Genomic DNA, 276,555 nt, shown 5'->3' with positions numbered 1-276,555 from the left:
CTTCACTAAGTATAATCTTCGGTGTGAGGTGATACCTCATTGCAGTTTTGATTTGCATTTCTCTAATAATTAGCAGTGTTGAGCATCTTTTCATGAGCCTGTTGGCGATCTGTATGTCTTCTTTAGAAAAGTATCTATTTAGGTCTTCTCCCCATTTTTTTTTTTTTTTTTTTTTTTTTTTTTTTTCCGTACGCGGGCCTCTCACTGCTGTGGCCTCTCCCGTTGCGGAGCACAGGCTCCGGATGCGCAGGCTCAGCGGCCATGGCCCACGGGCCCAGCCGCTCCGCGGCATATGGGATCCTCCCAGACCGGGGCACGAACCCGTATCCCCTGCATCGGCAGGCGGACTCTCAACCACTGCGCCACCAGGGAGGCCCTTCTCCCCATTTTTTGATTGGGTTGTTTGTTTTCTCAATATTGAGTTGTATGAGCTGTTTGTATATATTAGATATTAACCCCTTGTTGGTTACATCATTTACAGATATTCTCCCATTCCCTAGATTGTCTTTTTGTTTTGTTTATGGTTTCCTTTGCTATGCAAGAGCTTTTAAATTTGATAATGTCCCATTTGTTTATTTTTGCTTTTATTTCTTTTCCTTGGGAGACTGATCTAAGAAAATATTGCTACAATATATATCAGAGAATGTTTTGCCTATGTTTCTCCTAGGAGTTTTATGGTGTCATGTTTTACATTTAGGTCTTTAAACCATTTTGAGTTTATTTTTGTATATGGTGTGAGGCAGTGTTCTAACTTCATTGATTTACATGAGGCTGTCCAACTTTTCCAACACCGATTGTTGAAGAGACTGTCTTTTCTCCATTTTATATTCTTGCTTCGTTTGTTATAGAGGTGTGTGGGTTTATTTCTGGGTTCTCTATTCTGTTCCATGCTGTTCTGATTACTGTAGCTTTGAGTATAGTCTGAAGTCTGGAAGGGTTATACCTCCAGCTTTGTTCTTTTTCTTCAGACTTGCTTTGGCAATTCTGGGTCTTTTGTAGTTCCATATAAATTTTGGGATTATTTGTTCTAGTTCTATGAAAAATGTCATGGGTATTTTGATAAGGATTGCATTAAATCTGTAGATTGCTTTGGGTAGTATGGCCATTTTAACAATATTAATTCTTCCAATCCAGGAGCATAGGATATCTTTCCATTTCTTTGAATCATCTTCACTTTTCTTTATCAATGTTTTATAGTTCTCAGCATCTAGGTCCTTCACCTCCTTGGTCAAGTTTCCTTAGGTAGTTTTAGTTTTTCCTGTTTTTTTCCTTCTATTCCTAAATATTTTTTTGGCACAATTTTAAATGGGATTGTTTTTTTAATTTTCTCTTTCTGATATATCATTATTAGTATAAAGAAATGCAACAGATATCTGTATATTAATCTTGTATCCTGCTACCTTGCTGAATTCATTTATTAGTTCTGATTGTTTTTTATGTGGAGACTTTAGCGTTCTCTGTACAGAGTATCATGTCATCTGCAAATAGAGACAGTTTAACCTCTTCCTTTCCAATTTTGATACCTTTTATTTATTTTATTTCCTTTTTGAATTTCTTTTTCTTATCTGATTGCTGTGGCTAGAACTTCTAATACTATGTTGAATAGAAGTGGTGGGAGTGGGCCTCCTTGCTTTATTCCTGAATTTAGTGGGAAGGCTTTCAGCTTTTTACTGTTAAGTATTATGTTGGCTGTGGATTTGTCATACATGGCTTTTATTATGTTGAGATATGTTCCCTCTGTACCCACTTTGGTGAGAGTTTTTATCATGAATGGGTGTTGAATTCTGTCAAATGCTTTTTCTGATCTGTTGAGATGATCATGTGTCTTTTGTCTTTCCTTTTGTTAATGTGGTGTATCACATTGATTAATTTGTGTATGTTGAACCATTGTTGCAGCCCTGGAATGAATCCAACTTGATCATGATATATGATCCTTTTTGTGTATTGTTGGATTTGGTATGCTAATATTTTGTTGAGAATTCTTACATCTATATTCATTAAAGATACTGGCCTATGATTTTCTTTTTTGGTAGTGTCTTTCTCTGGTTTTGGTATCAGGGTGATGGTGGCCCCATAGAATGAATTTGAGAGTGTTCCCTCCTCTTCAGTTTTTTGGGCTAGTTTGAGAAGGATAGGTATAAGTTCTTCTTTGTATGCTTGGTAGAATTCCCCAGTGAAGCTAACCGGTCCTGGACTTTTGTTTGCAGGGAGTTTTTTAAATTCCAGATTCTATTTCACATCTAGTGATCAGTCTGTTCAGATTATCTGTTTCTTCTTGACTCAGTTTTGGCAGGCTGTATGTTTCTAGAAACTTGTCCAAATTAGACCAGGTTGTCTAATTTGTTGGCATATAGCTCTTCATACTATTCTCTTACAATTTTTTGTGTTTCTATGGTATCAGCTGTTATTTCTCCTTATTTTGTTTATTTGAGTCCTCTCTCTTCTTGGTAAGCCTGGCTAGAGGTTTGTTGATTTTGTTCATCTTTTCAAAAAAATAGCTCTTGGTTTTATTGATTTTTTTCTATTTTTTTAATCTCTATTTTATTTATTTCCTCTCTGATCTTTATTCTTTACTTCTTTCTGCTGACTTTAGGTTTTGTTTGTTCTTCCTTTTCTAATTCTTTTGGGTGGTAGGTTAGGTTGTTTATTTGAGTTTTTTCTTATTTCTTGAGGAAGGCCTGTAGCTCTATGAACTTCCCTCTTAGAACTGCTTTTGTTTCATCCTGTAAATTTTGTAAGGTTGTGTTTTCATTTGTCTCAAGGTATTTTTTGATTCCTTTGATTTCATCATTGACTCATAGGTTTTTTTAGTAGCATGTTGTTTAGTCTCCATGTGTTCATTCTTTTCCTGTTTTTCTTTCTGTGGTTGATTTCTAGTTTTATGCCGTTGTGGTCAGAAAAGATGCTTAAAATAATTTCTGTCCCCTTACATTTGAGGCTTGTTTTGTGACCTAGTATGTGCTCTATCCTAGAGAATGTTCCATATGTGCTTGAAAAGAATGTGTATTCTGTTTTTGCTTTTGGTTTTTTTTTTTTTGGATGTAGTGTCCTGTACGTATGAATTAAGTCCAGCTAGTCTGTTGTGTCATTTAGGACCTCTGTTGCCTTACTGATTTTCTGTCTGCATGATCTGTCCATGGATGTCAGTGAGGTGTTAAAGTCTCCTACTATTATTGTATTATTGTCTATTTCTCCCTTTATGTCTGTTAGTATTTTATATATTCAGGTGCTCCTATATTGGGAGCACATATGTTAACAAGTATAATATCCTCTTCTTGTATGGATCCCGTTATCATTATATAATGCCCTTTTTGTCTTTCTTTATGGTCTTTGTTTTAAAGTCTTTTTTGTCTTGTATGAGTATTACTACCCTCACTTTCTTGTTGTTTACATTTGCATGAAATAGCTTTTTCCATCCTCTCACTTTCCAGTCTATGTGTGTGTCTTTTGCCCTGAAGTGAGTCTTTTGTAGGCAGTATATTCTAGGTTCTTGTTTTTGTTTATCTAATCTGCCACTCTATGTCTTTTGATCAGAGCATTTAGTTCATTGACATTTGAAGTAATTATTGATAGGTATGTACTTATTGCCATTTTAATCCTTGTTTTCTGGTTGTTTTTGTAGTTTTTCTTTATTTCTTTCTTCTTTTTGTTTTTCCTTTTGTGGTTTGATGACTTTCTTTTGTAGTATGCTTAAGTTCCTTTCTTTTTTGTTTTTTGTGAATCTATTTTATGTTTTTGATTTGTGGTTACCATGGAGTTCCAGTACGTTGACCCGTAACTATATCTACTTTCTTTAAATTAAGTCATGTAAGTTCAAACAAGTCCTAACAGATCTACATTTTTATTCTCCCCTCCCCCACATTTTGTGACCTTGAAGTACTATTTTACATCTTCATGCTTATCCTTTTACTATTGCAGTTATAATCGTTTTTAACAATTTTTTGATTGTTTTTTTGTATGCACTGGTTTGTTTAAGTGATCTTCATTCCTTTTATGTATTTCCTTCATTCCTACTGTGATTTTCCCTCTTCTATAGATTTTTGCTTCTCTTCTATTTAGAGAAAACCCTTCAATATTTCTTTTAGGATAGGTTTAGTATTGCTGAATTCTTTTAGTTTTTGCTTAAAAACTGAGAAATTCTTTATCCTTCTATTCTAAATGATAATCTTGCTGAGTAAAGTATTCTAGATTGCAGGTTTTCCCCTTTCAGGACTTTGAATATATCATGCCACTCCTTTCTGGCCTGCAACGTTTCTGCAGAGAAATCAGCTGATAGCTTTATGGGAATTCCCTTGTAACAGACTCTGTGTTTTGCTCTTGCTGCCGTTAGAATCCTCTCTTTACCTTTAACTTTTGTTATTTTAATTATGATATGTCTGTTTGGGTTCATCTATTTTGGGATCCTCTGCTTCCTGTACCTGGATATCTGTTTTCTTCTTTAGATTTGGGAAGTTTTCAGCCTTACTTTCTTCAAATACATTTTCAATCCTCTTCTCTCTCTTCTCCTTCTGGAACCCCTATTATGTGTAGATTGACACATTTTGTATTATCCTTGTAGATCTCATATGTTGTTTTCATTTCTTTTCATTTGTCTTTCTGTTTGCTGTTCTGGATCACTTATTCATTCTTCTGTGTCATTTAGTCTGCTATTCAGTGTCTCTAGATTGGTTTTCATCTCTGCAATTAAATTGTCTATTTTTAATTGGTTCATGTTTATATTTTCTAGTTCCTTGTTACAGTGGTCTGTGTTTCTGTCAATAATCTTTTTAAATTCAGTTAGCATTTTTATTACCTCCTTTTTGATCTTGTTGTCTAGTACACTGGTAAGCTCTGTTTCATTTGTTCTCTCAGGGGATTTCTTTGGTTTTCTTAGTTGGAGTAGTTCCTCTCCATTTTCATTTTACTTAAGCTTCTCTGTGTCTATGAATTTAGGAAAAACAGTTATCTACTGTGGCCTTGAAGGGGTGTTTTTATGTGGGAGAGTCCCTGTGTACACTGTGTGTGTCTAATGTTTTTGGTGTGAGGGCTGGTTTTGGTATGGATGCCAGCCACGCCTTTCCTCAGGGTGTGCTGGCTGTTACCTCTTGATAGGGGGAGTGGTTGGTGTCGTAGTGTCTAGAGCCTGTGTTGGATGTGAAGCGGGGCTTCCTCTCTGATCTGTAGCTGTTGTCACCCTGTCAGGGCCAGTGTCTGCTCCCCAGATGTTGAAGTAGAAGCCTTGAAGTTTGGCATTGATCAGGTTCTGTTGCCCTTGAGTGTGTGCCCTGCCTCAAAGGAGGTGATTGCTGAAGCAGTGAGGCCTGTGTGATCACTGAGAACCTATGCGTCATGTGTGTAGGCGTCTGCAGTTCTGCTCAGAAGCAGCCCAAGGTCACATCCCTTTCTCTTTTGTGTTTGTCCCAGATCTAGTTAGTGCAAAGTGTTGTGTGGAGTAGGGTAGGGCTGGGGGTTGGGGTGTTGTGGCTGCAGAAATTGAGGTAGCTGCGCTGCTGTCTGAGATCTGGGCTGCCTCTGTGGCAGTTTTCTCCCAGGACCTGTGTACCCCAGATCTAGTGCCAAGCTGTGGTGTGGAGTAGGTTGTGCCAGAGAGCTCTCCATGGGAGAGGAGCTGCTCTGTACTCCTGAGCGTGCTGACAGTGGCTTCTGCCACCCCACTCAGACAATACCTCAGGCCCTCTGGGCTGTCTCTGTGTAGCTAGACGAGTTCTCTCCCAGGGCTCTCTGCCTGAGATTCAGCAGTTAGCTGCTAAGTGCTCTGTGGTGCTGTCCCTACATGTGTTAACAATGGCTACCGTGGCCCTACCTGCTGCCAGATGTGTGCACTGACAGTGGCCTTCATGTCTCCACCTGACTCATTCCCCAGGCGCCCTGGTCTGTCTCCATGTGACTAGACCGAGTCTTTGCCCAGATCTCGTGCCAGGCTGTAGTGTGGAGCGAGCAGGGCTGGGATGTTTGCCCCTTTGGACTGGGAAGTGCGGTGAGGCAGCAGCTGCCAGTGCAAGGCTCTCTCCACCCTGACTGTTAGCAAGCCAGCACATGTGCACTTCTTGTGAGTAGAATCTAGGCTTCTCCAGCCCTGTCTGTCTCAGTGGATTTCCCAGCAGGCAAGGGGGCTTGTCTCCTCCATGTAGGACCCTAGGACTGGGATTCCCAGATTGTGGCTCCACCTGCTCTCTCCCCAAGGTGAGGGTCCACCCATGTGGACCTTCTGTTCCTTACAGATCCCCCCAGGGGGCACAGGTCCCAGCTTGATGCCTTTTTTCCCCAATCCTACCTGATTACATGGAGATCTTTTTTGCAGCTTTGGTTGTACAGGAGTTCTTCTGCCAGTTTCCAGTTAATTTTCCATGAAAATTGTTTCACATGTAGAAGTACTTTTGATGTGTTTTAGAGGGGAGGTGAACTCCCCATCCTCCTACTCTGCCATCTTGATCCCTGCTCTACCTCACTGCTTTCTGTTCTGACACTAAGGTCATGCATGGGTTTACCTTGTGTAATATTTTGACTCCCTGCCTACTTTGCAGCCTAAGTGAAGAGCATGCATTTGCAAGCTTTCCAAAAGAAAGTTAGTTGCAGATAATTGGCTCCAAAGCTATCTAGTTGGTAAAATACTACAAGGGACTTTGGCTCCTTGATGAAATGAAGTGAATTTTCATCTCAGAGTGAAAGAATGATGTTGCCAAAGTGCTACTTTTTAGGCTTGGCAGAAGTAATATTGCAGAAATAAAGAACATGTTAACCAGTTTTAGGAAAAGCATCAATGGGCTTTGCTATACCTTTTATATAGCTTTACCTCCTTGCCACAGAGAATCACACTTAGTGGGGAGACTATCATGACTATATATACTCACTGTAGACAATTTTGAAGATATAGCTAAGCACAAAGAAAAGTAAAAATTGCTCAAGGTATCATCTCCCAAGGTAATCAGTGCTAGCATTTACATGTATGTGTTTATATATATATATATATATATATATATATATATATATATATATATATACACACACACCATTCATTAACAGTAAGTCCCCTACATACGAACCTTCAAGTTGTGAACTTTCAAAGATATGAACACGCGTTCACGTGTCCAGTCATGTAAGTTGGTGCTATTTGAGGAGGCACTGTTAGTTTTTGAGGCACAGGACCTGAACATAGAACGGTACACAAAGGTTGCAGCAGCCTTTCAGAATGCATTCCAGTGCTACGTGTCATCTATGATGAGATAAAAAGAGCTACTACCCAGACATCACTGGATCGTTTTCTCAAGAGGGTAGATAGAATTGAATCCAGCAAGGAACCAGAACCTGTGCCATCAACGTCAGGCATGAGTGAAAGTGCAGCCTGCCCTCCATCTCCTACTGCTGATGATCCTTCAGCTCTACCATCTCCCACCTCCTCTCCCTCCTCCAGTCAATAACTCTTCTTTCCTGTTCACTCAGTGCCAGCCCCTGTATGCCAGCTGTTGTACTCTACTACTGTACTTTTTAAGGTACTGTACTGAAAGATTAAAAATGTTTTCTTTATTTTTCGTGTTTTTTTTTTAGGTATTATTTGTGTGAAAAGTATTATAAACCTATTACAGTACAGTACTGTATAGCCAATTGTGTTAGTTGGGTACCTAGGCTAACTTTATTGGACTTACAGACACTCTCTCAGAACAGAACTCGTTCATATGTAGGGGACTTACTGTGTATAAAATATACATTTTAGGGCTTCCCTGGTGGTGCAGTGGTTGAGAGTCCGCCTGCTGATGCAGGGGATATGGGTTCGTGCCCTGGTCTGGGAAGATCCCACATGCCATGGAGCGGCTGGGCCCGTGAGCCATGGCCGCTGAGCCTGCGCGTCCGGAGCCTGTGCTCTGCAACGGGAGCGGCCACAACAGTGAGAGGCCCGCGTACCGCAAAAAAAAAAAAAAAATATATATATATATATATATATACATTTTACACAGATAGATGGGTTCATACTATATATACTATTTCGTAAACACTTCAAAAATGAACAACTATTTAAAATTTTCTCATTTCATTAAATGTTCTCTATATCATTAAGAAATTTTTAAAAATTATATTAATGAACAGTCAATGCAGTAACTTAGAAAATGTAAAAAAGCATGAAGAAAAATTTAATCAAGGAGTCATAATCCTGCCAGCTGAACATCATTACTGTAAGGCTTATGTGTGAGTCTTCTGGTTTTAAGTATATGTGTATGTACACACACATACATATATGTATATTTTCATGTATTCCATGTACATATATGTGTGTATATGTATGTATATGCAGCTTGTATATATACGAATACATAAGTATGTATATGTGTATACTCACATATGTTTGTGTGTTTGTAGATACCTACACACATATTTTCATTTGATCAGATTTATATTTTAGAAAGCTTCATTTGGCACAAAATATAGAAAAGATCTGAGGCACACATCTGGAAGAGAAGGCTAATTAAATATTACTGTGATCTTGGTGAGAAATGAGGACTGAAAATAAGATGGTGAAAATGAGATTGGAGAAAAGATAACCACAGATATGTGGGAACACCATGGTGGTATCAGAGACTAGAATAGCAAACAAGACAGTAGATGACAGCTGTACCAGATGGGTATGGTATTTCCCAAGGTCATCAGGGCACAGTATTCTCTTTTCAGCTAGCTCATCTATATGGGAGAACAACCTTTGAAATACAGATAAAGTCCCTAAATAACATCAGTCAATCAGACATTGAAATTTGCCCCCAATGAATGTTTCTACCCTTTTCAACAGGAATTTTCTTCTTAAATCAACTCACTGTTAAGGAAACAGATTAATTTAAATAGAATCATTCTCTTCAGTAACTTAAATTTCCTTTTACTATCTATTTTTTTATTCATTTCATTCTCCCCCCATCCATCCTTCTGTAATGGTTAAGTAGAATAAGCATAATTTATGGAGTTTAACTAAAATGCAAATTCATTTTTGTCTTTAACTTTCACTGGGAGAAGTTTTTTTCTTGTGCCTGTATAAAAACCTATGCAGTCCCATGATTTTTCTGACCATTCAAGTAATAAAATGTTCTATCAGGGCCTCCAAGTTGCACAATTCTCGGAGGCACCATTTGCATTGTAATCTTTGTAAATGAGTCTCCTGGAGCCCAGCTCTGATAAATTTTAATGGGAATGGTGCTGCTGAAGTTTTGCAACATGGCCTTGAGTCCTAGGGTCACTTGAATATCAAAATCATGTTTTAATTTAGTACTTAGGTACGTTTTGTGTAATATATTAAAGAATACTTTGCTCTTCCTTCAGTTAAGACTTTTCCTCCCCACCCCACCTTCATCCCAGGGCCTGGCTACAGGCATGCCAGCAGTCTTCAGGGAAGAGTATACTATAAACCTTCTTGTTCAACTCAAGGGTTGTACAGTTGGGAGGAGGGTGGAAAGGTGGCCCCTCTGATTGCCCTGGTCCTCAGCCTAACTCTCCACATGTAGCAGTGCCTCACCTTCAGTTGGTCACCCCAGTGCCCCTTGGCTTCTGCCTTGCAGCAGTTTTCCCAAAGTCCCTTTCTCCTAGGTCGGTGTCAACTCTCTCAGACCATCCTGTTGGAGAGGATACCTTTTTAAATGACCCCAGGCAGATATTTATACCACTATTTTTCATCTAGTCCCTGGAATTCCCATACTTTGACCCATTACTAGAGGAGAGTACAGTACCTTCCTTGTCACCCACCTATGTCCTGCTGTCATAGGTGGCTTTTGCAGATACAGGTGAGGGTCAGACGTTATTACCTTGTGCCCATCAATCAGGACTGGGACTACTGTGAAGCTGGTGAGGCACTCACCTTGAGTGCAGAATTAAAGAGGGTGTCAAAAAACTCAGCAGTCAAGATAAACAATATTTTAATGAAATATTTTTAAAGTAAATATTAATGCAAAAAAGCATGATGAACAAGATATCAAAACTTTAAAGACAGGATTAGTACAGGAGATGCTTACTGAGTTCTGTGACTGTCTTAAGGTGCATTGCAAACAAGCCTCATCATTGTTCCCCCATAGCACTTCTCTCTTTCCAATGAAGTATTCCTCAAAAAATTTTCTCAATTGCCATCATTTTTTATATCTGTGTTGAAATTTAGACTCTGTGTTCTAACAGTTCACTTTGAAATGTGTTTTTGTATATTGTTGCATCAGTCAAAATTTCCAGTTTAAATTATAGTTATCCATCTATCCATTCATTTAATGGGCTTTTGTATGAAGGAGAATAAAAACAATCTTCAAATGCTAATGATTAATTCATTTTAAGAGATGATTAAACTAATGACTGTTAAATTGAAATGTTTACAGTTACAAAGGGAATACCAAATTGATCTGCCTCACCAAGTAGGCCGTGAGATAGATTTGTAAAATTAAAGGGATCTGCAATGCATTCTACTTTCCTGTTAGAAATGTCTCATAAAACATTTTCATGTTACCAACTCCTCTATTCTGCTTATCTGTGTAGAGTCAGCCCTTGTGAGCTGTTCTGAAACAGCTCATTCCATGGTTTCTGATTGGTTTGTCAATGTAAATAGAGATCTTCAGAAGTAGAGTGATGAGCCTGATCTTGTTCAGAGAAAAATTAAGGACCCTTCAAGCTAGTGGATTGTCAGTTCCTTTGTAAAGAGTGTTTTTATTACCCTTCAGCTGCCTTAGAGGTAGTTGTTAACAAAGGATTAACTCAAACTTTGTATCAAGGAGTACAGATATGTATGTCATTGTAGGCATTGAGATTTTTTTTTTTGAAATTTATTTTCAAAGTTTTTTTTTTTAAAGCTGATGGATTAAAGGGGTAATTTAATCAGTAAACATTTGTTATCTGTTTATTTAGCTTACTTCATACAGAGCAATTGGCTTCAGTGATTTTGAGTGGTCAAAGACAATTCTCTAAAATCAATTCAGGCACCTTCAGCCTGTTTGTGTAACCAGGCACAAATTAGTGAGTTTCCTTCTTGAGTCCAACTGCAGTGTATTGTTCTGTAAAGTGTCCAGTTGTCTGCTCTAGTTGCCTTGGTCAATTGAATGACCCTGCTCCATAAGCACAGCCTATAGTGCATTTGGCTTAATAAATTAAATAAACTAAACTGTAACATGCTGGCCACAGAAAGGAGGACTTTATAGAACCATTCCTGCTTGGAAGAGCATAATTGGGGTTTGAATTAATTATAATCCAAAAGGTTGTCTTAGCCTAAGGCGTATGACCTCTGAGACCCCAAATGCCAAAATCTTACTATGTAAAAACGATCCATATAATAAAAAAACAAACACATAAGTTGAATTGAATTTCACACCATGATGTTTTCCTAAAATATACTGCCTAAAGAGTTCTTTCAAATCAGTTCCTGCTGCTATATAAATGACCATATTTAAATCTAATCACAATATCCCTCCTGCAGTGAAAGGTTCATTTGTTCAAAAAATGATTTAGGGCCCAATGACACCAGGGAGTCTGCGGTCCTGTTGCTGCATGTGAGCAGAAGGTCAGTGAAAATGAAGAATGAACACATACTATAAAGTCCACATTTCTAACAGAACATTTTGCAAAGAATAAAATGGGAATTCAAGAAACATGTACAAGTTTACTTAATATTTTTATTAACATTAGCACTGATATGAAAATATATTTCACATATATAGTACAAACAGTAACCAAATAAATCCCATTTTAGCCCCTTCTAGTTTAAAAAGTAGAGTGGTGCTGCAGCAGGCCTATCCCATTAGTGCTCACTATTCCTGAAAAGCACTAATGGCATCTGCTGTAAGCACCTGAGGTGCTTTGCCTTCAGGCTTTCCTCTGGTCACAGAAGTATGCTTAGCCCCTGCAAATATGGTATGCTGGCAGTGCCAGAGGATCAAGGGCACCAGGAACAGCCCTCAACTAATAATGGACGGAGGTGGTAGATAAATATCTAAGCTTCCTTGCCCTTCAGGTAGGATGACCTTGAGATATATTCTATACAGTCTCCAAGAGGTCCCAGTGAAACTGAGCCTTGGTTGTTCATGGTAATAATCTGCTTATTAACTCACCCTTTATAACTTCCTACTTTTCCTTTCCCATCTCACTTCCCTACTCCTTTACCAGTGTTTCCTGGGATAGTCTCCCAAATAAGCTACAGTTGACCCTTGAACAACACAGGGTTAGGGGTGCAGACTCTGCACGGTCAAAAATTCACACATATAGCTTATATTGGCACTCCGTATTTGCAGTTCCTTCATATTCGCGGTTCCTCCATATCCCTGGTTCCACATCCACAGATTCAACCAACCTTGGATCATATAGCACTATAATATGTACTGTGGAGAAAGATCCATGTGTAAGTGGACCCACACAGTTCAAACTCTTGTTGTTCAAGGGTCAACTGTAATTACACCCAAATTCTTGCATCACAGTTTGCTCCTGGGGTATTCTAGCAATCACCAGTACTGTTGAAGCTCCTCATCTTCATCCCCAATTTCAACTCTGTCTCTCCCCAACCAAGGCTAACTACTACTTCAATTTTCTTTAATGTTTTTTGAACTGGCTAAATTTATTTCATACTATTCGCATTCTTTTGCAGTTTTTTAAAACTAACCATTATGTTTCTAAGATTCATCCATGGGTTACTTCTGGATTTTTGCCATTATGTCAATGCTACTGTAAATATTTTTGCCCATCTCTCTTGGTACACATGTCAATAGTTTACCTAGGAGCAAAACTGTTTACTCATAGACTCTGCATTTTCATTTTTTTTAGAAGTCACATTTCCTAGTAAAGACAGTAGATTTAATAAGTCCAATTTTATTTTCTTTCAAAACCCAACTAAAGCTTTTAAAAAGATAAAAATCCATAGAGATGGGGAAAAGAGAAGATGAGACAATATCAATGCACGTTTTAAATCTGGAAAGTAGATGGTAAGTGGCAAATTACTTGGTAGAACTGAGAAAGCCAAATCTAAGATGGGGTGAGGGGCAGTGCATGGGAATCAGGGAACCAACTTAATTTATACTGTAGAATCTTCAAAAGGCTCCATGATTGGTACCTCTGGAAGATGGGATAAAAGGGGTTAGCTGAAATATAGTGAGTTGATTGAATAGATTAGAATATACATATAGATAGAATATACATATTACATATGTTATATCATATGTCCTATATATTTGTTGTTTTATTACATATATACTATATATTATTATAATTAAATTGTTGTCTTAAAACTTTTCTCATGAAGAAGATATCAGCTTCAGACAGATTGACAATGAATTCTAACAAACTTCTAGAGGAAAAATAGTTATTGGTGAGGATGTGGCCTAAGGGAACTTTTACGTACACTGTTTTAGGGAAGATAGATTGATATTTCACTTTGAAAAAATATTCAGTATTATATTTCCCCGTTTTAAAATATACTTTGAAGTTTTTTTTAATCCAACTTTTGTATGCATATTTTATCCTCCAGCAGCATATTTTTTCTTTGTCTCTTTCATATATTTTCTTATTTATTTATTTGTTTGTTTGTTTGTTTTTATTTTTGTCTGCATTGGGTCTCCGTTGCTGCACGCAGCTTTCTCTAGTGGCGAGTGGGGGCTACTCTTTGTTGTGGTGTGCACGCTTCTCATTGCAATGGCTTCTCTTGTTGCGGAACATGGGCTCTAGGTGTGCAGGCTTCAGTAGTTGTGGCACATGGGCTCAGTGGTTGTGGCTCGTGGGCTCTAGAGCGCAGGCTCAGTAATTGTGGCACATGGGCTTAGTTGCTCCGCGGCATGTGGGATCTTCCCGGACCAGGGCTCGAACCCGTGTCCCCTGCATTGGCAGGCAGATTCTTAACCACTGCGCCACCAGGGAAGCCCCTCATATATTTTCTGAGATGTTTCTTTATCACTTAACTCTTGTACTAAGTCTTTCATTTCTTCCATCACATTTTTAATTTCCAAGAGCTGTTTTTTTGGTTCTCTGGTTAATTTTTCATGGCATCCTGTTTTTTTTCCAGAGATACATATATTCTCTTATATCTGAGGATATTAGTTATAGATATATTCCTGTTTTGATTTTTGAGGTTTTATACTTCCCACATATATCTAAAATCATTTCATCTATTTGTTTTGCCTTCTATCTTTCATATTAGAGTTTTTTTCTCAAATGTCTCCTTGATTAAATGTTCATTTTTAGAGGTCTGGTGAGCTTGCCAACCGTGAACTCCCTGTAGGGTGAAGTAGGTGGGCCATTTGTTGGGAAAAGTGCCATGTAATTTTCTTTAGGTCTTTCCACATGGGCTGGTCAGCTTCCACAGAGAAGACTCTTCCAAAATCTTGTGTAGAAAGTCAGGGCTTGGGACTTCCCTGGTGGCACAGTGGTTAAGAATCCGCCTGCCAATGCAGGGGACACGGGTTTGAGCCCTGGTCCAGGAAGATCCCACATGCCACGGAGCAACTAAGCCCGTGCACCACAACTACTGAGCCTGCATTCTAGAGCCCATGAGCCACAACTACTGAGCCTGCGTGCCGCAACTACTGAAGCCCGCGCGCCTAGAGCCCGTGCTCCGCAACAAGAGAAGCCACTGCAATGGGAAGCCTGCACACCACAACGAAGAGTAGCCCCTGCTCGCCGCAGCTAGAGAAAGCCCGCGCACAGCAACAAAGACCCAACACAGCCAAAAATAAATAAATAAATTAATTAATTAAAGAAAAAAAGAAAAGAAAGTCAGGGCTTGGCTCCTAGTGTTCTAAAACGTGAATTGGTGGGTCTCTCAATATTTAATAGGCACACATTCAATCAATCTTCCTGTTTCTTCATGTTTTTTGTATCTCAATTGTGTCTAGTATCCCTCAGTCAAGAGTTCTTCTGTTTACCCTCTCCGTAGAATAATTCTGCTGGCTGTGAGAGGCAATTACTCATGGGTGTAGTATAGAGAAAGCGATTTGGGAATTTATCTGCTTCTTTAAAAGCCTTCAGTCATGCCCTTCTCTCACTGTGGCTGCTGCACTTATCCATTTTCTTTTAAAATTTGGCAAAGAAATACTAAAAGATTCTCCAGTGGGTCATGGGGATACCAAACATATTCCTTCCTGCTCCTATTGTGTAAGAGCAACCCTTCCTTCTGATACCCTGGGTCGGTTACTCCTGCTAGGATGGTGACTTCTTGCCTTGTCTTGGTCTCTTGGGAAACAGGATTCCTAACTTGCTGAAGCCAGAGTTGAAGGAGTGGGAAGTGATGGTAAAATGGCAACTTCTACTTTTACTCTTTATTTCCCAGCACCGGATATTCTACCTATCGATGATAGAGTCTCATATAATTTTTATTAATAAGTATACTATACCCTGGAGACTGATCCCCACCCTTGCAGTGTATGCATACCTTTATTACCTTAGGAGAAATTCATAAAGTATATTTATTTGGCCAAATGGTCGTAGTAAAATCAGCTCTCATACAGATGAGGGTAAGTGTTCCTACTTCTAGGCCATGACAGAACACACTGGGCTGCCTACAAATGCCCACCACCCCCTTTCCGTTCCAAATTGTTTGTTCTGCCTGGCAAGCGGTACCCTGGGTTAGTACTCTGCAGGAACCCTGCTGTAGGGGACTGGATTCTATCATGGAATTGTCCTGGCATATAGATTATTAAGGGAAGGATATTATTGTAGGTGACAAATACAAACTGAAGTATTAGGTAATACTTCACTCTTCTGTAATAGTTAAACAAATCTCCAATGGGGAATGATATATACCCCAGGAAAAGAGTCTGTTTCTACAAGAAATTAGTTTGGCCAGCTTGAAAATGGGAAAACAAACTTCATGGAAAATGGTTCTTATGACTCAGGCAATCACAAATGAATGATTAACTGGCCAGAATCTCATTGATGATTATGACTGTATTGTATATCAAGCTTGTTCAGGGGAAGTAAGAGAGCACTTAGAGGATTGCGCTGAAATAAGCAGATTGCAGCAAATGCCCTTTGGTTACCGTTGCAATAAAAAGCTCATTCACCTCAGCCTTTTTTTTTCCCCTCGTGTAAGAGATTAAAATAAAATAGATGATGTATTTCTATATAACTGGGATGTATGGGAATGATTTGGAGGAAGGAGGTTTGGATGGAGAAAGCACACATTCAGATCATCCATGAGAAGGACTCCCAGCTCAGCTGCCTTTGATCCCCAGTGCCCTCTGAGATAGTAGAAGTGCATAGTGACTCTTCTCTCTGGACAGGGTAATTAGGATGTGTGTTTGCAGGCCAAGAAAGATGGCACAGGTGAGATATACACTGTAATCGCCATTGATCTGTGGGCCACAGCTCACACAGGAAGGCCTGAGGTGGCCTCTCAGAGACAGGTGATTAGCCCATTGGGTCACTTCTCCGGTCACAGCACAGAGGTGACAAGAGCAGGGACTTTGAAGCCAGACCTGAGTTCATATTCTAGCTATGTCACTTGCAAGCTGTGTGCCTTTGAGTAGGTAACCTTTCTCTGCCTTGTTTTCATGTCTGAAAACTGGGGACAAAATTATCTACTTAATGAGACTGTTGTAAGGATAAAATGAGTTAATGTATGGAAAGGGCCTGGCACAACGTTGCTGCTCAATAAACGTTCACCTCCTTCCCTCCACTATGCTAGAAGGCCTTTCTGTAACACCAAGAATTGTCCTCTGGTAATTCTATAGGAAAGGCCTCTTTAGTGTGAAATCATCTGCCAGTTGTGCCCAGGACACAGACTTCACAGCTAGCTCTTCAGAGCCTTCTAAGGGGCAGGGCTCAGGCCAGAAAGATACTTCACTTTACCTGCAGCAGGATGGTCCTGAGGCCCTCCGCCCTTGCCAAGGTAGAGCTCTCTTTCTCTGCGGAGTTGGGATGGCCCCATCTTCATCTGGAGTTTACCCTGGGTTTTGAAGAGCCTGTAAACTAGAGCAGCTAGGAAGGCCTAGGGCTGAGGGGGAGACCAGCGCCCCCCTCAGATTTTGGCTTCTGATGAAAGCACCACTGGCTTCACCTCCTCTCCTAAATCTCCTTTGAAATGCTTGTGTCTCTGATAGACTTGGAACAGACTGCATGCTTTTTTCCCAAGTCTTCTGCCAGGGCCTTCTTCAAAGCTGGACTGATCTCTTGGTTCTGATAATGCACAGTGACTGTCAAGGCTTCTGGGGCGGAAGCTGGCAGGAATCTTTGCCCTCCCAGATTGCTCCCGGATGTTGATCCAAGCCATCTGGACATATTTAGATGATAAATCAGAAAGAGCACCTTTGCCCTCTTCTCCCAGATCTAGAAACAATGGGGAGAATTACCAGTAAGCAGTATCCGTAAAATATGAAATGTCAGCTCTCCCTTTGCCCATCTCAGCCTATGACATGCCACATCCAATTTGTCTTTGTTCCAACTGTGAGAGGACTTAATTTCATTATCCTGGCCTTTTGCAGTTAAGTGTTCTCCAAAGATATGATCTATGAGGAGGAGGAGGACTGATAATGGAGCTAATCTTTCAAAGTTCTGCTTAAGCAATTGTAGGGAATACAGGAGGAGAGGAAACCTTGGAAACCATCATGATTATTCTACTTCTGCCCTGCTGAAACTCAATCCAAACCCCCCATGTTTTGACTTCTCTCTTCCCTACATAGATGGAATATGTTGTGCTTTTGTTAAGATGAAAAATCCAAATAATTAGAGAGTGAACAAAGTTTCAGTGAGTTTGCTGTTTCAGATTTCTCTTGAATAAAACTGTTACTTTAATAATTAAATCATTGCTTAAATGGCTTTGTGTGGTGATATCTTATTTCTCTTTAACCTTGGGATTCTTAGCAGTTAGAAGAAAAGAGCAGTGTCTTAGATCGGTGGTTCTGAGACTTCAGCGTACATCAGAATAAAATGGAAGGCTAATAAAAAACTCCGATTGCTCAACCTGACCCTCTGTAGGTCAGGCATAGGGGTCAAGAATTTGCATCAACAGGTGATGCTGATGCTGCTGGTCCAGGAACCACACTTCGAAAATTACTGTTTTATATAATAAAAACCTGACCATTTGGAACCTTAGAGAGTGGAATTATTTTGTAATCAAAGTGTACAAGATTTGATATGGGTTCAAGTGGCAACTTTGCAAATTATAAAAGGTGAAACAACTGAGTCTCTCAGACTCAGTTTCATCATCTGAAAATCAGGAATGAAAATAATGCCTGCATCGCAGAATTGCTATAAAGGTGAGATAAGTTCATGTATGTGAAAGAGCTTGGTAAATGGCAAAACACAATCTAAGTTTAATTCATCGTAGATATACTTTTAATAGTCAACTTTTATCTTAAGAATGAAAGCTTTTATTTTAACTTCTGGGATAGAAGTCTTTCATTGTTACCATCATAATAACAGTAACAATAATATTTATAGAAGTCTACTAGTCTACTCATTGTACTTTCTGTACTGGGCACTTAACACATTTTCTTTATGTCTTTCAAAAACCTCATAAAATCTACTTTATCATGTAAATTCTTTGCCTATCTAAAAGGAGTACATTGGACAGAATTTAAATTTTTCTTGAGGCCTCAGGGCAGGGCAGCCTCCTTGGGTGTGTGAGGCCCCTGTCTATATAAACAATATGACTAAAAATGTATTACATGTGGTACACCCATACCATGGAACATTATTCAGAACTAAAAAGAAATGGGCTAACAAGCCAAGAATAGACATGGAAGAAAGTTAGCTGTATATTACTAAGTGGAAGAAACCAATTTGAAAAGGTTACATAATATATGATTCCAACCATGTGACATTCTGGAAAAGGCAAAACTGTGAAGACAGTAAAAAAAAAAAAAATCAGTGGTTGCCAGGGGCTGAGGGAGGGGAGAGGGATGAATAGGTAGGGCACACAGTGGAACTACTTTGTATGATACTAGTGATGGATACAAGCAGGGAGTATATGTGAAATCTCTGTACATTCCTCTCAATTTTGCTGTGAAACTAAAATGCTCTAAAAAAATAGTCTTTAAATTGAAAAAAAGAGATAAGTGGTTGTCAGGTGTTGGGGGAGATGATTAGGCAGAGGACAGTGGATTTTTAGGGCAGTGAAATTACTGTTTGATACTGCAATGATAGATACTTGTCATTATACATTTGTCCAAACCCATAGAATGTACAACACCAAGAGTGAACCCTAATGTAAACTTTGGACTTTAGGTGGCAATGATGTGTCAGTGTTGGTTCATCACCTGTAACAAATGAACCACTCTGGTAAGGGATGTTGATGGTGGGGGAGACTGTGCGTGGGTGGGTATGGGGTATCTGGGAACTCTGTACTTTCTGTTCAATTTTGCTGTGAACCCAAAACTGCTCTATTTCCTTTGCGTGTGTGTGCGTGTTTTATTGACATGTAGCTGCTGTCTGGTTTGATATAAGTTACAGGTGTACAATATAGTGATTCACAATATTCAAAGGTTATACTCCATTTATAGTTATTATAAAATACTGGCTATATTACCCGTGTTGTATAATATATGCTTGTAGCCTATTTTATACCTAATATTTTGCACCTCTTACTCCCCCACCCCTATAGTGCCTCTCCCCTACTCCCCACTGGTATCCACTAGTTGCTTCTCTTTGAGTCTGCTTCTTTTTTTGTTATATTCACTAGTTTGTTGTATTTTTTAGATTCCACATATAAGTGATAGCATACAGTATTTGTCTTTGTCTGACATTTCAGTCAGCATAATGCCTTCCAAGTCCATCCATGTTGCTGCAGATGGCAAAATTTCATTCTTTTTTATAGCTGAGTAATATTCCATTGTATATGTGTGTGTATATATACACACACCACATCTTCTTTATCCATTCATCCATTGATGGATGCTTAGGTTGCTTCCATATCTTAGCAATTATAAATAATGCTGCTGTGAACACTGGGGTGTGTGTATCTTTTTTTGGATTACTGTTTTGTGTTTTTTTGGATATATACCCAGGAGTGGAATTGCTGGGTCATATGGTGGTTCTATTTTTAGTTTTTTGAGAAACCTTCATGCTGTTTTCACAGTGGCTGCACTAGCTTACGTTCCCACCAACAGCATACAAGGGTTCTCTTTTCTCCACATCCTTGCCAACATTTGTTATTTGTTTTCTTTTTGATGATAGCCATTCTGACAGGTGTGAAATGATATCTCATTGTGGTTTTGATTTGCATTTCCCTGATGATTAGCAGTGTTGAGCATCTTTTCATGTGTCTGTTGGCCATCTGCATTTCCTCTTTCAAAAAATGTCTATTTAGGTCTTCTGCCCATTTCTTAATCAGGTTGTTTGTTTTTTTGATGTTGAGTTGTATGAGCCATTTATATATGCTGGATATTAATCCCTTGTTGATCATATCATTTGCAAATACTTTCTCCCATTTAGTAGGTTGTTTTTTCATTTTGTTGATAGTTTCCTTTGCTGTGCCAAAGCTTTTAAGTTTAATTAGGTCCCATTTGTTTATTTTTGCTTTGATTTCCATTATTCTAGGAGATAGACCCCAAAAAATATTGCTGTGATTTATGTCAAAGAGTGTTCTGCTTATGTTTTCCTCTAGGTGTTTTATAGTATCCAGTCTTACATTTAGGTCTTTAATCCATTTTGAGTTTATTTTTGTGTATGGTGTTAAAGAATATTCTAATTTCACTTTTTTTAACATGTAGCTGTCCAGTTTTCCCAACACCATTTATTGAAGAGACTGTCTTTCTCCCATTGGATAGTCTTGCCTCCTTTGTTGTAGATTAATTGACCATAGGTGCATGGGTTTATTTCTGGGCTTTCTATCCTGTTCCATTAACCTGTATGTTTGTTTTTGTGCCAATACCATACTGTTTTGATGACTTCAGCTTTGTAGTATAGTCTGAAGTCAGGGAGCCTGATTTCCTCCAGCTCTGTTTTTCTTTCTCAAGATTGCTTTGGCTATTTGGTGTCTTTTGTATCGCCATACAAATTTTAAGATTTTTTGTTCTAGTTCTGTGAGAAATGCCAATGGTAATTTGATAGGGATTGCATTGAATCTATAGATTGCCTTGGGTAGAATAGTCATTTTGACAATATTGATTCTTCCAATCCAAGAACATGGTATATCTTTCCATCTGTTTGTGTCAGCTTTGATTTCTTTCATCAGCATCTTACAGTTTTCTGTGTACAGGTCTTTTGCCTCCTTAGGTAGGTTTATTCCTAGGTATTTTATTCCTTTGGATGCAGTGATAAATGGGATTGTTTCCTTAATTTCTATTTCTTTTAGTTTGTTGTTAGTATATAGAAATGCAAAAGATTTCTATGTATTAATTTTTTATCCTGCAGCTTTACTGAATTCATTGGTGAGCTCTAGTAGATTTCTGGTGGCATCTTTAGGATTTTCTATGTGTCGTATCATGTCGTCTGCAAACAGTGACAGTTTTACTTCTTCCTTTCCAATTTGGATTTCTTTTATTTCTTTTATTGTATTGCTATAAACTTCCCTCTTAGACTGCTTTTGCTGTGTCCCATAGGTTTTGAATTGTTGTGTTTTCATTTTCATTTGTCTCTTGGTATTTTTTTAAAATTTATTTTATATATTTTATTTCTGACTGTGTTGGGTCTTCGTTGCTGTGCGCAGGCTTTCTCTAGTTGTGGTGAGTGGGGGCTACTCTTTGTTGCAGTGCATGGGCTTCTCATCGTGGTGGCTTCTCTTATTGTGGCTCATGGGCTCTAGAGCACAGCCTCAGTAGTTGTGGCGCAGGGGTTTAGTTGCTCCACGGCATGTGGGATCTTCCCAGGCCAGGGCTCAAACCCGTGTCCCCTGCATAGGCAGGCGGATTCTTAACCAGTGCGCCACCATGGAAGCCCCCTCTCTTGGTATTTTTTAATTTCCTTTTTGATTTCTTTGATCCATTGCTTGTTTAGTGGCATATTGTTTAGCCTCCATGTGTCTGTGGTTTTTTTGCAGTTTTTTTTCTTGTAGTTGATTTCTAGTCTCATAGTGTTGTGATTGGAAAAGATGCTTGACAAGATTTCAATTTTATTCAATTTTACCAAGGCTTGTTTTGTTGCCCAGCATGTGATCTATCCTGGAGAATGTTCCATGTGCACTTGGAAAGAGTGTGTATTCTGTTGCTTTTGGATGGAATGCTCTCTATATATCAGTTAAGTTCATTTGGTCTAATGTGTCATTTAAGGACTGTGCTTCCTTACTGATTTTCTGTCTGCATGATCTTTCCATTGATGTAAGTGGAGTATTAATGTCCCCTACTAATCTTGTGTTACTGTCAGTTTCTCCTTTATGTCCATTATTATTTGCCTTTTATATTTGGGTGCTCCTCTCTTGGGTGCATATGTATTTACAAGTGTTGTATCTTCTTCTTGGATTGATCCCTTGATCATGATGTAGTGTCCTTCTTTGTCTCTTTTACCCTGGTATCCATTCAGCCACTCTATGTCTTTTGGTTGGAGTATTTAGTTCATGTACATTTAAGGTAATTATCGATATGTAGTCATTATTGCCTTTTTGTTAATTGTTTTAGATTTGTTTTTGTAGGTCTTTTTTCCCCTTTTTTTCCTCTTCTTTTGGGATTTGATGACTATCTTCAGTGTTATTTTGGATTCCTTTTTCTTTTTCTTTTTTTTTTTTGCGGTACACGGGCCTCTCACTGTTGTGGCCTCTCCTGTTGCGGAGCACAGGCTATGGATGCGCAGGCTCCACGGCCATGGCTCACGGGCCCAGCCGCTCCACGGCATGTGGGATCTTCCCGGACCGGGGCACGAACCCGTGTCCCCTGCATCGGCAAGCGGACTCTCTACCACTGCGCCACCAGGGAAGCCCTCCTTTTTCTTTTTTATGTGCATATATATTATAGATGTTTGGTTTGTGTTTACTGTGAGGTTTTTGTATAGTAATCTCTATATATATACATGATTGTTTTAAGTTGCTGATCTCTTAATTTCAAATGCGTTTTTTTTCATTTTTACATCTTTATTGGAGTATAATTGCTTTACAGTGTCGTGTTAGTTTCTGCTGTATAACAAAGTGAATCAGCTATATGTATACATATATCCCCAGGTTTCAGTTTTTTTTTTAACATCAAATGCATTTTAAAACCCTGCATTTGTATTCTCCTCCCTTCATGATTACTGTTTTTGATATCATATTTTACATCTCATTGTTCTGTGTATCTCTTAATTGCTTATTGTGGATATAGGTGATTTTACTACTTTTGTCTTAACCTCCCTACTAGCTTTGTGTGTAGATGATTTCCTAGCTTTACTGTGTGTTTGCCTTTACCAGTGAGCTTTCTCATTTTGTAATTTTCTTGTTTCTAGTTGTGGCCTTTTCTTTTTCACCTATAAAATTTCCTTTAATTGGTTGTAGAGCTCATTTGGTAGTTCTGAACTCTTTTAGCTTTTGCTTATCTGTAAAGCTTTTGATTTCTTCCTCAAATTTGAAGGAGAACCTTGCTGGGTAGAGTATTCTTGGTTGTAGGTTTTCCCGTCATCACTTTAAATATATCATGCCACTCCTTCTGGTCTGTGGAGTTTCTGCTGAAAAATCAGCTGATAGCCTTATGGGAGTTCCCTTTATGTTATTTGTTGTCTTTTTTTGTCCCTTGCTGCTTTTAATAGTCTCTCCTTATCTTTAATTTTTGTCATTTTAATTATGGTGTGTCTTGCTCTATTCCTCTTCATGTTAATCCTGTATGGGACTCTCTGCACTTTCTGGTTTTGGGCAACTGTTTCCATTCCCAGATTAGGGAAGTTTTCAGCTATTATGTCTTCACGTATGTTCTCAGCACCTTTCTCTTTCTCTTTCTCTTCTCCTTGGAGTCCTATAATACAAACATCAGTGGGCTTGATGTTGTCCCAAAGGTCTCTTAAACTGTCCTCATTTCTCTTCATTCTTTTTTCTTTTTTCTGTTCAGTGGCAGTGATTTCCTCTACTCTGTCTTCCAACTTGCTGATGTGTTCCTCTGTATTATTTAGTCTACTGTTGATTCCTTCTAGTGTATTTTTCATTTCTGTCATTGTATTTGTCACCTCTGTTTGGTTGTTCTTTATATTTTCTAACTCTTTGTTAAAAACTTCTAACTTCTTGCTCTGTGCATCCATTCTTCTCCCGAGTTCTTTGATCATCTTTACATCTGAACTCTTTCTTGGGTAGGTTGTCTGTCTCCACTTCACTTAGTTCTTCTGGGGTTTTATCTTGTTTATTCATCTGGAACATAGTCCTCTGCTGCCTCATTTTGTTTAAGTTGCTATTTATATTTTTATGTATGTGGTAGGTTAGTTATGTTTCTCGACCTTGGAGAAGTGGCCTTCTGTAGGAAATGCCCTATACCTCACAACAGCACACTCCCCTCTTGTCACTCAAGCTATATGCTCTAGGGGTTCCCCCTAAGAGGGCTGCATGGGTCCTTCTGTTTTGATGGGCTGACTATGTGGGTGGTCTTACAGGTTTGGTTGACCCCCAGCCTGGTTGGTTGCCAGGCCCTGCCTCATGTGGATGCTGCTGGCTGCTAGTTAGTGTGGCCTGGTCATGAGGCGGCTGGCTGTAGAACCCTAGGAGGCCCTGGGGCTAGTCCTGGCTCACTGGTGGGTGGAGTCTGGGTCCAGAAGACTCCAGGGCTGGTGCCAACTCATTGGTGGATAAAGCCAGGTCCTGGGGTTAGTGCCAGATTACTGGCAGGCAGAGCCAGGTCCTGAAGTCTGGCTGCAGGGCCCAGAAATCCTGGAGCTGGTGTCAGGTCACTGGGGCAGGGGCAGGGGAGGGGGCACTGGTTCCTGACACAGTTGGGTATGGGGTCTGGGGAAGCTTGTGCTGGCCTGCTAGTGGGCACAGCCAGGGCCTAGCTTGTCCCAGGGTGGGGTCTGTCCTGCAGTGGGCAGGCTGTGTCCACAGGCTGTGTGAGTGTGGTTTTCTTGTGTCACATGTCTGCCCCCTGATGGTTGAGGCTGGTCTAGAGGCTAATACAGGCTTCCTGGAGGGTACGGTCAGTGCCTGCCCACTGATGGATGGAGCTGGGTCTTGGCCCTCTGATGGGCAGGGCCATGTGTAGGGGAGTGTCAAGAGATGGCTGTGGGCTCAGGAAGTCTTTAGGAAGCCTGTCTGCTGATGGGTGAGGCTGTGTTCCTGCCCTGTTAGTTGTTTGACCTGAGGTGTCCAAAGCACTGGTGCCCTAAAGGCTGTTGGGTAAGGCCAGGTTTGGGCACTAATGAGCTAGAGGGAGGTTCCCAAAATGGCGGCCACCAGCAGGCATGTCCGTGTGGTAGAAGGAGCTCCCCAGTGCGGCTGCCGCCAGTCTGTGTCCCCAGGGTGAGCCTCAGCCACCCCTGCCTATCCAGGAGACTCTCCAAGACCAGCAGGTAGGTCTGGCCCTGGATCCTATCAAATTACTGCTTTTACCCTGGGTCGTGGTGTGAGATTTTATGTGTACCTTTTAAGAATGAAGTCTCTATTTCCCCCAGTCCTGTGGGGCTCCTGAAATTAAGCCCCACTGACCTTCAACACCAAATCCTCTGGGGGCTCATTTTTCCAGTGCAGGATCCCTGGGCTGGTGAGCCCCACATGGGGCTCAGATCTCTCACTCCTGTGGGACAACCTCTGCTGTATAATTATTCTCCAGTTTGTGGGTTGCCCACCTGGGGCTATGGGACTTGGTTATATCATGAGTCCACCCCTCCTACCTGTCTCACTGTGGTTCCTGCTTTATGTCTTTAGCTGTAGAAGATCTTTTTTGGTAGGTGCAGTCTTTTTCATCAATGATTGTTCTGCAATTAGTTGTGGTTTTGGTGTGCTCATGAGAGGTGATCTCAGGGTCTTTCTACTCTGCTATCTCGGCCAATCCTCTTCCAACCAAAAACTGCTCTAAAAATGGTCTATTAAAAGAACACACCAAAAAGTATTACATAATTCGTGAGTCCATGTGAGAGTGACTGTGTTAGACAGAATAATGGCCCCCAAAGATGTTCACATCCTAACCCCTGGAACCTGTGAATATGCCACTTTCCATGGCTAAAGGAGCTTTGCAGATGTGATTGTTAAGCATTTTCAAATAGGAAGCTCATCCTGGATTATATGGGTGGGCCAGATGTAATCATAAGGATCCTTATAAGAGGGAGACAGGAGTGTTAGAGAAGAAAATGTGAGGATGGAAGCGGGGGTCAGGGGGAGTGTGTGTATGTGTGACTGTGAGAGAGGTAGAGTGCTTTGAAGATGTTATGCTGTTGGCTTTGAAGATAGAGGAAGAGGTCATCAACTAAGCAGTGCAGGTAGCCTCTGAAAGCTCAGAAAGGCAAGGAAATGGCCTCTAGATGGAATGTAGCCTTGCTGACACATTTTAGACTTTTGATCGCCTGAACTGTAAGATAATAAATTTGTGTTAAGTTAGTACATTTGTGGTAATTTGCTACACCAGCAGTAGGAAACTAATACAATGTTTTTTTCAATGAAAATTTAGGAAATTGAATACAGAAGAGATATTTACATATTTCATTACCACATAAAAATCAATTCATGTTGATAGTGTTCAATTTCAGGAACCACCTGCTTGTGTTCTTTACTGTCAAATGTGTTCTTTGTCTCTAACTTCATAACTCCCACTGACAGAAGAAAATAGTGACTGTTATACTCACAATGCTGTGGTCTTTAAAACCAGTTTGTACAAAAATAATGTAGATCTTCTTGCCTCTGCAGTTCCCTGATACCATTTATTTATATTGGTTATATGATTACTTATGACGCTGCCTCATTCATTGTGCTGCCTGTGAATACTCGCTTCCAATGACTCAAAGTTTCTTCGTGTGCTTCAGTGCTGATTATCACAGATGCAAGTCTTAAACAGGATAGGCAGGAAAAAAATGTGAATGATAATTTCTGGTCGTGTGAAATTTACTTTTCAGAATTTTCTAATATAAAATAGAACAACATATCTTCCAACTATGCTTCTCTTGAATTCTTTAGTGAATTCACTGCATTCCTAAAATGGGATCTCTTTCAGTGTTGACTTCACTCCTGCCTTCTATACAGCCACCAGCAGGAAGGAGAGAGGAGGAAGATGTTCTTATTTGCACATTCTCTGTGCTCTCAAAGAGCACAGCTTACAAGCAGACCCAGGAAGGCACTGATTTACCACATTCATCAGACGCAGGAGAGGACATTGATTGAAAAGACCCATTGGTATGAGCAACAGTCTCTAAACCCTAACAGGAGGTAGGCATAGCACTCCAAGAAAACCATGGTGACACTGGCTTGTGTGGAGCTTTGTGGAGGTGGTCCTGTAAATAAGTTCTTTTGGAGAGCATGCTGTGGTCAGATGGGTTTACTGACACTCCCTGCCTTGACCCCACCCCTCTGTAGGCTAGACCTTGGGACAGCTCACATACCGAACACACTTACCTAGGATTTTCAACTTGCACTGGATCAGGGTAGAAAGAAACGAATCCCCAGTGTTTACTGTTTTTATTAGATTAACCACACCCATTTTAGGACTGTGGACTGATGGCTCTTACCCTCCAGTCACATATCTGACTGGGTTAAAGGTGGAACAGGAGACCAAGAGTGTCATTTTAGGAGTCTTCCTTCATTTGGAAACACCAGAGTGAGGAGTCAATGATTCCTCCCCACCACCTCTATCAAAGAGTTCTGTTGCCTGAATTTCTTGGGTATCTGATCGTAGTCTTGTGGCTTCTGACTTTGTACACTGTGAATTGTTTCCTCATGTATTTTGCAATTATGAATTATGAATTAGTCTTTAGTGGCATTATTTCTGTGGGAATTTCATGGGCCTATTTGAGGCTGTGTTCTTCCAAAGACATTTTGCCTTTGCTTTTGCCAGTTGTTCAGGGATATTACCTGCCTGAGACTTTCTTTTTCTGCTATTTATCAATAACTTGGGTAGTCCTGCATCACATTCAAACCCCAAATCTGTGTTAATGTGAGGATGGGCTCAGTGTTACAGTTTTGTTTTTTTTTTAAACCAGAGTTCAGATTAAGACAGGCATGCTTCCTTCAGTTGTCCTGTGTCTCTGAGTGAATTTTCCCCCCTCCCCTTTCTACATGTTGAGAGCACAGCTCTTCAGAGTTTTCAGTCTTTCTTGGAGGGCCATTCCTCAAGTGCTTCACTGGATCTCAAGACCATGTTTCCTGGTCTGATTTAAAACCCCTTCATTATATAGATCTGCAAATATTCCCAGGCCTGACATAGTATCAACTCACATGCTTGCTGATTGGGTTTTTAATTTGCTTTATTTTGGCCTGTGGGGATTTCTCTTATTTTCTTAAAGCTCAAATATACATTTAAAGGACATTAGCTGGAGTATAATATATAAAAATACTGAATCATCATGTTGTACACCTGAAACTAACATAATATTGTAAATCAACTACACTTCAATTTTAAAAAAAAGGACATTTGCTTTATTTTATATAACATTCATAAGTATTCATAATATTTGTAAATATATTTTTAACCCTTATCATTTAAAAATATAAAATTTATAATTATTTAAATAAATTGTGAGAAGGCTTTCCAGTTCTCAAGTTTGCTACTTCTAGGTCTTTACATGTTTTCTTCTGCCTAGGAATACTCTTCTTCCTTTTCACTTAGCTATAAACCAGTTGTCACACACTTAAAGAACCATCTGTAAACCCTCCACTCCCATCTTCAGTGCATAGACATGGCTGTCTCTTTGCCCTGGTGTGTAGCCTCCTCTGGACTAGATGCTTTGTGAGACCATGCCTATTAGTTTACCCCAGCCTGACACTCAGGAGAGAGTCAAGTATTTATGAATGAATGAACATCTTCTGTTGACTTTTGTTTGCTTATTTTTATTTTTATTTTTTTATTATTATTATTATTTTTTTATGATCCTTTTAATGTGCTGTTGGATTCTGTTTGCTAGTATTTTGTTGAGGATTTTTGCATCTATGTTCATCAGTGATATTGGCCTGTAGTTTTCTTTCTTTGTGACATCCTTGTCTGGTTTTGGTATCAAGGTGATGGTGGCCTCGTAGAATGAGTTTGGGAGTGTTCCTCCCTCTGCTATATTTTGGAAGAGTTTGAGAAGGATAGGTGTTAGCTCTTCTCTAAATGCTTGATAGAATTCGCCTGTGAAGCCATCTGGTCCTGGGCTTTTGTTTGTTGGAAGATTTTTTTTATCACAGTTTCAATTTCAGTGCTTGTGATTGGTCTGTTCATATTTTCTGTTTCTTCCTGATTCAGTCTTGGCAGGTTGTGCATTTCTAAGAATTTGTCCATTTCTTCCAGGTTGTCCATTTTATTGGCATAGAGTTGCTTATAGTAATCTCTCATGATCTTTTGTATTTCTGCAGTGTCAGTTGTTACTTCTCCTTTTTCATTTCTAATTCTATTGATTTGAGTCTTCTCCCTTTTTTTCTTGATGAGTCTGGCTAATGGTTTATCACTTTTGTTTATCTTCTCAAAGAACCAGCTTTTAGTTTTATTGATCTTGGCTATCGTTTCCTTCATTTCTTTTTCATTTATTTCTGATCTGATTTTTATGATTTCTTTCCTTCTGCTAACTTTGGGATGTTTTTGTTCTTCTTTCTCTAATTGCTTTAGGTGCAAGGTTAGGTTGTTTATTCGAGATGTTTCCTGTTTCTTAAGGTGGGATTGTATTGCTATAAACTTCCCTCTTAGAACTGCTTTTGCTGCATCCCATAGGTTTTGGGTCATCGTGTCTCCATTGTCATTTGTTTCTAGGTATTTTTTAATTTCCTCTTTGATTTCTTCAGCGATCACTTCGTTATTAAGTAGTGTATTGTTTAGCCTCCATGTGTTTGTATTTTTTACAGCTCTTTTCCTGTAATTGATATCTAGTCTCATAGCATTGTGGTTGGAAAAGATACTTGATACAATTTCAATTTTCTTAAATTTACCAAGGCTTGATTTGTGACCCAAGATATGATCTATCCTGGAGAATGTCCCATGAGCACTTGAGAAAAATGTGTATTCTGTTGTTTTTGGATGGAATGTCCTATAAATATCAGTTAAGTCCATCTTGTTTAATGTATCATTTAAAGCTTGTGTTTCCTTATTTATTTTCATTTTGGATGATCTGTCCATTGGTGAAAGTGGGGTGTTAAAGTCCCCTACTATGATTGTGTTACTGTCGATTTCTCCTTTTATTGCTGTTAGTATTTGCCTTATGTATTGAGGTGCTCCTATGTTTGGTGCATAAATATTTACAATTGTTATATCTTCTTCTTGGATCGATCCCTTGATCATTATGTAGTGTCCTTCTTTGTCTCATCTAGTAGTCCTTATTTTAAAGTCTATTTTGTCTGTTATGAGAATTGCTACTCCAGCTTTCTTTTGGTTTCCATTTGCATGGAATATCTTTTTCCATCCCCTTACTTTCAGTCTGTATGTGTCTCTAGGTCTGAAGTGGGTCTCTTGTAGGCAGCATATATATGGGTCTTGTTTTTGTATCCATTCAGCCAATCTGTGTCTTTTGGTGGGAGCATTTAGTCCATTTACATTTAAGGTAATTTTTTTTTTTAAAGTTTTCTACATACAGCAGCTTTCTTTTTTAAATTAATTTATTTATTTTTGCTGTGTTGGGTCTTCGCTTCTGTGCGAGGGCTTTCTCTAGTTGTGGCAAGTGGGGACCACTCTTCATCACGGTGCGCGGGCCTCTTACTGTCGCAGCCTCCCCCGTTGCGGAGCACAAGCTCCAGACGCGCAGGCTCAGCAGCTGTGGCTCACGGGCCCAGTTACTCTGCGGCATGTGGGATCCTCCCAGACCAGGGCCCGAACCCACGTCCCCTGCACCGGCAGGCAGACTCCCAACCACTGCGCCACCAGGGAAGCCCTAAGGTAATTATTGATATGTATGTTCCTATTCCCATTTTCTTAATTGTTTTGGGTTCGTTATTGTAGGTCTTTTCCTTCTGTTGTGTTTCTTGCCTAGAGAAGTTCCTTTAGCATTTGTTGTAAAGCTGGTTTGGTGGTGCTGAACTCTCTCAGCTTTTGCTTGTCTGTAAACGTTTTAATTTCTCCATCAAATCTGAATGAGATCCTTGCTGGGTAGAGTAATCTTGGTTGCAGGTTTTTCTCCTTCATCACTTTAATTATGTCCTGCCACTCCCTTCTGGCTTGTAGAGTTTCTGCTGAGAGATCAGCTGTTATCCTGATGGGGATTCCCTTGTGTGTTATTTGTTGTTTTTGCCTTGCTGCTTTTAATATGATTTCTTTGTGTTTAATTTTTGACAGTTTGATTAATATGTGTCTTGGCGTATTTCTCCTTGGATTTATTCTGTATGGGACTCTCTGTGCCTCCTGGACTTGATTAACTATTTCGTTTCCCATATTAGGGAAGTTTTCAACTATAATCTCTTCAAATATTTTCTCAGTCCCTTTCTTTTTCTCTTCTTCTTCTGGAACCCCTATAATTCGAATGTTGGTGCGTTTAATGTTGTCCCAGAGGTCTCTGAGACTGTCCTCTGTTCTTTTCATTCTTTTTTCTTTATTTTGCTCTGCAGCAGTTATTTCCACTATTTTATCTTCCACCTCACTTATCCGTTCTTCTGCCTCAGTTATTCTGCTATTGATCCCATCTAGAGTATTTTTTATTTCATTTATTGTGTTTTCAATCGATGCTTGATTCATCTTTAGTTCTTCTAGGTCCTTGTTAACTGTTTCTTGCATTTTGTCTATTCTATTTCCAAGATTTTGGATCTGGGAAATAGAATCTTGGATCATCTTTACCATCATTATTCTGAATTCTTTTTCAGGTAGACTGCCTATTACCTCTTCATTTGTTAGGTCTGGTGGGTTTTTATCTTGCTCCTTCTCCTGCTGTGTGTTTTTCTGTCTTCTCATTTTGCTTATGTTACTGTGTTTGGGGTCTCCTTTTTGCAGGCTGCAGGTTCGTAGTTCCTGTTGTTTTTGGTGTCTGTCCCCAGTGGCTAAGGTTGGTTTAGTGGGTTGTGTAGGCTTCCTGGTGGAGGGGACTAGTGCCTGTGTTCTGGTGGATGAAGCTGGATCTTGTCTTTCTGGTGGGCAGGTCCACGTCTGGTGGTGTGTTTTGGGGTGTCTGCAGACTTTTTATGATTTTAGGCCACCTCTCTGCTAATGGGTGGCGTTGTGTTCCTGTCTTGCTAGTTGTTTGGCATAGGGTGTCCAGCACTGTAGCTTGCTGGTCGTTGAGTGAAGCTGGGTGCTGGTGTTGAGATGGAGATCTCTGGAAGATTTTCGCCGTTTGATATTATGTGGAGCTGGGAGGTCTCTTGTGGACCAGTGTCCTGAAGTTGGCTCTCCCACCTCAGAGGCACAGCACTAACTCCTGGCTCCTCAATTTGGGATGATTTGTTGTCTATTCATGTATTCCACAGATGCAGGGTACATCAGGTTGATTGTGGAGCTTTAATCCGCTGCTTCTGAGGCTGCTGGGAGAGGTTTCCCTTTCTCTTCTTTGTTCTCACAGCTCCTGGGTCTCAGCTTTGGGTTTGGCCCCGCCTCTGTGTGTAGGTCGCTGGAGGGCGTCTGTTCTTCGCTCAGACAGGACAGGGTTAAAGGAGCAGCCGCTTCGGGGACTCTGGCTCACTCAGGCCGGGCGGGAGGGAGGGGCAGGGAGTGCGGGGCGAGCCTGCAGCGGCAGAGGTCGGCGTGACGTTGCACCAACCCGAGGCGCGCCGTGCGTTCTCCCAGGGAAGCCGTCCCTGGATCCCGGGACCCCGGCAGTGGCGGGCTGCACAGGCTCCCGGAAGGGCGGTGTGGACAGTGACCTGCACTCGCACACAGGCTTCTTGGCGGCAGCAGCAGCAGCCCCAGCGTCCCACGCTCGTCACTGGGCTCCGCGCTTTCAGTCGTGACTCGCGCCCGTCTGTGGAGCCCCTTTAAGCAGCGCTCTTAATCCCCTCTCCTCGCGCACCAGGAAACCAAGAGGGAAGAAAAAGTCTCTTGCCTCTTCGGCAGCTCCAGAGTTTTCCCGGACTCCCTCCCGGCTAGCTGTGGCACATTAGCCCCCTTCAGGCTGAGTTCTCGCCGCCAGCCCCAGTCCTCTCCCTGCTCTCTGACCGAAGCCCGAGCCTCAGCTTCCAGCGCCGCCAGCCCCGGCGGGCGAGCAGACAAGCCTCTCGGGCTGGTGAGTGCCGCTTGGCACCGATCCTCTGTGTGGGGATCTCTCCGCTTTGCCCTACCCAGGTATGTGGGGAGTTTCTTGCCTTTTGGGAGGTCTGGGGTCTTCTGCCAGTGTTCAGTAGGTGTTCTGTAGGAGTTGTTCCACGTGTAGCTGTATTTCTGGTGTATCTGTGGGGAGGAAGGTGATCTCCGCGTCTTACTCTTCCACCCTTATTTTTATTTTTAAATGTAAATCTTGTCTTTTCCGCAAGATCATTGGCCTCTAGCCTTTGTGAATTTTCCTTGGCTCCTAGCAATATGGTAAAACTCCCTGGGAGTAACTCCACCAATGGTTATCATTAAAGCCTGGTAACTAATTTTTCACAATAGAAAACAAATATTCTTACCCCAAATTGTTTTATTCAGTTTTTTTTTTCATCTTAAAATTCAGCTCTTTTCCAACTGAGAATTTCTAAAAATGCTGTATTGAGTTTTCTGTTGTCCTTCATTGGAATTACCTTCTCCTTTCTTTATAAAAAACTCAATTTTATGTCAAATGGGAAAGGATAGAAATCTAGTCTTTCGCTCAGTGTTTGTTGAGTACCTTCAAAGTACAAGACAGAGTACAGAGGTGCTGGTGGGAGGGCTGTGTGATTCAGGTAGGTGTTCTTAGGGCAGGGGAGAATCAAGTATGTTTGAAGCCCTTATAAATGGAGCCAGAACAGAAAAAGAGAAGCAGAGGTTTAAGAAACAGAGGAAATAATGATAGGACATGGTCCTACCTTTATACACTCCTCCAAGTGCATTACTCATTCTAACAGACTTGGTAGAGCACCCTTAGTAACTACTTCTGTTGGCTTTTCTGGGGAGAGAGCAGCTGTTGAGCATGTTTTCCTCCTTGGTCAAGGTGCATCAGCGAGATCAGGGAATTTTTGACTTTCAGAGAGCTGGTTGGTAAAGGGGGAAGCTAGTGTTTTAGAGGAATATATGCTGGATTGGTGTCATATAAAGCCTAAAAAACACTCCTGTTGGGTAGGGGAAACAGTGATATGAAGTGAAATATGGCTCTAAAAGTAATATAGGGGATATTAACGTTTAAAGCTATTGTGATAGTTCATGTTCATTCCTTTTTTCTCCCCCTTAGCCATGCAATCTTGTCCCTTAAATTCACTTAGAAAGATGAATCCTAAAATGTGGCATTGGGATTCTGTCAGATGACTGAGTCAACTTAGTTCCTGAATATTTACACACCACACACATACACGCACATGCACGCTCATACGTACACTTAAAATGAGGCAACCATACCATGTAATTAGATTTCTTTTGATTCAAATAATTATTTTGATTCCATTCATAATTCTTGTGGATGTTTATTTTGAAAAAATGGGTTGTAAACTAGAAACATAGAGTTTTTCTCCTGCCAAGGCTGAATATAGCTTAAAATCAAGGAATATTCTCTGCAGGTTCAAAGTGTTTCTGTTAATTTGTTATATGCCTTAAAAAAACAGAAAATTATATACTGACATTTGCATATATCAAATATATATGTCAAATATATCCCTGTTTGCTGAGAAGGCAGCACAGCTGATAGCAAGAATGTGGGTTCAAGAGAGTTGTCAAATGCCTCCCTTTTCTACAAGAAGGGATGATGTCTCTGTGGCTGGAATATTGAGTATCAATCAGAGAGACTTCAGGTGATCAGTTATTGTTTGGGGAAAATCTTAAAGAAATGATCCTGGACAAAGGAAAGTAAGCAAATCTTAATTCCCCATTGATTTTTTCCATTTGTTTTTCTTTAGCCGGTAAAAATCTTTAAAAAAGCAGTTTTATTCATTGTTTGTACCCGGTAAGATTACTTCTTTAAATACAACTGAAACTGTGGCGCACTCTAGTGATCAGAAGATCTAAAATATTGTTTTACATGAGCTTTCATTTTACTTTTGCCTTTAGCTTTGTGAATTAGGCATAGCCTGGATATTCTGCTCCACGTGAAGAGGGCTTGTCTAGTGGCAAAAATAAATAATGAGTCAGAAATCTTGCATTTAATTATACCTCCATGCCTCTAGACTAGCAGCACTGAAGCACGGTGGTACCTGGGATTCTGTGACGGCATGGCATTAGCTATTACTAGATGAACTAAAGGAACATTAATCCTAAAATCCCAAACAAAAAAAGATCTGCTGGGTGTGGGAAATCTTGTATCTAATGCTTCTAGGTAGCCCACTTGATCCTCTAAGAGTGGATTTGGGACCTTTTACTATTAAAATTCAGAAAGAGAATTAAGTGGAATAAATACCTGCTTTCAAACTAGACAGATCTGGGATTGAATCCAGCTCATGCCATTTGGCAAGTATTTAATTCCTAAGCCTTAGCTCCACATGCAACCTGAGGATGGTAACAACCATCACCCTCTATAGAATTGTTAGGGACTTGAGAAGTGGTGAGGTGTATGGAAAATGTTGCCCTCAAACTGGTAGCAAAGAATATTAACAAAAAGACTATTACTGAGGTGTCTAGGCTGAGGAAAGAAAGGAGTTTATTAAACCACATCTTTTTCAGCTAATAGGACCACAGGTTAGCTTGATTAAAGTCTCTCAAACTATTGGGCCCATTCTCCCTGCCTAAAATTCAGAGTCCCTAATAATCACACAACACTCATACCTGCTTGTTCACTCTTCTTTTTATTCTCACAAAGCATGGCAAAATGAGGAGGCAACTGACAAGCGAAGAGTTTGCGCAGTGGAAAACCACCCTGACCATCTTTTGACTTTATAGGGATCGTAGGTGGGTAAGTGTCCCTTTAAAGTGATTTTGTCATAGGAGAGTCACATGAAATGGTTCTCATGGTGGGGGGAGAGGAAAGACAAGAGATCAACATTCACAATTATTTAAAATGACTTAAAAGCTAAACATAATATACATAGTAACTCCTTTATCCTAGTACAAAAATAGTGCCAGAAACTATATATTTGTTCAAAGGTATTGAAAAGGTGTAAGAATACAAATAGATATTAACAGTGGCTAGTGATGATTCATAAGCTTTTTCTTAAACTGAAATAGAAATTTATATTTTCAACTATTTACATGGTGTTCAACATCTATTAAGATATGTTTACACAGACTTTTGAGAAGCATATGGAAGGGCAAAGTGAGCTTTAATACTTTCTTCCTCACTCTCCTACGCTGGAGCAGAAGGGGTCCAAAACTGTGTGCAATTTAACAGTCTAAGAGAACTCCTGAGTAATCTCTACCTGGCTAGCATATGGAGAAATAATCTACATAGTGGAATATATGACTCCTTACTTACATAAGGTGTTCTCTAAGCTATCAGCAGGCTAAGTGATTCATGCTTGCAAGAAGACAAGATGTTCACTGACTGATAGATTCTTAATAAGTTCCAGGTAAAGAAGGTCCTTGGAAAACTATGTAATACATATGTTATAGATGGAAATGAAAGTGATAACTGTACCCTATATTTTCACGTTAAATCGGCAGGATCAGAAGCTGGTAAGTCTCTTATCCAGCACTCCCTGCAGAGACTGTGAGCTCCTTGAGGTCACTGCTCTCTCTCCCCAGTGGAGCACAGTGCATGACATGCAGCAGGAACTCAATAAAAGGTGGATCGAGGCATGTCTAACGCTGAGCAGTTACGTTATACCACCTTGTTTTAACTGGAGGTGTTCCCAGGAGAGGACAGCAGTTACATCCCTCCCCCCCACCCCCGGCCTTCTTAAATCAATCTTGTAAAACAAAACAAACAGCATTTCTTTTTCTTTTGATGGCCTGTAAAGCTTTAGGAGTACAATCAGGTGGAAAACACAGGAAAATTGAACATCAGATTGGAGTAGGTCTAACATTTGTGCTCTGTGCTGAAAATAAAGGCACTTCACTGCTAGGCAAGAATATATCTGTAACTGGTCTCCTCCCACAATCCATTATTTCCAGTACACTTTCATACACTTTCTTTTCTCCAACACTCCTTTGGAAGGAAACCATTCTTCATAGTAAAGAGATCAGTGGTGAAACATCATCGTCCAGGGTTTGTACCGTGAGATGAGGTGCTCAAACAGCTCTAAATCTCACACATATAGTGATCTGCATGAGAAGCCAAAGAAATGTACTATCTTTTTCTCAGTCTTGGAAACTCAACACAGGAAATGACTTAAGGGATTAGATACCTTGCTCTGTGGCCTGCTGTCCCATTTCTGACAGTGGTCTCCAGGGCCCATTAGGGCTTACACAGTAGCTGCCTTCTGTGACATCCTCCTCTGAGACAAGGCTTAGCCCAAATATAACTCCTTCAACAGCACAACTTGTTCACACTCACAGAGGTTAAAGAGACTTACACAAGTTCACACAGGATTGTGGCTGGCAAAGGCCAATCCTGTGAAAAGTACAAGACCAGGCAATTTTATAGACATCTTCTCTCACAACTTAGTAAAATAGTGGGAACTTTTGGGGCTGAAAATTGAAATGAAGTGGTATCATGGTACTCAGCTATAATGAAAACAAACAAACTAATCTAGAGCAAGAACAACTTCTTGCTAGGTTACAGGTAATATAAACATAGGGTAGGGTGAGAGAAGACTACATATATATATATTTTTTTTCCAACTTGAGAAGATACTGAAAAGGAAATATTCACATAAGAAGAAAATGTGTGCCCATGTACCAGGTAATAATCCATGTATGGAATGATTTTCCTAAAAAATTAAGAATTATTTGAACCAAGTAACCAGTCTTAAAGAAGCACTCTTCTTCTGTATGAACTAAAATACCCAAAAATGAAATAGGTATGGCACTGCCCCACTTCTTTCAGTTTCTAAACTAGTAAGGTAAAATAAGCCATTATCTAAAAGTAAACCAAAAATTTATAATCTAAATACACCTTCTTGCTTGTTAAAGTGACACACATACAAATCCTCCATACATAGTCTACTGTGTCTTTAAAAATCTCAGTGACATATATTAGAGGGCACTAAACAAACTACTAAAGTATTTGACTACAGACTTTAGCATAACTGCTAAATCACAATGTGTACGGCAAAAAGATAGACAGGTTATTAAAGACTGCTATTCTTCAGACAATTTTTCTATACTAAGGAATTTTGTCTGCATGCATAGGTATATACCAGTATGTAGATACGTTATTTTAGTGACAGTCTTTGTAAGTTATACACCAGTGCCACCAAGAGGCAACCTCACAGATCTCATATGTATTACATATGTATTACATAAAATAGAATAACATCTTGAAAATACAGGTGTCACAACAGTAATACATAACCCTTACCGCTACAAAGTAATGGCAATACAATTTGTTTTGCTTTCTTTTTAAAACCTGAAGGGTAAGAATAAAGCCACTTTATGTCAAGATACGTATACACACTCAGAATTTTAAAAACTTAACGAATATGTTGAATTTTAGGTAGTTTAGGGAACAAATGGTTATGAATGGAAAACATATTTTAACGAAAAGTCTTTGAGAATGCTGCATTACCATATCCCCAAGAGCTTTTCTATACAAACTAGTTATAGAAACTCAGAAACTTTATTCAGGGGTGGGGAAGCGGGGGTGAACAGATCAAACAAATACCTCTCTTCCTACTCTTGCCCACAAACATTATTGCATATTTAGAGCAGATTTTCTTTTCCTGAACTAGGTTCTCAGTTCATTATCTACTTCTCCAATATGTAATAAAAGTGTCTTTAGGGGCACACATGTACAGTGGGAATACAATTAAATGGGCTCAAATTCTAAGAAAATGTTAACATTTTCTAAATGTACTAAAAGCTGTGAGAAGTAGATACCACTAACTATAAGCTCAGGGCCAGTGTTTAGGGTGCATACCCAAACTTCTGTGATTCTGGGTTGACGAGTCCTGTAAACCCAAATATGGCAGTTTCTCAGTCACAAACTCAATACTGCTAAGTTTTCTCAAGCTTAAGGTTTCTTACCATATTGTTCCCTCAATTTAATTTTTGACCCTAATATCAAGGATAGCCCTTTGCTGTTTGTACTTTTCTCTGTACTCCATTTAACAAACAGAAAAAAATATGATTCATTTTGTACCCTCTTATCCTATACAGTCATCTCTCACTTCAGGCCAGTGCTCCCATGATCACTTTTTCTCACTCTCCTGTTGAGTTTTAAAGTGTTGACTTATGAGCTATGGCTTATAAGGTGAACGATAAGGAAGTTATTTTAAAAAGGAAGTTCAGTATTCAAAACACTTACTGACTGTCAGAAGTGCCTTCCAGCAGAACGTTCTCTTCACTGGCAGCCATGCTCGGCTGTTCCATTTCTGCATCACACTCATCCCTCAATAAAGTCTGTGACTGGATCGTCTCCCAAGGTTTCCCCTGCTTTCCATCAGGTAGGTTAGATCAAAGCGAGTTTATGGGTAGCCTTTGGATAGATTTATTGCATTGAAATGAGAAATTTCTCTCCTGCCTGTTCTCTAACAACAAAAAAAGCAAAATAATTAAATAATGCCTTTCCTTTACAGTACTACCTTATAGTACTTTCCATTTGTTTAGAGTTTTAACTTTTTTTGTTAAGGTAATACAGTGTTGACAAATATACCCCATTCCTCTTAAAATCCACTCAGCCAATATTTTTCTCTATTCTATGAAGGTTTTAAATGTCACAGAATATATTCACTTTGCTCCTAGCCTGTTTTTAAGAAAAACGATTCCAAACATTCTTGAAAGATTGGTAATTCAGAAAACACAAAACCAATTATTTAAAATCCCCAGCAAGAAAAAACAAAAAAAACCAGCCTCAGTGCAAGAATGCAACTTGTACCTCGCAGTACACAAAATATCACAAACTGAGCTCTTATCCATGTGCTAAGAGTAGGTGTCATTGATAATCTCAGTTCAGTGGCATAAAACAAATATACAGAAAATATGCAATAGTCCTCTAAAAACATTTCATGCTGTGTTGTCAAAAGTTGTGCAAAAATAAAAGTACAGCAGTGGCAAAGTATACACCAAATCTGTACAGTGTACAGCAAAACTAGGCATACTGCAGAATACGCCATCTGTAAACTTCAACTCTGCATGAATAGGCCACTCAGTTCCGCTTGGCCTGGCTGCTTTCCCCATTAATCAATGTCTTCTCCTGCTGTTCTGCAAGAGCCTGCCATTTTTGCCTGTTCTTTCTGCAGCCATCCAGCAAAGGGAAACAGTCCTCCGATACGTGGGTCAGGGCCTAAAGAAAGAAAAGAAAGCCAACAACTAGATGGCAGCTAGGAAATAAGCCCTCTCCCCAGGCCTGACGCAAAGGGCCACGTTGTACGCTCACTTCATAAGCAGGCCCACTGTTGGGATTCTCACAGACTGTGTGAGCACAGATCGTTTATGAATGATTCCTCTTAAGCTATACAGACAGGGAGTACATGCTGAGAGAGAGAGAGAGAGCAAACACACACATTCCAAAATAACATTATTGAGCTATGGAGGCAGATCTGTGTGGAATCGGCTTTGCAGAGAAATAATCCATTTGCTTTTATGTAGTGCAAATGGTTCTCCCTAAGTGTTGACTGCCTTGAGAGCTGCTTAGTTTTTCTGTTTTTCTATAAAATGACTTTATTCAATGTACTTAAGTAGATTTTTATCCAAGATTATAATAAAGGTTAATTTATAACTATATGTATATGTTTAATGTAACTAAACATTATTATTTACCAACTACAGTGCCATAAATATTTAGCTACAAGAATGTTCACTGCAGATTTCTTTGTAATAGACAAACATTGAAAATGACTTAAATACCCAACAACGGGGTTAGGAATATCGTGTTACTATTTGGCAGCCATTAAAAATGTCATAGAAACACATTTGAAACAGAAAGATGTATCTTATATTATGGATTGCAAAGAGCAATTTTTGTTAAATGAAAAATATATGAAAATGTCATAAAGCATATGCACTGAAAGGAGATAACTGGTTATCTCAGAGTAGTAGAATTATAAGTGATTTTATCTTTTTGCTTCTTTGTATTCTGATTTTTCTATAACAACATATTACTTCTGTCATAATGGTAAAATGCATGTCTATATCAAATAGAATTCAACAGGAGAGTCAAATAAAATGAATCCTTGCACAAATAGGAAATGTAGAAGGATGAAATCTATAATGGGTGATTTGACTGTTAGTTTGATTATATTTACAGGCATGGGAAAAAAAATCAAGAGAGACATTAGTGTCTATAACTGAGGAACTATTAATCCAATCCACAAGAAAAGCATCTGTTATGGAAAGAATGAGATATTCAGGGATGTTGGAGACACTGCTCTGAACACACTTCTGCACAGATTGCCGAGAAAGGTGGGGAGACAGTGGTGCAGAGGCCTGACACCAGTGTTCTTCTGTCCTGTTTTCTTTTGCTGTCTCTTCTGTCCTTCCCTCCTCAGCCACAGCTTCTTTCTTAAATTCATCCACTGGCTAGAACCCTGGACTCAGGCTGAGAACTGGATTCTAGGTACAGTTCTCCCACTAACTACCTGTTTGGGACAAATATTTCATCTCCCTGGAAGTTGGACTTTTTACAGATTCAATGATGGAATCTGTGAAATGTCTGGATTAGAAGATTTCTAGGGTTTCTTCTGGTCTTGACAGTCTATGATTACACCATGATAAATGTTCTTTTCCCAAATACTTAAAACTTAAGACAGTTTCCTGTTTAAACTTATAAAGACAAGGACAGCGTCTACTTTCTAAATTTGGGGCATGAACATCTAAACTAGTAAATTGGATGTTTTAGGGAGAATATCTTTACCCAAAAAAAAAAATAATCAAAAAAAAAAAACCCAAAACAAAACCCCAAGCCAACAGGTATATGGAAATGGGAACCTGCAATATTCTTCTAGCCACCTTCTTTTAATCGTCATAAACATTTTCTTAAGCCACACTATGACAATGAGAAAAAGTTAGATAACTATTTTTCCTTATTTAGGCCAAAAGTCAGACTTAAAAAGAATATGCTCTTAAAAAGAACATAGAGTATGCACAGTATACCTCCTTGAGGGTAGCACTGGCACATGATTTTTCTTAGCATTCCCAACACCAATTTGCTGGAGCCCAGCACATGGTAGGCACTCACTAGGTAGTTATACATTAATGAATTAACATTTCTGAGAAACAGTAAATATAAAATGTGTTCCTTATTCAGTACAAACAGCATGTTCATTAGCAAAAGAAATTATCCTGATAATTTTATTTCTAGTTTGTTGATTAAGACGCAAAAAATATATGCCTGGTGTTAGTCGCTTCAATTTACTTTAGGTTTTAATTCATAACATGGTCAAAGTTTAGCAAGTCTAGTAGTTTTCATAAAAAATACCTCATACAGTTGCAAGCAGATGGCATCTATGAATCCAACTTGCATGCTTGGGATTTTGTTTTTCTTCTCCCTGTTCATTAGGTCCTGAAAACAGAAACAGACACACACAGATCTACATTTACTTAAAGAACACAATGTAAGTTGGCTCTAAAAAGATGAATCACTGGGTTAGCTGAGGAAGGCTAAATACCTGCCTACCTGCCTACTTACCACATTCAGGAAGGCCCTGGTCCTCTCTCCCATGTTCGCCCCGGCTGTGACTTTTCCCACATGACCCCCAGAATTGATCACTGACCTAGAATCAACTGCTGACTAACAGTCAAGCACTGACCTAGAGTCCACTGCTGACATGTATTTGGAGAACACACATGCTTTCAAACTGTCTACTGATGTGGAATCAAACACTCTCAGCTTTGTGGGAAAAGCCACTGAGGCCACAGTTGATTACAATTCAATTCACACAGAGAGCTTTTTGAGTGAAGATTATGCAGATGTCACTGCTGCTTATTCCCAGGAGCTCATGACTGGTGCAGCAAACGAGCCCAGCACCTCCATGGGGAGCAAAGAGTCTGTGTCAGTGCTTGTTTAAAATAAAGCAAATTCTCCATTAGCTGCGACCATCACTCTGCTACCCACCATTTTCTGAGAAGATTCTGAACTTCTGAACAAGCCCACTACTACATAATAGGAGACTGAATAACTGCAAAAGACTAATGAGACATAGGATGTACCCAGTGGAGGATAAAAAGCAGAGTGGAAGGAATGGTACATAGACGGAGGAGGGGCACCTCGTAACCATGTCCCATTTAATGTGGGCTCAATAAATGTTCATTTGAATTGAAAAAAAAGACTCTATGCTTCATTTCCAGGAAAAACTTCTCCAATGGTTTAAGAAGAATCTTCTTGTATTCGAGATTCCCTACACTATACAAAAAGGCAGTATGTATCAAAAAATCTTTAAAATCTGTGTGCCCTACAACACAGCAATTCTGGAATTTATCCTAACAAGGTAATGAAAAATGGCCCACAGATGTTTAGCAACAAAGATGTTTATCAAAGTGCTGTTTGTAATAGTGAACTCTGCAAACATTGTACCAAAAAGTAAATTATGGTTACATCTATTTCATGTAAGCATTATATATGATATATAAGAGAGCATCTGTTAGAATGAAAAATGGCTTATGATATTTAAATGGAAAAAGTAAATTACAAAATATAGGTACAATATGATGACTTGTTATTTGCTTGTTTTCTGTAGCAAACATGTATAATCATCTAGTAAGAAAAGTTTTTAAAAATGAGAAATTCTGTTCCTAAGATCTCATAGAAGCATAAAAAGAGTCTACAATAAAAAATGTATATGAATAATTCCTACCAGCAAGGTCTCATACTTACAGCAGGCTCTATGTTGAGTTCTTTTCTCTCTCTGTCTCCTTGGTCAAAAAACTCAGTGGCAACAAGTTCTGCTATCTGAAATCAATAACAGACTAAGTTTGGGTAAATAAAAGCATATTACTCTGTAAAACAGAGACTTTAAATGAAGATAATAAAATCTATCAGAGCTGTAGCTTTCAACCACATCAGTAAAATTAGAATAAAGCAGTAACAACTAATAGAAATTTTATTTGTTTTAATGTGTACCTAATCACAAAGGCTAGAGTTTGTAATATTCTGTAATTACATAGAAAAAAGCAATATTCAACTTCAGCAATCAGTGGGAAAAAAGTACCATGTGCCCATCTGTATGCATAATCAATGATATACAGTATCAAATAGGTCCATATACTGGGACTGATTGATATGCCTTTTAGGTTTCTTCTAATCCACCAGTTCCTCCTCTTCTCTTTTTAAAAATATTCCTCATAATTTTGGTTGTTGTTGAATAAACTGGGTTGTTTATCCTGCAGTATTCCACTGTCTGGATTTTGTTGATTGTGTTTGCATGATGAAATTTAATGTTTCCCTGTACCCTGTATCTCCATACACCACTAATGAGATCTAGATACTTGATTAGATTGAGACTTGAATTTTTTTTTTTTTTTTTTTTGCCACGACTGTTTCACAGGCAGTGCCCTGTACTTCTCTCAAGGGTTGTATAATGCTTGGTTGCCTCCCTTTGTGAGATTAACAACCCTTCATGATCTTTGTCTAGATTCACTAATTAAGAGGCTGCAAAAAGGTAATATGCAAAGCAATCATTCCTTTTTCCTTTATAGCTGAAATAAAATAAAGTTCCCCATATCAATTATTTAGTTACCCTAAAGCAGCAGTCCCCAACCTTTTTGGCACCAGGGACCAGTTTCGTGGAAGACAATTTTTCCACGGACCAGGGTCGGGGGGGATGGTTTTGGGATGATTCAAGTTCATTACATTTATTGTGCACTTTATTTCTGTTATTACATTGTAATATATAATGAAGTAATTATACAACTCACCATAATGCAGAATCAGTGGGAGCCCTGAGCTTGTTTTCACTTGTCACTCACTGATAGGGTTCTGATATGAGTCTGCAAGCAACTGATTTATTATGGTCTCTGTGCAGTCAAACCTCTGTGCTAATGATAAACTGTATTTGCAGCCACTCCCCAGCACTAGCATCATCTCAGCTCCAACTCAGATAATCAGGCATTAGATTCTCATAAGGAGCATGCAACTTAGATCCCTAGCATGTGCAGAGCATAGTAGGGTTCGCACTCCTATGAGAATCTAATGCCACCGCTGATCTGACAGGAGGCAGAGCTCAGGCGGTAATGGGAGCGATGGGGAGCGGCTGTAAATACAGATGAAGCTTCACTCGCTCACCCGCCGCTCACCTCCTGCTGTGAGGCCCGGTTCCTAACAGGCCATGGACCAGTACCAGTCCTTGGCCCGAGGGTTGGGGACCCCTGCCCTAAAGTACAGTTTGTATAAGTAAAGCACAATAAAAACTTGATTTTCTCTACTTTAGTTACTATTAAAAAAAATAATAACTTGGTTCTCAAGCATCCACCAAAGATGGCTATGGAAGGTTTTGTTTTATTGTTTTTATTATTATTTTGAACTCTTGGATTTAAACATATAAAATATTTCAGTCCTCACTGACACTCAGACATTGTTCCATTTTGGCCAGTTGAGAGCATATTAAGTTGGCTTCTTTGTTCTTTTTTTTTTTTTTTTTTTTTTTTTGCGGTATGCGGGCCTCTCACTGTTGTGGCCTCTCCCGTTGCGGAGCACAGGCTCCGGATGCGCAGGCCCAGCGGCCATGGCTCACGGGCCCAGCCGCTCCGTGGCATATGGGATCCTCCCAGACCGGGGCACGAACCCGTATCCCCTGCATCGGCAGGCAGACTCTCAACCACTGCGCCACCAGGGAGGCCCGGCTTCTTTGTTCTTTTAACATGGCTTCATCAGTCTTTGATAGCTTCCTTGCTTTCTGCTATAACAAGATGTTCTAGGCTCATCTTGTACATTGCCTGCTTTGGAACCGCAATCAGCCATTTCATTGTGGAGGCCTAATTCCTTTAAACTGAGGTATTTTGAAACCTCAATCTGGGCACTAGGTTCATTCATTATTACCAGGGTGATCATTATTTTTAAGCCCTTTTAATGGATGGAGCTAAGATACAACATAAATTCATACAGTATTTCCTATTCAAATTCAGGACTACAGGATTTCTGCAAAACCTTATCCACCTTAGATCTTTATCTTTCCACTCATGCTGAAAATCCTACTTCTCAACAATACCAATATAATTTTTCATTTGCTTTTATCCCACATCACCCACAATGGTGACTGAATATCTATACAAAATTACCACTAATATGATTACAAACAGTTTTAAAGGTTTCTTTTTTTTGGAGTTCTTTTTGTTCTCAGTGTACATCTCATGAGAGTTATATGGTCAAATTACTGTTTTAATGTCACTTGGAATAAAACAGTCCCTCTCAGTGTGGTTCTACAACCAAAATCATTTTGTTTCATTTTACTTTCAAGGTTAAGTGATTTTTTAAAAATTCAATTTATTTTATAACTATAAGAGCAATTTACATGGTTCTAAATTAAATCTACAAAACAAGTACATGCAAGCAACTCTAGCTTATATCTCTGTTCCCTCTATCTTATTCCCTCCTTCCCCTGAGGGAAATAATTAACTTTTTTGTGATTAATCCTTCTGTTTTTTTTAAATATAAGCAAACATGTACATATATTATTTCATCTCCTTCTCAGATAAATGGTAGGATACCATACACATTTTTCTCTGCCTTGCTTTTTTTTTTTTTTACTTATATCTTTGTAATCATTCCCTAATAGTATATAGAGAATTCTCATTTCTTTTTGCTATTGCAAAGGATTCATCATGTAAATGTACTACAATTTATTCAATCAGTAACCTATTAATGAGCATTTGGGTTATTTCCAGTGTTTGCTATTACAAATAGCACTAAAATAAACAGGCTTGTGTAAACGTCTTTTTATATTCTTGCCAGTACATTTTTGGGATAACATTCTTAGGAGTAATGGTAAATGAAAAACAGGTAAAAATATTTGCAACTTTTATCTGATAGATAAATTGTGTATTCATATACTTTCAAAGGGTTATCGTATTTTGCATTCCTTTTTTTCCCACAGCTTCCCCAACAGAGTATGTTGTGAAACCTTTGGGTGTTTGCCAATCGGACAATTGAGAAATGGTGTCTCAGTGCTTTTTTTAAATGAAGTATAATTTGCATACTGTGAATTGCATAGACCATGGGTATATAGTTCAGTATATTAATAAATGCAAGTAACTAGGTAACACACACCCCATCCAAGAAACAGAATATTTCTGTCACCCAGAAGGTACCCTCAGGCCCTTTCACAGTGAATCCCTGCACCTTCTCCCCTCCCTCCCCACCCAGCTGCTATCCTATCAATTAGTTTTGCCTCTTCCAGAACACCACATAAATGACATAACAGTATTCTTTTGTATCTGGCTTCTTTTGTTCAGTTTAGTGTTGATGAGACTAATCCATGTAGTTGCCTGTATCAGTTTCAGTTTCTTTTCACTGTTGAGCAGTACTCCACTGTGTGAAGGAGTAGTGTATTACAAGACATTTATCCACGCTCCTGTTGAGAGACTTTTTGGATTGTTTCTAGTTTCTGACTATTAGGAGTAATGCTGTTATTGTAATGAGATTCTGTACAAGTTCTTTTGTGTCAGTGTAGTTTTTGTTTGTTTTGTGTTTTGTTTGTTTTTTTGTTTTTCATTTTTTTAAGGCCATGCCACATGGCATGCAGGGTTTTAGTTCCCTGACCAGGGATCAAACCCCTGCCCCCTGCAGTGGAAGCACGGAATCTTAACCACTGGACTGCCAGGGAAGTTCCATGTGTCAGTGTAGTTTTAACTTGCATCTTTCCTTATGATTGAGGTTCTGAGAACCTTTTCAAATGAGTAAGAGCCATTCACATTTCTTTTTCTATCAACTTTTTGTTCAAATCTTTGGCCCATTTTCCGGTAGGGTTGTTGGCCTTTTTCTTCTCTATTTTTAAGAAGTTCTTTAATATTAGGGATATTAACTATCTATCAGATAAAAGTTGCAAATATTTTTACCTGTTTTTCATTGTCTTTCTTTGCTTATAGTGTCTTTGCCATGCAAAAAATTTTCTTAATTTTTTAATTTTCTTGTAATCAAATTTGTCAGTCTTTTCCTTTATTGATTCTGCATGTTGAGCCATGGTTAGGAAACGTTTCTCACTCCTTGTTTATAAAAGAATCTACAAACGTTTTTATTTAGTACTTGTATGGTTTAATTCTCTGCACTGAACTCTATGCCCCATTTGGAAGTATGCAGAATAGATCCAATTTTGTCTTTTGCCATCTGGCTATGGAAGATGGGAAAATCATCCTAACATTATTTAGTAAAGTCTATTTTCCCCCCAGTTATTTGAAATGCTATCTTTATTGTATACTAAACCTTCTATGCAATTCTCCATGTTCTATTATGTTCCACTGGTCTGACACCAATACCAAACTGTTTTATTTATAGAGGCTTTATAGTGTTGCTTTTTATGTCTGGACCCCAACTTCACTGCTGTACTTTTTCAGGGTTTCATTCAGAAAAAAGAAAGAGTAAATGAAAAGACAAATTCTTCCCTCTTCCATTCTCTTTCCTATTTGGAAATGGGCATATAGTCATATTTATTATGGAGCAGGAAGGTCTATAAAGACATTTCTTGAGTGCTTGTGGCATGTCAGCTTTGGCACATTGGAGAGTGCATTCCTGATACTGTTTTCTCAGCATTTGTTTCATGAGATGAGCCTGTCATTACTGGGCTCCAGGACTACGCAGCCCAGAGCTGTGACCAACAGCAGTGGTCAGTAATCTCAGGTAGTACATTTAGGATTCAAGTTGTAATCTCAAAAAACAAAACCACAACATACACATCATTGCATATATACCCACCCATTCCTTTAGCTTAGGGCCTTTATCGCCACTGCAAAATGTTACAGCAGTTACTTATTTAGAGAGAGGATGTATTTCTAGCCTCCTAGCCACAGGCCCTGATCAGATCCTTCCTGACATCTTATATCAACACGTCCTATACTTCTAAGCACCAGAAGTGTTTAAGTTCTACTTGTTAATGCCTATTTAGAGTTGAGGTATAGCCTAATACGCTAACCATAAGAAAATTAAGTTTGCTTCTTCTAAACTTTAATATTATTAAAGGGATGTGTTAAAAAAAAATCCCCAACTAAGCCAGCAGTAGTATTGGAATTAAGCTTTATCAACAGCTAGGTTTTGCTGTGTTAATATAGACGCTTTCTTTCTTAATATATCTTACAAATATTATTAAGTGCTAACGAGTCTTCTAAAAAAGAAAACCTGTTTATGTCCAATTATCTGCTTTTAATACTACTTAAAATTTAGATTAAAAGTTCCCCAAATACTTCAAAAACTACATTTAAGAGCAAAGATTTTTCTTATTTTGACTTTTTAATTATTACTTTTTTTTTTTTTTTTCTTTTTGCTGTACGCGGGCCTCTCACTGTCGCGGCCTCTCCCGTTGCGGAGCACAGGCTCCGGACGCACAGGCCCAGCGGCCATGGCTCACGGGCCCAGCCGCTCCGCGGCATATGGGATCCTCCCAGACCAGGGCACGAACCCGTATCCCCCGCATCGGCAGGCGGACTCTCAACCACTGCGCCACCAGGGAGGCCCTAATTATTACTTTTATCATCACTAAGCAACATACCCGTTGTTGGACAGGCCAGGGTTTTGTAATTGCAGAAAGATCACAAGCTGTCATCAGCATCGCTCTGTTAAGGGAAAAAGAAGCCCAATACTCCTGTTTACTTTTATGTGAATATAAACCCTAGTAAATAGTTACTAATAAAAAAGTTAAAACCCTCTGAACTACGAGGATGGCAGTTTATAGACTAAAGAAACAGAAATAGACTTTACCTAGAAGCAGGGCTGATACAGTGATATCACAGTGTCACTGTTTTGGTTACCCAGTGAACTACTGGAATTTGCATTCACACTGCCTCATTTATCTCCAGATTAGCAGCAGGAGGGAAATTATTAACCTTTGAGCAAAAACTTGCCTGCTATTATTATTTTTTTTACTTTGGTCTTCCAATCTCAGTGACAGTATGATGAAAACACATTGATTACTAATAATTAACCATTAAAGGATAACTTCAGCTGTCCTACTGATAAAAGTTCCGTGACAGCAAGAACTATGGTGGGTCATCCTAATTCACTCAACACATGTAGTGACTCCTATGTGAAAAGCCTGTGAATTATTGAACAGTATCTGCTGGAGAAAAGAGGGAAATGAAAGGATGATGCTGGTTATTCCTTTGCTCGTTAGAGAAGTTGAAAACCATACTGGAGTCTGGAGTCTGTGACAAGGCGCTCTAGAACTCAATACTATATAAAACTACTGTATGAAAATAGTTCTCTCTTTAGTGCAGTGTTTTCCCATGTCAGGTCCAAATACCTGCCATCGAATCCTTTTAATTTGTTTGAAGACATAGGCAAAAAGTCCGTCACTGTCATATAGAAGCACTCAAGGTAAAGGACTGTATCACTTGTCCCTCTAGGGAAACCCAACCTAAAAGTACATTCTCCCTAACCGTATTAGGCCACAAAGAAAATGGTTTTCTGCCTCTAATTCTATCTCTTATACCAACTGTCTCGCAAGTAATGAGTGCACCAGAGAAATCTTTAATCATGAAGGATTTCAATAATACTTGCCAATACAAACTGCCTCCCCCAAAGAAGACTATGCACCTGTGTGAGCTTAACTACAATCTGGACTGTGAAGAGTGGAAGAGGCAACGCAAGCACTAGATGTCCTGAGTGCTTGTCTGCCGAGAGGTCAGAAGTTAGGAGAGTGGAGCAGTGAAAACTGTGGCACAGACTTGGAATTGTGGTCAGATTCCACTTTAGTCATTGAAAAAAACTGTTCACGAATCACAGTAGCGTGTCTGTACTTTTCTAAGGCACTGTTCTAAAAACATGTTGAGACTCTTAGATGAAGCATGACTATAGAGAATAGACAGCTAGGCATTTGTATGTTTCCTTATAATTTGCATCTTTGTTTGCATGTGAAGTAATACCAATCTATTTAAAGAAATGTTGGTTATAAAATTGTAATAGAGCACTATCCTTAGTATTACTACCTCTATCTTTTCTTTATTATTGACACTTAGCTCTTTTTTATTGATCCAGTTCTTGTCATGACAAAGGCAGTGATAGCAATAGCAAGGATGGGAGGGAGGGACAGAGGAACAGGTGAGGAAAAACAGAAACCCTTAAGTTCTGACAGCACTACTCTGCTATCACGTAAGAGAAGTAAACACTTCACAGCCATGTTCTCGCTCCTACGTTCTTTAGGATGCTATTTTCCGGTCTTCAATTCCAAAGAATTGTGAGTATGAACAAGGGGGAACTCTATAGCCTGGTACTGATACACTACCACATTTTAAAGGTCCTTCTAGGACAAAAGTGATTCATTCACTTGAATTTGCAAATGCATTTCTTTTCAAGTAAATCTTCATTTTTGTACAACACTCAAGAATTCTGACAGCCTCTAAGATCATCACATTGTAACAAATAATTGCAATAAAATTAATAAGGTAGCAAAACTTCAGCTTTAAGGATAGTAATCCTACTTACAAAAACAGTTCCTTTTGATGAGGATCTTCCAAGTTGAATTGATTTTTTCTTATAAGTTCAAAAAATTCTCCTCTCCTCCTTTAAAATAAAGAAAAATATTTCGTAGTTATGATGAGTCCCCCAAGCTCTTATCCCTTTGGTTTAGAAAGACTCATGGAGTAAAATTTTTGGGGAAAAAATCTCTAATGGTTTTTTCTCATTAGAATCCAATATAAAAATCATCATTTAAAAATCTTAAACACCTTACCTTCTTCTCTTCTACCATATTCTTTGGTTGAAACATTAAATCCCACCTCGTTTTGAACTACGAATCACAAATAATGGAAATTTCAATTCTTGAACATGATTTTAAGAAAATGAACCAATATGAGTTAAAAGTCTGATGCCAAGAATGATTTAAGAAATTTTGCGTATGGCATAATAAGATCTATATGCTTTCAGTTTAATTTCATATACCTCATTCACATATATTATGGTATAGGGTAAAAAATGTTCATAATAATTACTCTGTCACTATAAAGTTGTGAAGTCCTTCTGAAGCAAAGAATGACCAAGTAAAGTATAAACTAATATTCATTCACTGTATAGTGAATACCTCTATGTGCTCAACATTGTTAGTCGTCTTGGGAAATTATTAGACATGAGTTCCTTTCACAGTGTTTAAAATCTAGTCAAAGACACAAACATAAGAGAAATTTACATAACAAAACTGCCTGTCTGTGACTAAGTACCAAAAATGAAAAGAGGTTTCAAAAGGGTTGAGAAGGGAGACCCATGTGGCCTGGAAAGGTCGGGAAGTCTTTGTGGTTACAGGTATTTTTCAAATTCTTGGTAATTTGATAATCTTTATTCTGCAATCATTTTGAATACACTGAAATTTATTGTATTTTCTTTTACCCTAATTAACTTTAAAGTGCTCCAAAATCCAAGGAAACAGATTCTTAGATGTAGTTACTTTCAGATGCACAGCAGTGGATATCTGGTATGTGGTTTTGTGTGTTTCTTCTGTTTGTTTTTACTTCTCAAAAGAGTGGCCAAAACCATAATGCACATCCTTGTACAGAGGGAGAGAGGCCCGTGTTCCTGGGAAGTCCCTTGAGTGTGACTGCCGGACTCCCCTCACTCCCAAACGTGCAGCAAAGACCTCAGTCTCTGTGTGGGAAATGAATGCTTGCCTAAAGGCAGCAACGTCTTTCCTTGTTTTTAGAAAGGCAGTTTAATGATGCAAACATACCTACATCCCTAATACACTCTAATGCATACTTTAATTTTTGAATCATTAACTTCATTAAAGTTCTGCATTAATATCCTTCTTTTGCCAAAATCCAATAAAAAGAAACAAAATTTACTTGTGTGGCACTCAGCTCCTTTTCCAGCCCATGTAAGCTTGGATGACAGTTTAAAGGAATTGTGAAATGGTCAGAAGTTGGGGGAGAGAAGGAAAGGAGGAAAAGCAAATGGCCTATATAATCTTTAGGTTGGCCAACCCAGCTTGGAATGACCTTGAGAGGGTTATTTGCGCATTATTTCAGAGACAAACATCAGAAATAACTCTGTATTCTGTAATTTCTACAGCATTAAGTAAGCAGAAGGAGTAGACTTTTCTGGCTTCCTTTGAGAAACTGCTCCGTAGTTTGATAGACAGCTTTGCCAGGACATTTGTCCTTATAATCTAAAAATACCCCAGTGTGGATTTTTAAAGTTTGAAACAATGCAAACACATCCAAGACCTATTTATCAACATATTTCTTAAAACTTACTTAATGTACAGTGCTAGGTCTGTGGCTAAAATAGCTTGCTTGATTATTTTCAGCGTGGTCTTATATTCTTCAATGGAGAGGCCACTGAGAATCTGATTGCCCTTTATAAAAAAAAGAAAACCATCATTAGCATTCCACCTGGAGAAGCTGCTGATAAGAACAAAATCTGAAAAAATAGTCACATCTCTTAAACACATGCCTAGTATTCTGAACTCAGGAAGATAGAGGACACCTGCTTACATAAAGTAAATACTGTGAAATAATGTTTCCCCTATATGCACCCACCCTCATCACCTTGTCATACAAGAAAAAACAGCTTCATGATGGTTCATGGGCCAAAGTATGCATGTTTCTCCAACTCTTCTACTCGTTAGGCTTTAGTCCAGGCCCCAAATCTAATAACTATATACCTTCTTCCTTTGGGCAGGCTAACTGCTATGATCTGAGAACAAGTAAAACTTTGAAAAATCAAAAACTGTATTAATAGAACAGGGTGAGGAAATTGTAAACAATTGATTATTTTAAAAATAATTTCTCTATGGCTTCTGTAATAAATCCAAAAACATTTCTGGTGCAGATTTATATAATTTTAACTTCATATTGAGAACACTGTGTATTCCTCAGGAACATGCCAATACAGTTGGGTAGAGGGTGTGAGCAATGATGTGCTTACTGGTGGTATAAAGAAAGCAAGAGTTGAAACATATATAAGGAATATTTCAAAGGTGGCTAATCCATGTGCAAGTTATCTAAAGTTTTTGCTATGTAACCATTTTTTATTTCTTGCCTGTAATTTAAAGCACAGTGACTCTCTAATCTTGAACTAAGTAAAACATACCTCGGGTAACCAGAATATACTCAAAACAACATCTGTAAATTGAGTCAGATGTGCTTCCTAAACCTCAGGGCTGAGAAAAAAAAACAGAAGCTTAGAAATAGGGTCTGGAGGTAAAGGATTTGTTCTGAAGAAAGGAAACTGCTGAGCCAGGTTCAAACATTGGTTAGAGGATAACTGATGCTGAAATTGTGGTATACGTCTAATTAATGAATCTGTGATTACACAAGAAACATTATTTTTAAATATTAAGCCACTTTAGATTCTGGGCAAAACAAAACTATATTCTGATACTTTTATTTACTTTAAGACAAAACTATTTCAAGTGGAAAAGTAGAAATGTCTTTTGGTATTGTATTTTTATTTTCCCTTCCAAAAACAAAGGCTGTACATTCTTGTGTATTGGTGCTTACAAAGACAGAATATAGATGGGCCTTATAATGTGAGGCCAGCCATATATACAACCAGATTCCTTTTATGTTAAGTAATAATATATCACATAAGTTTTATGTTATCTAATAACAGAGAGAGCTGTGATAGGCATACTGTAAAATATGTTTTTTGTAAAAAGGTTAGCATATTTTCTTTAAAACTAAATAGGATATTAAAATGAAGTTTGAGCTGAAGGGCAAAGACAGCAAATTCCAGTGAAGGTACAGATATTGCTGCTATAACTCGACACACATGCCTGAGAAGTCTCAGTGCAGAAAAACCACACACTAAAAATAACATGGTTTGGGGGAGAAACAGTGTTGGGGCAGACCACTCAAAGCCTATGTAACTTTATAACCAGAGCACAAACCAAATCAAGAACTGGTACCTCTGGAGGTAACGTGGACAGGCCAGGCTAGCAAGTCTGGAGGCTTTCTCTGAGGACATTAAAGAAGCACAACAGCTGAGTGGAAATGGTGGTTTGTGGAGGCCCAGAGGCAGCACAGGGGGAACTGGATCGCGGAGACAGTGGGGTTGTATTAAGGGAGGTGCTGAAGGAAGAGCAACCTCCTTCCCGTGGGCCCAGAGCAGCCCAAGGTGAGGGAGGGCGCCTCAGGGCTAAGTGCCCATTTTCAATATTCCTAAAACAGAACCGAAAGGGTTGCTCGTGCAGGAGCCAAGCAGAGGGCTTCTTCCTTCCTTGCTGAAGGTCAAAATTCAACTCCCATAATTCTGGCACCTTACCCAAGAGAACTTGTTCATGAAACAGTACAACTTATACATTTTACTGACATCATTCCCCTACCTCCCAATCATACATCAACTAATTCACGTTAAACAGTCCCATCTGTAGCAGTCTGTACTAGAGCATGTGCAGAATTTATAAGGAGGTGCCCAAACTGGCCACATAACTCTTATCCCTTCACCCGCACCAACAGGTGCGATTGCGTTCCCCTTCACTCAAGTAAGAGAGAGCGGCTTGAAGTCGCTGCGTATGCCTGCTGGAGTTTGCTGGGTGGGGTGGGCTCCAGTACCCTTGTGTCTGATTCCTGTCTGGAAAATCTACAAGGCAAGACACAGGCTGGCTAGATGCTCTGATGGAGCAGTGAAGGAGAGGTTGCTACCTTACAGGACGGCCTGCCTTCTCTGAGTTTTGCAGGCATGGGGTTGGTTTAAGTCCTGTCCTGTTCAAGAGGACCACAAAGAAGGCAAAAGAACCTTAGCAGAAAGCAGCTGAAAGCCAACAATCAGAGTTCCAGGAGCTGAGGAAGGAGCCATAAGGTGATAAACAGGACAGAGACGATCACTCATATTAAGGCGATGTCAGTGGAAAAGCCACACAGTTAAGGCACTCGGCCAGGATCATGGAATTACTCGTAAGAAAAGAACTTGGTTTAAACACCTACCAGGCACAAACGGGGATGCTCATCACACTACCAGCCTGTTGAAAATGTTCTTACCCCTCTTGTTTCCTATTCTCCAAGTCTGGGGGAGTAGTGAGAGACATGGGGGTTTGGGGGTGAGGAGGGAGTCAGAAGAAACAGAAGGGAGGGATGAAAGGAGCCAACCAGGGTGGGAAGAGAGAACCTGAAACTTTAAATCAAGCCCCCAATCTGGACTACTACATAGGGCTGCACATTTTGGTTTCTAAATTGAGAACTGTATGCTATATTTTAGGACCTGAAGTAGTAACTAGAGGGTAAAACTTATCAAAGAGTGATCACAAAAGTCATGGGCCGCCTGCATTTTCTGGGGCTCAGGGAAGAACTAGTGCCACTGGGCAAATGTAAAGACATGGAGGTAAAATTGCTTTAAAATTATATACCATGTGCTTGTGCTTGTTCAACGTAATCGTCTACAACTTTCACTGTTTTCTTATTATAAAGGTAATACACGCATACAATGGGTAATGTGAATAATGAACAACAAATCAAAATCAGAAAATAAAAAAAATATTAACAGTTTAACTAGACAAAGACAGCCGTTGCGAACATTTTGGCATATATCATTTTAACCTTATTTTCCTTAACATACATATGACTAGAGTAACATATTATATGCTTTCTTACATTGATAAATATTCATTTAGCCAAATTGTTGAATAGCTTTATTCCTTAACGAAAATGTTTATTAGTGGTCAAAAGTTTCCATAAAAAGAGGAAAAGGTATTGCCTTATGAAAGAAAACCTTTGAGAGTAGTATAAACCACTTCATTTGACAAAAACAAAAACAAAAACAGAACTGAGAGCCATAAAATACCAGTTTTGTTTGTTTCTAATCTGGAATAACCAAATGGAGGTGAGTAACCAGTTTTCCCTTTTCAGGCAACATTTAGACAGTTTTGGTTTCTAGAGAAGTGAGGCTGCGAAGATCTCAAATGTTTTGGCTTTGCCTTTCTTACCCAAAAAGGAATAAAGCATGCTCAAGAGTTTATGTTGCTGGGAATAAATCCAAAACTTAAAAATAAAACTGAATTTATAAAGCTCTCTGTTAAAATTCTACAACCATAAATTAGGTACTTACAGGACTATTAAGGATCATCAGGCACTGGTCAAAATGATGATGCTCCATGATTGAATGGCAGTAGAGCTGAGCAAGTGGGTGTTCACTTCTGGGTTTGTTGAAGAAAGGAAAAAAGTTTAAAAAAATTATCAATTTCCCCAGTATATCAGTTATCAATTTCTTCTTCTTATTGGTTAACTGAAAAAGAGGCTACTTCACCAAAATTAATCCAGCTAACAATTTTCTCTCCTTTTGCTAAGAAGAGTGAGGGAATCTCTGGGAAATACATATAAAGAGTCAAATTGTTTTCAAATACCAATGTTAACTGATGCCGGTTCAAAGTATGAACAATTTCATTGGTTTTAATATTTATTAAAATAGTAGAAGGAATAAGGACAAAGGATTACTTTCTCTACACGTGAAAAAAATCTCTTCCATAAATTTCCATGCAAGCCTTTCTTCTGAAATAAGGCTGAAGGTCAGTGTTCCTATGTGTGCCTGTATATAAGAGTCAACTGAGATGGAATTAGCTGAGGTGTGAGTGATGAGAGGCAAGGAAATGGGGGACAGTGGGTGCACATCCCCTTCTAGAGGAAGGAAGGAGACAGCTGAGTCAGAAAAAGTTCCCCACGTGGGATCCAGGTTATTTCAATGCAGGACATCCTGGCAGTGCTCTAAAATGAACTTGGGGAAAACAGTTAAGACCATTTGGCTGAGTGAAGTGAGGGGAGGAATATTATAGTCAATTCATTATATGTAACAGTCACAAATCAAGTTCTAAAGCATGACAAGCAGAGTCCTCCACCTCCTATTTCTCATGACCCTTCACATGTGAACACAAAGCACCATTTCCACTCTTTTTTCTTTAAAAGAAAGACAAAAAGTTATAGTTCCTGAAAGTCTCTGTTTCTTGAATTAATAGGACAGGGGTTTATGAATTGTAAAGCGCGATACAAGTGTTAGATGATACAATTGATTTGTTATTCCTCTGTACTAGTACATGAATCATTACTTTACTTTGCATTTAATTTGTTGAAGATAGAGAACCTACCCAAGACAAGAAATGTAACACAGGAAAAAATGAGTTGGAGTGAGAGAAGCTTAAGGGAAAACAAAAACAGTAAAATGAAAATAAAGGGAAGAGAATGGGTGATCTCATCTACTCCTAGTGTTTAACCCACCACGGATATTGCTGACTTCCAAACTGCCATGTTTTGTTGTTGTTGTAACCTTTCCCAAGTGAACTCCTGCCTTGTCTTTTTTGTTCCTTCCATATTTATTGAGTTGTACCATGGGTCAGATACTGTGCTTATCACTGGACAGTGGGAAGACAATGGATGGACTAAAATGAGCAGATTTGTAAGAAAAGATAAATTTGCTGGAACCAAGACTGGAGATGCATGGAGACTACTGGGATTTAGTTAGGAGACTAGTGGGAAACCGTTCTAGTAACCCAGGTAAGAGACAGCCTGGGTTAGAGTGGTAGAATCCCAAATAAAAAGAGCTGCTTAGGAAGTAGATTAGTTAGGAGTTGGCAATGAACCCTGATGTTGGGAGCTAGTGGGGATGTGGGAGATGAAGGGGGAAAGTATGGAGGCTAAGCCTCTGCTTTGTCATTTCTGACATAGGAAAAAAGGGAGAAGATGATTAGAGATGGGGGATGAAGGAGGGGAAGATGGACTAGTTGAGTGTTGGATCTATTAATTTTAAGGTGCCTGAGGTACAACCAAATGGGTATAACGGTCTGAACTCGGGTCTGGGCTGGAGAGAGAGATGTGGATCCCATCAACATGCTTGGAAATCCAAGCCACAGGAGTAGATGAGGTGCTCCAGGGAGACGGCCCGGGATAAAAGAGGGCCTAGCATAAACAGAACCGATGATCTCCCTCCAAATCCTGCCTGTATTCTATAGTCTCTATTTTGGCAATAGCATTTTCTCATCACTCAGACTGGATAAGCTCAAGTCAACTTCAGTACAGCTACCGCCTTCCTCATTCCCTTCACTTAGAAAAGGAAAAGCTTCTAGAGTATCTGTTATTTTCATTTATATGAGGAATCCAAGCACATCCAGTATTAGCTTAGTATCAGTTTTATTCTGCTAGGTGTTTATAAGTCTGTTACCTGTTAGACTGTATTCCTTTTGAGTTTGTTATCATTAGGGAAAACAAATCTACCAATTACTATTTACTGAGAGCCTATACCATGTCCAGCACTGTGCTAAGTAGTTTACATTTAATTTTTACAACAGTCCTCTGTAGGACGCTTCAGCTCCCCACATCAGAATCTTTGGTCCCACCTCTTCCTGCAGCCACTGATGTAGTGTCCAGCTTCACGCCTGCTCTAACAAACTGCACGAGGAGCCCGTCAGAAGGCGCCTGCCCTGGCCTGCCGAGAATACCTCTCACTTCTGCCCACAGGAGGGCTCTCTGCACTCACACTCGCTCAGCCTGGAGCGTGTGGAGTTAAGGCCTCTGGAGGTCCCCTGTGACCAGTGGGGTATGGCAGTCTGTGGAGCTGCCCCTCCCCCTGCAGTCTCTGTCCTTTTGCGAACGGTTCTGGGTCTCATGTCGTAAGACTTCGCAAAAGTGCCTGGTGGGACTGAGCACCAGCTGCCTGCATGGGTGGACAGCTGGATACCTCGTCCTTCTCCTGGCTTTCCCTTTCTTCTCTGTTTCCCACTCTCAGGCCTGCATTCCTGCTCCCTGGGATTGCAGGCGCTAATAAGCTACATGCACGCCAGCTTTTGTCTCAGGCTGTGCCTCCTGAGTGACCCAGGCTGAGACCTCTAAAACTGGCATTTTAGCATTTGTTTTTTAGATGACCAAAAGTTCAGAGAGATTATCTAACTTGTTCAAGGTCAACAGAAAAGGCAGAGCCGGGATTCACATGCATCCTTTTCACTGCATCCACTGGCTTGTGACCCACAGCACTGCACACAGTATCCACTCACCAACCCAGTTAGAAGCTGGACTAGAAATGCGATTAGGTGGATATAACACAGACATGTTTAAAACTTCGAACACACATTACATTTTTAGACAGTGCAGAAAGGACGGTTTCACATTAGAGAAAATTCTTGGCTTGTGAGATAGATGAATGCAAATTATGTGTTTGCCTTTACTTACATTCTAAAACTATGGATTTATGAATCAATGAAAGGGTGACAAATTCCCCAAATTTCCCATTTACAAAGATATTCATGGAAACCAATGCATTCTATATCCTGCTACTTTTTACTCTTTCGAACACAAGGCTTCGTTGCCTCTTTATTTGAGGGTGTGTCACAAGGACCCATTAAACCACTCCTGCTGCTGGGTTATTCCCACACGTCAGTGAGCAGTCATGGGCTAGCACGCCCTCCCTGCATCTCCTCTTGTCCTGCAGTTGTTGGTCCATCTCTGAGAGTGGCATAGGATGCCAATGCAGAAATCAAACCAATGTCTCAGAAGTACAGAGCCTTAGAAATCAATAGCAAATGAAAGTTCTGTGAGAAAAACACAGCCACCCCAGCACAGTACTCCTTTTCACTGATTCTAACAACTGTCCTTAATCTGGCTTCTCATCCGTGTATATTGCTCTGGGCTCAAATCTCTTAGCTACTCTTTGTGACCCATGTCAACCCATTTAATTTTTTTTTTTTTTGGTAATGTATTTATTTATTTTCAAATTTGGCATTAAAATTTTTTTTTATTAATTTTTGGCTGCATTGGGTCTTTGTTGCTGCACACGGGCTTTTCTCTAGCTGCAGTGAGCGGGGGGCTACCCTTTGTTGCTTCTCATTGCAGTGGCTTCTCGTTGCAGAGCACGGGCTCTAGGTGCACGGACTTCAGTAGTTGCAGCATGTGGGCTCAGTAGTTGCGGCTTAGTTGCTCCGCGGCACGTGGGATCTTCCTGGACCAGGGATCGAACCCATGTCCCCTGCATTGGCAGGCTGATTCCCGACCACTGCGCCACCAGGGAAGTCCCAACCCATTTAATTCTTAACTTCACAATTTCTATCCACATCATCACTATTGCCTTCTATGAGTCAGGGGTTATTTTATGTTCCTATTCTCTGTGATCACAGATATTCAAGTTGATGATTCATTTGACCTTGTGATCCCAGTTCTTGGACCTCCTTGACTCTGCTGATTGTCCTTTTTTCACATCAACAATAGACAATCCCTTCTTTGTTCCACAACTCCTAGCTGCTACTCCCTGTCCCTCCCTGGGGAAAAAAAAGCAAGATCTTCAACTCCTATCTGTCCTTAACAGTATCCCCCTGTGAAAATAGCTAAAACGTGTTGAGCATGTAGTCTGTGCCAGGTACTGTTCCAAGCACTTTACATCTACTTATACTCCTTAATCCTTATAAGGAACCCTGTGAGACAGGCACTGTCATTATTCTACTATACAGAGAAGGAAACATAGAGAGGGAGTTTAAATGACTTGCCCAAGGTCACCAGGTGAGAGGAGTCAGGGTTCGAATTTGCACCATAACCATCACAGCTCCTGCGTGGTCGTCTCAGGACCAAATGAGCTCATGTACATAAGTGCTAGAAGGAGTTCCAAATGCCATGGGATAAGAGCTGTATTAAGTGTTAGCTTCTATTATTATTATTACTATTATTATTAGCGACTAGCTGAACTTGCACTTTATTCATATTCAGATCTCTAGTCTCTCAAGCCCTCCGACCTCACCAAGGATGATCTCACAGCTAAAACAGACTCTCCTCAGTGTGAACTTCACAGACTGTGATTCCTGTGCTGTCTTTACTGCTCTTTTAATTAAGCCTCTAGGAGCCTGCTGACCCTGTTACCACCGTGCCTATTCATGACCTTAGCTCACTCCCATTCCTCTGTCACAGAGCAGAGAGGACCATGGTACAGGGCAAGTTCTTCCAGGACAACTATACATGATCTGATTGTCGTTACCAGGAAATTTTTTATTGATTTTGCTGAATCTCTAATCTTGAAAAAAACATTCATTTGGTCATTGTACCTCTTCTAACCACCATACTATGTGTTACTTTCTCCTCATTTGCCAAAACTCCTTTCCCCTCCATCCTCCTGCCCAAAGGACACACACACGCATACACACTTCTCAGTTCTTCATGGTTATCAGTGGCACCATAATTGTTAACTTCTTGGACCCAGAGTCATGATTTTCCCCCTTCCTTCCTGCATATAACTAGCTGTTCAATATTTAAACAATTTTCTCCTTCAGTCTCTTCCTTTCTCTAGCTAATATGTGATGTTCACATACACCTGGCTTCCCCTACCTAACAGCTTTCTGGCTTAACTCTGTGGTTCTAATTATTACCCATTGACCTTGTACCTTAACTTACAGACTTTTCTTCCTAAACAATGTCTTCATTACCCATTGCAGCAATGGCTCCTTGTCTTTCCACTACACCGAATATAAAATTGCACGGCTTGGTTTTCCAGCTCTCCCTCGGAAGGGTCTTCTAACTTCCACTTGTTCATCCTCTTACTTTCCATCCCTAGTCAGTGAGCCTTCTGACCAGTCAGACTAGCCATCACGTCTGTTCCATGAATAGGCCCACTTCATGGTGTCCCTGGAGTACCTTCATGCTCTCCCCTCTCCAAATCCTACACACGTCAAAGACCCGGTTGCAGTCTCACTTCCTCCATTAACAATAAGGATGGGCTACGTTGATCATCATCAGTCTCCTTCTCTACTGACCACGTACAGCCCACGTTATCAAACACAGGACTTACTAGATACTTTCTGGCATTAATCACCATTTTCATGAAACTACGAAAATTCCTTGATAACAGAAGCCGAATCTTATACTTTTATAGCTCTCTTTCTGCCTAGCAAAGTACCAGGCCCCAGGAACTGCACATTATCTCTTTGCCTAAAATGTAGGATAATTTCACTACATTTATAAAACACCAATCCTGAATCTAACCAAATAAATGCATCTACAAGAGTCCTCTTATATTGACTGCAGGCCTAACGTTGGGAAATTTCTCTACATAAGCAGATGTCTGCGCTTCAGCCATTTTGTTCCTATGACTGCCTATTTTTAAAAGAATAATTCAATAACTATCTGGAATCACTCTTCCTTTCATCCACCCATGTGGGAGAAGAAAGCACAAGCAATGAACTCTTCTCCCAAATATTTCACTGGCGGACTTGAAGCGCTCTTCGTAATGGCAATCTTCCTAAGCCAAGAAGGAATCAAAGAATTAGATAATGAATCAAAACACAGTTTCCTAAACAAAGAATATCTTACTTCAATTTAATTTTCTGAAAAGATGTTCAACAAGAACAAATGACACAGTCCAGTTTCTAACTTTGCTACCATATGAGGGCTTTTTGTCTTTTTGATATATTACTTTTATTTTTGTGTCTTACAGTTTTGGTTTTCTTTACAGAGTGTTTGAATATCTGATGAGGTCTGGACACAGTACACCTTTTTAGAAGTTAGTTCTTTATATGGAAATGTTTCTAATACTCTTAGTCTCCAAAGAGTTCCCTGGTTAAGAAAATCCTACTGGAGGTATCACTCGTTTACCACTAAGGAAAGCAAAAAAAGAAACATCCCTGGGAAATTCTTGGTTTCCTTTACTCAAACCACAAGGATGTAGGAAGAAATAAATATCTCTGAAACTCCTTTAATTTTTTTAAAAGTTATTATTACTTAGTGTAAGTCTGCTCTGCGGTGTATGTGGAAGCAAGATTGTGCAGTCTGACTTTTTCCCAGGACTTTTTTTTTTTCAAAGAGAGGATGACGTTTCTCCAGATGTTTTTCCGGGTAATTATTTTTAAATAAACAAAGGAAAAAATAGCTTAGTGGTTTTTTTCACTCCAAAGCAGGGCAGTATGGCAATCCATACACTAATAATCCATATCCTAATGATATGATGTTCAGTGCTGAGGTAGGAAGAGAAGGCAGCACCGCTGGCTCTTATCCTTAGGCTGTGCTTGACTCTGCACTGTAAATCTTTTCACGTCTGTTGTTTCCTTCCATTAATTACTCCTGTGTTGATGTGAGGCTCAGGACCACAATCACATGACAAAGCACAGGGTACAAAGGACATGTCACCCAGTCAGTTCTCCAAAACATTAGACTTTAAAGAGGAGACAGCAAGCCTCTGATAGTCAGGCAAGAGCTTGCTATCTTTCCCCATCAAAGGTCAGCAGAGGACACGGTTGCTACATCACTACAATTCTTTTTACATGAAGTTTTCCGTTTACTGTATTTAGATAAAGGTAATGTGATTAGAGAGCTTTCTGAAATTCCCTCAAGATATCAGACATGTGGAATTTCCTAGAGAGATCTATGCATTAGTTGAATCACTTGCATACCTTAAAAATGCTCTGTAGTAAGAGATTTCACCATTAAAATGTATGCCTTTCAATTAACTTGCTTCAAGAAAATAAAAATGTCACAGTGGCTCAAAAATCAGATGAAAAGTGATATCACCTTTATTATCTCATTTGTCATTGCAAATGTTACTTAAGCGTGGTCCAGAAGGGAGCCTGAAAAGCTTGTCTGAAGAGTTAGTATCTTACTCACCAAATCAGCCAAAATGCAGGCTTCTGATGATGACAGGACTATCACTAGCATCTGCTCCTAAGATTTATTTAACACTTAGATATGTACCAGGCATTCTACCTGGTAGTGATGTGTGCTATGTCTTAAAACTTATATGAACCCTATGAGGTAGGAATGCTGTTATCTCGATTTCACAAGCCAGGAAATGGAGGTGTAGAGAGATGAGTGTCCTGCCCACGGTCACACAGGAACTCTGTGGCAGAGGTAGAATTTGAATCCAAGTCTGACCCCAGAGCCCAAAGTCTCCAACACTGTGTTCCACTGCCTTCACTAAGACCAAAAGCCTCTTTTTAGGCAGCACTTACTAAGTACTTAGGATAGAGCTAAGCACTTTTCAAATATTATCTTTTATCCCAGGGTGAAATTCTACCTTTTCTGATCTACTCTTAACAGTTTTCCAATGAAGCTCCTAAGCTGGGTGTATATAAACAAAAGCAAAACGCTTGGTAATTATCTAATGAAATAAGATTCTCAACATAAACAGTTTTTGAACTTCAGGCCAGAGATATTACTAACACAATATTGGACTTGCATTATGTTTTCCATTTCCCTTAAATAAAACCAGAGTATGCTGTGGGATCTTGACCAACTGAAATTTTGTACCATCAAATTATGCTGTGGCTTTTACTTTTAAAACTACAATTTAAAAGAAACAATCTCTTCTGTTGCTGGGGTGAATGCCTTACCGCTGTATGTAAGAGTTATTCACACCGCGGTGATCCAAATCGTGGCTTAAGGCAGCAATCAGCAGTGCGAGTATCTCCAAGTCAGTCAGCCTGTTCTGCACGACCGAAGAGTAGAAGAAAGAAAGAGAAAGAACAATTTGGTAAAGTGCATTTTACCACCTCTTCCCACCAATCACGTGGTTTTCTCCTTAGTGCTTTACATATGTGCTTTCTAGTCACATAGGACTCATGCTAGAATCCTACTCTGCAGGCAATCAGTTGTACTTTGTTTTCAGAATGGGATTATCATTATCAACAGAAAAAGTTCAAATGCCTCAAATAATCAATAACCTGTCCACCTATAGTCAATATTTTTTTTTTTTAAAGAAGATGTTGGGGGTAGGAGTTTATTAATTAATTAATTTATTTTTGCTGTGTTCGGTCTTCGTTTTCTGTGCGAGGGCTTTCTCTAGTTGTGGCAAGCGGGGTCCACTCTTCATCACGGTGCGTGGGCCTCTCACTATCACGGCCTCTCCTGTTGCGGAGCACAGGCTCCAGACGCGCAGGCTCAGCAGTTCTGGCTCACGGGCCTAGTTGCTCCGCGGCATGTGGGATCCTCCCAGACCAGGGCTCGAACCCGTGTCCCCTGCATTAGCAGGCAGATTCTCAACCACTGCGCCACCAAGGAAGCCCTCAATATTTTTAATACTTAAAAATCTATATATATATATATGTGGAATAATCCAAATAAACTTTTTTTTTAACATCTTTACTGGAGTATAATTGCTTTACAATGGTGTGTTAGTTTCTGCTTTATAACAAAGTGAATCAGCTATATGTATACATATATCCCCATATCTCCTCCCTCTTTGCGTCTCCCTCCCACCCTCCCTATCCACCCCTCTAGGTGGTCACAAAGCACGGAGCTGATCTCCCTGTGCTATGTGGCTGCTTCCCACTAGCTATCTATTTTACACCAAATAAACTTTAAATAATTGTTTTCTCTGTGATTTTCAGTTCCCTGCAGATTCTGCTGCCTTTGCTCTATGTTGTCAGTTGTTATATCCTTCACTCTCTCCTATTAGAAACATAGACAATGTGAATATTAGCAAACAATAGGGAAAAAAAAGAGGATTAGGAATGAAAATTTGGCTTTGAAAAGTTGTGCAATATATTCCAAAGCCAAATAGAGGTTATTTTTTAATACCTGCCATTTGTATTATCTGCATGACTGTTCTCCTTCATTAGAAAGAAAACACAAGGTAAAACTATTATCAGCTGTATTCTGCTGCAACTCTCAACATTCTGTATAGTATGTCTACAACATAACATTTTGTTATTCTTCATAAAAATCAAGGACAGACTTCAGTGGTATAGTCCTTATGACCATCCCATACCACAAAATAGGTTCACCCTATTTCTTTCTTTTTTTATATATAAATAAATTAATTTATTTATTTATTTTTGGCTGTGTTGGGTCTTCGTTTCTGTGCAAGGGCTTTCTCTAGTTGAGGCAAGTGGGGGCCACGCTTCATTGCGGTGTGTGGGCCTCTCACTGCTGTGGCCTCTCTTGTTGCGGAGCACAGGCTCCAGACGTGCAGGCTCAGTAGTTGTGGCTCACGGGCCTAGATGCTCCGCGGCATGTGGGATCTTCCCAGACCTGGGCTCGAACCCATGTCCCCTGCATTGGCAGGCGGATTCTCAACCACTGCACCACCAGGGAAGCCCCACCCTATTTCTTATAAATGCTTGCTACGGCAGGAAAGTACTACTATGGTATCTGATATGGCTTCTTGGACAACAATCACTTTTTTTAGCTCTAGCCAGCTAAAATGTGCACTCTATGAAAGTAGAGACAGTGAATAACATTTTTAGAATTTATTAAATAAAAAAGAGCATGGAAGCTCTGAATTAAAAACAGTTTTATGATGTATGCCTGGAATCACTGACATAGAATAACTTGTCGATTCCCACTGAAGTTAGAATCTAAGGACAGAGATACGAAAAATTTGGCCTGGAAAAGAACGAATTACTTGAATGTTTTCTGCATTGATCTTCCTGTAAACAGTCTCTGGTCAATGTATATGAAACCAAAACCTTTTCCATGAAATAGTACTTATAAGATTATCAGAGTGCTCCAGAGAAAATGTGACAGAGAACCCTGGACTCATCTATGGAGCCAAGTTCAGGATCTGAGTGGTTTTTGAGGAATTCTACTATGGAGCAGGTTGAATGTGAAAATGAGAAATTTGATACTTTTCTTATATTGTAGAGTTTTCTTCTGAAGGAAGCATTTATTTGCCCAAAGGCTATTAAAAGTTTAACATGAAGCTATTTTAAAGATTTTTAAAAATAGGCCATATATATTATATATGAAAGAAAATTAGAAATTATTTTGCCATACCAGTGTTCCTTAATTAACAAAATGTAATTTATTTTGTAAGTGGCATTAAATATTATTCTCAATCGTCATTAGTGCACATTAAAAAACACTTGAAAGAATATGCTGTATTCTTGCAGCAAAGCAACAGAATGTCTTAAATATATAAATGCTCTAAGAAGTACCTGAATTTTGCCTGCTTTTAGTGCGGCAAACATGCACTGAGCTGTATTAAAGGCATGTCTCCAATTATGATAGGCGACATTCTTCCGATAGTTCTTCTTAACACTTAAAATCCACCTGCAAAGAACCTTTAGGAAATAAAGCGTAAGTAGTAAAAATAACTGCTGACGTTTATCACACATTTATTAATCTTCACGCACTGTACAAAGCATTTACATCTAACTCCCGGGACTCTGAGGGAGGCACTACCATTTTGATTATTGTACAGATGAGGAAAGTGACATTCAGAGACTTGCCCAAGGTCACAGTGCTTGTAAAGGGTGGGCCCAAAAGTCAAACCTCAGCAGTTTGACTTCAGAGCCTACCATGCAAACCACCATGCTAACTAAATTAGATGTGAAATGCAAGGCAGCTCGAAGAAAGGTACTTTTGTCATGGGTAGGGCACAGACTAGCTTTCTAAAAGATATTATGTCCATGTGTCATCAATTAGGAGAGTCCAAGTAGGCAGTCACATGTGCATGAATTCACTCTCAGGGAGCCATGCAAGCAGCCAGTCTCCAGGTCTTCTCATGCTCCCATTCTGTATGTCTGCAAAGGTAATTGTGCGAGGCTCTGGTGATGGCTTGGGGGCAAGACACACAGCACATGTCCAAGGACAAACTGGAGCTCCAAGTCCCAATCTTTGTCCCTTTTAAACTATGCTTAAATATTCAGGCAGAGTTACTGCTTGGTTACCAAGAAGTAATTAACAAAAAATAATATATGCAACATAAAGCCCTGGCGTATGTGTGTGTGTGTGTGTGTTATACACATATTTTAAAAGATGGGGAAAAAAAGGATAGATTTCAGAAAAATCTCACAAGCTGGGTTTAATTCAACTCCTAAGTGGTGTATTCAGTAAAATCCCCAGGGACTCATGGGCTGTAAGCTTGATAATTTTGTGTTTGTGTTAGCATCAGAGTCTGCCTCTCTTCAATACTGAATGATTTACTATACTTTTGGGGATCTCTAAAAATAAATATGTGCTTCTCCCTACGTGTATCACTGGAGATATTTCAAACACAAAGGGCATTGCCCTGGGGAATAGAAAAAGTACCAGGGAAACGAATGTTGCTTTAACAATATTCAACACAGTTTGATTGGCTGTAAAAGTAGGCCAAAAACAAGGTTTCTTCTTTGTTGGTAGAAATTGTTTATAGAGGATTTGGCAGAAAAATCAATGCTTTCATATCCTCCCTTTTCTTTTCAGGTCTCTTTGTTCCTGTTCTATGACGCAGTTCACAGGGAATTCTGATAAAAAGAACCCAAATGTCCCCTAGCTCTTTCACCCCTGAGTAACCATATTTCCCAGAGGATTTCCGTATGCCTAAGGTTGATGTGCTAACCTGAAGTACACTGCAGCATGACCATTTCTCAACAAAGTCGACCCCGAAGATGATAGATTCATCTTATTAGGAGCATTTTAAGTAAGAGCAATTAACTTTCTTTGATATGCTTAGAAAGTGAAGTGTCATAGAAAATTACTGGTGATTAATTAAAGAGTCAAGGAAAGTAAGCAGGAAAACCCAAAAATTTAACCTATGGACATATCTCTTTACTAATCATAAATCTGTAGATAGAATTAAGTAGGCACTTATGCATATAATGTAAAATAATGACCAAAATGACTCTATGAAACCTAATTCCTGATGGACTACTCTATTCTGCTTCTTTTTTTTATCTGGCCACGCTGTGTGGCTTGTGGGATCTTAGTTCCCCGAACAGGGATAAAACCCGGGCCATGGCAGTGAAAGCGCTGAGTCCTAACCACTGGACCGCCAGGGAACTCCCTATACTGCTTCTATGGAAATGGGCCTATTGAACTAGGTAACCCAATGGATACCCCACTGTATCTACTTAGTAACTAGATTCAAGTACAGTTTTGGATTCTGTTATCAAATGTTCTTAACAGCATTTAGGAAAATTATGGTCAGATCTGCTTAATGCTTGGTGGATATGCCTGGCGTGTTCAAATCTGTAGTACAATCTTTTGTACAGGACTACTGAATAATTATGTGCAGTTTGGAAGACCCTAGGGAGCATGCTCAATACACTGAATCAGTCTCCAACATTACAAAGGCTCCCTAAGTCCTGCACGGCATCCTTAAGATGCTATGGGAGAAAGTGAAGAAAGAAAAAACACAGCTCAGCTCCTGCCTTCAAGAATTTCAATCAGTAGTGAGTGAAAGTAACAAAAGTGCACATATAAAGGAAATAAGTTCACATAAAAATGGGAGCACAAGTTTATAAACTGTCAATAGCATTCCAAGTGGCATGAAGTCAATCCTAGGGTTCTCCCAGAAATAGAGATTTTGAAGTCAGGCTCTGAGGAAAAGTATGTTATGGCACAACATACTTGGAGCAGACTTGGAAGTGGAGCCATCCTGTCCATTCAGGGGAGGAATGACATGTAAAAGACAGAAGGTCAAGGTAAACAAGTACAGCACACGCAGATTTGTTGGAGTAGAGTTGAAGAATCTGCTTCAGAGATCAGCAAGAATTACAGGAGAGTAACTCAAGATTTGGAAGCCAAGCGGAGACAGGAAGATCTGACATAACTTTCAGTAGGAAATATTCTTTGTCGGGGCACTTCATGATGCTTAACATCCTCTCTAGCAGTAACATTTTAATTTTATCATCCTAAAATTATATCTGAAATGTACAGTGACAATAATATCTGAAATAAACAAAACAGAAGAGTCACTAAGGCAGGAAGGCCAACCAGAATAATAGCAATGTTCATGTTGATGTTGGCCAGAATTAGAATAGTAGTTATTCAAACAGAAAAGGAGAGTAGATGAATGAGACATTGAGGAGAAATATCTGCCTAATGGATAAACATTCAAGGAAAGGTAAAAATAAAGACTGTAAAAGAAATTCTCAGTGACTATCTTCATACCCAACACTCAAATGCTATCTAAAAGCTTATGTTTTTAAGAAATAAGAAATAAATCAACTTATATAAGAATTTCATAAATAGGTACAAGGATCGTATTCCTGTTCTGTCCAGGCCCTTTCAACAGAATCAGCACTAGTGTAAAGTATGGGCGATCTCAGGAATGGAAAGGGATTTGAGTCGCTATCTAGGTTTATAAGTCCCATGACTAGCAAGAAGCAGAACTGAGATCTGCATTTAGAACTTCTGGCTCTAAATGAGATCTTCATTCCATTAATAGAAAAGCCTTTTTTAAAATGAGCCCTATAACCTATATCAGAGAAATCTGACAGGGAAATATAACCATGGTCAAATTTGGTCTAAGGAAGGGATAACTGACATGTACTCTACACCTGTGTATTAATCGAAATATACAAGTGTGCACACATACACATGCATGCAAATAGACAATCTCACAGATGCATGTGTAATTCTCACAGGACTCCCATAGGGGAGGTCATACCACTATTCCCAATTAACAGATTACAAAACTGAGAATGTAAGAGATTAACTGCCCCCCAAAATTAGAGGTAATCACTAGTCAAGCTATGACTCAAAATCCATGAACTTTCTACTCCACCATGTTATGTCAATTTCTTCATTTGTAAAACAGGGACAATAATAACCAAAGAACCTTTCTTGAGAGCTTCTTAAAATAATTAAATGATATGATATCTCTTAATCAACACGCTCTTATAGGAGTGAAGTATTACTAGAGAAGAGTCTACAGATAGTTGGTCTTTGTTTTCACCCAAGAGTAATATAAACTTCGGTTAAATTACAGAAAGAACTAGATTCGGGCCCCCAGTAACACCAGAAATGACACTGTATTAACCTTAGCTATATTAGCCCTCAGTTTTCATGCCTCAGTGAGGCTTTGAGAGCAGGGACGACTCATCACTGAAATGTGTACCTAGCACAGTACAGGATACACTGTTTACTGTTAATAAATTTTCATATTATGAATGAATGGATTGTTGGACAGTGGAGGCCTTCAAGGTATTTACATTTCCAGATAGGAAATCTGTACAAGAAGAACAGACATTCAACTGACCAGAAAAAAGTAGTTTTAAAGGCAAATTACTGAATTTTTTTTCATATCGGCCTTTCTATTCTTCCTTATTCTTTGATGAGATACACGTAGCCATTATGAAACAGAATAGAATTCCCTGATATCTCCCAACTGGTATTAGAAGGTATTGATTTCAGTCTTGCTATTTTCTGAGAGGCAAATAAGGTAATCGACGGGGGTTAAAATCAGTTTTCATCTTCACTCCATATGGGTGACCCTGTTTGAACCAAGAGCTTGGCTTCACATCAACCTCTTCACTCCCTCATTTCCAAAGGAGTTCACTCTGTTTTGGTCCTTCTTTCTACTGTGTTATCGTAACCTCTGCAATCAGATCATGTTACTTCCCTGCTTAAAATTCCTCAGTGACTCACCATTGTTTTCAGGATAAAATCCAAATTCCTCTGAATAGTGTACAAGGTTCTACAGAATCTGCTTCTTGGTTGCTTTTCTCACCACTCTCACCCCCTCAACCAGTGCTCCATGCCTCCAACCTCCTCTTTCTGTCATCCTGCCTTTGCACATCCTGCTCTCACTGTTGGGAATATTCTCCCCTATTCTTCAACCTGGTGCTTGATACATGTGGGAACCCAATACATGTCTTTTTAATGGTTGATAACTTTTCTTTAAACACCCTGGGTATGCATTAGGTGACAGTATATGAATCTCTGAAACTTAAAAATCCTTATTGCATACTAGCATCCAAAACTAATTCTCTCTCTTACACACACACACACACACACACACACACCCTTTCCAGAGGACATCACTGCATTCCTACCTCATGTTTCATCTGGAAGTTCTGCACAAGGTTGAGGTCAGTGAACATCCGGATTGTGCACAGTGCCGTTTCCAGGTCAGATAGCTCAAAGTCACTGAAGCTGAAGTCGGTGATTTTAAGGGTCTGGGCAGATGGTACCATGGCAGCCTTAGGTAAAGGGAGAAGAAGAAAGTGAAATAAAGCTGTTAAAGCAGCAGTGATTCACAGAGTTTTCTTGCTTTGCTATGGGGAAATAGCACACTGTGTTTATTTTTTTCCTTTTAATGTCATATACTAGAAATCTTTTAATGTAAAGTTACTCCTTTTTCTTTTCTTTTTTCTTTTTTTTTTAAACTGAGCACACATGTGGGTAACTAATATGGTTCCAGGTAGGCCAGGTGGAGGAGAGAGGGTAACTGTACCTAGAACAGTAGGCAGAACTAAGGACTCCAGTGATCCTGCCCTTTTATACCTGCTCAGTGTTCAACAGATACTTATTGAGTAATTATTGGCCCTGTCCCAGAGGATAAGTGGTGAGCAGGATAATGATAATGTTCTAAGCATTTTATATTTAATTCTCAAGACAACCTTATGAAATCGATACTCTAGCTCCATTTTTCAAGTACAGAAACGTGAGCATGGATGAACACTTCCTTACCCACGGTAGCACAGCCAGGAAAGGACTGGAGCCTGGCTTCCAATGCAGACAGACTATGCTGCTCTCAGATTTGACACAATCTCTAATCTAGAGACCAACAGAACCTACTTTACCCAAGCCTGACCACAAGAATCACCTAGGGTGCCTATTAAAAGTAGAATTAGTGGGCTTCCCTGGTGGCGCAGTGGTTGAGAGTCCGCCTGCCGATGCAGGGGACACGGGTTCGTGCCCCGGTCCACGAAGATCCCACATGCCGCAGAGCGGCTGGGCCCGTGGGCCATGGCCGCTGAGCCTGCGTGTCCGGAGCCTGTGCTCCGCAACAGGAGAGGCCACAACAGTGAGAGGCCCACATACCGCAAAAAAAAAAAAAAAAATAGAATTAGTGATTCTGACTCAGTAGGTCTGGGATGGGTTAAGAAACTGGTTTTTTGGAGGGGGATCTGTTTTTTAATTAACATCCTCAGTTTTGATTTATTAGTCATTTAATTGTAGTAAAACACTTGCAATTTTTTCAAATACACCTTGTTTTTTTTTTTTTTAAATCAACGTTCCTTTTACCTCCTGCTTCTCCTACTTTCTTTAACTAAAGGACTTAAGACACAGTTCCCATCCAAAGAAGAGTTAAATGCCCTTCAGAGCTAAGCCCACCTTGGGAATACCTGTTTAATTACACGAAGTTCACTATAATGTAATTTCTTGTTTATCTGTCTCCTAAGTACACTGCGATTGACAGGTGGGGCTGTACCTTACACATCTTTGTATCCATTGTGTCTACTGATGGATAGTTTTGATATATGTTAATACGAATATTTATTAAATGAATGGAAGGGGAAAAAATCTTATTCCCTTCACTTAATTTGAGTTATAAGTTCTGGTTTTAAGGTCCCAAAACTTCTTAGGAGGGTACAGCCCATTAACTTGAGTTAGAAAACTAGCAGACCTGGCAAATGCATTCCAATTTGTTTGGTTTGGTACTGAATATTTTTTAAAAACCACGGAATTTGTTATACTATTTAAAAATTGGGAGAGTTTTAACAATAAAACAGGATTTCTGGCGTCTCCTGGAAAATCCGGCCACGTTGAGCCCCAATTCCCATGAAGCAATGCTGGCCACAGCCGAGGCCCCCCGGCTCCCTCATACTGAGCAAAGCTGTCAGGCTTCTCTCCTAGATTTCCTGCCGCGCCCCTGCCGGCATGAGAACTTGTAAGAACCCCACTCCTCCATCCCCTTGACTATTCACTCTGCCAGAACTGTAACTGCCTGAGCCAGATGTGTCTGAGATTTACGTGATGAAAAGAGGCTTTAACTTGGTGTGGGGCAGAGGGAAGAAAACCAGGTTCTTTCCAATGTTTTTTCCTTGATTCCCTCCAAACCCCTTAAGTTTCTTCTGAGAATCTGGTATATCACTTCTCTGCCTTCCCTCCATCTTTTGTGAAGTAAAAAGGTCAATACTACTAAAACCTTACGAAGCAATCTAGAACTTTCCCTACCAGCCTGAGGGCGCGCGCACATTCTCTGCTCATCGGGACCCTCGCGTTTTACTTCCACATACCAGACCTGATTAAACTTTAAAAGAATGTCACCCTCTTCATACTCCAAACCAAGACTCTTTGCCCAAGCCCAAAATTCACGAGGAAATACGCCTTCTGTTCAGTCAATTCGACAGGCTAATGTGTGGGCTGAACTAGGGGAAGGAGGGCTGAAAATGCTCCGAGAAAGGGTAGCGCTGTTTACACCAGCCTCCAACACCGAGATGGAGCCGATAGCTTGAGGGGAACGGGGAAGTGTGGAGGTGGGAGTAGGCCCACCTTTTAACTCAGAGCAGATGACAGCTGCTTCCCTTAAACATTGCACAAGAGAACAGATGTTTGTTCCTTAGGGCATCATTATTCTTAGAGCAGGAAGTTTTCTCTCTTTCCTTCCACAAAGGATATTCTAAACACTACGGGATGAAGACGGCCAACATGGCTTGTGCCTCGCTCCATTATACACTCTAACTCCCGACCGCTCTCTCCTGAGAGCAAAGACACTTTTCTTCTGCTTGTTCAGCCATGTCACACCACGACTCAACTTTCTAAGCTGACCTAGGGGGGATGTGCAGACATTTTCCTTCAGAACCTTGTGGTCAGTGATACAGAGGTTCGGAATTCTTGGGATCGATTGCTAATAAGCCATGAGAAAGTCACACATCATTTAAAGCTCTCGTAAACTGCTTCTCTGACCATCACAAGAGAATTCAACTTTCTGTCTGCCCTGACAGGGCTTGGGATAAAGGGGATTTTAAGTAAAAAATATTGCCTGTCATTCTAACTTACCATTTTATAAAACGAAATAGTCTACATCTTACGAATAGCACGGAAAAAAATATGTGGTATTTCTGGGAGAGGTTATGTATATACAATTCTGGATTTTTATAGCTTCTTTCACTGACCGTTTGATCTGTTAGAATTTGCAAAGTGAGACTTCTGACTTTGTTTTTCTTTGGGGGATAATATAACTTATTGCATCATGATGTTGAAGACAAACAAATAACATATTTTATAGATTCTGTAAATCTATAAATGTGTATATGTATTATGGTTGACTAATCCAATTCGAACTTCTGGAACTACGATACCACCTAATACTGCACAATACTGCTTATTTCCCCACATGAAAGCACAGTGCCTGTGAATTCTCAGGCAATAGCAATTAGATATTTTAGTGCTTCATCTGAATATAGTTAAGCCTTTCTAGGGTTGGGAGTTCTAATTTGTGTCAAATTAACCAAATATGGAATATAAAGAATATACAAAGCTCCCTGGGTTAAAGATTCAACCTGTCAGTTTGGTAGTATAAAGTCATTTTTCTTCTGAGTTCTTTAATTATATCTGCCACTCAAACTAATAAAGAAACTAGTTACCTCTCGTGACTCTTTAGAGGAAATTCTTCATTTAAGTCCCTTTTTTATGACTCTTTTTTCTAATGTCTTGATCCCTTTTCACCATTCTTGCAAAAATTAAAAAAAAACAAAACTCTGGAAGTGAAATTCACTAAGGGTGGAACTGGACATATCCTTGGGAATAGGACTGGATTGGGTTAAAGGAAGCAGTATTCAGAGCTATAAAAATACTAACTGCTCAGTGATCTGTAATGAAAACCAGCTGTTCTGAGTACCATCTGACTGATGAGGAGCTATATAATAAACTGATCACCGGCCAGCATTATCCTAGATCAGCTACCACATTTGCATTTGGCATTAGATAATGATCATAAAAAGAGAAACCTGAAAGCAAGGTGAAGCACATGGTAAAGGAGTGTTTGCTATTAGGGGTTCTAGTCCCGATGCCCCACTGACTTTGTCACCCTGAACAAGATGTTCAACCTCTGCCCATCTTCTCACCTGTAAAATGAGGGGGTTGTCTCTAAGGTTTAATTTATCTCTGTGTCCACAGGACTCCAGGATCTATAACTGCCTTCTCACTTTGGAATCCAAGGCCACCCTGTGAGTGGCATCTAAATCTTGTCAGTGACCTTCCTGTACAGGCCCAAGCTCTATCTCTGACTCTCTCACCATTTAAAAAAGTAAATGGATGGTGCTCCTTAGCTGTTACGGTTATACTATGCTTTTCATGCTTGATTCCTCACACGTGAGAGAAGGGATATTCCACTCCTCCTGGTTTAAACAGAGGACCCTAGCCTCTCATGAGTGCAGAGGAGGGTTAGACTGGGTACGTGGTAGCCTCTATACTTACTGCAATAATGCTCTAAATGAAAAATTGAGTTTTTGGAAATTGCCATCATTTGATTTTTTTATGCAAGGTGGGGAGAGGTGTCTATGTTTTTGCCATTTGTTTTCAAGGTTAGTTAATGCTCTCTCTTTCACTTCTGGGCCTCTTTAACTGTTTCTCCTCCTCTGACTAGAATACACCCCCCCACACACACACAAGTTTTCATATAGCTAGTTCTTTCCCATTTTTTTATGTCTCAGCTGCATCAGAGAAACATTCACTGGACTCTGTGGTAGATACTGTAGCAAGACTCCATTAACATAACATCTATTTCAACCTTTTCCTAGTGAGCCTTCATTTTCTGAAGAGTCAAGAAAGCTCAAAAATATATTTCCCTGACTCCCTTTCAGCTAGGGTTCCAGATGAAATTTGGTTTCTTCAGTGAGGTATACTTGAGTGAGACCTGAATTTCAAACTAACACAGTGCCTACCACATGAGGAACCCGTTTTTCTAAAATGTGGTTCCAGCGGGTGTTATGCAGCTGTGGAGACTTCAGTTCTGGCAGCAGCTTTCTCACTCCCAAACTATGCTGCGATGATTGATTCTGGAAGGAGATGGCCTAGTAGCTTTCTGATTCTGGCTTACATGAAAGTTTCCAAAGTGAGCCAGATCTCGAAACCCACACACAATCTTATCCTGTAGGCTGCTGAATGACGGTGTAGGATGAAATCACAGACTTGCCGTATCTCTTATGTGAACATTAGAGCATTGATCAGGGGCAAGTGGGGCACCAAGAATGGAACTGAGACATTTAAGCAGATGTGGATAACTACACATATCACAGACCATTCACTCTAGAATATGTCTCTATAGTATATAATTTCATGATGCCTATACTTTACAGTCATAGCTCTTTTTTTCTGATAATTATATAGTATTATATAATTAAGTTATACATATAGTCCTTCACTATTCTTTAAGTTCCAAGAGGACAGAGATTGATTACTTATTATTATATTTGGAACACCTAATATAATGCCCACATAAAACAGGAGATAAATGTGAATGTATAAATGAAAAAATTTTTGTGATCATCAAGCACCTAATCAGTTCTTCATAATATTTAGTTTAATTTGGCAGAGCTATAACACAAACATTAGTAATGAACCATGCTGAGTGAGACACAATGGATAAATTACAGACTATGCCTTCTTCTCTTCAATTATTCACTTTACTTTTGAAAAAGTTTTTATAGCTGAATTCCCTCTTTCATCTGCACAATGAATACTTCGCTACTGTAATTTTAAAAACTCAGCTTCAGCTTGTTTTAAGTGTCATTAAATTTTGATTCATTCACTCGCAAGAACACTGGAAACTCAGGATGGGAAAGCAATGATCAAAAGTTTTCCACTTTTTGGCAGCTCTGGGTAGGACATTACTTAAAATGGTCAACTCTAGATAACTCCCCTCAAGTAGAGAATTGGTTACACTTCACAAACAAAAGGCTTCCATTTATTTTAGAACACATGGTGCTTTTTCCTTCCTACCTGTTTTCCACCTACCTGTTGTTCTTTTTTGGCTAATTCGAAAATGAGTGCATACTTTTGTACAGTTGTTAGCATAACTGACACCATCTTGGGCCCAAACAGTTCCTCCTGTCCTTCCACTGACCCTCCCCAGGACTGTACTATATGGTAAATCATTTCTCCGTCACCAAGGGCTTTGTAGTTAATAGATATTTTTAACAATCATTAGGTCCAGGTGGCCTCTATGCTCTGTTAGCTCCAAACAATGATGAAGACCTTCACTGACGAATTCCCAGCGCCCCTGAGACTAGCTACCCATTCATAAATCTTGACTTAGGAATGCACTCCCTGTTTTCAAGCACATACCCATATACCCTAGATTAACCATAAAATTGTCCCAGCAGCCCCTCGGTGGTATGGAGTGCAGCTGTGAATGCTTCCAAATTGTTGTCCATCCGATCCTACCCCGTAAGTTACCCTACAATGAACTGATCCATTGATTGTATGGAGCTGCCTGCCTTGTTTTTCAGTCTCAAGATACCTTCTCAGTTTGGTGGGCACTTTTCATTCCCTCCATCCCCCAACAACTTTCTTGATAGTGCATAATTAGAATGGCTTGGGCAAAAAGGCTTGGAACATGACGGAGAAGATGAAGGCCTCAATGTTGCTCCTACTACATTAGGAGAACTGCTTTTCCTCCCACTATCACCACTACTAATAATAACTGACACATAATAGGCGGGGGAGGCATATGTACCAGGAACTCTGGTCACTACAACTCTCTGAGGTAAGTTCTTTCATTATTCTCCTTTTACAAATGAAGAAACTGAGGCTCAGGGAAGTCACAGATATGCCTGAGATCACAGAGCTGGAATCTGAACCTAGACATCTCTCTCTAGACTCACATTCTTAACCATCATGCTATATTCATGAAAATGAAAGCTCTGTGACCAGTTAGCTGCTGTTTTATTCATTTCTTCAACTATTAAGTTATTTCTAGCTTCATAATCACTTTAAGAAAAAAGAAAGCATAATCTTGTTGAATGCACTGAAGGATCGTGAATTGTGCTATTTCATGCTAGATTATAGGCTTCCTAAAAGTCTGAATTTTCCAGAATCATTCATTCAGTTATTCAACAAAACATGTAAACCAGGTTCCTGTTAAGCAATCACTAAATAGTAGCTATTATTATTATGACTCAAGAACTAACAGTCTGATGGAGAAGATAGACACACAAAAAATTGAAATATATCGTTTAAGTGCAACAACACAAGGATGCTTATAAGTTTGCGTAAGTGATCCCTAACAACACAATGACAGAGAATGTAAGTACACATTTAACTACCTTTTTTAGTCACTTGTAATAGTTAATTTTATGTCTCAACTTGACTGGCCACAGGGTGCCCAAATGAAACATGATTTCTGGGTGTGTCTGTGAGGGTATTCCTGGATAAGACGAGCACTGGAATCTGTGGACTCAGTAAAGGAGACTGTACTCCCCAATGTGCGAGGGCATCATCCAATCCACTGAGGGCCCGACAGAGCAAAAGGTGGAAGGAGGAGGAACGGACCCCTTGTTGCTTCCTCCAAGCCCGCTGGAATGGGGGTATCTCCTATCTTCTCAGGCGCTGGGCCTGGGATTTCAACAATCAACTCCCCTGCTCTCAGGCCTTTAGACTCAACTCAATGACATCGCTGGTCTTCCTGGGCCTCCAGTCTGCAGACAGCAGACTGTGGAGCTCTCAGCCTGCACAAGCATGTGAGCCAACTCCTCAGAATCTCTCTCTCTCATTTACGCATATATAAAATCTCCTTCTGGTTCTTTTTCTCTGGAGAATCCTGACTAGTAAAGTCACCTATTTTTCTAAAGTCAAAGAGGATCATTCCTGAGCTTTATCAGTACCTTACTTAAGACAAATGACAGCCCTTCTTTTATTCAACTATTTCTTATTATGAAATAAGTCCATTTACACAACAAAAGGGACACACTGGGGTCCCTTTTACACAAGCGTGGAAATGAAACTTGATAGGAAATAATACGTTTATAAAATGTATAGTCTCCTTGAAGCCCACAAATCACATGTTCATGGAAAATAATACACTTGGGTATGGTAAATATAAGGGTCATTTAAAAATTATTGAGTTTCATATTTTTGGTGGATGTCTCATGAAAAAGGTTTATATATTTAGCCTGTGGCAAAGTCTCTGGTAACCTTGGAAGAAAATAGACATGTGGCTACACAATTTGCTCAACTGTATAATCTTTACACAAAAAAGGTCACACTGCAATCAAAGGCATTCTGCCTGCCTGAGGTCTGAAGTATCAGATTTCAAGAGCTAAAATAGAAATTACAGAAACAACTCCTAATTGTCAACTCTTAAGAAAGGCCCTTATTCAGAAAGTTAGTTATTAAATTAAGTCTGAAAGAAGGGCAGTCACTGAACTTGGTCTTCCATAAAATGTCAAATTCTTCCAATTAGCTTCACTGTTTTATGAAGGCATTTTGTTACATTACTCCTTGATGTTTATTCAATACAGATGTTAAGAGGGAAGGAGATTTTCCTCAAGGATCCATTCTTTAAGGAAATTATTTTCAGGAATAAAGTTAATGTAGGTATTTGATGAGTTTATTGGTAGCCATAAGGAGAGATGCTCAGTCAGGTATTTTAAGTTCTCCTTATCAGTCCCCATCACTAGCCTGCCTATTGGGGCACTCTTTTATGCAGAGCAGTTTGGGTCTGGGTCTTTGAACAAAGCCACGCTGACAGCCATAAAATTACACTTTACAGAAGGCTAATGTCTTTCTTCCCCATATTTAACATGCACAGAAAATGTGTTTTCAAAGAAAAAACCCCACACAATTAGTTTACAAGGCTGTTAGAATATATCTTTCTCTAAGAAGGAATTGGATCCAAATATGAATGAGAAAGAAACCTACTAATACAAAGAGAGGTGAATATTCCAATTCAGCATGTGGAACCAAATCTTAAAGAGAACAAAGAAGTGAATAAGGCATAGCAGGACTAGATTAGTATATTTTCTTCAATAACTATATTAACATATTTTATTATTTTTCCTTCTTTCTAACATTATATAAATGGATTCCTTTAAATCTCAATAGGGAAGAGGCACAGACTATAAAAAAAACTTGAATAATGAGCATAAGGTTTTTCAAAACCATGTAAAGAAGGCACATAATAATGTCAAGATTACAATAAAATACATATATGCTTATAAGTAAAACTTCAGAGAAAATGTATGACTACAATTGGGACTAATACACTCAGATGTGGTTAGCATCTAATTAGTATATAAGAAGCTCAAGAACAGTGCCACCATACTTTGGAGCTAAGACTACCATTGGAAGTAATCCACTAGTAAAATCAAAGCAAAATTGTAAGATTTGCTTGTCAAATGAAAGTAGGAAGAATCAAACAGAATCTATTAAATCTTGCAACGTGGAAAAGATATAGCCCAATTCATGTTATAGACGTCTATAAAAATGAATGCATCAACTGACAGTGTATGGGAAGTCCAAAGGACCCAAATTGTTCCAGAGTATTTCTAGCACTTTTTAAGGAAGAAGATGCCTTACTGGATGCCTTGTTGCTACAGTTCGGTGACACTAGTTATCTAGATCATAGGGTCAACTCTTCTTTATTATTATCTGTTCAAAATTTTCCATTTATAATTTGACTATCCATAGAGATTTTTCCCCAAAGTGAAGGAATGTGATGATCATCTTGACATAAGGAAGTGGCTCTGTACTCTAACACTGCCTTAGGCAATAGAGATTTGGGTCAGGTATCTGGCTCTGCCCCTTACTGCTGTTACCTGCAGCATTCACACACATGCCTGATCAGGAGGGTTCACGTGAGGTTTCTGGCTCTGAAAGGTTAAGGTCAAGATGAGGTATAAATTCTGTCCTAGGAAACCCTGCCTAAGTGGCCAGCTTTTCCCTCTCTCTCTGTTTGGATACAGAAGACCTTTCAGGATCACAACAGGGTCTCAGTTTGCTTTGAGATACATTACGTGTGATTAAAGAAACTGCTATAAAGCAGAAGCTGTAGGGATTGGAACTGAATCAGCACCGACTCCATGACAAAACTGAGAAGTTTATTTTAAAAAACTAAACTCTAAAACGTATTTATTTACTGTTCGTCTAGCAAGAGAAGGCAGAAAAGGCAATTAATCAATCAAATATTCAGTTACTTGTAATACATAAACATTTATTTCAATCTGATATCTTAACTAACAACTTTCTAATAATCATAACCAGGTCAGCTGGGGTCCTTTTATTTTTATCTCAGTAACTTGTAAGGATCATTAAAAGGTATATGGCAAAATGCTTGTTTGAGGCCCTATTTCTGCTACACCCAATTTTAAGCCAAGAGAAAATAAGATTAAAAATGGGATAAAAACTCAAGTTAAGCAAGGGAAAAAAAGGATTCTGAATTTCCTATCAACTTTGTTATACTTTTATGACTAGAAAACTTTTCTGAACATAGGCATAAATATTTAGTATCCTTAAGCACATTATTTAATTCTTTCAAGAACTGATTTCTAAAAATAAAAATTGAGAAGCATTTGACAGCTTTTCAATTTATTTTAGGTTTTAAATTGAGATAAACCATCAGACACATGACTAAGACAGCAATTTTGGTAATTTCTGGATGATGCAGACACCTGTGTATTTGGGGCTGCAAAGGAATTTTTATTAGGATGATAGAAAACAGAATTGAAATCAGTTGCTGAATTCCAACCAATTCAAATGAATTATTTGACCTACAAGCTATGTTATCCTAAATTTCTCAATGCAGCTGCCAGAAATCTATTTTCCAAACAGAACAACAGATGGTTTTGAACAATACTGCAATATAGCAATTCTCAGTTTTTCCAAAGTGTTTTTCTCTGGCTAAAATTATTAACATAATTGAGAAAATAATTTTCAAAATTTTCTGAAAGACTATGCTATTTTCAAAGTAAAAAGCAAAGTTTAATATCCTAATGGATTTTTTAAAGCATTATCTTTAGAAATGACTCTATTTGCTAGTTTTTCTTTATCTAAAACAACAAAGTGTACCCTTGCCCTCATTTTAGAGCTAACTTAATAATCCCACAAAGCCTGCGAGCACTTCAAAATGTATCTCTCCATGTGATCATTTCCAGCTCACAGTATGCAGTTAGTTCAAAACTTTATCACTCTACGAGGATTAGACAAATGGGCAATTAAGCCTGATGTGAGAGATACTTTAAACCTCTAAACCTTTGTAAAAAATTGAAAAACGTCTCATTCCTTCAAACATCACCGTGAACAAAAGAAATACAGCCAATTCGAATGAGGCTAACCCCTAGAGAAGCTTAATCTTTCAGATGAAATCATCTCAAGTTCCTTCAACTGTTCTTGGCAGATGACTCAGCTTCCTACTTGGTGATTTAATCAAGAACATCTATTAAGTTCTGATTCTCTTTCCTTCTTTCCTAGCTCATTCTCTCCAGTGGTGTGCAATGACGTGTGGGCTTTGGGTCTGGACTGCCTGGATTTAGCCCAGGCACCATCACTCACTATCTGGGAGATCCTGAGTAGGACAATCTAAACTCTCTCAACCTCAAATTCCATTTTCAAAATGCTAATACTGACCTATAGGATGGCTGTGGATTTAATACACTTAAGTTAACACACACAAAGAACTTCAAACATGCCAGGTATATGGTAAGTGCTCAATTAAGTGTAGCTATTATTATTTACTATTACTATTATTATTATTATCCCTTTTCTCTCGTCTTGGCCAAAGAAATGTCTCTTTAATACCTAGGCCACTTCAAGGTCCAGACCTCTTTCAATTTCTTGAAAGAAATTGGCTAAATTTCTTAGTCTCACACTCACCCTGGACCTTACGCCTTTGTCCAAGAACATGCTGGCTTTCCTGCTTGTTAGCAAACCCTGCTCACAAACACAAAACAAAACAAGTAAAAAACTTCACATGATGCAGCAACACCTGTCTTAGCTATTTCACTCTCTCTTTCATACAAACCATATTTTTAAAAGTAGTCTGTATTCATTTCCTCCATTTTCTCACCATTTACTCATACCCTTTGCAGTTTCACTCCTGAAGTTGCCTTCTAAACAATCACCTAATCACTGAATCCAGCAGCCTTCTCAGGCCTATTTCTCAACCTTCCTATAACAACGGATGGGATCTCCTTTCTTGTAAAAACTGTTCTACCAGCCTTCTGTGCCACTGCCTAGCCTAAACCTTCCTCCCAGTTTAACTCCCACTTCTCTGCTTTAGCTGGTTTCTTTTCCTACACCTTCCATCTAAACCTATACCCAGAAGAGTTCTGCCCACAGCCATGCACATCTTTCTGCACTGTCCCCAACTTGCTCCATTCCCAGTCTTTCACTACCATGGGACTCCCCCAGATCCCATGATTTAACTTCCAAATCACCGCCTGTAGTTCTGCCCACCAGCCCCTCCCCACTCTAGACCTGCCCTTCCTGGTTGTTGAACATGTCTATTTGGTTGTTCACTTACCTCAAACTTACCATGTTCTAAATCAAATCTATCTATTTTCCTTCTTAATATTTCCACTTTTGTTAATGAATGGGATGATTATTCTCTGAATTACCAAGGTCAGAACATCTGAATCATCTTTAGCCTTGTCTCTCCCTAACAGCCCATCACAGACAAGACAGTGATTATATGCATGCATTCTGGAGAAAGACAGTGTGAGTTTGTATCCTGACTCTCCACTTCCTGCCACTGTGACCATGAGCAAGTCCCTTGCTTCATAGCACAGCTGTCCCGTTTACGTGAGAAAATGTATGTAAGGGCACGGAGGGTGAACATTTGGCAAGCCATGATCATGACGACAAAGAAAAAGAATCTCAATGATCTCAATCACCCTTCTCATTCCTTACGTGACTCTCATCACATCTCATATAGACTTTATGTTGTCTCAAGTAAATTTAAACTCAGAGGGTCAGTCTTGGTTGTCAATGTGTAAGTGGCTCGAATTTTCATGAATCTCATCCAAGGCAATCTCAATCAAGACCTAGAACACGTGACATTCCACTTACATATCAATGTGGTTTTCTCTCATAGTATCCTAAATTAAGAATGTAGTGAGAATTCAGGAACTGACCTCATTTGAACCCAATTTCAAATAACATTCTGTAAGCCATATGGTCAGAAATTAAAATCACTCTCAATTCTTAATAACACAGAGTACATTATCAGTTACAAGCTATAAAATCTTTGTTGTTATTACTCTAACCAACCAACCACCTTGCAGTCGCCTGTCCACACTTCCCCATGAACTGAAAACTAAATTTAATTTTGGCTTAAGAAAGATGTAAAGATTATAACAATTATTGGAAAAATATCAGAATCATATAATGTATTACAAAATCAATATGATGCTATCCTTTGCTCTGTGTTATCAGTGAGTTTCTAGCCCTGCAAGAAAGTAGATTTGATTAGATATTTTTATAAATGTCCATATAAGTATTTACCACATTTAATTAAATGTCTAGGGGACCATTACCAGTAGAAGCAGTTGTCCTGAGAGAAGCATATTTATGTATTAATTAGATGCCTCTAGTTAGTCATTTCTACAAAGAAAGAGGAGGATTACCGCTAAGGATTGGAGCTCTCTTGTTTCTTCCTCTGCAGCTGAAGCATGATATGACAGAACCTACAGGGCAAGGAAAGAAGGAATGCAGGTTATACAAGAGAGGACTACCAAACATAGACCACAGTTTCAAGCCTGAGATTCTGCTAAAACTTCCTGCAGAGACAGCTAGACTCCTCAGAACATCGTATCTTGTTTGCTGCTTTCTTCAACAGAGAGAAAATCCCAGACTTTGATTCAAATGCTTATTACGGAAACAGAAAGCTATACTCCCTATGTTCAAAGAAAACTGTCACTTTTTTTCTGACATTGTTGATATAACAAACACATTATTTATAAGCCACACTATTAGGTCAAACTTGGCAGAAAATTTTGGGTCACTTTCTTTTAAAAATAACTGACTTTAGTTATTTTTACTTGTGTACAGAATCAAGATAAAAGACCTTTGCATAAACTGACATTTTAACGTTGATATTTGGAAAGAAAGTAGTCTAGAAGTGGCTCTCAGATGGAACGTGTAACCACTGCAGAATTCATAAGGAAAAACTGCACAGCGGAGATATAATGTCACACAGATTCAAGGATCCTTTTACACTCATAGGATTCAAGAACTGAGAAGAGTAGGGCTGGTCTATAAATCTATCCATTAACAGCTGAGGACACCTAGGCTCAGGGATCCTCATGACTTGGCTGTGAGCTCACACTCAGTGAGAAGACAAGAGGGTCTAGAACCCAGCTTTCAACTCCCAATCTAGTACACTTCCCATCGCCCTAGTGAGTTAAGTTGTAAGAAGATGGTAAGGCAGGTTTACTATCTTCTTATAACTTAACATGAGAATCATTCATTCCCATTTTCAAAAGTGATAACTTCTAAGTAATGGAATAATATTTTAGACATTCTTTTAAACCAAGGTAGTGATTGCATTTTAAATTGTCTATCATATTTTATTTTATTTTTTATTTTATTTTATTTTTTGTGGTACGCGGGCCTCTCACTGTTGTGGCCTCTCCCGTTGCGGAGCGCAGGCTCAGCGGCCATGGCTCACGGGCCCAGCCGCTCTGCGGCATGTGGGATCTTCCCGGACTGGGGCACGAACCCGTGTCTCCTGCATCGGCAGGCGGACTCTCAACCACTGCGCCACCAGGGAAGCCCAAATTGTCTATCATATTTTAAAAACACATTTTTAAAACTTCATTTTTGACAGAGTCAACACAGATTTACTAAAGTCCCTCAAAGTTTTAGAATCAGTGATAAAAAGGTATCCCATGTTCAGACTTTAAATGGTGAGCCAAGTAATCCAGCAGCCCAAACTAGTTTTCCTTGAACTAGTTTTTAAAATTTTAAGCAATTCAAAATCTAGAGCCAAATGGTATATACATCTACTGTCTTGTGATTCAGAATGTTATAATACTATGATACACCTGATTTGTCTTAGTGTTTGAACCATTAATCACTAGGAAACCTCAGGAACCTTGGAGTTGCTGTCTCCTGCTCCTGTGAAATTGACAGGTCACAGCTAAGCTGCTGCTGACACCACAGAGGTGGTTTGCTGAGAAAGGCTAAGACTATGACCATGAATTAGTCTAATATAAATCAGTGCAATGCAACATGGATAAGTGAATAAAGGAATAACATGACATTCTAAGTTAAAAAAAATTAATTTCATCACACACTGAAGATAAAAATAGCACCTTACTCATAGGGTTGTATGGATTAATTTTGTTAACACAAGTGAGAACACAGAGCAAGCATTTGATAAAGGTTAGCTATTATTGTTGTTATTTTACTTTCATTATAATGATGTTTTCCAGGTCAAAATAATTCCCTGTCATAAGAAAACATGGGGGGTTTATGTCCCTAGCTTTCATCCGATACCTCAGAAGAAAAAAAATTTTTCAAGGTTAAACCTGTGATTGTACATATACCTTCCTATAATGAATTGAAATTGAAAAATGTATATATTAAGTGAAAGCCTAATTACTCATATTTAACTGAAGTAAAACTATAGTGTAAAAATAGAAATATATCTCAATCAGGAAAATATTCAGAGATTTTGAACAAAATGATATGATATGTGGAATTTGCTTCAAAATAATCAATGGATTAATATGGAAGAAGAGTGCAGAGAAGTGAGCAAAGGTATGGATGGAATAATAGTAGCCATAGGTCAATAATTACTGAAGACAGCTAATGAACACATGGGGGTTCATTAAGCTATTCTCTCTACTTTAGCATTATGTTTGAAATTTTCCAAATAGGAAGTTTTTTTAAAAAGAGATAACTTCTAATTGATAGCTGGCTTAGATTCAATTCTTCAGTGCAAAGCCATGGAAACAGTAAAAAAAAATTCGCTTAAAAATTGTATATACACATGCAAACACACGTACATATATGTACATGTGTGCATATATGTAATTTGAAATATATGTATATTTATTTGTATATATACACACACATACATATGTGTGTGTGTATTTGAAACAGATTTCTACTGGTTTCTAAGCCAAGGTCTCTTATGTAACACTATAGCAAAACTATTAGTGTCATATATTCACATTAGAAAGTAAGGCATACCATCTTGGTTATTGGTAAATCGTGACATATATCTTTCTAGCTCTTTAGGTTAGGTATCTGTTTATTAGGGGTTGGAGGAAAAGTTAATGATCCATATCCCAAACATTGATTTCCACTGATCTCTACTAGCTAAGAGTAGGCAAACATTGAAGTATATTTCACACCAGTGTATGAAGGACTAAGTAATGCCCTTTATGAAGTCTATTTCCCTAAACTGGTCTATGATGTAAGAACTTTCCATGTTACACGAAGTGAACATCTTCAGGCAGTTAGTGAAATACATCTGGAAAGGGTTGGCCCACTTGGGTAGGCTTGTCCTGCTTGGGAGGGAGTCTGCCTGAGGTCAGTGCCCCAAGCCAGTGGTTCACATTCACAATCACCTGGGGGTGCTCTGTAATAATGCAGATTCCCAGCCTCTACCCAAGACTTATTGAATCAGAATTTTCAGAATTGGGATCCACAAATCTGTAATTTGAAAGACTTTCACTTTTCCTCATTTCTGATTCTGAGTGCTTAGGATTTCTGTTTCTGTTTTTTTAAAACGTGTGAATACAACTGCTCACAAGGAGAGATGGGGAGGCTCAGGCAATGGGGAAGGGACAGACGGGGTGCAGTGGCAGTAGACATCTGTGTGAATGGATTATTAAGGTCAAGGACTGCTTTTGGCTGAAAAAGCAGAGGACTGAAGGGACCAACGGCTGGAGCTTTGGTTTGGTCATAAGACCCTTGACAAGTTTCTAAAATATTCTGGGTCTCAGTTTCCTTAGCTGTTTAAATGAGGAGAGAAGGATCTGATCATCTAAAGCACATGATTGTCGTAAGGCTACAGTGATATAACAGACACCAAGAGCTGTTACAGGGAGAGGTGTAAGTTGAGAGTTTGGCCATAGAGACTGAGAAGTCCTGTTAAGTGTCAGCCCACCTCTAATGTGACCATCTGCTTGGCCATAGCTCTCTCCACTGCTTCGTACATCTGTGTGTTCTGGATCCCCAAGCCACAGAAGATGACAAAAGCTTCCAGAAACTGTTCATCATTTCGGTTGAAAGGCTTAATTTTGCCAGTGGTCTCCTCCATCTTATTAACAAGTTGGCAAACCCCTGTAACAATCCAAGAAATCAAGCAAATGTTACTATTCATCATCACAGTTCTCACTGACTTTAAGACCCCCCCCGCCAAGACTATCTTACACTTTTCTCTTGGGAATGCTTGGTATCTCCAAATAAGCAAACGAATCCTCACAAATATAACCTAGAAAAGTCATCTGAATCAATTTACATGAGAACTTGTTTCACAGAGTCCTAAATGTATGTTGTCTGTGTTCAAAAAATCCTAGAGTACTATTTTCTTCCAGACTCGGTTGCGAATTTCAGATCAGCTGAGTCCCCAAAGACAATTTGTCCTTTGGAGACTAATTGGATTTTTGTACATTTGCCAAGAGAGCAATTTTGATGCACATCAGAATTTTGGGTCACACAGACTGCCTTTCCTTACTGAGAAACCAGAAGTTAAAAAAACACAATTACATACAAAATAGAATGTATGAAACAGACAATTTACATAGACAGTCTCAAGTTTCAAATATGCACCTCTGCATCCAGGAGAATCATATTTCCAATCATTTTTTGATACTACAAATAAATGCACATAGAAATAAATGACTATTTAGTTAGAAATAAAAGCAGAACTAATTTTTGGAGACAATCGTAACCTAACCTCCCAAATCCTGGCCTTTCTTAGAAAGTCAAACACGTAGTCGATATGAATGGAAGATTACATCAAATCTTGATTGAACTAGTTGTTCTATGGGACTCTGGGCCTAGTGGTCTCTGTGAGGAGTTTGATGACCTCCTACCTCTGGGTAACACACTGTTGTTAAAGTCCTCATCTCTTCTGTCTCTGCATATGTAATACAGACTTCCATCATGTGCACGTAGTGCACATGTGCTTTAATACACACAGGAACTCTAGTCTGCAGTTTTCACTGTGAGGAAGGTGTGCCCAGGCCCATTTTTACAGATGAAGAAACTGAGTCTCAGGAAGGTTAAGTCATATGCTCCAGGTCGCTTAGCTAGTATGCTTATGTCTAAAATTGAAACCCCAGCTCAGCCTAGCCCCAAAGGCTAGTTTATTATCACACTGCTGCTCTGTGTCTTTTTACCCCCGTCAGATCATTGCTAGCAGTTCCCTGACTGCATTTTGCTTGTCCACACCTTTGCCTATGCTTTTCTGCTGGCCTATAATGCTCCCCACTGCTCTCTTTCCTGTTGTCCAATTGATCCCTTCATGCCCTTCACAGCGAGCTCCCACAAGCCTCCCACTTCCCGGGTGAGGCAGGCACTTCTCCTTTCTATCTCCTTAACTTTATCATTTGGAGTACCATGGGGGATTTTATTTCTGTCTTTCTTTCTAGACGTACATATCTTGGGCTTAGAGATTTTATTTTTTCAGTTCCACTTCCCCAGCCAGCAATGCCTGGCATATAGCAGGACTCAAAAAGTGTTTACTGAGTTAATGAAAGAATGAAGGATTGCGGCTCTGACCAAACCACTTTCCCATGAAGACTATATTCTGTTATCTCTTATTTTTCCTGGAGCACAAAAGGATTTTATAGCGTCCGTGAAGATGCATGGTTGCACATGAAATCCCTTTATTACCACTGGTGTGCACTTTATTTTTAACCCTACAAATTATCTGTATTCTCATGTTGCTCTTTTTTGTTTGTGGGAGTTTTTCTACTTTAGACAGTAAAGGCATCCTTATCTATCTGTATTAGTATGGCAGAGATTACTTCTCTAACACATTCCATTATCAAGAAAAATTTTAAACAAGACATAATAAATCTGGACACTGCAAGTAAAAACCGTGAGTAAATATGGCAATCAGTATTCATTATCTTAAAAGACCATGTCCCATGTACGGTAAAAACGCCTGGGTTATGTCCTCCAACCTTTGTGAATCCCCAAATTATAAATATGGAACTGTTTATATAGGCTTCTGGCTATCTCCCAAATCACATTTTCTTGAGGGTCATGCATTCTGTGCCTTATCCTCACATCACAATGTAACTGCCTTTCAATTTTTACTAAAGTTTTCTCCTAGTTGATGGCCATTTTTCATAACCAAGATTTTTCATTTTATCACTGCATAAGATTGATTGCATGTATGGCAAGGAAGACAACCCTGAGGGGTTGAGACGTGGCCATCAGGCAGTCTGATGGGCCTGGGACCGAGGTAAGGAACTCTTTCCTGGACAGCGCTTCAAATCTGGGCCTCAGCCAACAGTCATTGAATGAATATATTAAGCGGTATTAACTAATACCGCAGGAATTGAAAGGTACTAAAATGGCATGTTAAGTGTACAAGTAGGAAGAGTTGGCTGTAACAACCACAGCTCAGGGCAGAACAGCTAAAGTGTGTCTGTGTCACAATCCACCTCTATAGATACAGACACGCAGACACAGAGTTAGGCTCAGGGCAAGAAAAGGGGTGAAGACAAACTATCCCTTTAGGAATATAATTTAATTCTTCTTTGAAAGCAGTCACATTTATACAGCATTCAAGACAATCCTGTTGATCTCTTTACACCCTTCATAAAATTTAATTCTATCAAACAAAAATACCCAAGTCGGAAAAAAAAAAAAAAGCTATGAAGAAGAAAAAGGTTCATAACAAACAAATAGGGTTCTTTGAGAAAATGTAAAGCTTGGGCCTGTTTACAGATAGTTTTCACAACTTATTCATTAAAGATCTGGAAGAGTGGATAGAGTACAATAATGAAATTTAAAACTGGTCATTTGAAATGCCACATCTACTAGTAAGTCATATAAAATCAGAATCACTTATATATAAAAACAAAGTAGTTATTGCAGAACCAAAAATAAAACAAAATCACTCAACAAAAACCAATAACTATATACAAAAATAAAACAAAACATTCAAAAATATATTAGGAGAAAACCAAGAAGTAGTACAGTTAGATAGCAAAATATCAGTGTTAATATTATTAGAGTTCACAAAGTACTTGTACAGACATTATTTCACACGGTCATCACAGCAGCTCTGAGAGCTAGTTGGCACTGAAGGCATCTCTGGAAATTATGCTGAAGGGACTAGACAGTTTCTAAACACACACTTATGTTTCCTTTTCTATAATTCCAGGGATCAGATGTTGTTACCAACCACAGTTTTCCTTCTGGCCTCTTGGCAGAGCAGGGGGTCAATTCTTATATCCTGCTTGTGGTCTCCTGTCCTCTCTCCTGCACAATATGGGCTCCAAAATTAGCATCCTGTCTTGTTAATGTGTAAGACTTAGCCTTATACCCTTGTCACCTACCTTGCAAATAAGTTTTTCGCACTTGTTATTTGCCAATTATCTTAACTTAGGGAGAGTTTCGGTCGTAGAAAAGATTTCATTTCTCAAGTAACTCAAACAGTTATCCTTTAAGTTTTCAACTATAGTGTCTTGCTTTTAAAAGAAGCTTTCCCATTTTAAAATTACATATAAACCTATATTTTCCTCTGGCACTTTTACAGATTCATTCTATCACATTTAATCTTTTAATTCTACTTAATTTTTTCCCTAAATTGCTACTGGATTCTTGCAAAACTTAAATAGTTATCCATTCTTTAATAATTTGAATTGTCACCTTAAATAATAAATTCATACTTATTTCAACTATGTACTTTTTTCACATTTAAAGGTTATGAAATCAGTATGCATCCTAATCAATTGCTTGTCATTATGTAATTAAAATCATTTTTTTCTTTCTTAAAGACATACAAAATGGTGTCTTTCAACCAATGGCATCTTAGAAACAATGAAATATACTGTATTATGCACAATAACACAACTGTTTTTTCAGACTTGGGTCTGCATTTAGACTTTCTACTGTGTTCCATCAATCCTGCCATCTCTTCTAGCACACATATAATACTTTTAATAATGTTACTTATACAGCATTATTTTAATTTCTGACAAGGCAATTCTCTATCCATCAACTCTGATTATTTGATTATTTTTATGCTATTCTTCCAGATGAATTTTATGTATGTTGGTCAAGAACTCCTCTACCCCCTGAAAAAAAAAAATCTTATGAGGACATGTATTAAAATTGATATAAATCTGATCTGCAAAAAGTTAACATCTTAAGTAATAGATTCTTATCATCAGGAAATGTTATATCAGTTCACTTACTTAAAGATAACTTAAAGACTTTCAAGTTATCTAGTAGACTTTTATAGTTTTCCTCATATAGATGTTCCTATTTCTGACCAAGTTTATTCCTTGTTACTACTGTAAATGGGATGCTTTTGCCAGTATTATTTTCTAACAGATTTGTCTTGGCTTGTAAGAAAGTTATTTTCTTTTAATAATATGATAGCCAGGAACTTCTGCAACTCTCTTTTTAGATAGGTACCTTCAGCTGATTCTTTTAGGTTTTTTCATTCAACAATCGTATCATTTTGTAAGTTATTTTGCCTTTTCCTTTTCCATGCCTCACCTTATTTCATCCTTTCCTGTCCTCTGATTGCTTTGGTAAGAATTTACTTTGGGCAATAGTTGTTTTGTTTTGTTTTTTTTTTTAGTGACTTTAAAAATATAACTTTCTCAACTACTTCTATAAAAAAAATTTAACATCTTTATTGGAGTATAATTGCCTTACAATGGTGTGTTAGTTTCTGCTGTATAACAAAGTGAATCAGCTATATGTATACATATATCCCCATATCCCCTCCCTCTTGCATCTCCCTCCCACCCTCCCTATCCCACCCCTCTAGGTGGTCACAAAGCACAGAGCTGATCTCCCTGTGCTATGCGGCTGCTTCCCACTAGCTATCTGTTTTACATTTGGTAGTGTATATATGTCAATGCTACTCTCTCACTTCGTCCCAGCTTACACTTCCCCCCTCCCCGTGTCCTCAAGTCCATTCTCTATGTCTGCATCTTTATTCCTGTCCTGCCCCTAAGTTCGTCAGAACCGTTTTTTTTTTTTTTAGATTCCATATATATGTGTTAGCATACGGTATTTGTTTTTCTCTTTCTGACTTACTTCACTCTGTATGACAGATTCTAGGTCCATCCACCTCACTTCGTTTCTTTTTATGGCTGAGTAATATGCCATTGTATATATGTGCCACATCTTCTTTATCCATTCATCTGTCTATGGACACTTAGGTTGCTTCCATGACCTGGCTATTGTAACTATTGATGCAATGAACATTGGGGTGCATGTGTCTTTTTGATTTACGGTTTTCTCTGGGTATATGCCCAGGAGTGGGATTGCTGGATCATACGGTAGTTCTATTTTCGGTTTTTAAGGAGCCTCCATACCGTTCTCCATAGTGGCTGTATTGATTTACATTCCCACCAACAGTGCAAGAGAGTTCCCTTTTCTCCACACCCTCTTCTATGAAAGATTTTAAACTCTCCTTGAGTTAGTATTGGTTATTACCAATTTTTATAGAATTTCTCCATTTCATCAAAACATATTATTTTTTTGGTACATTGTATTATCTAACATCTTTTAAAGTTTCTTCTGTATCTGTAATTACATTTCCTTTCTCATTCCTATTTGTGTTTCTTTTATTTCCCTCATTATCTGTGTTTATTATTATTGTGTTTGCCCATTATCTCTTGTTTTACTATCCCCTCTCATTTCATAAATTTATATTTCCAATTTCTTTGCTCACTTTCTTCCTATTTATTTGTTCACTTTGGGGGCAGCATAGAGGGTGAGAAAGAGAAAGGTGCTGTCTTTCTAATTTCTTCAGTTGAACACTTAGTTCAAATAACTTCATTATGTCCTAATTAATAATGGCAAACTAGTTAAAGCTATATAACTCCTATATATATAGCTTTGACCTTGTACCTTGAGTTTTTATGTTAAATTGATACAACCACTAATTTTCTAAAATGCTCTACTTTCATTTTGACTTTTGATTTCTTCTTTGTCATTTGGGAGAATGTTTTTCAGTTTCTAAGTGAGCTTTTTCCTTCCAATTTATCCTTTTATTACACATTTCTAGTTTTAATGCACTGTGATCCATGACAGTGGTTGTCAATCCTACTTTTCAGAAATGACTAAGTTTGTGTTGTATGTGTGTGTATCACTAATATTTGTAAATTTCTGATGAATATTTGATAGGAATTTGTTTTTAAATTATGAAATATAAAAGTAAATATTTATATGCCAATTAAATCCATTTCATTTTCTGTATTAATCAATTCTAATGTTTCCTTATATTTTCCTGTACTTTAACATTCTATGAAAGACTCTCACTATGATCACCATTTTGTCCATTTCTCCTTGTATTTTTAATAGCTTTGGTTTTTGTATGTCAATGATGTTATTTATTTACTTTATAGAAGCATTTATGACAATTACACTTTCCTCTGTGAATTTAACTTAATCAATGCAAAGTGATTCTGTATATTATATGTTTTTACCTTAAAATTTACGTTGTCTGATATTGATATTATTATCTCTACTCAAATTTTTCCCATTCTGTGTAAAATGTATTCTTACAAAGAGTATATTCTTCCTGTCTTCTAGAAATTCCTCAATGTTTCTGGTCCAATAAAGGTAAGCGTCTCTGTTTTCCAGGGCTACTATGAGGTTTCTCTTATTTTTCTATTTCTTCAATCAATTCTTGAAACTATAATCCTTATATTTATTTTTATTTTATAGATTTTCACTTTTATAATTTCAAGCTATAATCTCCTAGTTTTATTTTTTTCTCATTTTCTTCCCATTATTACTGCCCCTACAGCCTTATTTCCTGGCACGTCTTACCACTAATCATAATTAACAATTCTTTAATTGGGAAAACTGTATACTTTAAGCAATATAAGCAGTACGTACCATGGACGACACTGCACAGTGTAATTATATTTGCATTAGGAAAATCCTAGCAAATATTTTTAAAAACAAATGAATAGTTAGTGATATTGCCAAATGATATAATTTAATATGAAAAATAAAATTAAGAAGTCAAATTTAAACTTACATAATTTTACAATATTTACTTATGCCTTGGGATCATATTGCAACACATACATGAGCAGAGCATTAGGACGGTAATCATTTTAGAAAATACATTCAGTAAGAAATACATATTCCTCTCTCATACTTCACTGTCAGACAACGTGTGGTATAACACTATGATTTTTATTACTTTTTCACTAAAAAAAAAAAGAGATGAAAATGTAAGCTATTTAAAGTGGAGATGTTCTCAACAGTATTTTTTGGATGGGAATGGAACTAATTTTGTCAAAATATGCCCTGAAATTGACATGGAAAATAGGCATAAGAATTTCTAGTAAATATGATATGAGAAAAATGCAAACTTAGTCTAATAAATAGGGGATATAATTGGTTAAAATAAGTGAATTTGAATGAGGAAGTATTTTCTTAATAGTGTTGAAAACAAAGTGGTGGAAACACTCTGTGTTAGCCAGAGCACTGAGAAAACATCTGATATGAAAAAGTACCTCAGGGAATACATTTGGTGATACAACAGGCCCCATACTGGTCTAATGTCTATAATTTCATCTAATTGTCAGTAATGGGAAAAATAAGGAAGGGAAAGAAGATTACCAAAAACACATGGGCCCGTCTGTCTTTCTGCATGGAACTCTGTGGGGATTCTGTATTAGAATTACATACTAGCATAATCTGGTCTGTGACATGTAAGAAAAATTATCTATGGGCATGATGTTTTTTCCATGCTGCATCTGTGAGTACAAAGTATAGTCGAGAATTCAAGTTCTCTGTTTTGTCACACTTATAAAGACAGCAGGGAACACTGGAAATTTTCCCTCTTGAAATTAACCTGAACCCCCCCCCCCCTAGAAACCCCACCAGGGAAATCATTTTTTCTTTCTTTCTTTCTTTTTATTGGCAGGGAATTTTTCCTTTCCAAAGACAACATTTACTTACTTTTGACTCTGTTATCAAGCAGGGTGACACAAAACGTATGCCAAGAGAAGTCTGATTATTTCAACTGGTATTTCTTTCTTTGTTCACTTGTCTGAAACAGTGACAGGAACACAGAATGTGGATTCTGAAGGGATCTGAAAGGTTAGTGAGTTGAATAATGTGCCCATAACCTTTTTTTTTTTAAATAAATTTATTTATTTATTTATGGCTGCATTGGCTCTTGCTGCGCGCAGGCTTTCTCTAGCTGCGGCAAGCGGGGGCTACTCTCCCTTGAGGTGTGCGGGCTTCTCACTGTGGTGGCTTCTCGTGTTGTGGAGCATGGGCCCTAGGCGTGTGGGCTTCAGTAGTTGTGGCACAGGGGCTCAGTAGTTGTGGCTTGCGGGGTCTAGAGTGCAGGCTCAGTAGTTGTGGCACACAGGCTCAGTAGCTCCGCAGCTACTGAGGATTTTCCCGGACCAGGGCTCAAAGCCCATAACCTTTTAAATGCTTAAAGGGAGAGTGGAGCCAGCCGGATGTTGTGAGCCCTATTCCCATCCAGGGACCTTTGCACTTCCCCCAAATCCTCTTATTTATCACATGTGTAAAGTGATGAAAAAGCCTGATGTATAACTTCCTCCAGCCACTCCCCATTCCCAGTTATTCCAAAGAGATGCTGCTGAGAAAAAGCGAAGATGTGCCTTGATGTGGCAAGTTGCCACTCTGTCCTCCTTCTTATCAGAACTTATTAGTAAATGATGCATCGCTTCTGGAATCCATTTCACATTTTCAAAGGTCAAAGGCAGCTGTGGTAAGCTCTATATCAAAAAGCATTTTAAAGAAGTATAACATGGGAGATTGGGATTGACATATATACATTAATATGTATAAAATAGATAACTAATAAGAACCTGCTAAAAAAATAAAAGTCAAAAAAAATTTAAAAAAAAAGAAGCATAACATTTATAATGTAGTTTTCACCTAACTCCTAAAATATAAAATTTTGTATCCTAAACATTTATGTAGTTTCATATTGTAGGGCACCCTTGTCAGTTTTCTTCTGTTGTTTATGTTAGAGATCTGATCGGTGATAATCTTGAAAAGAGAGCTGACATATGGGTTCACTAGGCCCTACTTTTTTCTCTGAGAGCTGAGAAGCGTGCAGGTGATGAACAGCCTTCAGAGAATCGCCAGGCTGGCTTCCAAGAGGCTTTATGAGGCAATGCACTGGAGTCAGCAAGCCCAGCCTTGTAGGCTTCCAAACTAGTTTACCATGCTGAGGACAGATCCCACTCTCTGGGGTAGAGAACAGTACCTAAGTTCACAAGACTGATTTATAAAACCAGAATAGTATCAATGTCCAACAAGAAATAGAACTGTCCCAGGAGCCCGAGTATGCACACCTGCAACTCAGCCCATTGTCTCAAGCCCAGTTCACCGATTTACAATAAGAAACAACTGGCAAAGTGGGCAATGTATTCGAGAGGGTATGAAGAATGCATTCTCTTCCTATGAGTTAACATATATTGGAAAGAAAATAATCAGAACAAGGGAAGTCAGACTGGTGGCTTGTTTAATGGCATAAGCCCGTGTATCCATCTCACAGTGAGGACGCATGCCAGCAAACGGACTGGAATCACTGAGCAGTACCAGCTACAACCTGCTGCATCCATCGCCACGCAAGTGCTGGCCTTGCTAAGTGGTCAGCATACCCTGTACACTGCTACAACCTTCTTCATCCATCTCCATGTGAGAGGCAAAGGTTCCCTGACTACTGCACACAACTGGAGAGGCACTTTCAATATTGGTCCTTTTCCCCCCCATTTTCATGAACGATTACCCCCCCACCCCGTACCTTTCTGACCAACACTCTTCTTTAATAAAATTACAGTCAAATCTTACAACCTGGAAACTCATCAGAATTTTTAAGGTAAATTTATATAGCTAAGCCTTGCTTCGTTGGGGTTTTTATTTAAAAGTTTAGCCTCTGTTCTAAGTTCTTGGGAGAATATTTAACAGTTCAGACTGTTTTCAGTGTCAATCATGCATGACTGGCATATAAAACCTCACGTTTTCTGTTCTATGTTTAATATAACCTGCAATGCCAAGAAATAAATATGTCGATAATAGGAAACATCATCTCATTTTTCTGAGAATGCCTTCTTCCATCATTCCCGCAGTAGACATATTTTACTAACCTTCATGTAAGAATGTAAACTCCCTGAGGCAGGGGTTTTTGCTTGTTCACTGACTTATCCCAAGTGCCTAAAGCAGTGGAATGTTCAATGAATACAACCTACAATCTAAACCATGTATTCAAAAAAGAAAAACCAGAAACCAAGAAGTGAGGCCCTAAAACAATATACATTATCGACTTCATCTCTCTCAGTTTGCTAACTTTCAACATGTCATTCTTAAACCAAACTTCTGTTGAAACAGGACTAAAATTACCAAAATACATCATAGTTAATAAGATATTTAACAAATGTTTGTTGACATTTATCAATATAAAATTATTTCAAAATTATTTTATCATTCCAATTTTTATCTTTTTTTCAAACATTTTAGTCTTTAAATTTACACTTGAAAGGAAGAAGTTTCTGAGAATACATGTTTTTCTTTAATAAGTGCAGAGTAGAGGTCAACAAAAAGGCTTTACCTATCACTTTATTCTTCTTTCCATTTTTTATAGGTGTACAAAGCAAACTTCTAATGCACTGCTGTTTTACATTTCCTGTGTTTTCATTCTAAACAAAAACAAAAATAAGACAGCTAAATATTATGAGAAGACTGTCCATTAGATGCTATAGAAACTGTATTGGACCTCAGAAGCCACTAATATATTCATCTTTTATTAGCTGGAGATAACATTAGAGTGCAGAAAATGTGCAAATTATAATGAAGTTCACATAAATGTACTATAAAGCAATTAGTCTTTCTATTATTAAAATACTAAATATCCTATTTTCTTTAAAAAATTTTTTTCATATTTTCCATTTTATTTACTTGTATTTCTTTTATTTTCCATTTTAAACTCTCCAAGCAGCTTACAGTAATAGTAAGCAAAGTATTTATTCAGTTTCTACTATCCCTGTGTAGTAGATGTCTGAAATAACTTAACAAGAGGGGCAGAAGTCAAAAGTATTACACCACCTAGGACTCTACATGCTACAAATTTGTCCTTGTTTAATTTTACCACTGTTATCTATTGCCCATATTGCTAAAGTTCTAAAAAGGTCTCCTAGATAGGCAAATAACAAAGTCAAGGCAGCTGCCTCAAACTGCAATGCTTTTCTGAAGTTAGATGAGAAAAAATACTAGAATTCAAAGTTTTCGATGTCTGAGAAACTGACCGTTGTAGCTTTGCTCTCAAGGAAAACAGATATTCAGTTTTCCACAGAGCTGTTCACTGTGGTAGATTACCAATTACAGGCACTTAAGCCATATGAAACTTAATTTTTGAGGGTAAACTCAAGAACTCCAGCCATACTATCTAAAGAATGTCATTAAGTAGGTAATAGTTAAATTACCTCAAAATTAGTTTATGATAGTTCATTAATACATGTTTAAAAAACTAATAAAAGTACAGAGAAAAATACTCAAGTACAGCTGATAACCTCTCAACAGATGTTATAAGCTGTTTTATTCTCTTTCCTCAGATCACAGAAAGCACAGATCACTCCCAAAGAGCCAATTCTAGGGCCAGTCCTTCAGTTAAGAGTAACTAGTTTGGGACTTCCCTGGTGGCGCAGTGGTTAAGAGTCCACTTGCCAATGCAGGGGACACGGGTTCGAGCCCTAGCCCGGGAGGATCCCACATGCCTCGGAGCAACTAAGCCCATGCGCCACAACTACTGAGCCTGTGCTCTAGAGCCTGCGAGCCACAACTACTGAGCCCATGTGCCGCAACTACTGAAGCCCGCGTGCCTAGAGCCCATGCTCCGCAACAAGAAAAGCCACAACAATGAGAAGCCCGCGCACCGCAACGAGGAATAGCCCCCGCTCACCGCAACTAGAGAAAGCCCACGCAAAGCAATGAAGACCCAACGCAGCCAAAAATCAATTAAAAAAAAAAAAAAAGAGTAACTAGTTTAAGTGCAGATCTGATAGGAAAACAGCCTTCAAGCTCCAAATCTAAAATTGGGTTACTTACTGTCCAGGGAAACCTTTTATCTTTACTGACATCTGGGATATTAAGTGGTTCCATAGTATTTTTGACATACTGAGCATACATGTAATTGATTCTGTTCGCATCACGTTCCCTGTGGAGATAACAGAGATGAGTTATTTCTGTGCAGTGAAAAAAACGCAGGCAAAACAGAGTCAAATAGATGATTATAAGAGAAACATACCAGTCTTAAATTATAGAGCAAAGTGTATATCTTAATTGGAAAATGCAGCTTTAAACATATTTGATGATTTACAACTTTGGTAGTTACTATAACTGAAATGCTTTGAAAAAACAAAGACCCACAATTTTTCAGCTATCTAAAACAAGCTTAAAATGTCATTAAGTAATCTTATTACCACTGTTAATGGGCATGTTGATTTTTGTGCTATTTAACGTAAAATCCATATGAATTGTCCCTATGTCTTATTTTCTCATCAGATTATAGAATGACTAAAGTCTAGTGTCTGTTTTTGCTTCCTCAGTTATTTATTTAGTCTATCCATTCCAATAAAACAATCTTTTACACATTTCAGACCAAGGGAAAAATCGAGCAGGCCTAGAAGAATTTTATTAAGCTCTTCTCTCTTCTGCTTTAAATTGAAAAAAAATTTTTTTGAACTTACAACATTTTCCCAGTTTCTTGCTTAACAGGTTGAACATAAAAGGTTAACCTGATGTCACAGGGTTCATAAGTGCAGTGCCAGTAACGGAGTTGGGAAAAGAGAACAGAACGCATCTTTTCATCAGGAAACTTCCTATGTTCCTTGGTGATGGGGATGAATTCCGCAAAGAGGGTCAAGTTATAGAAATTTACTCCAGCCATAAGTATGTGTCTGTATTAATTGTAAGATCACTAACTGAAGAAAATAGGAAAGCCTAATAGTGGGAGACATTTCAAAATAAAATATGTGCCTCGGGAAAAATGTCCACTTGGTCTGAGTTCTCCAAGTGCTAATCTTTTCCTGTCTTCCATCATTCTCACTCAGCCTGCCAAACTGCTTCTAGGACAGTGGTTTCAAATGATGTTCTCAATCACTGTGATTCCACAAAGATTCCTGATTCCTGGCCAAGATAATTGAGTCTTTCCTTTCTTTGCTGTACATTTTAGGTTAAGCGTAATTTGGTCCAATCAGGTACTGACCATATGTCCAGTATTATATACAAGTGATAAAGAATGAAAGGGAAATGACAATAGTAACACAGGAATACATGAACTTCAGACTGAACATTTTCTGAGCCTAGATTGATAATGTGGGAAGGCATGCAAAATGTCAGACACATCAGACCTAGGACATTTCTGGGTTTCTATTTCATACATATTATTTGGGTAGAATCCCAAGAAAAGGTTATAAGTGTAGGATTTAGGTTAACAAAGCTATTTTAAAACCACAAATATTTCATGGACAGCAAAAGTTTCACGAAAAGAAAACAAGAAACTACAGTAAAGATAAGAAAAATGAAAAGGTAGTTACAGAGAGAAAGAAATACACTGGAGAGGATATCTTTGTCCAAATCTCTTTTAAAATGATGATGATGATGATGATGACTTTTATTGTTCTTATCATCATCATTACGTCAACAGTGGGAGCCAGATGAAACCCAAATAGTTAAGCAACTTGCCAGAGACCATAAATTCAGATGTATAGGCATTGATACAGAGAAGCAGATGTATTAAAATTACTTTTAAATCAATAGAAACCTAACTCTTTTTTCAATTCCCTGAAAATTTTAAGTTTTCCTGATGGTTACTTTAGTGAAAAATTAGTATTCGATTTATTAAGGTTATGTGATAGCACCTTATTTCTTACTCTGTAAAAAATGCTAATAAATTCTTACTTCCTCCCCTCAATAACAACAGACTGAGCACTTCTTCCACCCTTAGGCACCCTTAGCATCATGGGGAGACAAACTTCTAGAGGTCAGTAGCTGTCATAAGGCGCTTGTAATCTAGTAGAGGACTGTGACAGAGAATGAATAATAATACAATGTCTAGTTGCATGTCCTCTTTGAGCAGAGTCTAGTGCAGAAGCCCCCAGCTGTCCCTCAATAACTCTTCTCCCTTTCTCTTTATCTAGACATATGGCCGCTGAGGATAAAGACTGCATTTATCAGCCACCCTAGTGGCTTGGGATCATCATGTGACTAAGTTCTAGGCAACAGGAAATGTGACTGCTTCTAGAAAGCTTACCTAAAAGGCAGCTGATGTATGCTCTCTGCCCCTTCTTTCCCTGTCCCCCATCCTACCATTTGAAACGTGGATATGAAGGCTGGAGCTGCATCCTGGACCCTGAAGGGAAGGGCCACTCCCTAGAGGTGCAGAGTAGAAAGCTTGCAGGTACCTGGGTCCCTGAGGCCTTTGTAGAACAGAAGCAGCAACACAGAGCCTGAGCTGCCTGCCTCTGGGTCTTTACAGGAGAGAGTAATAATATTGCATTCTTATTTAAGCTATTTTTACTTTGGGTTTTTATGATTCACACTCAAACCTAATCCTAAGTAATACAATTGGTGACAATGAAAGCACCACATGTGGAGAAGATGGACAGATAACCCCTTGGTGGAGTGGGTTGGAGAAGAGGGGGTATTAGGGAAATGCGCAAAAGGCTGGTAAGATTTAAGGATGCATAGAAAGACATCAAGAATGAAAAGGAGGGGGAAAACAGTATAAAAACATTGCTGAAATGGAAGAGTTCTAGGTATATTTGGGAAACGAAATTAAACAGCTACAGATTGTTAGGAATAAAGTGATGGTTTCAGACTGAAGATGTTAGGACAGGTAGTGGATGATTTTGAAGGTGCAATGCCAAGGGATAGGATCTTTCTTTAAATAACAGGAATATTTTGGTAGCCTTGCAAATGTGCCTCTCAGACCTGCAACTGCAGGAGACCTAAATGACCAGTGTCTCTAGTCACTGTGCTCTGAAACCCAGGATGGTGCTTGTACTGCAGACACACTTCCCAGGGCTGCTCCTGGAAAAAGATGGAGCACACACAGCAGGGACACTAAGGTAGCCCAGGCTTGGGAGACCCAGGATGCTTCTGACAGGAGGCTTTGGCTACAGAACTCCCCAACAGCCTGGCCAAACTTTCCTTAGAACTGCTCGGCTGACTAAGACACTTCCACACAATGCTCTTTCCTTCTTTACCCTCTTTTTCGCTCTGGGTCAGACTTGTGTGGAGAGCTCACGGCTCTCTCATCCCCTCCCAGCTCCCTCCCCCTTTACTCTCACATGGGGTTCCCCTAATAAATGTCTTACCCATTTAATCTAGTCTTGGCATCTGCTTCTTGGAAGGCCTGGGCTAACTCAGACCTCTAAGGTTTTTTGCACAGTGGGTATCAAGGGAGGTGTCCATGAGTACATCCTTGGGAAGACAGTCAGGGACACGAAGCTTGGAAACACTGAGAAATTTCTGTGCTTTTAGATGTAAGTGGGAATCACTTCAGGTTATGTGAACCAAAGACAGAAAAATACATCAAAGAGACACAGAAATACTAGCACTTACTGACTACTTACTATGTGCTGGAAATTTTCTGAAGCATTTTATGTGCATTAATTCATTTGGTCCTTTCTAAAATCCTGCCATCAGTATCTCCATTTTACAGATGAAGAAACTGAGGCTTTGAGAGGTTAAATAATTCACACAAAGCGCTATAGCTAGTAAGTGGTGGAACTTAAGTTTAAATACAATCAGTCTGATTTCAGAGTCTACACTCTTACACTCTGTAACTACCATTTTTTAAAGTAGTAAAAACCTTTCTACTATTTTAAAAATAGTAGGTGTTACTATATTTAACTATAATTGTTTTCCAATATAGTTATAACTAATAAGCATTAACTAGTATATGTATTCCAAGAAAGTCAGCTTAAAGGAGTAATTCTATGTATTTGTCATTTTATGACAAAATGTGCATTTAAAATTAATATGAAGTTAACTGATATGGAATTATAGCACTAAAATACCTATTTCTTAAAATTAAGAGCTAACATAAACTGTACCCCATCACACTCACTTTTTCCTTCTAATTAGGTGGCTCTTTGAATCGAAGCATAGAAACTCTAAAACCTCCCACCATCTGGAAATGAGCTTCCCTTCTGAATTCTTGGGTGACCCAAACTCCAATAGTTTACTGTGCTTTATCCCGGTGATGATATGATTCTAACAGTTATGTATAATGTTCACCCTGAATATTTTTTATTTTTACACTTAACATTTCAAAACTGTCTTCAATAAATTATTTTAATTTATAAAAGGTAATTAGTGGGTTGGTTGGAAAAGTACCAAACTGATACATAACTGCCTAAAAAGGACGATTTGCTTACTGCTAACATCATCAAATTGCCTAGCACTTCATCTCATGGAAGAGTGTTTGGATTGACAAAGTGTTTAATAATGAGAATTGGAGAGGCCTAAATTCTATCAATAAGCAATTTTAGAAACATAATACAGAATCTGCTGGTCAAGTGTCAATACCAGGTAGTCCTTCAAAAAGCTGAAGTTACTAAACACCATTTTAATTCGGAGTTTTCACAAAATTAAGCCTGAAATCTATTAAAATAAAACCATATTTATATCACTAAGAGGACTTTTATTGCATCATTATAATAAAGGCTAACTATTAGCTAATGTAAGGCACTGGTGTTGAATGATTTTCATTATTGTAAAATCAGTTAATGAATCAGTTTAAATGATCCGTGTAAATTAGTCTCTTTTAAGGTAACCACACTGACCTATTTATCTTTTATAAAACAATCTTTATACTAAGACTGTCTTGGTATAATTTTTTAAAGTGGAAAGATATCTTCCATTTTTCCTACAGAGAAGGAACGTGATATTCATCAGAAACAAAGTAAAAGTGCTAACAAAAGATCAGGATGAATAAATAAATAAATAAATAAATACCAAGACATATATATAGTAGGACCTCAGTTTCTTTTAATTCATATTGACCAGTAGAGGTCACTATCATACCAAATCACAGGCTTGTTCAGCTATCAGAGAAATAAGAGGACTTGTCTGACTTCACAACAAAAATCAAATGTGAATACATAAAATAAAACTACAAAGGCATATGCTGCTATACAAATATTCCAAGGTAAATGTAGATAATTCATCATTTTATATAAATATTTTTCTTTTTGGCCATGCTGCACGGCTTGCAGGATCTTAGCTCCCTGACCAGGGATCAAACACAGGCCCCAACAGTGAAAGTGCCGAGTCCTAACCACTGGACCGCCAGGGAATTCCCATCATTTTATACATTTAATATGCATTATCATACTGATTTTCCTACTGTCCTCTGGGTATATGTAAATTCATAAATATACATGTATAGTTTTTTTGTCTATATAGCAATTTATTATTTATGCAAGCCAAAAAGTAAAATAATCAAATATTTACATGTTTAGAAGCTTTCTAAAATGTTCTTTATAAAATTCAACAAAAATGTATGGTATCATAAAATCAAAATAGTATCTATTAATGCTCCTCCTGAGAATAAGACTTCATAACTGACCTAGGCAGTATAGCCCAATACCAGTATTTAAGAAAGATACATACATACTCACCAGGACATGTGCATATTATCACATATTCAAAAGGATTCAATTTCAACTAAAACAATGTCATATATGCCAGAAAATACACACACAGAAGCTTAGAAAAGAATAGATGTGGAGACGGGATATAAACTTCAGTTCACGACCAGCAATGCCAAGAGGGAAATAAAGATCAGCTATTCTGTTATAACTTTGTGAACCAAAAACTCCAGCGTAGCAGAAAAATCTCTGGGTACAGATACCATGGTTTATGTACCCTGACTACCCATCCCATGCCCAAGTCACCCGTCAAGGCCTAAGTCAGGTGTACCTTCTGAGTCAAACGCATTCCCCATCTGTCCCCAAGTTACATTTGCTCCTTTGCTAATTCCTGAAATTCTTTTAATAGAAGAAAAGGTCTTTCATATTGTTAAAATAATCATATTGTTAAAATAATAGTCTTGAAATAATGAGTTTTGATTTAAATATAATCACTTAAACTAACAACTCTAAATCACTGTAGTCAACGGTTTCTCCATCTTGATGGGGAACACGGAAGAGGACAGGAAATGTGAGAAAACATAAGAGGAGAAGAAAGGAAAGGGTACAGAGGGCAGAAGACAGCTTCTGCAGACCTCACACTGATCCATGGGGTCAGTCTTAATTAGGAGGGTCAGAACAAAACCAGGCTGTGCACTTAAGTATTTTGTTTTTGCAGTTGCAAACTCAGGCAGTTCTGCTTTATATGATCTACAGAGATGATTTTCATTTTACTTTGTTTCCAAGTTTTTATCACAAACATTTTCTTCCAATTTTTTATGATGAACTTTTGAAATACATAAGAAAGTTGAAAGTAAAATGAATATCCTATTCCTAGATTCAACAATTTTTAATGTTTTGCCATATTTGCTATATCTATATATGTATGTGCAAACATTTATTTGTTTAAATACATAAATTTAGATATATTTACTTATTTATTTTTGGCTGAACCATATGTTATTTTATTTTTTGTTGGGAATTTTTAATTGAAGTATAGTTGATTTAAATGTCATGTTGGTTTCAGCACAGTGTACAGCACAGTGATTCAGTTATACATATACATATATATGTATAACTGATTCTTTTCCCTTTTTCAGATTCTTTTCCCTTATAGTTTATGACAAAATATTGAGTATAGGCCCCTGTGTTATGCAGTAGATCCTTGCTGGTTATCTACTTTATATTTAGTAGCGTGTATATGTTAGTCTCGACCTTCTAATTTATCACCCCCACCCCCGCCCTGGCAGACCATTTTAAACTAAGGTGCAGACATCATAACGCTTCATCCTTAAATACACCAGCCTGAATTTCCTAAAAATAAGAACATTCTCCTACTAACCACAATATCTTCCTAATTCCAAAGAAAAGGTACCAATAATTCCCTACCAACATCTAGTATCCAGTCCATATTCAGATTTCCAACTGTCCTAACAAATGTCTTTGATAGCTATTTGTTTTTAACCAGGATCTAATCAAGGTTCACATACTGCATTTGGCTGTTAGGTCTGAGAACAGTCCTTGCCTCCATTTTAGTCAATGACATTGACTTTTTGAAGAGACCAGGCCAGTTATCTTATAGAATGTTCTATAGTTTAGGTTTGCACAGAGGTTATTTTTAAAGTATCACCACCAAGGAGCTTGGTTACTGAGGACATTACTAACTGTGGCATCATTCACCTACATGAAATAATTCTCTGATAAGTCAACTGAAGAGTAAAAAATCTGGAACTTTAATGTCAAATAGTAAAGCTAAAATAATGTTCTATTTCCATGATCATATGAGGCTTTTAAGTTATAATATCAATAATCAGGAGTAATATAAATTGACACAAATTATTTTAGGGAGTGAAATAATTTGAAACAAATGAATAAGGAATAATGTGATAAAACCAGCATTATGCCCAAGAGTTCCTGACGCTTTACCCTAGCAGACTTATATTCCTTAGACTATCTTATTGCTTAAGCAAAAACCACCACTGTTTTGCTAAGGGCGCAAAAGGAAGTATGACAAGAACACTTGGTAATTTACTCTAAATCCTTTTTAAAATTCTTCAGAAAGCAAATATACAATTGGGCCAGTAACAAGTATAACCTTGATATGTTAATACTTTCTATTGTTTCTGCGTACCAGTTAAAAACAACCAAAAAATGAATACTAATTTTAAAATTAAAAAAAAAAAACATGAAAAAGAAATGAACTACAACAGAGATCTGGTCTGATTCTAGCCATAGGGTACATGTATTGGTGTGACTGAGATCACAGGCTTCCTTCTGGTGTTAGTTAAATCCTATGGCTGATTCCAAAGCAGAATAGACTCATAGAAAAAAATGTGTTCAGAAGCCTGTCAAATTTCCAGTGAGGTTCTAATATGCAATGAAAAAATATAATTGAAATATACTACTTGTGGGTCTTAAATGAGTCAGTTCACAAAACACACTGTACCCAGGCCTATAGTAATTGTGACACAATTCACTCTATGAAAGAATTCTCCAACATGTCAAATGTAGTGGAAAAAACCCTGGACATATAACATCAAAAAAGTATTTTCACAAATGAAATTATTTGTGGGAGGAAAAAAGCAGCTGTAGCTTCTATGTCTTAAATTAAATAGGTTGTGAAATAACTATGTAGCTAGAATTACATACTTGTGATAAAGACAGACAGATAATTAAGTTTTCTTACCTTGTTAAAGTATCTGATGATTTTTCTAATTCCTCACACTCCATGTGAAACACACTAGAAAAAGAATCCTGAAAACAGAGCAACGACACAGACTGAGAAATAAGTTTGAGAATGTAATGAAAACTATCTAAATACAGACATATGAGCCTGTGGAACTGACTGAAGACACCAATCCTCGCAATTTCTTTTCACTTTTTCAGAAAAAACTAACCTAAGTGCTCACGACATCCTCAAGTCTACCTCCTATTACTTAGAACATGCTGCTGTTGTTTCTGATACTGACTTGCAAAAATGCTTATCTGAGTTTTTGTTCTTCTGCCAGCTGTTAATAAATAATTAGCTTCAAACTTTCTCTATATTCTTTCAAAATCCTCAAGTTTTAGCTTTTATGCATACATTGATTGCTATTGTTGGGTCTTTTTGAAAAGACACCTAATTCAGTAATATTTTATGAGATCATTAAATTATGAAGATTTTAACAACATAGAGAAGTATTTTTGAAGTGAAATTAAAAAGCAAAATACACAGCTGAACCCATACTATATTTACAACTGAATAAAAAATTAGAAGGAAACACAAATAAAACAATGATATCAGTTTAATTTGGGGACAGAAGAACTGAGTACATTTCTTTTCCTGTTCACATTTGGATTTTTGCTCATGTGTTGAAATATTTTTAATCAAAAAATAATTACAGTCTAAATGAACATCAAGTCACTTAATTGCTACACCCACCAAATTAAGTCATTAAAAAGCGAGCAAAAATATTAATGGGCATACTGCTGAGCTATATTTTAAAGCAACACTGATACCAGTCAGTTGCTGCCATGATAGGGGTTAACTGGATGAGTTGAATGTTAATTAAAGTGACATTTAAATTGTCTAAAAAAAACGGAGTGCCCTTATGTATACCTTTCAAAAATTAAATGCCAAAGAGCAGGTCACAGAGCAAAATTGATAAATTGACATACTGCCTTAAAGAGTTCTGACCTGAACTTTAAAAGGATAGTTACAATCTTGTAATTATCTCTATATTAAGGAGTTTATAACTGATTGAAAATATTAAGTAATGTCCATGAGAATACTATCTCATAGCATAGTGAATTCTTATTTGATTTCCTATTAATGAGAATTACACACACACACACACACGATGATTCAGATAATGTTGCATCACACAGTACGGTCTTACTATCTAATAAAATAATTAAAAATTTAAAATATAAGTTTTAAATATCTTTTATTATTCTACTTCCCAAAAAACCATCAATTCAGATATCATATGTGGACTGTAATTGACGTTATACACTTGAGAATTCCCATTCTTTTTCCTAACCCACCAATGAAGAGCCTGTTCTCAGGGTCTAAATGAAAAAGGAAACAAACAACTACATCAAAAAGAAATATACCAAAAACAGTGGTTCATTGGTTGAGAAGGAAAAGAAACTGCATAAAAGAAAACAACCTTGGGCTAAAGACCCTGATGCTAACAGCAGACTCAGTTGGCCTGTCTATAAGTAACCAGCACTGTATGAGAACACTCCATCTTTCCACACACATCCTGTCTCTTTTTTTTCAATTATACTGTATTCTCACATAAATTATTTCATTTGATCCTCACAACAGCCCTGTGAGGTAGGTAGGGTTATGTGTTACTGTTATGCACATTTCACAGATGAAGAAACAGAGATGGCTCAGTGAGGTAAGTAACTTGCCTAAAGTCACACAGCAAATTAGTGGCTTCACAGGACCTGTGCTTTCTCTAAAGTCAAGCTGTTTGAATTAAGAAGCACTGAAAAGATGGAGAAAGAATTTTTATGGAAAAGAAAAAGAGACGGTGGTGATTTATAAGATTTCTTCCTTGAACTGTTCTGCTATGGTCACAGCTTCTGCTGGCTGGTCTAAATTGGGTTCTCCTGAGTGGATTTCCTGAATACCATTGGCCTGGTGGCATGGGACAGTTATCAGAGACTCCTGGGTCCCACTGTAGGGGGAAAAAGACCTTTATTACCTAAGGGATGTGGCCTTGCCCACAGCCCAGCGTACAAGCTCCCTATTCACAGGGTGTAACTATGGGAAGCCCCTTCCTCGGACAATCCCCTAGTGGCACCAGACTTTTCTGGCTTTATCTGAGGGCCCCTGCCCAGTGGGGAAGATTCTGGGACTCCCAAGGCCACCCTTACGCCAGGGATGAATCATAATGTGCAGCTTTGAGACATGCACTGCTCATCACCCCCTGGGAAGTGGTGGCTCAGGGTCTCACCCCAAGGAGGTCCATGGGCTGGTTATGCCCAGAAACTACTGCAGCAGGGGAAGCCCATATCCTTCAGAGCAGTGTTTTAAGGGCTGGACGCTTACTCCAAGGGCAATGTTATGGTTCAGGTCACTCCCAGGCTCCTTGTTACACATTGCCAAGACCCTGGTCTCCTTCCTCTGGGGCAGCAATCTTCAAACCCAACAGAAGATGATCAAAAGCTATGCACAGTCATGTCTGGTGAGGAGGGAGGGTCACAAATGAAGCGAAGACACGACACAATGGGGATGACTTACAGGGAATGAAAGGGGTTAACCTTGGTTCTGAAGACAAATCCCAAGGGGAATCCTAATAGCGAGTAATAATATTTTCAAAATAGGTATCTGGCCTCTCAAAGTGACTATTTTGAAAGAGAAAATACACATTTGGGTGAGAAGGAAGGTCTACCAGGACCAGAAAATGGTTGTGGAAGGGCAGGTTTCAGCTCAATATAAGGAAGGACTTTCTAACAGCCAACTATGGCAGGGGCTGGCCTTGGGGATGACGAGCTTCCTGTCACTGAGGGTATGCAAGCAGGGATAGTTGATCTCCTGAAGGTACCGGGGAGAAGCCCTCAGCCGCAAATGTCCTGGGGTGTGCTGGGGGTGCGGGAGGACTGAGCGACTGTTGAATCATTTTCCAACCCTGAGAGTCCATAATATATTTGTTTTAAATGATCTGTTTCAATGACACTTCAACTTCTTGGGTAAAGGATTACAAAAGTCAGGTATCAGGCCACATTATGAAGCGCCTTTCATTGCACTGGCTCCAGATACTTTCAAATCTTCGCAGGGACAGCAGCTTATTTCTGAAGCCGGAAATCCCCAAAGGCCTAGATTTGGCCCAGTCAAGAGGGATATCCCCATCTTCTGAACCCTGCCTGGAGGCTAATTCCTTCAGGCCATGCCAGGCTCAAATCCCACCCTCACTATCCACTTCATTTCCAGCCAGCCAAGCAAGTCCAAGGTTCTGGCCACATCCCAGGGATGGAGGGGCAGGCAGGATGGGAATCTCTGGGTACTTCATGTTCTGGGAAACTAGAGGGAGCTTCTTGTTCTCACCCCATCCCCTCCACCAGAGGCTCTGTTTACAGATGGCTAAGTGAGGCACTGCCTAATGGTACAGAGAGAGCTGGACCCAAGAAAAAACTGCTGTTCCTTTGTCTAGCCAAAAAGTCCTCCTGTGGCCTCCTTTAGGACATGTTGGCAGACTCTTCACTTAGAGCAAACTGCCCATCCCCAGCTCAAAGTAGCAAGGAAAAAGGTGGCTCTGTCAAGAGGACACATGGATTCCTACAGGTGGACTGCATCACGGGGGAAATCAAGTCCTGCTACACGATTAATACAGGTTAGTACAGTGGCCTGTCTCACACCACTGGCAAGACACTCTCCAAGATCTTGGCTTTGGGAAGCCCCCCTCCAATGTTGCTGGGGTCCTTTTACCTGTACCGTATTAATCGAATAATCTTATTGTTCATAAAATCCACAGCGTGTGGGTGAGAAGAATCAATGCAGAAGCCGTCACTCAGCGCGATTTTCAGCACCTCCTCCATGAAGACCTGGAAGCTGTTGATCTGCTTGTTGGCTGGCACCACCCAGAGCCTCTTGAGGTTCTGCTTGGTGTACTCCTCCTCAGGCAGGCCCTCCACATTGGCCACCCAGTCCAGAGTCAGGTGGTTGGGGTCTTGCAAATGGCTGGTGATGGAGGATAGGTTGCCGTTGGAGCAGTAGAAGAGCTTGGAGCCCAGGAGCTTGAGGAAGAGGCAAGAGGTGCTGAAGATGTTGGCATTGAAGACCTCCATGCTGGAAGAGGACAGGCTGTAGATCTGGGGTGCCTCACGCACAGTGAAGTGGACCATCTGCACATGCTGGTTCAGTGTGATGTTGAGCATGGCATTCTTCTCGGCCTTGGACAGCTCCACCTCCTTCTCCTGCAGGGCCTCAATCAGGGGCTGCACCTGGTAGAAGTCAGCCTCCCTGTGGAGCAGGCCCATCTCCTGGAAGTCCTCGGGCAAGTCCAGGTGGGAGGTTCGCAGGAAGTTGAGGATGTAGCGGAACACTTTGCCGTCACGGTCAATGAAGCAGTGGCCCTGGCTGTCCCTCTTGGTGGGCATCTTCCCGCTGAACATGGCGCCCAGCATGGAGTCAGGGAAGCTGGTCAAGGTTGCCAGTGAGGTTGTATAGAGCTTCCCCCTGACATTCAGTGTGATGGGGTCAGACATGGCAGGAGGCTGGGATGCTGGGAAGTACTCCTCCTGCCCTCGCTCGGCAACCTCCCCTCCGCGGGCGGCCAGCGCCATCCTGTCTCTTTACATTACAAATCAATGGCTTGAGATCTACCAACCAGAACAGTTTAGTGGCTTTCCACGGTGGGTAAAGAATTTGGGACTAATAGGTACCTTTAGTAGCATTGCCTCCATTGGACCATGCCTTTTGGTTTCTACATAATCGCTGGTAAAAAGAAATTTTTATAGCCAACCCATTCAGAAGGTGGTCTACCTGTTCATAGCAAGAGAGCACAACTATTCTCAACCAAAAAAGGTCTGCACACTGTAGTGACAATGTATTTCTCCATCAAGGTAGTGTAGCCATTGACAAAAGCAACACACTGACATTACCAATGGTAACTGTAATATTTAGTGGAGGGTCAACAGGTGAAAGGGTGCACTGAAGGCATCCTCCAACCTCACCTCTACCCCTTTTCAACCAGAACAGCTCACACTTGGATTGGCTTTACATAAACAACCATATTCAGTTGGATTTGAGAGAGAGTTCTGAGGCCAACCTGAGGTTTAAAGCAGAGTTTTAAGGAATATAAATTTTTGTCTTTCTAAAAATAAAAAAGTCATACTCTGTACTCACGGAGCAATCTTCATCCACTATGAAAATGGTGCATTTCTGCACCTGCATGAAAGAGATAATAGTGGCAGCTATTTTCTTTAGAATTACTTCTAATGATTGTTGTTCTTCAAAAATTAGGCTAGCAAGGTCAAGCAGCACCTAGACAAAAAAATTATGAGCTTACTATTAGTAATTGTTTGTAATTATTAAAGCAATACAATGATTTATATGGGTTGTAAGTTGTTTACATATAATCTAACAAGTTACAACCAAGTTGCCATTCAAGTGTTAAATACATAAGTCTCTGCTTACTAACAAAATTTCCCTGTTGATTGTTAGTACAATTAATACACTGGTTACGATCACAGACTCTGAAGCCAAAGCCAACCGTTTTTAATCCCAGCTTCCCCTCCTGCTAGCTTTGTGATCTAGGGCAAGTTTCTTGAAAATGGGGATAATAATAGTACCAAAATCATGGAGCTGTTGTGAGGACTAAATAAGTTAACATTTATAAAGCACTTTGAACAGTGTCTGATACATAAAATACACTGTTGTTTTTGGTGATCCAAACTTCTGAGATCAACATTTATCAACATTGCCAACATTTTCACAGAGCACAGCAAATATTGTCCAAAATAAACAAAGATTTAAGAGTTCCTTTTGTGTTCTTCCTGATAATTTCTCTTTTCTTTACTTACACAGGATTTCATCTAGTCTCACAAAGTATTTGTGCAAGGAGCGGGGGAGAAAGGGTATTATAGAAAATTTATCGGAGGTGATATTATCCTTGCTGAGGCCTGAAAGATGAGCAGGAATTGTTCAGGTGAAGTGGGGAAGGAAAATGTCTCAATCAAAAAGAACTGAATTGAGAGAAAGTAGCATATTGCAAGTTTTGATCAAGTTTTATGAGAATATAGAGTGTAAAGAGGAGAACTAGGGAGACGAAATTGCAGAGGTAAGTGAAGAAAGAACCTCAAAAGCCCTATCTTCTTTTCAAGCAGTTTGGACTGTGATGGATTGCAGGAGAGAAGTGACAAGAATCACAAGTATGTTTGTAAAAATGAGGACTGGATTAATGGGTGGCAAAAATGGAGCAGGGAGACGTCAGGAAGATGCTGAAGTTGAAGTCCACGGAAGGTCCACAGTCTTATTAACATAAGTTCTAAGCAGAGAAATTAAAGGGTGGGGGAGGTGAATTATCAAAGAGATAATGAAAAAGAATTACATAAAACCCAAGGGCTTAAGTCTCCAGACTGAAAGGAATGACCAGGTACCAGCATGATGAATGAAAAAAAGCATCATATGGTGAAATTCAGTTACAAAAGCAACAATAAATAAGTAATCCAAAAAGCTTATAGAAAAAAAAAAGCACCAAGCATCAGAACAATATGAATGCTAGTAGAAGACAGTACTACCTTTAAATTCTGAGAAACTAATTTTTCAGTGCAGAATTTTATACCCAGCCAAATTGGTAGGATGGTACAATAGATATTTTCATACATGCAAGGACTCAGAGAGCTTACCTCACCAATACCGGTTCTCAAGTAGTTAACTGAGAATGTGCTACACTAGAACAAGGGAGTAAACTGAGAAAAAAAGAGTTCTGGGATCCAGTGGATAACCAGTGGAGTCTTTCTAAGAAAGCATTGAAGGAAAGTTCTATGATGACCCCTCTGCAGCAGGCATGGGGAAAAATAGTTTTGCTTGAAAGAAGAAAGAGAGAGAACCTCAATTTGAGGATTCTCCATGAAAAAGAACTCAAGAGAATGCCTAAATAATGGAGAGTTTGCAGGGGGAGGGGGACCAACAACATGAGGCTACACTAGAGCAAACAGTTCAAGGAAAAAAGAAGAGATTTCAGAAATAACAAGAAAAACTAAGTTATATAACAAAGGTAATATGAACAACAACATTTACATAATTAGTAAGAACAACATTTACATCACGGTACTTATAAACCCTTTATTTTAAACTGCAACTTTAGAATTAACCTAGACAAAGCTTTAGAAAAGTCAAGCATGGTTGTAGCACAATACCAGATCTTCCTCGATTTACGACAGGGTTACATCTTGATAAATCCATTGTTCAGTTGAAAATATTTAAATTTGAAAATCTGTTTAATACACCCAACCTACTGAACATCACAGCTTAGCCCAGCCTACCTTAAACATACTCAGAACACTTATATTAGCCTACAGTTGGGCAAAATCATCTAACACAAAGCCTATTTTATAATAAAGTGTTGAATATCTCATGTAATTTATTGAATACTGTACTGAAAGTTAAAACCAGAATGGTTGTGTGGGGACAGAATGGTTTTAAGTGTATTGGTTGTTTACCCTCGTGATGGTGTGGCTGCTGGGAGCTCTGGCTATTGCCACTGCCCAGCATCATGAGAGAGTGCCATGACATATATCACTATCCCAGGAAAAAATCAATACTAAAAATTCGAAGTATGGTTTCTACTGAATGTGTATAGCTTTCACACCATCGTAAAGTCGGAAAATTGTAAGTTTAACCAGTGTAAGTTGAGGACCATCTGTATATATGTTATCAATGTGGGCAATATAAATGAAAAAGTCCAGATAAGAAAAGCAGAGGTAAGGAGTAGTAATTGGGAAGGAGAGATGAGGGATGCTAAGATCATCATTTTATAAAGCATGAACTAAGAGATGATGTCTCTATCAGTGTTCTACAGTGTTTCCTGAGCTTATTCCCATGCTTCTAGAAGTTCTCTACAATAATTTTCACATTTTGTATCTTTTGTTTTAATATGAATAATAAAATACAGAAGCATATTCTGAAAAAAAAAGAGATGATGTCTCTAATTGATAGAATAAGAACTAAAACTCTTAATATTACATGCACAGCTCATCCAATAACTTTAAACAGTGACATAAAAATACTGGTACCATAATGGCAAAGTAAAGGGTGGTATAAGTTAAATAAATCTTCATCTGTTAACAGTGATAAAGCAACAGCTCATGGAAAATACAAAATGGAAAAAATAACTATTAGAAGAAACAGTTAAAATATTTAGAAATTGAATCTGCACAGTTTGGATTTCTAATGATATATATATATATATAAAACTTGGATAACAATTTAACCATTTTTTAAGAAAGAATTTCTACACTCTCTCTTTAGTAATCAGACTTGCCTGATTTCTCTTGTTCTCCAGCAGTGAAGTCTCATAGAGTTGAGCATTATGAAGAACAATTCCACAAAATGCCAAGTAAGCAGCAAAGTCCTAGAAAACATGCAAGACAACAGCCAAATAAGAACTGTCAATAACCTGTCTTGTTATATTGCTTGAAACACAAACAACATTCAAAGATATTTACAGTTCAAATAAATATTTGGAAACCAACAGTGTAGATGTTTATTCTGCATAAAATTAGGAACTGATACAAAACAAGTGTTAGCTAAATGGTACAACCAGTAGATGACAACTGTTAGCACAGTCTCCTAAAGTCATACAGTAGTTGGAAATTAGCAAAGAGAAAGAGAGGAGACACAGATCTCTTTACACCATGTGAAACTGAAATTCACTCTATGCAAAATTTGGTGTAGTCTCTACATGATATTAAGACTTGGGTTTAAGTTAAGAGTATAAAAATAGCCTGTAACTTATTACTGGGGCAAACTGAAAGCTCATAACCTTGTTAGGAGAATATTGGCAATAACAGTCCCATACTAAATTGCAAATTTAGTATTAGTTTAAATATATCATTTTAAAGATGATATATCACCCTCATTATACTATACTAAGGTGATGTGCTCACAATTATCCTAATTATTGATGAAAGGAAATCTTTACATGGCATACTTTATTCACAATCATGAATTTATTTTGCCAAGAGATGATACAGCCTAAGAATGCAAATCTTTCAAGAGGGGTTTACATTAATGGACTATAAACAAATAACAGAATAAATAGCCAATCTAGAACCATGTTCCCCGCCAAATATCCTCAGATGTCATTAACAGAATAGGAGACTAGATGTCTATTAGACTGATTTAAAAAGGTACTTGCTATGTTCTGAAGCAATTAAGACACAGGGACCAACACTAGTGCCAACACAGCCTACAACATGAGACAAAAATACTCTGTCTTGTTGGAATGTCTTCCAAAAGCTCCTACTAATTTTCAGGGGAGTGACAGAAATAGCAATGGGCTTCAATAGGAAGAACTCAGTGGGCTCCATGATATACATATAATTGCATATTCAAGAAGAGAAATAATAAAACCTACTGACAGAATGAAGTTATAAACAGGTTTAAGGGCTTCTGTCCTTAAAAGGAAAGCATGTCGATGTGGTGTGAGGAATGTACTCCTTCAGAGTTGGACGAGAAGGGTAATAAAATAATGCTGACTGCCACTCTTTCTGAAGCTAAATTCACATCATTCAGCCTGAATTCACACCTTGGCGCCCCACCGTCTGCGTGCAAAGCTTATAAAACATTCTGCATTTGCTTCACCAGGAGGCAATTCTAATTTTAAGCTGACCTGGAGCCCTGAACTTGGAGCAGTGCTTTAGGGATTTTACGTAATGTTGAATTTCGTGATAGCAGTGATGAAAGGTAAATGAGAGAGTTAGAACACCGTATCACCCTCCGGATGGCCGCAACATGCACATAGCCCCGGGGGAGGCCTGGTGCCATAGTGGGGACGGGGTTCTGTTGCCTGAAGACCACAACTACTCCACAACTCAGGTCAGCACTGATTTAGCCAGAGGCAAGAGACACTTTTGAACGTTTGGGATCATTTTAAACCATAATGTTTTTGTGATCAACAATTTCAGCAATCACTAATTCCAGAGGTCTATACAACTCTAAAGAGAAAGCATCTTCCTAAATTGAGATCATACCAGACCCAAGTTTTGGTACCTTTTCATCTTTTTCAGTGAAAGTCCCACCATTTCCCGATTTCTTGTTGATGGCCTGGGCTACACCAACAACCTGGTATAAAAAGAGAACATTGGTAATTTCATTGACTGAAATTATTGGTATAAATTCACCAAAGCGTGTTTACAGAACAATTTCTACATGTGCTTTAAAATAACAATAAGCTACAAAATCAAAACAAACCCTCAGCATCTGAACTAGTTCTGTATCATTTTGTACATTCTTTTTTCCTAATAAGAGTTCAAATGTTTCTAACTTCTTGGGTCCCAAACTATATTTGATTCTGGGATTTCATGCTGCCCTGTGAAAGAAATTATTGGCAATCACTTTTTACGTGAATATTTTTCATGGCTTTTGAATAAAAAATAAACATTAAATTTATATCACATTTCAAATAGAATATATGATTAAATGAATATTTTATATTGGTTTTAAATATATTTCAAATGGGCTAAATGATCTTTTACTAAAAATGAAATAGGACCAATGGCCAGTCACAGAGTTTAAAATGCAGGAGGACCAATTAGGGTAAAAATAATTCTTAATGTAGGGATGTTGTCCAACTTCTTTTGAAATTTCTGAACTTGAAAATTATCTTACCTTCAATAGACTTACTTTGGTGGAAAGAAGTTTTATTGAAAAACAGACTGAGCCTTATTTCAAATCAGAAGGTGTTTGAAAGATAAACTGCATCTTAAGAAGACTGAGCTAAACTCTGGGAATATGTCTAAAGTTTCCACAAGACATTTATCAAGACTTTTAAGAACCTTCTCATCTTCCTACTTAAAAGTATATTTTACTTACCCATTTAGTTCCAACTTGAAGTTTGTGTTATTACCTTATTAGTCTTTTAAAGACCTGCAACTTACTTTTGCTTCCTCTTTACCACTTAAAAATTCTACTTGTTTCCTCCTTCTACAATATAATATCAGTGTAAAAAGCTATTATCCTCTAAATGGTTACACTTTAGAAATATAAAGTCCTGAGTTTTGTGTGGATGGTCCATCCTTTTTTCTCAGCTCACTCATCTAGCCCCTTAGCTTTAAGAAATGGATATAAAAAATTCCCTTCCAAGATAGCAGAGCAAGGACAGAGAAATACATTCTTGTCTGATGTAGTTTTCTGTTCTCAACACATTTCCTCCCCACCCTACGACAGAGTAAAGAGATGTTGATTTTAAAAAGCAGAATCATCCAATTATCCTGTACATATTTTACACTCTTTAGCTCTTGGCTAACAGATTTCTTGATGCTCCAATCTCAATGACAAAATGCCTACAAAAGCTTTTGTCTAAGGTCAAAACGTCTGGACTGCAGCCAGGCACATTCACTTGAATATAACTGATGGGAGCCTCTTGAGGGTCACTGGGGTCTAATACTTAGTGCTACCAGTATAACTTAGTGAATTTATTTTAAGCATTCATTCATCTACTCAACAAATATTGTGGTGACTACTGTGTACCAAGGAGTGATAAAAACTGGGAGAAAGGCTACCCAGAAGGAGCTCAAGAATCAAGAATGGGTGATACATAAACATATATTTACAGCACACGTATGATCACTTTGATGATATAGGTGCCCACAGATTGTTAAGAGCACAGAAGGGAGACCAAATATGCATAAAAGAGAAGGTTTCTCAGAAATGATGACATTTGAGTTTTTATTTGTCTTTAATAAATGGTGTGATAGAAGAAAGAGTTAAATTTTTAAATCTTCATTTTAAGGAAGAAGAGATTAAAACAGATAAAGAGACTGTTATGCAAACCTTCTCAGATAATCATACAGTATTAAAAGAAGCATGTATTGATGTGCTGTTTGTACCTGGAGCCGTGTGAGTCAATGCACTATAAGCAAGACGATTTTCAACCAATACAACACTGTTCACGTAGTTCAATAACTGTTCTCCATTTCGAGAATTTCTATTTGATTCTTTTCTCAAACCCGGCTCCTCCTCCTCCTTCCCCTCTTCCTCTTTCTTTTTTTCCTTTAAATACTAGTGCCAGCTGTCCTTCATCTCTTAGAACATACTGAGTTTTGAGTGTAAGTTCACCCATAGCAGGGACTGTTTTCCATGGGAGCCCCATGTCCCCTGAGTCATGAAGTGTCAGGCATAGCGACTTGCTGCTTGTCTGGCACTGCACTGGTGGCATGAACTTGAACTTCATACCCTGTGGGGCACAAGCCCTGCTCTCATGGCTCACCGGTGTCTCTTCTTTGTCTCGCAGCTGCAGGCAGAGGCAAGCTTTCCTTGTTGCTGAAAAGTTTTCCAGGCCTGGTTCCATGGATGGAAACTTCACAGACCTAGGCTTCCCCTGGGAGTTTAGTTTCCCCTCCCTGCCCTCACCGTGCCTGTGGAGGGGACGCATCACCCCTGCCTGCAGATGTTACCCACAGGCATTCACCCTACCACCCTGAATCTCACATCTCTGAAGCCCATCTGGACTCTGGTCATTCACGCTGCTTACCTTGGGTTCCCCTCTTTGTTTCTGATACCTGGGGATTTCCCTTTTTTGAGCTCATCTGTAATTTTTAAAATCGCTTTTGGTGAAACTTTATTCTCTACTTGTTTGAAGAATGGGGAGGTGGGTGGTGTTCTGCACCTGTTCAGTCTGGCAAACTGATCAGAAGTCTTGTTCACAGGCTTTAAACCCTACTTTGTACCCCCTGAACACCAGCTCTTTACTATATTTAATTTTGTTCCCCTAACATTAGAGCAAGATAGTAATCATTAGGCAACTTCATGGAATGAAGAATTTTTCATCCTTTTCGGTGACCAATTATTTCTCTGACTAGTAATTTTATAGATTTAGATATCAGAGGTTAATTTGTTTAAGGGATGATTATTTAAATATAATTAATTATTTTTTTAAAAAACAGGCAAGGGACTATTAGATCAGGAAAATATATATGGTACTCACATGTGCCTCAATACTTAGCTGGATGACATTTTAAAAATACCACTGATAAAAACAACAGATAAAAATCAGAGAAAAGGTATAGTGTTTGTCCAAGGTAACACAAGACAGTAAAAGACAAAAAGACTTTGATTCTCCAAATTTCAAGGAGCCTAGCAAAGCTTGCACCCCCCGGCCTCCTTGTGTTGATAAAAAGTCTTTCCTCCTTCTACCATCTATTGGTCCTTTAAACAAATTAATTTTCTTCAAGACAAGGTTTTTTTGGTTTTTATTTTTTTGCGGTATGTGGGCCTCTCACTGTTGTGGCCTCTCCCGTTGTGGAGCACAGGCTCCGGACGCGCGGGCTCAGCGGCCATGGCTCACGGGGCTCAGCCGCTCCGCGGCTGTGGGATCCTCCCAGACCAGGGCACGAACCCACGTCCCCTGCATCGGCAGACAGACTCTCAACCACTGCGCCACCAGGGAAGCCCAAGACAAGGTTTTTAAATGTCAGTTTTCAAGGACAGCTTTTATGGCAAGAATTTGTCAGACCTCATATCTGAGAGGCAAAGCCCCTAAAAATTTTAGCTTCCATATCAGAAGCCCAATCACTTCTGCCTACCTGCTGTCTACCTGCAGTGCTCTCAAACACCAATACTTTATGCTATTTTTTTTTTTAAAGCACAAAGAAGCTTCTCTGTTTTCTATTTCACTGGCACTTTTCAGAGCATAAATGAATATTATGTCCTCACAGGGTCAAGTGTTCTTTTGGGAATGCAAAGGGCAAGACTTGACTCTCGCTGGGTGATCAGTGAGGAATGTGACAGCTGGTCGCTTCAGGGACAAGTGATCACTGCCAGAGCGAGCAATTTCTTCTTCAATCAGCAGCTGCCCCGACCCTTACTGAGGCCATACATCAATCCCTACTATACATCTCCCTGTTCCTAGTTCCAGGGGATGCTCAGCATGGAGGCTAAAAGCCAGGGAGAAAAGCAACAAACTCTACACATCTTAGCTATCCCTCTGTCCCACCTGCAGAATGTCTCTATTATAATGACAGGATTCTAGACCGTCTGTAACCTGAGCTGAAAACCTTACTTCACCAGGAAAACAAGAACTTAACGTAGACAGGAGCCAGTGGAAAATTCTTCCCAGTGCTCTTTTCAAACTTTCTCTTGACTTGGTCATACATTCAGCAACAAATATTTATTCAACAAATAGTTAATATGCACCTTTAATATACCAGTCACTGTTCTAGACAATGAAGATGACTCAGTAGTGAACAAGACAGACACAAATCCCTGTACTCATGGAGCTGACATTCTAGTCAGAGTGTTAGGCTTGGAAGGGAATCCCACCCCCATCCTCTTGCCCATCCCTGTTTTACAGGTAAAATGAAACTGAGAGGGTTGACATGACCAATCCAGGCTTTTCCCCCTCTCTTCCAAATCCTAGGCAATCAGCAAATTATGGTCATATTCCATGTGGTAGGCAAAAGAATGGCCTCCAAAGATGTCCTCATCCTAATCCCTGGAACCTATGACTATGCTACCTTAAATGACAAAAGGGACTTTGCAGATGTGATTAAGTTAAGGACCTGGAGACAGGGAGATTATCCTGAATCATCTGGGTGGGCCCAACGCAATCACAAGAATCCTTATGATAGAAAGTGGGAGGCAGGAGAGTCAGACAGATTTTAAGATGCAGCTGCAGGGTTTTGGGGGATTTTTTTTAAAGATCTTTTTTGTTATTTTGATGTCGACCATTTTCAGAGTCTTTATTGAATTTGTTACAATATTGCTTCTGTTTTATGTTTTTTTGACCTCGAGGCATGTGGGATCATAGTTCCCCGACTAGGGATCGAACTGAACCTATACCCCCTGCATTCGAAGCGTGGAGTCTTAACCACTGGACGGCCAGGGAAGTCCCACGGCTGCAGGTTATGAAGATAGAAAGGGGCCACAAGCTATGTGATGTGGGCAGCCCGTGGAAGCAGAAAAAGGCAAGAGAATAGATTCTTCTCTAGAGATTACACATAGAAACACAGCCCTGCTGACCCTCTGTACCAGCCCAGTGAGAACTATTTTGGACTCTGACCTCCAAAACTATAAGATAATACATTTGTGTTGTTTTTTTTTTTTTTTTTTTTTTTTTTATTTTATTTTATTTTTTTGCTTTATAACAAATTTAATCAGTTGTACATATACATATGTTTCCATATCTCCTCCCTTTTGCGTCTCCCTCCCACCCTCCCTATCCCACCCCTCCAGGCAGTCACAAAGTATCGAGCTGATCTCCCTGTGCTATGCGGCTGCTTCCCACTAGCTATCTACCTCATGTTTGGTAGTGTATATATGTCCATGCCGCTCTTTCACTTTGTCACAGCTTACCCTTCCCCCTCCCCATATCCTCAAGTCCATTCTCTAGTAGGTCTGTGTCTTTATTCCTGTCTTACCCCTATGTTCTTCATGACATTTTTTTTTCTTAAATTCCATATATATGTGTTAGCATACAGTATTTGTCTTTCTCTTTCTGACTTACTTCACTCTGTATGACAGACTCTAGGTCTATCCACCTCATTACAAATAGCTCAATTTCATTTCTTTTTATGGCTGAGTAATATTCCATTGTATATATGTGCCACATCTTCTTTATCCATTCATCCGATGATGGACACTTAGGTTGTTTCCATCTCCGGGCTATTGTAAATAGGGCTGCTATGAACATTTTGGTACATGTCTCTTTTTGAATTATGGTTTCCTCAGGGTATATGCCCAGTAGTGGGATTGCTGGGTCATATGGTAGTTCTATTTGTAGTTTTTTAAGGAACCTCCATACCGTTCTCCATAGCGGCTGTACCAATTCACATTCCCACCAGCAGTGCAAGAGTGTTCCCCCTTTTCCACACCCTCTCCAGCATTTATAGTTTCTAGATTTTTTGATGATGGCCATTCTGACTGGTGTGAGATGATATCTCATGGTAGTTTTGATTTGCATTTCTCTAATGAGTAAAGATGTTGAGCATCCTTTCATGTGCTCGTTGGCAGTCTGTACATCTTCTGTGGAGAAATGTCTATTTAGGTCTTCTGCCCATTTTTGGATTGGGTTGTTTTTTTTTTGTTATTGAGCTGCATGAGCTGCTTATAAATTTCGGAGATTAATCCTTTGTCAGTTGCTTCATTTGCAAATATTTTCTCCCATTCTGAGGGTTGTCTTTTGGTCTTGTTTATGGTTTCCTTTGCTGTGCAAAAGCTTTTAAGTTTCATTAGGTCCCATGTGTTTATTTTTGTCTTTATTTCCATTTCTCTAGGAGGTGGGTCAAAAAGGATCTTGCTGTGATTTATGTCATAGAGTGTTCTGCCTATGTTTTCCTCTAAGAGTTTGATAGTGTCTGGCCTTACATTTAGGTCTTTAATCCATTTTGAGCTTATTTTTGTGTATGGTGTTAGGGAGTGATCTAATCTCATACTTTTACATGTCCCTATCCAGTTTTCCCAGCACCACTTATTGAAGAGACTGTCCTTTCTCCACTGTACATTCCTGCCTCCTTTATCAAAGATAAGGTGACCATATGTCCATGGGTTTAACTCTGGGCTTTCTATCCTGTTCCATTGATCTATCTTTCTGTTTTTGTGCCAGTACCATACTGTCTTGATTACTGTAGCTTTGTAGTATAGTCTGAAGTCAGGGAGCCTGATTCCTCCAGCTCCATTTTTCGTTCTCAAGATTGCTTTGGCTATTCGGGGTCTTTTGTGTTTCCATACAAATTGTGAAAGTTTTTGTTCTAGTTCTGTGAAAAATGCCAGTGGTAGTTTGATAGGGATTGCATTGAACCTGTAGATTGCTTTGGGTAGTAGAGTCATTTTCACAATGTTGATTCTTCCAATCCAAGAACATGGTACATCTCTCCATCTATTTGTATCATCTTTAATTTCTTTCATCAGTGTCTTATAATTTTCTGCATACAGGTCTTTTGTCTCCTTAGGTAGGTTTATTCCTAGATATTTTATTCTTTTTGTTGCAATGGTAAATGGGAGTGTTTCCTTGATTTCACTTTCAGATTTTTCATCATCAGTATATAGGAATGCCAGAGATTTCTTTGCATTAATTTTGTATCCTGCAACTTGACCAAATTCATTGATTAACTCTAGTAGTTTTCTGGTAGCATCTTTAGGATTCTCTATCATGTCATGATCATGTCATCTGCAAATAGTGACAGCTTTACTTCTTCTTTTCCAATTTGGATTCCTTTTATTTCCTTTTCTTCTCTGATTGCTGTGGCTAAAACTTCCAAAACTTGGTTGAATAAGAGTGGTGAGAGTGGGCAACCTTGTCTTGTTCCTGATCTTAGTGGAAATGGTTTCAGTTTTTCACCATTGAGGACGATGCTGGCTGTGGGTTTGTCATATATGGCCTTTATTATGTTGAGGAAAGTTCCCTCTATGCCTACTTTTTGCAGGGTTTTTACCATAAATGGGTGTTGAATTTTGTCGAAAGCTTTCTCTGCATCTATTGAGATGATCATATGGTTTTTCTCCTTCAATTTGTTAATATGGTGTATCACGTTGATTGATTTGCGTATATTGAAGAATCCTTGCATTCCTGGAATAAACCCCACTTGATCATGGTGTATGATCCTTTTAATGTGCTGTTGGATTCTGTTTGCTAGTATTTTGTTGAGGATTTTTGCATCTATGTTCATCAGTGATATTGGCCTGTAGTTTTCTTTCTTTGTGACATCCTTGTCTGGTTTTGGTATCAAGGTGATGGTGGCCTCGTAGAATGAATTTGGGAGTGTTCCTCCCTCTGCTATATTTTGGAAGAGTTTCAGAAGGATGGGTGTTAGCTCTTCTCTAAATGCTTGATAGAATTCGCCTGTGAAGCCATCTGGTCCTGGGCTTTTGTTTGTTGGAAGATTTTTAATCACAGTTTCAATTTCAGTGCTTGTGATTGGTCTGTTCATATTTTCTATTTCTTCCTGATTCAGTCTTGGCAGGTTGTGCATTTCTAAGAATTTGTCCATTTCTTCCAGGTTGTCCACTTTATTGGCATAGAGTTGCTTATAGTAATCTCTTATGATCTTTTGTATTTCTGCAGTGTCAGTTGTTACTTCTCCTTTTTCATTTCTAATTCTATTGATTTGAGTCTTCTCCCTTTTTTTCTTGATGAGTCTGGCTAATGGTTTATCAATTTTGTTTATCTTCTCAAAGAACCAGCTTTTAGTTTTATTGATCTTTGCTATCGTTTCCTTCATTTCTTTTTCATTTATTTCTGATCTGATTTTTATGATTTCTTTCCTTCTGCTAACTTTGGGATGTTTTTGTTCTTCTTTCTCTAATTGCTTTAGGTGCAAGGTTAGGTTGTTTATTCGAGATGTTTCCTGTTTCTTAAGGTGGGATTGTATTGCTATAAACTTCCCTCTTAGAACTGCTTTTGCTGCATCCCATAGGTTTTGGGTCGTCGTGTCTCCATTGTCATTTGTTTCTAGGTATTTTTTAATTTCCTCTTTGATTTCTTCAGCGATCACTTCGTTATTAAGTAGTGTATTGTTTAGCCTCCATGTGTTTGTATTTTTTACAGCTCTTTTCCTGTAATTGATATCTAGTCTCATAGCATTGTGGTCGGAAAAGATACTTGATACAATTTCAATTTTCTTAAATTTACCAAGGCTTGATTTGTGACCCAAGATATGATCTATCCTGGAGGATGTTCCATGAGCACTTGAGAAAAATGTGTATTCTGTTGTTTTTGGATGGAATGTCCTATAAATATCAATTAAGTCCATCTTGTTTAATGTATCATTTAAAGCTTGTGTTTCCTTATTTATTTTCATTTTGGATGATCTGTCCATTGGTGAAAGTGGGGTGTTAAAGTCCCCTACTATGAGTGTGTTACTGTCGATTTCTCCTTTTATGGCTGTTAGTATTTGCCTTATGTATTGAGGTGCTCCTATGTTGGGTGCATAAATATTTACAATTGTTATATCTTCTTCTTGGATCGATCCCTTGATCATTATGTAGTGTCCTTCTTTGTCTCTTCTAGTAGTCCTTATTTTAAAGTCTATTTTGTCTGATATGAGAATTGCTACTCCAGCTTTCTTTTGGTTTCCATTTGCATGGAATATCTTTTTCCATCCCCTTACTTTCAGTCTGTATGTGTCTCTAGGTCTGAAGTGGGTCTCTTGTAGACAGCATATAGATGGGTCTTGTTTTTGTATCCATTCAGCCACTCTGTGTCTTTTGGTGGGAGCATTTAGTCCATTTACATTTAAGGTAATTATCGATATGTATGTTCCTATTCCCATTTTCTTAATTGTTTTGGGTTCATTATTGTAGGTCTTTTACTTCTGTTGTGTTTCTTGCCTAGAGAAGTTCCTTTAGCATTTGTTGTAAAGCTGGTTTGGTGGTGCTGAACTCTCTCAGCTTTTGCTTGTCTGTAAACGTTTTAATTTCTCCATCAAATCTGAATGAGATCCTTGCTGGGTAGAGTAATCTTGGTTGCAGGTTTTTCTCCTTCATCACTTTAAGTATGTCCTGCCACTCCCTTCTGGCTTGTAGAGTTTCTGCTGAGAGATCAGCTGTTATCCTGATGGGGATTCCCTTGTGTGTTATTTGTTGTTTTTGCCTTGCTGCTTTTAATATGATTTCTTTGTGTTTAATTTTTGACAGTTTGATTAATATGTGTCTTGGCGTATTTCTCCTTGGATTTATTCTGTATGGGACTCTCTGTGCCTCCTGGACTTGATTAACTATTTCCTTTCCCATATTAGGGAAGTTTTCAACTATAATCTCTTCAAATATTTTCTCAGTCCCTTTCTTTTTCTCTTCTTCTTCTGGAACCCCTATAATTCGAATGTTGGTGCGTTTAATGTTGTCCCAGAGGTCTCTGAGACTGTCCTCTGTTCTTTTCATTCTTTTTTCTTTATTTTGCTCTGCAGCAGTTATTTCCACTATTTTATCTTCCACCTCACTTATCCGTTCTTCTGCCTCAGTTATTCTGCTATTGATCCCATCTAGAGTATTTTTTATTTCATGTATTGTGTTTTTAATCGATGCTTGATTCATCTTTAGTTCTTCTAGGTCCTTGTTAACTGTTTCTTGCATTTTGTCTATTCTATTTCCAAGATTTTGGATCTGGGAAATAGAATCTTGGATCATCTTTACCATCATTATTCTGAATTCTTTTTCAGGTAGACTGCCTATTACCTCTTCATTTGTTAGGTCTGGTGGGTTTTTATCTTGCTCCTTCTCCTGCTGTGTGTTTTTCTGTCTTCTCATTTTGCTTATGTTACTGTGTTTGGGGTCTCCTTTTTGCAGGCTGCAGGTTCGTAGTTCCTGTTGTTTTTGGTGTCTGTCCCCAGTGGCTACGGTTGGTTTAGTGGGTTGTGTAGGCTTCCTGGTGGAGGGGACTAGTGCCTGTGTTCTGGTGGATGAGGCTGGATCTTGTCTTTCTGGTGGGCAGGTCCACGTCTGGTGGTGTGTTTTGGGGTGTCTGTGGACTTTTTATGATTTTAGGCCACCTCTCTGCTAATGGGTGGCGTTGTGTTCCTGTCTTGCTAGTTGTTTGGCTCAGGGTGTCCAGCACTGTAGCCTGCTGGTCGTTGAGTGAAGCTGGGTGCTGGTGTTGAGATGGAGATCTCTGGAAGATTTTCGCCGTTTGATATTATGTGGAGCTGGGAGGTCTCTTGTGGACCAGTGTCCTGAAGTTGGCTCTCCCACCTCAGAGGCACAGCACTGACTCCGGGCTCCTCAATTTGGGATGATGTGTTGTCTATTCATGTATTCCGCAGATGCAGGGTACATCAAGTTGATTGTGGAGCTTTAATCCGCTGCTTCTGAGGCTGCTGGGAGAGGTTTCCCTTTCTCTTCTTTGTTCTCACAGCTCCTGGGTCTCAGCTTTGGATTTGGCCCCGCCTCTGCGTGTAGGTCGCCGGAGGGCGTCTGTTCTTCGCTCAGAAAGGACAGGGTTAAAGGAGCAGCCTCTACGGGGACTCTGGCTCACTCAGGCCGGGAGGGAGGGAGGGGTACGGAGTGCGGGGCGGGCCTGCAGCGGCAGAGGTCGGCGTGACTTTGCACCAGCCCGAGGCGCGCCGTGCGTTCTCCCAGGGAAGCCGCCCCTGGATCCCGGGACCCCGGCAGTGGCGGGCTGCACAGGCTCCCGGAAGGGCGGTGTGGGCAGTGACCTGCGCTCGCACACAGGCTTCTTGGCGGCGGCAGCAGCAGCCCCAGCGTCCCACGCCTGTCACTGGGCTCCGCGCTTTCAGTCGCGACTCGCGCCCGTCTGTGGAGCCCCTTTAAGCAGCGCTGTTAATCCCCTCTCCTCGCGCACCAGGAAACCAAGAGGGAAGAAAAAGTCTCTTGCCTCTTCGGCAGCTCCAGAGTTTTCCCGGACTCCCTCCCGGCTAGCTGTGGCACATTAGCCCCCTTCAGGCTGAGTTCTCACCGCCTGCCCCAGTCCTCTCCCTGCGCTCTGACCGAAGCCCGCGCCTCAGCTCCCAGTGCCGACTGCCCCGGCGGGTGAGCAGACAAGCCTCTCGGGCTGGTGAGTGCCGCTCGGCACCGATCCTCTGTGTAGGGATCTCTCCGCTTTGCCCTACCCAGGTATGTGGGGAGTTTCTTGCCTTTTGGGAGGTCTGGGGTCTTCTGCCAGCGTTCAGTAGGTGTTCTGTAGGAGTTGTTCCACGTGTAGCTGTATTTCTGGTGTATCCGTGGGGAGGAAGGTGATCTCCGCGTCTTACTCTTCCGCCATCTTGAAGTCTACCACATTTGTGTTGTTTTAAGCCACTAAATTTCCAGCAGTTTTTTGCAGCAGCAATAAGAAACTAACATGTTCCATTAGAATTACTCATACATGCTCCCATTCCTTGTTCAGTCTTCCTGACCCCACATTATATCTTGTGTTTCACCATCTAAATCCTCACTTTCTTTGAAAGCCCTGGCATCTCATTGCTAATTATTTTCTTGCCTCAGTCCATCTATGACACTTAAGTCCAAATTTCCCTTCCTGGAACACTACTTTGCACATACAAGTCATCTGATTACTCAAAGCTTTTAATAGTTCCATGCATCCATCTATAGGACAAAAATTGAAGACTCTGATTCCATATGCTCAACTTGAACTAAAATCACTTACATGGGTCTTTGAAGTAGAATACTACAAAGACCTTTGCTCACGTCATTCCTTGAAATATTACCTTCTAGTTTCTCGGCTGAGGCTGTCTCCAAAAAGCTTCCCTTCAAAAACCTCTGAAATTCTGTGTTGCAGCTGAGGGTGCTATAATCTGACAATGAGGTATCCTCATTTTAAACCTCATTTTCTCTGTTCACATCCAACTCAATTGTTTCCTAAGGACATGATTTATATCTTATATCTTAAGGACGCATCAGACTCTGAATGTACTCAATGCTTCACAGATATTTGTTCTTCATAATAATGGGAGAAGTGTCAGGTATCAAAGTTTTATTTAGGTGATGTACTTACTGGAAAATTCACACCTGAATAATAGTCAATAAAAATTGCCCATTTTGATGTGCTTGGTGAGGCCTGCATTAAGGGAGGGCTCTGGGATGTATGGAGCGCATTAAGGACAGGTTTGGCTCAGGCTTTCAGAGGGGTTGTCTTGGACAGGCCTGGCCCCTCCTCTCACAGTCGCCCGGACCTAAGCCCCCACCTTCAGTGAGGTCGTAGATTTCTTTGGTCTGGGCCGGAGTGGTCACCCTGCTTGTTGATCTAGGAAGAAGTGAAATGGGCCAGAGAATGCTGTTCTCTAAGACAGCTTCCTGATCTGTATGCATTAGATTATACTCCATTTAAAGTTGTTACAAAGGGCGGAGTCAAGATGGCGGACTAGGAGGATGTAGAATTCGTGTCTCCGCACAACTAGAGTACCTACCAGGCACTGGTGGGGGACCATGGACACCTAAGGGGACAGGAGGAACCCCCAGCAACCGGTTTGCAGGATCTTAGTTCCCAGGCTGGAGGTCAGTCCTGAGCTCCTATGCTGGGAGCTCTGAGTCCAAACTGCTGGACTAACAGAGAACCTCAGACCCCAGGGAATATCAGTCAGACTGAGGCCGCCCAGATGTCCTAATCTCAGCACCTAGACCCAGCTCTATCTAACTGCCTGCAAACTCCAGCGCTGGAAACCCAAGGCCAAACAACCAGTAAGGCAGGAATATAGCCCCACCCATCAAAAAAAAAAAAAAAAAAAAAGAAACGACAAAAAAGTATGTTACAGACGAAGGAGCAAGGTAAAACCTTACATGATCAAATAAATGAAGACGAAATAGGCAACCTACCTGAAAAAGAATTCAGGGTAATGATCGTAAAGATGATCCAAAATCTCAGAAACAGAACGAACAAAATACAAGAAACATTTAACAAGGATCTAGAAGAACTAAAGAGCAAACAAACAGTGATGCATACACAATCAATGAACTTAAAAATATTCTAGAAGGAAACAATAGCGGAATAACTGAGGTAGAAGAATGGATAAGTGAGCTGGAAGATAAAATGGTGGAAATAACTGCCAGGGAGCAGAATAAAGAAAAAAGAATGAAAAGAATTGAGGACAGTCTCAGAGACCTCTAGGGCAACATTAAATTCAGGAACATTCGAATTATAGGGGTCCCAGAAAAAGAAGAGAAAAAAAAAGGGACTGAGAAAATATTTGAAGAGATTATAGTCGCTCTGACATGGGAAAGAAAAGAGTCAATCAAGTCCAGGAAGCGCAGAGAGTCCCATACAGGATAAAATCAAAGAGAAACACGCTGAGACACATATAAATCAAACTATCAAAAAGTAAATACAGAGAAAGAAAAAATATTAAGAGCGGCAAGGGAAAACAACAAATAATATACAAGGGAATCCCCATAAGGTTAACAGCTGATCTTTCAGCAGAAATTCTGCAAGCCAGAAGGGAGTGGCAGGACACATTTAAAGTGATGAAGGGAAAAATCTACAATCAAGATTACTCTACCCAGCAAGGATCTCATTCAGATTCGACAGAGAAATTAAAATCTTTACACACAAGCAAAAGTTAAGAGAATTCAGCACCACCAAATCAGCTTTACAGCAAATGCTAAAGGAACTTCTCTAGGCAGGAAACACGAGAAGGAAAAGACCTACAATAACAAACCCAAAACAATTAAGAAAATGGTAATAGGAACATACATATCGAAAACTACCTTAAATGTAAATAGATTAAATGCTCCAACCAAAAGACACAGACTGGCTGAATTGATACAAAAACAAGACCCGTATATATGCTGTCTACAAGAGACACACTCCAGACCTAGGGACACATACGGACTAAAAGTGAGGGGATGGAAAAAGATATTCCATGCAAATGGAAATCAAAAGAAAGCTGGAGTAGCAAGTCTCATATCAGACAAAACAGACTTTAAAATATAGACTATTACAAGAGACAAAGAAGGCCACTACATAATGATCAAGGGATCAATCCAAGAAGAAGATATAACTATTGTAAATATTTATGCACCCAGCATAGGAGCACCTCAATACATAAGGCAAATACTAACAGCCATAAAAGGGGAAATTGACAGTGTAGGGGACTTTAACACCCCACTTTCACCAATGGACAGATCATCCAAAATAAAAATAAATAAGGAAACATAAGCTTTAAATGACACATTAAACAACATGGACTTAATTGATATTTATAGGACATTCCATCCAAAAACAACAGAATACACTTTCTCATGAAGTGCTCATGGAACATTCTCCAGGACAGACCATATCTTGGGTCACAAATCAAGCCTTGGTAAATTTAAGAAAATTGAAATCATATTGAGTACCTTTTCCGACCACAACACTATGAGACTAGATATCAATTACAGGAAAAAAGCTGTAAAAAATACAAACACATGGAGGCTAAAGAATACACTACTAAATAACCAAGAGATCACTGAAGAAATCAAAGAGGAAATCAAAAAGTACCTAGAAAAAAATGACAATGAAAACACGATGACACAAAACCTATGTGATGCAGCAAAAGCAGTTCTAAGAGGGAAGTTTATAGCAATACAATCCCACCTTAAGAAACAGGAAACATCTCGAATAAACAACCTAACCTTACACCTAAAGCAATTAGAGAAAGAAGAACCAAAAAAACCCCAATGTTAGCAGAAGGAAAGAAATCATAAAGATCAGATCAGAAATAAATGAAATAAATAAATGAAAAAGAAATGAAGGAAACAGTAGCAAAGATCAATAAAACTAAAATCTGGTTCTTTGAGAAGATAAACAAAATTGATAAACCATTAGCCAGACGCATCAAGAAAAAAAGGGAGAAGACTCAAATCAACAGAATTAGAAATGAAAAAGGAGAAGTAACAACTGACACTGCAGAAATACAAAGGATCATGAGAGATTACTACAAGAAACTATATATCAATAAAATGGACAACCTGGAAGAAATGGACAAATTCTTAGAAAAGTACAACCTTCTGAGACTGAACCAGGAAGAAATAGAAAATATAAACAGACCAATCACAAGCACTGAAATTGAAACTGTGATTAAAAATCTTCCAACAAACAAAAGCCCAGGACCAGATGGCTTCACAGGCGAATTCTATCAAACATTTAGAGAAGAGCTAACACCTATCCTTCTCAAACTCTTCCAAATATAGCAGGGGGAGGAACACTCCCTAACTCATTCTATGAGGCCACCATCACCCTGATACCAAAACCAGACAAAGATGTCACAAAGAAAGAAAACTACAGGCCAATATCACTGATGAACATAGATGTAAAAATCCTCAGCAAAATACTAGCAAACAGAATCCAACAGCACATTAAAAGGATCATAAACCATGATCAAGTGGGGTTTTTCCCAGGAATGCAAGGATTCTTCAATATATGCAAATCAATCAACGTGATACTCCATATTAACACACTGAAGGAGAAAAACCATATGATCATCTCAATAGATGTAGAAAAACATTTGGACAAAATTCAACACCCATTTATGATAAAAACGCTCCAGAAAGTAGGCATAGAGGGAACCTACCTCAATATAATAAAGGCCATATATGACAAGCCCACAGCCAACATTGTTCTCAATCGTGAAAAACTGAAACCATTTCCTCTAAGATCAGGAACAACACAAGGTTGCCCACTCTCACCACCATTATTCAACATAGTTTTGGAAGTTTTAGCCACAGCAATCAGAGAAGAAAAAGAAATAAAAGGAATCCAAATCGGAAAAGAAGAAGTAAAACTGTGACTGTTTGCAGATGACATGATACTGTACATAGAGAATCCTAAAGATGCTACCAGAAAACTACTAGAGCTACTGAATAAATTTGGTAGAGTAGCAGGACACAAAATTAATGTACAGAAATCTATTGAATTCCTATACACTAATGATGAAAAATCTGAAAGAGAAATTAGGGAAACACTCGCATTTACCACTGCAGCAAAAAGAATAAAATACCTAGGAATAAACCTACCTGAGGAGACAAAAAACCCGTATGCCTGTATTCAGAAAACTATAAGACACTGATGAAAGAAATTAAAGATGATACAAACAGATGGAGAGATGTACCATGTTCTTGGATTAGAAGAATCAACATTGTGAAAATGACTATACTACCCAAAGCAATCTATAGATTCAGTGCAATCCCTATCAAATTACCAATGGCACTTTTCACAGAAGTAGGACAAAAAATTTCACAATTTCTATGGAAACACAGAAGACCCCGAATAGCCAAAGCAACCTTGAGAAAGAAAAACGGAGCTGGAGGAATCAGGCTCCCTGACTTCAGACTATACCACTAAGCTACCGTAATCAAGCCAGTATGATACTGGCACAAAACCAGAAATATAGATTGATGGAACAGGATACAAAGCCCAGAGAGAAACCCACGCACATATGGTCACCTTTATCTTTGATAAAGGAGGCAAGAATATGCAATGGAGAAAAGACAGCCTCTTCAATAAGTGGTGCTGGGAAAACTTGACAGCCACATGTGAAAGAATGAAATTAGAACACTTCCTAACACCATACAGAAAAATAAACTCAAAATGGATTAAAGACCTAAATATAAGGCCAGACACTATCAAACTCTTAGAGGAAAACACAGGCAGGACACTCTATGACATAAATCACAGCAAGATCCTTTTTGACCCACCTCCCAGAGAAATGGAAATTAAAACAAAAATAAACAAATGGGACCTAATGAAACTTAAAAGCTTTTGCACAGCAAAGGAAACCATAAACAAGATGAAAAGACAACCCTCAGAATGGGAGAAAATATTTGCAAATGAAGCAACTGACAAAGGATTAATCTACAAAATATACAAACAGCACATGCAGCTCAATATTACAAAAACAACCCAATCCAAAAATGGGTAGAAGACCTAAATAGACATTTCTCCAAAGAAGATATACAGATTGCCAACAAACACATGAAAGGATGCTCAACATCACTAATCATTAGAGAAATGCAAATCAAAACCACTCTGAGGTATCACGTTATACCGGTCAGAATGGCCATCATCAAAATATCTACAAACAGTAAATGCTGGAGAGGGTGGGTAAAAGGGAGCCCTCTTGCACTGTTGGTGGGAATGTAAATGGATACAGCCACTATAGAGAACAGTATGGAAGTTCCTTTAAAAACTAAAAATAGAACTACCATACGACCCAGCAATCTCACTACTGGGCAGGTACCCTGAGAAACCCATAATCCAAAAAGAGTTATGTACCACAATGTTCATTGAAGCACTATTTACAATAGCCAGGACACGGAAGCAACCTAAGTGTCCGACGACAGATGAATGGATAAAGAAGATGTGGCACATATATACAACAGAATATTATTTTGCCATAAAAGGTAACAAAATTGAGTTATTTGTAGTGAGATGGATGGACCGAGAGTCTGTCATACAGAGTGAAGTAAGTCAGGAAGAGAAAAACAAATACTGTATGCTAACACATATATATGGAATCTAAAAAAAAAATGCTTCTGAAGAACCTAGGGGCAGGACAGGAATAAAGACGCAGACGTAGAGAATGGACTTGAGGACATCGGGAGGGGGAAGGGTAAGCTGGGACGAAGTGAGAGAGTAGCACTGACATATACACACTACGAAATGTAAAACAGATAGCTAGTGGGAAGCAGCTGCATAGCACAGGGAGATCAGCTCGGTGCTTTGTGACCACCTAGAGGGGTGAGATAGGGAGCCTAGGAGGGAGATGCAAGAGGGAGGGGATATGGGGATATATGTATACATATAGCTGATTCACTTTGTTATATACCAGAAACTAACACAACACTGTAAAGCAATTATACTCCAATAAAGATGTTAAAGAAAAATTTTTGCCCATTTTTTTCTCTGCTCTTTGCTTGACATTAAGAGATCTGTCCACATACAAAAACTTCATGTGTGAGTAAGAAATACATACTCTTAATAAGCCTTTACTTATGGAGTTGAAACTTAGAGCCTAAAACCGCTTTGGGAGAGTGGGAAAGAAAAGCTTGAGATTGTTAGTTTTAATTTTTAATTTTAAAAATACAGTAAGTATCCACGTCCTTGTCATCTAGAACAGTGGTAAAATGGGGCTTGTTAAAACACAGCTTGCTGGATCCCACCCCCAGAGTTTCAGAGTCAGAGATCTGGGTTGGCGCCTGAGAACTTGTTTTACTAAAAGTTCTCAGGTCATGCCAAATGCTGCTGGTGTAGGGACAAAAAACACTTTGAGAGCCATTGATATAGAACTACTAAGCATTAATATTTGTTAATGTTTCCTCTTTTTTTAAGTTAAATTAAGATAACAACAAACTGGACTTTTTCCTTCCCAGTCTCATTGTATTCCATGCCAAATTTTGCTCATTTGATCCCCAAATGTTTGGGTTGTTTGCAATTTTTTGCTATTACAAATAATCCACATTGAACATCTCTGTATAGGTCTCCTTGTGCACATGTGCGAGAGCTTCTTTGATGAAATCTTCAAAGGGTTACAGAAATTTATATTTATCAGCAATGTATAAGGGTTCTTGCTAACCTCATGTCCTAACCAACCCTTAGTATTATGAGGCTAAATTTTTAACCTCTGTCTATCTGTTGGGTATAAAAATGTATCTCATTATTGCTTTAATTTGCATTTTCCTGATTACTAGAGAGCTTTTTAATTATTATTGCTTTTTAGTTATTATTGGCTACATTGGTCTTCTTCTTCTGTGTTGCCTATGTGTACCTTTGCCAATTTTGACCTTTTTGTTGTTTTGGGTTGTCTGGCTTTCATTAATGAATTTGAGAACCAAGGTTTGATATTTCTTTAAACGGTAAGACTGACTTTACTTGGTTGGGACTCATTTTATCCCTCTGTATGTACAGGCACTGCTACACCTATTTCTCGCAGGAGTATGTTTATCGATCTTCCAGGATTGGAAGACAAGACAGGAACGTGTATAGAAGTGGATGATTTTAGTTTATTCTCACAGCCTGGGTGTTCCGGAAGAGGGAGCCAAGGTGAAGGGACGCTTCTAGGAAGTTGAAAGATATAAAGAGCAGTGCCCTGAAGATAACTGGCATCAGAAATACATGACTGATGGTCAACGGCCCTAATATAGTTCATTAATAAACTTATTCACAGCCAAAAAGAAAAAAAAAGAAAGAAAGAAAGAAAGAAAAAAACCTTATAATGCCAAAAAGTTTGCCACTTAAAAAAAGGAAAAGGGAGGGCCTGTTACGTAACAGGCACTTTGTCTGTTAATCCATCTAACCTTTGTCACAACCCTTTCAGGTAGATATTATTATTCCCATTTTATCACAAGGGCAGCTGATGTTCAGAAAAGTTAAATAGGTAGTGCAAGAATGTGCAGACCCAGATGCTCTCCAGGTCTGATCCCAAAGCTTGTGTTCTTCCTGCTACTCCCCCGCAGGGGAAAGTGAAACTAGCACTAGTGTATATAAAATACAGGTTCATAAGCACTATTGTTTACACTAGAGGAATCATGAAGACCACTGGTTTTCCAGCACATCCAAGACTGTCTTCAGACCGCATACATACGCTTATCTTTTTAAAGCATGCTTTCATCAAAGGGAATGGAACAATTTCAAAACTATAACTTTAAGAAACAAAGACAGCGCTTCCCGGGTGGTGCAGTGGTTGAGAGGCCACCTGCCAATGCAGGGGACACGGGTTCAAGCCCTGGTCCAGGAAGATCCCACATGCCGCGGAGCAACTAAGCCCGTGTGCCACAACTACTGAGCCTGTGCTCTAGAGCCCACGAGCCACAACTACTGAAGTCCACGTGCCTAGAGCCTATGCACCACAACGAAGAGTAGCTCCCGCTCACTGCAACTAGAGAAAGTCCATGCACAGCGACGAAGACTCAACTCAGCCAAAAATAAATAAATAAAATAAATTTTTTTAAAAAAAGAAAGAAACAAAGACAAATCCAAAGTGGCTGCTAAAAGTTCCACTTTGACTTCGATTATAAACCTTAAAGCCACATTTTTAGAGCCAAGAACTACTTACGTAACATAAAGAATCCTATGTTTCAGGGGAAAACAAATAATAATGCAGTTTCAAAAATAAGCAGATTATTCAAGAAAAAAGCAGAATTAGTCTATGATGATAAAAATCAGAACTGTGTTGCCCATGGGTTGTGGGCATTGACAGAGGTGATGAAAGTGTTCTCTGTCTTGACTGGGGTGTTATACAGATGAATAAACATTTGTCAAACTCATCAAACTGTACATGAAGATCTGCATATTTCACTGTATGTAAACTTTAATTTGGTTTTCAAAAAGTATTTGAAAGTCTTAAAAGTAAATTTGTAATTGCTGATGATATTTGAAAGTGGTGGTCCACGTACTGAGTTCTCAGCTGTCCTGGAGCACGCTGAGGTCCTGACCATCTGCTCTGTGCTATCAGGCAGGACGGATGCTCCCCAGATGGCGCCAGGACAAATCCACCGCTGGGGGTCAGTAGCTATCCTGCCCTGGGAAAGTCCAGTGGGAGAGGTGCCAACCTGAGACTGCATTCCTTCCAGACAAGGGGATGCTGGGAATAATTCTTAATCCTAGCGTTTATTCTTATCCCTTTGTGCGCGCGCATGCACACACACACACACACACACACACACAATTTCCTCTTCCTTGCCAAATACCAAACTCTCTGCCACACCAGCTTTTAAGCAATGAGGTGTAAAGGTCTTAGAACCACAGGGACCTGCTGCCTTCTAGTCAGACCTTTCTGTCCATTGGGATACAGAGATTCAGGCCTGAGACAGAGCAGCACATAACCATTGTGAGTAGAGCCTCCTTCTATGCCCTTTAAAAACTGCAGAGACACAAAGGGTACATAGCAGAAAGGAGCCTGCTGTCTTTCCCATGGCAGGGTACGCTCAGTGTTTACCGTTTTTATTTAACTTTCCATTCCTCTGTTTGTCTGGCCTTGCAACACTCCAAAGGGGGGGAACAGCCATTTTCTGAACCTCCACTAGGTGGCGAGCTCTGTGGTGGACACTGTCACGTTCCTTGTCTCACTATGACCACCGTCAAACCCCCCACTGTGTGTCTGTACCTCATGTTGAAACTTCACAGACAAGTCACCTTAAGCACAGATTGGTGAAGAAAGTTGCTCAAGGAATCACTGATCTTAAACCAGCACTCAAGACAGTTGTTTTGCTAGAGTCAGAACTCTTTCTTTCAAACTCTATCTCTCTGCTTAATTGGGAATAAGTCCAAAATAACAAGAAAAAAATTGTGTCCTCAATATATACTGTACAAACTGCACTTTGTATCAGAATAATTCTATCACTGTTATGCCCACCACTACACATGACATTGCCAAAAATGACTTCAGAGCCTTGGATCTATTTAATAACTATGATTTATTTTCAGGGTGGTGTCCTGCGTTCCGCCAGGTGCTGGCCTGCAAAGCACACCCTGGACAGTGTTGTTGGATTTGGACTCTGTTACCCAGGATTGAGTTTGTTCCAGTACTGCCTGCACTTACAACAGGTCCATGCCTCTATACCCTGGCCAGGTGCTGTGCTGATAATTACAGGGTAAAGGGGTGTGCTCATAAATGTGGGCCTAATACAAACAGAGGAGAAATAACACAGCAAAAGTGGCCAAAAGCAAGTTTCATGCATCAAAACACTGAATGGGCTGAATCTCACTTGCAAATTAAAGTTGGTATCACAGGAACGCCATCTCAATGGGAGTTGAACTAAATGTTCAGATCAGTGTTCTTGCCTCTACTGGACCATCTAACTGCATCATAGCCAGTTAGATATTCACATCATAGAAGCTAGATATTCCTAACATTTAACTTAAGAGATCCAGGGGAAAAATGTATGTGTGTTTACAATTTTTTTACACCCAACAAATCCTTCGTATAGAGAATATAACTTATAATATTTTACCACTAAGTGCTTTTTCCTCCAAATGGAAGATGAGCCTGAACAGATAATCACATATGAAAGCTCAGATGCAGATAGACACCAGTCTCACTAGCAAAACTCCTAGCTGTAGGTGTTACCAGCACAAAAAGACATGTCCTCCTCCACACAGCTATGCCAGATAATATACAAAGCAATTAATTTGGAATCATTGTTGGGAACTCTAGATTTTATCATTCTATTATTCCAGTCCATAATTTGCATTTTCAAAAACTAAAACAGTAAAAAGAGTTGGTTGGTAGCTTTTCAGGTACAATCATTAATAAAGATGAAAGAAGGTAATTATTTCACAGTGAGAAAAACACAGTCTTAGAATAAAATGACATGAGTATCAATTCCAGCTCTGCTACTTAATAGATATGGAATATTAGAAAGTTTCCTTAACTTGATGAAGTCCATATTTTTTCATCTAAAATGGGGAGGATAACATCAATACAGAATAGTTATTACTGATCTCTAAGGGTCGGCAGGAAGATTCTAGTCCTACTACTATTTACCACATAGCCTTGATTAAATTTCTACCTGAAATCCCTTAATTTGTCAATGTACTTTGGTTTCCATGCTTCAAGACAGCAGAGAAACATTTTTGAAAAAGAAGTTCTCAGGTCAGCTAGCATTATTGCATACCACAGATGCAGTTGAAATGTCACCTCCTCTGTGAAGCATTCTTGTTTCACCTTGCTCTCATGGAGCCTACAGTCTAGGGAGGGGAAACAGAAATGAACCCGTAAGTTAATATGTAGTATGTCGAATGGTGATTAAGTGCTTAAGTGTCATGAAGAAAACAGCAGGGATAGAAATAATGGTAGATAGTCAATAAGGATGGCCGAAGAGAGTCTTCCTGAGATGTCATTTGAGTAAAAACCTGAAGGAGGTGACAGACTGAGCCATGTGGAGAACTAGGCAAAGGGACTTCAGACAAGGAAACAGCAAGTGCAAAGGCCCTGGGGTGCAGAGAAAACAACAGTATGCTAGAGAGGATTAGCAGGGGGAGACAATAGGTGAGATCAGACGGGCTTCAGGAGCCAGGTCATGGGGGACCTTTCTTAGAGAGTGAAGTGGAAATCCACTGCAGGGTTCTGAGCAGGGGAGGGATGAGATCTAGCATGTTTTCCTAAAATTTGTGTTGAGAATAGACTGAAGGGCGTTAAAGGCTTGAAGCGGGGACACTAGTTAGGGAGGCTACTATAATAATTCAGGTGCTCCATACTGATGGCTCCACACTGAAGCTCCAGTGTGGTAGAAGTACAGGTGGGGAGCAGTGATTGAAGGGAAAGTCAAGAGTGTTTCCTGATCAGCTGGATATCTACTGTGGGAGAAAGAAAGAAGGAATTTAGCCTGAATAGCTGGGATGACAGTGAAGTTAAGTGTGGTGGGGATGAGTATAGAGCAGGTTTAGTGGGAAGGAAGTTTAGCAAGTCTGAGGTCCTGGAGAGCAAGTGAAGACAATCTGTCCTGGAGGAATGAGTGATCAACAATGCCACATGCTGCCGACCTGCCGGGTAAGGTGAGTACTGAGAAATGATCATAAGCTCCTGCCCTATGGACGCCATGCGACCCTGCCAAGAGTGGTTTCCACAGAGCGGTGAGGGTGAAGGCTTGGGTGGATTATGCTCCGGAGAGTGGGAGGAAATGGAAATGGCAAACGTGGACAACTCTTTCAAAGAATTTAGCTCTGATGGTAATCAGAGAAATTGTGATCTCTGAAAGGAGATATGTAGTCCAATGAGCATTTGCTTTTGTTTTTAAGATGGGAGAAATAACAGCGTGATTGTATGCTGATAAACCAGTTTGGTAGAGAGGGGAATTTTGGTGACTCTGGTCACAGAGGGGAGAGCTGCTGAGCCATGTCTTGGAGCAGATGAGATGGGATGAGATCTGGTGCACAAGTGTGAGACTGACTTTTGCTATTTCACAGATGGTTAACATAAAAGGGAAACCAGAGGATGTAAACTCAGATGCAAGAGCAGGGGGAAAGAGAATGGGGAAGTTCTCTTGTGGAATTATTCCTGTAACTGCTTTACTTTTCACTGAAAGAGTAAGCAAGACCACCGGATGAAAGTGGAGATGGGGATACAACACTGAGACTTGAGGAGAGCGGAGAAAGGAACAGACAGTAAAACAACCCCCCCCCCAAAAGAGCTAATGGTTTTGATCCCCACAAACCCATTCTCTCCGTTGCATGTTTTATTTTAGGGAATATCAAAATTCTCCCCACTAGAAAGTATTCTAGATTCTTCCTTCTACTTAACCCTCCATCAAATCAATCCCTCAACCACCTAAACAGAAGTGTAACAAATCCACTCCTAGTCTGGATTATGCAAAAGCCTCCTTACCAACTTCCCTGCTTCCAGACCCAGGACTTTCTCCGTGTATGAACAAATATGGAAATCAAAATCTAACAAGTGTCAAATTATGTGGCTCTGGTTAGAGATTAAACAAAGAAAACTCTTCACCCTTAACGCTATGGCCACACAGATCTTTAAATGACAGAAATGTTTCTTGGCTTAAAAAAAAAAAAAATCCAGCACCTCCTTCGCATGGCAGTTTGAGGATGCTTCATGATCTTGCCTCAGCTTGGCTGCACAGCCTCGCCTCCAGTGCCAAGGTACTTACTAGACAGATTCCCTCCAATCTTGATCCATGAGGGAGGCAGAAAACAATGGTGCAGAGAAATAATAAGGATGCACCAGTGAGCATTTTCCATGGGCATTAAGAAGCAAAGTACCTAAGCTACACACAAACAGTGATTCATGAAGACCTGCATTTGCGACATAACATTTTAGAAGACTTTTAATACTTCGATGGTTTGCCGCAGCTCAAACAGCATCTTCCTCTTCTCAGCCCTCCTCTTTTAATTCTACTTCCTCTTTTCCCTTTGATTCAAGCCAGTCTGGCAGAGCACACACCCCAACTTGCCACCTTATTTAAACCTAGTCTGTGTTACCTCTGGTAGTTCATATTATTTTTAGTATATGAAAGGTTGAGAAGCGCTAATTTTTAAGATATTATTTTTTTATTGAAGTATGGCTGATTTATAATGTTTCAGGTGTACAGCAAAGTGATTCAGTTTATATATATACACACACACACTATTCTTTTTCAGATTCTTTCCATTACAGGTTATTAGAAGATATTGAATATAGTTTCCTGTGCTATACAGTAGGCCCTTGTTTAAGATATTATTTTAATTAACAAGCAGAGTTCCTCATTTATCATCTGAACAGTTTGTTTGTTTGTTTGTTTGTTTGTTTTTGCGGTACGCAGGCCTCTCACTGTTGTGGCCTCTCCCGTTGCGGAGCACAGGCTCCGGACACGCAGGCTCAGCGGCCATGGCTCACGGGCCCTGCTGCTCCACGGCATGTGGGATCTTCCCGGACCGGGGCACGAACCCGCGTCCCCTGCATCGGCAGGCGGACTCTCAACCACTGCGCCACCAGGGAAGCCCCTTTGAACAGTTTTTTAAGGAAAGAGACTAAAGCCTCAAAATGCATAGTACTTTTGGTGGTTTCATAACATCTCCACACATTCTTTGATACTCTTCTCTTCAAGAGGTGGAGCCTAACTGCCCTCCCCAAGTTTGGGCTGGACCTGATGCCTGGCTTCTGATGAATGGTTACCGTGAGGCGAAGGTGAACAGGTCTGGGGACTTGGTCATACAAGGCAGTGCCGCTTCCTCCTTGCTCACTCTGCCACGTGCTGAGGTACACGGAGTGACTTGTGGAGAGGCCCGCTTGGCCGGGAACTGAGGCCTCCTGCCAAAAGCCACGCGAGTGAGCCCTCTGAGAAGTGCATGCTCGAGCGTGAGTCAGGCCCCCTGCTGCCTCCTGAGTGCGGCCACAGGCAGGGAACCTGGGCCAGAAGCACCCAGCCAGCTGGGCCGCTCTGGCATTTCTGAACCATGGAAACTGAGATAATGAAGGCTGTTGTTCAGAATCACTAAGCTTAGGGTAACTTGTTATGCTGTAAGAGATCACTAATATACTTACGATCATCAAATAATCTGTAATAATCAAATGGATCTGGAATTCTAAATCCAGGTCATTTTCATTTTATCACTGCTACCAAGTGATACAAAAAAAAAAAAGAAAAATATGCTTCAAAAATTTTATAAGATAAAATTTATAATTTTATTTAAATTCTGCCTAGAATATTAATTTCCACTCTATGGTAGAAGAGAAACAAGTAGGAACTTTTAGATGAGGATTTACTAAGAAGGAATACAGAGTACATAGTTTATAAAGCACTTTACCTATATAATCTTGGCTCTTAGATGAATATAGATGTTTGCATATATATATATCATATATATATATATATATATATATAGAGAGAGAGAGAGAGAGAGAGAGAGAGAGAGAGAGAAAGAGAGCAGCAATTTCACTGACAACCACCATAACTCTTTAAGAATGCATGAAAATTATTTAATAATCAAAATCCATCCCCAGGTCTAATTATGTGGTCTGGGTCAGATATTATACAAAGAAATTGTTTTTGCTTATCTGCAACTCGTTCCAGACCTCTACTAATCATAATTCAGGATCTATATAAAAATTCTCAAAATTAAACTTATAAATGCTCTATCAAATTAAAAATGCAATGCATTCCAACAAGTGCTGGAATGGTTACTCTAAAACTACCAATGAAGATAAACCCCATATTGAATAAATCATAGCATTCAGTCTGAACCAAATTTTCTGAGCATTCAAAATAACATTTGGGTAAATATAGCCTACCATTAACTTAACCTTCAGTCTCAAGCTTTTATTCACTCTTTCTTCTTCTCCTGGATCAGTAGTGTAACCTCAGGGATTGAACCTACTAGCATTATGTTTTTCATCTGATGCTCTTGAGAAATGTTTTTTTCCTTAGGAAAGCAGTTACCGTCTTCTTTGTAAAATACACGTGTTTATTATTTAAAGGGTAATGTGGAAAAAGAAAAAGAAAAGATCTTCACCATCACCATATCAAGTCCAGAACCGACGGAAACTTTTCGGAGTATTTTTGTTTTGTTGCTAAAACAAAGCTACAAGAAAATATCACAGGGGAATAAATGCAATGGACAATTTATAAGTTTTCAAAAACATGTAACTAGCCAATTCTTTAAGACTAAAATAGATCTAGATCAACTGACAGTCTGCAATTAAACTCTGCTTATTCTTATAGCTATATTTTCATCTAGTCTGACTTGGAATTGTAGGATTATGTATAAAGCTGTAATGTTCTTCATCTGTTCCAAGCTTACATGACAAGTTTAAGAAAAGCCCTAGTCAGTAGTGTGAGCAGAATATCATAGGCAAGCATCTACCCTGCTGTCTCCACCCTCTCACAGAAAGCATGTTCAAGCTTCCTCTCTTAAGCCTGTGGGATAAACACAGCAGGGGTCTGCTGTATGAAACCACAGCTTTCATTCTTCCTCTGTGATTCCTCCAGTTCTTGAAATCCACAGACTTTCCTTTGAACTTGGGTGCTGAATATTTAACTCATTTAACATTTGTTTTGTTACCTTGTATTGATATTTGCTTTTTGGTATATAAGATCTCCCTCTTACTGAAACTGAAAAAAAAGTTTCTAAGTATCTTCCTTGCTTCATTTTTTTAATATCCTCACTGCCTAGACCAGGACTCTATATATTGCAGTGATTCAACAATTACTTTCAAAACAAGATAATTTGTGGGGGAGGGGGGATGAGAATATTTTTAACTTGGGGGGGATGAGCAGATAAAGTTATGTAGCTTAAATTCTAGAAAACATTTACTTTTCTATAATGTAGTTGGAATTACACATTTGATTCCATTAATGCTTTACTTTATGATTTTTGGCAGGCATTAAATCTCTTTGATTCATCAAAGTATTATATTTATTTCATAAAAATCTCATAAAATTAGCTGATATTTTTTGAAGTTTTTCACTGTTCTTTTAAAAGAAGATATAAACAATTGGATATTTGGATAAAAATGCTCCTTTATTACACTGTAAAAAAACTTACCATAAATCTTTTATTACAACTGCTATATTTGCATCAAAGAATTATATCATCAAATATGATAAAATAAAATCAAAATGATAAAAACAGAGAAGGAGGATAAGAGCTCTGATTCCAAATTAGATTTTTACTTAATAACTGGAGTTGACATTCAATCAAGAGAAAACAGGTATCAGCCTAGCCTGACATTATTGGATATAATCTCTACTTCAGATCAATATGAAATTTTCACAGAACTTGCATTATTTCACAATGTCCTGGCTTCTACCTCATTGGTGCAGCCCCTATAAATTAAAAAAAAAAAAAAAAAAAAGCACTCATCTCCACCAATGTCATAATAAGCAATACTTCAAGAGAGGGCAGTATTTCAGAAATAGGTCATCTGAGCTAGAGAGAAAGAGTTGAGTTTCCCTGCACTTCTTTACTAAACATAAAAGAACCATCTGGTTATAGAAATAACTAATGCATGTGACAAAAATAAAAAACTGATCCAAGTGCCCAGGTCTGAAAAATCCAGTGTTAAGCCTGAAAGAAATTTAACAGCAGCTCTAAAAATTCACACACTTGCTGCAAATTTTTTTCATGATGCTTCCTGTGCATATCACAGAGCACACTGGCCCAGATTAACATCAAACATGCTTCTGTAACTCTTTTATCCCTGGTAAAGATTTCTTCTTGCTTACTGGATGGATTCCTCTTAAGACATTATTATAGAGGATGTGACTCTGAGCCCTCTTTCTCTCCCCCACCCCTGCTCCCTGCCCTTCTTTCTCCCTGCCACCATTCTCTCTTATTTTATTTATTTATTTATTTATTTATTTATTTATTTATTTATTTATTTATTTATTTATTTATTTATTTATTTTTTTGCTGTACGCGGGCCTCTCACTGCTGTGGCCTCTCCCGTTGCGGAGCACAGGCTCCGGACGCACAGGCTCAGCGGCCATGGCTCACGGGCCCAGCCGCTCCGCGGCATATGGGATCCTCCCAGACCGGGGCACAAACCCGTATCCCCTGCATCGGCAGGCGGACTCTCAACCACTGCGCCACCAGGGAGGCCCCTCTCTCTTATTTTAAAGAGTCCTTCTGCAGGGTGGTTGCAACACTGAACTTTGAAGAGCCATCAGAATATAGCCAGCTCTCCTTGTCTCCACCTTCAAGCCCTGCTTCTACATGGAGCCACATGTCACATCAGTGCACCTCCCACCCCCAAATCAACAGTAACCTAAATGTTTACTGCAGTGGCTCAAGAAAACACTGAGGGGGAAGAAAGGAGAGTGCAGTCATCATCCACGGCAGAATTTTAAGAAACCCTCTTGCCTAGGTTTGAATCTCAGCTTTGCCAGTTTTTAGTTACGTGACTTTGGCCAAGTTCCCTAAATGTCCCGTGTCTCAGTTTCATCATCTGTTAAGTGGGAATAAAATAATGACTATCTCCTATGGTTGTTATGAAGATTAAGTGAATTAATATACGTCCAGTCCTTAGAATAGTTTCCACAGGATAGGCAGTTATTTCCAAAGTCCTACTCTGTTGTCCCTCAAGCCATTCTGTTATAGAGCCTGGGCTGGCTCTCTTCTCTCCTCAGACCCCTTTACTTTTTGTCTTCATTCATCTTCTCTAGCCAGTAGCTCTCTGACCTTTCCAAAATAAATTATTTCAGCTTCCTCTAGCTTCTTCGGTCCCCACTCCCGCCCCCCCCCCCAACACTTCGCCGGTTAACGCCATTGTCTTAGAAGGGAGTACGGAGAGGGGAAAATTGCAAAAACTTATCCTCTGTGATTTAAAAAAAAAAAAATTCTGTCACAGAAGTTTTAGGAATGTCTATGATCCTGACTTCTAAAAAGGCATTGCACTATTACACTTATGATTATAACACTAATGAAAAGAACTCCTGAAAAAATTTTAATTAGTTAAGATACTTCACAAGAGGCGGATGAAGTGATTATACATTTTACTGAATCTTAAAAATCTTCCTGAATTTTCTGGACTATGTTGTAGTTCAGACTTTAGTGTTCAATATTCAACTGCTCCCTTCAAGCAGCTCTCCAGAGTTGGTACCTTAAGTAACTGGGGTCACTAAAAGGTACCAAGATGTTTTATAAACAGTCAGTAATGACATTTCTTCTTAGGTTTCTTGGTAATTAGTTGGAATCAGTGTTGGCTTACTCAGTACAATTGGACTAATACAAAGAGAAGAAACCAAATTTACTTTGCCTCATTTATGAGGAAAAACAATGAAAAGTATTTTTCGTTTACGCTTAAAGTTTGTTAGAGGGTAACAGACCAGTTAAGTCACGGACCATGCTGCTTGTCATTTGATCCCAGCTGTTTGGTTATTATGTGGCTGAGGACCTCTGCATACAACTTTATACATTCCTTGTTTCTCATAAGAGTTCAGTTAGTTCTATGTCTCCTTTAAAAAATAACAGCTGACATTTACTGATCACTCCCAGTGTGCCAGAAAGTATGGTAAGCCCTTTGCAGGCACAAACACATTTAACCTTTACAACAACCCTGTGAGTCAGGTCCTTTTATAACCCTCATTTTGCAGATGAGGAAACTGAGGATCAAAGGGATTAACCAGCTCCATCCTGGTTACTCATCACATAAGTGGTGAGGGATTCAAGCTCAGAGCAAGCAATCTTAACAATTACTCCCAAAAGCCTTACTGTGACTCTCCATTTTGATTTCAAAAGCTTCGTGGGAGAAAGAGTACTTTCTATTACGTGTACACAACAGCAAACATTGCCCTGAGTTTGTTTATGTAGCTATAAATTTAAGGATAATTCTGGAAGTCATATATGGCATCTTCTTAGGGGCCTTGGTTCTCGGTCAGCCAAAGTACTTTTTATACTTCAGCAGCCATGCTGAGAGTATGCCTGTTTTTCTGACTGTTTCTCTTCATTCCTTTTTTTCTGAAGAAATAATTCTCACAGGAAATAATTTCAAACCAGGCAGGGTGAGCGTGGGAGGAGAGGGAACAAGGGGGAGAGGACAGAGAATAGGGAGGGTCAGCAAGATGTTTAAAAAGCTGTTTGGAAACCTTCCCATCAGTAAAGTTACTAAGACTCCAGTGAAGTTACTGAAGGTTGTTTATCTCATGAAATGCTTCATGTGAAAAAACTTTTGTGGAAACCAGTGAAGAGCTCAGCCTTCATATCAAGTCATCATAGGGTGAAACAGAGACAGCAGGAGAGGATGAGGGAGCATGGAGGAAGATAGCCCTGAGGATGCTGAGGAACCCAGCAGAAATCTTAAGGAGAGCTCTGGACAATCACAATCTGGGGACCTGCAGCTGAACCCACTTTAATCAGGTCTGTAAGTGAGCAGACAACCCCTGACTGAGAGTGGGGTTATTCATTCATGCAGTCAAATTTAATGGCTAAGATTTTTTTAAAATTGACCATACCACGCGTTGCCTCGGATGTGAAGCAACTGCAACTCTCATACATTGCTGGTAAGAAAGCAATATGGTACAGCCACTTTGGAAAGGAGCTTGGAAGTTTCTTATAAAATTAAACATACACCCACCATATGACCTGGAAATTCCCCTCCTATATATTTACCAAAGAGAAATGAAAACATGTCCACAAAAAGACCTGTATGCAAACAGTGGCTTTTCTTCTAACAGACAAAAACTGGAAACAACTCAAATGTCTATCAACAGATGAATGGATAATCAAATTGTGGCACATCCATACTATGGAATAATCACTCAGCAATAAAAAGGAACACACTACTGACATGCAATAACATGGATGAATCTCACAAGCATTATGCTAAGTGAAAGAAGCCAGACACACATACTGTATGATTCCACTTATATGATTTATATGACACTCTAGAAAAGGCAAAACAATAGTGACAGAAAACAGATCAGTGATTCTCAGGGGCTGGGGGTTGAGGGAGGAGGAGGAGGTCAACTACAAGGGAAACATCTGAGGGGACAGAAATGTTCTGTATCTTGATTATAGTGGTGGTTACATGACTGTACATGCATTTGTCAAAAACTCATCAAATTATACACTTAAAATGGGTGAATTTTATGGTATGTAATTTATACCTCAATACAGTGGGGATTTTTGTTATTGTTGTTTTAGTTTACATCATCCTCACTGGTAGTCATAAAGACAGATACACATGTATCCAGAGGATGCTCTCTTACAGAAGGGCAGTTTCACCTACTTCACCCTGGTGATTTTGTTGCACATTCTCACACAATCATAATCCTTGGTTTATAACTAGGGCAGCCAGATAAAATATAGGATGTCCAGTCAAATTTAATTTTAGATGAACAACAAATAATTTTTTAGTATAACTATGTCCCCAATATTGCATAAGACATGCTTTTTATTTGCTTTATCTGGCAATCTGCTTAAGAAAGAACACCACTGGTCCATGCATGGTCTTTTCAATTTTATTTATTCATTCACAATTAATTAGCTAATTAATTATTTAATCTCATATGCATGTTGTAGCTGCAGGAATTTTTAGTAACTGTGGCTGTAACTACCCTCTTCAAAAACCATGTAGCAACTCTAAGGCACTGAGAACTTATCTTAGACTACTGATAAGTGACTGATTTAGGATCCTGCTCGTCAAATTATCTGTAGACCCGGTGCATCAGCATCGACTTGTTGCTTGTTAGAAAAGAATCTCACTCAGGTCTCACCTAGACCTACTGAATTCAGAATCTGCATTTTAAGATTCATATGCACATTATTGTTTTAGAAGCACTGATTTAGAAAACCATGGTTTAGGAAAATTCCCAAGGGCATATGCAGGGTGGATTAAAGGGAAATTGACTTAAAGTACAGAAACCCCTTACAAGAATATTTTAAAAGTTCAGGCATTACTTCAAGATCTGAATTATGGTACAGGCAGCAGGAATGAAAAGAAAGAGATCAAAATGAGAAAGAGTAACAGAAAAAAAAAATCGATGGGACTTGGTAAAGGACTGGATGGAGGACAGAGAGGAAAGATGTCAGAATCTGAATATAAATCAAGTAGAACCAGCAAAGTGTTTCTTGTATCCCTGGCAGTGGTTCTCAACCTTAGCACCACATGATAACCACCTGGGAGCTTTAAGAAATACTGATGCCTAGGTCCCAACACCAGAGATTCTGATTTAAGGTGAAACCTGGGCATTAGAATTTCGAAATGCTCCCCAGGTGATTCTAATGTGCAGCCAAGGTTAAGAACCACAAATACGGGCTCTTTCAATCTATTTGTTTTCACTTAGGAAAATGATTTTCAACCCTGGTTACACTTTAGAATTTATTTGGGGATCTTTAAAAATGTATCCGTATCTAGACCCTGCCCTTAGAGATTCTAATTTAATTGGTAATATTTTAGAGTCTCACAGTTGATTGTAATGTGTAGACAGGGCTGAGGACACTCAATTGAAACATTCAGTTTAAATGATGATTAACTATTTTTTTTCTCAAATAAATGTAAAATGAAGAGAGAATTCAGTGCTTACAGAATCCAAACCTTCTAGTTAGGTGAAATATAAACCAACCTATTTTCATTTGCTTGTTACAATTTCACAATAAATTTTGCTTGGTGTTATATACAATTCCTATTTTTTCAAAACCTCATTTTGAATCCGAACAAAAAAATCAGCTGATTACCACTGCAATTGGATAACCATTTATGAAATAAGCATTATTCAGATGTGTAAAATATAACATGAAATAAATTGATTACAACCACAATTATACATCTTAGGATTCAGTAAGGTCCTCAGGAAAGAGGGGTAAAGAAATGACATGTCTAGGGACTTCCCTGGTGGTGCAGTGGTTAAGAATCTGCCTACCAATGCAGGGGACACGGGTTTGAACCCTGGTCCGGGAAGATCCCACACGCCGTGGAGTAACTAAGCCCATGTGCCACAACTACTGAGCCTGCGCTCTAGAGCCCATGAGCCACAACTACTGAGCCCGTGTGCCACAACTACTGAAGCCCACGAGCCTAGAACCCGTGCTCCACAAGAGAAGCTACCTCATTGAGAAGCCCGTGCACCGCAACAAAGAGTAGCCCCTATTCAACGCAACTAGAGAAACCCCATGCACAGCAACTAAGACCCAACACAGCCATAAATAAATAAATACATAAATTTATTAAATAAAAAGAAATGACATGTCTAAAATTTATTTCTAAGTCAAAGTAAAGTATCAGGAGTCAATCCTATTACTAAAGTCTAAATAAAAAACATCAAGCAGAACATTTAAGCACTTTATATAGTTAACTTGTCACTATAGCATTATTTCATAAGTGTACAAAGTAAAAAATTTTTTTCAAAAAGAAAAATGTTTCTAAATGACCTTTTAGAATAAAATGGAAAATTGGCTTACCTCTTCCCTATGATTCTTAATTGGCATACAAAGAATACTTTGTGTCTTGTAGCCTGTAATTTGGTCAACTTCTGCATTGAACCGAGGATCCTAGTAAGGAAGAAGAAATTCAATTTAGTGACTGACCTGTTCAAAGATTGATTTGATTTTTCTGATTTATAGGATTAGAGAAATCTAATCATCAACTCACCTTGTTGTTCTGAATGACAATTTTATTATTGTAAAAGGCATCAAAGCATACAAGTACATACCATCTTTGACAAAGATAAATTTAAGGGTTTTTTAGCAGCTAGTATTTATGAAAAAATACAGATGTAAACAAATGTTAAGAAACAAAGGAAATTCAAAATATTAACCAATTTAGATAGCCTCACTTAAACTCAGGAAAAAGTGGCAACTCTCCTCCTCTATAATACAATTTGCCTATTCCTATCGCACTGATTCTTCTGAAAAAGAAAAGCATCTTTGGTCTGAAACTTTTCCTATAAAACCCACCACCTCCAAAATGACCTTTTCAATACTGACTTGACTTCCCTCGTAATGAGTGTATATATATATATATATTTCCTCAGTATTCTGTATTTCTATCTCAGGTGTTTCATAAGAATTAAAATCTTATCTTTTCTTTCTTTTTGTATATAATAAAACTGCATGGTCTTCATCAGACTATAAACAATTCCTCAATCTTTTGAATCTCTTTCCCCTTTTACAAAGTACATCTTCCCACATCCAATAATCACAAAGGACTGCTGAAAGGTGTAAAAGTTCTAAATGTGGGTTAAAGAAAGAAAGATACAGGTTATTTTCCATTAAACCAGATTGAGAAGATCAAAGGTAGGCTGTAAATTCTATGAGGGGCTTTTTTTGGTTCACCACACTGTATTCCCAAGATTAGCACAGGAACTGAAAAACATTTGTTAAACAAATGAAGGAATTCATTAACAAATGATATCATAGTTATCCAACATGGTCACTTTTAGCTTACTATAGTTTAAAGCAAATCTTATAGGTAGGAGGAAAAACATACTCAAGGAAATGGACACAGACCAGTATATGAGATACAATTAGAACGGAAGCAAACATACCAGAACATAAACATCTGAATGAATATTGTTCCCTTCAAAGCAATAGCCTTGGGAACTTACATGCTCAACCTAATAATAGCATTATTGTTATAAAAACTCTGCTTTTGGAATTCCCTTCAGAAAATATAGAACAGTCACACTGGAAAAATCCTCATCTTTTAAGGTCATTTCTTTTTTTTTTTTTTTTAATTAGTCTAAAGTCACGCAAAGCCAAAGCTGTGAATGAAGTAAATGATTACACTAGATTCCATCAACTAGGGTCAGAAATGATGCCAATTTTCCCCATAAGAGGACCAAACATGGCATTAAAGGCAATTTCAAAAGAAAAGTTATAAAATGGTAGAAAATCAATATAAATATTTTATATTATAAATATACACTACTGCATTTTAGTTTTTCTGCAAACACGCTCAAAGTTACACTGAAAGACAGAGAAAACCTTGGCTCAATGTTTCCAAAAAACAGTTCTTAAATAGCATACTATATTGCAAGGTATCTAAAGAAAGCAGACAGGATACTGATACGGACAAATTAAAAGAAGATAAAAATTATGAATTTATATAGTGAATTATTCTACAAACTAATAATCAAAATATGAATAGAAATGCATCCTCAGCAATTATTTTGTTAGTGAATATCTGAATTACAAGACCAATTTATAAAAAAGAGGATTAAACCCAACTATCTAATCAAAGCAAGAGTCTGAAATTAGTAGCACTTTCATAGAATTTTTTTGTGTGTACTGGAAGTTTAAAATAAACAGCAGCCCTGGATTTCATTCTTCATTGAAGGAGGTAGGAGTAATGTATACTTCAAAATCACTTTAAGTGAATTTTGGCATCTCAAAGAATTTTTCCTTTAATAATGTACCCAGTGCAGGGGCTATAAACACATAGAAAACTTCTAACCCCTCTAGGTCCAGTAAACATTGCAAGAAAAATGGAGCACTATTATTTCATTATTATTGTGATTATTTCTTTCACTGTTTATGAGAACATGACAGTGTAAAAAAACCACAAAGCTTAGATATCCATCTCCCATACTAAAACAACTAGTACCAGACTTGCCCTCCTGCTGAAAAATACAAGATTAGACCAAATACATGCGATAACTAAACTACACACAGTGAAGAAGGGAATACACATGATTGCCTTGCAATAATTCGGTTCCTCCTGGGGGCAGGCAGGTGGTATCCAAGTAGAGTAACAGTTCCAAATAGAACTGAATTCAGGGCTTCTAAAGTGGCTGGTATGTGCACGGCAAAGTACCTGATAAGAGAGGCTGTGCTTTGGGTGGGGTTAGGGGTGTAAAGGAGGAGTGGCAGAAGAGTGAGTGGCTCGTCACTTTACAGACATGTATTTGGCAAGACTCTAAGAGACCTAGCAAAGACTACCTGTTGAAGGCTGAAAGTGAATGGTGATAACCAATTCTAAAAATGTTTGAAGACACTGGGGTTCTACCCACCAGAAGGGATACCTCACTAGGCACCTCAGGCATTCAGTTGAGACACAGAAAGGCCCCTCCTTGGGGGGTAAGGACCTGAGCAGCCTTCCCTAAGACTAAATTTAAAACTAAAGTAGATCCATCCTAACAAATAATAACACCAAACCTGACAGGACCGAAAGGAACTTCCAGTAACTCCACTGTCTACAAGAACAAAGGTCAGCTCTGTTTTAAAGGAAGTTGATATAATCCAAATGCCCTGCAACAAAACATTCGCAATGTCCAGCATACAATAAAAAAATCACAACGCATGTGAAGAAACAGGAAATTGAAACCCACAGTGAAGAAAAAAAGCAGTCAATAGAAAACGACCCCAAGATGATTCAGATGTTGGAATTAACAAACAGGGACCTTGAAGCAGCTATTATAAATGTATTTAAGGACTGAAGAGAAAATATGGTAATAATGAACAGATGGAAATCTCTGCAGAAAGAAAAAGTATTTTTAAAAAGCCAAATGGAAATTCTAGAACTGAAAAGTACAAAGTCTAAAACGAAGAGTTCACTGATGGATTTAATAGCAGATTGGAAACAATGGAAGGGTAAGTGAACCTGAAGACAGATCACAGAAAGTATCCAATCAAAAGGACTGAGAGGACAAAAAAAAAAACCTGTAAAAAGTTAACAGAGCCTCAATGTTCTGTGGGACAACATCAAATAGTCTAACATATATACAACTGGAGTCCAAAGAGAAGAGAATGGAGCAGAAAAAATATTTAAACACATGACCAAAAATTTCCCAAAGTTAGTGAAAACCTTAAATATATACACAGTGTGAAAATGATATATACTATGAAACATATAAGGTGAAAACTGAAGCCGAGCTGACTTCTCATAAGAAAAATGAAAAGCAGAAATTTAAATGTTGAAAGAAAACTACTATTAACTGAGAATCGTCTAGACAGTGAAAATATCTTTCAAGATTACAGGCAAAATAAAGCCATTTTCAGATAAACGAAATCAGAGAATTCATCACCACCAGACCAGTACTAAAGAAATGTTAATGAGAGTTCTTCACCTTGAAGAGAAAGATAAGAGATTCTACAGAAAGGAGTAAAGAGCTTGGAACATGGCTTGAGCACATGCACAAATATATGAAGAATAAGGAAACGAATCCACAAAGATATTGCTATGATTTATGTCAACGAGTGTACTGCCTATGTTTTCCTCTAGGAGTTTTATAGTATCCGGTCTTACATTTAGGTCTTTAATCCATTTTGAGTTTCTTTTTGTGTATGGTCTTAGAGAATGTTCTGATTTCATTCTTTTACATGTAGCTGTTCAGTTTTCCCAGCACCACTTATTTTTTATTTTTTATTTTTTTGCGGTACGCGGGCCTCTCACTGTCGTGGCCTCTCCCGTTGTGGGGCACAGGCTCCGGATGCGCAGGTTCAGCGGCCATGGCTCACGGGCCCAGCCACTCCACGGCATGTGGGATCTTCCCAGACCGGGGCACGAACCCGCGTCCCCTGCATCAGCAGGCGGACTCTCAACCACTGCACCACCAGGGAAGTCCCCAGCACCACTTATTGAAGAGACTGTCTTTTATCCATTGTATATTCTTGCCTCTTTTGTCGGAGATTTGTTGTGTGTGTGTGTGTGTGTGTGTGTGTGTGTGTGTGTGTGTGTGTGTGTATTATGGAATATTACTCAGCCATAAAAAAGAATGAAATAATGTCACTTGCAGCAACATGGATGGACCTAGAGATTACCATACTAGGTGAAGTAAGCCAGACATAGAAAGACAAATATTATATGATATCACTTATGTGTAGAATCTAAAAAAGAAAAAAAAAGACATAAATGAACTTATTTACAAGACAGAAACAGTCCCTCAGACATAGAAAACAAACTTACGGAAAAGGGAGGGTAATAAATTAGGAGTTTGGGTTTAACATATACACATTACTATATATAAAATATATAATCAACAAGGACCTGCTGTGTAGCACAGGGAACTATATTCAATATTTTCTAATAACCTATAAGAGAAAAGAATCTGATAAAGAACATATATATATATTACATATATAATATATATAATATTATATTATATATATTAAGAAAAGAGGAAGAAAAAATATACCTTGAGGTGTTAGATTGAAGTTGGAGGTAAGAATTCACTGTTTATCATATAGTGAGTAGTTAGATATAGGAATAAGTAAAATATAAGTGTATGTGTGTCTGTGTATATTTTTTTTCTAGCTCTGTCTGCTGATAAACTAGCAGCAGTGAGCACACCTACTGCCTAGATCCTGGTTTCTAAATACCATCCCCTCCACTGAAAGGAACCAGGGCTCCTTGGGAAAAAGAATGATCATAGGGCTAGGGCAGGGAAAGTAAAAGATGAGTCTGGAACATCTTGTTAAGCAGTTAAAACTTTCAGCTCCCCTAGAAAGCAAGAAAATGCCAAGAGTGATGGGGACATAACAAAAAGACATAGGAGCCGGTAAATCTGATATAATCTGAGAATTTGAATAAATAAAGATAGTAACAGAGCATAACTCATTAAACAAAATAAAAATGTCCATAATGATAGAAATAAATAAATAATGAATGAATAAAGAAGGCAAAGCTCTTCTTTACATTGGAATGCCAACTAATATATATAGAAGGCATTATGAAGTTGGAAAATCAGTGGATGACAAAACTGGTAAAGGTGCTTATGAGGAATAGAATATCTACATAATATCAAAATATCTCCTCTTAAGATACTTAATTACAATGGGAAAATTATAACTTTATAGTGGAAAAACCTAGTGGATACCACTTTAACCAAGTTATCAAATTTAACATCATCAATACTGGGGTGAAGTAACATCACATGCTACCTGGTAACGTATGCTAAGAAGGTCTGTGGTATAATAAAAAATATATTGGTTTAGCATAGAGCTCCTCAAACCCTTGGAATTTCCTGAGTGATAGGAGACACTTTTTATATTCATAACAAGCTCCTTACAACCATACCTGAGTTCATGCTAATGAGAAGACTCACGGGGCTGGGGGTGGGGTGGGGGGGGTGGCGGGTGGCCTCAAATAGCTTCAGGATGGGGGCTGGCTGCCAAGTGATTAGAGGATTAGAACTTTCAGCCCCACCACTGACATCTGGATAGGAGAGAGGGGGCTGAAGCTTGAGTTCAATCACCAGTGGCCAATGATTTAATCAACCGTGCCATCAGATCTGAGGTAACTTTTGGGTTGGTGGAGATAACCGTGTGCTGGGATGGTGGTGCACCTCTCCCTTCCCCGGCCCCCACCGAGAGGGCATGGAAGTTTTGTGTTCCCCCGTCTCGCTCCTTGCCCTATGCACCTCTTCTATTTGGCTATTTCTGAATTGCATCCTCTATAATAAAACTGTAATTTTAAGTAGTGTTTTAGTGTTTTCCTGAGTTCTGAGTCATTTTAGGACATTATTAAACCTTAGCAGGGAACCCCGGAATTTGTAGTTAGCCAGACATAAGTGTGGCTAGCCTGGGTAACCTATTTAGGGCTGGTATCTGAAGTGGGGACGGCACTGTGGGACTGAGTCCTTAACCTGTGGGGTCTGCACGAACTCCAGGAGCTAGTGTCAGAATTGAGCTGGATTGTAGGACACCCCAGCTGGTGTAGGAGAAGTAAAGAATTGATTGCTGTTTGTAAAACCAAACTAGGTCTCAAGATCAACATCTGTCATATTCCTGCCCAAACTGCCTGACTTGAATCAATTCAAGAAAAACATTCTACAAGATAACTGGCCTGTATTCTTCCAAACTACATGTAAAGAAAGATAAAGAAACACTGAGAAACTATTCCAGATTTAATGGAGACCAAAGAGATAGGACAAGTATGTGCAATATGTAATCCTGAATTACAGCCTTGATCAGAGTGAAAAAAATAACTATAAAGGACATTCATGGAACAACTGACCAAATTTGACTATGGAATGCTTGATAATAGTACTGTATCATAAAATTTCCAGATTTTGATAAATGTATCACAATTGTGTAAGAGAATATTCTTGTTATAAACTATACACTGAAATATTTAGTAAAAATGTCTCCAAATGGTTCAGAAAAAAATAATATGCATATATTACTTATATGTATTATATATAGGAAAAGGAAATAATAAAGCAAATGGGGCAAAATATAAACAATTGGAGAATCTGGGTAAAGGGTATACACAAGTTTCTGATGCTGGTCTTGCAACTTTTCTTTAAGCTTGAAATGGTATAAAAATAAAAATAACAGGAAACAAAAAGGAAATAACACAGTAGACTTGCCAAATTATATGCACTTCCACAAAGTGGAATACCTAGAGATTATTATAACATTGAACAAAGATATAGCAGTTCCCAAACTGTGTTCCCTGGGGCACAATTACACCATGACAAAAATTATCAAATTTAATAATTTATCAAAACTAAAGAATTTATCAAAATTAGAACAGTTGCTATTGTTATCTCTTTCCTCTGAAATTCATTTTGGAAATAATTGTATTCACCAGAAATTCACTTGAGCAGCAAGTGAGACCAGCAGGATGAGAGATGGTGAAGATTTATTTACCTGGAAAAGGACTGAAAAGGAAGGAATGAAGTGCGAGTGGGAGGAGTAGCAGCTCCACGGTGAAGGTCACATGAGTGACAATGTGACCCTTCCCTAAGATCCTCCAAGTTTTCTCCCTAGAAATCATAGTATCCATGGAGAGGCTGTCCCATGGAAACAGGAGAAGAGCCCAAGTTTGCATTCCAGTTGACTTAGGAAAAAGAGGGTTGTGTAGACAACAGAAATCCTTTGATATAGGAAATCTTGCGGAGTCTTAAGGCTTCCATAAGACATGGAACCAGGGGTTCAGGCAATCTGTGATGGTTAATTTTATGTGTCAACTTGACTAGGCTAAGGGATGCCCAAATAGCTGATAAAACATTACTTCCAAGTGTGCCTGTGAGGATGTCTCCAGAAGAGATGAACATTTGAATCAGTAGAATGAGTAAAGAAGATCTTCATTAATGCCAGTGGGCATCAGCCAATCCCTTGAGTACCTGAACAGAACAAAAAAGGCAGAGGAAGGACAAATTTGCTCTCTAAGACATCCATCTTCTCTTGCCCTCCTGCTGTCTATCAGAGCTCCTGGTTCTAAAGCTTTTGGCCTCAGACACAGACCAGAGTTATACCATTGGTCCCCCTAATTCTTAGGCCTTCAGACTCTGAATTATACCATCAACTTTCCTGATTCTCCAGCTTGCAGATGGCAGGCAGACTGTGGAACTTCTAGGCCTCCATATCCAAGTGGCTATTTCCTACAGTAAATCACTTCTTATTTATCTCTATTTATCCAGCTGGTTCTGTTTCTCTGAAGAACACTGACTAATACACAGTCCAATCTAGATACTGGATGATATCTAGTTTTTATATATGAGGATAATGCCAACACTTTTATACAGTTGCTCTGATTATTGTGTTAATATTTTATTATTATGAAATGCTCTGTCATATTCAAGAAAGTTGCATGAATGATAGGCTGATGAAGGAGGAGATGATGTGTGATTGAACATCACTGGTATTTGTGATCTAATTGAGACTCACTCATCTAAGTTGTCGATCTTGTCTTATATTTTAAAATATGAATGTGTTATTTTATTAGTAATAAAACAGTTGAATCCCCAAGTTTATATCATTCTGTTACAAAGTTTTAAAAAGTGAATTAAATGTTGACCATTTCTTACAATTCATCTATCTAGGAGACTATTATTTTACTCTTAGCTTCAATCTGAGCACTACTCTATTTCATGGCCACTTCTTGGTTTTCTACTGCTACATTATAACTTTTAAGTGTTCTATGGTCACATAAGCTAAAGAAATGTGTCATTTTTACAGACACATATTTAAAGAAGTAGGACTCAGAAAACAGAATACACTTTGATATTCTGATTATTTTCACAAAAGGCTATGAGACAGTATTTTGACTATTCAAGCTATGAGTGGGCTGAGTAATGAATTAGCCATTAGCCAACTGACTTCCACTGTTAATACCAATGTAGATTATGTCACAGATCAATCCCACAACTTCTAATGAAATTCCTGGTACAGGAATAACTTCTGCAAGGCCTCTATAAACACAGATCAAGGGTGTCAAGGGTGAAGCACCAACATGAGAAACCCACAGGCTAAGAGGCTTCACCCTGGAGTCACTGCAAATCAAGGACACTGGGCCTATTTCAGATGGCAGTACAAGAATTAAATTATTACTAACTGCAAGACAAAAATCACACCATAAAACCTCTAAAGATGGTAAACAGATTAAATAAATTGTATATAAATGAAGAAATCCTCAGGGCTGGAGAAACTTAGGACCATGCAGACAAATGAAGGCTTTCTCAGCAAAGCTGAAGCATATTTATGGTCCTACTGTACTTGGGACTATAGTGCCATTGAAAAGCGGAAACCCAGCTGTCACCTAAGACAGGAAGGGAATTCTGCAAACTTGGCAGCGATTCTGCAGCTGTGTCCTTAATACCCCTCTTGGTGTCTGCCATGGTGTGATGTTACTCACAGAGCTCAAAGAGGTCATGGAGATAGCTCCGTGAAGAATCAAAATGGAAAAGACTGCTGGTATAGAGTGGATTCTGAAACCTATCTCAGGATCTAATCTATCCGAACTATCACATCTCTCCCCAGATCCCTGCCCTCAGTATTCCCCACCAGTTACCATTATTTATTCAACCAACTTCAAAACCGGAGTCTTCTCCAACTCCTCTTTTCTCCTCACTTCCATCTCCTATTAGCTGCCAAGTCTAGCAGATGCAGCTTCTTCATCGCTAATCCATTCCCTCCTTTTGGTCCTGAAGGCCAGTGCCCTGGTTCAGGTCCTTACTTCCTCAGACTATTAAAATAACCTATCCTCCCAGTTTCCAGTATTTTTCCCCAATTCATTTTATGACCACCATATTATTCATCTTTCTAAATCACAGTCTGAATCATGCCAGTTCCCCTTTCAAACCATCTCCAGTTATTGCTCATAGCTCTGAATCAAACATATACTCCTCAGCTTGGCATTCAAGACCCCAGTAATCTCCAGCAGCTCCTCAACTATCACCCACACACTTCCATATGAGCACCACACGGTCCAACTTCCTGTCTCTTCTGCAAACTTCTCTTTACATCTGGATCTCACTATGCACACAACTCAATCTACTCCAATCTCACCCATCTTCCAGGGTCCACATCAATCACTGCTTCCTCAAAGAAACCTCTCTCCATCTCCCCAATTATATGTGATCTCCTGCTTCCCTGGACCTAACACATTTTCCCTGGATCTATTATGACCTGCTTTCCATTCTACTTATTTATCTCATCTACTATAATTTTATCCCAATCACTATTTATTAAGACTTACCTATGTTCCAGGCACTGTCTTAGGCATCAGGAATACAGGGGTGACTAAAACATCTATGACCCCTCAACTTACACAGAGGAGCCTCAAGCTAGTATTACTATGGAAACTTCATAGTGTACCACGTGATAAGTAGCTAGAACATAATTCATAAACATACTAAGTGTCATTCAATTAAGATGCTTTGTTTAAAACCTCTATTTCTAGTAATAAAAGATTAATTTTAAATGGGAAATTTCAAGAATCATATAATGTAATCTTTAAGTCCATAACTGAAGCAAAACTGGAAGAAATATCAAATCTTTCCACCGAAATACTGTAGGGCAAAATTTTCCATTTTTTGAAGCTATCTGTAAATTTCTTTGTTTAATAAAACAAATGAAAGAGTGGAAATAAAGAAAATCAGACTTTGCTGTCAATGGGAGTTCAAATGAATGAATATGATTAACTGAACGAATGAATTTAAAAAGACTATGGGTTTGGTTTTCTGATGGCTTTTGGACCTATCATTTTAGAATATCAGTAAATTCCCAGAAGTTCACATGGAGATAACATAGATAGGGGATATGTAGAGTGATCAGGTAAAAAGATGAAAGAATACAACTATGAGATGACCTATGTTAAATTATCATTAAGGAGAAAAACAGGACAAGACTCCTCTCGGGCCTCTATCCTTGACCCAGACGTTAGCGAAGAAACTCTGACATTTAAAAGATGGGAAAGTTCTTGCCATATGTTCCCATTTTATATAAGTACACACATTATTACATCTCAGTGTCAAATATCCCCACGATTCACAGTAGCTGTCCAATGCCCCACCTATGTTCCACCCCTCACCCCGCCTCTGTTCCAACAGTTTCTTATTTACCTCATATGCATCTTTGATGTTCAAGGGCTCACCAAGAGCTGCCACGTGTCCCACGATGCCTTTATTCCACTCTAAGCGGATACAGTTATTTGAAGCTTCTTCCAGTGTTGAACCTTCTGCAACGTCAAAGAGGCGGCTAATAAGAAACTTGTCGTTGGCGCTGTCCTCACAGACGAGGAACAGGGAATAGCGGTCAGCGGAGATGAGGCCATGGATATGCAAGAAAATTTTGTGACATAAGGCTGTGACATCCAAGTGGCTAGAAATATCTTTCACTAATTCCAAGAGTCTCGAGCACTGGTCCCCTTCATCATTATCAAACCGTGGGGAGGTTAGAGGCATCTGTTTCTTCTTTTCTGAGTCAGAGAGGAAGCTCACAGTTCCCTCAGAATCCTTGACAACGATGGGTCTAAGAGGTCGATCAAATTCGGAGGCAGAGATTTTCCTGGTTGGTGTTCCAGGGACACTGCTCTCTGCACGGGGACTCTGCTGCGAGGGGCAAGAGCAAGACTCCACGTGGCCTCTGATGCCTTCTTTGCACACAGGGATGGTGTGAACTCTCTCAGCAAACCATGCATTGACCATTTCTCTGCAGAAAAGAACATGTAGACACAGTAAATACTTAAGGAAGAACACCCCTCCTTAAATATTGCTACCCCTGAAAGCTTCTAAAAATCCTCTCATGGTAAACTGAGGCAGTAATGGTTCAATCTGTCATAGAAAATAAAAACAAGATGGTTTATTTAAGACAGTTTCATTCTGAAAATCTGTAGAGGACAGTTGCTTCAATGAACACTTTGATAAAGCCTGACTCCTATATACATGTATTTTCAGATATCTGATTTACCATACATCAAGTGTCAAGTCTGCTCCTCTCAAAATCAATTAGTATTAAAGTAAAAGACACTAAATTTAACAATAGTCTTAGGAAGACATAGATACGGAAATTAATTTGCTATTTAAAACACACAACTTGTTCTGAAGTTAAATATTTTTAAAAATTTATCTGAATTTGGCTAGCTAATATGCTTAATTTTAGATAACTGTTATCTATATTGCTATATATACATTAGATTTAGAAAGGGAAATGAAAAATATAAGCAATTTGATCTGGTATGTAGTAAAAAGATTGTAGATTTCCATTAATATCATCCTGATAATGTTTGTTCAGATAATGGTAAAAATGATCTCTTCTTCTAGATTATCTATTCCTTGTATAAAGGAGGAAAACAAAAAAGTAAGCATAACTAGTATAAAAAATTCAGTACAAGAAAACTTAAATTATTTATGTTGTTAATGTGCCATCCATGAAGAAACCTGTCTGAGATAAAGCCTTCACAGTGGGTGATTTTTTTAAACAAATATACCGGATCATATATATCCAAATGATTGTTGTTCAATTGAAATAATTCCTCTTGGGCAGCTGTAATCTTATGCCAATTGATGGTGCCATTACTTTAGACATTTTTGGAACTCTTCTTTTGAAACTAACTTCTAAAAAATTTCATAAGCCATATAAGAATATTAGTTTTATCTGAAAGTTAGATCTTCTTTTTCACTGAGCCTTCCTCTCAAAACAAGCAAATAAAACCGCAAAAAACCTAGAGTAATGGCTAACTTCATATATATCTTATGCATTAGACTTGACTTTTTCCAAAACTCAAATTTACTTTCAGAAGACAAAAACTTGCTACCATTGAGGATATTTAAAAGAACTGGCCTATAAGAGCAATGCAATCTCCGCTCTACAAATGACTTACTGATTATTTTCACCAAAGAGCCAGGATAAAAAAGTCTGACAGCATACTATTTTGGAGAGTGTAGGGATACAGACACTCTCTCATCCTTTTGGATGCAGCAGAAATTGATAACACCTCTTCAGAGGGCAAGTAGGCAACATCTAACAAGTTGTAAAATGCATTTATCCTTTGTTCCACAGATTTTACACATGTGGCAAAGGAAGTACCAGGGTATTTATTTACTGTGGTACTGTTTGTTACAGCAAAGATAAGAAGAAACCTAATACCACAAACAGAAGCCTGGAAAACACATCATGGCACGTTTATAAATGTAACACTAGACAAAGATTTAAAAATGGTCATGGATCCTGATATGAATAATCACCACAATTTATTAAGTGAAAAAAGAAGATCCAGAAGGGGGAAAGAAGAGTTAGCCTTTTTTCAGAGTCTCTACTAAGTCTTTCACTTACAGAATGTTCCCTTAATTATTTTAGTTTGAACAACACTCTACTGTTTGGTAAATATATATTACCCTGAAATGGCACCGGTCTAGAATGAAATGGGTCAGAAAAAGATGACACAGATATTATCAGGATTACTTCATAATTCCAAGTGTTAGATATAGTTATAAATTTTAAAGCTCACTTTAAAAACCTATGTAGGGACTTCCCTGGGGGCCCAGTGGTCAAGACTCTGCATCCCCACTGCCAGGGGCACGGGTTTGATCCCTGGTCGGGGAACTAAGATCCTGCATGCCATGCACCACGGCCAAAATAATAATAATAATAAACAAAAGTTTTTTAAAAAGCAATGCAGGGCCTCCCTGGTGGCGCAGTGGTTGAGAGTCCGCCTGCCGATGCAGGGGATACGGGTTCGTGCCCCGGTCTGGGAGGATCCCATATGCCGCGGAGCGGCTGGGCCCGTGAGCCACGGCCGCTGGGCCTGCGCATCCGGAGCCTGTGCTCCGCAACGGGAGAGGCCACAACAGTGAGAGGCCCGCATACCGCAAAAAGAAAAAAAAAAAAAAAAAAAAAAAGCAATGCAGTAAATATATTGTACAGATCTCTGGTGTATACCTCTAGCACAGAGTCTTTTAAAATATAATTGCCTAATGTTTTATAAATGTATGCCATGGCTTGAGACAAAATTTCCAGTGATGAGAACATACATTGATATTAAAATAATGCTGTATCTCAAAAACTTCGATAGAAATGAGGGGAACATACTTTGGGAAATGCTTACATAACCTCCAAAATCACAGTAGTAGTGCCAAAGACACTGATGTCAGACACGCACGTGAAAAATGTACAGGAAGCATTTGAATAAACTGTTTTGTAAAATTTAAGACAGGAAAAAAAGCGATACATTTAAATTAACATATCATGTGATTTAAAAATATGTACATGCAACTTAAATTCTCAAATCAATATAAATAAAGAGGCATTTTAACTACTTCAGTTACAAACCTGAAACACAGCCTCGTCTTATTTCTTACCTTCTAATTGGAAGATGGTGATCAACTTTTTAATCCAACCACCTACTTGACAGCTCCATGTGAATGTCTAAACAGACACCTTAACATGATGAAATCAGAATTCCTAATGCCCCATCCTTCATCTTGCACCAGCCTCACTCCCTGCCAGGTTTCTTCATATTAGTAAGTAGCACCATCATCTCCCTAGTTACTCAACCAAACATCTAGTAATTATTCTGGATTTCTGTTTCCTTCGACTCTCTCTTCTAATCCAGGAGCCAAGTCCTGTCACCTTGACTTCTAAAACCCTATAGTCGAATCTGCTCATTTCTATCTCTTATACCACTTCCCTGGTCCAAACCCCACCATCTCTCACCTCGGACTGTGGCCACGGCCCCTTAACTGGTCTCTCTGATATTATACTAGCCTCCCTTCAATCCACTCTCCACACAGTAGCCAGAGTAATCTTCAAACAAAGTAAACCTTAACATCTTAACTACCCTACTTGGCTTCTCACTGAATTGAGAATAAAACTCAAACTCTTTCAATCCCTTACCATAGTCCCTCTCACCCATGCCTCCCTGATGCTCCTTAAGTACGTCAGGCTGCTCCCAGTCTGGAAAGCTCTCCTCACCTGCACCTGGTTGACCACAGCCTCCTCATCTCCTGTGCAGACAGGTCTTCCCTGATCACTCCACCTCAGGTGGCGCCGACACGTTATGTTCTCCCCCCACGCTATCTGTATTCTTACTATCATCTATTCTTCTGGTTTATTAATCTGTTGGTTTATTGCCTCCTCCGATGAGATGTAAATTTCATACTTGTCCGTCTTCTTCATGACTGCATTCCTGTACTTAGGAAACACCGGCCACATACTAAGTCCTTGATACATATTTGAGTGAAGTGAATGAATAAATAAATGAAGACTCCTAAATCACCTGCATTAAAAGGGACAACAGTCTTTTGAAAATGTGAATGCTGATATATTTGTTATAGAAAATCAACATTGTGTTTTAGCTATTAATGTTCATCACCCCTTGGATGTAAGCCTCATAACTGACCATGGCTAATTTACCCTCATATATCCTGTAGGGCCTAATATATGTCTTAAACAGAGCCAGTGTCCAAAAATTCTTCGTTAGGTGTTTTGTATTATTATATTTCATAGTCTCACAAGTGTTGTATTTCTAGATATTCTCTTGGAGAGATGAACTCAGTATTAAATGACACAGGAACAGTAGACCTGGTATATTCAGTGATTCAATCAACAATTTTTATTAATCACCAGTCATGGGGGAAAGGGTTTTCTCATGACCACATTATTGATTATCTGAGTCCCTGTAGATATATCCCTGTGTATGGAAAACATATGTTATCATAACGTCAAAACAATCACTTATAAACCAACCGTAAATAAAATTAAATCATCTCTCACACCTCTCTCCCTTCAGGCATCCCTTGACGTTTTGCAGCGCATGACCTATGTGGCTGTATGAAGTGGCCGTTCTTCCTAAGACTAATATCTATCATCTCCTGTTGATTGTTTTTTAATACTTCAATCTCTGCAAATACAAATCACCTGCAAACTGAAATTTAAACTCTTATGTAAGATACAGAATTTCTAGCAGTAAACCAAAGTGATATTGGAGAACTATTCTAATATTACATAAAGTCACTGATAATTAAGGGTTAAGCTCAATAAAAAAACTGCTAACAATCAAAAAATTAAAAAACAGCATGGATCATGACATAAAAAATACCTGAAAAGAGAATTCTATTCAAATAACTGCATTCTAGATTAAGAAGGGCTGCTGGAAAAACTGATGACATCTTCAAATATTAATTTTAAAAATCTATATTTGGGGAAAAAGACTCTTTATGATCCTGCTGCAAATGTCAAATAAGAAGTAAAGATATTGGTAAATGGCATAGTCTTGCCAGAAAATTGTGTATTTTACAAATTAGCTTGGAGTTTTCATTATAATCTAAATTTTACTAAGTCCAAAATAAGGTAAATTTACTTTCATAACCTGTGGTTCCATTTTTCAAGATAAAGTTCCAATCAAAACCTTTTCACTGATGTTTTTCGGTTTTAACTGGATTCACTTTTAAGTGTCTTTTTTCTCTAGAATGGATTATTCTCATGAAGGTCCTTGAGAGTGCCAGGCGCTAACTAGGCTGGGCACCAGGGATACAGGAGTGAGCGAGCCCAGACCTCCCCTCCCTAAACTGAAGCTTACATTGTGTCCAGAAGTGGATTTATACACGTACTGAATTCGCTGTCATATGAAGTTATACGTAACTGCATGTGAATGAAGAAAGATGGAAAGATGAACGTGTCAAATACGAGGGTAAATATACCAGATGAGATTCAAGAAACCTGGCTGGTAGCTCTGACTGGAGCAAATCACTTCTATGGCCTGAGACAGGATCTCTATTTTCCCTTCTTTCTCTTCCTTGAGTCTATGAGATTTTGAAAAGTATTTACATGAGTGATACTGGAAGGAAAAAAAGCACCATTTTATTCAAACCTGGTGAGGCAGGCACTAACAATCCTACTTTCTCAATTATGTAGCTAAATTAAATGGCTGAACCAAATACATTCTGCTAGCTGGCAGCAAAATCAGGAATCAAATCTAGGTCTCCTATTCCAAGTCTTACAGCCTGTAAGACTATAAAAGTTCCCAGAACATCAATGTTTGTCATGAAGATACTTCATAATGTCTAGCTGCCTCTGAAAGAGTCAACAATCAAATTTAAACACACAAGGCATAGAGAGAATAAAATCACTTACAATACACATTCTCTAACTTAATTCTTTCCATCCAGATCGTAAAAACCACTGAGGTAAAAACATTGCCCCAAGGGACTCAGAGAACAAATGTTCTTAAGGATTGTGTCCTGAAAAATATCTAACTGAATCCCATGCCTATGTTTCTCTGAAAACAGGTCATGGTTTATAAACCTGAAATGATGCACTGGAAAGATGTATAATAAACGTGTTCAAGAGAAGAGTAATTCTCAGGGCTGCTAGATTTAGCGAATAAAAATACTGGATACCCAGTTAAAACTGAGTTTCAGATAAACAATGAATAATTTTTTAATATAAGTAGAATCTAAAATTCAAATTGTACAGGTGTCCTGTATTTTAGCTGGCCACACTAGTCGTTCGATATTCTGTTTTTCCCAACTGAAATTATTGGCAGATAGACAACAAAGAAAAGTTAGGTTCTATGGAGCATACTAATGAGCTCCAGGCTATCAAACCACTAATACTAATTTTATCATCGAAAGAGCACAAAGGATCCTGTGTACCACACTGTGATCCTGTGTATGATAACTGAACCTTTTGAAAGCTCTTGGATTAATAATTTGTGGCATAAAATTCTTAAATCAAGCCTTTTCATTTTACTGTCCAAACCATACCATATATTTAATAGAGAAAAATACAAACTGCAATCTACTTATAAAAGGGAGGTTGACTAATTGCTAAAAATTCTTGGGATTTACAAAGCACCCCGAGAAGTTGTGTTTTTCAGCCATAAATCCAAAATTCCAATCATTATTCTAGCATTTGCTGCCAATGGGATTTGTGACCAGTGGCAAACAATTTTCTTCTTCTGAGTTTCAATTTCATCCTCTACATAATAGGTGAAATACTGCCTGTTCTACCTTCTTCATGAAGTGCAAGGTGCTGACTGTCTTCAGCAGAGTATAAAGTCAAGAATACCAAACTGGCCATCAGGAAACAACTCTAGTTCCAACTATAAGAATACACAGATGTGAGGCTGAACCAATCACAACTTCTCTGGAGGTCGTTTTCTCCAGAGTACAAGTCCTTCATTATAAAAATGGTCAGCTGTATGAACAGGTCATGAAGACTCCCACAACTTCTCACGTTATCAATAGGCCAGTAGGTGGTGATTATTAGTTTGGTCAACTCCTGTCACCTCCTTTTGCCCCTCATCTCCTTTCCCATTTTCAAACAGGGGAAAGACTTCTTACTGCTTCACTCACCACACAGGGTTGATGTCTGAGACAAGTTATAAAATGCATGTGGGGCTTCCCTGGTGGTGCAGTGGTTAAGAGTCCGCCTGCCAATGCAGGGGACATGGGTTTGAGCCCTGGTCCAGGAAGATCCCACATGCCGTGGAGCAACTAAGCACGTGTGCCACAACTACTGAGCCTGAGCTCTAGAGCCTGCAAGCCACAACTACTGAGCCCATGTGCCACAACTACCAAAGCCCACGTGCCTAGAGCCTGTGCTCTGCAACGAGAAGCTGCCACAATGGGAAGCCCGCACACCGCAACGAAGAGTAGCCCCCTGCTTGACGCAACTAGAGAAAAGCCCACGAGCAGCAACGAAGACCCAACACAGCCAAAAATAAATAAATAAATAAATAAATAAATAGATAAATAGATAAATAAATAAAATTTTAAAAAAAGAAAAAGAAAATGCATGTGGAAGTATTTCAAAATCTCTTCCATATTTTTAAGATGTTGCTATCTCCTAGACCCTTAGTACTCATTCCAATGGAGACGTAGGGCTGGGGTAAAGAGCAATGGCTGTTCATTTCCTCATAAAGTTCAGCCAAGAGAATCAGAGAAAGTGAGGGGGAAAGAGGTCGTGTTCCAGGTGGTATGGGTCCACAGGCCGAGTGGGTTTAATAGCATTTGGAAATAGGCTGGCTACATGCATCCTGAGCATTCAAAGTCCTTGTCCAAAGCAGATACTGCAGATTGTCATTTATTATAGAATCCCACTAAGTTTTTCCCCTAAATAGAAGAGTTATTACATCATAACTCTCCATAAGTTACATCCTAGCCATTTGAGCAGAAAGAATGAAATGGATGCAAGTTCCACAAAGGTATTTTACCCTCTGCTCCAAGCGCTAATAACTTAGAGGCTCTGCTTTCACGTATAAGCAAGTCCTTGTTAACTGTCCTGCAATCACAAGCAGAGCGGCCCTCTTGAAGTCTTTGAGTTGATTTAACTTTTACAAGGCAGTTAATGAAAAACAATAGGCCCTGGACCCTTGAAATAAGGCCATGGCCAAGGCAAATATAATAAAAATCAATGCCGAGAATTTATAATCGATGACAAGATCCTGATGTTTAACATCCCATCCAAATCATTCCTTCTCACCAAGATCTGCTTTATTATCCTCCAGTTATTTCCTTCCATATTTTATTACACAAAAAATTGCTTACCTCATAAATGAGTTGTATTATATATCTTTTTTTTTTTTTTTTTTTTTTTTTTCTTTTTGCGGTATGCGGGCCTCTCACTGTTGTGGCCTCTCCCGTTGCGGAGCACAGGCTATATATCTTTTTAAAATGGGTAAATTCAATTTAGTTTTGTTTTTAAACTTTTACAATATGTCTTAAAATAACTAGAGAAACCCTGGAGGGTACCAGAATCAATGCTGGGAGTTATTCCTCTCAGGTAACATGCATGTGAAAACCACCTGTGGTTTCAAACTTGTGGGTACCACAGCTGCTGCTCAGGGCTCACTAAGGAACCCCTTCCCATACTGAGCAAGTAACGAACCCAAAAGATTGATATTAATTAGACACCAGGAAATAAAGCCAAGATAAAAACGTGTCATGAGTTTACCATAAATGTGACTTGGATTTTAAATCTCAACTCTTTTAAAACAATGAATCCTTGGGCTTCCCTGGTGGCGCAGTGGTTGAGAGTCCGCCTGCCGATGCAGGGGACACGGGTTCGTGCCCCGGTCTGGGAAGATCCCACATGCCGCGGAGCGGCTGGGCCCGTGAGCCATGGCCGCTGAGCCTGCGCATCCGGAGCCTGTGCGCCGCAACGGGAGAGGCCACAACAGTGAGAGGCCCGCGTACCACCCCCCCTCAAAAAACAACAACAACAATGAATCCAATCAGAAGTTTACTGTCTTAATATTCTACTTTACTGAAGACTCTTGCAGCTCAAACTGTCCATGCAATGCTGATTTAATATAAAGATCAGTGTCATGAGGAATAACATTTAACATATTTTCTTTTCATGAGGCTTCTTTATAGCACTAACAGCACGGCATTCTTCAAGACAGTGCTTCAATGTGGGTGGAGCACTCTACAAAACTAAATGAGTTCATGCACTCAAAAGGCCAGGCGGCCAGGTTCTAGCAGCTGCTGCAGGAAAAGGCTGAGCTTGACATTTCCATTGTCAGACATTTGGGGTCTTGAGACCAGGGTCTTTAGCCTCTTCCTGAGTTAAATTCCTCATGACATTAAATCTATGAGTCTTTGCATTGCTTCCATTAACAGTGATACTGAACTTCAGTAGAAAATGGTGGGTAAGGGCCCTAGGTGGGACAGACTTAGGCTTCAACTCCAGAGCTGCTTCTAAGATAAGACCTCAGGTGCATTATTTACTCTCTCTATAAGATGGAGATAATGGCATTAACCCTCACAGGCTTCTTAAGAAAATTAAGGGAAATCATGCCTATAGAGTGATAGCACAGAGTCTGGTACACAGTATTTAATATGTGATAGTTACTGTTTTTAAGTTAATTGAACATTTTTTTTTGGCCGTGCCACATGGACTGCAAGATCTTAGTTCCTAGACTGGGGATTGAACCTGGGTCCTTGGCAGTGAAAGCAATGAGTTCTAAACACTGAGCCACCAGGGAATTCCCAAGTTAATCGAACATTAACTGGAATATATTTTCAAAAGCAATTAATTTTTTTGTAAAAATAAAAAGAATTTATTCATGGGTTTCTACAGAATAATGATGTTAGCCATTGTTTCTTTTTAAGCTCCTAGTTTAAAAGCACTAATTTCTCTATAGAAACACTTGTGCAAAAAAAAAAAATGTTTTAATGTTGGTATTTTCTCAAATTAGAATTGAAAAAACATAGACTCCTTAGACCAATAACCACACTTACATATGACAAATTTTCTGAATAACACATAAAGATTAAGAGCTGAACATGTAGTTGAGAAAAATCACTTTCTATTACTACTCAGAACTTAATTTTAAAAAATAAGTTATAGAATTTGGGGGACGATTTTTTCAAAATATCACAGATATAATAAAACTGTTTGACAACAGATATGATATACAACTAATTATCTATAATAAAAACCAGGGCTTCCCTGGTGGCGCAGTGGTTGAGGGTCCGCCTGCCGATGCAGGGAACGCGGGTTCGTGCCCCGGTCCGGGAGGATCCCACATGCCGCGGAGCAACTAAGCCCGTGAGCCATGGCCGCTGGGCCTGCACGTCCGGAGCCTGTGCTCCGCAACGGGAGAGGCCACAACAGTGAGAGGCCCGCGTACCGCAAAAAAAAAAAAACAAAAAAACCAACCAAACAAAAAAAACATAGCAATATTTCATAATAACCATAATTCTAAACTGAAGAATGAGTTTAATACTTGACAAAACAATGCCTCAACACTCTGCTACAAGAGATCTGGGGATTAAAGTTGATCCATTTTAGTTCCTACCCAAGGGGGCTTACTTGGGGGAATTCTGTAAGTAGGTTGATGCCTGTGTCTCAAGGAGGTTACCCTGGAACAGTAACATTTGGGGAGATTTGCAGAGTGCCTCAAACAAAACAGAGGAAAAAGTTGCAAGCCCTGAATGATCCACAAAACACAATGCATGATCGTGATTTTTAAGTCTCCTATTAAAACTTCACCCCTTTCTCTTTCTCTCCAGTGCTTTTTTCATCATTCATATAAATTAACCACTAAAACCAGAACTACAAAGAGTGTGTTAGTTTCCTGTCTAAAAAGGGATGGTTGATAATTTATATGGAAATGTGCTTTATCTGTAGGAAAAACATAAAAATAACTCACATAAAATATAATGTTAGATATTTCTCCTGCTCTTGGATCCTTATTTTACACAGTTCTAGCTGCGTTGTTTGTAAAATTTGACCTAGATCCACCACTCACACTTGGAAAATACTTAAAGGAAACTATTCAATCTAAGAAGTTGATACTCTGCTCCTCTGGTGAGAATCAAGAATGCTTAGAGCTGAAAGAGATTTTTAAACTCATTTATGAATTTCTTTGCCTTGATTTCTCACCCCCTCCTACCTCCCATTTTAAAGCCAAGATTTATTAACCTGGGCCAGTCACAAAGCTTGGGACACAGTCGGGAGGTCTGGACTCCCATTCCAATTCCCTTTCCAGTACCTTACACAATCCACAAAAAGTTCTGTTTAAACCATTAATAAGAATTCATCTAAAAAATGAGAAGGACACAAAGTCTATTAAATCCCTGTTCTGCTGTTCTAATTCCCACTTACCAGAATAAGGGGATGACTCTCAAAGTTTGCAATTATAATTAAGGTACTGATGATTCTCAAGGTAAAATAAATAGTAACCTACTGAAAATCACTCTATAAAAGATAAGGAAATACGTATTAGTTCCTTTAAATTTCTTAAGAACCCTAGAAGTAAATGCTATTATTCCCATTTTACAGAGAAAGCAAATAAAGTACCTAAAGGTCATACTTTTAAGAAAGAGGTAGTTCTGGGGTTGAAGCTTAAATCTATCCTATCTGGGGCCCTTAACCACCATAAATTGAAGCAAATTTTAAAGAGTTCAGAACAGTGGCTCCCAACCAAGTAGTGGTACCAGCTTTTGGGGGCATTTGGAAGTGTGTGTCACAATAATCAGGTGCTCCTGACATTTAGTGTCTGGTGCCCAGGGATGTTAAACATCCTGCAATATGCTGAACAGTTTCTCACAACAACAAAATGTATCACTACCAAATGCCAAACAGCATCCCCTTTAAGAAGCAATGGTTTACTATAATGGAAAAGAATACGAAAAAGATTAATCACTTTGCTGTAAACCTGAAACTAACACAACATTGTAAATCAACTATACTTCAATTAAAAAAAAAAAGAAAAAATGCAACAGTTTAGAAGAATAAAAGATTAACCTACTATAACAGTGTATCAAATGAAACAGGGGCTATCTGGGACACCTCCAAGTGATTCCTCCAATAATCTCTACTCTGATGTTACAGTGAGTAGTTCCCTTGCCTCTGGCATGGATTAGAGACAAATGCTGTCTCAAGTTATTTAATGTTCCCAAGTTTTCTCCAGCTATGAAAACATCTGAGAAGCTTACTGGGACCAAATATAAATAAAATGCAGAACTGCTTCACATGGTTTTACATTCAAATTTGACCAAGAGTTGGAAGAGAAATGTTTTGTAATTTTCCATGCATTCACAATCACATGTATGGAAAATGTTCCTTAAAGGAAAACTTACTTGCATCTGAAAGAAAACCTAATAACCAAAATCTATGCTGTAAATATGTAAACCGATTTGTTTAGCAGCTTAGAGATGGGAAAGATTGGACTAGATTGGCATGGCCCAATATGAGGTAAGAGAAGCCCTGAGAGTCCAGAGCAATTATGTTTTGAAGATCTGTAGTTTTTCTATGGAAATGCTTTAATTTTGCGTTTTCACACTAATGATAATTAAAACCAAAAAAAAAAAAAAGTAAAAGATGTATACTTTAAATTACTGGGATGACCACCTTATAATCAAATACTATCCTGCAATTTTAGCAGTCAAGTTTATATTTGTATTTACAATCACACTGCCGCCCAATGGTTCTGGGATAAAGAGAAAATAAAAGAGGTAGATTTAATATGTAAATGTGCTTTCAAGCCAAATAAAAACCAAAAGCTGGTGTATTGTGCTATAGGACTAAAAGTTTCATGAATGTTATGAGAGACCCAGTGGAAGAAATGAATCATCACAAGGCAACTGTAGCAAAGGCAAGCTGACCTTACCAGACCCCCCTGCATCCCAATCAGTGCCACATTCACTCTACAAGTATGATTTAATGAATGTTGTCAATTTGCATTTGGCTAGAGTTTTATCATTTTATTCATAATTAACTTATACATTTATTTTGGTATTACAGTTGCATAAATGCTATGATTAAATTATACCTACTCTTAAGAATTCCTCATTTAACTCACATTAAAATGAGGGAAAGTCAATACTAGGTGTGGCAGATATCTGGAACTTCTGTATGCACTCACATCACTTTCTTTTGGGAATTCCCCTCCCCCTCCCCCCCTCCACTGACATATCACACTATGGGTTACCTGCCCCAGCAAAGTAGTGAGACAACCCTATTCTTCCCGACACAATGACTGGCCCAGAGCAGGCAAATGATGCAAGCAAGGCCAAATAATTTTGAGAGGGCTGATATGGATAAGAAGGTACTTTTCAAACATGAGAAATTTAAGACCCACATAAACTTGCCAAGAAGAAACTTTTCCAGCTCACGAAGAAAGCCTACCGGAGAATAAAGCCGATGCAGCATAGGGCCAAAAGGACAGATGGAGGGAGGGAGGGAGGGAGGGAGGGTGGGAGGGAGGAAAGGAAGGAAGGAAGGAAGGAAGGCAGATTAGATAGACATACAGACAAAAAGAATGTTGACAAGATTATTTCACACCCAAACCAATCTCCAGGAACGTCAATCATGTGAGTTAATTATGTATGAGTTCAAGTTGAGTTTTTGTCACTTGTGACCAAAAGCTTTTTAACTGAGATACTGGGGATCAATAAGAATGTCTTTCTTGGGCTTCCCTCGTGGCACAGTGGTTGAGAGTCCGCCTGCCGATGCAGGGGACGCGGGTTCGTGCCCCGGTCCGGGAAGATCCCACATGCTGAGGAACGGCTGGTCCTGGCCGCTGAGCCTGCACATCCGGAGCCTGTGCTCTGCAATGGGAGAGGCCACAACAGTGACAGGCCCGCATACCGCAAAAAAAAAAAAAAAAAAAAGAATGTCTTTCTTTAACAGGGGAACATTACTTAAATTTGAAAGACACTGAACTACATGATCTCCTCCAACTCTAAAGTTCAAAGATCCTGTGTGTGTTTTAATTATTTCATCAGCTTAAAAAATCAGGATCTGTATATGTATAGCTGATTCACTTTGCTATAAAGCAGAAACTAACACACCACTGTAAAGCAATTATACTCCAATAAAGATGTTAAAAAGAAAAAAAAAATCAGGATCTTTTCTTATGACCTCAGTATACTTATTCAACAGAAAGTAGAAGGATGATTTTTTTAAAATAATTATTACCAGGGATATGATATCAGGTAGGGATCTTTTCTCTCCCAAATTTAGATGTAACAAAATTATTCAGAGAAGACAATTTGCAAAAAGTTAGTCTTACTTTATAATTCAGAATCAAGAGAAAGGTCTCAAAGAACACAGAAGTTAACAATGGCACCTAAGACTTCATAAAGCATGTTCACTACAAACTACAAATGGGGCACATGGATATATATATCTCCATATATATGGCTTTTTAAAAGCTTTTTAGAATATTCATCAGAATGATTCTTATGAACTTAACACTCAGTTTTCTTTACCTGCCTTAAATATTTAGTTGGCAATAAGTATAAATTCCTACCAGTTAGAGAAAATGAATAAAGCACTCACACCATGAAAAAAAATATGATTCAAAATAAAATGAGAATACCAAGTCGGTAAATAAGATTACAGAGCTAAATAGCAAATGAATGACTCACGTGGAAAGATTTTCTTCAATTTTTATTCTTAGGTTGTAATTCACAGGCACTTTTTTTTTTTTCCACTGAGAACCTGATTTAACAGATATTTCCAAGGCCACATCAATCAGTTATAACATTGGTCAACTGAATCTACATCTGTCCAGCTAAAGTAATCTCACAGGAAGTCCTGCAAAATCAGTAGCTAGTCTGCATTCTAAACTCAAAAATTAGTCATTTTTCAACCCTCCAATATCAATCAACTCAGTGATTTATTTAATTGCCCTGCAATCCTTACCAAAGGCTTTTATCCTAAGATGAGTTTTTATCCTACAATTAGCCCTGAGAACAAAGAAAAAAATCTAACTCAACACAACAGTTACAGGTTTAATAAATTGTTAGCTTGAAAAATATTTGGGGGACAAACTAATAAATACCAAGCACTTTTTAAAAAGCCTTTTCAAGTATGAAAGAGCTCTTTCCCAAGCATTATTAAAATGTAGCAGGAAGTTCAAGCAGTTTTAAGTTAATTCATGTTTTCAAATATAGAGGAAGGGAAGCAACTTAGTAAGACATACTCTCTGTAATCAGATAAGGGTGAAGGTACAAACTTTACCCATACAACTTGAAAGCACTTTCAAATATTTTAAAAGAAATGATATCAGAGACCAGATTCAAGTCATTTCTTTAGGTGGAACTATTTAAAAAGGAAATTTTGTTGCACAACATAATCAAAATGCTAAAAACTGCTCATCTTTAGGTACTGAAGACGATATTAAGAAAATATTGGCAATTCCAATAGATCTTCAGATCAAACTGAAAAAAAAAGCTACTGAATTGTACCACAAGCCTATTTAAGTGTTATACTAAGCAAATAGATTTATTTTGAATGACTAATTGCAATGCATTAGTTGTACCACAGTTTTAGGAATCATGATCTTGTATTGGGGGCTTTAAAAATGGAACTGAATATGAAACTTGAGAACACTAGTGATAGAAGAGCAATGAGAAACATCATTTCAGGGGCTCCTATGGATTCTTCCAGATTCAATTCTATCCAAATTCAATCCACCTGAGTACTTTTAGGGCACTAAAAGGTACCTTCGAGCTGGCTATAAGGACCCTGGTTATAAGCAATACAAGGATAAAAGGACATTATTACACCAGAGTTACCATAATGAAAATATTAGAAATAATATCAAAGCCAGACTGAGTCAATACCCACAGGATTTGATTATCTTCAACACTAGTGACTGCTTAACAAAATATGCTTAACAAATCATGTCTGAAAATTGTGAGTTTATATTCCTATATGATCACAGAAACAATCATTTTTAAGATTGAATAGCAATATTTATTTTACACCTATCATCTGACTTTAAGATAATATCTTGCAAAAAAAAGTTACAGCTTTTAGAGATGAGAAAAAATAAGGAAAGAAGGAAAGAAAGAAAGAAAGAAAGAGAAAGAAAGAAAAGAGAGAGAAAGAAAGAAAGAAAGAAAGAAAGAATCCCAAACTCAGGACCTGGAACATCAACTAATTCACCACAGCTTTGCAGTGTCAAATAAAAGGTCTATCATTGAAAACTACATGCGAGTGTAAAACTTCTGTTTCTGGACTTTGATCCAAGTGGCCATAAAAAGTTGTCCTCGCTTAGTATCTCCTATTTCCAGTATATGCCAAATATTCTCAAGCTTTTGTCTAGTACAAAACAAAGCAATAAAAAGTCAATCATATTACCCCTACAATTCTAAATGATCTAAAACATCCATGCACAATCACAGAGCTGATTAGTAACTAATGAAAGGTAAGTTATTCTAATAAGCTGTCAAGAATAACAACAGCTGTTAAAGTGGCATTAGCACCAGAAAGGCTTCATCTGTGAATGCACAAGCATTAAAGCTCTTAATGAACACAGCATCTCAAACTCGTAGGACTGTAAAGTTTTCTATGATAGCGAGGGTGGAGGTTTTCCATAGGTTTTAGTTACTAGTCTCAAAGTAATTTTTATGCCTATAGATTATGTTACAAATTCTTCAACTGACACTCAAAATTCGCTTAAACAGGTTTTGATTGCTGAAAAGCATCTATTTGTGGGCTGCAAGCTATAGCGTTTAAGGAGGTGCTTAGCTCTGTATTTGAAGATAATTATAGGAAACAATGTAATACAGCAGCAATAATTGCTTTCAAGGTCAACCAAAATTCACAGGTGTTTAAATGAGAGTTTAGTGCCAGAACCTTCCTTCTATTCAGTGACTACTATTGAGTGCAGACCATTCAGTTTGGGGAGAGAATAGAGAAGCATGCATGAATGTCAAACAACAATTAAGGTAGAAATAGTACTATCAATGAGACTGTTTACAGGCACAGATGGCCAATCTCAGTGAATTCAAATTTATTTAAAATCTTAAAACTCGTCAAATGCCTCTACAGAGCTATTCTGTTGCATGGGTTTCCTGAATCACATACAGTATTCATTTTTTACACTGTGTAACAAAAGGGAAAAAAGCAAAGTAATGTGATCTTCTTGTTAAAGCAAACAAACAAACAAACAAACGACTTAGCTGTAAAGTTAAGGTGTCTGTAATAAGATTTGACCACAACCATGTGAATCACAACGTGTTCAGCAGGTTGGCCTTTTTATAATCAACTAGTGCCCAATCTCTGATTCTTATTTTAAGTTTCCAGTTAATGCCATCAAATATAAGCCCAAACTGGAATACTGTTTCTTGAAAAACCTCTGGCTACGCATAAGACTTAGATTATATTCTTCACACTGACAACTTTCAGCACCTTGTAACTCCTAAAATTGAGGGCCTGCCCTACTCTTGAATGTCTTACACTTTCATTTTCCGGCTTACACTCAACATAAACTCTTATCTCAAGATTATATACACACACACATATATCACAGAAAGGGTTCAGCCTCTTGTCAACATCAACTGTAATATAAAAACCCTAAATGAAGAAAAAAGCTTTTAATAGAGTCTCAGATGGTCTAAATTTTACACTAAGCAGTGTACTTTTGAGAATTGGGATTTTAATCCTATGCTATTTGGGAAAAAAAGTAATGTGAAAAGAAATGTAACTTAACTCATTCAATTTATTTTCCAAAAAAAAGTAACTCAAAGTTTTGGCAGGCTCTCAAAGTGAAGTGTTTTTATGTATGAGTTAAAACCTACTGTCAAACAATCCCAAGTTTATGTCTTTAAAGGGGGGGGGGAGACAAAGGACATTTACGCGGATTTGAAAATAAGTAATTTTGTTCTTTCTTAATAATCTGCCTGAAGAACATCTCTAAAGAACATCCCCCTACACATTTAAAATATCAGCCCAGTTCTCCTGCCCATTCCCCATTCTACGCGCTATATAGTTCATTAAGGGCGGAAGAGTGGAAGTGTGCAAGGGTGAAAGCAAACCGGGGACAGATGGCCTCGGAGGAGGTGACCTCTAAAAACTGTTGGCTCCCAGCAATCGATAATTCCAGACCTAGATGGTCTTAGTGCCTCACCCCCAACTCGCAGAACAGTCCTCTTCGAAAAGAAACCACTTTCCATTCAGGGTTTATCCTCTGGTTGCTCCAGATTTAGGATTTTGATAGAAGGCGAAAACGGCGAACAGGATTTTAAAAGGAGGGCGGAGTAATTAAACAGAAGAGAAGATTTGCGCCGAAGCCACCGCCTCTATTAAAAACCTCCGAAAGTGATCAAATCGACACCAACTCTGACCGTTCGTTAGAAGACGCGGAGTTAAAAAGAGCCCCATCTAAGACCTCAAAGTATTACATCCACAGGAAAGTAAAGGAAGACAAAAATCTCATAAAGTCCATTTTCAGTGAAGAGTCGCCCCGCCGGTGTGACCCGGGTGCCACCCCCCAGCACCCGGCCCCCACCGCGCCCCCGGGGAGAGTGGGAAAGACGGGGAGATGCTGAAGGAAGTACCTTGTTTTGTCCCCAAAAGGCAACATAGCAAACGTGGTGAGTTGGAGGTGCAGATCAGGAGGCCTCGACGGACCCTGGACTCCAGGAGGCGCCGGGGGGCGACGACGTGCCCAGGTGAGCACGGTGACTCGAAGCCGGCTCCCCTACCGCCCCCGCGGTCGCGCCACCGCCCGCCGCCGCCCGTTCGCCCCGCGCTGTCCCGCCCCCTGGCTGGGAGCGCCCGCCCGAGTCGCAGCGGCGCGCCGGCGAGTGGGAGCCCAGCGCCCAGCCCCGGCCGGCCCTTTCACCATCACCACCCCGCGTGCGTCTCCCTCCCGGCAAGGCGGCCAGCGTCAGCTGCCCGAAGGCCGCCGCCGGGAGCCGGCGACGGCGAGGTTCGGGCCCCTTCTCCAAAGGGGTGCGTCTGGGAGTAAGCCCGAGGCCGAGCGCAGCAGCCTTGCCCGCGCCCCAGCTTCGCACCAACTCCTCCGGCTTCGGGGCACCCGCCCGCCACGCACTCTTCGTTCCACCCTCCTAGCCCCTCGGTTTCAGCCTCAATTCCTCTCCAAGTCTCCCGCGAGCGTTTCCCACACGCGCCCCGACTGCTCGCTGCGCAGCCGCCTCCCAAAGGACAGGACCCCGCCTCCCAAAGGACAGGCTCCCTCCTCCCCGCCCTCCGCAGCAGCCTCCCCAGCGCCTGGCTCCGGACCAGGAAGAACTGGCCTCTGGGGTCGCCTCGGGCCGCGGGACCTGTCACCCGCCGGGGGCCGCTCTCCGCCGCGCCTCCCCACCGCCCTTTGTGTGCACGCCACGAACCCCTCCGCGGAGCCCGTTCGGCGGCGGTGCCGCCTTGCGCGCAAAAGCGAAGGAAAAGGGGAGCGCGGGACAACCAGGGGACTGGAAGGGGGCAAAAGGCGACAGCACTCACTTTGGGAAGGTTCCGGCATGTTGCTGCCTTTGGGCTTCTTCGTGGTCTCGCCCCTACCCTGGCTTCCCCGCCCCGCCAGGGCCGGGGCGAAGAGGGACGGGGGAGGAGCGGAGCCACAGGGAACGCGTTGGAAACGGTGCTTCCGGAGCTGCAGGGAAGGGGCTTAAAAACTGTTTTGGTTTCGCTAAGGAGATTTAGGGGAACCAGGAGGCTAGAGAAGGGCTAGAGGAAGGCCCGTGAGCGCAGATATATGAAAATAATCTCGCTCCCAGGGAATACCAGGGCTGCCAGCTTGTGTATATGTGTGTGTGTGTGTGTGTGTGTGTGTGTGTGTGTGTGTATGGGGGGGAGGTCGGCACGTTCAGTTTTGTATTTGAACTTTGTGAGCAAGTTGCATCGAATCCGACGGTTTTTCGACTGTACTCGCCTTAAAGTCGAGGTCTCCACACCGTAACAGGATCATGGCCCTACTTCAAAAGCAAAGGGCCTGAGAGTGGAGACGGTTTAATGGTTAACGAAGGGGAAAATTCAATAGGGGAGAGAGATTAGCCCCAGGTCACGCTCCATGGCCCGGCAGGGTCTTCCGTGGGTCCTCTTCTTACCTGGTGCCTTTCCTGACAAAGTAAGAGAAGGTAAAGTCCCAGTGATCGTCCAGCCACGCTTCGACCGAGTCCTGGTCCCACTGCTGCTGCGGCGGCGCGGAGCTGGGGCCGCTCCGCTCCATGATCGGCGCAGCACGTCTCTGCGGCTTGCTGGTGCTGATTTTACACCCCAGCTGGGGTCCCTCCCTTGGAGGAGCTGGACTCTGCCTCGAGACCCTCCCCGTTCGCCCTGCTCCAGTCCGGCCGGCTTTCGGCGAAGCTGCTCAGGCACCGGGCCACCCTCCTGCCGCGCCCCGCCTCTCCCGGTCCTCACCGCTCCCAGGTGTAGCAGGGTGCAGCAGCCCCGCGCTTTCCCTTGGGTCTGGCTGAGACTGGCTCTCGCAGTCTCTCGAGTCCCAAGATTCCGAGGCGGCCGCGGGGGCGACTGGCGAGCTCTCCGGAAGCCTAGTGGCCAGGACTAGAAAGATGCCAAGGCGGCCGCTGGGGTGCGCTGTGTGCCGAGCCAGCTCCAGAGGAGCGCGCAAAGGTGACTCTGGATGTGTTCGCTGGGCGTCCCACTATCTAGGAAAGGGAAGGTAGCGCTGTGGAGAACCATCCCAAGCCCAGAGAGCGGTAGCTGGGGTTATTTTCGCCCGAAAATGAGAGATGGTGGTAGCCCGGGCACTTTTCCTCAGGCCTGGGAGAACAATGACTGTCCCGCATCGCTTTCCACCAGCCCTGCGTATGGGTCTGGGAGGAGCGGGGACGCACCTTCCTCGGAGCTCAGCCAGCGTAGTGGCTCCAAGCGCCCCAGCCAAGGACCACTACTGGGTAAGGAGAGTTGGGGCGTGTGTCACCGCAATAGATTTGCAGGTCCTGGTGGGTACTTCCAACAAAACCATTCCCGTGATTTAATGTTAATAATAACAACAATAATAATTATAAATTAAGTGCCTTCTCATCAAAGGCTTAATTTGCATTAAGCCCCTTTCCTGACTGGAAAAAGAAAAAGGTAGATTGAAATACAATAATCACGATGGTTTGTGTATGAAGTCAGAAAACAAGGGCGTCTCCGTACAATTAGGTTAACTTGAGAGTACAGGCACTACCCAGGTACGAGAACAGCCAGTTAGCCCAATTTTAAGTGAATTCATCATTTATACTGAACTGGAATTAATACACACACACCACGAAAAAATCTGTTTAAAAGGGCTCAGCCTTACTATCCTGTTTTGTCCAATCCCTATCGTGCTTTACAAAAAAGAATTGGTGTCTTCCTTTGCTTTATCCTCATCCCCATCTCCGTGCAGTTTTAGTATGGTATTTTGCCATGATCTAATTTTTTTTGGCAAAATTAAACTGGAGCTGTGTTTCACAACGTGCGAATGACACCGTTAGCAGTGATATACCAAAAGTGATTTAGCCGACATACTTTTAACAAACTCCTTTCAAAATATTCTTGGCAAGAATGTAAGACATTACTCACCACATAGAAACACATCATTAAACAGATAATATGAGGACTTTAAAAAATGTCTTCCAATCCCCCAATGCAATGGTTTATACTTCCTGCATTAAATAATTGTCCTTTTGTAACTTGTTTCTTTGAAACTTCATTGTTGTATGCAAGTAGCCACAAACCATTAAAAACCAAGCAAAGGAGTAGAGAATGAAGTAATGCATAATAAATTATATCAGATTTTTAAATGAGAGTTCTCTTCTAATCTGTCACTATGATAGTGATTACAGTGCTCATGAACAAAAGTGCTCAGTTTTTCCTTGTGGAAAGCCATGCGTTTCTCCTCTCAAGAGGTCAATTATAATTTAAAACTCTACATCCTACTAAAGATGGAGTGAATTTTTGGCTTGAATTGCTTGCCTTGGCTGGCTACCATGATTAAATAAACAGGCATTATCCAAATGTCCATTTTCTCTCCTAACTTCTAAGGGTTAAATTATCAGAAACCAGGAAGGCTTCCGAAAAGTTTGTGCAAGACAAACAATCTGTGGACTATCCCATCATGAGTCTCATTTCTTTGTGGTGTAGATGTTGGGTTGAGGGTTACTGTGAAGGCCTGTTAACCTGAGTGAGTATATCTCAAGGGATGGGGGATGAGGCATTTCAAAATGTTCTAGTCTCTAGAAAACTCAGATAAAAGAATACCTCTTGTGACTTTAAAGTACTTTAAGTTAAGCATATTTTGAACTGGCCTCACCCTGGCCTTTTGTTCTCCAGCTCCATTTATTCTTTATCCCAATTTGCCCCATTATTTTATGTATGTTCTAACTTTTTGGTATGGATTGCTCTAACCATCTCAAATCTTGTTTTAGAATAAGTTGAAGAATGAGTAAATAATAAACATTACCAGGAAATAACTTGGAAAATGATGTGAATGCTACTTACAACAAACAAACATGCAATGACTTAACAGAAAGCTCTCCAATGTATTCCCATTGAATAAAACCCAAACTCTCTAACATGGCTTACAAGGTTCTGCATGATTTTTACTGACCTCTACTGCTAAAGGTTTTATTCAAACAACTAGAAAAAACAAACAAAACCATGGATGACCAAATTCCTTTTCCAAAAAAGAGAACACGAATTATAAAAGTCATGACATCTTTCCTGCCTTTTTTTTTTTCAAATACCACATAATATCTCTGTTTCCTTGCAGCAAACCTATATGTTCCAGGCTTGAAAAAACTGAGTAAATACATTTGCACATATAATGGGATCTAGGTTTCTCATTGTTGAATGGGAAGCCTAGAAGGTACATTGTGGTGTTGAAATGGAATTGGAGGTTAAAAATTAAATGTGTGTGTGTGTGTGTGTGTGTGTGCGTGTGTCATGTGGGGAAACCCCACATGACAAGGAAATGCAGGCAGCTTTTAAGAGCTGTGGGCAGCCTCCAGCTGACTGCCTACAAGGAGCTCTATCCAGAAAGAAAAATGAATTCCTCACTCTTATAACGACAAGGAACTGAATGCCACCAACAACTGGAGTGAGTGCAGAAGCAGATATTTCCCCAGTCAAGCTTCAGATGAGACCATGATCCCAGCCAATAAATTGATTGCAACCTTGTGAGATGCTAAGCAGAAGACATCTTCATAATTGACATCTTAATAACACTGAGTCCTAGAATCTGTTAACATAGTATATTTATCCATTTATTCTGATCTTTTAAATTTCTCCCAGCAATGTCTTATAGTTTTTAACGTACATGTCTTGCACATATTTTAATAAACTTATCTCAGTATATATTCCACTGTCACTGAGTGATACTAGAAGCAATGACATTCATGAGACAATGAGTACACTTAGTCCCAGATTTTGGTTTCTAAATACCACTCTTCACTTTAAAAGAAACCAGGAGTCTTTGGAGAAAAGATTCCAGGTTTGTGACAGGGAAAGTACAAAATATGCCTGGAAAATCTTGTTTTGACAGAAAATAAGAAAGACTTAAAAATGATACCAACATATCAGAACAGAGGACATATATGAAAGGGGCTTCCAATGTACAAGTCTGAAGCAATTGGAATATCAAAATATATACTGATAGCAGCAAATTTTAAACCATTGACTAAAATAAGAAACTGTGATTCCATACTGATATAAATAAATAACTAGATAAGCAAATAGATAGAAGAGAAAGGAATGTTCCTTACAGTAGAATGCCAACTGATAAATATAAAATGAATCAAGTAATTAGAAAATTATTAATAGTTGCTAAAACTAATTAATGAGACTGTGATGATGGGTGGGATATCTACATAGCTTAAAGTATCTCCTCATATAAGAATCGATATTGTCAAAATGACTATACTACCCAAAGCAATCTACAGATTCAATGCAATCCCTATCAAATTACCAATAGCATTTTTCACAGAATTAGAACAAAAATTTTTACAATTTCTATGGAAACACAAAAGACCCCAAACAGCCAAAGCAATCTTGAGAAAGAAAAATGGAGCTGGAGGAATCAGACTCCCTGACTTCAGACTATACTACAAAGCTACAGTAATCAAAACAGTATGGTACTGGCACAAAAACAGAAATATAGATCAGTGGAACAGGATAGAAAGTCCAGCAATAAACCCACACACCCATGGTCACTTAATCTATGACAAAGGAGGCAAGAATATACAATGGAGAAAAGACAGTCACATCAAAAAGTGGTGCTGGGAATACTGGACAGCTACATGTAAAAGAATGAAAGTAGGACACTCCCTAACACCATACACAAAAATAAACTCAAAGTGGATTAAAGATCTAAATGTGAGGCCAGATACTATAAAACTCTTAGAGAAAAACATAGGCAGAACACTCTTTGACATAAATTGCAGCAAGATCTTTTTTGATCCACCTTCTAGGCTACTGAAAATGAAAACAAAAATAAACAAATGGGACCTAATGAAACTTAAAAGCTTTTGAACAGCAAAGGAAACCATAAACAAAACAAAAAGATAGCCCACAGAGGGGGAGAAAATATTTGCAAACGAAGTGACTGACAAGGGATTAATCTCCAAAATATACAAACAGCTCATGCAGCTCAATATCACAAAAACAAACAAACCAATCCAAAAATGGGTGGAAGATCTAAATAGACATTTCTCCAAAGAAGACATACAGATGGCTAACAAACACATGAAAAGATGCTCAATGTCACTAATCATTAGAGAAATGAAAATCAAAACTACAATGAGGTATCACTTCACACCAGTCAGAATGGCCATCATCAAAAAGTCTACACACAAATGCTGGAGAGGGTGTGGAGAAAAGGGAACCCTCCTACACTGTTGGTGGGGATGTAAATTGGTACAACCATTATGGAGAACAGTATGGAGGTTACTTAAAAAACTAAAAACAAAGCTACCATATGATCCAGCAATCCCACTCCTGGGCATATATCTGGAGAAAACCATAATTTGAAAAGATACATGCACCCCAGTGTTCAATGCAGCACTATTTACAATAGCCAGGACATGGATGCAACCTAAATGCCCATCAACAGAGGGCATTAGATGTGGATATAGATGTGGTACGTATATACAATGGAATATAACTCAGCCACAAAAAAGAACAAAATAATGTCATTTGCAGCAACATGGATGGACCTAGAGATTGTCATACTGAGTGAAGTAAGTCAGACTTCTAGAGAAAGACAAATATCATATGATATCACTTATATGTGGAATCTAAAAAAAAAAACAGTACAAATGAACTTATCTACAAAACAGAAATAGAGTCACAGATGTATAAAACAAACTTATGGTTACCGGGGGTAAGGCAGGGAGGGATAAATTGGGAGATTGGGATTGACATATACACACTACTATATATAAAATAGATAAGTAATAAGGACCTACTGTATAGCATAGGGAACTCTGCTTAATACTTGGTAATGACCTATATGGGAAAAGAATCTTAAAAAGAGTGGATATATGTAAATGTATAACCGATTCACTTTGCTGTACAGCAGAAACTAACACAACATTGTAAATCAATTTCACTCCAATAAAAAATAAGTAAAATAAAATAAAATGAAAGTATCTCCTCACAGGTTTCTTATTACTTACCGTAGGAAAATAGTATCTTTACAACAAAGAGACCTTGTGGATGCCTCTCTAACCAAGTGATTCGATTTTTTATCACTTATACTGGAACAAACCAATAGTGTACACCTTTTAATGGAATATCCTGAGAAGGACACAACGTTACTTCTGCCAAAATCATGAATCTAATCATGTGGATGAGATTGAGGGATTTACATAAAACACACCTAGATTGAGAAATTCTACAAAATAACTGGCCTGTATGCTTCAAAGATTTCAAGGTCAAGAAAGACAAAGACTGAGGAGCTCTTCATTATTTATTGCTATGCAATGATATTACCACAACATTAGTGGCTTAAAGCGACACACGTTCGTTACCTCTGTTTCTGTGAATTAGGAGTCTAGGTTGGTTAAGCTGGATCCTCTGCTCAGAGGTGTCTCACAAGGCAGTCGGGGTGTCAGCCAGAGCTTCAGTCTCATCTGAGGCTCAAGTGGAGAAGGATCCTCAGCTAAGATCACTCAGGCTGTTGGCAGAATTCAATTTCTTGTGATTGTAGAACTGAGAAATTCTTTTTCTTGCTGGGTTCTGGCTGAAGACCTTTACAGGTTATTGGTTGGAGGCCAATCTCTGCTTCTCAAAGCCACTGTCAGTGCCTTGCCACACGGATTTTCCCAACATGGCCAGTTGCTTCCTCAAAGCCAGCAAGGGAGGCAGCCTCCATCAAGATGGGCAGTATAAGCTTATAATAATGTAATCAAACAGTCACATACCCATAATCACATAAATACATACATACCTTTGCCATATTCTATTTGTTGGAAATGTGGACAAAAAAAAAGTTCCCTGCCATTTCAGTAAACAATGAATGTTGCCTGCCATCAAGCCATCAGCCACTGCAGCTGCCTCAACAGTGTGCCCAGAGGGGAATACAGGATGAAGAAAAGCAGGATACTGGCCCTAGATATTGATAGTTAAGATGCATAACAAAGGAACAATTTCTGTGAGCCCAGACTCTTGCATCTTCCCATAAATAGAAAAGCACTAAAAATCATTAAGATGAAATGTCTGGGTTTTGTCTGTTTTTTTTTGTTGTTGTTTCTGTGTGTGTATGTGATTAGTTAGCAGTAGTCTTTTGATGTTCGACTACATGGTTTTTTTGTTGTTGTTGTTTTGTTTTGTTTTCCAGCAGAAACTCTTCTATGTCCTAGTTCCTCCTTTGCGTCTATGGAATAGTTCCTCAGAGCTGTTTGAGAGGGTGTATCCTGGGATATAGTCCTCAGTAAGGCCACCAAATAAAACATAACTCTCAACTTCCATGTTGTACATTTTTTTCAGTTGAAAGAAGCAAGTCAAGGTTTTGCCCTCACATAAGGGAGGGGATCATACCAGGGTGTAAACAGCAGGATGAGGGGGTCATGGAGGTCCCCTCAGGAATCCAACTAGAATAATATTGTATAATAAAGCACAGTGATTGGGACATAGCATGTGTTCAGTAGATATTTGCTGGGTCAATTTAAAAAGAAATGTGGGCTTTTTCTTAGAGTACTTTGGCAGTACTTTTGCTTATTGTATGTATGTAGATATGTCAGCAGTTGATCTCTGGGGAAAGGTTATTTCTTTTAGTGGTCTTTAGAAGTCGTATCACGCTTAATAAGATCAGCTTATTCTTAGAAGCACTAGGCTCATGTGATATAGCAGTTTTCTGAGGACAGTGTTGGAGCACATGTTTCAAGTTGTTGCACAGTAGGGCTCAGCCTAATATTTTAAATGCGTGAATTTAAATCAGACCATAATTCTCAATTTCAAAGACAGAGCCAACCGATGAATAATAAAACTGTGTTATAGTTCAGTGCCATGATTCCAATCAGTACAAAGCATTTTCCCCTCAAATCAAACATAGGGTTTTCTACCTAAGTCTCTTGAAGCAGCCAAGAATTCACTTTGATATACAAAGGCTGATCCATGTGAAAAGACATTACACAGAGGATGGCAAGCAGCTGTTCTTCATATCAAGGAAGGTCACACATAGAGGAAATGGACTTACATTAAAACAGGAGAGATTTTGGACAAATACTAGACACATTTTCCTGACAGAGGGATGCAACACAGATGGATTCATGATGAAAAACAACTGTGGACTTTTTCCCTAGAGGGGAACCTTGAGGTTCTTCACTGCCCTTTCACCTGCATATGGAGAATATGTTAAAACAGAGGAATGATGTCGTTTTAATTGATATATAATATTAACCATTCACAGAAACATGAAATAACCTAAAACACCTACATCCAGAACAAATCTATATTTTTTCATCCACTTTCCTACTAAAGAAAAGATTTCATTCTCTAGAGAAAATATCCTGTGCTAGTCAGAATGACTAAAAATAAAATAATTAGTTTAGAAAGAAATAGCAAGGAGTGAAACACTTTTAAGTTAACTGCATCCAGGTGTGACACACTTAACTAAAAACCAGTTTAAAAGTAGGTCACTTAAAATAAACTCTTTGAAGGTTAAAGGAACAAAAATGTGTATTTTTACAAGAAAGCCAAGAGATACAGGTTTGTTGATCTTGATTCTAGCCTAGAGAATCATTTGTCTTTATAAGTTATAGATAAAAATTTTTTAGTTGATGCTCAGCCTCATTTAAAAAATATCAGATGGATGCATAGACATCATTGTGAAGCCTGCCTCTTTCCAAATATATAAGGAAAAGTGTGATTTAATTATTATGCCAGAGAAAAAGAAAGAACCTCATGACTGGAGATAACATTCATCTTTTAGGAGTAACTTTTGGATAAACTTTTTTGACTCAATTCTTTGAAAACAAAAATCAACATTTTATAATTTAGTAAAATCAATTAAAACTCAAACAAGACTGCCAAATTAGGGATACTTAAGGTGTGCAAAAATTTTCACTCCACTTTGATACATGCCTTGAAAATACTCCATTTTTTAAATAAACAAAGGTTGTACAGAGATCTAGATGAAGCTAGAAGTTCAGTCTTTTTATTGATAGATATAGTCACAATGACTCAATTTTCCCATTCCTTTCTTATAGGAAAATGAAAACTATATTTAAAGGTGATAACATGCAGTCATAATATCTGGAAGTTCTAGGATAAAATTTCCAGCTATGCTTACATAAAATGTTGTCTTTAAATAATAGCACTTCCAAGAAGAGTAATCAGTAAATCAGTCAAAAGAAGGAAATACTCCACAGAACAGGCCCCAATTCCTTCAGTTTATTTGTTTTCATTCTTCTCTGTCAATGAAATCACTGAGGCGGTGCATATATTAGAAGTATTGTGCAAGATATTCCAGAATGAGAGTAAAGCCTGCAAAATTTCTTTCATATTAGGTCTGAGAACCTGAAAAACATTTCAATAATGTCTTAAAACTCTAGAATTGATCAATGCAAGTGATTTTCTCTTTGCAATAGTTACCTTGGAAGGCCATATGTTGGGTTTTTTAAATATTTATTTATCTTTGGCTACATTGGGTCTTCATTCCTGGGCGCAGGCTTTCTCTAGTTGCAGTGATCTGGGGCTACTCTTCCTTGTGGTGCATGGGCTTCTCATTGCGGTGGCTTCTCTTGTTGCAGAGCATGGGCTCTAGGTGCACAGGCTTCAGTAGTTGTGGCACGCGGGCTCAGTAGTTGTGGCTCATGGGGTCTAGAGCACACGCTCAGTAGTTGTGGCGCACAGGCTTAGTTGCTCCACAGCATGTGGGATCTTCCCGGACAGGGGCTCGAACCTGTGTCCCCTGCATTAGCAGGCAGATTCTTAACCACTGTGCCACCAGGGAAGCCCGGCCATATGTTTTTATAAACTGTGTTGCCATTGCTCAAAACATTTTGGGAAATTCCTCTTTGAATGATTTCAGAGTCTGCATTAGACTTTTTGCATCTCTTCAGTAGTGACATTATTTTGGTGTTTTTATTTTATGCTGAGAGTGAATTTGTGTTTTGTATATATATTTTTTAATAAATTTATTTTCTTTTTGGCTGTGTTGGGTCTTCATTGCTGTATGCGGGCTTTTCTCTAGTGGTGAGTGGCGGCCACTCTTCGTTGCGGTGCACAGGCTTCTCATTGCAGTGGCTTCTCGTTGCGGAGCATGGGCTCTAGGCGTGGGAGCTTCAGTAGTTGTGGCACGTGGGCTCAGTAGTTGTGGCTCACGGGCTCTAGAGTGCAGGCTCAGTAGTTGTGGCGCACTGGCTTAGTTGCTCCGCGGCATGTGGGATCCTTCCGGACCAGGGCTCGAACCCGTGTCCCCTGCATTGGCAGGCGGATTCTTAACCAAGGCGCCACCAGGGAAGCCCTGTTTTTTTGTATATTTTAAATAGCCAAAATTACTTCACCTATGATATGGTGGGAAACACATTTTTTTTTTTTTGGTAAAATGAGAAATGTTTATAAAGTAATGGCACTGATTTTTGTAGTCTGGATTGGAAATTTATATAACCCTGTTTGCCAGCTGTGTGACTGCCCAATGCCTCAGTTTCCTTATCTGTAGCAGTAGTAACAATGGCTCACATAGACTTGTTCTATTATGGGATATAATAAATATACTTTAGTAGTCAGAGTGCCCAGCACACACAGAGCTCAATAGTTCTTACCTGGAGAATAGCTACGTGAAGGGATTTCTAGCCCTTTCCTTTCTATTAAACTCCTTATTCCATCTATTCAAATCCAGCACATCTTTCAAAACTGACTCCAAATCTCTTCTCTGAAGTCACCTTTTTGGTGTAAATAATTCATTTCGTAATTTTTTCTTTTTCCAACCAGTCATGGAGTCCTGAAGATTGATCGTACATCATGACTCTTAAATCCATCCCCTTTCCTCCAGCCCACTTCCTGTCTTCTATCCTTGAAGCCATGCTTTCTCCATGTTGCAGGCAGAGTGATCTTTCCAAAGTGTAAGCCTGATGGAGTCACTTCCCTCTTAAAACATTTTAGTGTTTCCCCATTATCCTCTGGATAGAGGATAGTCTTCTCAGTGGGATATATAAAGCCATTTGTGATCTGAACCTGGTTTATTCTAGAAGCATCAGTGCCACATTAAATGTAGCATATTCTCACTTTCCCAGGACTTTGCAAGAGGCTGAAATTTGCTCTCTTTGGCTTCTGGGTAACTCCTACTGTTCCCTCTGGATTTAATTTAGAGATTAAGTTCTCCAGGAAACTCACACTCCCAGGCCCTCTACGGGTCCCACTTCCCACCCAAGGCTCATTTAGGTATACCTCTTATGTAATCTCATAGCACCTGCTCAACCATTGCCCTGTATTGTAATCCTCTACTTGAAATTTATTTCCACATCAAGACATGAGCTTCTGGAGGGCAGGCCCTGTGTCTTATTCATGCTAGTCTTAGTTGAATACCCCTGGGGCCTTGTGTTCATATTTATATCCCTAGGAACATAACAGGGCTCAGTAATCATTTACTGAATGAATGAATAATGTTTCTGATGTCTTATTTACTCCTCTTGTAACTCATTAACGATTTTTATTGTTATTAAGATAAAATAAATCTCCCAAATTTGGGCTTTCACACCTGCCCTCTCTGACTTGAAAAAACCCAGAGTTGCATAGTTCAACCTCTCACTTAATGTGGATCTTTGCTCACGTATCACCTCGAAGGGTCTTCTGAGTAAGTAAATAGGACACACGATCAGACCATTGTCAAACACAGCTATATTTTTCTTGATACACTTATCTACTCTGACATTATATTCTATATTTATTATTTGTTTGTTTATTCCTGATGTCTGTAAGCTCCATAAGGTTGAGTTTGTTTTATTCACCACTGGGTCCCAGCTCCCACAATACTGTCTGGCACATGCTAGGTGCTTAATGTTAAGTAAAGTATTGAATACCAGATTATAAGGTCCTTGAGAACAGTAAATTGTGTATGCTCCACATAATAACCTAAAATATTATAGTATGTAATTGATAAATATATGTACATGTTTTGCTGTAGTCACCTAAAAAAAGTAACAGGGTGCCTCTTGAGGCAGGCAATACCTGTAGGTAAACTTTGAGGTGGGGGGAATTAAAATTAAGTAAGCACTTCCAACCTGTGAGAAAGGAGGCACACAGTTTCTTTGAATCAGGTCTTCTGCTAAAAATCACATGATGTTTTGCCTTTAGTTATGTACATGTGGTATAGGAAGGTTTCCCTTGTTTGAAGGGGGAATGACAGTTGAAACAAAAGGCTGCCATGCCCTAGGACCCCTTGAGTAAAAAAGGTCCCTAGGATGGAGTGAATTTGTATAAGGAATTTGGAACATATGGATGAGAGGAACTAAAACATGTATCTTTATTACCTGTGATTTAGCACTGGGAGGCGGCTGGGGGCGGCAGGACTTGGCGGGGTACAGTGTGCCAAGCTGAATCAGGATGCCCCTGATCTAGGTACAAAGGCAGAGAAGAGCAATGGTTCCCCCTGAGGAAAAATCATCTGCAAAAGGGGCAGAGGTGGATTTATCCTGAAGTTACAGAAGCTTCCAGGATCATTCATTTACAGGACCCCTTCTGAGTCTCTGAGTGGGTCCCTAGCAATGTGACCACATCATTGCAACTATTTAACTGCTGACTGATTAAGACAACTGACTCTTTCCACCCAAAATTCCTCCTCGGACTTCTTCAGTAATATCACTGGAGCGGCTGAAGGCATTTTGGGGATCCAGCTAAGAGGAAGTTCATAGGTATACATTTAGTTTGGTTTAAGGGGGATATCTTTATCTGGTTCAAAGTCAATTCTTTTTATTGTTAAGTTTTTGCTAGCTGCCCTGCTGGAGGAATGAATTATAAGAATATTCCTACCACCCATTCTTCAGAATCACCTAATCTCAGGACAAGAAGGGTCAGACATCCTGTTGAAATATGAATGTGTCTTACACCACCTGTCACTAGAAGTATGTGGATAGTTCAGGAGAAAAAAGCTCTTTCTGACTTGGGGAATCTGGAAAACTGTGATGAGACTTAGTTTAAAATGAAACTATAGGGCTTCCCATGTGGCACAGTGGTTGAGAGTCCGCCTGCCAAAGCAGGGGACACGGATTCGTGCCCCGGTCCTGGAAGATCCCAGATGCCACAGAGCGGCTGGGCCTGTGAGCCATGGCCACTGAGCCTGCGTGTCCGGAGCCTGTGCTCCACAACGGGAGAGGCCACAACAGTGAGAGGCCCGCGTACCACAAGAAAAAAAAAATAAAAAAAAAATGAAACTGTAATATGTTTTAAAATTACTGGATAGCAAAAAATTCTGGAAATTATAGAAGAAGAATGATACTTTACTAGTCTTTGCTGAAAAAGGTATTAACTATTTGATTCCGATGATAAACCAAACAGAAAAGGATGCAGAGTATGATTTTAAGGCCTTCACCTGATACTCTACCATTCCCTGCCTTACATCAAAAAAAAAATTTTTTTTTTAAATAGAACCTCATGATGGAAGGGGACATAGTATCTGACATTGCTAGACTCTTGGGGTACAAATGCACTGCATCCCAAACCTCAGCATGCTAGCACACACAGACTAACATGTTGCTACCCACCCTGTGTAAGAACGATTTGCCAGGAATATTCCAATGGTGGGATTCCAGTTGGAGGGGAGTCTAACTGGAGGGGATATTGAAGCACCAGAGATTGAGGGTATGTAGGGAATGAAATTCTAGCCCAAACCAAAGAACACTGTTCTATATGAACACATTAAGACTGCAAGAATGAAAGGTACAATAATAGGAAATACAAATGTAGGTAATGAAGGGCTTATATGATCCTCTCCTCTTGGTCATTCCTATGTTCTCAAGAACACACTCCTATATAACTCTAGCACAGTGCTTGAAAGCCTTAAAACAAGTATTTGAGGATTAAGAGATTCATTGGATATGCTGGATATCTTCTGTTTGTTCCTCCAGGTCCTACTCTGTTCCCCAGGAGGCTGACCTGTAAGGACCATATAAACAAGTTCCTTTGGAGCCAAGAATATACACTGGAGAAAAGACAGTCTCTTCAATATGTGGTGCTGGGAAAACTGGACAGTTACATGTAAAAGAATGAAATTAGAACATTCTCTGACACCATATACAAAAATAAACTCAAAATGGATCAAAGACCTAAATGTAAGACAGGATACTATAAAACTCCTAGAGGAAAACATAGGCAGGACACTCTTTGACATAAATTGCAGCAATATCTTTTTGGATCCATCTCCTAGAGTAATGGAAATAAAAACAAAAATAAACAAATGGGATGTAATTAAACTTAAAAGCTTTTGCACAGCAAAGGAAACCATAAACAAAACAACTTACAGAAAGGGAGAAAATATTTGCAAATGATGCAACCAACAAGGAATTAATTTCCAAAATATACAGACAGCTCACACAGCTCAATATCAAAAAAACAAACAACCCAATCAAACAGTGGGCAGAAGGCCTAAATAGACATTTCTCCAAAGAAGACATACAGATGGCCAACAGGCACATGAAAGCATGCTCAACATCGTTAATTATTAGAGAAATGCAAATCAAAAGTACAATGAGGTATCACTTCACTCCAGGCAGAATGGTCATCATCAAAAAGTCTACAAACAATAAATGCTGGAGAGAGTGTGGAGAAAAAGGAACCCTCCCACACTATAGGTGGGAATGTAAATTGGTATAGCCACTATGGCGAACAGTATGGAGTTTGCTTTAAAAACTAACAATAGAGTTACCATATGATCCTGCAATCTCACTCCTGGGCATATATCTGGAGAAAACTATAATCCAAAAAGGTACATGCACCCCAATGTTCATTGCAGCACTATTTACAACAGCCAAGACATGGAAACTACCTAAATGTCCATCGACAGACGAATGAATAAATAAGATGTGGTATATATATATATATATATATATATATATATATATATATATATATAGTGGAATATTAGCCATAAAAAAGAATGAAATAATGCCATTTGCAGCAAGATGGATGGACCTAGAGATTATCATACTAACTGAAGTAAATCAGACAGAGAAAGACAAATATATGCTATCACTTATATGTGGATTCTAAAAAAAAAAAGGTACAAATGAACTTATTTACAAAACAGAAATAGACCCACAGACATAGAAAATAAACGGATGGTTACCAAAGGGGAAAGGGAGAGGGAGGGATAAATTAGGAATTTGGGATTAACATATACACACTACTATATATAAAAGAGATAACCAACAAGGACCTACTGTATAGCACAGGGAACTATACTCAATATTTTATAATAACCTATAAGGGAAAAGAATCTGAAAAAAGAATATATATATATATGTGTGTGTGTGTGTGTGTGTATACACACACACACACACACACACACACATATATAAAACTGAATCACTTTGCTGTATACCTGAAACACAACATTGTAAATCAACTATACTTCAATTTTAAAAAATAATATGAATATGACTATATTGATATTAAAAATATATGTGATTATAAAAGTATAATATAAATTTGTATATTTATAAACTTGTAAATTTTCTCAGTTTATTAGATTTTAGCAGAATTAAAAAAAACAAGCTCTTTTGCCCTCTGGCTATTGGCTGCCTTGATTTATAGGGAGCATCAGAGATGGCAGGCATGGAGGAAAATGAGCTCAGAATCTTTAATAACCTGATACGGTAAACTAAACATGATGTCAATATTTTTTGCTATTTCTCCTATGGAAGGGTGGAGTCTAATTCCCCTATCTCCTTTAATCAGGGCTGGCCTAAGTAGCCTGCTTGAACAATTGAACGCAGTGGCAGTGACATTTTGAGACTCCTGAGTCTATGGCACCACAAGAAGCCTTGAAGCCCCCACTACCTAGGTCTCTTGGAACACTCACTCTTGGAGCTCTGTGCTGTCTTGTAAGAAGTCAACTACCCTGAGACTTCCCTGCTGGAGGGAGCCATAGGAAGAGACCGAGGAGAGAGAGCAAAGCTGGCCATCCCCTAGCTGTTCCAGCCTTCCAAGGCAGACATGTGAGTGAAGACAATATCTTGGAGGATATTGCAATCCCAGCAGATATATCATGGAGAACCAAGGAACCCAGCCAACAACCGTACTGAGGCCCCAGATATATGACCCCTGTCAAGCTGTCTCAAACATCTCCAGCTGTTCAAACCACCCCAGCCGAGACTCCAGGCTTTTGTGAAGCAAAAATAATCCATCTCTGCTGTGCCCTTGCCAGAGTTAGTGACCCACAAAATTGTGAGCACAATACTTGATTATTGTTTCACAGCAATAAGTAAACAAACACCTGGTAACCTCCCAACTGGGTCAGCCCTGCTTGGCTGTGTCCCTCTGCCAAAGTCCCTTCCAGACAACCCTCTCCATAGAACTACGTTTGCCTTACAGCCTGTGGGAGCTAACGGCTCCCTGCCATTTCTAGCTGTACTATCCTTTGTTATTGCCTTTTAAAAATCTTCTCCACCTTTCAAAAAAAAAAGTCATTTAATTAAATTCTCCGAGTGTCATCTGTTTCCTGTCAGGATCTTGGCTTATATACCAGACCTGATATACAGGTCTCAAGATTTATTAAAGAGCAGGGGAGAAAGCTATGGTCTATGTAAGGAGGTTCAAAATTATGCTTTAGAAAGCCAGAGACAAATTAGCAAAACAGTATGTGTATATAGTCATATCAGGTAATTAGTATGTTACCCTTAATGAAATACTTTAGAAGAGACTAAATGCCATCCTTTACTTTTTCTGGATACAGTGACTCTTGCCCATCTTTTGCTTTGTGAGGAAAGTGGTCATTTTCTGGCATAATATCTTATTTTATTTAACAAACAGTTATGTCGCACTTTCTATATTTAAGGCGCTCTGGAACAATATACAAATAATAATTCATTTGATCCTCCTAATAAACCTATCAGCCATTTTACAAATGAAGACACTGGGGCATGTAGAGATTATATTACTGGTTCAAGGGCTTACAGCTAGTAAGTGGCAGAGCTAGGCTAGTACTTGAAGCCACACAGTTCAGCTAGAGGGTGTACACTCTTTACCACTGTGTTATGCTTTGAAGTCTTGCCAGGAAAGACTTAGGAAATGGGAAAAATGAGTCACCCTGCTCTGCTGTGTGATTAGGGTGAGTGCTGGTACCACCTCTTCTCACAGGTGTCAGAGATGATGGACAGCGAAAAAGAGAAAGAGGTTGGGAGCTCCTCAGTGGATAGACACTGGAGAGGACTAGTGTACTAGTTATCTGTTGCTGTGTAACAAGGTGCCTCAAAATGTAGTGGCTTAAAGCAACAATAATACGTTTTTATGTCTCATGGTTTCTGTGGGTCAGGAATTCAGATGGGGTACAGGAGGGTTGCTAATCCACTATACCTGGAGTCTCAGGTGGAAGATATGCAGGCTGGGGTTGGAACCATGTGAAGGCTCATTCACTCCTACGTGGCCCTAGCTGGGTCTGTGGCCTGGAAAACCCCTCACATCCCCCTACCCTCTTTCTGATTCCAGAAGTGCTTAGAGGAAAGGATACCCACAAAATGAAATGTGGTTTTACCTGTAGGAGTTACTATTTTGGAGAACCTGGCTTGAGTGACTATTTACAGTTGTTTCAGTCAGGATCTCTGAAGAAAATAGAGGGTAAACTCAAACTGATTAAAAGGATTATTATTAAAAAATTTTTTTTTAAATTTATTTTTGGCTGCGTTGGGTCTTCATTGCTACGCACAGGCTTTCTCTAGTTGTGGCGAGCGGAGGCTACTCTTCATTGCAGTGCGCAGACTTCTCACTGCCGTGGCTTCTCTTGTTGCAGACCACGGGCTCTACGCAAGTGGGCTCCAGTAGTTGTGGCACACGGGCTCAGTAGTTGTGGTTCGCAGGTTCTAGAGTGCTGGCTCAGTAGTTGTGGTGGTGCACAGACTTAGTAGCTCTGTGGCATGTGGGATCTTCCTGGACCAGGGCTCGAACCTGTGTCCCTTGCATTGGCAGGTGGATTCTTAACCACTGCACCACCAGGGAAGTCCCTTATTTTTATTTTATTTTTTTACCATCTTTATTGGAGTATAATTGCTTTACAATGGTGTGTTAGTTTCTGCTGTATAACAAAGTGAATCAGCTATACATATACGTATATCCCCATATCTCCTCCCTCTTGTGTCTCCCTCCCACCCTCCCTATCCCACCACTCTAGGGGGTCACAAAGCACGGAGCTGATCTCCCTGTGCTATGTGGCTGCTTCCAACTAGCTATCTATTTTACATTTGGTAGTGTATATATGTCCATGCCACTTTCTCACTTCATCCCAGCTTGCCCTTCCCCCTCCCCGTGTCCTCAAGTCCATTCACTACGTCTGCTTCTTATTCCTGTCCTGCCCCTAGGGTTCTTCAGTACCTTTTTTTTTTTTTTTTTTAGATTCCATATATATGTGTTAGCATATGCTTTTCATTATTCTTTTTCTTACTTCACTCTGTATGACAGTCTCTAGGTCCATCCAACTCACTACAAATAACTCAATTTTGTTTCTTTTTATGGCTGAGTAATACTCCATGGTATATATGTGCCACATCTTCTTTATCGATTCATCTGTCAATGGACACTTAGGCTGCTTCCATGTCCTGGCTATTGTAAATAGAGCTGCAATGAACATTGTGGTACATGACTCTTTTTAAATTATGGTTTTCTCAGGGTATATGCCCAGTAGTGGGATTGCTGCATCATATGATAGTTCTATTTTTAGTTTTCTAAGGAACCTCCATGCTGTTCTCCACAGTGGCTGTATCAATTTACATTCCCACCAACAGTGCAAGAGGGTTCCCTTTTCTCCACATCCTTTCCAGCATTTATTGTTTGTAGATTTTTCGATGATGGCCATTCAGACTGGTGTGAGATGATACCTCACTGTAGTTTTGATTTGCATTTCTCTAATGATTAACGATGTTGAGCATCCTTTCATGTGTTTGTTGGCAATCTGTATATCTTCTTTGGAGAAATGTCTATTTAGGTTTTCTGCCCATTTTTGGATTGGGTTGTTTGTTTTTATGATATTGAGCTGCATGAGCTGCTTGTAAATTTTGGAGGTTAATCCTTTGTCAGTTGCTTCATTAGCAAATATTTTCTCCCATTCTGAGGGTTGTCTTTTCGTTTTGTTTATGGTTTCCTTTGCTGTGCAAAAGCATTGATGTTTCATTAGGTCCCATTTGTTTATTTTTGTTTTTATTTCCATTTCCCTAGGAGGTGGGTCAAAAAGGATCTTGCTGTGACTTATGTCATACAGTGTTCTATGTTTTCCTCTAAGAGTTTTATAGTGTCTGGCCTTAGATCTAGTTCTTTAACCCATTTTGAGCTTATTTTTGTGTATAGTGTTAGGGAGTGTTCTGATTTCATTCTTTTACATGTAGCTGTCCAGTTTTCCCAGCACCACTTATTGAAGAGGCTGTCTTTTCTCCATTGTATATTATTGCCTCCTTTATCAAATATGAGGTGACCATAGGTGGGAGGGTTTATCTCTGGGCTTTCTGTCCTGTTCCATTGATCTATATTTATGGTTTTTGTGCCAGTACCATACTGTCTTGATTACTGTAGTTTGTAGTATAGTCTGAAGTCCAGGAGCATGATTCCTCCAGCTCTGTTTTTCTTTCTCAAGATTGCTTTCACTATTAGGGGTCTTTTGTGTTTCCATACAATTTGTGAATTTTTTTGTTCTAGTTCTGTGAAAAATGCCAGTGGTAGTTTGATGGGATTGCAATGAATCTGTAGATTGCTGTGGGTAGTAGAGTCATTTTCACAATGTTGATTCTTCCAATCCAGGAACATGGTATATCTCTCCATCTGTTGTATCATCTTTAATTTCTTTCATCAGTGTCTTATAGTTTTCTGCATACAGGTCTTTGGTCTCCCTAGGTAGGTTTATTCCTAGGTATTTTATTCTTTTTGTTGCAATGGTAAATGGGAGTGTTTCCTTAATTTCTCTTACAGATTTTTCATCGTTAGTGTATAGAAATGCAAGAGATTTCTGTACATTAATTTTGTATCCTGCTACTTTACCAGATTCATTGATTAGCTCTAGTAGTTTTCTGGTAGCATCTTTAGGATTCTCTATGTATAGTATCATGTCATCTGCAAACAGTGACAGCTTTACTTCTTTTTTTCTGATTTGGATTCCTTTTATTTCTTTTTCTTCTCTGATGGCTGTGGCTAAAACTTCCAAAACTATGTTGAATAATAGTGGTGAGAATGGAGAATCTTGTGTTATTCCTGATCTTAGAGGAAATGGTTTCAGTTTTTCACCACTGAGAATGATGTTTGCTGTGGGTTTGTCATATATGGCCTTTATTATGTTGAGGTAAGTTCCCTCTATGCCTACTTTCTGGAGGGTTTTTATCATAAACGGGTGTTGAATTTTGTCGAAAGCTTTTCCTGCATCTATTGAGATGATCATATGGTTTTTCCCTTTCAATTTGTTAATATGGTGTATCACATTGTTTGATTTGTGTATATTGAAGAATCCTTGCATTCCTGGGTTCATGAACCCCACTTGATCATGGTGTATGATCCTTTTAGTGTGCTGTTGGATTCTGTTTGCTAGTATTTTGTTGAGGATTTTTGCATCTATGTTCATCAGTGATATTGGCCTGTAGTTTTCTTTCTTTGTGACATCCTTGCCTGGTTTTGGTAACAAGGTGATGGTGGCCTCGTAGAATGAGTTTGGGAGTGTTCCTTCCTCTGATATTGTTTGGAAGAGTTTGAGAAGGATAAGTGTTAGCTCTTCTCTAAATGTTTGATAGAATTCGCCTGTGAAGCCATCTGGTCCTGGGCTTTTGTTTGTTGGAAGATTGTTAATCACAGTCTCAATTTCAGTGCTTGTGATTGGTCTGTTTAAACTTTCTATTTCTTCCTGGTTCAGTCTTGAAGGTTGTGCTTTTCTAAGAATTTGTCCTTTTCTTCCAGGTTGTCCATTTTATTGGCATATAGTTGCTTGTAGTAATCTCTCATGATCCTTTGTATTTCTGCAGTGTCAGTTGTTACTTCTCCTTTTTCATTTCTAATTCTGTTGATCTGAGTCTTCTCCCTTTTTTTCTTGATGAGTCTGGCTAATGGTTTATCCATTTTGTTTATCTTCTCAAAGAACCAGCTTTTAGTTTTATTGATCTTTGCTACTGTTTCCTTCATTTCTTTTTCATTTATTTCTGATCTGATCTTTATGATTTCTTTCCTTCTGCTAACGTTGGGTTTTTTTGGTTCTTCTTTCTCTAATTGCTTTAGGTGTAAGGTTAGGTTGTTTATTTGAGATGTTTCTTGTTTATTGAGGTAGGATTTTATTGCTATAAACTTCTGTCTTAGAACTGCTTTTCCTGCGTCCCATAGGTTTTGGGTCATCGTGTTTTCACTGTCACATGTTTCTAGGTATTTTTTGATTTCCCCTTTGATTTCTTCAGTGATCTCTTGGTTATTAAGTAGTGTATTGTTTAGCCTCCATGTGTTTGTATTTTTTACAGATTTTTTCCTGTAATTGATATCTAGTCTCATAGCATTGTGGTCGGAAAAGATACTTGATATGATTTCAATTTTCTTAAATTTATCACGCCTTGATTTGTGACCCAAGATATGATCTATCCTGGAGAATGTTCCATGAGCACTTAAGAAGAAAGTGTATTCTGTTGTTTTGGATGGAATGTCCTATAAATATCAGTTAAGTCCATCTTGCTTAAGGTATCATTTAAAGATTGTGTTTCCTTATTTATTTTCATTTTGGATGATCTGTCCATTGGTGAAAGTGGGGTGTTAAAGTCCCCTACTATGATTGTATTACTGTCAATTTCCCCTTTTATGGCTGTTAGTATTTGCCTTATGTACTGAGGTGCTCCTATGTTGGGTGCCTAAATATTTACAATTGTTATATCTTCTCGTTGGATTGATCCCCTGATCATTATGTAGTGTCCTTCTTTGTCTCTTGTAATAGTCTTTATTTTAAGTCTATTTTGTCTGATATTTTATTTCTTTTGATTTCCATTTGTATGGAATATCTTTTTCCATCCCCTCACTTTTAGTCTGTTTGTGTCCCTAGGTCTGAAGTGGGTCTCTTGTAGACAGCATATATACAGGTCTTGTTTTTGTATCCATTCAGCCAGTCTATGACTTTTGGTTGGAGCATTTAATCCATTTACATTTAAGGCAGTTATTGATATGTATGTTCCTATTACCATTTTCTTAATTGTTTTGGGTTTGTTGTTGTAGGTCTTTTCCTTCTCTTGTGTTTCCTGCCTAGAGAAGTTCCTTTAGCATTTGTTGTAAAGCTGGTTTGGTAGTGTTGAATTCTCTTAGCTTTTGCTTGTAAAGGTTTTCATGTGTCCGTCAAATCTGAATGAGATCCTTGCTGGCTAGAGTAATCTTGATTGTAGGTTTTTCCCTTTCATCACTTTACATATGTCCTGCCACTCCCTTCTGGCTTGCAGAGTTTCTGCTGAAAGATCAGCAGTTAACCTTATGGGGATTCCCTTGTATGTTATTTGTTGTTTTACCCTTGCTGCTTTTAATATTTTTTCTTTGTATTTAATTTTTGATAGTCTGATTAATATGTGTCTTGGCGTGTTTCTCCTTGGATTTATCCTGTATGGGACTCTCTGTGCTTCCTGGACTTGATTGACTATTTCCTTTCCCATATTAGGGAAGTTTTCAACTATAATCTCTTCAAATATTTTCTCAGTCCCTTTCTTTTTCTCTTCTTCTTCTGGGACCCCTATAATTTGAAGGTTGGTGCGTTTATTGTTGTCCCAGAGGTCTCTAAGACTGTCCTCAATTCTTTTCATTCTTTTTTCTTTATGCTTCTCTGCAGTATTTATTTCCACTATTTTGTCTTCCAGGTCAGTTATCTGTTCTTCTGCCTCAGTTATTCTGCTATTGATTCCTTCTAGAGAATTTTTAATTTCATTTATTGTGTTGTTCAACATTGTTTGTTTGCTCTTTAGTTCTTCTAGGTCCTTGTTAAATGTTTCTTGTATGTTCTCCATCCTATTTCCAAGATTTTACATCATCTTTATTATCATTACTCTGAATTCTTTTTCAGGTAGACTGCCTATTTCCTCTTGATTTGTTTGGTCTGGTGGGTTTTTACGTTGCTCCTTCATCTGCTGTGTGTTTCTGTGTCTTGTCATTTTGCTTAACTTAGTGTGTTTGGGGTCTCCTTTTCACAGGCTTCAGATTCATAGTTCCTGTTGCTTTTGGTGTCTGCTCCCAGGGACTAAGGTTGGTTCAGTGGGTTGTGTTGGCTTACTGGTGGAGGGGACTAGTGCCTCTGTTCTGGTGCATGAGGCTGGATCTTGTCTTTCTGGTGGGTAGGACTGAGTCCAGTGGTGTGTTTTGGGGTATCTGTGACCTTATATATGATTTTAGGTAGCCTCTCTGCTAATGGGTGGGGTTGTGTTCCTGTCTTGCTAGTTGTTTGGCATAGGGTGTCCGGCAGTGGAGCTTGCTGGTTGTTGAATGGAGCTTGGTCTTAGAATTGAGATGGATATCTCTGGGACAGCTTTCGCCATTTGATATTATGTGGAGCTGGGAGGTCTCTGGTGGGTCAGTGTCTTGAACTCAGTTCTCCCACCTCAGAGGCACAGCCCTGACACCTGGCCGGAGCACCAAGACCCTGTCAGCCACATGGCAAAAACCACCAATATGATTTGTCTGGTCCCTTACATGATGTTGAATAAGAATATACAGGGAGATTCAGGCAGCTTCCTTGGGATTTCTCAGTTCAATTTTTGGAGTGCCCTTTGAGGCAAATCCTTTCCAGTCTTGAAATCTGGATGCGACAGGCTAATGGTAACAAAAGCTTTGCTTAAGCAAACTACGCTCCTGATCCAGGAACTGCGTAACTCTGTTATACATGGCATACCTCTCCTCATTAATCAATGAGCTTTGGCCACTTAAATGTCTTGGGAGTCTTTTGCTAAGGGCATCTGAAATGAACAAACCTCCTCACTGAGCCCAGGAATGGCTGATCTCTGCTAGGTGACCTGATGCAAGCTGAACTCTGAGGCAGAGCACCACTTGGACGAGCACGGGAAGGAATGGCATGTGGACCAAGCCCTGACCTTTGCCAGGGCCTTCACAGCAGGGCCTGGGGCCCGGGCGCTGCTTGTTCAGAAGTGGCTCATGTTAATGTGCTCTGACCTAAAGCTGCAGCTGGTTTCTAGAAAGCGAACAAAAAACACTGCATTTAAAAACAGCAGCCAAGCCCTCCCTTAATCTTGCCTGATCTCTGGGGAGTTAGTTCTAACCCCCACCCCATCCCTGTCGCAAAGAAATCTGCAATCTCCCCTTATTTTCAAAAGTGTGGGAGTGTTTAAAGAAACCAAACACCTCTCCTTCTTCTCGTCTTCTGGCTAAGTAAGCCAATAAATATCTGATTATTTAAGTTAGTTTGAGTTGGGTTTTCTGTCATTTGCTGCTGAAAGTATCTTAATCTATACACTATCAACACTTTATTCTGGTGCTGAGTCAATAAAACAAGTAAAAAAGATAGTCCTTGCTCGTTGTATCAAAATGGTAAGACCCTACTAGAGAATGGACTTGAGGATATGGGGAGGGGGAAGGGTAAGCTGTGACAAAGTGAAAGAGCGGCATGGACATATATACACTACCAAACGTAAGGTAGATAGCTAGTGGGAAGCAGCCGCATAGCACAGGGAGATCAGCTCGGTGCTTTGTGACCGCCTGGAGGGGTGGGATAGGGAGGGTGGGAGGGAGACGCAAAAGGGAGGGGATATGGGAACATATGTATATGTATAACTGATTTAATTTGTTATAAAGCTAAAAATAAAAAAATAAAAATAAAAATAAAAATAAATAAATAAATTTAAAAAAAAATGGTAAGACCTACGCAAACCCAGAAGTCTATACTTAGGGGCCCGCCAAGCCAAATAAACACCTCCTAAGGACCGCATTAGTTTAAAAACTTGCCAGTTCAAATACACCCGTTCATCTTAAGTCATCAAGTTTCAGTTCCCTAACATCGTACATTGTGTGTTTTGTGAAATTACAAGTTTCCTGTGATAGCAAGAAGCCCAAGTAATAATTTACCTGGCAAAGGAAGGTGAAGAGTGAAGATGGGTATATATTTGTGTATGAATTGCTGTAGAGCCTCTGCATATTTTTAACACATGACATGATTAAAATTTTTTAAAAATTAGCTGATTTTTAAAAATCCAACAAATTAAGAAAAGGCCATGAGTTCCTTTACAGGTACAGTTAAAGAGGATCACTAGAATCAGAGCCATTAAAATTTGTTCCAAGTTGTTATGGTACCTTAAAAAGAACATTTGATCCTTGAGTAGATGACAGCAATACATATAATTTTTAGCAAGCATTCTGAATTGAAATGATCACAGAACTATCAATATGGGATTTCAAAGTGAGACTGCCTCAAGCAATTAACCCAAAATTATGTGTCCATGTTATTTAAAGATCTAGCAGAGAAGCCTAATTGGCACTTATGAAATACCATTTCACTTACACTCAAATTTAAAAGTATGCTTGTGCCTTGAATAATGCTCTTGAGTATAAAATAGGAACCAGATTTACTTTTAAAATTTAAATGAATTTGTTTAAGTGACTATTTATGGTCTACAATCAAATTATTAACTTTTTTTAAAAAGCATTTATTTTTTGTGTAAAAAAAGATTAAGTTTGCTTGCTTTCCTTCCCAACTAGCATTTATGGTACATTTATTTGGTATAAAGGGGTAAAAACAATCCAGCTCTTATGTAAGCTGGAGATTTGACTTTTGGCATCCCAGAGAGATTTCTTCTTTGCATTTTACATTTACTTTGTATTTATGTATTTTGAAAAAAGCAATAATTCTATGTTTTTAAGTAGCAAGACATCTGTTCTTTTGGTCAGAATTTGTTCATATATAATCACAGTATCGTCCCCAATTGATCTTTTTTTTTTTTTTTGCGGTACGCAGGCCTCTCACTGTTGTGGCCTCTCCTGTTGTGGAGCACAGGTTCCGGACACGCAGGCTCAGTGGCCATGGCTCACAGGCCCAGCTGCTCCGTGGCATGTGGGATCCTCCCGGACCGGGGCACGAACCCATGTCCCCTGCGTTGGCAGGCAGACTCTCAATCACTGCGCCACCAGGGGAGCCCTCCAATTGATCTTATAGTAACTATTTTCTAATCTTTTCTTGGATTGATGGTTTATTATGTTAAACATTTATTACTTCATGTGAAATAGGTATAATCTTTAAACCAAATTAACAAATATTTATTGAATATATATATGCAAAGTGTAATATTTAAATATTATTATTTTCCCCGTTGGACATACAAATCCAGGTTGTTTAAGTCACATTATCACCTGATAAGGTGCAGACAGTATCCCAACTGCTTTATTTATAGTAAAGAAAAACTAATCACTAACTGTAAAGAAACTTTAGTTGCAAAACAAGTTAGTGAAAACATGAATAGTGATAATTATAATCATATCCAACATTCGTTGAGCGTTAAATTTAGAAAATAAATCTTTCCTAGTGCCTTTTGAAATCTCTATTACCTTGCCTGCTCAAGCCTTTTTCCACTATCTAATAAAAATACGACTCTATTCAGATAAATTTATCCCTTATATTAATTAGTTCTACAAAAGCTAATTGACTTAGAGCTTATAATACTTTTTTTCTTTTGCTGTAGGACCCAAACAGGCAATGTTCTATTGCCCAATATAAGGGAAGGTAACAGGTTTTGAAGAATAATTGGACTATTCATAGGATCCAGAAAACTCCTCAATGTTTCTTCATCCATCTGTGTATTCATTAAAAAGGATTTTTTTGAATGCCTACTATGTAAAATAAATTCTAATTATTTGTAAGTGTTTTGTGAAAGTATATTAATAAATTCTAATTATTTAAAAGTGTTTTGTGAAAATACACTATTACTGGGAAGATAGCTATTAGGGCATTTATTTTCTGTTTATTTTACAAGGAAATGTACCCCTCTGAGTTTGATTTAGATACGTATTCCTAAAGTAAATATTGCTATTGATGGCTTCCTGTTTAATGTCAGGCTAGTTAAGTGACCCTAGAAATCTTCCAGTTGTGTTAAAGTTTCCTTTACATGGATTCCAATATAATTGCTGTCATATTATTTGATATGTAAAAACCAGCTACCTCCTATATTCAAACTTTTATAGAATTTTATTTTTACACTTACTAAGAGACAAATTACTTTATGAAAATAATAGTATTATTTTTAAGGAATAATACTATGTCTCATTTAGGCCAATATTTAACGTCACAATTTTTAGACAGAAATTAAGTTAACTATCCTGGCTTCCTGGTTCTTTGGAAGTTATTTATTACTATTTTTTTTCTTATCTGCAAAATTAAATTCTACCAAATCTAGTGAGTTTCCTACATCTGGATCCACATCCTCTGCTTTTCCTGCACTAGCATGGCTCTTACCAACCACCTCCCCCTCACCCCCCAGCTTGAATACTGGGTCCTGTTCCTCCTTAACCTCTCTGAGGCTAGGCTGATCCCTTCTCTCTCTTCTGCATCATTCTTTCTTTCTGCACTAAATTATTCCCACCAGCTAAAAGCATGTGGAATATCTCCCATCTCATTAAAAAGAGTCCCTCTCTTGACTCCTCATCCCACACTAGCTCTGCCATTTCTCTACTTGCTTGTATGCTAGAACTCCATACCTGTTTCTATGTTCTTCACTTCCTCGTTCTCTGCCTGGATCTTTTATTTGAACCTACATATTTGACTCCTCCACAGAAGACTCTCTTAAACCCACTCATTTAGGTTTTCTCCCATTTCAGCTTCATAGAAGAACACTTGTTAAGGTCACTAATGACCTCTACCCTGCCATATCCAACATAAAATTCTCAGTTGCATCTTGACTTATCGGCAGCATTTGGCGCAATGACTACCCCTTCTCTGTTTTCTTCATTTGGTTTCCAAGACACCACTCCCATCTCCCTTTACCCCCATCCCACTGGCTGCTTGTGTCTCTTAGTTGCTGGATCTACCTCCTCTTCCTGATTAGAACTCAGTCTTCAGCCTTCTTTTCTGTTCATACTTATTTCCTCAGCAATCTCATCTCTTCGCTTAAAATTTCCAAAATTTTATGCCCAACGAATGTAGAGCACTGATTTTTATTTCTTATTGTGACCTACTAACAACTAGGAAAGAAGATTCTGTGGCATCCTTCTTTCTTGATTCCATATTCAATCCTTCATCCTACCTGCTATCCTTGGGAGCAAATGTGATGTTCACTTGTCCACTCATCTGACAAATACTTACTGAGCAATGTGTGCCAGGCTCTATGCTGCCTTATCCATAATCTAGGCTTCTAATGGTTTCTGGCCTTTGCCCTCTTTTCTTTTTTCTATCACTTCTTCTTGCTCAATCTTATCCACTCCCATTAGTTCAGTAATGTTCTAATGACCCCTCAAATATATATCTCCAGCCCAGACATTCTCCCCCTTGCTGAAAACTCAAAATTCTACCAACTAGATTTCTAATCCTGGAGCAAACACTTCAAATTCAACATGACAATTTAAATGTAATTTTATTAGAAATGGAAACAACACGAACAAACACCTTCCTGCCTAAGTCAGAAATGAGTCATTCTCAATTCCTCCTCTTCCCTCAGCTCACAGTGCCTTTCTAAGTATCACCATACCTGGTCACCTTATCTCTATTCCTGCCAATAGTGCTTCATCATTTACTTGCCTTAACCATTTACTCTCTAAGAATATCTCAGCCTCTAGCCTTGTAGTCCTCCAATGCTTGACCCACATTGCTGCCAGCATGATCTGCTTAAGATTAAATCTGAATAATTGACTTCCTTGAGTATTATCTTTTTTTTTTTTTTTTTTTTTTTTTTTTTTTTTTTTTTTTGCGGTACGCGGGCCTCTCACTGCTGTGGCCTCTCCCGTTGAGGAGCACAGGCTCCAGACGCGCAGGCTCAGCGGCCATGGCTCACGGGCCCAGCCGCTCCACGGCATGTGGGATCTTCCCGGACCGGGGCATGAACCCGTGTCCCCTGCATCAGCAGGCGGACTCTCAACCACTGCGCCACCAGGGAAGCCATATGATCTCTTTATATGAAGGTCAAAAACATGCAAAACTGATCTATAGTGTTATAAGTCAGAAGAGTTACTTTTGCAGGGCAGGGAACTGCCAGGGGCTCGAGGAGGACTTCTGGAATCCTGGAAATGTACTATTTCTTGATCTGGATGGTGGTTATCCAGGTGTGCTCATTTTATGAAAATTCACTGAGATGTATATTTAGGTATATGTAGGCTAATGCATATATTTTCCTATATGTATGTTATTTTTTTCAATAAAATGTAATATATGAAGGAGTAAAATTGAAGTCTGTGTTTTTGATGTCATCTGTTACTAGTTTTTTTCCCTCTACAGCAAAGAAGCAAGCATTTTCTTGATTTCATTCCTTTGCCTTGCAAAACTGAAATCTATCTTTTAAACAAATTTTTATGACATTTGTAAAATACATTTCTATTACTGCTTTTTTGTTCCCCAGGTTTTGTCTTTTCAATATCAAATCCATTCTGTGATGGGTTTTTTTCTTTCTTTTTTATTTTATTTTTTTGAGTTCTGACCCAACCCTGTTTTTTGTCCCTTTTCCATTTGCTTTTATGTTTCAGTATAGTTCTGGTAATAATCCCATTTGAACTTAAGACAAATGCATTATCAAACATTAAACAAAGACTGGTTGCCATGAGCCTGATGTGTGACCTCATTCCACCTAACATTTAAGGAAATAACAGTCCTCTAAGAATGATGGGACAATTGCTTCCTGAGGATGTGAGGCTTATGACTGAATAGATGCTCTTTGAAAAAAAACATAGATGATGGGAGTATAAAGGGAGTTTATCCTGTCAGAAGTGAAAAACCACGCTGTCATCATAGCTGTGCACACATACTTTCCACTGCCACCACCCAGTGTAACTCATGCCAGCACATGGTGAGAATGATTTGGAAAAGACTTGAGTTCTGGGGTCATCAGATAGGGATTCAAACTCTAGATCTTACTAACAGTGTGTTTTTGAGCAAGTGTTCAATCTCTCTGGACTTCAATTGACTTCTCTATAAAAATGGGGATAAAAATATCAACATCACAAAACTGTTGCAGGGGTTTCAATTACATAAACATATAAATGTCTCTAACATAGTATTTAGCACATCTAGATGTTCAAAAAACGAAATTATTCTCTCTTCTATCCTTTTCCTTTTTAGGCAAAAATATGTCACTGCAATGGTTTGCAATCATATTTGAGTTTTTGATTCACAGCAATTTGGCTTTGGAGATGATAGGCCCTGGAGTATTTATTTCATGAATACATGCTGGATCCATATATCTTTTCATACAGTATTTTTTTTTTACCTTTGAATTTTCTAGATGCAATCTTTACCCTAAATGGGATTAAAAAAATAATAATTGTAAAATTCCTTTAATGGGAAAGAAGATATTTTAATATTTGATTTACTATCTTAAAGGAATAGAAGGAAATAGTGTAGATGAGAATTTATTTTGTATCTTTAATTCCTATTTTAAAGTCTCACAAATTTGTAGACCTGAACGTAAGTGTGGTGTTTTTAGAGAAATGCACATTTGGCTACTTTCCCCCCCCAGTTTTATTGAGAAATAATTGACATACATCACTGTGTAAGTTTAAGGCATACAGAATGATGGTTTGATTTACATACATTGTGAAATGGTTATCACAATAGGTTCAGCTAACATCCATCTTCTTATATAGATGAAACAAGAAGAGAAACAAAAAAAGAAAAAAGGGGGAAAAATTTCTCCTTGTGATGCAAACTCTTAGGATTTACTCTCACAACAACTTCTCTACACAGGCACACCTTGGAGATATTGCAGGTTTGGTTCCAGACCACTGCAATAAAGGGAATATCACAACAAGGTGAGTCACTCGAATTTTTTGGTTTCCCAGTGCATGTAAAAGTATATTTACACTATACTGTAGTCTATTAAGTGTGCAATAGCATTGTGTCTAAAAAAAATGTACGTATCTTAATTTAAAAGTCTTTATTACTAAAAAATGCTAACCAGGGACTTCCCTGGTGGCACAGTGGTTAAGAATCCGCCTGCCAATGGAGGGGACACGGGTTCGAGCCCTGATGCGGGAAGATCCCACATGCCGCGGAGCAACTAAGCCCGTGCGCCACAACTACTGAGCCTCTGCTCTAGAGCCCGCGAGCCACAACTACTGAGCCCGCGTGCCACAACTACTGAAGCCTGTGCACCTACAGCCTGTGCTCCGCAACAAGAGAAGCCACCGCAATGAGAAGCCCGTGTACCGCAATGAAGAGTAGCCCCCGCTCGCCGCAACTAGAGAAAGCCTGTGCACAGCAACAAAGACACAACACAGCCAAAAATAAATATAAAATAAATAAATAAAATTAAAAAAAATGTTAACCATCATCTGATAATGCAGGGTTGCCACAAACCTTCAATTTGTGAAAACACAATACCTTTGAAGTGCAGTAATGCAAAGCACAATAATACAATATGCCTGTATATCATTCTTCAGTGTTAGCCATAGTCATCATGTTGTACATTACATCTCTAGTCCTTATCTTATAACTGGAGGTTTGTACCTTTTGACCATCTTCCTCCAATTCCCCCTCCCTCACCCTCTGCCTCTGGTAACCACAGGTCTGATCTCTTTTTCTGTAAGTTTGGTTTTTTGTTTGCTTTTTAAGATTATAAGTGAGATCATACAGTATTTGTCTTTCTCTATCTGACTTATTTCACTTAGCACAATGCATTCAAGATCCATCTGTGCTGTCACAAAATGGTAGGATTTTCTTGGTTTTTTTAATGGCTGAATAATATTCCATTGCATATATACACCACATCTCCTTTATCCATTCATCCAACAATGGACACTTAGGATATTTCCATGTCTTTGCTGTTGTAAATAGTGCTGCTATGAATGGGGGGGGGGCGGAGGGTGCTGCACAGATATCTATTTGAGTTAGTGTTTTTGTTTCCTTTGAATATATTCCCAGAAGTGGAATTGCTAGATCATGTGATAGTTCTGTTTTTAATTTTTTGAGGGTCTTTCATTTTGTTTTCCACAGTGGCTGCACCAATTTACAGTCTCACCGATAGTACACAAGGGTTCCCTTTTCTCAACATCCATGCACATTTGACTACTTTTGATTACAGCCAGCTGCAGCTGGCTTTAAAAAATGTGTTACTTAGTAAAGTTGAAATAGCTGAAGGGACTCTTAGTACTGAGCATTTTATTCCTAAAAAATATAGGAAGGGGAAGCAACTTGCCTAAGGTGGCCATTGAAAGTTAGGACTCAAAAAAAAGTTAGGAGTCAATGAGTCACCCCCTCTCTTCTCTGAGTTCCAAGTGGTAGAAAGTAGACACAAATGTTGAGAAAGAGTTAGTGTATTAATGGCTGCTAAAGCTGAATTCGAAAATGGAGCTGAGACCCAAGGTTGAAACGGCAGTGTTCCGTAACTTCGACTCAAAATGGACACCTTGGAGCCCTTCTGCAGGTGGCGTTGGCTCAGCAAAGCTGACTCCACCGACACTTTCCCATCTGCCTCACAGAGGAGTCTAGGTCTGCCGCGCAAGCTCAGACACTGCGGAGTGCAGGTTAAGAGGGAAAGATGAGCCCTCGCGATTTCTGTGCAATGACCCTCCTCAGATAACACTCCCCCGCTGAACAATGCCTTGTAGATCATCAGATGCTTTTACCACGCCAGAAAATATTTATTTGAAATACTATTTGCTCTGTAATCTTACCCAGAGTATTAATTTGTTTAGCCTGCCTCTTCAAACTACTTAGGCTAAGGAAAATGACAACCTAGAACCTGCCCAAATGATCATTAATGACAGATTCTTCTTCTTCTTCTTCTTCTTCTTATTATTATTATTATTATTATTATTATGGCTATCACTTTTCTTATCGTTTGGTAGATTTTCCCCTTAGCATCAAACAACTTGGTATAATACCTCGCAAATAGAAGTCTTTGAAGGATGATACAGAATGTTGTCCTTTGGCTTATTCATATTGATATGGAGCTAGTCCTCCAAATTCTCGAGGAGCTCTTTTATAGTTTCAAACAGTAAAACTGCTCCAAAAAACTGTAAAGCCTGAAGACAAAGAAAGGATCAGCCACATAAAGGCTAAGGATTTTTTTACCACATGGCAGTCAAGATAAAATTAGGTGAAAGAATGCATTTCTGGGCACAAATAGCAGTTTATTCCCTAAAGTTAAGAACCTCATAGTGAAATATAAGTAGGGAACTATAACTACCATTTCATTGTCACCTCATTAGCAAATCAGGTTGATATCAGAGCAGGAATAAACACGGGAGCCTTTGAGCACAGATAATATTAATTTACTTCTTTATACCCCCACCACGTCCCAAAAGATCTGAAGCGTCTAAACATTATTGAGAAAAGAACTACCTTTCTTTTCAGGAATTTGGCACCTAACACAATTGCATTTAGCAGTGTGGATATGAATGAAATACACCAAAAACGCCCAGTGAATAATTCACATATGTAGTCTCTGTAATTTGTTAAATCCTCTGTGCCTCTGGAAAACTCCAGGAACTAAAAGAACTGAAAGGGTTTGGAGGGCTGACACTGAAAGGCACTGCACCATATGTCTCCATGAGGAATCAACAACTCTCGAGGTAAATACACACGTTAGTTTTAATTTACTACTTTACTTAGCCTCTTTCACTTAATCTCTTCCTTGCTCCTTTACTCTTGCTCTCTCTTCTCCAAATAAAGTCTTGTTTTTAAGTACAGAATAAATGAACTTAATAAATTAACCTTCAATCTCTGTGATCTTCTATCACAAATTTAAAGATATTTCACAGAGTTTTGACCATAAAACATAGGTTAAAAAGGATATTCTTTTTCATGTAGTAAAAATGGAGTATGCAGCTGTATATTTAGCTTGGTGGGTGGCTACCTTACAATGGTACTTCTTTCCATTTCTATTAATGGAAAGTGTAACCTACACATACTGTAAGAGAGGTATTCCTTGATCTGCCTTCCTTCACCTCTGGACTTAAATTTCTGTATTCTCTTGAATATAGAATCTAACTCCCTAGTGCTGCAACTGTGATGTCTTTTGTTGACAGGAGAGTGACAGCTTGGGACCTGTATGTATGTGGCTTGGTTTCTTTGGGTTGTGATTTTTCTCATAACTGTTTTACTGTTTTTATCACTGTGACACTGCACTCATTTTAATCATTCCTATATCCCAAAGATTTTGAAAAGCCTGCTCAGATAGAATAATGAGAATAAAAACAAAAATAAACAAGTGGGACCTAATTAAACTTAAAAAGCTTTTGCACAGCAAAAGAAAAAGAAAAGAAACCATAAACAAAATGAAAAAGACAACCCTCAGAATGGGAGAAAATACTTGCAAATGAAGCAACTGACAAAGAATTAATCTTCAAAATATACAAACAGCTCATGCAGCTCAATATCACAAAAACAAACAACCCAATCCAAAAATGGGTGGAAGAACTAAATAGACATTTCTCCAAAGAAGACATACAGACGGCTAACAAACACATGAAAAGATGCTCAACATCACTAATCATTAGAGAAATGCAAATCAAAACTACAGTGAGGTATCACCTCACACCAGTCAGAATGGCTATCATCAAGAAATCTACAAACAATAGATGTTGGAGGGTGTGGAGAAAAGGGAACCTTCTTGCACTGTTGGTGGGAATGTAAATTGGTACAGCCACTAGGGAGAACAGTATGGAAGTTCCTTAAAAACCTAAAAATAGAATTACCATAGGACCCAGCAATCCCACTCCTGGGCATATACCCAGAGAAAACCATAATTCAAAAAGACACATGCACCCCAATGTTCATTGCAGCACTATTTACAATAGCCAGGACATGAAAACAACCTAAATGTCCATCAACAGAGGAATGGATAAAGAAGATGTGGCACATATATACAATGGAATATTACTCAGCCATAAAAAGGAGCAAAATTGGGTCATTTGGGGCTTCCCTGGTGGCGCAGTGGTTGAGAGTCCACCTGCCGATGCAGGGGACATGGGTTCGTGCCCCGGTCTGGGAAGATCCCACATACCGCAGAGCGGCTGGGCCTGTGAGCCATGGCCGCTGAGCCTGCGTGTCCGGAGCCTGTGCTCCGCAACGGGAGAGGCCACAACAGTGAGAGGCCCGCATACCGCAAAAAAAAAAAAAAAAATTGGGTCATTTGCAGAGACGTGGATGGACCTAGAGAGTGTCATACAGAGTGAAGTAAGCCAGAAAAATATCGTACATTAACACATACATGTGGAATCTAGAAAAATGGTATAGATGATCTTATTTGCAAAGCAGAAATAGAGACACGGATGTAGAGAACAAACGTATGGATACCATGGGGGAAAGGGGGGGTGGGATGAATTGGGAGATTGGGATTGACATATATACACTATTGATACTATGTATAAAATAGACAACTAATGAGAACCTACTGTATAGCACAGGAAACTCTATTCACTGCTCTGTGGTGACCTAAATGGGAAGGAAATCCAAAAAAGAGGGGACATATGTATACTTATGGCTGATTCACTTTGCTGTACAGTAGAAACTAACACAATATTGTAAAGCAACTGTACTCCAATAAAAATTAAAAAAAAAGAAATAGTGAAAATAAATATTTGGAAAAGTTTTGTTGAAAAAAAAAAAAGAAGCCTTCTCAGAACATAGACTATCCCTTCAAAGTCCTTGCTGCTCTTTAGTTTACAAACTGAAATTGATGGTTCATCTATTTCAGTAGTTCTTAACATAGGGTGCAAGAATAGAATCACCTGTAGGGATTTTAGAAAATATATGTGATGATTTCTGAATGGGGCCCATATATCAGAATGTGTATTAATCTTCCCTCACCCCTCTCCAGGGTGATGCTACTGAGCCTTCAGGACTGAGAATCACAGAGCTACTTACACAACTGTCTTGTGCTGTTTGGAGGGGTAATGCAGCCTAATTGTGTAATAGACCCCGTAGCCAATCTGTCTGGCTTCAAAGCCTGGCTGCTACTTTTTCCCAGTGTGACTTCAGGCAAGGTACTTGGCCATTCTGATCTTCAGTTTCCTCATTTGTAAAATGTGGATAGTGGTAATAATAGAATATACATCATACATGTAAAACAACCAGCACAGTGTATGGCACATAACATGTAGTATAAAAGTGTATTAATAAATATTTGATTCTCACTCCCAGCATTTTTTTCATTTTAAAGTTTCTCCCAAATGTTAAGGAGAGCCTTATTTATGTGTACGTGGTCTATGCATTTTAAGTGGTTAACAATCTGGTGTTCCTAAATAAAACACTAAAATTTTCTACTGTTTCCTTGTTTCATCCCTGTAATCACTTAGCATGTGCTTAAGAAAATCCAACTAAATGATTATACTATTTAATTAAAATTTGATTATTTATACCCTCACTTTATTCCAAAAGGGCTTGGGCAGGTTCTTACAAAATACATATATAACATAACAAGCTAAAAGAACTAAGTAATGAAATCAGGGCAAAAGATAAACAAGTGGAGGAAGACAAATTAACCTTTTAAGTTTGGCTCCCAAGAAGGCACCCTATAAGGTCCTGTACTCTTTTAGTTCAGGCCCACATCATTCATTCAAGGCTAAATTCATACCAGAGGGGTATTTTATACTATCTGCGCAATAGCTTTCCTGGTAAGACAAGAAACAGAAAGATGATTTTTATTATTGCTATTTTCATAAGCAGGAAAATTTAGGCTCTAAAAATGAAGCAAATTATTCTAGATGATTTTATAGGTTAGAAACATTGAAATACCAATATTCAGATGCTATTTGTTTTACCTAAAATGGCTTAATTTATATAATAATGTTAAATAAAATATAAAGCCTTTAAAAATACCTGTTAGACATTACTGCCCCATAGAAGACAATGGTTTACATTCAACTGTCCAAAGAAATGAGCTTAAAATGTGTGTCAAATATGGCATTTATTTCCATTTCTATGATCCACTTTTATCAAAGTATGCAACTGCTTGTGGTTAGCTCTTAAGTCTATAAAAGGAGACTAATGAGAAGTTGAGAAGTTTGGCCTAGCAGTCATCCACAATCTCCTCTGGACATCCTTCCCCTGTGTTGTCAAACAGCTGACACAAGTACACCCTACAGCCCCATCTGCAGGGCATCCATCCTGGATGGCTGCCTGCAGGCAGATAGGTTAGTGTGTATTTCCCTCAGCAGCCAGAAAATGTTTGGAGTTCTTGTGGACTAATCCACTAAGACAAGAAAAAGAGAAAATAACTGTCAAGTCTAAATTTGTTAGAAAGCCACTTAGTGTTTCAACACTATTACTGTCAGGCTTGATTATGGTAGCATTTCATTCTCTGTGTCAGAGGAGCCAGGTTTGAGATAGTGCACATTAGTTACTGACGATGTTAAACTCTTTAGGATTGTTTTCTTGGTGAATCTATTTCAAGACTAAAAATTTCCAGGGATCTTAAAAGTTATGGTGCCTCCCAGGACTTCCCAGGAGAATTCATGTGTATCGGTGTATATGTAATGTTCCCCCTCCCAGACAGCCAACACTAATCTTAATCTCGCTGAAAATGATAGGTTGGCAGGAAAAGTTAGAATCTGAGGTGAAAGTCTCCTGGTTATTCTAATTTTAGTTTTGATCTTAAGTTTTAGTGTCTTATATTTCAGGCTGATAATTTTTACTTATATTCTTACCAATCCATTCTGAAGGGTGAAGGATGTTAGAGCATAGAAACCCCATCTGTGTTTTGTATTCAGCACACAGACAACTATAGCTTTTAATTTCTTTCTTTGACTTCAGGGTAACTGGTGGGTTGTACTTAAAGATATAATTATCCTTCCTTACATGCCACTCACTCCTTTATAAGATAGCTGTCATCATCAGAAGCATTGTTCATTCACGCATTGGTTACTTATTGACTGATTACTAGGTACATGATCCTGGGGTAGGTATTTTGGAGAATACAGAGAACAACAACAAAAATTAAATGGTAGTGGGAAAAACATGGATTTTCATGTCTGATCTGGGTTTGAATCTCAGCTCCATAATTAATTTGTTGTAAAATTCTCAATTATTTTCCTTTAATCTGTTTGTCTATCCTCACGCCAGTTCCACACTGCCTTAGTTACTGTAGCTTTGTAGTACTGAAATCCGGAAGTGTGAGTTTTCTAGCCTTTTTTTTTTTTTTGCTATTTTGGTTCCCTTGAATCTCCATATGAATTTTAGAATGAGCATGTCAATTTCTGAATAAAATGTCAACTAATATTCTTGATAGGAATTGTGCTGAATCTGTAGGTCAATTTGGGGAGTACTGCCATCTTAACAACATTGAGTCTTTCCATCCATGAACAGGTTTTTCCATTTATTTAGGTCTTCATTGGTTTCTTTTAATGATATTTTGTTGTTTTCAGTGTACTTATGCTGCACTAATTTTGTTAGATTTATTCCTAAGTATTCTTTTTGATACTATTATCAATAGAATTGTTTTCTTAAGTTCATTTCCTAGTTCATTACTAGTGTATATTAATATAAATGATCATTTTTGTAAACCGGTTTTGTATCCTGCAACCATGCTGAACTTGTTTATTAGTTCTAATTGTGTGACATAAAAATCATGTAACTTTCAAATAGAGATGGTTTTACTTCTTCCTTTCCAATCTGGATGCTTCTATTTCTTTCTCTTATCTAACTTCCCTGGCTAATACCTCCAGTTTAATGTTATACAGAGTGTTAAGAGTGAACATTCTTATTTTTGATCATAGAGAAAACATTCAGTCTTTCACCATTGAGTATGATGTAAGCTGAGGTTTTGTTTTTGTTTTTTGTAAATGTCCTCTATCAGGTTGAGGAAGTTCCCTTCTATTCCTCATTTGTTGAGTGTTTTTATCATGAAAGAATTTTGGATTTTGTCAAATGCTTTCTGTGACTCTATTGAGATGATCATGTAGCTTTTATCTTTATTTAGTTAATACAGTATATTACAATGATTGATTTCCATATGTTGAGTCCACCTTTCATTTATGGGTTAAATCCCATTTGGATACTTTTATTTTTAAACCATTGGTCTACAGCAATATTTCCCCAATATAAGCTTCAGAGCAATAATTGCATTGGATGCTAATAGCTGCTCCATGAAAAAAGAGTTACATTAAGTAAATTTGAGAAATGCTGCATTAGAGGTAAATAGGTTTCTTTACAGCATACTATCTCAGAGACTATAATATACTAATAGACTTTGCAAATCTCCAAGAGGGAGGTATGGTATGCCATGTTTTATAAACTTATCTGGCAAGGGCACTTTGTGAAATTAATTTTCCATCAAATACACCTTGAGAAATATTGGTCCCAAGAATGTTTTAGTTTGTTTTTTTTAGAACTAGGTGTCTCTCTTTTTCAAAAACAATTATTTATTTATTTGGTTGCACCAGGTCTCTTAGTTGTGGCAGGCAGGCTCCTTAGTTGTGGGAGGTGGGTGCCTTAGTTGCGGCTCATGGGCTCCTTAGTTGTGGCATGTGAACTCTTAGTTGTGGCATGCACGTGGGAACTAGTTCCCTGAGCAGGGATCGAACCTGGGCCCCCTGCATTGGGAGCATGGAGTCTTAACCACTGCACCACCAGGGAAGTCCTGGTCCCAAGAATTTTGATTAAACTTCTTTAGCATGTAATAGTGACCTAGAAAAGCTTAAAACTGACAGGATCATAAATTTCTAAAATTATATATTGCTGTCTAGAAAAATTCATTCAACATACAATAAATATTCACAGAGTGTCTATTATGTGCCAGGTACTCTTCTAGGCACTGGAAAGGTATCAATAGGAAAAAATGACAAAAGAAATCTCTGCTCTGTGGAGTGTATATTCTGGAAGAGAGGCAAACAATGAACATAAAAATTATGCAAATCATATGACATGTTAGAGAGTACTATATATTACATAAAAAAGAAAAATCAAGTAAGCTCCTTGACACCAGTCTTGATGATGATTTCCTGGATTTGACACCGAAATCAAAAAGCAACAAAAGCAAAAATAATCAAATGGAACTACATCAAACTAAAAGACTTCTGCACAGCAAAGGAAACCATCAACAAAACGAAAAGGCAGCTTACTGAATGACAGAAAATATTTGCAAATCATGTATCTGATAAGGGGTTAATATCCAAAATATATAACTCATACAACTCAACAGTAAAAAAACCCAAACAATCTGATTTAAAAATGGGGGGGGGTAGGATGATCTGAATAGATACTTTTCCAAGAAGACATACAGATGCCGAACAGGTACATGAAAAGTTCACCAATTATCAGGAAAATGCAAACCAAAACCACAATGAGATATCACCTTACACCTGCTAGAATGGTTATTATTTAAAAAACCAAGAAATAATGTTTCTAGGTACTTTTGCCATAAGCATCTTTTCCACAAGCATTTTTGCTGCATAACTAGTTGGCTGTAAGGCAATTTTGTTGTAAAAGATAAAATAACTGGTTGATAGCTTGGTTTGACATACAAAAAGCATGACAGATGATGATGATTTTACACCAAGAATTGGTTTTTTATTTTGAAACACACTACATGGGAGGAGAAAGAGGCCAGGTCCACATTTCCCATAGAACTTTGTAATGTCTCTCAATGGACATGTGACATAATATTCCAAGACCAAACAACAGTGTGGAAGGCTTTCACAACACAATACAAAGCTCAGTTATAAATATGCATTCTAGTATTTGGAAAGTCTATCTTAATGAAGGAAGAAATTTTAGTGAAAAAGAAAAAGTGTGATGCTCAACAAGGAGAAGGATCAACAAGCAAAAAAAAAAAGAAGAAAAAAGATATAAAATACTATGAAAAAAGACTTTGAAGACAAGTGCTTAGGTACAAACCACAAAATAAGTTATTTGCACAGTATTGCCAAGAATCTTCACAGATTTTAAATGTATTCAAGTATTTTGTATTTTGTGATAGTCTTTTTAATTTTATTATTTATTTTTGATGTTTCCTGTTTATGTCCCTTTTAATGTGCCTCTTTTATTTTTTGTTATTTTAACTATTATGGCAGAACTGCCTTGTGGCTAAGTAGTTATGTGGCGAAAATATTTCCAGCAAGAATGCTTGAGGCAAACACTTCTACAGCAAAGATGGTTACGAAGAAACTACCGGACGTGGAAATAGCAAGTGTTGGCGAGGATGTGGAGAAAAGAGAAACCTTGTGCACCATTGGTGGGAATGTAAGTTAGTGTAGCCGCTGTGGAAAACAGTATGGAGGGGTCCTCCTAAACTTAGACATAGAACTACCACGTGATCCAGCCCTTCCATTTCTCCGGTATTTACCTGAAGAAAACAAAAACATCAATTCAAAAAACTATGTGCACCCTCATGTTCACTGCATTATTTACAATAGCCAAGACATGGAAACAACTTAAATGTTAATTGACAGATAAATGGATGAAGAAGATATGGTATTATACATACAATGGAATATTATTCGGTCATTAAAAAAATGGAATCCTGCTATTTGCTACAACATGGATGGACCTTGAGTGCATTACGCTAAGTGAGGTAAGTCAGACGGAGAAAGACAAACACAATATGATTTCATATGTGGAATCTTTAAAAACACAAGCTCATAGACACAGAGCACAGATTTGTGTTCGTCAGAGGTGGGGGGTGGGGGCTGGCAAGTGTGTGAAGGGGCTCAAAAGGCACAAATACAGACTTCCAGTTATAAAACAAATAAATCATGGGGATGTAATGCACAGCATTGGGACTGTAGTTAAAAATAGTGTGTTCCGTATTTGACAGTTGCTGAGAGAGTAGATCTTAAAAGCACTCATCACAAGAAAAAAAAATTGGTAGCTATGTGTAGTAATGGATATTAATAGACTTCTTGTAGTGATCATTTTGCAATATATACAAATATCAAATCATTATGTTTTACACCTGAAACTAACATAATTTTATACGTAAATTACACCTCAATTTAAAAAAAGAAAATGAAAAATAGGCTTAGGAGGTTTTGGAAATTCTGGGTAGGAGGATGGGAAATACAATGAAATATTTATAGGACATTCAGGCTAAAGTGGACTGATTGAGAGGGAAGGTGGTAGGAGCATTCATTGCCTCTTATCTGGATTACTGCAGTAGATCCTAACTAATTTCACTGCTTCAACTTTTGCTTCTTTCCCCCACCCCATGGGTTGACAGAGTCTCTGTGTGTGTGTAGGGGGGATGGAGATCTAGGTGATGGGGAGTAGGCAAAAGTAAAAGCAGTGAAATTAGTTAGGGGTCTATTTCAGTAATCCAGGTGAGAGAGGATGGAGGCTCAAACCAGCAGTGAAGTGCTCATATTCTGGGTATTTTGAATATAGAGTCAACAGGATTTCCTGGATAAGAGAAGAGAGAAGCTTGGATAAGAGGTATGAGAGAAGGAGAGAAGCCAAAAATGACTCTAAAGTTTTGGTCTTGTGCAACTTTGGGATAAAGTTACATCAACAGAGAAGGGAAAACTTCCCGTGGTGCAGTGGTTAAGAATCCGCCTGCCAATGAAGGGGACACGGGTGCAAGCCCTGGTCCAGGAAGGTCCCATATGCCTCGGAGCAACTAAGTCCATGCGCCACAACTACTGAGCCTGCACTCTAGAGCCCACGAGCCACAACTACTGAGCCCACATGCCACAACTGTTGAAGCTGGCACGCCTAGAGCCCATGCTCCGCAACAAGAGTAGCCACTGCAATGAGAAGCCTGTGCACCGCAACGAAGAGTAGCCCCCGCTCGCTGCAACTAGAGAAAGCCCGCACGCAGCAACGAAGACCCAATGCAGCCAAAAATAAATAAATAAATAAATAATAAATAGATTTATTTTTAAAAAATACAGAGAAGGGAAGGTATGTGGGCAGAGCAAGTTTGTGAAAGAAAGTCAAGATTTCAGTTTTGGAACATACTGCACTTACAATTTCTACTTTTATATATGCAAACTCAGCGTAGGAATTAAGACACATGGTCTCTATTGTTGACTTGATGAGGTACATCTTTTACTTAATACCAGTAGAGATGCCTATCTGCCAGTACTTTACATTGTGAATAGCTAAAGACATGAGAAAAAAGCCAGAATTAAATAGATGCTATTTATACTACCTATTCTTTCATTTGTATCCTCCCCCCAACCATTTTCCAAAAAATTGACTGGTTTTTAGAATTTGTCTTTTTTGTGGACTAAGGTGCTTGCTTAAAGTATTTTTTTATCCTGTTTTACCAACCAACCAACCAACCCAGCCCACAAAATAACAACCAAAAACAAAACAAAGAAAACAAAACTCCTCCATTTGTCTTCTTACGGAGTTATTATTCTCCAGTCTTCTGCTTTTAAAATGCACATCCAGGGCTGATACATAACTGTGAATTAAATAGACTACTTTCCTCCAGCAATTGAAGTGGTGATGGAAACAACTAGGAGAGCACTAGTGACTGAGGAGAGGAAACTATAGTGTGCAGGGTATAGATTATCCAGAGGAGGGTGGCACTGTTGCCTGTCATCCTGGGCATATCTTGGACTATATTTCCCAGCTTCCTTTGAAGTGAGCTGTGGCCATGTAACTGAGTTCCAACCAGTGGAATATGAGTAGAAGCGGCCTGGTCTACTTCCAGGCCTGGTCCAGGAAACCACTCCACTTGATGATATTTATTCCATCCCATTTTGATTAGCTGAAGACTAGCCTGACATATTGAAACAACATGTTGAAAATAATGGATCCAAAACTGGAAGAAGCCTGGGTCTCTGAATTCTGCTCAAAGAAGACCATCTGTCAACCAAGAATTCCCATTTTGGACTTAACATGAGTGGGAAATAAATGTTTACTGTATTTGAGCTATCATACATTTGTAAGTTTATTTGTTATAGCAGCTAATGGTCTCAAAATTAATGCAAAGAGAGAAACAGGGGTTCAAAAGCACACTTACTGCTCACATTTCCCTATTTAGCTCTCCAGTTTGTAGCCAATTATTATTATTATATTTTTTAAAATTTACTTTCCATTTATTTTCTATGCATGTACTTTTAAACAGTTAAGATCAATCAGGGCAAATAGATTATATCTGGAGCCAATTATTTCCTTCAAATGTCCTATAAGCATATAGTTTGAGGAGTGGAATTACAAGTGCATGTCTTATAATATAGGGCTTAAACTAAACTCATGGAACATTCCATATACTATAATACTGACTTAAGCATGAATTTAAAGATATAAATCTTTGAGGCTTGAGAAATTGGCAAGCATTACTGAGATATTCAGTTTTCCCAATTTGATTTGCATTGCCAGCTAAATCTGTTTACTGAGTGCATGGTGGCATTTAGAGATCTAATTCAATGCTCTATTTGAAAATTTCTGATCATGCTTTTGGATCATAGCCTTTCTCAAATATTACATCCTTTCTAGGACAGTATTTATTATGGAAAAGTTTTCTTAGAAGTTTTTCATATTTTTAATATATCCACTCCTTGGCTTTAGAGGCATATAGGGTAAAGACTACATTTTCAAATTCCATATACACATGTCCTTAAGAGAAAAAAAAATTTGTTTTCAACATGGGAGACATCTTCTGCAATGACTCCATGTTAAACATACATTCTTTAAAATAAAGTACAAAATTACAAAAGTGTGGAATTTCTAACCTTGTACTGTGAGTAAAAATATAAGTAAATTAACTTTCTATAAGGAAATGAAAATATTTGAAGATTTTATCTAAAAATTTAGTTACCTAGAGTAAAAATCTTCTGATATTTAAACTCTGGCTTAGTTTCTGTGAAGACAGATACTACCTGGTATACTATAATAATACATGAACATTGGCAACTCCCCTTCCTCAAATATCCCCTCTAAGTAGGTGACACAGGGTCTCAAATGTATCTATGTCTTGCAATACTCCCAATAGTAGTAGCACTAAAAAAAATAATAATAAAGATAAAGTTTTATTGAGCACTATCATGTGTCAGGGACTATGTAAAGCACTTTTTATGAATCTTTTAAGGTAATTCTCACAAGGACTCCATGAAGAGGCAAATATTATTTTCTACTTTTCCAGTGAGGAAGTTGAAGCACGGATAAGTTTAATGACTTGTTCAAGGTTATATTTAGTATGTGAGAGAGCTAGGAACTGAACAATTTGGCAGTCTGGCCCCATAGCCAATGCTCAATATTCCTGGAAAGGCTAACATATTAAGTCCCTTTCATTAAATGCAAATCAATTCATCATTTTTATTAATGATAGCACATATAAGGTGTTAAAATAATAATGCAAGAAATTAAAAGGAGAAATTACTATTATCTCTATATTAATACATGTAGTTATTCTTATGGTTATATAAGTATAGTTAAACTTATAGTACTTATTATGAGGAATATGGTACTTACACTTGTACATTAGTGCTATATACTATATATAAAACTAAATCATGGTTTAAATATTGGAAAGTTTTAAATTTATTGTTACCTAAAAATGTAGCCAAAACTTTAAATATGGGAGATATATATTATACACACATATATACTATACTATATGCTAATATATTAAAGAAATTATAAATCATATAAATAATAATCAGTATGAAGTACAATTAAATGAAATATTAAAAAACATTACTTTGTACTAATCTGGGAAAAGCTCAGAAACATATGACATACAATAGATAAAGTGCTGGTGACATCTTTAAAAATGAGCTTTTTTTGGGGGGACATTAAATGGTTTAATGTCCTTGCATATCTTCAAGGTGGTAAATATATTAATATTTATGTTAATATTAAACTATAATAAGTCAAAGATACATATTTAATTTCTAGGACAAAAATGAGCTTCTTGAAGGCAAGTCTTTTAAAAAATCTCCAGCACTAGTCCAGTATCTGGCATACAGCTCAAATAAATGAATAACTATTAAAGAGTTGTATTAGGCAGGATTCTCTAGAAAAACAGGACCAACAGAATATATACAGATATATATAGGAGGAGATTTATCATAGGAATTGGCTTACGCAGTTATGGAGAGACAGGAAAGCTGGTGGTATAATTCTGTCTGAGCCCAAAGGCCTGAGAACTAGTGGAGCTGACAGTTTAAGTCCCAGAGACATAAGGTTCAAGAATCAGGAGCTCTGATGTCCAAGAGCAGGAGAAGATGGATGTCCCAGCTCAAGAAGAGAGAATGATGCCTTCCCTTTACCTTTTTGTTCTATTCAGGCCCTCAACTGATGGGATGATTCCCACCTGCTTTGGTGAGGGAGGATCTCTTTGCTAGTCTACTAATTCAAATGCTAACCTCTTCCGGAAACACCCTCACAGACACACCCAGAAATAAGTTTTACCTGGCCTTCCCTTAGCCTAGTCAAGTTGACACATAAAATTAACCATCACAAGAGTGTTTCCAAGTAAAGGTCCATTTAGACCTGTTTCACATCAATGAATACTAAAAGTGATTCATCATCTAACAAATTTATTATCTATATTAATTTATAAATAGTTTTAAGAGTTCTAAACTAGGTCTTGTAATGAGTTCCTGTCCCTATAAAAGTTGAACTTTTGATCTATAAGTTTTTTACATTATTAATCTGATTATCAGCCATTTTCTTCATAGTTCAAGAAGTCAGTGATATACTAGTTCAAGTCAAATAATCATGGTTCCTAAATTGGTAGTTTGGGAATTAATGAAATGACATTGTATAGCTGAGCATGATAACTGAAAGGCATATTTGAGAGCTGTGCTGACTAGTACAGTAGCTATTAGCTACATGTGGCTATTTAAATTTTGTTTAAATTTTTATTGGAGTATAGTTGACTCACAATGTTGTGTTAGTTTCAGGTGTACAGCAAAGTGAATCAGTTATATATATAGTGACTATTGAAATTTAAAATAATTAAAATGAAATACAATTAAAAATTTAGTTACTCAGTTGCACCAATGGTAACTGCACTGAACAGCACAGATACAGAACATCTGCACCATCACAGAAAGTTCTACCAGACTGCTATTCTAGAGAAAGAATGTATAATATGAATCAATTATCTTCATAGATAATTTAAAAACCTCACTTTTGCTGGTAATTTCTTATTTTCCATATCTTTCTCAAAGTGTTCATCTAATAACATAACTGGCATGAATTTGAAGTCTTGCTCTAGCTCTGGAGAAGGCACTAACCATGGGAAAAGTATGCCTAAAGGAAGCAAGGAGAAAATCAAAAACAAGAAGCAGAATAATGTACAAATTGTGCCATCAGCTTTTTTGAGATCAAGAAATCTGTGTATAATACACCATAGATAAGTCATTTAGTCTTACAGCTTTTGTGAGCAAAAATTTCCTTAGAGGAGACCTAATAGAACTATGGAGCACTATGTGACTCATCAGTTGGGTGAACAGCCTAAAATCAAATAGTACAAATAGAAAAAGAAATTAGAAACAGTAAATATAAAAGGACATAGGTAAATTCCGAACCATTCAGTAACAATGTCATCCAACTGCTGCAGAAGATGGAATTTTTCCTTGATGCTTCCACACTTACGGGACTGGGGTTCCTGCTGCTTTCTCCCTTTCAGCAATCAGCAATGTCTAGGTTTCCAAGCACAACTCCTAGCTCGTCTCTAGATACTACCCTTCTGCTCTGAACTTTTCAACCTGGGATTCCTTTCTCAAACCTAATCTAAAAAAATGACTGATTACATCCAAGGCAATGGCACAGTATCAGCTATTTAAATGTTCCAGAAAAGTTCCTATTTCCATTACAGACAAATTCATTCCTAGCCTCTTGCTGACCCAGTTATGGGAGGTTCATTGTAATTAGATCTCTTACAGTTACCAACTTCTCTTTTTCAAGCTGCATTTTAACCTGTCTCTTTTTCAAACACAATGTAATAAATATTAGATTTCAAATATTCACAAAGACAAGCAAAAAGAAAAAGATGTTTGCACATGAGCGCAGACGTAATTCACTGCAGTGTTTAATCTTTATCTTTTTAAAACAAACTCTAGCTTTGGGAGGAATACTGCAGGAAATAGAAAAAGGAAACAATGTCTCACATGCTTCTAAATGTAGCTGAGACATTTTAAATAAAATATTTAGCCATTTAACCACAACTTTCACTTTTCATCACCAAGCAATTCTGATAATATGAATTGTTCATACATTGCATTGTGTAAGATGCATCAATTTCATTTTGACTAGAATTAATAAAGAATATTTACAAGCGTATTTTGGGAAGTCTTATTTTGGTGCCTTATTTTGAACCAAGCAAAAATAATTAAAAATTTTAACTTCTAATTGTACCTTCTTAGGCTGCTGTTTACAGTCACCTGCTGGTCATCCACCTGGCATAAGACACATGCAAGTCACACTGGGCATACTCCAAAGAAGAACTTTGAGCCTCCTAGAGTTAATTTCTGGCACACTTTTCTTTAATAGAAGGAGAGCTACAATATTTTCTAGAGGTAAGACTTACTGTGGTGTTAAGCTTGGGAGTATGACAATTTTTCCGGAAAGTCAAAAAGTTATAGACTTGACTCAGAGCTAGTACATACTTCAATATTTTTACTAAAATGGAGGAATGGATGAGATAATAAAATGACTGGATAATGTGTAGTGGAAGTCCACATTTGAGCTACGCTTACTGCCAGAGTTCAGATATTTGCTGGAACACATCTATAGATTGTTTGAAGTCTCTTTCAATGAAGAATTTAGAAATCTCCTTGGAAAGACATTATCTTAAAGGAAAGAGAAATTTAGCTATGACAAAATTATCCCTATAACAAAATCTTCACTATTGGAGTTTCAGTTTTGAATACAACCATGCTGGTCTGGCTCTAACTTAATTCCTGGGGGCAATGAGGGACATGTTCTCTGCACCTCCAGATTGCATGTTTTTTAAATAATAAAAGTCTTTTCAAGGTTGTTGCTCCCTCAGTTGAGGTCCAAAGGGTCAATGTTATACACAGTCAAAGGAGCAGAAAGACTGACATTTATGTGTAGATAAAGTTCCAATTCCTTCTTTTTCATACTAGGTGACATCCTTCAATCAAATCAGACAACATTCAAAGCCCTTAATCTGTTATGGAGTGCATGACAGACATAGTCTCTTCCTTGAGAACAGTTATGGTCTTGGAGGAGACAGGTCTCAAAAACAAGTACATCGGTAATTATATTGTTACAAGAAGGTGAGCGTTTACGACAGCGATCTAACAAGGGACAGGTAAGGAAATCCTCTTAAGAGTGAGATTTAAGTTGATAGCTGCAAGATAAGTCCAGTTAATCAGGTCAATGGAGTGTGGAGAAAGCATTACAAATACAAAGAGGAGCACATGCAGACTCTGGGGGCCAGAGTGAATCTACTGTGTTTGAAGAACAGAAAGAAGCTAATGTAGCTGTTGCAAACAGATTGAAGAGGAGAACAGAGGGAGATGAGGCTGCAGCGGTAAGGCAGGAAACAAATCATAGAGGGCTCTGTCAACCATGATAAGGGTTTTCATTTAATCCTAAGAGTAATGGGAAGTCATAAGAGGGTTTTGAGTAGGAAGTGACATGATTAGATTTGCCATATTACAAGTCCACTTTGGCTGTTTGTTGGTGAATAGATTATACAAGGTAGCCAGAATGGATGTGGGGAGCCTACTGCAATAACCAAACCAAGAGACATTTGTGACTTTAGACTAGAGGGGTAGTTCTCAAAAGTGTTGTCCATGGACCCCTAGCAGGCCCAGAGATGCTTTTATGAGGCCTGCAAGGTAAAAATTATTTTCATGATAAAACTAAGATATTATTGGCCTTTTAAATTGTTTTGACATTTGTACTAATGGTACAAAAGCAATAGTGGGGAAACTTCTGGAAATTTAGCTCTAAATAAGGTTTATAGTCATTGAATTCTTTTTTTTTTTTTTTGCGGTATGTGGGCCTTTCACTGTTGTGGCCTCTCCCGTCGCGGAGCACAGGCTCCGGATGCGCAGGCCCAGCGGCCATGGCCCACTGGCTCAGCCGCTCCGTGGCATGTGGGATCCCCCTGGACCAGGGCACGAACCCGCGTCCCCCGCACCGGCAGGTGGACTCCCAACCACTGCGCCACCAGGGAAGCCCTGAATTCTTTATTTTAACATATTCTCATTGAAAACTGCAAGTTTTATTTAAGAATTTCCTTGATGAAGCAGAAACATTTACTGATTTTATTAAATCTCATCCCCTAGTACACCTCTTTTTAATATTGTGTGACCAAATGGTGGAACATATTGCAGAAGTAGCTCAAAGTTACTGCCAGCTTCCCATAGCAGAAGCTGTTTTTCTCTTTGTGGTAGCAGAGGTCAGTAGCTCAGTGTAGCAGAGGGCTAAAGAAAGACAGCTATTAAGACTGGATGCTCTAAAAGAAGAGAGATAAAAACAATGTAGGCATATATAAATATATCTATGGGCATGTATGAGTCACTTGGCAAAACTATTTCACCTCCCAGTTCTTCCTGTTATGTAGTCATAGATAGGCTCTCAGGGTGACAGCGGAAAGTCATTGTTGAGTACTAACAATGATGTGCTAGAGTGGGCTCATAAGGGATCAGGAGAATGGATTATGTTTGTCTCTTCCCAACTCCACATTCAGTGATGTCAGGTTGGTAGACTGAAATCAAATGTGGTGGTGGTATTAACACCACATTAATTAACAAACACTACAAATGGGGCCTCCCTTTTTTTTTTTAAACCCTGGACAGCCAGTTGTTAAACATTTATCAGCACACCTCTGGTCCAGCCAGGTCTCTAAATTCTTTCTCCCTCTCATGTTCCTAATACAAATAAGTCATCTGCTCTCTCTATTAATCCCCATTTATTTAATAATCTTTGTTTTAAAAGAGAATTGGAGATAATAGTTGGCATTGTTAGATGGAAATATTTGGCATATAATATGTGCTCAACAAATATTTGTTTTATGCTGATAATTGAATAAAATGTGGGTCAAAAAGGCTAAGAATATACATCTTAATTGCTACTAATATAATTTATTGCCTGTCTTCCATAGCACATATTTTGAATATAGCACTTACATCGTATTAGAGTTATTTGTTTAAATATAAATGCCCAAAATCCAGCCATTGAGACAAGCAATAAAGTCCCTGAGTTCTTTTATTTCCAATTTATTTTCATGAAAATATATTTAGAGAAGAAACTAAAATCTTAATTTCTTTTCTCAACGTTATATGACTTGTATAGTTTTAGTGTTAACATCCATTTAGGGAAAAAATAGGGACTTGAGCCTTTGAGAGAGCCTCTGTTCAATTATGCTTTATGATGCTCGGCAAAGCCAGCCTTCTCTAGTCAATAATTGAAACAAAAAAATGAGCTCAATAATAATCAATTCCCAGTCATTCAAGGATTAATGGGATATTTGTGGAGTTGTTTTTAATCTTCATCTTTGCTTTTCTTTATTCTCTTTTTGGCTTCCTGCCACTGAGGTTTTTTTTGCATTATTCATTAGAACCCACACTAGTGCACGATTGGGGAAATAAAGGGCTCTGAAATGCAAATCTTTCTTTTACTGTTTGTTAGCAGTTCTTCAAAAAGTGCTGTTGCAGGAGGAGGAGGTCAAAACAATTAAATGAAACTTGTTTGTATTTATAGGTTTCATATAATCCATTTAACATAAAGGTGGATCTGCTTAACTTTAAAGAGGGGCTGGAAACACTACTTAAAGTTAAGTTGTTTAAAATCTCTAAGAATCTTATATTTTGTCCACTCGTACAAGGGATCAAAAATCTTAAAAAATTCAATAATAACCCTTCTTCCTCCAAAAAAAGTCTTCATGTCTCACAATTGTAAAATGTATTTCCAGAGCAGGTACTTTGTCATGATGAGTACATTTGAGCATGTTCCTTGGAAGATAAACAGTGGAACATAAACAAAATGTTGGGCTTCAGTTATAATAGAGCTTTCCAAAAGAAATAAAGTGACTAGTTAATCCTCAGAGTACTGGAATTTGCTGGACTGTTAGCCAAATGAATATTTAGGAGATTGCCATGTGTTTCTGTGTACATATGCTCATATCTTGACACTCTGGTCTGAGGAAAGAGCAGAAAGGAGACAAATGTGGGACCACTCACCTCAATACAGAAGGTATTAAGGATTATAGAGAAACAGTTCCTATTCATGAATACACGTGGGTATATGTGTGGATGTGGTGGCAGGTGAAGGTGAGGCAAAGGCGGGACAGCTAACTGTTGATTAACATCACTGTCCCTGGGGCTTCCCTGGTGGCGCAGTGGTTAAGAATCCGCCTGTCAGTGCAGGGGACACAGGTTTGAGCCCTGGTCTGGGAAGATCCCACATGCCGCGGAGCAACTAAGCCCATACGCCACAACTACTGAGCCTGCGCTCTAGAGCCCGTGCTCCGTAACAAGAGAAGCCACCTCAGTGAGAAGCCTGCGCACCGCAACGAAGAGTTCTTCCCACTCGCCGCAACTAGAGAAAGCCCGCGCAGCAACGAAGACCAACGCAGCCAAAAATAAATAAATAAAGCAATGCAAAAAATACATTTAAAAAAAATAACATCACTGTGCCTGTTGACGCTTGGAGCTAAGCAGCCAAAGTCTCTAAGAGAATTTTCCTGATTATCTCCAAGGCTGCCATGATGAGGACCTCTGGCCTGGGTGAGGTTTCTGGCAGTCTGACTGTGAAGGTTTTTTTTTTAAATTGATGGTGATGTCATTTCTCTAGTTTGAAGATTAAGCTAAGCTTTACTACAGTTCAGTTGGTCTTTCCGCCTCTCCACTAAGTGTGTATGGGTTTATGTGTATGTGTGTATTTTTCAGCACTCTCTCAGGATATTGGAAAACACCTAGCTACATACAAATAAACACACAGTTACCATTAAATTTCCATTAAATTTACTGTGCAGCATCTAAGAGTGCAAAAACATATTGTTCTGGGCACAGAAGAGAAATCTACCTCCCCAAATCCTCTCACAAATCCAGTCTCGATTATCAGACTTAACTGAATCAACATCATGTCCCCCAATCACTCACTTCTACAGCAGCCATTCTGGGGCTGCACTGGGACTAGGAAAAAAGCCTCTCTGCTTGCACTGGTTTGGAGGGCATAGAAAAATAGGAGCTAAAAGAGGCAAACCTAGACACCATTGATGCAGTTATCAAGAGACTTATAAATGCTGTATGATTCCCAGGAGAACTGTTTCCTGCCCTGGTCAGGTCAACTTTTGGGGGTGATGTGTGATTTCTCTTCCTGAGCCAACAAATAGTGAAGGTCAACCTCCTACTGTGGGGTAGGGGTCAGGAGAAGAGGAGAAGAAATGGATTTTCTATATTGGTATTAGGTGCAGGCATTTTAATTTCACTTTTTAATTTATATACTTGTCTCTGAATAAAATGCTCTTTCAAATATTTAATTCAAGGCACACACTGGTGCCAAAATGCAATAAGGTGCAACTTTTGATTTTTTATTTAGGCCCTTAGATGTCATTATTCTTTATTCCTGAAATTTCCCTTGAGTCCTTGGCATATTTCTGTTCCTTTGCCTGCTCTTTAGTTTCTTTTCTTACCAGCAGTTCCAGAGTTTGATTCTGTGAATCACACAAATTCACATGGAGTCAATGGAGGTATGCATTTTGAAAACTTACCTTTCAGCTGCTATTTTACCATGTTATTTTTCCTGTATCAACCAACATCCTCTAATGGAGACTTATTTCCCCTAACCTCATGAGACACAAAAATGTCTCAGAACATTTTTCAGAAACATGTATGTATTAAAGATCAAAACTAACATGAGGCAGAAACATCCTCTGTGAAAACAAAAGGGGGGATAATTAAGTATAGTTTTTAGTCAAAAAAAGACCTTATATGTATAATTAAAATCAGAATTCAGAATCCGGCAGATGGCTTTGCTGGAATTATATAATCACATAGGTAAATAGGAAAACAAAACAAAAGAAAAATAATATTGAATTGCAGTATTTATTTTCACTTACTAAAAAACTATTAAAGGGCTCCCCTGGTGGCACAGCAGTTGGGAGTCTGCCTGCCGATGCAGGGGACACGGGTTCGTGCCCCGGTCCGGGAAGATCCCACATGCCGCGGAGCGGCTGGGCACGTGAGCCATGGCCACTGAGCCTGCGCGTCCGGAGCCTGTGCTCCGCAATGGGAGAGGCCACAACAGTGAGAGGCCCACGTACCGCAAAAAATAAATAAATAAGTAAATAAAGACTATTAAAGGAGTCACCCCAAACTGCAACAAATCAGAAATAATTCATGCTCAATCAACAAATAATTTTTAATATCTATCGTGTCAGTGTGCTAGGCCTAAAGCTTTTATGAAATACTTTTATTCTTCCTATTGATCAGGATGGAGGATTTAAGCTTTATCCTCTTCAAAATGACCTAAAAGTAATTTTATTTGGAATTTAGTAGATATTTAATAATCATTCTAATTTCTCTAATTACTTATATAAATGTTAATTACAGAAACTGATTCCTAAAAATTCAGTCTGAATAATATTCCAAATCAATAAAAAGTCAGCAATTGCATCACTATTCCTACTGTTTCATAACCACAAAGTGAAGACTAACAAGACTTGATCTATTTTATCTGTCTTCCCTAACATGCACCTTTAAGTAAGTTCTACCTCCTGTACCTGACCAAGTACCAGATGACCCATGAGGGCATACAATTCACACTCCAACTCCACACCCAGTAATCCCAGGACTTTGGATCCTGTTCCATTCCAGTTGGATCTGTTTGTTGCCCCCTTGGATCAGCCTCTCATGGTCAGCCCTTCTCTAGGCTGTCGTTCTATTACACATACTTGGTTTCCCCAGCTGTGACTACTGTGCTTCTTAAGAACAATGGTTTGCACCCTCCATTTCCTTTCTGGATCTTGGCTCCTTCTTGTTGAATTCCTAACTGAGCTCTAACACGTCAGGCTCTAGTCCCTAAGCTTTGTGGCATCTGGCCAGTGCCCTTGTTGAACCCATTCAAGTTATAATGTAGTTATATATTCAAAAGAGTAAACTCAATAGAATTGATAGTAGTCATGGTATATGCATTTTTATAGTTAAATGAAAAACCATTTTTCTGACATATTTGTTCATAACCTGTATTTATTTCTTCTGGTTAAATGCTCTATCTCCTTATCAGTAAAATACTAATAAAAGTTATTTGAGATATAAATTTAGGGTTTTTTCTACATTTTGACCAAGCCAAAAAAATTTATTGAAGTCTGTAACTATTTGTGATTAAATGATAAATGATAATGTAAAAGCACTTTCAATAGTGTAAAGTGTTCTACAGGTGCTTATGGTTACATTATCATTACACACACCTGATAGTCTCAAGATAAGCCAATGTCTCAGCTTATCACTAAATCTATAGTTGAGTTAGATTTCTGCAGGAGGTAGCATTTTCAGTATATGAAGTTTCATATATGAACATGTCACTTTGGAAATAATTTTATAAATGCTCTAAAAGAATAGTATCAAAATGAATTATAAGAATGAATGTCACTTTCAAATATGCTTACCTTGCTTTTTTTGTGAATATGCTGAAAAAACCTGACTAAATATTAAAGATTTGGATATGGATTTTTGTACTTTCAGAATCTCCTACCCCATACCTCATATAAAAACAATTTCTTTTAAAATAATATTATATCTGGGTGAGAACACAAGGTTAGCCAACTAAAGCAGTCACACGACAATTATCTTGAAGAATAACATGTAATTTACTTAGCAAAAGAAACCTGAGTTTTCCTACATTTTAAAAAAGCTAGGTAAATGTGGGTTTGTGTGTGATTCATATTATTCCACAGGGAGAAATCTGAATGCTTTTCAAAATATGGGTCAACTGAGTTCACTACACATTTTGAAAATTATATAACTTCCTGACTTGCTTAAGATGTAATGATCATGTCATGTCATGTCATTGTCTACAGAATTTATAACCCAAGTGGGAATGTATTCAGTAAATTTAGTTTTTGTTCTAAATAGTATACTCTTAAAAGAAAATAGCTCTCATTGGAAAAAAATTGTTCATAACTATGTAGTTTCTAAACATAAGTGGACAAACATGCTGAAATCAAAGTCACATCAGAGAAACCGACCCAAAATAATTTGCTAAAGGGAAGTTCATGTATACTCAGAACTCATGGAACTCTAGCTCTGGCTGAAGACTTTGTAAATAAATCTCGTACAGCATAGTGAACTGGAGGTTAGAGGCTATTTAGTATAAATAAGCAAAAACAGAGCTTGTATTTGACATACCCTATTACAGAAGACTTTCCCCCAAGGTTTTCAAGTATTGGAATTCATAATAGAAAGCCAAGTATGTCCTTGGAAGTCTAATGGATGTCATCAATTATGTGACATTTTTAAACATGTATATTGGAACCATGAGCTATGAACTATTTAAAAAATCCTTACGATGCTAGTCCTAGGGATTTGTGTGCAAATTTAATTTCCAAATTTGGGATATCGTTGAGCTTTATTAAGGGAAAAGATAACTGCCTACTCTCTGCCAAGCAGAGTATAAGGTTTTTCATTTCTAACTCTGTTTCTTGTGACAATCAACAAGGTAGGCATTCTACCCACAATTTACAGATGAAGACTCTGAGACTCAAGCTGTAAGAACCAACTTTGTGGGGAGTTCTCAAACTTCATTCATTTATTTATTTATCTTAAGCAAATAAACTCATGCTTCATTCATTGAGAGAGATATGTTTATCTACTACAGATTGAAAAGGAAATGGTGTGATTCCCAAGTCTGTGGAAATTCCAGGAATGACTGAGTATGTGATAGGTCACTGATCCAAGGGGTCCCTTTCAAGAACCGAATGATGAAGCAGGAGTTTAGAATGTAGAGAAGACAATCAGGGAAAGAGCAGAACATAGACTTAAGCGTTTGGAAGAAGCTACTGTATATATGCATATAGATGTATGTTTCACAGCTCCATTTTGAATCTCAAGGTGCTGAGAAACACCATTTTCCTTCTGTATTCTTTATCCATATCCCTTGCCTAGTAGTTACTCCACACTTAGGAGCCAACCCATTCACCAGCTACCATATATACATACAGGTTCAGAAGACATGAAATAGTTCTAGGAACCAGAGGAAATACTACAAATTTCTCATTCCCCAGTGTCTTGACCCTCAGATTCCTGTGGAGGAGAACCTGGAATGGGAGTGGGTGTTAAATTCAATTCAGTTCGATTAAATTATAAAGTATAATCTTTCTAAGAAGACCATTTGTTATGCCTCTCTATGACTGTTCCTTTCTCCTTTCTTCGGGGTTAACATGAAAAACATGATCCATCACTTCCACTTTTGGAAACTTGTCCCCCCTAACCCGTGCCCATTTGAGACAAAGATAAGATGAGTGGTGCTTATATTAAATCTCTTATTTCAGTTTGTTTTAAGGCTTGACTTATCTGAAGCTCTGACTCTTTCCTTTTGACTCCCTAGCCTGAGCAATCCTTCAGCAACCTATGACCCAGGAGAAAAAAGATGACAGAGCTGGGGCTGGCAAAGTGTAATATGTAGACAAGAGTAATTTTTATCATCTTTGACATAGCCTAATATGAGTCATATCTGTATCCATCTGGTTCAGTATTTTATTACCAATAGAAAATCTCAAGAGTATGGCATCAAATTTAAAATTTAGGTACATCCCAGCTTCTTTTAGTAACATACAATCATAGAAGTTTAGAGCTGAAAAGGACTTTTGTTTTTCCATTTAATCCAATGCCCTCAATTACCTTAGAAAGAAAAAAATAATAACTTCTGACACATGCCAAGCAAAGTATCAGGCTTTTTATATACATGTTGTCTATACATATATTTTACGTTCTCTCAAATTACTATAATAATCATCAGTGTAGAAATCATTACCCTCAATTTATATTTGAAGACTCTGACATTCAAAGGATTTAGGGAGATTTTAAGATTTTTAATAGGGAGGGAAGCAGACATTTAAAGAAATTACTCCATTTGTACCACAGAAAAAATTTTCAGGGTATGAAAGTGGACTTGAGGAAATCAGTTGTGGCTTATTGCATTAGTTTCATGATGTCAAGTCTGGATTAGAGATGGCGGGGATGGAGAAAAAGAGACAATAGAGTCAATAGAAATTCAGAGTATAATGGGACTTGGTGATATGGTGATAGATATGTTGTGGGAGGTGAGAGGAAGGAGAAGGAAGAGCCAGATTTTTTTTTTTTTTTTTGAGGTACGCGGGCCTCTCCCGTTGAGGAGCACAGGCTCCGGACGCGTGGGCTCAGTGGCCATGGCTCACGGGCCCAGCCGCTCCGTGGCATGTGGGATCTTCCCGGACCGGGGCACAAACCCACGTCCCCTGCATCGGCAGGCGGACTCAACCACTGCGCCACCAGGGAAGCCAGATTTGACAACTAGCTTTTAACTTGAACAGCTGGCTGGATGGTGGAGACACTTGCAAAGGTAAAAAACCCTGACAAGATTTGGGAAGTGGGGGTGAAGCAGGGAGCAAGGAGGGGGCAAGGAGATCAGGAACTGATGACATGATACAGGCAATTTTTTGTTTTGTTTTTTTAATATTTTTTTTCTGTTTCTGTAATTTATTATTTTTTTATTGAAGTATAGTTGATTTACAATGTTTCAGGTGTACAGCAAAGTGATTCATATATATGTATATATTCTTTTTCAGATTTTGTTCTATTATAGATTACAAGATACTGAACATAGTTCTGTGCTATACAGTAGGTCCTTGTTGTTGATCTCTTTTGTATATAGTAGTATCTATTAATCCCAAATCCCTAATTTAGCCCTCCCCCCTCCTTTCCCCTTTGGTAACCATAAATTTGTTTTCTGTCTGTGAGCTTATTTCTGTTTTGTAGATAAGGTCATTGTATCATTTTTTAAAGACTTTTTCAAATAGTTTTTAAGATTGGAGACCTGAGTGTACATTTTCTACCCAATGCCCTCTCAATCTTTTTCCCTCCCCTTATCCATGGAGCAATCCAAAAGACACTTGGTCCTTGGGTTTGAAAATACAGATGTTAACTGCATTTTCTGGGTAACAACAGAGGTTTAACAACTCACTTGATCTAAGATCTTGTGATCCCCTTGGACTTAGCTAGATTTTAGGTAACTTGAGAGAAAGGGTATTGTTGTAAAAGAATTACTAGTGTAATAGGTATCTCATCTCAACCTAAACTGGGATTTGGAATTTTGGTATGTGTTTGATGAAGAGGTGCAGCTAAAATTTCAAAGAGGCTATTTTGGTGAGGTAGTTTACATAGAAGGAAAGTATCTTCAAAGAGGAGGGTGTCTGGAGATAGAAATGGAAAGGGATATGGGTGGACAGGAGGCTGTCTCTTCTATTAATGGGTCCCATGGAATTAGTATGAACCCTGATGGTGACATGGACTGCAAGATGAATCTGTTTCCACTGGCACCAAGGCACCTATCATGTGGCTTAGGGGCCAAGGTGATGAAGCAGGTTAAAAGTTAGGGAAAAACATCATTTTCTCTCAACACTGTAAATATTATGCTCCATTCTCTTCTTTCTTGCATGGCTTCGGAGAAGTTGGCTGCGATTCTTATCTTTGTTCCTCTATAGATAAGGTGTTTTTTCCCCTCTGTTTTTTTTCAGGAATTTTTTCTTCATCTATGGTTTTTCGTAATTTGCAAATGATATGCCAAGGTGTAGGGTTTTTGTTTTTGTTTTTTGTTTTTTGCATTTATCCTGCTTAGTATTCTCTGAGCTTCCTAGATCTGTGGCTTGGCATATTACATTAATTTGGGGAAATGTCCAGTCATTATTATTTCAAATATTTCTTCTGTTCCTTTCTTTCTTCTCCTTCTGGTATTTCCATTATGCATGTTACACTTTTTGTAATTGTCCTAAGTCCCTGGATATTCTGTTCTGTTTTGTTCACTCTTTGCTCTCTTTGTTTGGTTTTTGAGGACTGCTCATTTGTTCTTTCGTGCTGTCTTCTTTATTCATTACAACCCTTAGCACATTACTCATAGGTGTTTTAAGTTCCTGGTCTGATAATTCCAACATCCCCGCCATATCTGGTTCTGATGCTTGTTCTATCTCTTCAGACTGTGTTTTTTTTTTGCCATTTGGTATGCCTTGTAATTTTTCTTGAGAGCTGAACATGATTTAGTGGTAAAAGTAACTGCTGTAAATAGACCTTTATTAATATGGTGGTGAGGTGTGTGGGGAGGGGAATAGTTCTCTAGTTCTGTGACTAGGTCTCAGTCTTTCAGTGAGCCGGTGCCTCTGGACTGTGAAGGAGCATCTTTTCACCATGTCTAGGCATAACACAGCCTTGTTCTGAGATAACAAAGCCTGTTTGGGTTTGAGGGGTTTTACTTTGCAAGAACCAGGATGGGAGTCAGCACTCTGAGTAGGGAGCCAGTGTTAAGTACCACTCTCAAGTGACTCTGCTAGCCAGAACCTCAGCAAGGGAGGACAGGCAGAAAAATCTTGGAGGAGTGCTCTTCAACCCTGTGCTATGCATTTGGGTACTATGGAAATGGGTGGATGAGACCCTCAATTATACCTGGAGGGCGATCAGAGTTGTTATTGTGGTTTTGTTTGTAAGCACAGAGTGGTGAGGCCTGGGGGAAATATGGACTATATGAGAAAAGTAGTTCTTAAGCTGAAGTATGCTTCAGAGTAACTGGTGGAACTTTTTTAAAAAAAAGATCTCTGCCCATGTCCCACTTGCAGGGTTTCTGTTTCAGAAAGCCTAGGGTGGCATCTTGGCAACTGTGTAATGAAAAAGCTCTGTGAGTAATTCTGATGCTTATGCCTGATTAAAAACTACTGCCTTAAATTTATTAGAGTTGAGTCATTTGACGCTAGTCAAGTAGCTAGCAAAAGAGAAAGAATTTAGATTTTTGGATGTATTTCCCTTTTAGACTTTATTGTTTTATATTCTTAGCCCCTTCTCCCCAGCTTTCCACATTCCCACTAAAACAGCTTCCTTTCCCTAATATTGGTTTTCCTAATTCCTCACTGAAGGCTTCTCTGAAGGAGAATTATAGGGAGATCCAGCCAGTCTTAGACTCTTAGATTCTCTATACTTGGACTCAGATAAAAAGAGAAATTAAGAATGTAAACATCCTATTTTCCTTAGAAGAAAATGGCTCACAATTTTATTTTGTTTGATCAGTTCAATATTAAACAATTGTGTGAATATTTTTCTTGAGACATCCACTCTCTTCCACTGCTATTTCCACAACTCGCTCTACTGTTATTTTTGTTCAAAAGTTCTCAATGAATTTAGACATCAAAGCACCTTCACTTCATTTGTCCATTCTGGCTCCACAGGCTCCCGAGTTGTGAGCCACAAAAATGATCCCTCACCATACATAATTTCATAAACTGGAGGAGAATGTTTTTCTCTTGTAGAATCTACAGTATTTAAAATAAACTAGGTTAGTGACAATTCCTGGTTAATGAATCGTTTATTCCCCAATTTTACCCATAATTTTCAATCGAACAGAAGTCTAGTCTTCTTGAAATAAAGTTAAAATAACTGTGTAACAATTTTTTTCAGTGCAAAAATTTCAAATGTCCATTCTATTAAATGGAGGTCAAAGTTACATCGGGAATTAAACGTATTTTTTCCATTTACTCTCCAGGAATTAAAGAAGAAAAAATAGATCAAGCTCCAGTTTGAAAGCGCCATAATTCAGCAGACTTTCGTATTACTTCTCAGAGGAAGAAGCCTGAATTTCTAAAGAAAGAAACGATGCATTAAGTGCTGGGGAAAGAAAAGGAGGGTCTTCAGTCTTGGGAATGTAATAACCTGTGGTCAACTGAGTGCCCTAAGGCAGACTGACCCAATCAGCTGTTGAGAAAGTTACATCACTGCTCTGCTGTAGGGAGAGACACATTCTATCTAATAAGACACAGTACGCCATGCAGGGAGCTTTTGGCATCATGAGAAAAGGAAGTGCTGTTCCTTGCAACTGAGAAACTGTAAAATGTCTCACCCGTCTTCCTTATTTTTAAAAAAATGCTCTCTCTTCTCTTTTTTATAAAATTTTAATTTAAAAATTGATTATACAAAAGAGAAGTGCTTAAAAATCATCTACTATTTAACACTTGTAGATGACATTTATTTCTCATTTAAAAATTTTTTAAATAAAATATATCTAAATTAGAATTTAATGTTTATTGCATACAAGATGAAATAAAAACTTAAACTCTTTATTGAATTTTTTTATTTCTTAACTTATTCAGTTGATTTGGATTTACTATTTATAAGATGAAAAGAAACTTTCCTTTTCCTCAAAACTTTTGTCCTTTGAGTGACTTTAGTAAATTGATTTGCCCTATCCAAACCTCAGTATTTTACTTGGACATTAGGAAAAAATGTGAGTAACTACCTATTATTATCATAGAACGGATTTTTCAGGTTAAAAATATTTTTTAAATTACTCAAATATATTCTTTGGAACTATTTAATAAAAACTAAAACAGAGCTTCCCTGGTGGTGCAGTGGTTGAGAATCTGCCTGCCAATGCACGGGACAAGGGTTCGAGCCATGGTCTGGGAAGATCCCACATGCCGCAGAGCAACTGGGCCCATGAGCCACAACTACTGAGCCTGCGCGTCTGGAGCCTGTGCTCCGCAACAAGAGAGGCTGCGATAGTGAGAGTCCCGTGCGCCTCGATGAAGAGCGGCCCCCGCTCGCCGCAACTAGAGAAAGCCCTCGCACAGAAACGAAGACCCAGTACAGCCAAAAATAAATTAAAAACAAAACAAAAAACTAAAACAATATATGATTAAACTGATTTTGCTGTTTGAATGAATTCACTTGACAACAGTTATAAGATGCAATTTAAAGACTTTTATGGGCCAAAGTTAGGGCTATGCATATACTTTCTACCCTGAAATCTCTGGTATCTTCGTATTACCCAGAATATGTAGCATAGTCAATGTATATACCCTTGAAAAAAATATTAAAAAGAAAGAAAAGAAATGCCTTCTACTTCTCAATGCTTATTAATTTAAAATTCAAATTTTATTTACATTTTCAGTGGCGGAATCATGTGATTTAACATATAAAGTAGCATATGAATGGTGGCTACACCAAAAAGAGGCTTGGGGAACCATCTTTTGGTGCCCTAACCCTCCCTCCAGTTACCTCCACAAATTTATTAATATGTTTACCAGATAAACAATTACCATTCTCTTAATTGTATGAAAATCATCTTTTGAAAAAGTTTTTATTTTCATTGATCTGTGATATGTAATTTAGATAAAAACAAATGAGCCAAGCCTCCTAATTTTCCCACCCCCCACTTCCTGCTGCCCCTCAATCCTCCCATGTGAACATGCTGATCCCAGCAGATATTTAAGTGAATATGGAAACATAAATTTGAGTGTTTACTATCCTAGAATATTGCCAGTATCCCACAAAGACCCAAACTGTCATGCAAATAAAGTCCTTACTAAAGGAAGAGACAAAGATGGTTTTCTGGAGAATAGAAAGACTCAAATTAAATGGCTATATAGCATATGCTCCATAGATGACTGGGATGAAGTTGTATCATTTAAACAGCTTTTATTGTATCATTTTTATATAGGTGTGTTTTATAGGAAAACTATACTGAAAAATAAAGAAATGATAGGGATTGTTTGTGGATTTCTTTTCTTTTTTAATTCTTGAATTGACTTGGGCTTAATTTTTGAGGGTTTCCATCCACAGCCTATTTCTATACATCTGCATCCTACACACAAAACTGGAGGAAAAGGGGAGTGCATTTTATAATTTCGGAGACTGGAGAATAGGAATAATTAAGAGGATGTTTGTCTGGAGAAATACTTACTATACTGTTTAAAATGTTCTTTTATAGTTATCTGACAAGAACCTCAGATTCTTCTGTTTCTGGGAACTCAAAGGAATGTAAGGGCTGTAGCTGATTTTGAGACTGATGTATGTGTAAAATAAGGACACAGTTGAGGCTGAAATGCCAGTCTGAGATTTCCCCTGAGGTATTGCTTTAGTTTCTGTTTCATCAAAAGCATATCAAGAAGTCACTATGTGTAAAACATTGTAGTTTGGGGATGGATAGAAAGAGGAATTAGACATGGCCCTTGGTTTCAAAGGAGATTTTAATCTGGTGAGGGTGACAGACTGGAGAGAGTACACAAAAAGGATTTAGGGAGGGAATAAGATAGAGGTTGTGGGGAAAATGCTGAAGGTGAGCTGAGAAGAAAAGGTTACAGCCTTGTATGTTGTTGGAGACGTCTTTTAATCCCCATTTCACAGAGTCAACAATGTTACACTACCTAGGTTGGAAGGTGGACTTGCAAATATATCTCACTTGAATCTAGAATCTGATTGTACTCATTAATCCTCCCCATAATATCTACTGTTTTAATATCTATAATCTCAGTGGTTCTTATGCTTTGGAACAGTTTGCATCCTTTAGAAAACATGACTAAACTATGATTCTTTCCCACAGGGGCGGAGGGGAAGAGGAAGCACAAGAAAAATTTCAGGGACTTCTTTCTAAAGTATTGGGCAATCATTTAACCTCTCCATGTCTCAGTTTCTCAGTCTGTAAAGAGGGAATGACAAGACCTACTGCATAAAGTACTTGAGAGAATTAAATAAGATAATTATATACCACGCACCTGTGGTCAATTAATTTATGACAAAGGAGGCAAGAATATACAATGGAGAAAAAGTCTCTTCAATAAGTGGTGCTGGGAAAACTGGACAGCTACATGTAAAAGAATGAAATTAGAACATTGTCTAATACCATACACACAAAAAAAATTCAAAATGGACTAAAGATCTAAATGTAAAGCCCAATACTATAAAACTCCTAGAGGAAAACATAGGCAGGACACTCTTTGACATAAATTGCAGCAATAGCTTTTTGGATCTGTCTCCTAGAGTAACAGAAATAAAAACAAAAATAAACGAATGGGACCTAATTAAACTTAAAGGCTTTTGCAAAGCAAAGGAAACCATAAACAAAATGAAAAGACAACCCACAGACTGGGAGAAAATCTTTGCAAATGATGCGACAGACAAGGATTAATATCCAAAATATACAAACAGCTCACACAGCTCAAGATCAAAAAAACCAAACAACCCAATCAAAAAATGGGGAGAAGATATAAATTGACATTTCTCCAAAGAAGACATATGGATGGCCAGCAGGCACATAAAAAGATGCTCAACATCGCTAATTATTAGAGAAATGCAAATCAAAACAACAATGATTTGCACTTCACACAGGTTAGAACAGCCATCATCAAAAAGGATACAAATAACTAATGCTGGAGAGGGTGTGGAGAAAAAGGAACCCTCCTATACTGTTGGTGGGAATGTAAATTGGTACAGCCACTATGGAGAGCAGTATGGAGGTTCCTTAAAAAAACTAAAAACAGAGCCACCATATAATCATGCAGTCCCACTCCTGGGCATATAACTGGAGAAAACTATAATCCAAAAAAATACAAGCACCCAACGTTCACTGCAGCACTATTTACAATAACCAAGACATGGAAGCAACCTAAACGTCCATCAACAGATGAATGAGTAAAAAAGATATGGTATATATACACAATGGAATATTGCTCAGCCATAAAAAAAAAGAATGAAATAATGTCATTTACAGCAGCATGGACAGACTTAGAGATCACCATACTTAGTGAAGGAAGTCAGACAGAGGAAGACAAATATCATATGATATCACTTATATGTGGAATCTAAAAAAGAAGATACAAATGAAGTTACATACAAAACAGAAACAGACACACATACACAGAAAACAAACTTATGGTTACCAAAGGGGAAGGGGGGGAGGGAGGATAAATTAGGAGTTTGGGATTAACATATACACACTACTGTATATAAAATAGATAACCAACAGGGACCTACTGTATAGCACAGGGAACTATACTCAATATTTTTTAATAACCTATAAGGGAAAAGAATCTGAAAGAGAATATATATATATATATATATATATATATATATATATATATATATAACTGAATCACTTTGCTGTACACCTAAAACTAACACAACCTTGTAAATCAACTATTCCTCAATAAAAAAATAATTATATAAAGTACTTAGCACTGATCCCAGAGCAAATACTCAACAAATGACAGGTATTATTTTATTCTTTCTTTCTTCCTTTTTCTAGGAGGCTGTGTTCTTTCATTCACTGTGACTTGATGAGACAGTGACAAGGCTGGGGGATCAAATAAGGGACTGTTCACCAAGGAAGGTGGCGGAGATAAAGGGGATAGCCAAGTTTCATGCCCAGGCATAAAATATGATGGAATAAGGAAATCAAGGAACTTCATAGGAAGTTATCTGTGAGACTGTCTAGGAGAATACTGTAAAGGAACTATGAAGCTGCTGCTCTAGATGTAAATATTTTGTGGATTTACTATAATAGTAATACTAATGGTATTAATTTCAATAACAATGACAAATGCACACTTACAGAGAACTTACTATGTGCCAGGCCTTGTGCTTGACTTAGCTTACATAGACCACCTCATTTAATCCTCAGAACAATATGAAATAATACAGTCCATAATACCTCATCTGAAGTCTAAAATAAAAATCTCTGAAAACTAAAATCTTGAAATAATTGATTCAACAGCAAAATCTGACCTGAACTGACATGAGGATATTTTTAGTTTTTATTTATCCCATTAAAAGTAAATATTTGTGCATTTTGCTATAGAAGTCTTAATGTTTGGTCAATGGGTGTTTCTCAGACCCTGCTAGGGTAATGTTCCATAATGCCATTCTAAAAAATGTCTCCAAATTCTAAAATTTGCCTCGTCTCCAGGATTTCAGATAAGGTAGGGTGAGACTTTGAAAAAAGCTAACATTTATTGAGAACTTGTAATGTGCCATGTTTGGGTCCAAGTCTCTACTTATGTTAATGCATTTATCCTCATAATAATCCTCAGAGGCAAATGCATTTATCCTCATAATAATCCTCAGAGGCAGATACATTTACCATCCTTCCTGCTTTATAGTTGAGGCAACTAAAGTACAGAGAGCTCAAGGAACCCAAGGGTACCAGCTAGTAACTTAGAGACAGAATTTGAACCCAGGCAGTCTGGATCTGGGAAGCTTTTGCTTAATTGCTATACATACTGCTTCATTTATATTATTACAATTGTTATCCTCATTCTACAGATGAAAATTCTGAAAATTAAAGGTTAAGTAATTTTATCCAAGATAAAGTGTCTATGTGATCTTGGGCAAGATACTTTACCTCTCTGTGCCTCAGCTTTCCTTTCTGTAAAATAGAGGTAATGATAATACATGATTGTTATGGGGATTAAGTGAAGTTAAAACACTTAAGAGAAGTGCCTGACATAACTTATGCAATCAGTACATTTGAGCTCTTACTATTATTACAACTAGGCCATGTGGATGCTAGAAGAGAGGAAGAGGATATGATGAAAGCCAATCCTCATGCAAAGATTTACTATAAAGAAGGTAAAAGGGATAATATTTTTTCAGGTATTAAATCAGTGTTTATTTTTTGTTCCCTAGTCCCTGGGTGTTTAACGGCTGCCCTATCTGTTGACTCAATGGCATTTATTGCTTCAGAGAGTAGGTACAGAACAAAGAGGTCTTTTATTCCTCTTTGAGTCTAAGAGCTGACATTTTTTAATCCATTGCAAGGCTTTATTCATGAAGTCATGCTTTGTTAAAGAACAAGAGTGTTTTATAAGGCTCAAAAGCTTCTCTTTGCAAGTAAAAGTCTGGGCTTGGTTCACTCAACTTTTATAGTATTGTATTTATAAGCCACAGCATGAAGAGAACAAGAACTATACTGCAAGGAAAGTTCCCTTATAACAGGATGGGGAATTCCTTTTCACTAAGAACAGGATTTGAAAACTAGAGAAAGAGAAGTGGGAGAGTATAGATATGAGTGACATACTCACCTGCTTGGGTGCTAATGCCCTGGGGAGAGGGAAGAGGAAATGCTGTAAGCTCTATAGCAAACCCTGCATTTAGCCTTGTGTTGGTGCTATGTAGTCTCTGGGAAGAAGAGCAATGTCTGAGGGAATGTTTGAAGACTGCCTCAAAGAATTCTGCATATTGTGAAATGGTGAGGAAAGTCTGCTGATGGCTCCTGGGCCTCCTACAAAGGTCACAGATTCAGACCATCCGTAAAACAGAAAAGAATCACTATAAGGACCTTAGGATGAGGGAACATGATAAGATCCAGAGGCAGCAGTGGCAGATGAAACCATGGAAAAAGACCAGACCAGTCATACATCAGCAGGCATTGGTGTGGGCTATTCAGTGATAAGGGAGGAAAGGAAAAATTGCTTAAGACAGCATGTGGACCAAAGAGCTTTCTCTATACCACCATGTTGGCCTGGACCCACAGCCAGTTGTAGAGGAAAGAGATTTAGAGAAGTCTCTGTAAGAGGGGAGAAACGGTTGTGACTAACCTTTAATTGACTTATTTTTTTCCCCAAAATATTTTAAAATGAAAAGAAGCTGACTTAATTTTATTAGTCCAATTTTATTTCTATCTTTTCCTGCTTATAGAAGGAATTAGACTTCAGAGGATGTGTGAGATTAAATAATAAAGGTAGCTACATTTTTTTAAACAGCCAAATGTATGTTTTAATTCTATTTCAAAGGTACTAAATCTCAGAATTTTCTAAAACCAAACCCCATTCTAAGTTATGTCAGATTTTGGCCATGAGAGATAACAAGGATATGTAATCACCCTCCATTCAAAAACAATTAGAAAACTGGACAAATTTTAGTAAATAACTATTTTAAGATACTTGATGGTAGGCAACACAGGACAGTAATCCTGGATGAAAGAGAAAGAAATGGGTTAGGTGAGCCTTACTGTTGCCCAGGCTTTCTGCCTGGAAGTAACTTCCACTGAAGTACAGGAAGAAGGGGGGAATACAAACAAAACTTGGGTATGTCAGTGAATTGAAGAGACAGAAATTAACACTTGGGAAGCCAAGGCAACTAGAATTTGTGGAACAGACTGTCTAGGAGGAAGGAGCTATGGAGAAGTGCTCCAGATACCTTCAGAGGAGTCCCACTGAATCTTTGGCTGAATCTCAATCTACAAATATATCATTGGACACGAACAATATCCGAGGACAGAACAATTATCAGGGAGCTGTAAGCTGTAAAAATTTCTGGAGTTCATAAAGGTCTGAGAATCATTCAAGTTCCCATAATCTAAAGTAAAGAGACCTTCGTGAATATATGATGCATTTAATAGAGACCCCAGAAGAGCCTCACCTTAAAAGTGGGGCTAAATAAGCACTATAGGTAATTCAGATTCACCCTAAAAGATATAACAAAATGCAACACTCAAAAACATAACACCATGAGGTCCAGCATCCAAACAAAATTACCGCATATTTGAAGAAGCAGAAAAACATGACCCATAACTTGGAGAAAAGTCAGTAAAACAGATCCAAAATGAAAAAGACAGTAAAATTAATTAACAGACAAGAACTTTTAAACAGCACAAATCCAACATACATATTGAACAGTGGTAGAAAGTATTCAGAATGAAGCACAGAGGAAAAAAAAGATTAAAAAAAGTTAGTTCTCAGTGACCTGTGAGACAATAACAAATGATTTAACATATTTGCAATTGAATTTCCAGGGAAGAAGGAAAGGAAGAGAAAAATATTTGAAGAAACAATGGCCAAAAGTTTTCCAAATTTGATTTAAAAAAACTATAAACCCTCAGATCCAACAGGCAAAATGAAGCCCAAGTGAAAGAAACATAATAAAATCTCTGCAAGTTTCACTATAATCAAACTGCTGAAAAGGTGTTAAAGAGGGAATCTTAAAAGCATCAAGGAAGGAAAGATACACTGCATCCAGAAAAACAAAGATAAAAATAACAGCAGACTTCTTGTCATAAATTATGCAATTCTAAAGATACTGGACTTATCTCTCTAAAATGGTGACAGAAAAAAGTGTCAACTTAAAATTGTATATCCAGTAAATATATCTTTCATAAATGAGTGCAAGTAGAAATTGACAAGCTTATTGAATAATTTTTAGGAAAATTCAAAGGATCTAGAATTTCCAAATGATTAAAAAAAATACAGTTGACCCTCTGTATCCATGGGTTCCACAACCACTGATTCAACCAATTGTGGATCAAAAAATATCCATGACCCCCCCAAAATCCAGAAAGTTCCAAAAAGCAAAACTTGAATTTGATGTGCACCAGCAGCTACTTACATAGCATTTACAACCATTTACATAGCATTACACTGTATTAGGTATTACAATTAACCTAGAAATGATTTAAAGTATATGGGAGGATTGTGAAGGTTATATGCAAATACTATGCCATTTTATCTAAGCACCTTGAGCATGCATGGCTTTTGATATCTGTGGGGGAGCAGGGGTCCTGGAACCAATTCCCTGTGGATACCTATGGACAACTGTAATAAAACCAGAGGATTTATATCATCTGATTTCAAGGCTGACAAAGCTATTGTAATCAAGGCAATATAATAATGGTGAAGAATAGACATGGATCAGTGGAACAGAAATGATAATGCAGAAACAGATCAACACACATAATCAACTGATTTTCAACAAAGGTATCAAAAAATCAGAGGGGGAATGGACAGTCTTTTCAGAAAACTGTACTAGTATAACTGGATATCTGTATGGAAAAAAATGAATCTCAGCTCTTTCATTAAACCATACACACACACAAAAATATTTCAAAATAGGTCATTTATGTAACTATAGGAGCTAAAACCATAAATCTTTTAGAGGAAAACATGTGAGAAAATCATTATGATCTTGGGCTTGCCACAGATTTCTTAGATAAAACAATCATAAGCAATACATGAAAAATTTGATAAATTGGATTTCATCAAAACCAAAACTTCCACTTGTCAAAAGACAGTTAATGAAAAGGCAAGCTGCAAAATGGGAGAAAATATTTGCAAAACATATATCTGACAAAGTGTATAAACGCACATATAACACAGAATATATGAAGAACTCTCATAACTCAATAATAAGACCATCCCAATTAAGAAATGGACAAAAGAAAAAGATTTGGACACTTCATGGCTAACAAGCTCAAGAAAAAATACCCAACATCATTAATCATTTGGAAAATGCAAATTAAAATCACCATTAAACATCACTATACACCCATTGAAATGGCTTACACTGAAAATGCTAACAATTCCAAGTGTTGGCAGGGACATAGAGAAACTGGAACCCTCATATTGCTGAATGTAAAATGTCACACTCATTTTGGGTAACAGTTCAGCAGTTTCTTAAAAAGTTAAATAAAAATTTACCATAGGAGCTACTGTGTCTGAAGAAACAATTAGTAACATAGAGTAGAAATAAATTGCATGAAAATTATGGCACAAGGAATGAGAGAGAAAAATGGAAGTATATTCTTAAAATTCATATATTATATTGAATTTGTATAATACCGTTTGAAGGACGACTATATTAATTTAAAAATGACTGCTCCTAAGGACCTGGGAAAAGAAGAAAGGATCCCAGGGTCTTTCCTTTACAGTTCCAAAAATAATTTCCTTTCTTGGATCTGCAGGGAAAGCTTCTCCTATGATACTGCCCCAGCCTCTTCCCTACATCTCTGCCCCTAAGCAGCAAGCCCAGCTGTGCTGGCGTCACCATCATCCTCCTCTCCCGCAGCCCGCTGGGCCAGACAGCATTGACCGCTTCCTGACCTCTGTTCTCCTAGGGGATGAGACATCGCGGGTACCAAGCTCTCTAGCCTTTTCCTCCTGTTCTCCCAAGGGGAGATTCCCATTTCTCCTCGGCGCTTGTCCCCTAGCTGCGTTTCCGTGGACCACGGGTTTGACGGACTGACGGTTAGGTATGAAGAAGACTCTCGATAAGGAGGGAGGCACGCCAAGTACTGTGAAAACCGTTCCCTCTGCTGGGCCGCATTGAAAGCGGGGACAGCACAGTAAATTTGATGTTTAGGGCAGTGGCCGCCACATACACATCCAAATGGGTTCCAGTTTCTCTACATCCCAGACAGGGCAAGCAGGGGTCTGGCTCAAGCTATCCCGCCAGCTGCGCCGGTCAATGGGTAGAAGGGGCTTAGCGGGTGGGGTCTAGCTCCTGGATGAGGCTCACCTGTGCCGAGCCAGACTCTGGTCCAACAGGCCCTGACAGGATCAGACCGGCACAGGCCGGTTCCCGGAAGCCAACTGCACATGCGCAAGCTGGAGGCTCTCAGCAACCGGGAGTCTCTGCGCCCCCTGTGGGCAGAGAGCGGAGCGGGCGCTCACATGCGCCCCTCAAGGAGCGAGGAAGGTCTCAGCAACGGGAAGGCCACTGTTCCTTCCCAATATCAGAAACTTAGGGGCTGTGGGGCAGGAGGCCACCGGAATGGAGCCCGCCTGCAAGTGCCGGCGCTGTCTGCTTTTACAGCCCTCCCGCTGCGGACCCAGGCCGCTGCTCTCCGTCTCCTCTTCTTGCTGCTTAACCGAGGACGGCTCCCTCCAAACACCACCCGCTCCTAGGCACTCAGAAACCATTGTCCCTGCCACCCTCACCTGCCCCGTGCCTCCTGTGACCAAGGTAAGTCTGGTGTCCTAGCCCTGCCTGCCCCCGGGGGATGGGGGAGGGGTGGATATCAGACGAGTCTAGGGAGCAACACAGCGAGCTCGGTGATGGAATGTTCCAGGGGAGGTGGGTAAGGGGTACCGTGATGGGGATATGTGTTTTTGCAAGAGACTTTGACAAGTTCAGGCTTGAAGAGTGAATTGAGATAAAAAGTGCATACATGTTTTAGAAGGAGTAAGTTCACCTCGCAAGTCCTTCGCACGTTGAGGAAAATAGAAGGGAAAACCGAATCTCTGGCAAAACACCAGTTGGCCATTCCTAAGCAACTCCTCCAAACAACGGTGCATTCGAGGGCATCCTCCGCCCTTTCGGTGCCCTCGGATACAGTCACAGGCGTGTGGCCGCTGTAACGCTGTCTGTAATGGTCCCTAACTCTGTTGGAATTTGATCGTTTTCGGACTTTGCCTTCTGTCATTTAAGTCACTCCTGAAGTGGGAATGGGGGGGGGGTCGCTGGGCGGGGGGCGGGAAGTTCAGATTCCTGGGGTAAAATACGAAGAAAATTCACAGAGACCAGGAGGACCAAACAAACAAAAATCAAACAGAGCAAAACAACAACAACAAAAAACTGGGACCCAGAGTTCCTTCAAAAAGGCAGAAATCAAGAAATCGGAGGAGCTTCAGGACTTAAAGATGACCTGGTTATGGGGGGCATGGTGGGGGTGGTTAAAGGGACAGGCTCACTCTCAGCAACTAGGAGGGTCGCAGAAGGAGCAGAAGCCGTGCCCTGGCATAGCCAGTGGGAAAACCACCTGGGTCACTAGGCACCTTCAGTCCTGGTTCAGCTCATTATTACTTACACACCATGTTGCGATAGACAACAAGGAAAGGGAAATGTCACTAAGGCGAGTGACATTTAGAAGTAATTGTAAGGGGATATTTTAACAATGGATTTGACCACATCAGGACTTTCATGGACTAACTCTTGTTTGGTCCGTAAACAAGCTGTTTATAAACAAACTATTATTTCCTGTTATGCTTTCCATTCTTAGCTTTTAGAAATCTTACCAACAAGTAAGTCTGGGGTATGTTCTTTCTATTGCTTGAGTGATGGCTTCATGTTTGTGCTTCCCCCCCACCCCATTCCATTGGGCTTAAGGTTACAGAACTAGATAGTATGGAAATAATTTCAGAAGTGTGCATGAAGTGAAAGAGTATGTGTTGATATGTGTTTCACAGTATAGGTATTTGTTATTACTGTTTGTTCTATCACATGTTGATATTTGGAATTATAAAAATAAGATAGATCTTGTTTTCTGTATTCTGGAACTCCACATGAACGGCTTATAGTGTTGGTGAAATGCTCTCTATAAATCACAAAATGTCTTCTTTTTGAACCAACAAACTAAATGTTGATCAGTGAATTTGCTTCTTCAGTGACCTCTTTGGACAAAAGAGTCTGAGGCAGAAGAACCAGGAGTGCTTAAGAATGCTGGGATCTGTAAGGTGCTTTGTGAACACAGGAGACTGTTCACTGTAGCTTCATGACAGCAGCTGATACTGGTGATGGGGAGGTTTCAACTTTTCTCAGTATAAGAAGAAAGATTTAAATAAAGGCATGTGGAACATTGGTAAATAGCAGACAATAAATCTTAGCATGAGAACTTGGAAAATTTCCTACCCTGTATTTTGTTTTGAAGTAAAAGTCAGACTACAAGAGTCACTGTTTTTCTGAAGGGCATCTTATTATGGGACAATTTGAATTTGCTGTTGTTAGGGTCTGTGCAAGTATTCATGGAGTCATGTACTTCACAGGATCAGAAGGGCCTTCAAGAAGTAAGCTAGGGTCTGATCTCCAATAGGATCTCACCTTCCATTCCAAAAACCAAAGTAACAAAAGTAACAGATTAGTACACACACGAAAAATGTCTTTTGCCTCACTTTCCCTTCAGTTTTTGAAAGACCGAAATGATCTTTCCGATTCCAAGGCCTCAATACTTAGTACAGATGAAAATATACATAAACCAACATCTTACCTGTCTGAAACAGGAAGTTCTGTTAAATGCCTTGTATTTATTTTTTATTTTTAAATTTTTTATAAATTTATTTATTTATTTATTTATGGCTGCTTTGGGTCTTCATTGCTGTGCGTGGGCTTTCTCTAGTTGCGGCGAGTGGGCCCTACTCTTGGTTGTGGTGCACGGGCTTCTCATTGAGGTGTGGCTTCTCTTGTTGTGGAGCACGGGCTCTAGGCACGCGATCTTCAGTAGGTGTGGCACACGGGCTTCAGTAGTTGTGGCTCGCGGGCTCTAGAGAGCAGGTTCAGTAGTTGTGGTGCACGGGCTTAGTTGCTCCACGGCATGTGGGATCTTCCCGGACCAGGGCTCAAACCCGTGTCCCCTGCATTGGTAGGCAGATTCTTAACCACTGAGCTGCCAGGGAAGCCCTTAAATGCCTTTTAGAGAGAAAAGATACAGGTCAGTAGCTTGTCTGTGTCTTTAGCTGCTTTCCCAATATCTAGTCTATTCCATCTAGGAAGAATCAAGGTAAGCGATGTTCTTAAGCTAGATGGTAACTTGAAAGTTTAGAGAGTTTGACTTATATGGTTGTTGTGTGTATAAATGATGTGTTTTATGAACCTTAACGACAGGTGATAAAATCTTATAAACATCTATAGAAGCACTCAAATCACCTTAGATTAGATAATGAACTTTTAATTAAAATCTTCCTACATTTTCTCTTAGACTTCCTGGTTGATTTCTTGGAATCCTGGAAGCTTCTGAGCAACAGTTTTCCCAAGACTCTGAGGCAGTAGTTATGTCATTTAAGAATCCAGTCAGTAATTTTATCTTTATTCTGGTTACGTTTCCATTGTAAACAGTTTAAGCGTGTACACACGCACAAGTCTATACATAGAAGACTCCTTCCCTCATAAACTATTTTTGCCTTATGCATAAGCCAGGGCTGTGTACTGTCAAGGATCAGATAGTTCTCCAAAAAGCTATTAGGGAAAAACTTTGGATTTAAAGGGAAATAATTATTCATTAAACCTTTAGAAAATTCTCAAGCTACAGTTCACCCTTAAGTTTAAAGAATGGCAAACTCTAATACCATCAGTTTTTATCTTATTTTTTCCTCTAGTCTTTGTGAAAAAAAATCCAACAGAATTTGTCTGGTGGTGTTTTGCTTATTCTAATAAGGTTGCTTTAGTAGCATCACTTATGTCCCTATTCTCTTATATTACATTTCTGAGTTCATTTAAAATATATTTATGTTGTGATTTCTCACAATTTCTTTATGGAGTGTGTTATTTCTAGATATCTGATCATATTTAAATGCTTTAATCTTTCTGTTCAAGTAGTAACTTTTTTTTCTTCAATGTTCTGCAGAGGAAGTAAGCAGATTCTCACAAGTTGAAATGTTTAAATGTGTCTTCCCACATTCATGGGAAAAAGAAAGTATAACTGTCACATTTTTCGCAGCAAAATACTTAAAATAAGTAGGTCAACAAAACTACTTGTTGTGAAGCCCACTAAGAGATACCCGCATCCTAAATTACCCAACATATAACTATATTCCTATGAAAAAGAGCAAAACATAACAGGAAAGTAAGATAAGTATCTCTGAAACATGTCAGGTCCTACTGTATATTAACAAATATCAGTCACTTTCTAATTTAGACTTTTAAATTACACAAAAGGAAATTTGTTTGAAAACTTTCTATGTTATATTTGGAAATTTTAGAGTAGTTTTAGAATAGATTATATTTAGAATAGGTTTTTGTTTCCTGGCTTGAGGAAATAGTTGGGAAAAATAAACAGTAACAGTCTGCATAGCTACCCCTTCACCAGCTGGGTCTCAGAAACAGTGCTCTGTTCTCACCAAGCTTTCTGTACTTTCTGCTGCTCGGTAGACACTAAGGATGGACAGTGAGAGACAGAAGGAAGAGAATACACCAACTTCTCTTTTTATTTTAGTCCTCTTATCGCCCATCAGCCACTGAATTGACCAAGCCTTGCTTCTTCCCACCTACAGCACCCTGAAATGAAGCTGTAGGAGATAGCTCCCCCAGTGGTCACGGACTGATAGCCTGTAGATCATATTGGAGTGTTTTTAACTTAACTTTGCTTTATTTTGGTTTTTCATTTTTGCTTGTTTTAAAGTAAACTTTGTGTTCAAGTACATATTATACTTTAATGCAGAATAATATACAAATCAAAGTGTATAGCTCAAGGAATTTTCACAAAATGAATATCTTTGTGTAATCAGTACCCAGTAATTAATTGCCAACACTGACAAATTGGGATATTGCTACATAAACATCTAGATTCCTGATTTCTCTTGAAAAATTGGAAAATCTCACCATATTGAAAATCACTAGCATCAGCTAAGAGACCTAAGCAGAGAAGCAGCTGGTCCCATAAGTGGAGCATATGCTCTTCATTTTTTCCACAGTCCCTACTGCTCCCTAATATCCCACCTGTAAAAGCAAGTGTTGGTTGCTCTTGACGAGTGTAAAATTATGATCAAGAGCCAACAAAAATGTGAGGGGAATTCAGGAACCAATGGAATATTATTAAAATGACAAACATTTGACTGAGCTGGATGGAAAGGAATCTAAAAAGAATGCAGATTCTAATCAGTTAGCAATTATTTTAATTGGAACTGATCATATCGTTGAGAAAGTTGGCTGGAGCCAGAGTGGTGGTTACAGACACCAGCTGGCTAAATCACATGATGGACGTTGATCTATGAGAGGTTTTAGGGTTAAGTTTTGCCAAACTCTATAGCTATTCTCAGACTGTGGTATGTGCCTTTAATTCTGTAATTACATTTTGGCTGCTTCAAATCTATAGTATGCCAATGTTTGGGTTATACGGTCACAGTCAGACTCTCCCAGTGTTATCCGTTTCTTGAAAATTAATTAGCTACCTTCAGCTTAACTCTGGCTGATGAATGGGTTATGCTTTATTAGTGACAACTTGCTAAGTACAAATTCCAGTTGCAGTATTAGTGTTGTTTGACTACTCAATAACTCCTGCACCGCACCCTTCCTCCTTCCTTCTTTCCAATATGGGATTTTTGTGCAGATAATTTAACCTCTTCAATATGGCCATATGCTTTCCCATTCTTCTTGGCTGTTCATATTTTAGCAATAGGTATGATGCATTTCTGGTTAGTGCAAGAAGTGAAATATTCTGGGGAACTTTGGGAAAATTTTTGTCACAATTAAAAGGAGACACACAAAAAAAGACATTATTTTTACTAGATGGTATTTTGTGTGGTTATGATATAAGGTAGTTAGCCTAAGGACAAGCCTACATCCTGAAGAATGCAGTATAGAACTATGGAAAGATCCTTAGTACTTCATGATGTTGTTGAGACATTGAATTTAGCAACCCTCAAGCTGCCTCACCTCAGAATTCCTTATATAAAATAATAAATTTCATAAGGCTTCAGCTTGTTAGGCGAGGATTTTCTGTTTCTTGTAGCTGAAATCTTCCTAATTAATACACTGGGGGAAATACTTCCTTAGTGAATGATTTACAGTTAAAGGATTTGTCAGATTAATTAAAAAGGTCTTTATCTTAGCCTGTCTCACAGAACAAATTATCCTAGAAAGGAGAGAGAAAACTGAATGATGGTAGAAAGATAAAAAAGAGTCAATAAGGTAAAAAAAAAAGTATATATGAAGATGTGGCACTAGCCTAGACCAGGAGTCAGAACCTATTCTAACAAATTCATTCAGGTTAAAAATTTTAGATATAAATGTTTCCTCTAAGATTGTTCAAATAGTTCATATAGTTTGTGGTCTTGATGAATTTTGAGTACTTTCGTGTTTCTCAAATTGCTGATCCTAAATTATTAATGTTATGTTAATTCAACCAAGACCTCTTATCTACCCATTATTAGTGACAGGTCTCTATTGAACTCAACTTCAGTAAACTTTAAACATTAATTAAAGGCTTCTATGAATTAAGCTTCTTTTATGATACTGATCTGTTTAAAATCTCAGTATATCATAAGGTTTGCATATCAAATAAGGAGTCTTGAACCCTGACGGCATATTTAGAAATGCTTAATATGGTTGGTTCAAATTTAGGGCCAAAGAGTTCTTCATCAAGATCAATTTTTCATTCCTTCAGAGGCAGGTGTGTGTGTGTGTGTGTGTATACACACACACATATATATGTATATATATATATGAAATCTATTGATAGGTAGATAGATAGATCTATAAATATCTCTTCCTAGCTCAGCTTCTCTGTGCTATGTTCTATTCTGCTCATGAAAAAAGATGTAGTATACCATCACATCATTTGACAGAAATATTTGCAGAAATATATTACAAGTTAGAAATTATATAGGAGGAACAGAAATGTATTCTAGGATAAGTCAGATAAGTAACATGTAACTTCTCTAAAGCCACATGAGCTAGAAAATGTAAATAGGTGTTTAGAGTCTTGGGGAGAATTAGTGGGGAGGGGCAAAGTATTGGCTCAGCAGTGATGTGCCAGTAGCCTAGACTAAGACTGCAGACTATGGGCCAGATCCAGCCTGCTGCCAGTTTTTGTATGGTCCATGAGCTAAAAAAGGTTTTAACATTTTTTTTTTTTTTTTTTTTTTTTGCGGTACGCGGGCTTCTCACTGTTGTGGCCTCTCCCATTGCGGAGCACAGGCTCCGGACGCGCAGACTCAGCGGCCATGGCTCACGGGCCCAGCCGCTCCACGGCATGTGGGATCTTCCCAGACCGGGGCACGAACCCGTGTCCCCTGCATCGGCAGGCGGACTCTCAACCACTGCGCCACCAGGGAAGCCCAGTTTTAACATTTTTAAATGTTTGAAAAACATTTAAAGGATATTTTGTCATATAAGATAATTATATGCAAGTAAAATTTCAGTTTTCATAAATAGTTTTATTGGTATAGAACCATGCCCATTTATTTACATGTTATTTATGGCTGCTCTCGAATTAGAAAGGCAGAGTTGAACAGGTGCAACAGAGATGCATAGCCCCAAGGGTTAAAATATTTACTATTGGGCCTTTACAGAAAGTTTGCTGACTCCTGGCCTTGACCAGTGCATCTCAACCTTTAATGTGCATGTGAGTTACTTGGGAATGTTGTGTAAATGTGCAGATTCTGGTTCAGTAGGTCTGGGGAGCCTGAGTGTCTACATTTTTGACATGCTGAGGTAGCAAGGGCCTGGTGCAGGATCAGCAAATGTATTTGTTTATTTATTTATTATTTATTTTTATTTTTATTTACTTATTTATTTTTGGCTGTGTTGGGTCTTTGTTGCTGTGCGAGGGCTTTTCTCTGGTTGCGGCAAGCGGGGGCTACTCTTAGTTGAGGTGCGCGGGCTTCTCATTGCGGTGGCTTCTCGTTGCGGAGCTCGGGCTCTAGGTGCACAGGCTTCAGTAGGTGTGGCACGCAGGTTCAGTAGTTGTGGCGCACGGGCTTAGTTGCTCCGCAACATGCGGGATCTTCCCGGACCAGGGCTCGATCCTGTGTGCCCTGCATTGGCAGGCGGATTCTTAACCACTGCGCCACCAGGGAAGCCCCATAGTCTTGGATTTTCGATGCTCTAAGAATGAAATTAGGGCTTCCCTGGTGGCGCAGTGGTTGAGAGTCCGCCTGCCGATACAGGGGACATGGGTTCGTGCCCTGGTCCGGGAAGATCCCACATGCCGCGGAGCAGCTGGGCCCGTGAGCCATGGCCGCTGAGCCTGCGCGTCCAGAGCCTGTGCTCCGCAACGGGAGAGGCCACAACAGTGAGAGGCCCGCATACCGCAAAAAAAAAAAAAAAAAAAAGAATGAAATTGTTTTACTTTATAATAATGTGTTATTTTAGGCACAAATAGTATGGCATTCTGCCTTCCTTGTATACTTTGGAATTTTTAGTTATACAATGACTATTCCTTCTAACGACAATGACTGAAATTACATTTCTCTTTCCAAATTCTTCTAGGTTTTTTTCTGCCTCTTTCTTAGCTACAGTTTCTAAAGTAGAGAGTAGACCTTGATCCTGGCCTAAAATATAAGGTTAGTTTTATCTGTCTTTACACTCTTATTTCTGTGTAAGTTAATATTTTTAGGTGTAGGGCACGTATCAGCATAACACTATAATAGATTAATAGACCACTAAGAGCAAATATGTTGTAAGTAAAAATGCTTTGAGAAAAATTTTCTAGCATCTCAGACGCAATATCCTTAGATTACAGATAACATATAAAGATGAATAATTATGTCATTTTTATGAATCATCTGTTGAAAAACTTTATATCACTGCCTTGATGATTAATAATAATTTTCATTTTATGAGTAATCAGTGTAGGTTACAGGGCAAGGAGGAATGTAGCAAAGTTTTGAAAGTCTTAAGAATCTATCATCTTAGAAATTTTTAGATGGGGAAGTTAAAATATGACACTAAAATATGAAATTACACAGAATCATAGATTCTTAGAGCCAGAATTTTTGATGATCTAATATAGCCATATACATATGCTCCTATTTTTCTTTGTAAATCCAAATTGATTAAGTGAAATTCTTAAACCCTTTTGTTTCTTCAACACAAATATATTGGAGTTTTTTCCCTAAATCTGGGAATATGTGTTAGTTTCCTAGGCCTGTCATAACAAAGTATCACAAACTGGGTGGCTTAAAACAACAGGCATTTATTGTCTCACAGTTCTGGAGGCTAGAAGTCTGAGAGCAGGGTGTTGGTTAAAGGCCCTCAGAAAGAATCCTTTCTTTCTTCTTCTTAGCTTCTGGTGAAGGCCAGCAATCCTTGTCATTCCTTGGCTTGTAGATGTGTCACTCCAACCTCTGCGTCCACCTTCATATGGTGTTTTCTCTGTCTCTTTGTCTTCATATTGCTGCCTTCTTCTAAGGACACCAATCATATTGGATTGGAGCCAATCCTACTCCAGTATGATCTCATCTTAACTAATTATATCTGCAACAACCGTATTTCCAAATAAAGCCACATTTTGAGGTACTGGGTATTAGGACTTAAATATATCTTTTTTTGAGGGCACAGTTCAACCCATAATACAAGGATGCAAAGATATTATTGTTTCCCATGCAGATCTTACAGTGTAGGGGAGAAGGTAGGAAGACGCATGTTGTAATAGTGCAATATGCACAAAATGCTGTAAGATTACCACAGCAGGGGCAACTACCTTTTTCTAAGTGAAATGGTACAGGAAGGCTTTCAAAGAGAGTTGCCATTTGAACCAGACTTTGAGGGACAGATAGGAATTCATTGAAAAAAGGATGCCAGGTGGGAGGGTCACATCAGGCAAATAGCTTTGGGTAAAGGCGTGTAAGTGAGAGTGAATAAAGTGTTAATTTGCTGTGATTAGTACTAGCTACTCTTTATTGAGTAATTATGTCATTTAATATTAACAGCAACCTTTTGATATCAATTTTGCAGATGAGAAAACTGAAATTTAGAGAAATTAAGCGCTTAATTTTACCTTTCACGTCTAGAAGGTGGTACTACTGGGATTAGAACTGAGACAGTCTGATCATACAGTCTGTGTTTTAGCCATTGTGGTAAAAATTACAGTTCAGGGTATTTAGAATGCATAAGGGATGGTCAAAGATAAGGCTGAAGAAATAGGTTAAAGATGAATTGTGAAGAAACGGGTTTATCACTTGATTTACCTAATAGAAAATTGGTTTACTTAATAGAATCAAGTACAATAGGCAGTTGAACAATTGCCAAAGCTTTAAGGAAAGGCGTCAAATGGCCAGATTCCTGCAGAGTAGTGGGTGGGTTGGGGGAGAGGGAGACTGGAGGCCCAGAGCCTTAAGAGGAAGCTACTGTCGCTGGCCATGTTAGAAATAATGAAGGTTGGAACTAGACAGAGATAATGGGGTGAGAGCAGTGATAATAGACAAGAGAGACTTGTCAGTTAAGATCAGTCACGTGTTAACGCTAAATCAGTGTACTCTCTGTTGCGTTGCCATTCCTGCTCCTTTGCCTCAAGTGCTGAAAGAAGAGATGTCTCAACTCAAGTGATTAAAGCAGTAATTTCAACCCATAACTCTAATGTTGGAAAGAGTCCAGTAAGTACTAATGCTAATGCTATTTAAACAGTTACATTATAGAAGATATTAAGATATTTTTTAAAATTCTGAAGACTGAGTTAACATATTTTAAAACAAACTACATGAAAGTGGCAGAAAATACTTTGCCAAAATGCTTTGATGCCATCTCATGTATCTTTATTAAGTTGTAACTCCTTTGGGTTAAATTCACCGCAGTGTTGCTCTAGGTATAGCCGCACTTTGATAGCTCAGCTTATTCTACTAAAGCATTGTTATTATTATTTTTAAAATTAATTAATTATTTTTTTTTCTTATTAGTCATCCATTTTATACACATCAGCGTATGCATGTCAATCCCAGTCTCCCAGTTCATCACACCACAACCCCTACCCCTTGCAAGTATGGTTATTTTTAAAGATCTATTCTTTCTTTCTTTTTTTTTTTTAACATCTTTATTGGAGTATAATTGCTTTACATTGTTGTGTCAGTTGCTGCTGTATAACAAAGTGAATCAGCTATATGTATACATATATCCCCATATCCTCTCCCTCTTGCGTTTCCCTCCCACCCTTCGTATCCCACCCCTCTAGGTGGTCACAAAGAACCAAGCTGATCTCCCTGTGCTATGCAGCTGCTTCCCGCTAGCTATCTGTTTTATATTTCGTAGTGTGTATATGTCAGTGCTACTCTCTCACTTCATCCCAGCTTACCCTTCCCCCTCCCCGTGTCCTCAAGTCCATTCTCTACGTCTGTGTCTTTATTCCTGTCCTGCCCCTAGGTTCATCAGACCATTTTTTTTTTAGATTCCATATATATGTGTTAGCATATGGTATTTGTTTTTCTCTTTCTGACTTACTTCACTCTGTATGACAGTCTCTAGGTCTGTCCACGTCACTACAAATAACTCAATTTTGTTTCTAAGATTTATTATTTCTTATTGATAGTTTTAATTTATTCCCAAGTTAATGCAACAACAGTTAGCATTAATTTGAAAGCAAAGCATTAATCAAGAGTCCCAGGTTGCCTTTGTATAGGACAGAGGAGACCAAGTCTGTGTCTCCTTGTGATTTATGGCCCTCATATGAGAAGCTGCCCAAACAAAAATGACTATCCAACAGTATATTATTGAAATTTCAAAAGAAGAAATATACCAGAGGAAAATTTCTTAAAATAAGCTGCGTTTCCCTTAAGTGAATTTCTTTTATTTTGAGGAATTATTTTAAGCAGGTGTTTGGTGCCACCACAAACCACTCATTGTGACTTGCTTATCTTTAGTGACGTTTGGCCTGTCTGTGTGTACTTGGCAGCCTTCCCCAAGCATTGGCCAGGGCCATGTGATACAACTGCCGTTAGTCAGGCAAAAGCAAACATAAACAATATTTGTGAATCTTTTTTCTACTTTTAGCCCGTAACTTGAAAGTATAATATCATGTATTTGAGGGAAACGAGAAATAAGCTGACATATTCATATACACACTATGTCTCACTAAAATGAGAGTCTAATAATTAATGAAAAGAATGCTAAAAATCCTATTTGAATTGGTTTTATATTGCACAGTGGAAACTGAAGCTACCTGAAAATGGCAAACATTATTGTTCTAGTGTTCTCCCAGGCGCCTGAACGCAAAACCAAACATAAATTGTGTAGAAATTGTATGTCTTCTTCTAGTGATTGACTTTCAACTTCGCATTTTGCATCATTGCTAGATAAAAGAATCCTTGGAATGTTAATTTAGAATGTTGAGACTAAATTAGAATTCAGTGTAGTAAGACTTGAAACAAACATAGCAATTAAGGGGCTTAAAATTTTTTTATTTCATCACTTCTGAGAGACCATTCTTTTTATAAATTAGTGTTCTGTATAACAGCAGCCCAAAGGACGTGAGATGGAGAAGGAAATGGAAAAACAGGAAGAATTATCCTTCTTTGTTTAATTCAAAGGCACTCCCAAAGAAAAATATTAAGGATAAATAGTGATACAAAATGTTGACAGTGCAAACTCACTGGCATTGACTAAGCAGCACAAACATATTAATATTGTGATTATTAGATTACTAATAAAATATGTAATACAACAGGAGGAAAAAAAACCCGTCCTTGTTCTCAGTATCTAAGCTATTGCTGCTAACGTGAAGAAAGGCCCTGCATCATATAATGCTCTGATGGCCTTACTGTAGCTTAGGTCTGTGGGGCTATCTAGAACTAACATGCCTGCATCAGAAGGTAAGATTGACTGGGAGAGGCTTCTTCCTTTGCTTAACAAAATTCCTGGAGTCTGACAGGGAACCAACCTGGAATCAGATGGCTAATTGGGGCCTGTGATGGCTTTTTCATAGTAAAGGGTCCAAACACATACAGAGAATGATCATACAGATGTGTGCTCCACATGGATATGCCGTCTACCCAGAGTTTCCTAGCAGTTTAAAAATGGGTCTAGGGCTTCCCTGGTGGCGCAGTGGTTGGGAGTTCGCCTGCCGATGCAGGGGATGCAGGTTCGTGCCCTGGTCTGGGAGGATCCCACATGCCGCGGGGCGGCTGGGCCCGTGAGCCATGGCCGCTGGGTCTGTGCGTCCGGAGCCTGTGCTCCACGATGGGAGAGGCCACAAGAGTGAGAGGCCCGCGTACCGCAAAAAAAAAAAAAAAATGGGTCTAGATGAGGGAGCTGGACATAGAGCCCAGAACTAAAGGGAGAGGTAGGGCTAAAGCACTTTCCGAGACCATCAACTCTCAGATCCTGGGGAAAGGGATGGACAGGGTTGGTTCTGCTTGGCCCACTCAGAGATTCACTTGATTAGGCTTCCATCTGGGTTAGACCCCCTCATACCTGGACACTCTTTGGTTTTAGTGATATAAAACAAGGGCCTCAAATAAATTATTTAGAATCAAGAGCATATGTTCAGGGAACCCTTGCATTTCAGTCCCCCTCTGGTCAGCTGCCATTCACTCAGAGAGAATCCAGCTGTGGTACGTGACATTTGGCCACTGCCCTAACAGATGTTAAAAAGTGGCGGACACAGCCAGATTCACACCAGCCGGCTCATACTCTATCCTAATGGATTCTTAAATGATTATACATTGATCAAGTTCATCCTAATGGATTCTTAAATGATTATACATTGATCAAGTTCATGAACATCACTGGTTCACAGAAAGCAGCAATGTATCTGGTATCTTGTATGCTCTAAGAAAAAGCCGTTTGCCATTTATAACTTTTTCAGAGTTAGTGTCACTGAAGTAATATTTTAACAAATTAAAGAAAATTAGTAGTATTATAATGTCTGTAATTTTACAAAGATACTTGATTTATTTTAAAAGAAACCGATTTAGAGAAAAATTGTACATAATGGTGATGTGAATCAGAGAAGAGGTAAGAGTTCACTCACTGGTGTGGAGGTCTTGTCCTGCCTGACCTAGGAAACTCTGTTCTTACGTGTTATATGGAGTATAGATACCAGTGCTCTGGAGGGCTTGAGTCTGAATCTGCTGCCATAAATTTGGTTCTGAGCTTAGATTATTTGTTTAAAGCAGTTATCTAAAATGAGACAGCATTTACAAAAGGTACTAGGACTGTTGGTTAAAGTTCCTGAAAAAACACAGAACAAGACAATTTATTGAGCAGAATAAATAGTGGGAATTTGGAATGATCTTTTTGAATCTACAGCAAGCGGTAGGGGAAAAGGAATTACCAATTTTCCAGTCGTTTGGGATGAAACAACACTTTTCTGGGATTCACATTTCATATCAGAGTTTAACCAGCAAAGTACTGAAGTGATTAAATATGAACCCACAAAGCTAAAGCTCGAGAAAACTATTTGGTCAGAAATGTTTCTAGAGCAAGCCTTTGGCTGTAGTACTTATTTCTGTTCTGTTGGTCAGTGATGAAATGTGCTATAATCAGCCTGCTAAATTATCCAAAGGAAGGTTTACTTTGATGGTTTTAAGGTATCTTCTTTCAGAATTTTGATGTGGCAGCACATCCCTTAACAGCTCATTTCCTGAGGGATACTAAGCAAGAGCCAAACCCTGGAAAAAAGAAAAGTTTACGCTCTCTCACCTCACTGTGAGCCCTGTCCACCTGTAAATGTAGAAGATACTCTCATAATCTGGTTTATATTGACACTGCCACAGAGATGCTACGTACTTATTGTGCAGAGATCCAGGGCCTGTTTTTCACCAGAGAAATAAGAGAAGATGTCTTTACCAGCATTGTGCTTTCCTCAAATGTGAAACTAGGACTAGGGGAAGATGGTGGAAGAGTAAGATGCGGAGATCACCTTCCTCCCCACAGATACATCAGAAATACATCTACACGTGGAACAACTCCTACAGAACACCTACTGAACACTGGCAGAAGACCTCAGACCTCCCAAAAGGCAAGAAAGTCCCCACGTACCTGGGTAGGGCAAAAGAAAAAAGAAAAAACAGAGACAAAAGAATAGGGACGGGACCTGCACCAGTGGGAGGGAGCCGTGAGGGAGGAGAGGTTTCAAATGTGAAACTAAAGCCAAAGTGAATAAAACAACCTTGTTTTTTCTATAAAAATTTAGTTGGGGAAAATTTTAGTAGGTTCATGTGCAGGTGTATTAGTATCTTTTTATTGTCCATTAGGAATTTATGAGAGCTCATGTCTCAATCATTATAGTGTGGTGTCCCTTCAGATCTCAATCTGGTCATCACTTCATCCAGGAAGTCCTCCCTGACCACAGCTGTCTCCAAATAATGTTGAGCCTGGGAAGCTGTCTCCTTCTCTCCTCCTCAGGGGATTTTACATTTCACATTTACAGTCACTCTGATTTCTATCGATTTGACTACAATTAGTTATCCTTTGAACACATGGATTTGAACTACGAGGGTCCACTTTTACACAGATTTTTTTCACTGAATATATACTACAGTACTATATGATCTGCAGTTGGTTGAATCCTTGGCTGGTTGGATCCGGATATGGAACCATGGATATGAAGAGCTGACATAAAGTTATAAATGAATTTTTGACTGCTCAGGAGTTGGAGCCCCTAACCTCTGTGTTGTTCAAGGGTCAACTGTATTGTCTTCTGACTTTTTTTGGTCTTTCTTCAAGAGAATAATCCCAAATGGCTAATAATTTAAATACAATTTTTTATGTATAAAGTTACTCATAAGACAAATGTGTTCTGAGGCTGTCGAATTGTGGAATCAGTAGAGCTAAATCCTCAAAACAGACAAGGGACAGAAGGAAGGGATTGGAGTTCATGGAACTCACTTAACTGAATGCATCTGCGTAAAGTGGATATATTTCTTTGAAAGACATTATTCAAGCTTTAAAATAAATAGAATTATTTACAGATAAGCCTAATCTAATATGATTTGATTGGCCTATATTCTTTAAATTTAATAGTACCAATTCCTGAAATTCTAAAATTATTGGTTAAAAAAACCACATAAAATGTTTTAGAGAGCTTTTTCATCAAAGCTGAATTATATAATTGGTTTTATTTTCCTTGGCATTTTATGAAAAAATCAAAGGATAGCTCTGGCCAGTAGTGTACTGGTAAATGTTTATTAACCATCTCTCAGGCTTGGGGGGGGTGGGGGGATGACAATTAACATGGTGTAAATACTCCCACATAGCCAATTTCAAACTACCAAGGTGCTGTCAGTTGGCTCCAAAACCTCCTGAAAGTTTAATAATCGGGTCTTACAGACAGGATGAGCCAGCTCTGGAATACTGGCTAAGACTAAATTTGTACTGACCATAAAATAATCCTCGGAGCTTAAGAGGTTGCCAAACTGGTTACCAAGTGTGGACATGGAATCTTAAACACTCTGCCTTTTGACCCTCCAAATACCTGTAGGGGAAGGGAAAACAGTAGGGATAAGAATGGGATAGTTTTGCTTGTGGAAGAAGAATGTCACCTGCCATGTCAGTAAACAAGGGATATTGGGGCCATCTAGCCCTCAGCCACTGCAGCTGCCCTGACTGTGCACCCTTGAGGGGATTAGGATGGAAAAAAACAGGACACTGGCCCTAGATAGTTAAGGTGCATATCAAAGGAATTATCTCAATGAACCCAGACTCTTGAATCTTCCCATATACAGAAAAGTGCTAAATGTATTAACTTGAGATGTCTGGTTTTCTTTAATTAACAGTAATCTTTCGATGTTTTGACTACCTGGTTTTTGTTGTAAAAACTCCTATACATCCTGGTTCCTCCCTTACCTCTTCAGAACAGTCCCTCAGAGCTATCTGAGAGGCTGACTCCTGGGCTTAAGTCCTCAGAAAGTCCACTGAATAAAACATAATTCTCAACTTTTAGGTTGTGTATTTTTTTCAGTTGATACACTATATTTGCTATATCTAGAATTTTACATCAAATATACAAAAAAGTGTATTAAATTGAGTGAAGAGTTCCTTAAGACTTTGAGTAAATATTAAGTGTGCCTCTAAAATATAAAGATTTTAGTATTACTTATAGCATGTTGTTGGAAGTATGATATCAATAAATGACTATGAATAAGCAATTTACTGCTAGTCACTAAATCTCTTCCTTGTATTACTTTTTGATTTATATTCCTCCATTGTTTCCTCTTTGGCATCCTTTTCTCTCGAATCAGTTTCTCTGCATCAGTACCAATTTATTTCACCGAAACAAATATCCTTATGAAAGCTCTTTGTCAGCTAGACAGTTTACATTGTGTAACTAAAATGATTTTTTTCTCCTTCAGCACCACTCTTTAAATGAAAGAACATTATAGGGGTATTGTCAATCCTGTGCCAGAGTTTGGGAAATTTTTTGAAAAATAACCTCTGAATAATCTCACCCTACCTAGACATGTTAATAATTTAGGGAAAAGAGATTTAGGTGTTTAATCTGGCAGAATTAAAAGTTATAAGTAAAAGCATCTTAACTTTATTCATTCCTTTCAGCAGGTCAGGTCTGAAACTCAGAAGGTCTATGTTGACTGAATTCATTGCCTCCTGAGATTTTTTTTTTTCAATTGGCAACTGATAAAGAGTACTTTCACAATAGTTGTACTCTAACATGGTCCTTGGGTGTGATTTTTTTTTAATAGGTGTAGCCAAGAAATAGGTTTACTGAAGAACACATAATCAAATAATCCTTACCAAGTCTTCTTTTTTTAAAGTGCTTATTATTTTTAACTTGCTAAATCTTCTCTCATCTATTTGTGTTTGCTCTAACACAGGAGAGTCAAAATGGTGATAATCTAGAATAATGAAAAGAAAAGGTAGTTCTAAAAAAAATATTGTATCAGAGGAAACTTAGAAAAATGACACTTTTCTTTAGAAGGTCTTCAAAATGTGCTCAGATAGGTAAAACAAGTTGAACACATTGATTGTTTAAATTTTATTTTGTAAAGCACTGGGAACTCTCCCTTCCCCAAGGAACTTAACACTGGCAGAAAGACCGCCTTTAAACACACCATGAGTGACAATTTTTCTTTCTACCTACAAGGAAATTATTATCCATGTTCTTCTTAATCCTTCTGCATTGGCTGTTTGTCAGTTGGAAACATTGATAGCTCTCATTAGTGAGTAGGTGTTAAAATAGCACATTTGTTAAAAAGAAAAACAAGCAAATACACATTTTGCTGAGGTCAGCCAGTCACACAATGTGCTGTTGGGAATTTTCCATTCTCTTATATTTTTCTTCCTATGTAAGAGATTACTCTGATTCTTCAGGGACCTGTTTTTCAAATTACTCTATTAAACAAAATAAAGCACTTCTCTGTAGCTACTTTAGTAAGAAAGGAAGAAAAACAAAACTTTCATTTCTTGGTGGATATTAGAGGAGAGAACATGGTACAACATGAACTTGTTTAAAAGGAAAGAAGGTGGGGTAAGCTGGTACACTAAACTAGTGTATACAAGGACAAGTGTTAAGTGTTCAATGAGCTCTTCTTTTCCTTGAATGGAGAATCTCATGTTCTTAGAACTGTACCCTCTCCACAGTCTGACCCCTCTCCACCAAAACAAACAGTAAACAAACAAACTACCCATCTAGGGAGATTATTAATCAGGTGGTTAGCAGGTTATATGATTACAGGTGTGATTTTGTTCCCCTTTAATTTTCTTCCCAGATTTCCTTTAGTAGCATCCCTCATTATTCTGTAAAGCCTTTTTGAATTTCTGCTTCTCTCTGGAGTGTCATCAGTTAGAGAAATTATTATGTCAGTTGATAAAGGTTTGATCCTTCTTACCCATATCTGCATTATGCAGCAGGATTCCTGAAGATGGAAAGGCTTCCTTCCTCCCCCAGTAAAGCATATGAAACCAAAACTGTGTCTTCCACTTCCCAACCCCCTGCTCAACATGAATGAGAGGAAAAAGATATAAAAAGGACACTCATTTCTAAGAGATTATTAGTCCCTGATCCAGCCTTTGCAGATTTTGAAAGGAATAAAAAAATACTGTAATTGGGGCTTCCCTGGTGGTGCAGTGGTTGAGAGTCCTCCTGCCGATGCAGGAGAC

General features: G+C 38.7%; 2 protein-coding genes and 1 long non-coding RNA gene across 7 annotated transcripts; 1 reads left to right on the top strand and 2 right to left on the bottom strand.

Annotated features, from left to right (window-relative positions):
- The first annotated feature begins 35,458 nt into the window (after window positions 1-35,458).
- On the top strand, window positions 35,459-41,853 carry LOC309791528. 2 transcript variants are annotated; one of them, XR_014291515.1, is made up of 2 exons: window positions 35,459-35,810; window positions 41,206-41,853. It is a non-coding gene; the product is annotated as an uncharacterized lncRNA (long non-coding RNA). The 2 variants fall into 2 exon arrangements; XR_014291516.1 differs by having other exon boundaries at window positions 35,459-35,814.
- Window positions 39,291-186,244, bottom strand: PDE5A (phosphodiesterase 5A). 4 transcript variants are annotated; one of them, XM_082645870.1, is made up of 21 exons: window positions 186,151-186,244; window positions 165,648-166,236; window positions 154,822-154,911; window positions 120,126-120,197; window positions 118,396-118,485; window positions 115,257-115,394; window positions 110,103-110,170; window positions 101,826-101,934; window positions 100,333-100,420; window positions 89,680-89,855; window positions 86,186-86,245; window positions 72,671-72,817; window positions 67,847-67,972; window positions 65,303-65,397; window positions 57,070-57,157; window positions 53,280-53,380; window positions 51,520-51,597; window positions 49,589-49,652; window positions 43,771-43,845; window positions 42,376-42,459; window positions 39,291-40,242 (listed from the first exon to the last, which is right to left on the bottom strand). In XM_082645870.1, the coding sequence occupies exons 2-21, from the start codon at window positions 166,230-166,232 to the stop codon at window positions 40,105-40,107; spliced, it is 2,472 nt and encodes an 823-aa protein (XP_082501996.1). In that variant the 5' UTR covers window positions 166,233-166,236; window positions 186,151-186,244; the 3' UTR covers window positions 39,291-40,104. The 4 variants fall into 4 exon arrangements, with proteins under 4 accessions (XP_082501996.1, XP_082501993.1, XP_082501995.1 ...); XM_082645867.1 differs by having other exon boundaries at window positions 185,838-186,237; XM_082645869.1 differs by lacking the exon at window positions 186,151-186,244 and adding an exon at window positions 185,236-185,312.
- LOC309817524 (BTB/POZ domain-containing protein KCTD21-like) lies at window positions 113,462-114,990 on the bottom strand. Its single transcript, XM_082645903.1, has one exon. The coding sequence runs from the start codon at window positions 114,692-114,694 to the stop codon at window positions 113,834-113,836; it is 861 nt and encodes a 286-aa protein (XP_082502029.1). The 5' UTR covers window positions 114,695-114,990; the 3' UTR covers window positions 113,462-113,833.
- Window positions 186,245-276,555: the final 90,311 nt, after the last annotated feature.

This window comes from Mesoplodon mirus (genome assembly GCF_964341445.2).
Source record: "Mesoplodon mirus genome assembly, chromosome: 2".
NCBI classification, from domain to species: Eukaryota; Metazoa; Chordata; class Mammalia; order Artiodactyla; family Ziphiidae; genus Mesoplodon; species Mesoplodon mirus.
The sequence above is the reverse complement of the archived record's forward strand: the minus strand, read 5'-3'. Positions and strand labels throughout refer to the sequence as shown.

Excerpts from the sequence above, each read along its gene's own strand:
- LOC309817524 (XM_082645903.1), bottom strand. The coding sequence starts at position 114,694 with ATGGCGCTGGCCGCCCGCGGAGGGGAGGTTGCCGAGCGAGGGCAGGAG.
- PDE5A (XM_082645867.1), bottom strand. The coding sequence starts at position 185,959 with ATGGAGCGGAGCGGCCCCAGCTCCGCGCCGCCGCAGCAGCAGTGGGAC. Across the intron at positions 101,935-110,102 it reads TCATCAGATACTTTAACAAG|GGAACGTGATGCGAACAGAA; the intron begins GTAAGAAAACTT and ends TTATCTCCACAG. Across the intron at positions 43,846-49,588 it reads CCTGGCCTGTCCAACAACGG|ATAGCAGAACTTGTTGCCAC; the intron begins GTATGTTGCTTA and ends TATTGATTTCAG.